This window comes from Sphaeramia orbicularis, chromosome 18 (genome assembly GCF_902148855.1).
Source record: "Sphaeramia orbicularis chromosome 18, fSphaOr1.1, whole genome shotgun sequence".
Taxonomy (NCBI): Eukaryota; Metazoa; Chordata; class Actinopteri; order Kurtiformes; family Apogonidae; genus Sphaeramia; species Sphaeramia orbicularis.
The window spans coordinates 9279177-9567534 of NC_043974.1; the positions used below are offsets into that span (position 1 = coordinate 9279177).

Below are 288358 nucleotides of genomic sequence, written 5' to 3' on the forward strand. Positions count from 1 at the left end.
TTGGGGTTTTTTTTGCATATTATCTCCATGAAGTGAGTAATGACTAGTATTAGAGTATGTTAAAATGTGAGAAAACAGCAGAATAGCAGCATTAAAAATGTTTTTATTTCATAGTTTTCACACCGTATATCAGTAAATCCATGCTTCTTTGCTTCAAAATTGAAATCATGGTGCCAAGCTGACATTTTTGGAACTCCATAAAAAATAGGTTCATAAGAACATTTTCAGTCGCATTGTGTTTTTTTCATGCCTAAAGAGGAATAAAAACACTCAGGAAATAAATCTTGATTAAGGTTCTCATAATTCTTGCATGAAAGGGTTAATTGTAGATTACTTATATACTTAAGTACAGCAAATACAAGATACTTAAAGACTTTAACTTGAGTAGCATTTCAGTTGGTGGCTTTTCTCCTACATGTCAGAGGCAGCTGGTTGCCTTTCCTTAAAAATCAACACATAAATGATGTAATATTATAGGTTAAACCACTGCATAAAATCCAAGATGCCTATGAGCTGTCATTATTCAACCCACCTCACTGGCGCTGGACCACTTCATCTACTGTAACCATGGTAATCACAGTGAAAATGATCCTCTCTTACATACTAGAGTCCATTTACACATTGCAATAAATGATGTGCACCTCTGGGTTTTTTTGCATTCATCATTGTCTCTGCAAGTATTTCCCGTCGACCCCATCCTTGTCAATTGCTTGTTAATAGATCTATTTCTGTCTTTGTGCACTGTGGCCGTAGGAGAGGCAGCGACTAGTCCATGATTGACAGACGCTGATAGGATAGGCAATCCTGTCCCGGAGCCTGTTGCCAGGGGCTACGGGGGCCTCCCCGCATCCACACAGTTGCTATGGAAATAAGGGAGTTCAGCTTTTCTGCCTGCAGATGGCAACACACTCCAAGTCAGGAGGGAGGGATGAGTCCTCAGTGGCTCTGAAGTGAAATAAGTATAAAGGTGGTGCGAATGATGGCACTGACACCTCATAAAAATCAGGATGGAGGTTTCACTCCACAGTTTGCATGTTCACTGGGGGGTTCGCTTTGAGTCTTTTCTGGGTGTTGCGGCTCCATGAATATTCAGTGGAGGTATGACATTGTCTGTAGGCATGAGTGGAAGTGTCTCCCCTTCAGTCTCTGCAGCTACATCAGTTCTTACTGTATCTATAGATATGTACATACATTTCTTTCTTCTTCTTTTTTTTTTTTTTTTTTTTTTTTAAATTTATTTTTATTGTTTATTTTCTGTACATTACAAACCAAAAAAAAACATAGGGGACATTTGGGATACATTGACCATAATAAACCTTTGTGACTAACAATTGGTTTTAATAATGTGAGACTGAAATGAGAATTGTCCATTTCTTCCATTTATCATGACACTGTTCTTCTTGAGTCCTCAGTCTATGGGTCAGAACGTCCATCTCAAATATTCCATTCACAGTTTGTATCCAGTCGTTAGTTGTACAGGGTGGGGAAGCAAAATTTACAATGAACATTTAGTTGTGTTTTCTCAGCAGGCACTACGTCAATTGTTTTGAAACCAAACACATATTGATGTCATAATCATACCTAACACTATTATCCATACCTTTTCAGAAACTTTTGCCCATATGAGTAATCAGGAAAGCAAACGTCAAAGAGTGTGTGATTTGCTGAATCGTCCCACCGAAGGAGATTTCAAAAATAGTTGGAGTGTCCATAAAGACTGTTTATAATGGAAAGAAGAGAATGACTATGAGCAAAACTATTAGGAGAAAGTCTGGAAGATACTATTATAGAAGAATGGGAGAAGTTGTCACCCGAATATTTTGAGGAACACTTGCGCAAGTTTCAGGAAGCGTGTGAAGGCAGTTATTGAGAAAGAAGGAGGACACATTGAATAAAAACATTTTCTATTATGTACATTTTCTTGTGGCAAATAAATTTTCATGACTTTCAATAAACTAATTGGTCATACACTGTCTTTCAATCCCTGCCTCAAAATATTGTAAATTTTGCTTCCCCACCCTGTAGGTGGTTCTAATCTACACCATTTTTTGGTATTAGCCTTTTTACAGGCTGCTAATAGTATTTTAAACAAATATCTATCATTTTTCTTACATTATTACATCCCAAATACATCACCAAACATGTCTTAGGGATTGTATAACCCAATATCTTAACAATTTTTGAATGTACATTATCCCAAAATGATGCAAGTTTAGGACATAACCAACAGACATGTGCATGATTTACACTGACATCCCCACAGTCTCTCCAACAAGGTTGAACTCTGGACACATATTTATTATTTGGGGCAGCCATGGCTCAGATTGTAGAGCGGGTCATCCAATAACCAAAGGATTGGTGGTTCAAATCCCACTCTGTCCATGTGCTGTTGTGTCCTTGGGCAAGACACTTCACCCCTCTTGCCTCCAGTGCTGCTACTCACACTGGTGTATGAATGTGTGTGAATGTTCGGTGGGGGTCGGAGGGGCTGTAGGTGCAGATTGGCAGCCACGCTTCCATCAGTCTGTCCCAGGTAGATGTAGTTCAGATGTAGTTTATCACCACCAGAGGGGGAATGTGAGAGCGAATGAATAATAGATCCTCTGTACGCGCTTTGAGTATGCGTTAATAGAAAAGCGCTATATAAATCTAATGTATTATTATTATTATTATTATTATTATTATTATTATTATTATTATTATTATTATTATTATTTAGCTGTAATTTAAATCTAATCCATTATCATTATTTTTATTTATTTATTTATTTATTTATTTATTTTTATCTGTAATTTTAGGTGTTATGAAAAATCTAATTATATTTTTCCAGCAATGCTCCCTCCATATTCTTGAAGAAGTGGTTGACTATTGAGTTCTCCAGATATTGATCCATTCCTCCTCTGAGACACATATTCCTAGTTCTTTTTCCCATTTCTGTTTCACATCCAAAGTGTTCCAACCTCTCTTCCCCATTAAATGTTTGTAAAGAGAAGATATAATTTTGTATTTTTTTTTAGAATGATATACATGCATTTCTAATAATACACATGAAACACATTGAAAGTAATCCTACTGGAATTACTGGAACAACAAACTATAATTGCATCTGATATTTTATAATGAAAAGCATTTCTGTTGGAGCTGTTATGATGTATATATTTTAACCCTTTCACACATGAGTTATGAGAACCTTTGTCAAGATTTTTTCCTGAGTGTTTTTATTCCTCTTTAGGCATGAAAAAAACAATGCAATTGATTTTTTTTAATGAATCTATTTTTCATGGACTTACAAAAACGTCCACTTATCTGGACCCCATGTGTTTAATTTTTGAAGCAAAGAAACATAAATTTAAAATGCAATATCAGGAAGTGACATACTGTGTGAAAACTATGAAATAAAAACATTTTTGATGCTGCTAATCTGTTATCTCATATTTTATCATACTCTAATACTAGTTATTACTCACTTCATGGAGATATTGTGCAAAAAATTAAATTACATTAACTACAGTCTAATAACAATCAGCAATTGATTTACACTCAAACATGTTACTGCAGATCAGGTTTATCAAGAACAGCAAAGTTACAGTAATGGTATGAATTGCAGCGTGAGGGATGGTGCATAAGTGTCCACTGTGTTGGGTAATATGCAACTAAAACACATCGTAAAAAATCACTGTAGAATTAACACCAAAAAGTTGTAAAATTGCAACATAAAAAAACTGTAAGTGACAATACAAAGCAAAGTCGTTTATTTGAGAAGATTTTTGTGTTAATGATTAAATCAAATGTAGCTGTAGTTTTTACAGGAAGAGTATGTGAACAAAACCAGATTTGTATGTAGAAATGATGTATTTCTATTGTTTATAGAAAATAAAACTGTAAATTGAAAAAGAATGCGATGCTGTTTAAACTGCAAGACCATAATGTTGAAATAATGGCCTATTTGCTTTTTTTTTTTTTTTTTTATAAAAAAGTTATTAAAAAGTAAACATTTAACAATTTAACATTTTAAATTTGTAAATGAATGGGTTGGTAGAGTTGGTAGAGCGGCTCGTCTAGTAACCAAAGGGTTGATGGTTCAAATCCTGGCTCAGACTGTCCATATGTCAAAGTGTCCATGGAAGACACTGAACCCTAAACTGACCTGATGGCTTTGGAAAGTGCTTTGGACACCATGAAGGTGGAGAAAATGCACTGAATAAGTGCAGTCCATTTACCAGTTAAATCTACATGTTTAAAATGTTAAATCTACATGTTACTCCATAAATATGTTTACAGTTGGATGTGTTTTTTACAGTATTGTTCTGGAAACCACAGCTGCCAGTTTTTTTCTGTAAAAACAACAGGATTTTTTTTTTTTCTTTTTTTACAGTGCAACAAAACCCATGAATATACAAGAGAACAGCTGTCGAAAAGCTGTCCTCTGCTCTGAACACTATGCATGAAAGGGTAAAAAAAAGGAGATTTCCTCACGTACTTTCAGTTGTCACCCCAAACTGAACCCGCTTTGGTGGTCTGGGCAAAACTAACCTCTTCCACACTGTAAAAAAAAAATCCTGTTGTTTTTATGGGAAAAAAAACTGGCAGCTGTGGTTTCCAGAACAGTACTGTAAAAAACACATCCAACTGTAAACATATTTGCAGAGTAACATGTAGATTTAACATTTTAAACATGTAGATTTAACACTGGATTTAAATGGTAAATGGACTGCACTTATTTAACAAATTTTATACACCCTCATGGTGTCCAAAGCACTTCCCAAAACCACCAGGTCCAACTGGGAGCACTTTAAGGTTCAGTGTCTTCCATGGACACTTGGACATATGGACAGTCTGAGCCAGGATTCAAACCATCAACCCTTTGATTATAGGACGAGCCGCTCTACCAACTCTACCAACCCATTCATTTACAAATTTAAAATGTTACATTGTTAAATGTTTACTTTCTTTTATAACTTTATATATATATATACACAGGGTGGGGAAGCAAAATTTACAATATTTTGAGGCAGGGATTGAAAGACAGTGTATGACCATTATTATTTGTTTATTGAAAGTCATGAGAATTTATTTGCCACAAGGTAATTTACATAATAGAAAATGTTTTTATTCTATGTGTCCTCCTTCTTTCTCAATAACTGCCTTCACACGCTTCCTGAAACTTGTGCAACTGTTCCTCAAATATTCGGGTGACAACTTCTCCCATTCTTCTTTAATAGTATCTTCCAGACTTTCTCGTAATAGTTTTGCTCATAGTCATTCTCTTCTTTCCATTATAAACAGTCTTTATGGACACTCCAACTATTTTTGAAATCTCCTTTGGTGTGACGAGTGCATTCAGCAAATCACATACTCTTTGACGTTTGCTTTCCTGATTACTCATATGGGCAAAAGTTTCTGAAAAGGTATGGATAATAGTGTTAGGTATGATTATGACATCAATATATGTTTGGTTTCAAAACAATTGACGTAGTGCCAGTTGAGAAAAAACAACTAAATGTTCATTGTAAATTTTGCTTCCCCACCCTATATAAATAAATAAATAAATAAATGAATAAATATATATATATATATATATATATATATATATATATATATATATATATATATATATATATATATATATACACACACACACACATATATATGTATATGTGTGTGTGTGTGTATATATATATATATATATATATATATATATATATGCATGTATGTATGTATGTATGTATATATAAGCAAATATGCCATTATGTCAACATTATGGTCTTGCAGTTTAAACGGCATCACATTCTTTTTCAATTTACAGTTTTATTTTTTAACAGCAATAGAAATACATCATTTCTACATACAAATCTGGTTTTGTTCACATACTCTTCCTGTAAAAACTACAGCTATATTTGATTCAATTGTTAACACAGAAATCTTTTCAAATAAACAACTTTGCTTTGTATTGTCACTTACAGTTTTTTTTTATGTTGCAATTTTACAACTTTTAGGTGTTAATTCTACAGTCCTTTTTTACAGTGCATTTACGGTGGCTGCAGTTCTTATTTTGTTTCTGCTGCACTCACATTTTTTTTTTTTTTTTTTTTTTTTTTGTCATACAGCTAACACAAACCTCCCTGGATTTGGCAGAAAGGGGCAAAAATGAAAGAAAGGGAACCAAGTGAATTCAGACTTCTTATAGGGGGATTACATGCGCGCACACAGCTTCCAAGTGCTGAAAAACTTCTGGCTGGTTGTGCGGGTTCACATGTGTTTTTCATTATTCCCTCTCTCTCTCTCTCTCTCTCTCTCTCTCTCTCTCTCTCTCTCTCTCTCTCTCTCTCTCTCTCTTTTGACAGTTCGTTGTATCAGTCATCCCCATCTCCTTGTCTACTGGCGGGAAGAAGAGGAGAGGTCACTGGAGGTCGACGGCGGCTGCGTGGATTCCAGGAATTCACCTGCCGCTGAGGTCGCTTTGCAGTATTTCACAGCTGGGCGGGAAATACTGCAAGCTGCAGCCGGGTTTTTCTGTCACTGAACCTACCCGCAGGGTGTGTGCATGTCTCTTACACAGTTTCGTCTCAGTTTCACACATCAGCACAAACTACGAGTCATAAATCCAGCCTTAACCCATCACATCCCCTCATGTCTTAATGCGCTCCTCATTTACGCGCACACGCACTTAGGGCAGATTGCACACGCGTGGAGCTGGAATCAATATGAACCACTTATGATGACTGGGAACAGCATCCTGGTTATCTATAATGACATCCTATATGTGTGAAATACACTCGACAGGTGCTATTTATTTGATTTGTTCCTCTCTCAGATCCGGTGTGATACCTATTGGGTTGTGCGTCGAGCGGTGCGAGCGCTTCCCACTGATTTTTCAGCACACCGTGTTCCATATAGTCTGGAGTCAAACAAGGACACGGCGTCTGAGGAATAATTTAATACGACCTTAAATTTGGATTAGTGCACCATGGAAAAACGCACTGAAAACCGACGCGCGCAAAAAATCAAAGTCCAGGTTCTACATTGAATTTAGTCAAAATGAATGTTTTATTTGGTTATTAAATATAACATTTTTTTAATATAAATTCCGCTACAATTTAAACAGCACACCTTAAAGACTCTACTCACTCCTCATGTCTTATCCAATAGACTAAAGATGCGTTCAGGAGTTGTCGAAAATACAACAATTTGTACATTTTATTGTTCAGATAACTACAGCCAGGAAAATAAAAGTAAAAAGGTAAAATTTTCATTTATTCATTTATTTATTTGTATCAGACATGTAAATAGTTACAGTCCATAGAGTATAATGAACATTTAAAAAATAAATAAATAAATAATAATAATAATAATAATAATAATAATAATAATAAGGGTTATAAATATAAAAAACAACACACATCCACACACCCTATCTTCAGAAACAAGTATAAAGATGCTGGTGCCAGGTAATTTGCTGGTAATTTGTACATTTTATTGTTCAGATAACTACAGCCAGGAAAATATAAGTAAAAAGGTAAAAATTTCATTTATTCATTTATTTATTTGTATCAGACATGTAAATAGTTACAGTCCATAGAGTATAATGAACATTTAAAAAATAATAATAATAATAAAAAGGGTTATAAATATAAAAAACAACAGGCATCCACATACCCTTTCTTCAATAACAAATATAAACATACTGGTGCCAAGTGATTTGCTGGTAATTTGTATATTTTATTGTTCAGATAACTACAGCCAGGAAAATAGTAAAAAGGTAAAATTTTCATTTATTCATTTATTTATTTATTTGTATCAGACATGTAAATAGTTACAGTCCATAGAGTATAATGAACATTTAAAAAAATCAATAATAAAAAGGGTTATAAATATAAAAAAAAAACAACAGGCATGCACACACCCTATCTTCAATAACAAGTATAAAGATGCTGGTGCCAGTATTTAACAAGTGTAGAATCAGCATAAAAGTCAGAGTTAACAATTGTAAAAATCACAACATTTCTAGAGTGACTTAAACGCAGTATAAAATTCAAAATCGCTTTCCATAACATTTCATGATAAGAGCGAACATTATTAAAACAGAATATACCACTTGCACTATAGCTATGATAAAAACCATGTATAAGAAGGAATGCATTGTTAAAAGCAAGTCTGACTGAGTGAGCAGTACAACGTTTCGAATTAACCCATAAGTAACAGAGATAAATATTCAAGCAAAAAGATATGCACAATTTATTCTTAACAGTAGTGGAACAAAAATAAAACCTGTGACAGATAAAATTACTCCTGCCATAAAGACTCCTAACCTTACTTTGAATGTCATTATCATCACTAAGATTATCAGATACAATATGTCCAAGGTACATGTAGGTAAAAAGTAGTCTGTGTCTTTTATTACCACATCAGGCCAATATCTCCAGGCTACTTTGACTTGTGTAGGTTTGAGTGGTGACAATTGAGGTATGATGATGCTCATTATAAATCACTTAAAACACCAAATAACCCTGTTTTCTCCTCACTTCTTTGTGTTGCTATTACTTAAAGTAATTTAGTAAAGCATTTACTGACCATCATCTTATTTTCCATTAGGCTACTGATTTGTCATTTTCGTACACAATTATGAAAAATGGCCTCCATGGATTTTCAAGCATAAAAGGAGGTGCCTTTTCATGTTACTCTCATTAAGTCGTTGAGTTTCACTGACGTTTGTTCAGTTTATAAGGTATCAGATGTTCAACCACAAAACATGGGTAGTTTCTTAGTGGTGGCTTGATTGTGAGTCTAAGTGGATGACTAACCGACCGGATTTTTGACGTCACAAATGCTTGGAGATGGGAGGCAATATGAAAACTTGACACCATCACTGCACAAAAACTCAGTCTTTTAAGGCACCAGAAAACATCTACCATCTAAACCCTTCAAATAACCTGGTTATTTGAAGGAAATGCCACTTTAACAACTTCTGTTATTTAACATTTTGGTAGAAATTTCTTAACTGAGACACAAATGCGGAATGAGGCAAAGTACTAGGCCTATATTTAATCTGATGAACTGAGTGGAGTGTATTTTAACATTTGTTTTTTCCAGCCATAATGCAAAACTTTAAGTTTATACAAACAAAACCTAGACAGCAACACATCAGTTCATATTAAGAGCCTGGCTCAAGCAAATATCATGCCTTTTTGCTTGATACAAAAATACTTGTAAATGATTTCCTTGCAATTAACTAAGGACATGGATAATTCAGCAGAGCAGAAAATGAATGAAAGTCAAAACTGAACTAATCAGACTATATTTTTTTTCAAGTAATTGCTTCACACTTCTTGTAAACCACATTTATTACAAATTAGGTTACAGATTATGTCTAATTTGCAGGTTCACATTGCAATAATAATGTAAAAAACTATCAAATAAATTATGTCTATTGCAGATTAAACTTCTGAATACTAATTAAAAAGGTTTCTATTGTCATCAGCTGCTAAATAAAAGAGGAACACTTGAATGCATCATCAATGATCATGCAGGCCACAGGTGTCAAATATGCGGCCTGGGGGCTAAATCTGGCCCACGAAAGTGTCCAATCCGGCCCACAGGATGAATTTGTGAAATGCAAAAATTACACTGAAGATAGTAACAATCAATGGTGTCAAGATCATTTTAATTCAGGTTCCACATACAGACACATACATTCCAATTAGATTTCAAGTGGGTCAGACCAGTAAAATATTATCATATTAAACCTATAAATAATGACAACCCCAAATTTTCTCTTTTTTTTTTGGTGTAAAAAAGTAAAATTACATGAAAATTTTTTACATTACCAAGCTATACTTTTACAAAAAATGTGAATAACCTGAACAAATATGAACAAACGGAAATGTCTTAAGAAAAGTAAATGCAATTTTACCAATATACTGACAGTTATTAAATATATAGTGCAATTGTAATGCTTATGTGTAAATGATAAACTGATAAAACAAGGCAGAATATTGTTAAAATTACACTTGTTTTTCTTCATACAGTTCAAGTTGTTCATGTTATTTAGACTTTTAAGGAAACTTTGTGGATATAAACCTGATCATAATATAATTTAACTTTTTTCACTGTTTTACTGGTTCGGCCCACTTGAGATCAAATTGGGCTGAATGTGGCCCCTGAACTAAAATGAGTTTGACACCCCTGATCTAAGACCTGAACTTCAATCAACATCTACTTTATCACTGTTTAAAAAGCATCTGAAAAGGACTTTAACCCTCTAGTATCCCATCCAGCAAGGCCCTTACTAAGCACCAAGTGTGCCTTTTTGGCACACTTGTGGAATAATGTCAAAAAAATGTTCATACAGTTTGTTTTTAATTCTTTTACACGTTTTTCTATTTCATCAACTTGAGCTGTAAATAAAAATACCAAATACTCAATAACTGTCACATTTTTTAACCCTTTAAATGTTGTGTTTGTAATGTAAACAAACCATTTTTTGGATGCAAAAAACACCAAAAATGAATTTTTTCAATACACTACATAAAAAGTGGATCACATATTATTTGATTTTTGCAGCCTGGCATATGTCAATGATTAACTCCAACATTGGTTAATTTGCATGATTATTTTTGGCGCTAGGTCAAATGTTCAAAAAATACTAGCATCTGTCACCAAGTGTGTGTAAAATGCACACCTATAAATCAAACTACTAAATATTATATATTGATTTATATTTCTGCTCTAATTTGATTTTATTTTTGTAAATCAAGGTCAGCCCTAATCATACATATCAAATGGAAGAAATAGTGCATTTTAGGCACACTTGAGAGACAGATGCTAGTCTTGTAATTTTCTTTTGTTTACAGTGTGCACATTTTAGTTGGTGGTCAGAATTTTAAAGATCATGCAAAAATGAACAACTTTTGAATTCAAACCTTATTTAAATTGTGAAAAATAATATGAAGTTTTTTAACATGAAGTGCAAAGTGTGCCAAAAAGGCGCCCCTGGATACCGGAGGGTTAATTCATGAAAAAATGTAAGGCTGTATATCGCTTGATTTGTATTTGATGATTTGTAATGTGGATTACATTTTTATTGTTTTTACTTTAGTTTATTATTTCAGTTATATTGTATTTTTTTTAATTTTTTTTTTTTTTTTTTTGTGTGTGTATTGTTCATTTCAGGGGAGGTATTCATATAAGCCGCAGGTGTCGAACATGCGGCCCGGGGGCCAAATCCGGCCCGCCAAAGGGTCCAGTCCGGCCCTTGGGATGTATTTGTGAAATATTAAAATTCCACCAAAATATTAACAATCATTTTAGTTCAAGTTCCACATTCAAACCAATTCAATCTCAAATGGGTCAGATCAGTAAAATACTACCCAATAACCTATAAATACTCATAACTCCAATTTTTTCTCTTTGTAAATGTAAATATTTTCATGTATTTACAGTAAAACAAAATATAATTTCACAAAAAAATGTGAACAACCTGAAATGTTTTAAGAGAAGTAAGTGCAATTTTAACAATATTCCACCTGTTAATAAATGTTTTGTGTATTTGTAGACCTACTGTGATCTGTGTGTTATATATAATGTACACGTGTAAATGATAAACTGAAGCATAATATTGTTAAAATTACACTTATTTTTTTCAGTTTGCTCATGTTGTTCACAATGTTTGAAAGAATAGTTTGCAAGTATAAACATTTTCATAATGTAATTTTACTTTTTTTACTCTAAGACATAGAGAAAAGTTTGGAGTTGACATTATTTATATATTATTATGTTATTATTTTACTGGTTCGGCCCTATTCAGATCAAAGTTAGCTAAATGTGGCCCCTGAACTGAAATGAGTTTGACACCCCTGATATAAGCCTTCCTTTTTGGCTTCTAACCTCTCCTGCACAATTTTGTTACTTGTTTGAATGTTGTTGTTTTTTCCATTGCTGTTTTTATTTTTGTGCAAATAAATAAATAAATAAATGAAGTAATCACGAGTCTTACTAGAAGTCACATGAGAGAGTCTATATTCCGAGCTCACGCGGGAGCAGTGAAGGCAGCACAGTTGTGAGATCAGCTGATTTTTACGCTGCCATTTTGTCCGGCAGAGAAGCACCAGCCAGTCAGTCCGAACACAGGAACCGCTGGCGAGACTTTCCACTCAGACAGCAAGACAGGACGGGGCTGTGGGTGAGGAAAAAAAAAAGCCTGTAGCGCGGAGAGGACACCGACTGAGCCCCGGGGACATTTAACGGGGAAGAGCCAGACGAAGGGAGCGGTCTTTTTGAACTTCAGCGTCCGCCGGCTCTGCTCGGCTCCTCGGTCACAGACTTGAAGCACTCGCTGTGGCTGGCTGGCAGGTTAGCTAACCCCGCTAGCTCCTCGGCTAACACCCACCGCTCCTCGCATCTCTTCTCACGGGGAGAAACCGCACCTGTCCCGACTGTCAGTGTCACGGTGTCCTGTCGTAAGCTCCACACAATGTGCTGCTCAATTCCGCATTACTTTTTACACCCGAGGGGGGTTTTATCACACACTTTGTGATAGCTCAAGCAGTTCAAGCTAACAAGTTGACGTGGAGGAGGAACTCTAGATTTTTTTTTTTTTTTTTTTTTTTTTGTTTGGAGGATTGTCGAGATTGTTGGTTTTATTCAAGCTGTGATTCCATTGGGATTACTTTTGGTTTGCTTTCCCCGAAGTGGACTAGTGTCTGTGGTGATCCTCAACAAAACGTCCAGGTTACAAACCAGCCAATTAGCTATGTTTATTTGTGGCCAGAAAGTCATTTCCAGTGTTTACAAATTCCACAGTGGGACTCTTTCCTGGTTCGAGTACTGCAACGGAAACATTAGCTAACACAGACTAGCTCAGATTAGTGTCGTCGTGTTTTGTTTACTAGATAGATAGATAGATAAACAGTTGCCAAACAGTTTAACCACAAGGAAAGCTGCAAATCTAGCGTTTTTATTACAAACCAGTCAGATTTTCTTGTACCTGCATATCTGATAGAACTGCAGACGAGACTGCACAGGTTTTATACGCACCTGGAAAAAAAAAAAAAAACTCAACACAACACAACAGAGGGTGTCTGATCGCCCCCTTTTACCTCCACTTGACAGTGAAGTCACGTTGAGTTGTGTCCCGCAGGGAGTTGATCCATTGATCGGATCGTCATTGTGCTATTTTAGCTGATTGAGGAAAAGCAGAGGGAGCGAGGCAGAGACACAGAGATGTCGGGCCAATCTATCACCGATCGGATCGCGGCAGCTCAGCACAGCATGACCGGGTCTGCGATCAGCAAGGCTGTGTGCAAAGCCACCACACATGAAGTCAGCGGACCCAAGAAGAAACACCTTGACTGTGAGTACATCTTGATTTTCAGCCGTGTTGGCAGACAGCTACACCGGCTTCACAAAAGCAGATATACCGGTCCTCTGGAAGCTCTGGTGCACACATTCCTACACTCCACCTGGCTGGTTGAACAGCATCAATGAGCCTCACACATCAGATAGGTGGGTCAATATCACTCTAAGGTGCTTTTCAGACTTCAAAATGTCCTAAAAACATGAGATTTGCCACTTAACTTTATGCTCATGTTTGAAATGCATGTTGATCAAGCTAAATAAAATTTATTCCAAGGAGACTACAAAACAAACAACTAGAAGCACTCGGAGAGCGCAGACCTCCGCCAAGGCTGATCAGTGGCCCCCCCGTGGGCCCCCCCACCCCCGATCACCACCAAAATTTAATCATTTCTTCCTTATCCCATTTCCAACAAACCCTGAAAATTTCATCCAAATCTGTCCATAACTTTTTGAGTTATGTTGCACACTAGCGGACAGACAAACAGACAGACAGACAGACAGACAGACAAACAAACCCTGGCAAAAACATAACCTCCTTGGCGGAGGTAAATATGTCCACCCTGTCACCAACAAATACATGCAAATAAAAAAATATATAACAGGGTGGACAGTTTTGGCTAAAGTTAGCATTTAATAACCACATGTAGGACCTTGAGTAGGGTATCTTTGAAGAGGACTGTGTAATGTCCAACAAATGTAGAATTTCTGAAAAGTCTTATATTAAATGATATTTTGTGGCGACAGGGTGGACATGCTAAGCCTGACCACATCTAAATACAAACACAAAATGATGAAAAATTTGAATACTAAATACTCTCATAGATTAAAGCCCAATCCCAATTCACCCTATGGCCCTCCCCGTTACCCCTACCCCTGCATTTTGCGCGTTCACATGAAGGGTTAAGGGTGTCCCGATTCTCGATGAGTCGGAGGGGGAGGGCTGTTTGGCCCTCGAAACGGAGATTTTTCAGGACCACACTACAAACAGAGGGGTATGAGAAAGCTCCAATAATTCTGTTCAAATCATTGGCAAGATGGAGGTAAAGACACAGCCAAAAAGTGCAACAATGTGATGAAAGAAACACACAAATGTACATATTTTCTTTGTAAACAACTTTATCATTTGATCGTCTGTTTCATGCCATTTCAACATACTGTAGACCTATATAGTTGATAGTCGCAGAAAGATGCCCAAAGCCCACACAACAGAGATGGTTTCAGTTGCCAATGGCATGGTGAATTCATTTGGAAACAAAGTTGTCGCATCTGTTTATAGCGGCATCAATGACTGCTGATGACGTAACGGGTCTCAAAGGGTTGTCTTATTTTCATGGGAGAATGTTTGCCAAGTGGTAGGGGTAAGGGAAAGGGCCAAGCGGTGAATTGGGGTTGGGCCTATGTTTCCACCTCCATTGAAGACACTCAAAATGATTATGATGTCATCAACCAGATTATTAGAGAGGCGATTCCCCCAAAGTGACAGGATGGACAGCCGTTTCAAGGACACATGTAGAATGTTAAATATTGTTATGAAAATAAAATATAAATAATCCAAATGACTTGTTTCATCGAAAAACTTGAGTATCATGACAACATCTAAAAAGTGTTTTAATTTCACTTATCAAACTCACTAAAGTTAGAAGGGCAGTGTGAAGGACATGAACAAATAATGAAGGCCTGCGTTCCTTCAAAGAAAACTGTATAAAATAATAAAATCACATTTCAAGAGGTTTAAATTGTACTGATGTGTGTAAGTGTTTGCCCATTCATAATAAAGCCTCAGAATTTCATTATTTGGCAGTGTGTTCATGGTGACTGTTAGATTCTGCTGAGGGGGACACCAAAGGCACCTTTTAGTCATAATGACCCCGGTAGAGGAATACACGTAGAAAATGAAATGATGGTGGATGGAACACTCAAATCCTTAAGTACACAAGGGCAGAAGTACTCACGTACAAGTAAAAGTAATGTATTCAGTATGATGCATAAAAGTATTGTCAACAAAATGTACTTTAATTCATCAAACATAAAAGTAGGCTTGCAGAATTGGTCACGTCAAAGTGTTAATTGTGCACTAACAAATACATGGAAGAGCATTTTACTACATATTCTAACATGTATTTTCTACACAGCAAGATTTAGTATATAAGTAGTTTAGTAGTGCTTCAAGCAATATGAACTATAAATGGATATACATTATGTATCCCCCTGTTCTGTAGCTCTTGATACACTTAAGTCACATAGTAAAGTAAGTAAATAAATCATAATGTGCAGTTACATAGTAGCAGAAGTAACAAAGTAAGTAAATACAGTAGGAATTAAATTTTTTTTATGTACTAAGTAATCCATAACTGTGAAATTATAACATGGTATCAAATGGAAATACAAATATGTCACTTGTACTTATAAATTACCTTTTATTATTACTTACAATCACTTTTTTGCAAGTAACCTCAGTACACCCTTCAGGTGATGCATGACAAATGTGTATCAAAAGCCTCATATCATAAGGTAACAAAGTAAAGATGCAGTAAACCATTATTTGAATTGTTTATTCAAAGAAATCATCAGTCCATGAAATGTGTATCAAGTCCCAACTGAAGCCCAAAGAGCATCCATCATTCAGTCATTAGCTGTTTTTTCCAGGTGGTTTGAAATGGTGAAAAGCATCAAATGAGAAGTCGCAGCCCGCAAGTTTCAATAAAGACTATAATTTGTTGTCCTTTAACATCCCGTTGGTAGACAGTCATTTAATCAGCCAGTCATTTTAGCATCTCTGAAACGCGGGCATGACTTGCATCCAAAATATCATCATTTATAGTGACGCAACTTAATTACAACACTCTCGCAGCAGGTTCCTATTGTACGGACTTCAACGCAAGCAACAAAGTGAGATGACAAAACAAATGACAGAAGCAACAAGAGAGCGGTCTTTCATCAGACCTGCAGCCCAGGAGGGACACTCTGTACTCACCTGATTCCCAATCAGTGACAAAACCAGGGCATTACCCTATCGGTTATCTTACAGATCATGTTTAAAAAAAAAAAAAAAAAAAACAATCAGTCCAAGAGAAATGCTGTACTGCTCTACAAAACAGCCCTGTATGTTTGTTTTTTGTTTTCTTTTTTAAAGCTGTTGCAAAAGACTTACATGTATCCTGATTGATTTCAGGCAGTTGATTCTTGGTTTTGTTGACATTTACAGAGTTACTCACAGGTCATTGCAATAAAATAAAAGCAGTAGGTGCCCATGATGGACACTGTATTTATAGCAATGGGAAATTTGTATGATAGTTTCACTTGTATGAAGAAAAAACTGGCATGAAAGCAAATATTATCTGCTCATCTGAAAAATATGTTGTTAGGTTATTGTAGCACGCAAAACAGCCAGTTTGTCATGTGACACTAGAGCAGAATGGTGTTGGGTGAGGGAGGTGAACAAACAAAACACCAGTATGGCATTTTTTCACTTTTACTCTTTGACAGATATCACAACGTTTTGTAACTTATGCAAGAGTACTGTCAGCGGCAGTAGGAGAATGTGATTTGACCACCTTTGCACAAGTGTAAAGTGGTTTAACTTCAACCTTTCCTTGTCCTGGTCATTGAAATTGGTCAATATTCATCACTGTCGACTGAAATCAAACATTTTCTTGAGATTAATTTTTCAGCTATGTTATCCGGTCCCTGTTAAGTCATGTTGCCAGCAGCACTGAAGCAACTGGGACAAGATTAAAGAAGAGTGAATGAAGTAAACACATGTGCATAGTGCTTGTGGGATGAAATGTGCTGTTCTGTTTCGTTTCTGGGAACAGCCTTTGTCGGCATGGGCCGCACATGTTTGATCGATGCTTCAAGTGGGCCGCCTCACATCCGTCAACTCCTACTCACTCACAAGACTCAGCTGCTGATGCTCAACAAAAGTCATGTATTGTGTCCGCTGCTTTGTGAACTTGGCCAGACCTTTACAGCCAATACGCCACGTCAAGCTAAATCATTGCGGATTATTGATTTTCTTTTTCTTTTTTGTGAGTGCAACAACCTCTGTGCTCGGGTTGGAACGGCCAGTGAAGGGTGCACTGAACGAAGGTCTGCTTGTGATGTTATTCGTCCATTTCGATGATTTTACCATGAAGGTAGCATCAGGTGTTGTCTGGCTGTCGAGTCTATTGTGTTGCTGGCGTTAGTAGGACAAGTGGGTGGCCAGCAGGCAGGAATAAAGGCAGGTTATAGGTTAGCTTGTCATTCAGCCGGGCAGGTAGTCAATTTGGGAGTCGGTTAGATAGCGAGAGATGCTGGCAGGCAGTCTGTTCGATCATTACTCAGTCAACCAGCCAGCCATCTTATCCAACCAGGCGGTTAAGTAATGAACACATGCGGCCAGGAGAGATAGTGCCCCTATCAGCCCTTTCCTTATTCATCATGGAAAATAAATCACACAATGTTAACCAGTGTACTCCAAATTTATTGCTTCGGCATCAATGGATTTGAAACTCAGGGCTATTGTGTCCTTGTTTGTGTCCTCTGTGAAAATGCAGTTACTCTAACACAAATGTAAATGATGAATCAGCCGTGCAGGTATTAGCCCGGTGCAGATATATTAGCAATTAGTGAAAATGACCATCAGAGGGAAGTTTTCTACTTGAAAATGGGCTTGTTTGGTCACAGTGGTTAAACACAGTTAATTCAAAGGATTCTGTTACAGTGGTTGTGAGGTTAATTTATGTTTCATTTCATTATTTTTTCTTATTAATTCAAATGAATATTTCATCAGGCTACATTTTATTGTTGGATATCTTTTAAAACTCATTGATATTGGAATTGGGTCCAAAAGTTCAGCATCTTTTGGACTGTACTCTGTTGTATTTCTGAGCTCAGATGTTTTTGGCTGTAAAAGTTATTTTCCCATGGTCACTCTAGATGAATTTTTGATTGGGGCTCTTTGGTCCAAAGATGTACATCATGCTCTTGTCTATTTCATTGTGATGCAAATCACACTATTTACAATTACATTTGTCATTTGGACAGTGTTTGGCATTCTTCCATGCAACACGAATGGAGGAAGTGTTTCCTGTAGTTGTATTTTATGTTTTTTGGATGCACCATTATACTGGTCAATATTTGCATTGGTGTTGGTTTAAGTTGTCATTTCACAGATGGTAGCGGCCAATGTTTGTTTTGGATGTGTCATATATTTGTATGATCATAAAATATAATGTAATTAAGGCTTAACATAGTTAAGTTATTCAGTTTTTGTCGAGAATATTTGTTTCCCCTAGCACAAAAGATGTAACGGCAAAAACAGAATAGCATTAGATATCAGCCATATTGTCACTTTAAACACTGGTACTGGCCCAGAAATAGTGCATGCAGTGCATCCTTTATATATCAAATTGTTCCTTGTTCACATTTGGTCATTTGGTATTTTCTATAACAGTATGTAGCCTAAGTCAGGCCTGTTTGTATTTTTCATAAATGGTCGTTACTAGAATTGAAGCAGTTGTACTTGAAAAAGTTTTTTGTTTGGTTTGGGTATTTACTGCCTCATGCACATTTTAGGCCTATATTTATTTTGTTTGGAAATATAGGCAAGTGAAATTTATTTGTATAGCACCATTCATACACAAAGCAATTCAAAGTGCTTTGTAAAGGTGTAGAAACACAAAAAACTACATAAAATCCTAGACTAATACTAGGACAATAGCAGAATAAAACATTAAACAACAGGGAAAGTGCAGAAAAGATAAAGATAAATAAAGAAATTAAAAAGATAGAGTTAAAACAAAACCTAAAAACAGTCATGATTAAAATTAAGAATTTAATGTAAAATTAATCAAAACAGTTAAAATTGTGAGTTGCAGTGCAGGTATTAGAAAAATAATACTCTAATCAAAGGCAGCTGTAAACAGATGAGTCTTTAACCTTGATTTAAAAGAACTGAGAGTTTCAGTAGACCTGCAGTTTTCTGGTAGTTTGTTCCAGATGTGTGGAGCATAAAAACTAAAAGCTGCTTCTCCCTGTTTGGTTCTGACTCTGGAGACAGAGAGCAAACCAGTGCCAGAGGACCTGAGTAGTCTCGATGGTTCATATGGTTAAAGGAGGTCACTGGTGTATTTGGGCCCTGAACCATTCAGAGCTTTATAAACTAACAAAAGTATTTTAAAACCTATCCACTGGGAGACAGGAAGCCAGTGTAAAGACCTCAGAACTGATGTGATGTGGTCAGCTTTTTTGGTTCTAGTGAGGACTCGAGCAGCAGCATTTTGGATCAGCTGTAAGCAGTTACTTTTCTATATTTTATACATGGATATTTCACAATTTGTGACTGGCTTTATTGAAAATGTGCACTAGAGCTGCACAGTATATCATTTGAGCATCGTCGTTGCAATGTACGTGTGCACAGTAGTCACATCGCAGGTCCTGCAATGTAGGAGGCAAATGAACTCAACATGTTCTCATCTAATTTCCACCTGGGTACCTGACACACACTGCACACAGCGATCCACCAATCACCATCATTCTTAATCAGTTTGCTGAAGCAGACTACGCCCCAACACATGGAGTGAGTCGCTGGTAAGAACATTGAAAAATGAGCAACGAACAAGAGAAAATCACCAAAAACGGAGACTTGGTGCCAAAAAGAAAAGCAATGTCAGTTATCTGGAATTATTTCAGCTACAAGAAGGATGATACTGAAACACGTGTTCTGTGTTGACCAAGGTTCTAATAGTTTTGGATTTTTCATTGTAGTTCAGTTTTATTTAGTTTTGACTTTTTTTTCCCTCTAATTCAGTTAGTTTTAATTCGTTTTTAGAGCAGGTTTGCTAGTTTTTATTAGTTTTCATTTTTTGCTAGATGCTTAGTTTTAGTTTAGTTTTAGTATCAATTTTAGTTTTGTTGTATCTTTTATCTTCTTCGCCATTGTATTCAAATAAATCCCATACAGGACTCTGCTGCTTTGCTTTCTCCCAACTTTAGTCTCCATGTTTCCAGGTAGAGTGGGGATGAGAAGACGACTGTAAACCACAAGTGACGGACCGTCATGTGTCGTATGGTGCTGGTAGCTTAAATTGCTAGAGCGAAATAAATCACTTTTGTATCAATTCGACATTGACAAAGATGAAAACGAAGGGAATTTTATCCATCATTTTTATGTTTTAGTTTCGTAAGCACAAAATACAGTTTCAGTTAGTTAATGTTTTTTTTCTTTTAATTATAGTTTTTATTCATTTCAGTTAACAAAAATGTTTTTTCAATCATAGTTTTCGTCATTTTGTTAGTTTTAACGAAATAACGATAATAACCTTGGTGTCGACAGTGCCTTAATGCACCTGTTACCACAATGAGAGGAAACTCAACTAATTTTTTTTTTTGCCATTTATGTTGGCGCCATACAGCAGTTATATGCTCCTGACTATTTTTTCATATCACAATATATATCGCAGGATTAATGAAAATCGCAATATCAGTTTTTTCCAATATTGTGCAGCCCTAATGTGCACTAATGTTTTGTGTACCATTTCATTTGAAGAGTTTATTCAAAATATAATAACATGTAGGCCTTTCCATGTGATAATTTTAGGATTTATTCTCTGCATCTATAACCTCACTACTGTATCATTATCCGCATGTGAGTATTTGTCCACACCACACAAGCATATTTGTGATGCCATCCTAAGCCAGGGCTGAGCTGCAGTCCAAACAACTGGAAAGTTCAACGAGATACATCTTTAAACAAGATGCTACAGGTCTTAAGAGAGCCAAGGAAGCCAGAAAGCAGTTGGCAGCCTAGCCTGCCAACCAACCTGCCAGGCAGCCAGCAAGATTGTGAGTCAGCTAACAAGTCCACACAGTTAGTGAAGTGTTCGCCTGCAGAGCCATTTATTAATGGACAGAGAAAAGGCCTGGAAAGAAGACAAAGAGTTTACAGCCACACTTACGGCAGTTTGTGGCTCTGTGAAGGCACAGTGTCACCGAATGCCAGTGTCAGCATCCCAACATGCTGACGCTAAACAGACATCATTTCTATCATGTTTGCAATTATACATCAGTGTTTCTTAATGCTAATATTTGCCAGTAAGCACGAAGCACAAGGGGCTGAAAGCAATATCATTAGTGTGAAAGTGTTTGGTCGTAAAAAAAGGTGTTGGAAAGCATAAAATGTTCACCCAATAATGGCACTAGATGAAATGTCTAGGGATGACCAAAGTTACTTTCGTCCATAAATGTCAGTATGGACTTTCCTTCCAATTCATGAAAAAATTTGGCAATATTTAAGTCTGAATCATTGTGTTGACATGTCTATCACTAGCATGGGTTAATAATGGGAACCCCACAGTTTGCTATGTGTCATAACACCAAGGAACCTAATTTAGATTTTGTTTGCTGCAAACTGTTTTCTATGCTTCTTGAAATGTCTTATTTTTCACACAGTCAACCCCCCCCCCCCCCGAACACCTACTCACTTACCCATCCGATAGACTTTAACACACATTTTTCTTACATCGCTCTCTCTTTGCAACAGTTTCCCCATGAGCAGCTGTGACAGTCTGACAGCAAGTTGCGAATGATCTCACCGCCGTATTTGCATCTAGACCCAATAACCGAATAACCCTGGCAGAAGCCTTTCAGACCATAGCCAGCAGTGAGCGTGTAAAGGTTGGGGGGTGGGTGGGCTGCTGTTAGCCGGAGCAGCCGTGACATTCATGCACCACTGGCGAAAATAAGTGGCGTTTTAAAGCCATTTAGTGTCATGATTGGGACTGTCCACCTCAATTAACCCTCGCCTGTGAGTCAGCGGTAGAAATAATGGCTGCTTCCCATCATTTCTGAAAAGCTCCTCTTTTTATGGAGATTATATCATAAAAATCAGCAAGGGAGGAGCAGGAAATATGTCTGTAAGCTTGCACAACTGCTTCTATTGAGTATATCATCAAGGTGAAATGTATTATTTTTCATCAAGCGCTTTTTTACCTGTTACATGACTTCCATGCTGTCCATTTTGACGTTGTTGAAACATTGATTGTTTTGCCATCTTACAGCTGTTATATAGAAGTTGTGACATTTACACCCAAGTCTAGTTTCCCCTTCACAGGCACTCTGTTGTCATGGCAGCAAACCGTCGACTGGCTTGTGTTAAATGGACTTTACTTGACAGGGAAAGTTGGATGGTGAAATCGGCTGCAGCCACATTAATGGTGCTCTTTTACAACCGTGTTTATGCGGTGAGGCTGGGTATTTGTTTAGTGGTTCTTAGAAGTAAATGAGACTCTAATGAAAGTTCCCATTAATGCAGGTAGTTGAATATCTAATAATAGTAAATAAAGGGAAACAGGATGAATTGCCTTGTTATTTTCCCCTTTATCTGTTCTACTGTGTGACTGGTGGAAACTGGCCCAGCACTTAACTCTGAGAACAATTCACACCTTGACATCACATGAGAGTCACTTGAAAGTCATGTGAGAGTAATTCGGCCCTCATAAATCGAGGTGTGAATGAACTGATGTAAGTACCTGGTAAGTGATGCTGCCGTCCTAACCCAGCTTTGCTCAGGGATGGCTGTTGCAGCTCGATGTACTTGATGTAGATGGCCCTCTTCACGCTTCTCCCGAGCCATCTGTCTTCACTGTTCAGAATGTGTCCTTCATTGTCTTTAAAAGGAGCAAATGAGAGGAAGAGGGAAGATGAGAGCAGAGGGAAAAATTAGCCTGAGAAAGGCGATTCGGAAATTTCAGCAAGAAGATCTTTTCCTTCTTACTTTCAGTGTCTGGAATTAACTTTGTGACTTACCAGGCGACTTGCAGATGGAAAAAATTTACAAGTCGAGCATACTTTTTGCCGGCCAAAAATCCCAAATTGCCTTTTTTGATGTGTTAAATTTCAATGAAAAAAGGTATTAAGATGAATAAAAATGAATAAAAAAGAGCCCCAAGCAAAATTGGAAGTAGCATTTTATCAATTAAAGCTCAAATACAAATCATTAAATCTTAAAATTTGGCTCACATATTTAGTTTTCTTTAGGGTCAAATGAGTCTTGCATATCCAGATCTGTCTCCACACTGTGCAAGATTTGCAGATAGATTTAACACCCTTCACTATCGTTTTGGAATAGGTGTTCTGTTATCTGGCTTGTTTGGCTAGTTCTTGGCGGCACTCAGTGCAAGAAGCTGCAACAGTCCATTTGTAAAATAGTGTCAGGAGAGAAGTTGTTTTGGTTGGACATAAGTGCATGAGGCATGGCCTTGTGGTATTGGAATCTCAACAAAAGTAAACTGTAGATGAAAGAGATTTGTGTCTGATGCAAAACTTTCCATTTTTGGTCTGTAGTTGCACCCTGGAAGTGGTTGTAATTGACTTTATAGATTTTGCATTGGTAGTCACGAAGTTCAGATATCAAGTACTACCTTAAAGTTAACAGATTTTGCAAACATATCTGATGACAGTTGATTAATCTCCAAATCCCAACTGCTTACAGAACTTGTCCTTCATTCTCCTTTTTGTAATTACTTAAAGTGTGGCTTTGTAAAAGTAATACTTAATGGCTATTTAATTTAAGCAGCAGACACTTTGTGACTAACAATTGGTTTTGGTAATGTGACGTTGAAATGAAAATTGTCCATTTCTTTCATTTATCATGACACTGCTCTTCTTTAGTCCACAGTCTCTGGGTCAGAATGTCCATCTCAAATATTCCATTCACAGTTTGGATCCAGTCATTAGTTGTAGGTGGTTCTAATCTGCACCACTTTTCGGTAATAGTCTTTTTACAGGCTGCTAATATAATTCTAAACAAATATCTATCATTTTTTCTTACATTATTACCAATAATACATCTGAAATAAATCATCAAACATGTTTTGGGGGTTGCATAATCCAATATTTTAACAATTGTTGAATATACATTATCCCAAAATGATATAAGTTTAGGACATAACCAGAAGCCATTAGCATGATTTACATGGGCATCTCCACATTCTCTCCAACAAGGTTGAACTCTGGACACATATTTAGCTGTAATTTTAGGTGTTATGAAAAATCAAATTATATTTTTCCAGCAATACTCCCTCCATATTCTTGAAGAAGTGGTTGACTGTTGAGTTCTCCAGATATCGATCCATTCCTCCTCTGAGACACATATTCCTAGTTCTTTTTCCCATTTCTGTTTCACATTCAAAGTTTTACAACCTCTCTTCCCCATGAAATGTTTGTAAAGAGAAGATATAATTTTGTATTTTCTTGAATGATATACTCCAATAATCATTTTTACAAGCTCATTGTTATTAGAATCAATATTGTGCTTTATTTTTTTGTCATAAAAGTCCGTTAATTATAGGTACCGGAAGTGATCTTGATTTGTCAAGTCAATCACCTGTTTAATTCTTGAAAACTTTTTAAACAGCCATCCTTGATTAATACACACCAAGTTGTTATACCTTTATTTATCCACTGCTTACTTCTCAGGTCCTGGGTACCTGGGGTAAAGTTTATGTTTTTTGTGTTTATTAAATAACTTTCTAGGTACAAATGTTCATCTGCTATTGCATTTTGAGATTTACTTAGCAAATTGGAAAATCTGTCCTTATTTGCCGTTTGTCGGGTGTTGATTCCATAACCTGTTTAAACATTCAGATGTGTTATTATCGCAGCCATTCTAAGAGAGACATGGCGTTAGATTACTATTATGTTATTTGTTTAGCTAGGACTATTATTATTCAAAGGTGTTTTGGCGTCAGTTGCAGAGTCAGACATTGAGTCAGACATTGATGCATGTATCCCAAGTCTCCGAGGTGAGGTGAAGACATTGTCTACACAAACAAAAGGTCATAGATGTCAAAGACATATGGTGCTGAATAAAAGTTTAATAAATATGGCTTGCATGTAGAAGTTCTGTTTAGATAATATTGACAGTATGTGTGTGTTCTACCCATCACTCCAAGTACCTTTCCTCCATACAGTGTTTTTCTATTATCTAAAGGAAGCCTGTCCTCCAGCTGAGTTTGACTTTTGCCCTTGGAGTAAAAGAACAGGTGAAAAGAGACACTCCTGTGAACCTACTACACAGTCCCAATAATACATGTCTGTTGAGGACACAAGTGCTTGTCGAGTTGCCTCGGTATTGTACTTTATTTTGCTGAAATACTTTGTTGCCAGGAAACCTTTGACTTTTTTTTTTTTTTGGCTTTGGTGCCTGTTGCTAGATGCATTGTCCATGTGCGTCGCTTGCAGGATTGAGGGTGCTGAGTAATTACAGGGTCTAAAAAAATGCAGCCTGAAAGAACCTTGTTTCTTCTAAATGTCACAGTGGAGTTTTACTGTCGTATTCCAAAAAAGACACGATGACTTGCCAGGTGGACAGAAAAAAAGTCAACCAAAAAGCCAAAATGAACATTTGGCCTGTGCCCTGGTTTCATACTGCTCCTGCACTTGTGGACCAAAAGTATGCAGTTTCTAACAGAAATCTGAACCACAGCCTTTGGCTCAGCTGCTTAGTCAGGCTATCCTGTTATTGAGCGCATTTTTCGGGGGATTTCTACTCAGCTGCAGCTAAAGGTGCAGTAGCTTAATACAACATGCCACATCGTTTTTACCAGCCGGCTGAGCTGCCGGTGAGAAATGTATTTAGGGCCCAAAATGTCCTTTGACATTATGTTGTGTTGTATTTGTGTTGTGGGTGTATTTACATGACAAGCGGCCCCCTCATACCAACACGTTGACCTGGTACGTCTGGGTCTGTTTAAAACATGACCGTTCATGTACTTGGTTTTATGTGTGTTTGGTTTCAAGCTCAAGTGAGTCCTGTCATTTAAAACAAACATTTTGGTCACCTTGACAGACGTCTTCATTACTTTTGTGTTACCAAGGTGGATGTGGGTCTTTTGGAGTGTGTTAATGTAAATACATCTGCGTTATGATAATACTGGTCATTAAATGTGGGATAATTTAGAGACATGCATTAGCACCAAATACAGTAATAAATAGGACTGAAAAAAGTTTTGATAAAAAATGAACAGATATTTGGAACCAGTATACAGTACATTTGCAGTAAAAATGAAATCATAGTGTACTAAATCTGTATGTAAACAAAACCTTTTGAGATTATGTGTAAACAAAGTAATTTAACTGCGAGAATGTTTCCTCTTTACTTAAAACAAAAATAGCTGGGAGCTGCCTGCAGCATTTCTCATGAAGCAAAATGAAAATGTTGATAAATAAACACAACAGATTCCCAAAGTTCTATTAAGTAACCACAGTTAAAATAAACAAAACTAAACATATATTTGTACTAAAATTTGAGTCAAAATTAGTCTCAGTCCAGCAGCAAAAGACTATGCAGCAGAAAGCCATAGAGTGGTGACTACACACAGATACCAGCAAGTCATCAGAGCCAAAGCAGCACATTATTAAACTGAAATTAATATGTCTTATCAGATTTTTAAAAAATGACCACACCAGTAGCTGATAACATGTTGAATATTAAATTTGATAATTGGCCAGGCCTGGTCTGTGAGTGTGGGACAGTAAATATATTGTTAGCGTCAAAACAATATATGTATAATACCTATATATACGTATGATATAATATAGTTTTATGTTGTGATAAATATCATATCGATTATTAATATTGATGTTTATATGTCAAATCTGCATGAACAGGACATCTTACAGCATCTTACAACTCAAAATCTAATTGGTTGAAGCAACAGTTTCATCGACACTTATGTTTTGCTAGAGGGCCTGCTGAACTGATTGTGAAGGCCTCCAGGCAGATTTCTTTGACTTTGACCCTGCCAGGCAACAAATGATGGCTGCAATGTGATTGGTTAAATGCTTTAATATGAAAATACATGTCTGGAAGCAGCAGAACCAGGGGAAAAGCTATGAAAGGAAGCAGACAGACCATTTGGAATTATTTAATAATTATTCATGGACAAAATATAATTAACATCAGTCTGTGATTCAGATATTTTTTTAGCCCAGCACAGAAGGCTTTGCAGGCCCTGATGGACCACCACTGTTGTTTTGTATCCCAGACCCCTGTTAGAAAAGAAACACCTGAATTCAACGTGTCCCGATACTTTTGTCCATGTAGAGTATGACTTAAGCAATTATGCTATGAGGTTAACGAAATGGAAGACTACCTTTTAAAAAATGTTGTTCATTATGAGTGTAACATATGATGTGTGAGTAAATACTCCTGAAGAACATATTCAGGGGAATCAATTTGGCTAAAGGACATTTGAGGTTGCACACGGCGTGGGTTGTTTCCTGCGACTTGGGTTGCATCGATTCCAGCCCTGATAGAGCACGGTGCTGGGTGTAGCTGGTTAGTAACACTGTGGGGACGCCTGTGTCTTAAGTGATTGTAGGTGAGTCTAATGCAATCTAAACAAACGGAGACAGCCCCTCCCTGGCTGCAGAGGAGAGATAGGACCAGTTTAGACTACCAGGCAGGAAAAAGGCTTACTGCTGACTGTCTGGGTACATCTGTTTCAAGTGAAGCCCAGGGGAGTGGATGTAAAGTGTGAGTGTTTGAGACTGTGTGTGTGTGTGTGTGTGTGTGTGTGGGAAGAGGGAGAAACTGCAGTGGTTTCTCTGAGAGTCCTTCAGGCCCTTTGAGTGTCTATACAATCAGATGTAAACCCGTCACGCACCAGGTCTGCACCCTCCATTTGTGACTGATCGAACAAATGTCACTACATAGTTCACACAAGAGGAGATTCAACAGAACCTTCCAGCCCTGCCTGTTAACCTCCTCTTGGTCAGAGGTTGATTTCATAATTTATTTTCTTTGGACAAATTGTTGGTTAACATAAACCTTCTAGCCGTAAGCTGCTCAAATACTGTTTATCACATTGGTCATGTTATTTTACCGGGAAGACTCGTTGTAATTATAAGTTTTGTCTTTTATTAGCATGAAAGTAATCAGTTTATACACATTTTGTCGTGCTGCTAATATTTGCGGTTGCTATTTTCAGTCCTGACGTACAGACCAAGAAGTACTCACACAAAAAAACACAACTAGACAAATTAAAGGGAAAAACCTGAAGGAGGTGGCACCTTCAATGACAGTATGAGTATGAATGAGCGGCTCATGTGCTGAGGCAGTCACTGTCTCCACCCAAGAGGGTGATGGGAGGTTCTGGGTGGACATGTTAGCACTCTTTAACATCGGTGTCAAAAAACCAAATGACACAGAGGTCAAAGACTTAAGGGTTTGATACAGAGATTTGTCTGCACAGACACGACTGCATTTGACAAAATATCACTTGAACTTTGCCTCAAGTCTCAACTGGAATTACTGACTTTGGAGACAAATAGTAAAAATGGCACCTATTACTGACTAGCCTTTATTTTTTATGGTTAGTTTGATGTTCAGTCTCAGATGTATTGATTAGTTACTTTGGTTCTGATGGTTAGTGATCCAAAATTTTCTATGTATTAGTTTGCCTGAATTTAGTAGTTATCCAGTTGCTAGTAATTCAAAATTGGTAAATGTTTTTTACAGTGTTGAATATTAGAGTTGATTGGCAGATTGACTCAGATCAGCCTTTTCTTCCTCCAAACCATAGTGAATATACTGACCTTTAAATGACCAAATTAGATTTTCCAGTTTGTTATATGAAAGACAAATATGCAGCAATTATATGAAAAGATTTACAAATGCAATGGTTCAGAGGGAAAAGACTTTTTTTCCCCAATGAGATGTTTTTCTGATGGTTTTTCCTTTAAGATGTCTACTGTGTGCATATCATTCAGATGTTATCATCTGCTTCTAAGTGTCAAAGTCAGAAAACGTAACATGTTGAAACTGCAAAATCTTCATCCCTCAGTGGCGAAAATGTTGAAAATTAAAGTTAAATTATGAAATCATAGACACAACTCATGACATTTTGTGATGTGGGTACTAGACAGTGTATTGGATGTGTACTATTCATCTACAGTTTTCATCTTGAGTTACTTTGAGCATCAGTAATGATGAAACCAGCTGAAAGCTCGCTGTTCCTTAGTTTTCATATATGCTTGTAAATTATTGCAAGTAGGCTAACAAGCTACTGGGTCTGTGTGATTGTTATCCATTATTTAGCATGTGCTGTTGCAAAAAGAGAATGAGGCCAGTTTATTTACCTAACCTTTACTCAATCCATGGAAACTTCACTTCACTAGCTGTGTTTGAGTGTCCTCTTCCAGGGTCCCTCGCCGTCCTTTCACCCACACATATCCTTTGTAACTGTACAGTGCAGGTGGATCACTACATGCTCATTTTGCGTCACATTTAGTGTATTAAGTTATGATCGTGCATGGTTTGAAACCAGCTTTGTCTCTGTCTGTCTGTGTGTATGTGTTTGGGAACATTCAGTGCTTCTGTTCCCGTCCCGTTCTGATGTGGATGTTATTTTTAGCCGTGTTCTCTCAGGAGCCTTTCTGCTGGGTTCAACTGCTTGTTTTTCCTCCCGTACTCTACCTGTATGCATGTATGTCTGTCTGCCTGCCACGCCTCTCCATTGGTGTCACTCTTTTTCTGACAGCAACCGGGTGACGTTCCCTCAAGACATTTTGCGAACTGTGAGATGTACACGCAGAGACTTCAATCCTATTCACTTGACAAGATTTCCCGAATCCCCCATGAAAACGGTGAAGTCGGAGGAGAGACTGAATTTATGTCTGTGTCTCAATCTTTCAGTGTGGGTGACTGAAAGCGACAGGGGCACAAAAGAGTGGAGAAACCACTTTTATTTAAGACCTCAAGGGGAGAATTAAAGCTATAGAGGCAAAGCTAGTGTATTAATAGACCAACTTTGGTGACACAGCCTCCTTCTTATACCCTTTTTTAAATTTACTTCCCTCCATTTCTTTTTCTTACTTAGTTGCTTATTTACTGTTCCTCTGTCTTTTCTCCCTTTGTGCTCCAAAACTCCCAGTTTTTTCTGGTTTCACAAGTTCCAAGCGTCGAGTACCCATGAGAACGCTAATTAATGCGACTGAACTTGTTAAATGTAGCAAAATGAACAGTACTAACTCCTGTCCTGCGTCACTTAGACAGTCACCCAAATCACCATTTTATCCTCTAGGGTCCTCTAACAGTAGCATAAACAGAAATGCAGTTCAATGATAGCACCTTTCTTTTCTTAAATGATCTTCCCATTCCGGCAGAACAATAAGCGATCTCAGGAAGAATTGGGAGTGACAGAAAGTCTGCAAAGGTGTACTTTATCATTTAGGAGAAGCTTTGTTTCTACTACAAAACAAGACTGGCATTTTATATTCATCCACTCTTGAAAGTGTGAGCACAAAGCAGTGTTTGGCACTGGCTTTGTGCAGATAGGAGTCCAAAAACAGAAAGAAAAACTATGTTTTCAAATTTAGCTGGCTTACAGTTCTTTTACAATTCTTCACACCTCTCTCTCCTCCTCCTCCTCCTTCTCTTCCTATCAGGGGGATTTAAGGGGGGAGGAAAAAGGGAGGGGGTGAATGGGGAATCCTCTTTTGAGGCAAACCCTTTCTGCACTTCCTAATGCAGAGACAGACAGAGAAGAGAAGGAGATTACAAGTACATGCCAGACAAGGTGCTGATACTGCGGAGCGTTAATCTTTAACAGATTGGGGCCCCGTTTCTCTACGCTTTCTGTGTCTGGCTTTTCATCTGTGCTGCGTCTGTTGGCATGTACATTGCCCTGTTACGTAGAACCTGTGCAGATTCTGAATGAAGGTCAGTCAACTCTGCAGCGGTACCCTTGTTCAGTTAGCAATGTTATTAAATTATTATAATCCCAGTTCCCTTTGGCCTGATTGGAACAGCATGGCAGCTGAGTAGCGACATTGCCCTTCAACGGGAATCAAACATTTAAACCTTCCTGATGTCCTGCAGAAGTGTCCTTGAGCAAGATGTCAATTTAATACCAGCAGTAGAGAGGTTGCTCTGTGTCATTGTTGGCAGACTACTATGAATTCCCCACAATCTGAATTATATTCAGGCATTAATTTAGGAGCAGCTCTTTAATTATTTGGTGTTTTCAGTGTTTTCTAGGTCTGAAAATGTGTCAGTTGAGTTATGAACTAACTCTTTGTGGAGCCATGTATGGTCATATGTGAGACTCTCACAATCATAGCGACTTCAGTTGGTGATTAATTTCCATACAAAGAAGTGCAAGTGTCATTTTCTGTACACATACACCTTATATGGAGGAAGAGGTTTACTGGCATTGAATATTGGAACATACCACATGAATAAGAATTCTCTTTTAGGTTTTGTAAACAAAAATTTCACTTGGCGCACATGACAAATAAATGCAATATACAAAACCTGCAACTGAAATATACATCACTGACATCACTGCAGTGTTTGACTTTGCACCTAAATCCACAATGTTAATGTCAGTAGATGCTCATTGAAGCAGTCTGTCTAAAATTAGAAGTTAAGTGCCTTGAGATAAACAGTCAGTGGTCCTGATTGTCCAATCAGGTGCCATTAAACCATGGCAGATGAAGGAGATGCACCAAGATGATGTCAAATGGTGGTAAAAAAAATGCAATTATGAAATGGTTTTATATAGAGGAATGGAATTGATTGTACACATTATGTAAAATGAGTGAGTGCAGGTACTTTAAATAATCACAGTCAGGTGGTATGTAATGACTGTAGAAGGACTAGTGGTGTCATGTGGTTCCCTATGCACTGAATATGACCACTAATCAAAGACCATTGTTTGGTGCCTAAAATCTGCTGCTAAGAAGTTTCCACTCTAAAAACAGACCGTTGTTACCAGGAAGTATCTCTTTGTTTGTAATCTTCACAGTGAAACAGATTTATAGTTGTAGAGGAAAGCATGGACTGGTAAAATAAAGTACATGGAGGGCTGAAATAAATGCATGTTCTCTACCAAGGCCAGTTCACAACATGAAATATGGAAGACAACACTAGCACACCAAGAACACCTTGCAGTCAGATAATCCTGCTGTGCATCCCTGTATATTGTGATGACTATCCAATTTTGTTTTTTTTTTGTTATTTGTTTTTTTGATTGTGTAAATTGTGAATGCCGGTGGTTTTCTATCTGAGAAGCTGACAGGACAGCATTTAAAGGTTCAGTGATCGCATTCATGTTATGTGTGTCGTGTCTTGGGTGGACAATGGTCCCACAGTGAAACATGTTCAGGAATTCCAGCTATGTGAACCTGGTCTGCTCATGGTGGTCTTTGGAGGACCATAGCTGGATCGGGCTAAATCAAGGCCACAACAAGAAGTAGTGATGTCCCATAATGCCTGACCAAGGTTTTCAAAGATCTGGAGATTGGATTTGGCGGTGTATTATAGGTATTCTCCAGTAGTTTGTACACCTCTCTGGACTCCATTATGTCAGAAGGATTGTTAAATTACCTCGATCCCTTTTTTCACAATCCTGAAAACTGGAACCTTTTGTTCAAATAAATGCAGTTGTTTGATGATAAATTGACAAAGCAACTCTGTATAAGCGAACTGGTATCTGCATGCAAAACTGATCTAGCATCAGTCGCACCTATTGTTGGGTAATGTGGGGTTAGTTCTTGATAAATCAAATCAATTCGTCATTTTATAATTGTAACATCCCTCACAGCAGAATAACACAGACACAGTTTGACCCACCATGTTCTTCATCTCTCAAATATTGATTATAATCCTGCAGACAGGGAAGAGGGGGGTATTGTTTTCGCTCATGTCTGACCCTGTGTGTGACCCATGTAACTCATCCTGAAATTATTCCATTTTGTTGCAGCTAGCTTTAAGAATTAACAGAATGCTGCATTAAAAAAAAAAAAAAATGTAAAAATCCTCTCATCCAAGTGGGGTTCACATCACCTCTTGGATGTATTTTGTCAATAACTGAGATTTTTTTTTTCTGTTTTTGGCACCATTGTATCATCTTACAGTGCAGCCATTGATCCTGTGTGGCTAAAATGGATTAAATAAAGAAGAAAGAGCCCATAGAGGCAGAAAAAAAGCAGTTAAAGCAATGACCAGAGACAGAAAATCGGGGCAAAAACAACTAATTAGTGAACATGTTACAGTAGCTCTCAAGAACAGAAACAAAAAAGTTGTTGAAGATTAATTGGTGATTAAATTGTGGATTAAAAATAACATGAAAGATACACCCGACAGACAACGATTTGGAAAGAAAGTCAGGGACAGGGAACATATTTGTCTGTAAATGAGAAGAGACAAATAAGGAGATGAAAGTTGATTCAAAGCAGGATTTTGGTGTGTGAATTTGTGTAAGTGCATTGCCTGGGAGGTGGAAGGGGGGGTGGGGTGGATGGATATGGGGGGGGGGGGGGGGGCACAGATATAGGAGGTAGCCAGCTGGGCCAGATGTGATCTCTGTCTCCTCCTCCTGCCCTTCTTCTTCTGCTTGATCTGACCACCTGCTCTCTTTCTGTCTCGTCTGTCTCTCTCAAGTTCAGGTTTAGGGATGCTTAAAACAAGCTTAGAGTAATAACAGTCATTACAAAGGAAACTGATGAATATCTAGCTAGGTGTATTGAACCGAATCCCCCCCCCAGTGAACACACGAGTAAACACTTCCTCATCAGATCTTTAGTGTGGTTTGTGCGGTTTCTGCTGCATTCACACTGGTCCCTTGGTACCAGGAAGTCTCCGGTCCATTGTGGTTCAATTAAAGGCCGTAAAGGTCAACAGATGACCAGTAACAATGGATCTCAGACCAGACGGGAACAGAGCATGGCACTGTTGGGAATGAGGTCATATTAACTTAGCAGTCATTCCTCTTCTGAGTGTGTGTGTGTGTTGGTAAGGGAGATGCAAGGCAATTTTCTACGTTTAAAGCACTAATATGTTTTGATGACAGCAGATAGTAAAGAGAGTAAATGGAAGAGAGAAGACGAGACTGCGAGAAGAAAGGAGGAAACAACAGAGCGTCTACTCTGACTAAATTAGCACATGCTTTGCAGGTCTGCTGAATTGAAAACTGTTAAAGTAAAAAAAAAAAAAAAAAAATCTCAACAGTAAAAACTGATGCACCCTGTAAATTAATTTTTCACTGCTCACTTGGGCTTGAAATGTGATGGCAGCAGTCTATGCAAACTAGTCCAGATGTCCTCCTGAATTTAGGGCTTCACATTTGACTTGAGCCTCATTTAAGAAGCTGGCATTAGATTTTATGGGAAGTCTGTTGAGAAATGTGTAACTTTGCAGTGTCAGATACTGAGAAGCTATATTGTATAACATTTGTGCTTTAAATACTACTACTTTATATTATATTGACTTGTGTACATTATTTTGGTGCTGATGGGGCATTTTAAAAGCTCTTGGCATTGACAGAAAATTGCCTCCACATTTATGGTTAGTGTGATGGTTAGTTCCAGATTTATTGATTAATTACTTTAAGTTTAATGTTTGAGGTACCAGATTTGTTTATTTACTTAATCGACAATCCTTTTTACTTAGATTTTGAGTTCAACAATCATCCACTTTCTATTAAAGTCAAAACATCAGTCATTTTTGAAAATGTCTACATCGTTGTCTGGGTTCAGAATTGCAATACAAAGAGATTAATTTGCTTGATCCTTTTTTATGTGCTGACCTTTCAGTGTTTTCGGCTAACCGCTAACTTCAAATGTTTCCAACACTATTCAAATTCAGAAAAACCTGTCATTTTAATCAAGTAAAGTAAAAAAAATAGTGAATGTCAAATTTTATGTTTGTTTACATACCAATCCAATATGTCACTTTGGCTTTTTCGGAAACATTTTGTTGCGAAGGGCATTGTATGAATGGGAATTCCACGCAGCCACCAACACGGAAAAGCTTCACTGCTTCTTGCTGCTGCTGTGGTTGCATGGATTTCACGAAAAGGCCCAAGTGACAGTTTGGTTATGGTTTGGTATGTAAACAGACGGCTTGTGATGGAGTCAACTTCGAAGTTGTTTACCATGAGGGAAGTGATTCAGGTGCGTAATCATGGAAAGACTAATGGTTTCATGATACTTCGGGTATCACTCAGGTTTTACAGATTTGATGAAAAATTGGTGACGAACATCATACACTGCTTTAAACCATCCAAGGAAACAGAACTCTTGGGGTCAACTCTTGATCTAAACCTGCATTGTGGTCCAGACGCTCACAGGAGAATTAACCTAGCATAGATGTTTTTGATGGTAGGAGAAACCAGAGTCTTATATTTGATTGTCCTAAATTAAGAGCTTATTTTGTTAGTTAATCTTTAAATCCAGAATTTAAAGATCTTAGAAATTCCACAAGGATTTCCAAGGAAACATAACATTATTATTTAAAGTAAAAAATTTGTCAGAATTATTGTTAGCATTTAGCATTTTAATGTAATGGAGATGGGAATGAGTGGAGCCTGTAACCATCATTCATGGCTGGAAGGGTTCAGTTATGAGCTTTAGCAGCGAGAACGTCAGAAGTAGAAACATAAGTCACTGAGAAATGTAAATGTACCATTAGCTGGATTGACCATAGTTGAGACTGGTTCAAGGCAATAACTATGAGGCCCATTGTACTGTTATTTATGTTAATATAAGGTCTTAAATTTGACCAAAGATGTCTCAGTAATAAATTTGGCTTACATGCGACATACATACAACACCTGCATTAATCTGAAACCCACTATATGCGACTTTTTCATTAGGATAAAGTGACAAAGTGTATATGCATCAGTAAGTGCAATGGGAACTTTAATACATAACTTGTCTTTAACATAGTTTCTGTCATGTTAGACAACTCCTGTGATCCCGTGCCAGACTTCCAGGAGTATGTCTTTTGTTCTCTAGCAGCAAAAGTGACAAACAATGTTACAGTCAAACCCCTCATACTCTTTACAGTGATATAGAAGATGGAAAAGTGGGAATTCCCTACATTTTAGCAGCTTAATACCTGTGAATGTTTGGGATTTTTGTACCTTCCTGAAACCTAATGTGAATTAACTAAGTATATGTGCAGACTGAATTTGGTCTCCTTCCACAAGTTTAGGATTTTTGTTATATTCTTGTTTTCTGGTGTGTAGTCTGCCGTTGTTTAACTACCTTGCGGCGTGTCGGAGCCAATTAGCTGGTTCAGACTGTTTGACAGGCAATTGCACATAGGACATTAAGGTGTTGGTCAGGGTGTTGCTGCTGAGGTTTGTTAGACTGAATCTTATGTATTTTTCCATTTGTGGTCGGAATAATTGCTCTGGGTTTGCAAGAAGAGGGAGAAAAAAAAATCCAGACCTGTTTGTGCTGCAGACCATGTCAGAAGAGAGAGCAGAGATAAAGGCGGGAGAGGCGGCTTGTAGAGCTGTGTGTGGATTCCTCCAAATTGTCTGGATGAAGAGACACTCATGTCTCTCATGTCTCATTATCTCTCTCCGTGCGTCTATCGCTTCCTCCTTCCCTCTATTCTTGGTCACTCGTCTCTACGTCCTTTATCATAACCTGTTCCTACCTTTTTGTTTGATTCTCATCCTCTTGTCTGTCCCCTCAGTCTTTCCCGCCTCCTTTTTTCTTTTCCCTTTTTCCCCCCTCTCCTCCTCTTTTTGTGTGCCTTATGTTTGCCACAGTCGCCTCATCTCCCTCTCCTCTCTCTGGTCTAGGATCAGTGGCATCTAATGCTTTCCACTCCGCCTGATTAAGTCAGCACATGTACCCTCTTTACATTATCACTCACGCACATACACACCCATGTGTGAGCGTCCCCACAGACCTAATCAGTCCTCCTCTTACTTCTCTCTCTCACACCACTCTAGAACTAATGAAAAAACATGAGCTCCGTTAAAAAGAAAGCGAGATGGACAGACTGAACGGAGACAGAAAGAAAAGGTAGCAGCAGAAATAAAAAGAGATGAAGTGGATAGATAGAAAAACAGAGGAGCTGTGCGCCTTTGCAGAGGCATCTAATTTATTAACAAAGTCGTGAGTCGCTTCTCATTCCCGTTTCCAGTTCAGAGATATTAATCGTTTTTAATCAGCATTAGTAATGTAAGAAGGGGGAGGAAAGCAGCGAGACAGTTGCAGAAAGACAAGGTGAAGCAACAGAAATAAGTCGAGTATTGAAAAGGCTCATTCAACATGCTGATGCATTCAAAGGCCTCAAACGTTTTCTAATAGGCATGAAATCCTGTGATTTATCTTGCTGCCACTCTGTGTATGGAGACCTGCTATTCAGATACAGTCTGTTAGCCACTAAATGGTGTTCCTGTTGGCTGTCATTCACACCACTAACTGCAGCTAAATGGACGTATTGTGTTGTAATGTACCTCTGTATTACATGACTGTGTGCTCATTTGTATTGACTAAATAGTCCACCCCTTGGTGTGTTTGTTATTTAGAGAGGACGCATGGCGAGTGAACAATGCTGGACTCTAAGTCTATTGTGTTTTGTTACTTTTTGTGTGTGTGTGTGTGTATATGAGTGCTTCATGAAGATAATGTGTTAAGTGAGTGAAGGAAAGTGGGAACATGCACTTAATTGAATGAGCGCATGCACATTGGAGTGCTCATATGTGCGTGCACACCTGATTATGATGATGAAGTCTCCCGACGGGGCTCTCCTTGCTACAGTAGTCTAATGAGAGGCTGTTTCCGTAGTTACCAGGTGTGAGAGCCGGCAGCATATAATGTCCTGTGGTGAAGAACAAAGGACGAGAAGAGGAGGTGGATGGATAGAGCGCAAGGTTGAAAGTAAAGGCGAAGGAATGAAAAGTGTGGAGGATGCCAGAGAAACGAAACAAAACTGATGCCTGGTGCGAATGATCAATTTAGCCGTGTGTGTCTGTATTGATGTTTGTGTTTGAGCAGACCGCTGTGTGTGTTGCATGTTGTGAGAGAAGATAGGGAGACTTTATAATAAGCTGGGGGACCTAAGCAAGAACCAGTTCAAATCAATCTCGTCTAAAGTGGGAAAAGAACAGTGAGGCGGAGCCAAGCCATTAGTATCTGGTCAGCTCATATAAGGCACCTCTGAAATAAAGTGGACTCCTGCCTAAATTACACTGAGTTTTATGCATTAGACTAAAGTATCAATATATGGATTCTAACCTTGGGCTGTGCAATATTTGTGGGAAAAAAGTAGAACTTCTCCCTCCAATGAGATGGATTTAGAATGTTTAATATAAGACACTGACTGCATTTGCATACACAAATGTACCACTGTTATTCCAAATGTGACTGAATATTCAGAATTTGAGGGGGATCAAGTAAACAGATTTAAGCCTCTTTCCAATTTCTGTTAAGCACTTGTAAACATGTAGTTTACAGATTTAGGAGGATTTATGGAGAATATACTGCAGTTTATAACACATGACCTCTTGTCTGCATGTTGTACATTAAACCAGCCAACAGCTCATAAAGCTGTGGCTCAGATGCATTGCATTTCTGTTCCACGGGAGAAACGTACCAGCATCATGAAAGACTCGGATATCAACAGGGTTTTTGATGTGCATAAATATTGCAACGCTGACCTTTTCAGGAAGGTGGTTGAAGGAATTAAAGAGGGGAGGCTGTTCTTGCATGGTCCAACAAGTCCACCTCCTGTTAAAAACATGTTTTGATGCAAAGAAGCAAAATGGCACAAGTTTGAATTTAAAGGAAGTCATGCATCCAAGTCTTACTGCTGTGAGTGTGTGTGAATATCACCACTGTCATCATCTCTACATGAGCCTGTGTATTTACTTTAATTATGATAAATCTGAGGATTGTCACTGTTTTTTGACTCATTTTCTGTTCATAAAATTTTTAATGAAGCATCTAAACACTGTGAAAATGTCCAAAAATGGAGATGCTTTTGACATGATTAAAACTGTTGTTTGTTCAAGCTACACCTTAAAGAAATAAGCACAGTTCCTGTGGGGTCTTAAAAACCAAAAGTTTTACTCCTCATTTTACATGTTCATTTCTATATATCATAATTATTCTTTTATCTATTTGTTTACTTCTTTGTATTTTATGCATTGTCTGTTTTATCTTGTTGTACAGTGTCCTTGGGTGTCCTGAAATGCGCTTATAATTGAAATGTATTATTATTATTATAATTATTATTATTATTAAGCTTGAATTTCCAAAATCTGCATTTAATACCTTTTAAATAAGTATTTAAAACCTTAAATACTTTTTATACTTATTTAACCTTTTAAATAAGTATTTAAAAGGTAATAAATTTGATATGATAGGTCTTAAATTATGCTGCCCTAAACTTTTTTGCTCCAAGCTGCAAAGAAAATAACGTTAATTGTCTCAGTTACACCTATTTCAACCCAACAATTGAAAACTAGGAACCAATTATCACTAACTTTGGAGCCCCCAGAGACAAAATGACTCGGAACGATGGGAATCAAGGCATTGGAGTAAATAAAAAAAAAGATTCCTAAATTCAAGGAGTCACAAATTTTTGTCAGTATGGGTGTGAAATGGGCATTAAAATCTGTTTTAAGTAGTCTTAAAAAGTCTTAAATTTAACTTATAGAAACTTGTAGGAGCCCTGATAAAGAAAAGTAGCAAAATGCGATCAGAACTTGGAGCTGTCAAACTTATTTTTGTAGAAATAGTCACACTCATTAATTCACAAAAAAACCCCACTTGTTTATATTCTGCAATAAAATTTTAGAATACAAAGCAAACCAGTGTACATAAAGGGATGAATTATTGGATAAAGTTATTAAGTTACATTAATGATCAGGCCAACTGTTAATATAGTACACAGTCTGGGAGTGTACTGTTGTGACAAACAACTTTACACTAACTCCCAGAAGAGTCGTTTCTCCTCCACTCTCTGAGTTCAGGAGCTGAATAAGTTTACATGCTTGAGCCTGAAGGTTCAATTTTCCTCTGGTTCAGTGAATGAATGACACATGAACTTCTACTAACACGTCTCAAGAGAATAAAAAAAGAGGGAGATGTAGCTGAGCAGAAGAGGAGGAGGTTGCGAGAAGTTCTCCAACTGCCTTGTAACTCGACCTCCACAATTTATTCACGTAACAATTCAGCTCAAGTGTGTTTTCGGCCTTGATTCGCCAGTGTTTTTGTCAGTACGTGAAAAGTGGTTTCTTTTTTGATCAGGTTTGTTAAAGCTTTAACACTTTTTCTCATTGATGCTCTTTGTTTGCTGTTATCTAATTCTTGTGTGTGTTTTTTTTAAATTATTCTGCCAGATCTGATCCACTGCACCAATGAGATGAACGTGAACATTCCCCAGCTGGCGGACACGCTGTTTGAGCGCACAGCCAACTCCAGCTGGGTAGTGGTCTTCAAAGCCCTTATCACCACCCACCACCTCATGATGTACGGCAACGAGGTAGGAGGCTTTTATACACACATGAACAAAAAGTCTCGAGGGCAGCCCACAGAGGCTGCATCAATAAGTTATGTTATTACTCAGCTCTGTCTCACCCACGCTTTCATAAATACAAGTATACATACACATTTACATTATTTATTCATGACTCTATTAACATTAGGATCAACAGAAGGGGGTTGAGAGGCTAACTGATGCATTGGCGGCATGTGGCAGCTGAGGGCAACACACAGACGCACGGACACATGGAGTTACTAATCGAAATAGAGTGCAGAGGAATTAATTAGCTCAGTGCAAGTAAGAAGCAAGATCGAGGACAAGGATAGAAACAAATGAATAATCAAATGAATTAACTAAAAACATTGTTGAAAGCTGTTTGAATTTAAAAAAGCCCCTCTGCATAATTGGAAATTTAAATTCATGCAGTTTCCGCTGTGTGTTGGACAACTTTGAGACGTATGTTTGGTATGAAAAAGTCGGGTGGAACTCCATATCACTTAAACGTGTCCTTCAAGTATATCTGACAATTTAATACTTGACATTTAGATCATCTTTTCATCTTCATCATAACCAATTTTCATTCTCGATAGACTGCCACATTCATGTTTCGCCCGGTGCTTTCTTTTTAATCCTTGTCATTTAGTCTTAACAGGCTGTTGGTGTTCTCCAAATTGAGATTTTGGTAAACATCTTTGTTTAACAGAACGCCTCTGATCCCAGTAAGCAAAAAAAAGAGCTTTAAAGTAGTGCTGTACTGTACTGAAACGTGTACTGTATCTTTTTGTAGACAGACGCATCTAGAAACAGACACACCCAACGCCACACTCCAGTTTCAGACAAATAGAGAAGCACCGTTTCCTACTTTAACCAGGATCACTTGTGACAACATTGCATAACACTTCCTTTTCGGCTTCCTTGTTTATTGCGATAATCTAAACTTCCTCCAAAAAGAGGAAGAGTAGGGTGTTTCTTGTGTTTTGGCTGAAGGAAAGGCTTCATTGGCTATTTTGCTCTCCTGCTACACTGGGATATTAAGTATCAACAATCAGTCCAAAATAAGATGTTATGTTGGTCAAATAGCTACCCTGGATGTAAACTGACACTTTTAATCTTAAGGCTCCATTATAAATCATAACCTCACAGCAGCTCATAGAGGCTTCATGTCAGAAGATGACTCTGTGCTAAATGTTTGCTCGAACTGTGGAAATTCCCGCAACATTTTTGACAAACCAAGTCATGCTAAGTAGGTCACTGCAGAGGAGAAGTAAGTGGTTTGGAGGTATTCCCAGGCTGTTGACCGATTTATCTCTGAGTTGTAACTGTCAGATTGAACCTCTTTGATGTCTCAATTCCAGTGACTTGACAGTTATTGTAACACTATGTTAATCCCATATTTCAAGCATAACCACCATAATGAGCTTCTCCTAGAAGGATGTACAGAGATCTCAACCACTATATATTAAAAATATTCAGATGACAGAAATTAGATTATTTATTTAATAAAATGTGAGAAATGATGATGATAATAATAATAATAATAATAATAATAATAATAATAATAATAAATTGCATTTATAAAGTGTGTTTCATTCAGCAGAATCTTAGTGCTACAGAGAAAAGACAGTCCAATAAAAAATAAAAGAATAAAAATAAAAAATAAAAATACTGTATCAGGAATACAAGACTAGGTGAATAAAACAGAGCATCAAGGTGGTCCATAAAAACCTGTCTAAACAGGAATGTTTTTAGCCCCTTTTTGAAAGAGTCCAGTGACTGGGGAGTTCTTAGGTGGTCCGGGAGGGAGTTCCAGATATGGGGGGCGGCAGAGGAGAAGGCCTGGTCACCCATGGTCCGAAGTTTAGTTCTGGGGGAGAGGAGGAGGTTGGTGCTGTGGGGCCGGAGACTACAGGTGGAGGAGTGAGGGGTGAGGAGGTCCTTGAGGTAGTTGGGGGTGTTGTTATGCAGGCACTTGAAGGTGATGAGGGCGGTCTTATAAATAATTCTGAGGGGGATTGGTAGCCAGTGGAGGTTATGAAGAATGGGAGTGATATGTTTTTGTTTATGGGTCTGTTTGAGAATTCTGGCAGCGCTGTTTTGAATAGACTGAAGTTTTTGCAGCTGTTTTTTGGGGATCCCATAGAGAAGGGCATTACAGTACTCGAGCCTTGAATTAAATTAATCAAAGGGAACTTTATTTATACAGCTTTTTCTTACTGGATTTTCAGAAATTCAGTCAATCAATCAATCAATCAATCAATCAATCAATCAAAGTTTATTTATATAGCACTTTACAACAACATAAAGAAGACCAAAGTGCTTTTCATCTAAAAGCATGATTAAATTGTAAGATAGAAACAGTTCAGTCAAATACCATGAATATGCATAAAACAATAAGACACACAGTGATAAAAAAAGGCCAATTCCAATGCTCTAGTACGATGACCTTCATTTTCTTTCCTTTTGTCGGATAATGCTGATTGGTTTAAGGGATTGTTGCCATGGTAACAATGATCTTAAGAACCATTCACACAAAGTATTGTAGCTATTATAATTATAACTACAAAAAAGGAAAGTTCTTCTCATCCGCACTGATATACAGTGTTGTTCTATATACAGCAGCTCCAGTTGAGTCTGAGATACAAAACATACCCTGATAACTCAGTAGATGTAAATTGTGTGCTGATAGGAACTTTAAATCCACTCGTATGTTTTACCTTTGATCCATACAGATCATACTGTAGCAGGCTCAGACGATATATTGAATTTATGTGATTTAATTAAAGTTTTGATGTCTGAAAATTGTGCTACAAGTCATGAACTCCAGCATGAGTTGTTGTATAGAACATCTTTATTTCTTTGTATATATCAGAATATAAGACCACTAGCCAACGTGTTAGTATATATTGAGAATTAGATACATTTCTATACAGCAAATGCTGCTGGAGTTCTTAACCTATAGCTAGTTTTTCTTCTTCTGCACCAGAATTCTCTATTTAGATTTTTTTTCCTGAAAATCTCAAATTGTGAAAAGACTATTCCGAGGACCTTTCATTCTCAACAAAAATTAAAAATGCAACCTGTTTGCTTCTTGTAATTTATTATTTACGTGTTTTCTCCAGTCCCATATGGCATGTAGAGATTGCATTTTTGACTAAGGTTATGCCGTCAGGTTTTGCAAATTCTCTAAAACACTGAAAAAAAAGGGAATGGCCATATCATGTAGCTTTGCATGACATGTATTTAAAAAAAAAAAAAAAAAGCAAGAAGGGGGGTTTTTAATACTTATGGGGTCTGAGCATATTTTGGCTATTTTTGAGTACGTTTGATTTTGCCTTTAGATACTATATAAAGAAATGTTTACTATACCCATGTTTGGTATCTTTTTTTTTTCTGCACAACTTCATGTATCTCATCTGCCTATTATTTTTTCACTTTAACCTACTATATCAATATAAAAGGACAAAAAACCCCACAAAAAATAACAAATCCGATTTGAAAAATTTATATAATTTCTTGCATAAATAACACAGAGATGCTTAATAAACCTTTTCAAAGACTTTAAAAGGGAATATTGGTTCCAAATATTAGGTATATAAAATCAAAATTGTAATAAATTAAAACTATACTCAAATATTTGACATTAAAGCATATCTTTACATAGGCGTTTTCTCTGGTTTTCTCACCCCCTCCCACATCCTCCCACATTCCACATCCGGTTCAGGTGGGGGTTGTCTTCACCCTTACCTGTAATGCTAATGCAGTCTGTGAATTGGAATCCGCAGATTCGGCCAGTTTTTTCTGTTTTGAAAAAGGACAAAAAATGACAAAGGCATGGTCAGAAATATAACGCTTGCTTTATATCGTTATAATGTTATATTGCTTGTTTGCTCCGGTTTCAAAACGTCATATCACCAGTTGTATTTGCTCTATCAACATCAAATAAAAAGTGGTAGAGTGTTTCAAGTCCGCACTTTCGAATGGAGTTGTCCCCAATGAGCTATGTGACCGACTTCTGACACTACGACGTGTTGAAAATGTCATGTGATTCAGTCACGGGGGCCATTACCGTGGACACCAAAGGGTTAATTCACATTCCCTTGTATAAGTATTTCAACAAAAATTTGTAGGTTGTCTTGAAAGTCCCACAAAAATATCAGGTTACAAAAATTAAGGTTAAAAAGTTAAAACTGATGCTCACGCCCACCTTCAATGCAGCAAGTTAATATGTGATACTCAGGATATGAAATATAAATGGTGCAACAAAGAGATGTTCTTAAATCAATAGCGCATACACTATGAGTTCTTAAAACTGCTGATAATTCACTCAGTGTACATAAAAATGCAGAGTTTCACTATGCAGCTATTTAGATATTATTAATGAGGAAACCACCAGTGTGATGTACAGTAAATGCAAAGCCCTGATACAAGCACAACTACAATGCATTACAACATTGCGTTTCTGTTCTCGCCCCCACAGAGTGAGGCTGCGAGCTGTAGTAGAGCGAGTGTGTGCGCTCATCAGCCTGCATTCATCAGGCCTGTCAGGACAGTGGTGCTGACTGAGGCTCAGTAGCCAGGTGTCCCTGCTCCCCCATGGCCGTCCCATCCATTACAGTCAGAGCTGAGAGAACTCTGGCCGTAAAATTAGAAACCACAGACCCACAGAATTGGGGTCAATAGACTGTACGTTCCTTTTCAGATCAACACGCTGACCGGTTAAAGCTCGGCTGGTACTCTGAACGGCCTCGCGCGACGTCTGATAAACGCTCCAATTGTCCCGTTAGATTACGAGAAGTGAAATCGCCGCATGTCACTCACATTTTTATTGTCAGGAGAGAATCATAAGCAAGAGAGAGAATTTTCTTTATGGACACTACAAATGAATTGAAATTTTAAGCGATATAAACATAGACATAACTGGCATGTGTCATTATTCACAGCACTGTCAGTGTCACACATTTCTGATATGATGAAGCCTCCACCCTGAAAATGTATTTAACTTGGGTCACCCTGCCTGTTGAGAGTTAAATAATTTCATTTGTCTGGGCGTGACAGTTTTTTATTGTCTCAAGGACTCTGTGCTGCACCTTTTTTGCCTGAATCAAAACTCCCATCAAGATGAGGAAATACTATATTTTGCATGTTATGTTCAGTGTGTTATAAAGAAAATAGGATGACATAATATTTTTAATGCTAATTTCCCATGAAAATGTCACAAGGCATCCTGTTGTGGTCTTCCGAGGTTGACCAAGGACATCATAAAAGCACACTGTAAAACTATGGGATATGGCTGTAAGATATTGGTATCACTACTGCTGTCACTGCTGATTTGTTATTTTGCACCATTTGCTTATTCAAGGACAGCGGAGACAGCCAAGTACAGTATGTAAAAGAACTCAAATAACGTCACTGAAACACTGACGCTTTGAAGTATGTACACTAGTGCGCTCCCTAGATCCACACCTCCTTCAACAAACAGACCATTTCATTCTGAAAGGGATCCTTTTACCCACAAGCCTATGTCAACATCAGAATATAAATCAGCAGGCCCTAATATCTGAGCACATTTAAATTTAGCCCACTGTTGCATTCATTGTAAATTGTTCTGGATGTCAGCAGAATGCAGACGTTTTCAATTCAGCCTATTTTATTCTGCTGTCCCGCTGATATATTCAGAACATCAAATGTGCGAATATACCATTTTAGAGCCAATTGCAGGTGAATTAAGTTTTAATATCTCTTCTTTGCCTCAGCTGCCATATTTGTTGAAGAGCTGAGGATTGTGATTAGAGTAATAGCCCATTTTGTGTGTGTGTGTGTGTGTGGGATAGACGACAGGCCATTATTGATACTCTTTCACTTCTTCACCTCCAGTTTTTTCCTCCCTGCCAAGAAGCAATCCTGGCTCACTCCCCGGTGACACTCTGAATCTTATGAGCGATCAACAGTCAGTCAATATCTTTGATCACTGTTTCACTTTTGTGCCGGTACAAAGCCACTTCTTCTCAAAGAAACGCCACATCAGTACCTCATTGTTCGCGGCAGTATTCTTAAGATACAAGCGACATGTTATAGGTATGGTGCGTACCTATGAGCAGGAATCTGATGAATACTCCTCAGTCCTGGCTCCTCGTCTAGCCATTGTCTCATTTGTTATCATTTGTCAGCGTGTGCCTCATTTTCCAAGCTTTTATATCATAGGCCAGTATGTACCAAAAACAATCCAACAGGAAACCCAAAACAATGGCTGGAACCACTCTCCACCACCCACACATCCAACCACTGTACTTGTATTCCTCCGCTCTTTCTCTAGGGAGTAGAAGAGTAGAACGGCTGCTTCTGCCAGGAGGAATCAACGTTCAAGCTAGACCAAAGAAACCATGTCATACAGAAGTTATTTTAAAAATCGATATTTGTAAGCCTAAAAGCACTCCAACAATTGGGTATTGACATATGATCCACCTGAATTTCATTCTTTCTCTTTCCTTGCAACATTTTCTGGACTGGTTTGCAACAGCCCTAAAATAAGATGCTGGATTATATCTTTCTGGTAGACATGGCACGATTATTGAATATCAAATCTTGCGACTTTATTGCACTCCAAATACATCAGTGCAGCAGTAATCTGAAATTCAAAACTGAAATTCCCTGAAGCTCCCGCTGTGTTTTACAATGTTAACACTCCACATGTGATCTTTGGACCTTATTGTACCTGCTGTGTTAGAAGTGTTCTTTTAAACATATTAACATACTAATGTGTGTCTTTACCATAAATCTACTAAGGTTACTAGTGTGGCTGCACATTATTAATCTTTTATTTCTCTAGGTTTACTTTGTCACATTGCTATGCACCTAAATTGTTTAATCTGTCGGAAATGACCCAAAATAGCTACTTACATGTGAAAAATTTGCTTAGCAAATAGTAGCAGTGGGAAACACTTGAAATAAATTGACTTCACGAGCATAAAACGACTCTTTGATGGGACATTTTATCTACCAGTAACTATAATCCAATACTCTGATTAGACATGATCATTTTACTCAGTTGTTGAACATATATCCATCCATCCATTGTCTTCTGCTTTATCCGGGGCCGGGTAGTGGGGTTAACAGTCTAAGCAGGGATGCCCAGACTTCACTCACCCCAGACACCTCCTCCAGCTCTTCTGGGGGACCCCTGAGGTGTTCCCAGGCCAGCCAAGAGACATAGTCTCTCCAGCGTGTCCTAGGTCTTCCCTGAGGCCTCCTCCCGGCGGGACATGCCTAGAACACCTCCCCAGGGAGGCGTCCAGGAGGCATCCGAAACAGATGCCCGAGCCACCTCAGCTGGCCCCTCTCGATGTGGAGGAGTAGCAGCTCTACTTCGAGCTCCTCCCTGGTGACTGAGCTCCTCACCCTATCCCCAAGGGTGTGCCCAGCCACCCTACGGAGGAAGCTCATTTTGACTGCTTGTTTCCGGGGTCTTGTCCTTTCGGTCATGACCCAAAGCTCATGACCATAGGTGAGGGTAGGAACGTAGATTGACCGGTAAATTGAAGCTTCGCCTTTTGGCTCAGCTACTTCTTCACCACGACAGACAAATACAACGACCGCATCACTGCAGATGCTGCACCGATCCGTCTGTCAGTCTCACGCTCCATCCTTCCCTCACTCATGACCAAGACCCTAAGTTACTTGAATGTATATATGTTGAACATATATTTACAGCTAATTGCAGTTGTCCTCGATCCTGTGATTAAAAAGAAATGATTTTCTTTGATGTAATGCACACATCTTTATTCACTTCATAAGGTCAATTTGTTTGGTGCTTCTTTGTGCACAAGAAACACAAAATACAAACAAACGACAAAGCTAGATGATAAATCTGTAGCCCCTTTTACACAGCACAGCACACGGGAATATTTCTCCTTTATTTCGTAATGACGTCTTTGTAAATGAAATGGTGGGATCATTTAGTCCCACTTTTATCGCAGTTTTGTAACACATCTGGAGGTAGTAACAGAACCATGATAAAGGTGGAATCATGATTGCGGAATGCAAAGTAAAAGGAATACCTTCCACAACCAAGGTGTCGTTTTGAAGATGTATTGCATGTGCGACCCCCGCGCTGGGGGGATTTAAAAATGAGTGTGGGGCGAGTACAGTAAGATATACGTTGCACTATACGCTGTGCTGCGTCACCGCCCCTTTGATTCTGGAATGCAGGTCCGCTTTGTAAAAGTCCAGCCAGTGTGACCTCTGTTACTCCTTTGGCTTGGCTGTGGAAATCAGGTATTGGTGGAAAAATGGTTGGATTACCATCTCACCTTTATTCTGGGATCTCTGTCTAAAAGTGGTTTATGTAGTCTGTAAAACCTGTGTCAAAAATCAAGTCGCTCGGTTCACAACCACCAATTACCACATGCTATTTCTAAAATCACCTCTGCTTAATTTCACTTTTGCTCACTTGGTGGAATCTCTGTAAAGTCGTGCAAATCACAAATTGGTCAATCCACAATAGTTGCTGTGATTCAATATGCATGTGTTTGATCATGTTGTATTATGGGACTCCCAATACAAAGCATATGTTAGACCAGATTTTTAAGTTGTCTCTATCTGTAATAATTCTAAACCATGGGTGTCAAACATACGGCCCGCGGGCCAAAATCGGCCCGCCATTGGGTCCAATCCAGCCCATGGGATGAATTTGTGAAATGTAAAAATTACACTGAAGACATTAACAGTCATTTTAGTCCAGGTTCCACATTCAGCCCAATCCAGTGTGAAGTGGGTTGGATCAGTAAAATACAATCACCATCATCTATAAAAACTGACAACTCCAAATTCTTCTCTTTGTTTTAGTGTTAAAAAAAAAAAAGAAAAGTAAAATTACATGAAAATGTTTACATTTATAAACTATCCTTTCACAAAAATGTGAATAACTTGAACAAATATGAACAACCTGAAATGTCTGATGGTATTTTGACAATATTCTGCCTGTTACTAAATGTGTTGTGTATCTGTAGATCCACTGTGATCTGAAAGTTGTCATGCACATGTGTAAATGAGAAGCTGAGGCATAATGTGGTTAAAATTGCATTCATTTTTGTCCATAAATTTCATTTTTTTGACAGTTCATGTTATTCACATTTTTTAAAATGATATTTTGTAGATGGAAATGTTTTTATAGTGTAATATAACTTTTTTTTTTACTTTAAAGCATAGAGAAAAGTTTTTGAGTTAACATTATTTATATATTATTATGTTATTATTTTACTGGTCTAGCCCACTTCAGGTCATACTGGGAGAATGTAGCCCCTAAAATAAAATGAGTTTGACACCCCTGGTTTAAATGGTTATTTTCTCTCCAAAACAAATATTAATATGATGTTTTATTTGAAAAATAGCTTTCAGTTTTAAGTTTCATCCATCTCCATTCCATTATTTTTATTTCTTTCATTTGGCATTTGGACTGTACCTGCAGTGGAAATGTACTGGTGCCAAAATTGAGCCAATGACTCGAGCTGATAACATAAGGGAAAAAGCGGCAATAGAAAAACTTGGCAGCATTGCCTGCAAAACAGGTGGTGTCTCAAGTTCCTTGAAGTAGGTAAATAAGATGATGATCAGATAAAAAGAACTACAGAGCCTTTAGAAGATGAATCCTACAGTCTATACCAGCCTATTGTAGTGCTGTTTTAAATTAGAATAGAATAGAATAGAATAGAATAGTTGTTAGTGTTATCATGTCTACAGTAAAATTAGGAGTGCTTCTCCAGTCAGAGCAACAATATTAAGAAAACACCAGTACTGCAGAAATAAGAATAGAGTGAATATAAAATTACAAAAATTAAAAATAAGATCATAAAATAGAATATAAATTTTACAGTTTTACAAAGTAACATAAGACTAGAGCTAAGTAGAATAAAAAAATAAAACTGGACAAAATATAAATAGATGCAAATTTACAATATTAACAGTATGTATATATCTATAAACAATATTAACAGTATGAATTGCCCATGACAACCGTATGTATATCTAATGACAGAATTAACAGTATGTATTACCCATGAAAACAATATGTATATCTAATAACAATATTAACAGTATGTATTATCCATGAAAACAGTATATATATCTGTTAATAGTATGTATATCTAATAACAGTATTGACAGTACATATTACCCATGAAAACAGTATGTATAGCTAATAAGAGTAGTATGGATCACCCATGAAAACAGTATGTATATCTATGTAAACAGTATGTATTACCCATGAAAACAGTATGTATATCTAATAACAGTATGTATTACCCATGAAAACAGTATGTATATCTAATAACAGTATGTATTACCCATGAAAACAGTATGTATATCTAATAACAGTATGTATTACCCATGAAAACAGTATGTATATCTAATAACAGTATGTATTTCCCATGAAAACAGTATGTATATCTAATAAAAGTATGTATTACCCATGAAAACAGTATGTATATCTAATCACAGTATGTATTACCCATGAAAACAGTATGTATATCTAATAACAGTATGTATTACCCATGAAAACAGTATGTATATCTAATAAAAGTATGTATTACCCATGAAAACAGTATGTATATCTAATCACAGTATGTATTACCCATGAAAACAGTATGTATATCTAATAACAGTATGTATTACCCATGAAAACAGTATGTATATCTAATAAAAGTATGTATTACCGATGAAAACAGTATGTATATCTAATAAAAGTATGTATTACCGATGAAAACAGTATGTATATCTAATAAAAGTATGTATTACCCATGAAAACAGTATGTATATCAAATAAAAGTATGTATTTCCCATGAAAACAGTATGTATATCTATGTAAACAGTATGAGTACCTATGAACCAAGTCCATATAAAAATAGAACATTTATATTTTGTAAATGTTGAATAAATATTGCATTGTTATTGTAGAACAGAGGATTATTGCATGACTTATTGTACATAATTCACATTTTTAGGCTTATTGCACATTATAGGAAGTGATTTGAGGATACATTGAGGGAAATGGTTGAACAATTAAGACTCAGTGTTTGTGTAAAACAAACTCCGAAAATGAAACACCCGCCTACCTGACCAGTCATGTGGAAGTATTTTTAAAGAGCAACATTTTTAATAACCCCTTATAGGTTTCTTTTTGTTCCTGCTTGTACTAAGTGTGACCTCAAGGAATGTCACAGGCCACAAGGTACAGTATCACACGGCCATGTGAAAACCTTTGTAAGATTTTGTTTTCAAGGACGCCAAGACCTCAAACATACTACCCTTCATCCTTTTTTCTTCTTCAGGACAGGGTGGTTGTAACTGTCACTGGGGGAAAATTACAGTCTGATTGATTGTACCTCAGTGCATCAAGAATCAGGATACACTGACTCTGTACATCATAACAGAATACAGGAATAGGATGGAGTACATTGAAAGAGTGAGGGAATGGGAAGATGCACCGAAAGAGAGAGAGAGAGGGGAGACAGAGAGTGTGCAAGTCATTAAGGACATGAGAGGAGACGGGGACGGTCTGGCGAGGACACTGCTGAAAGTGCTGATGTTAGCAGCACACACCGCTTCCCTTGTGTGTGTGTGGGTGGGGTAGTAAGGTGTGTGTGTGTGTGTGAGGCAACACCGTTTGTGCACTTTTCCTCTTGTGTAAAGTTGCTGTGCGAGTCGCCACCACCGCCGCCAGTGTCCCAGATAGCGAGCAGCCCATTTGTTTTAATGACGTCACAGAGCCAATCTCATCACTATACTCCCCAGCCTCCTTTGGGAAAGCGAGGACGCGGACTTCAGAGATTTAAAGAACCTACGAAAGATCAGATCAGACTAATAATGTAGCCCGGAAGAGAAGCAAAAACAAAGATCGAAAGGAAAGACAATGAAAGACAGAAAAAAAAAAGAGGCGAAGAATCTGCTGACTCAAGCACTGTGTCAGAGGGAGCAGGGACAGGGAGGATGTTATTTGTGTTTATGTGAGCGCGAGGTCACCCCGACTCTAATGGGGGTCACCAGTGATAATCTGAAGAGCTTCAACGCACACACACGCGTACACATGTGCCTCCTATCAGCTGCTATTGTGGCGAACATAAAGATGATTAGCGTCAGTTCAGCGTATGCTCCTGATGGACCCCTGCTTATCTGTTACTCGCACTTCCTCTGTTAAAAGTAAAAACTCCTGTGATGAGCAGACACTCTCACCACACACACTTCCTTATGCTCCTCCAGGCAGATAAACAAGTTTTTCCAACTCAAGTAAATTGGCTGCATCTGTGTGATCAATAGAAGAAAGCATTGTGTGTGTGTGGCCGCCCTGCTGGGCTCAGCCATCCAGAAATTTGGCGGATACAACAAACCCGATAGAGATTTCCCCAGTCAGGGATGTCTGAATCTATTTCTGTTACCATTTTTGTTCTCAATAGAGATTTGAGTTATTAGGCACTTTCAGACTAGAGGAACTTTTTCAGCTTTAATAAATGTTAGAAAGGGAAGTATACACTTTTTTGTCTGTACTGTAGGGGATGATTGTAGTTTTTATTATTAGAATACTGTTTTAAAAATGTAGGGTGTAAGATTAAGATTTAAGGTTATGACAGACGGATAATATTCAGAATTATTCATTAGTCATGTGAGATTAACAACTGGCTCTAGAACATTGGAGGTCAAGGTTACAACAGTGTGAACTGGACTGACGGTGTCTATTGCCGCGTTTCTACTATGTGGTACCGGCTGGACTCAACTCGACTTGGCCTTTTTGCGTTTCCATTACAAAAAAGGACCTGAAATCTGGTACCCGGTACTAGTTTTTTGGTATCACCTCCACCGAGGTTCCAAGACTGGGAAACAGACACTAAAACGTGACATGTAAACACTGCAGACCACTGATTGGTCAGAGAGTTGTCTCTGTGGCCTGTTGTTTTACAAAAAACGGATGCAGAAGTTGACAGTAAATATAGCAGTAAGTTATGCTGCATTCCAGGCAACCCGTAACTCGTGTTTTCCAACCTTCTACCAGTGAAAAGGCACAGGAATGGCAGTCAAACCTGTGACTTCCCACCTGTGAACTCATACTAGATCGATGTACTCCCAATTCCGAGTTCTGACGTCATGTAGCAATGGCGGCCCCCATGGATGTGGTGTTTATGCAAATTGTTTATTAAAACAAGGTATTGCTTTGACATTATTTATCTGCAAATGTTGTGCATAATCAGCAGCTCCTCTAGCATTAGCTAGTTTTCAGTCCATTGAGTGCAAGAATAAATTAATACCAAATATGTATTCAAATAGACAGATATCATAACATAAAAGGTAGAACAGCTTCTCTTGCCTTATGCGCCATTTTTACTCCTTTGTTTCCCTCAAATAGGCAAAGAGCGAGCACCTTTGGCGATAAAAATAATTGTAAATGAGCATAAAGTACGGTCCACCATGCTGGTTTTTTTTTTACATCTAGCAACTACAATTCCTTGCGCTCAGGCAGTTTGGCGTGACTTGCCTGGAACGTTACAAAGTCGTGAGTCGTGATTTGAAGTCGTGACTTACGGGCTCAAAAAATGGCCTGGAACGCAGCATCAATCTACATGATGACATCCCACAAAACTGTACCATGGTTTGTCGAGGAGGTTCAGATGTAAAAATTCAGCATGAGCTTGACGAGACAACACGCAATGAGCAAGTTTATTAGGAACTCTCTGAGCAGATGACACGGAAGTAACACGCTGCATTGCTATGACGTCCAGGTACTCTAAAGTTGGTAGTGTCCTGTAATGGAAACGGTCTCCAGGAATAGTACCTGGTATCTGAGTTGATATGTGGAACCGGGGCATTGGTGTACATTGAATGCAGCAGCAAGAACTCATTCATTCATTCATTCATTTTCCAAGTCTCTTAGTCCTCATGAGGGTTGCAGGGGATGCTGGAGCCTATCCCAGCCACTGTTGAGGTGCGTGTCTTTGGGCGGTGGGAGGAAACTACAGTATTTGGAGAGCACCCACACAGATATGGGGAGAACATGCAAACTAGGCGTACTGATAATATCTTAGTGTCTTGTTTTTTTTTAACCTTAAGCGCAGTTCAGACCAAAGACTCATTAGACAAAACCACTTTAGAATATTGCTGGTCAAGGTTACAGCAGTGTGAACTGGACTGCATCAAGCCAACTGATGGTATCTAACTGAACATTGAATGCATCACCAAAAACCGCAATTTTAAAATGCCATTTTAGACACTTTTATTAAATAGTAGTTTAATAAATAAAATAAAATTATGAAATATAAATGAACAGATAAATAATGACAACAGTCACGGCCTCAGTGGCCTCATCTGACTGAAAGGAGGAAAATGGGCCATTATGTTTGGTTTAATTATATTGTAGAATGAGTGGAAGACTGGACTGGCCTTGGTGCGTATCATGGCTCTCTGAATGCCATGTTATTATTGTAGCTCTAAATAAATAAATAAATTGGAAAAACTGGAAGGACATTTGGAGTAAATATCCCAATAATATTGCCCTATCTTGCAAACTTAGAAAAAGTTATATAGATATGGCACTGTAATAACGTTAAACTGTAACCCCTTAAAATATATACATACCTTGTCACATTTATAGGAGGATGGTGTTTGATAGCTTTGAGTAGACACTATAGAAGAGCTCTTAATGGTGCATGAAATGTTTGGTTCTTCAGTGTCCGTTCATGCAGGGCGCCAGTCCGTGCACTCCCTCTCTTACTTTGTTTTTAGTTTCTTTTTTGCGATCAGGAGGTCTTTTTTGTTTTCTCAGCACCGCCTTCAGCATTTTATTCCTTCCACTCCTGTCCTCAACTTTCTGCTTTAATTAATACTACCACAATTAGTTTTGCTGCTGCCATCCCTCGATACAGTTGCACTTTTAGTACAAAGTGATGTACTTAAAAACAAAAAAAAAAATCTTATCTTGAGATGTATCTCTTTTATTTTGTGTCTGGAATAAACAAAAATTACTGGCAAAACCTCCCTTCTACAGTGTTACTGTCAGACATTTACAGTCGAATGAATACTTATCAGGTAACACCTATGCTTACATAGACTCTGACTCACTTGTTAGATTATGAAACATTATATTTTGACATATACACACAAGTTATGCTAGAATATCTGGTACAATATAATGGATTTTTATGAGAAAGTTGTCTTGACCTGATAATGCTACCTTTATATTATTTATACCAAGACTTTACTATTTATATATTTATACTTGGATACCCACAAGCCGTTGCTATGGAGAAGAAACCAAGGAGTTAATCAGAGCTGCAACAATTACTTCAAAATTCTCCTTTAAGAAATAAACCTACGGTGTGTGCTCAAAGATATAAATTAAACAGAGATCTTGAATTTTCAAGTAAGTCCATCTCAACAGCTGAATGTGTTTTAACATTCCTTTAGATTATATTTGAGCTTCAAAACGATTTAAGCTGTGTCGTTCAAAGCAAAGGCTGCAATCAGATTGTGTGCAAAAATGGATCAAAAGTGATTTTCTTCGTACAATTTGAGAAGATATACAGTTGGGGTGATAAAGCCTTTTCACAAAACATTCTATGGTTTATCAGTTATGTGTTGAAGTGGTGCCATTTGCTGTTTTGTCTGACATTTGCCTGTGGTGTCCTTGATGCAGTTTGTCATCGTTGCATTTGCCAGGGTGGAATTAGAGAGAAAAAAAAAACGTGATATTTTTCAAGTAGCTGCTTGTGAAACTATTTCACTCCTCTGCGGCCAATAAACTATCTGAGAAGGTTAACATCAGTAACTAGTACCACTTTCTGTGGGTGGGGGGGTATGCCATCCTCTGAGGGCTCTTGTTATAAACAGAGCAGTTAAACAGCAAGTAAAGCATGACTTCTTCACACCATGTTTGTGTTAACAAGAGGGTAGTCTTCAGCCCAGACGCCCACTGCACTTATGTTTTACCTACATTTACTGTATGTTGAATAGGAAAGACGGGACAAACAGCATAATAGAACTGAATACAGAACAACTTAGCATGTCAGTATTTATGTAACAAACTAGCAGATTTCTCATATTAGCGTAGGTTCGGTTCTCTGAATGGTATTTTAGGCAAAGCATGTGCTTAATCAGACTTTGTGTATAACTGGTCACTCTGTAGTCAGTCCGCTGTCATGATTTATCAGCAAAACAAACATGTTACACAAATCCAGGCAGGTTGAGGTGACTTATCAAACACTTGATGCTGAATGACTAAAGCAGTGGTCCTCACCTGGTCTGGCTCCAGGACCCACTATCACCCCTCAATGACAAGCTGTGACTCAAGTTGATAAAAGCTAAACCTCTCAAATATATTTAATGAAAAGATGGTGTCTTCTGAACCTGAGATAATAAAGAATATCACAGTGTGCCAATAGAGAAGACAAGTTTATTGATAAACCAAAATGACCAGCAGGTGGTGATGCTAAATATGGAAACATTCCCTCTAACACTAAATTAGGACCATTTTAACCAAAAATTGCACTCTTACGTAAAAATTAAAAGTGCATTCAGTCACTTATTCAAGAATTAATAATAAAGCTGACATAACAACATCCCTAACCCAGCCATTTTTTTAGCTTACCAGCCGAGAGGCCATAAGCTATTGTCGTCGTCTGTCGTCGTCGTCTGTCTGTTACAAAACTTTCAATTGTCTTCTTCTCTGAAACTACAATTCCGATTTACTTCAAACTTGGTATACAGCTTCTTTATTGATAATGTCAACAAAAGTTAGTGAAATTATTTCGATCTGGATCTGATTCTAGATTTGGTGCGACTTTGAAAAATGTCCCCATTATAAGAGATAGGAAGTGGATCGATGCAATAGCTCAGGAAATATAAATGATATCCAGTGTAAATTTCTACAGTCCAGCCCTGATGGGGAGATGACCAAAACATAATGTCCACATGCTGATCAGGATCTTCTTCTGGATCCGGGAACTTGCGGAAAATTTAGCATGGGCTCTTATAGGGAAAAAATTTCAATTGTCTTCTTCTCCAACTTGGTATACAGCTTCTTTATGATGATGTCAACACAGGGTATTGAAAGTATTTTGATCCAGATCTGATTCTGAATTTGGTGCAACTTTGAAAAATTTTCCCATTATAAGAGATAGGAAGTGGATTGACACAATAAATCAGTAAGTATCAATGATATCAAGGTGGAATTAGAATTTTTTAGATCTGATTGGAATATGACCCAAACATGGTAGCCATATGCTGATTCGCTTGGCACCATTAAACTGGATTCGAATTTGTTGTTTTGAGGTATCCAAATTCTTACATGTCTGCATGTTACAGACGCACGTGTTTGATTGTTTACAAATAACATCATTCAGGTAAAAAAAATCCGGTCACATTATTGTCAACAACTAATTACCGACTGTACTTCCTTCGGACATGCGCGATGTGATCCTTCGTACATGTTATTTGTTTAGAAATAACCTCGTTCACGTGATCAGAAGAGGATTCCCGGTGACATCATCACTCAATCGTCATCGCTATTTCTGTAATATAATAAATATACATAACTGGGTGTTAGTAAATGGCATCTGGATACATTTCCCAAAGCTTTTAATTTGGCTGGTTAAGCTACAGGGCCCTTGGTCCTATTTTTAACATACTCAGTGTTTTCTTGCAAAAAGAATTCAATTAATAAAGTGCAACTAGTGTTTCTTAACATTATTTTTGCCGAGGCAAAGGCCCACGACCCACTGAAAACGGGTTTGCAAGCGACTTCTGGGTCATTGAGAATCACTGAACTAAAGAAACTGTATATGGTCTTAAATACATTTGCTTGCCTTGTAACATGGCGCAACACTATAAAATAGCAAAATTATGTATTAATGGTGTGTATAAATATACAGTAGAGCTTAAACCTCCGCTCTCTGCTTCCAGTCTGTATCAGTGATAACCAAAACTGGATCTAAATTTGCTTCTGGATGATGTGTTATGCTACCTGACACTGCCCTTATCAGAAGTCTGTACTAATAATACCCATATCTGTGTGTGCGCTTGTGTGTATATTAGTGTTTCAAATGGTGACTCATGTTGCTTGGCTGCATCATTGACCTCATAGACGCACTCATCCACCAGCAAGACACAACTGCTCCCCTGAGAACCAGAGCCCACACACTATTAGCCTTGTCACCTTGGAGGTGCTTATATACACACACACACACACACACACACACACACACACACACACACACACACACACACACACACACACACACATAGACACAGTCTTAAGTTATTGCCAAAGCAGGATGTATACACACATGTAGACACGTTTCTTTAATCCTGTCATTTTCTGCACCCACCCCGTGTCTCTTTGTGACTGTTGCTTTCACACTTTGATTGGATTCAAAAGCTAAATGGTAGATTGCGTAAAAGGAGTGAGGAAGAGGAGGATGAAGAGGCTGAAAAAGGAAAGAGAGAGAAGGGGGGTTAGAATCCCTGGGCGGATTTAAGCCAGTCCAAAGGAGCTGATTGTGTTTTTGGCGTCTAGCGTGGTTTTGCCCGTGCACACATGCATGTTTGTATGGTTTCCACACGTCTGTTTCCACGTATGTGAGTTTCTCTGCTTGCATAAGAACGTCTTTCATTCAACACAGACTGATCACGACTCATTCTTCTCATGTGAGTCACCACCTTTCAGTGCGAGTCAGTATGCAGTCAGTTCGAACAATTTTGTGCATGTGTGTGTTTGAGAGGGAGAGAGAGTGAGGAAATTGGGTACACCGGCCAAAATTTAATTCCCCCGTGGACTCGCTGACCCCCTTTTGGTGTCGACGAGATCCAACAGATCCTTCATATTCCTGGTATTATATTTTGTAACTTTTAGATATCAACCAGTAGTTCCACATGACAGATGGAGCTGGTCACGGGTGATAAATGCTTCTTTCAGGGTGCCTCCACAAGATGGTAAATGTGTACTAAGTTATACTCTGGAAAAGTTTAACACCGAAACGAACTTTTACTACCAGAATCAATAATTCCTCTGCTAAAAGAAAGCTTTCTTGTTTATTGGCTTAGAGTACACATTGGCAGGTCCAAAGAGGGCTGTGTGGTAACTGTTTCAACTTCCCAGATATCATGTAATGTGACGTCAGTAAGCTGCACACAGCACGCTCATGTTTACCAACCAGGCTGGTCTCTGGGCTTTTTTTCTTTTTTAATACCAGAGGGAAAAGAGATGAAAAAGATCTGAAGTAGCAGTCTGAGTTTTTTTCTGGGCAGATCACTTCATGTTGGGAAGCAGTTTACAATCCTCCCCTAAGTTACTATTCATTAGAAAGTTTTATTACTTTCTAAAGAGGTTAATATCGATTTAAAGTGACTTCTTGTCTGTAGTGTTGTATTTATCCAACACAGAGAATTACAAGACTGACATAAGCACATTTAACCCATAAACACCCAAACAGCCACTGGTGACCAAAGCCATCTACTGAAATAAATGTTTAATACCTGTTGATCCACTAATCCTATCATCAGTACATGTAAATAATTGGTGTAAAATGCAGTTTGTCATCTTTTCTTGGTCATTAGATTTGACCCATTTGGATGTTTGGAGGCTTCGTAGTTACCATGGAAACACCATCATCTTCTACAACATTGATTAACCAGTAAAACCCATGGAGTTGGATCAATGACAGTGGATGCAGACTAGGGCTTTAGTGACTTCAGATGTCAGATCAACTTATTTGTCAATAAAGTCGAGTCAAGTAGTCGTATGATGACATCATCACACAAACGCACATCCGTTCAACAATGAGCAACTTGTATGAACGTTCACTGTAACATTAACAATGTACTGTAAAGAGCAGAAAAAAAAACAAAGACACAAGCATCAACAGTCCTTCTCAGACATTTTAACCAAACAAAACATAGGCTAACACCTTTTCAATTCAAGTGAACAACATGAAGTGGGAAAAAGTTAAGATGGCAGCAGCATGTTAGAAAAAAGAGCACATTGTCTTCATGAAATAAATGAACAGAATAATCCAAACACACTGGCTGTCCAAATTATTGCCCGTGTTTGCATGATTCACAAAACATTACTTTGACCAGAGTTTTTCTAGATCACAGTCAGTTTAGTTATCCTACTCTGAGTCATCTTCTTCCGTCAGTCTTGGCCTTGTGCTAGTGCTGTGCAGGTGTTGTTTTTTTTTTTTTTTTCAACCTGCTTTTGTGGAATTATTTGACGCGCCCTACAACTAAAGTGACATTTTTTGAACCCGCACCAACCGACCCAGGTCCGCTGATCCACACATCACTACCTTGCGCTCCATGTTTTAATGTAGAAAGATGAGAGTATCGACATGCGCTGAATAAAGACCTGCACTGTCAGGTGATGGAAGGGAGAGAGAGAATAACACACAACTAGTCGACTCCTCCAAAGTAACGCCAGCTTGTGCCACAGACGTTGATGCTTTGACAAACCAGCTTCTCTGTTAATACCCTAATGCAGATACTTGTTTTTACATTCACTTATTGATATCTTTGCTGAAAAATTTACTTTTTCTTCAGTTTTCTCTGTTTTTGATATAACCATCACTTTAATCTGGACATTTGTAGCTATATGATCAGTAAATTAAATACAAGAAAATACCTGATTTTCACTGAAAAACCACAAAACACAAAGGATAATTTTAGAATAAATAGGGATAAATCACTTAAGAAAAGTTAAATATACAGAAAAAACTATTTTGGAACTGCTTCAAAAGTAGCACTGGGTTTTTAGAGATTAATGCTGGTAAACATTGACAGATGATGCAGTATAACTCATGTAAATATAAGGAACTTTTTTCTAAAACATGTTCAAGAAAGAAAAATGCATAAACTGTTTCTCACAGAATGGATTTTCTCAGGTAGAAACATGTAAAAATTGGTACAATGTGTTTGGTGATGATAATGTTTTGGTGTCAGTGAAAACAGGGTGTGCCATGCCGTTTTAACTGAAGCCAGAATCATGTACAACAGGATAAATAAATGTGCTGTTCATTGATAACTCAACCTCTATTTTTCCTCTAAAATACAGGCTGTTGAACGTACTTGCGTTAAAGGCACTATGATATTCTTAATTAAAAACTGCAATGTTCGTAAGGTCCATAAATTGTAAAATATTTAATTTCATCATCTATTTTGACAGGCGATTAATCGATTATGTAGTTTTTCAACTAAAACTCAAAATTCTATGATTTCAGCTCTGAATTTATAAATAAGCAGCTCTAATCAGTGATATATCTCCTATTGCCATCTGTTTTTCAGTGCTGATGTTTTTGGCTAATTATCATTCTGACAAATGTTAACCTATATTATTTGTTGATTTTAAAAAAGACAAAGCCAAATATTTTTTTTTGTTTTTATTTGTTTTTTCAAAATGTTACAGATTTACTCGTTTCCAATGTTTTTTTGTAATTATGAAATCTTTTGCTTATGGACGACAAATATTTCTTCTGACAAGGTTTCATTGCTTTTTGTCTCCATGTTTGATGCTGCTGTGGCTACGTGGAATTCCCAGTCCCACAATGCACTCCACGACAAAATTTCCGAAAAAGTCAGAGTGACTTATCAGTTTGGTATGTAAACAAACGGACTGCTTGTGACGGAGTTATCTTTGGAGTTGTTCACTGTGAGGGAAGTGATTTAGGTGTGTAAGCACGGAAAGACTAACGGATTAGTAATAATTAGGATATCACTGGGGTTTTACAAATTTGAAGAAAAATTTGTGATGAAAGTCATACGCTGCTTTAAGCTTTCTGGAGAGACTAAACCGTTAAAATGGTTGCTATTTTGCAGCTCTATAAGCAGTCAGTGAAAAACCCAGAATATAAATGCTGTCATGCTATATTAAAAGCACAGCAAATGTATCCAAAAGAGATACTACATGCACTTATTTATGCATGTACTTATTTTATCAGTGTCAGGGTTTATGTGATCATTTATCTTGTAATATATTATAGGCTGTGTGATGCAACCAGTGCCTCAGTTTATTATCAAATCATAAAAAAATACTCAAGGGAAAAATGTATGGCAAAGGCATTTGTAAGCCGGTCATGTTAAACAATAGTTTTTGTATGTAGGTCACATTTACATGTTTATCCAGCCACAGTTTGTCTGTTAAAAGTGGATCTGAAGTCTACAGAGCTGCAATCTCAGCTTCTTTGCTGCTCAAAACAAAGAGCGAATCGGGAGGGGGAAAAAAACACTTCAGGTCAGTGTTAAAGCCGTGGTGTTTGGTTACTACGGAAACCACCAACTTGTGCACTTCTGAGACGGAGTCATAGGAGTGAGATGGAGAAACGGGAGGAAAAAGCCAGAAGATGGTTGAAAGCTGGTCGTTCGTAGCTCTATGTATAGCTAGGTTTCTCTGTTGAGGCGGGGAGTAGCCAGAACCTAAATGCATGAATAATACATATGGTTGTTCTCCGATATGCTAACATGAATTATTTGACAAGCTGAACCAACTGCCTCTCCATCGCGCCCCCCACTCTCTTCTGCCTCTGTACATCTCCTCATTCTCTCCTCTCTGTTCTTACACCTTTTCTTAAAACCCGAATCGCTTCTCAGAATCGCATCTTTTTCCTGGAACCATCATTGCTGAATAATCTGGGGCTCAGTGGGTTTCTAAGACCCCCCCTCCCCCCATGTATCACTCTATGCGTTTCTGTGTCTTTTTATAGATTTCCTCTTTTTTGACGCTATCCATGTGTTATGTGTGGGTTTTTCTGTCTCCGCCTTTGTGTTTGAGGCAGAGAGAGATACGCAGGCTCTCATCACATGGACGTTTGATGAGGGAAAGAGCAGCCAGTACACAAGAGGATATAGAAGAAGAGAGTCGACAGAGTTTATGGAGTTTATGAACTCTCGCTGTCGCTGCATCTTCTCTGCTCTTCATCTATGGCCATCTTATCTCTGCTTTAACTCTAAGTTATATATATGTGGAGACGATGCTTAATTAACCACGCAATCTCATGCAGCTCATACTATTAATTCTGGGGCTGGGTGTTAACCCTATTTATAATACTGATTAAATTGGATGGATAATGTCAAATAAAAAAAAATGCAGGTTTTTCCGTAGGTTTTCTCAGAACCTAGGTGCTATCTTGATTCTAGCATTATGTACATATATGTCAGCAACTTTATGACTTTGTGATGTTTAACTGCTCCCATGTAAATGACACGAAACATTTACAGTCGCGAAAAAAATTATTAAACCATCAAAAGTCATCAAAAACAATGGTTATGCAATCAAGCACTAACTCCTGTGTGTATCATGTGACTAAAACAGACAGAAAAGAAAACATGGACTGCCTAAAAGCACTGTTTTTGTCAGTACAATGCCATAGATAGTGATGTAAGAACTGAAGTGATTTTGGTTATTATCAAGAAAACATGGAAAATGGATAGATATCAGCTCTTAAATTAAATTCTTATGAGCTATTTTTGTTATCTTTATATTTGTCCAAACAAATGTACTTTTAGTTGTACAAGGCATTAAGATGAACAAGAAATTGAAGAAAACAAGGGGTGGTCTAATAATTTTTTCCACAACTGTATGTAAGATACTGCAACCGGGAAGACCTAATGACACCTACAGTTTTGGAAATGCTCTGACCCAGTCATTTGGTAATTTTTCTATGCTTTCCCAGATCCAACAGTACAAGTATTATTTCTGTGCCGCTAAAATTCATTGAACAAACCAAAGAACAAAAATAACAGTCACATTATGAAGCGATGACTATGAATTTTGTTTTTTTACTCTAACTTGCTTTTATATGATTGAGGCTTCTGGTATCATTATCATTTCTCATTTTAAACTGCAGACCTCTAGGTTTTGTTTTACCTGTTGAATAAAGTAGTAATTTAAATACCTAACCCTGTGCTGCAGAAAGTGATCTTTTGTACATAAAATGAAAAAATCTCCAAAATGGTCTTCAGGTAAATCGATAGTGAAAATAAAAGTTGCCTTGCTCAATAGTTAACCTTTTAGAGACTCTGTTTTTGTCCTTAGACGGCAGCGTAAATCCACATGGGATTGTGTGAACTGTGTTTTGTCCCTTCAGTGTATAGACACAAGAAAGGACCAGAACAAAATCAAATTCTTTAGGCTTTTTTAAACAGTCCCAGAGCCCTTGGAAACTTGTCAGTGCAGCTGAAGCCAACACACATGCCCGCAAGCAAATTTGTGCACACAGTCGCTCACACACACACACACACACACACACACACACACACACACACACACACACACACACGCATGCACACACATTCTTAGATACTTCAACCAGTCAGTGAGGGCTGGTTCTCTGCCAAGTCTGGGAATTGGCAAACTGGCAAATCTCAGATCATTTTAAGTCAGTTGGACAGAGGCGGCCTTAACGTTAAGATGCTTTTGGGAAGCCTGAGGCCTGACTTCCCCTAACCGGGGAGGGTGACCAAGCCTTATTCTGCTCCGATGTGAGGAGGACTACGAGGCAGAGACGGTCATGAGAGAAGAACTTGAAGTTTAGTTCAAGTCTTCAGAGTCAGAGTTCATGTTGAGGCTAAAGACTTTTGACCTCCTGTTGAAGTCTGGTATCAAATCTCCATAGTGATTTGACTTTGCAGCAATATTTTTAGAAGTTCTTTTCTATCCTATTTATTAATTCGTGAGCATAAGAAAAAAAAAAAAAGAACACATCTACTTCAAAGCACAATAGCGTTTTAAAATAAAACAACCAAATATTGTCTTTTTTTATGTTGATAGTTGCAGAAGCTTCTTTTTTGTTTCAAGAGTAATGCAAAAGGTTAGAGCCACATTTTTCATATTCATGACTTATAGGTGGGGTGCGAGATGTTTTCCTGGAGCATTTTTTACTATATTGCTTAAAATCCCCTTCACACCCCAATTACAACCAATTAATTAAATGCTCTGTCACAAAAATAAATAAATAAATAAATAAATAAATAAATAAATAAATAAATAAATATATATATATATATATATATATATATATATATATATATATATATATATATATATATATATATAATATAGTCACCTGTGGAACTGACAGGACTGAAAAAACACCATCCAATCATTTTAAGCGCCCATTTGAAATGATTGGATGGTGATATGTCTATCACACTCAACTGCCATTTGCTCCTCCCCCGTTTGTGCGTACCCCTCTTCGTGCATGAATCTTGCGTTCTCAGAGGTTTGGAGCACTTATACAGGAAACGAGCAAGAGCTTGGGTATATTAGCTATATTAGGATGGAAAGTGAATCTGCAAACTGTTTTGTCACTAACATAAATCACAAGGAAATGTAACATTAGCCAGATAGGTATTAACTGGGGCTGTTCTGTAAGAGCGGGGGTGTTGGAGGAGACTGATTGAGGTATGCATGGATCGGGGTCAGAGCCGGGCGAATTGTTGCTGTGCTCGAGGTGAACCCTCGAGAACAAGCATTGCACGTGCCAGTACTCTGGAGGCGTGGCTTCGGGAATTAATGAAGAAGGGGGTTTGGACTTTTGAATTGAGTATTTTCAAAATGTAGCTTGCTCGAACTGTTTTTCTAAGATCTCATACCCCACCTTTTAAGTTTACAGTAAAGTAGCGGTTTAGCAGCAGACATGTAAGTGAAACGACTAAGTAATAAGTTTATGTTTATGTTTACGCATTTGGCAGACGCTTTTTTCCAAAGCAACTTACAGGGGAAAACCAATTAAATCACTCAATCAATCAAATTTTATTTATATAGTGCCAGATCACAAAAAGAAGTTATCTCTTGACATTTTATATATAGAGTTGGTCAAAACCAGACTCTAAGTCAATTTACAGAAATAATAAGTGTTATTGAATTGCCTGTTTCAATGAACAGACAATTGCATTCCAGCTATGATTGCGTGGATGAACTACAGCGAGTGAACAGCAGTGTAGTACCTTTCCATGTTATCTAGAGCTGCAACCAATTAATCGATTAGGTGCTTGAAGTGAATGCAAAGATTCCTGATTCAATTAATCGACTCGAATTGATTGAAGGGAAATATTCTATTGCAGTTTTCCTTAATTGAAGCTTCTTTGTGCATCACAATAAGCGTCCGTGTGAAACACAACAGTGGAACCAGTGTTTAACAGCAGAGAAATGAAGGAAACAAAGCTTTGATTCAGGATAATTGTGGTTGAATGATTTTTTTGGATCAGTTTGAGTCGATTAATCGGTTGCAGCTCTAATATTATCTTTGGGTTAATTCAAGATAACAAGGTTTACAACATTCAAACATTTCAAAACAGTTGAATAAAATGAAAATATAATGAAACATACTATACTAAAGGGATCTGGTATTGATCTCAGTGCTGTTATTCATTGTGCGTATTGGCCAGATGTCCAATCATTACCATACTTAGGTTTTCAGCGTCAGTATTTTCATGATACTTGAATATAAACACTGTGCAGATGCCTGAAATTAAGAGATTCCTTAATGCAAGTTTTCAGCCATTTAAATACTCAGATTTAATGTCACTGTTCCAACGCTGGAGGTTACGCAGATGAATTAATCATCTGCAAACTGTTGGCTCCAGTAATGTAGAATTTAATACTTTACTTACATGGCAAAGCTACAGTGCAAAAGCTCTACTTCTTCCTCAGGTAAATATCACAGAACAATGAGCACTTCTTAAAGAGTATTCAGCTCGAAATGTGATCACCAGCTGGTCAGCACGTAGCAGGAGAAAAGGCCAAAAAGGAAACCTCATGATGTTGAGTAGAACTTCCAAAAACACCAAAAACAACCCTTAAGAAGACTAATTTTATGAGTTTCACACTTGAGTCAAAATGGTAGTATTATGTAATTTTGTTTAGAAAAAAAACAAAGAAAAAAAAACATCTATGTTATCAACTGTTACTTTTCAGACAGTTGCAGTTTTTGTTATTTTTGCAAGCTGTCAGTGCAGTTCATACAATTCCAATGGATTGAGCAATTTGGAACCCATTCACCACTGGAAGTGGTTCTCAGTTCCCATCCCTGCTGTACACTGAAAACCCTCTTCTTTTTCTTTTTGTTCTTTTTCTTCTCCTTTTTTGTCTTCTCCTGCTCTCTTTCATTTTCTAAGATGAGGGAAAGTATGAAAAGCATTGCTTCAAATGAAATCCCCACAACACTCTTTAAATTCATCTTTGATAATTCTGGAGTTGGGAGTCTTTTTAATAGTTGCCAGGCATGTCCAAAGGCGATGTATTCTCAATTTGGGTCCACAACGCACGTTTACATTCACACTCGACTGTCCATCTCTGCCAGACAGTTCAGACAGTTTGTTGAAAATATGGATGAGCTACCCACTCCTGCATTGGGGGTTAGATCCCCCAAAGGTCTGATTATGTTCTGAATCTCTGAGTCCACCTAGAACAATCTGGGTTGGAGAAAGTTAATAAATAAATTCAACTCATAGTTAATTTAACACTGTAGTGCCCTTCAATAAAGTAACAACTCTCTAACGAAGACGAAAAAAGCCAGTGGAGCTGCTTAATTTACACTTTCAGGTGGGAAAGTTTGAAATCCGTAAAGAAAGGTGGTGCTGGGGAAAAAAAGAGAAGGCAAACTGAGTGGATTTTCCCTTGGAAAATGAAAAGGGACTAAACATGTTCCAGCACCTGCTCAGTGACATGTGATCTGTCAAAACATATAAGGAACCTGTGTAGTAAAAATTGAAATACAGAGGTCCTGCAGAGTTGTGTTTCTATTCTATCATGCCGTATTGCAAAAAGATGTTCTAATGCAAACACAAAAATGACATGGAGATACTGATGAGGTGATTCATCATTTTCTAGAGACCAAGTTTTAACTTGAGATTTGATCTCATTAACATTTTCAAGGGGTTATTATGTAATAATTCATTATAGCATACTGCCAATCTTCTGCTTCTTCCCAAAGGTTAATTAATTTTTTCTGCTGCTTCCTCTCGCCATTTTTTCCCCTCGTCAGCCAGTTGACTGAGCCGCTCACAAGGCGTTCTGATAAATGACTGCATCTGAAAAGTTAATTTTTTCTACCAAGGATGAACCATAGATGAGTAAACACTTAATGTTAAATCATCCAAAGTAGATCTGATAGGAGGCCACACCCAGCTGTATGCAAAAATGACCCCTGACCTCCCTCCAGAGCGGCACATTGAGACAAAGGCAGTAAGGTTTTACCTGCTTTAACGGTTCTAAGACTGTAAAAAATATGGATTAATCATCAGAGTCCCATAAAACATCTTGAAGGATTAAGTGGCTGAGTCATAGCACAGTTAGCTCTGTAGTGCATTTTAATAGAGTTAACTTCATGTCAGTAAGCAATCACATTATTCTTCATTATCAGCTGTTTCTATTACCATCTGTTAGACAGTGCATGTGTGTATCATTAGATCACTTTTGTGATTTTACTGAACTTCAAAATAAAATAACACTGTGTAGAGCTGGATAATTAATTGAATCACATCCACAGCCAGCAGTATTATGTAATCGCAAGACATATTCTATTCTATTCTATTCTATTCTATTTCGGGCTGGGACTTTATCATTTTAGTTGGTGTGACACTTTAACGGTTGGTCTGTTTCTTTTTGGCCAAGGATATTTATTACTTTACTACTCTTCTGAAATGTACTTGAAAGTACTGTTTATTTACAAAACAAACATGTTTAGATAGTTTATATAAAGTAATAAACAGGATTTGGTTCTTTAAACCTGTGTATGTGTCTATTCATTAATTTAGTCATCTACTGTTTGAATTGGAAAATGTTGCTTCTTTTATTACGATTAAATAATTACAAGGTCACTAAATAATTAAATACATCTTATCTTATCTTATCTTATCTTATCTTATCTTATCTTATCTTATCTTATCTTATCTTATCTTATCTTATCTTATCTTATCTTATCTTATCTTATCTTATCTTATCTTATCTTATCTTATCTTATCTTATCTTAAACCCATTTTGTGTTTGTGTGCTATTTGCCTTTTGTCTAAACACACACAAAAGAAATGATTAATTATCACTCTTGTTGGGTTAGTAGACCAGGTGAATTGGATGCCAAAAAATAAACAAAAACCTCTAGTATGTGGTAGTATTTTGGTAACCAAGCGGGTATATTTGTTTATTGCAATTTTCCACAAAAAGTACAGTACTGAAAATGAAGCTGTCATACTTAGACGGAGCTAATAATGCTGACACAGATATTTACATCCAGCATCCTCTCATAACTGTTGTGTATTGATTCTCACTAGTAATCACCTCATATTGACTAGCTGTTACAGTCATTTTGGTATTAAAATCTGTGGCACAAGCAATTACTGTATGTTTTTAGGGTTGTTGCTCCTCTATCCCAAGCTTGTAAATGAAATGTCTCAATGTGATAATTTTATCAGATATGGCTCAGATATCCACTTTGGTTCCAGGGTGAAATGTTTGGAACATGGTGATCAGTGAGAGGTGAAAGGTCAAGAAAACTACAATCTTGCAAACACATTTTATTGCAAAACTAAAGGTAAATAAATAAATTATGTTATTTTGTATCCTGAAGGTTTTGTGTCAATCGAATGTGAGAAAACCATCTGAAAAATCCCCAAAAAAAGAAACACAAATTCTGTGCATTTCCATAAACTGGTTTGGAGTGAATAAATTAAGCTTTGTTGTCTTGTCAGAAGGTGGCACAACAGGCTGTTTAGGCATAATATAAATATCCATGAATAAGGAAAAGCTTTTTCAATGTGTTTCCATAAAACCTTCTAGTAGAAACTCAAAATATGCATACACTATATTTTTATGGAAATGCAATTTCTTCGACAATTTTCTGCAAAACCACTTTTATGGGCATTATTCTGTTCTGTATAATGTAAAAATGGTCTCCTAGGGGTTTTCTAAAGCAAATTATCTTTAGTTATTGAAGTGGTTCCAGGATCCTTGAAGCAGAAATGTTGGCCTTAATGAACCAGCCTGTGTTTTCAGCCATTGAACCATTAAAATCAAGAATATATTGTCCATGTTGGATGCTGCTCACTGCGCAATAGATCATAAATTGCATGAGTATGACAAACATGTATTACCCTGTCCTTCTATTCACTGACTCATTTCTAAAGTCCCTATAATTCTCAAGTTTTTTTGTATGTGGTTTGGATGATGTATGGGTTTGACAAGTCATTCTTTAGTTTTTCATCATACTCTTTCTTATCTTAATTTAGAGCTTTTCATCACCAGGCTTGGCACATTCTTTCTTTTTTTTCCTGAGGGTTTCTTAGACTTCCCCATTGTTGTCGTCTACTCGTGCTCTTTCCAACATGTAGAATATGACCCAACTCTCATGCGACTTGGTTAATTCTAGTTTTGACTATTTCTAAGCAGATGTTTATTAGTTATGAGCAACCAGGCATTTTCATCCAGTGTGGGCTTTAACCCTTTAGCCCCTGACGTGTCTATGGTGAGTGTTCTGAATGTATGATTTATTTTAACGAAGTGGGTATTGACACAGTTCTGTGGTGCGAAATATCAGTTTGTCTATTACCACAGAGCCAATCAGCGCCCTCGTTATATCATGTCTGGTAACATATGTCCCGAAAAAGTACCAAGGCAATCAGATAGCGAATAGGTCAGTCTTAGTCACAGCGGATATCTAGCTCACTTGGTAATGTATCGGACTGCAACACAGAAGACTATGGTTCAGGAGTAGTGTTTTTTTTTTTTTGTTTTTTTTTCTCGTAACGATTTTCAAATGGGGCAGTGCCAGTAGGCAAATCCCACACTGATATAAATCAGCCACTGGGACAATGTTCAGAGTGCAGAATTCCACAGGACCACAGCACTCAACTGACACAGAACTGTCACATGGCACACTGCTGCATCTAACATGTAGCTCCGCCCACCTTCTCCAGCCTCCGGAGCAAAGAACACCATAAAACAACATATACAGTTTTTAGAACAATAATTCCTATTCTATACTATATAGTATCACTAATTTGTCATTTCTTCCATCAATTGCCACAGTACTGTTGTAACAAAATGCACAAAAGAATGCACTGAAGTATATGCCAAATATCACCACAGTACTGTGGCAACAAGGATAATGAGTAAATTAAAAAAAACAAAAAAAACAGAGGTGAATGAGTTCATGTAGCAGTATCCCTGATTGGCTCTAGTGCAAGTGCTAACATTTGATTGGTCTGTGGCAATAGACAAACCGATATTTTGTGCCATAGTACTGTGGAAGTAGCTATTGCCTTATTTTAAATATTCATGAAAATTCAACCGTTTGCTCAATAAACAATTTCAAAACGTGCTGATAGAAGAGACCTTGTGCTTTCCATACACATCTGAGCATGCTCAGTGCACCCCCCACCACCGGTGGAGTGGGGAGTAAAACAGAGCAGTGAATGAGACAGAGTGACTATAGAAATAGAAAGTTTGGGCTTTTTTTTTTTTTTTTTTTTTTTTTTTTTACACTGTTTTCCTTTTTTTTTTTTGTTTTTTTTTTTGTTTTTACTGTTTGCAGCATTGTGGGGATTTTCCTTTTTTCTATTTTGACTGAGTTTTGACTGTGTAACTGCTTTTTGGAGTTCAACCAGGTGCCAAAAGCAGCTGGACTGATTTAGGTAAAAAAGAGCCCCAAAACAAAAACTACGAGGCCCAAATTCAAACACTTGTTGTTCAGTGTGTTCCAGTTCACAGTTTATGTTCAACATCCTAAATCTCTTATTCACATACATTTTGAGTGTCTTATTTAGTCAAACCTGTCAAACTTCAATACTTTTTGTCTTTTTTCTGTTATTCCACCCTGTATTGACCTTAAAACAGACACTCAACACATACACACAGCAGCTTTTATGACTCTTCTACAGACACAAATTCACAGCAGCATGTTTCACTGAAATAATGTCTCTGAGGTTTAACTTGTAACCTCACAGTCTGAAACCAGCTATTACTGTACTGCAGATAAACATACATAAGACTTATCCTAAATTACAGTCAGAGTGGTGTTCTGTTGAGTTTATAGACCAAACTGAAATCATGAACTCTACCCAAACATTTGTCAGGAAGGATGCCCGGGTAGTAAAGAAGTCAAATCAATAAATTCTTTTTTTTTTTTTTTTTTTTTTTCTCGATTTAATTTATGTACTTGGAGCTGCCTCATCTTTCATTTTGAATCGATGTTTCTCACATGTATTTGACCCCGGGTTAACTTTTGTTCCTCTTTTATCTCAGCGTTTCATCCAGTACCTGGCCTCCAGAAACACTCTGTTTAACCTGAACAACTTCCTGGATAAGGGAGCTCTGCAAGGTAACGCAAACAAACTCTCATTCTCTCTCTCTCTCTCGCTCTCTCTCTATTTAAAAGACCAGTGAAAATAAATTTGACTGCATTTTGGTTTAGCTTTAATTTGTTTTTAAGGCACCAGATGGTCAGGATTTGCCTCAAACGAAAATACACTGTCAGAATGTTTTTCAAGATGAGTATGTAAAAGAGAAAATCCACACTTGAAATTTGTTAATTACTTGACTCAGACAGCTTTGATGCACTGCAAATGTACTATTTTTTATGACACAAATGGAGATGTTCCAAGTAATTCATATGCAGCTGCCTCACACAAACTACATTTCCACCTTCCTTCCTTCGTTTCTCCCTTTCTTTCTCTCTCTCCCAGGTTATGACATGTCGACCTTCATCAGACGATACAGCCGTTACCTGAACGAGAAAGCCATGTCCTACAGACTTGTGGCTGTGGATTTCACCAAGATGAAGAGGGGGTAAGGGGAGGTCGCACACACACAACGATAACCTAACTCTGGTATCTGGCAAAACAGAGGTTTTTCTCTGCATTTGTTTCTGTTGTTTACATGACAACAACGGCCACAACCACTGAAAACACTAAAAACTCTGGCCAAAGTGGAGATTTTTGCATTTGCCTGTAAACAGAAAGAAACAGAGATTTCAAATAGACACGACAGTTTCTGACAGATATATTTGCGTCACATGTGCGACTACTGGTTCATAATGATGATGGTGCAGATACACGGGGCCATGTAAACAAAGATTTTTCAGATTTTTCCGGTCACGTTTGCACGAGATTTTTTTTTTTTAAACAGACAGGGGGAAATATCCATTTTCCAAAATCCCAGACTGCGTGTGAATGTCGCCTCACTCATCACAACAGGAGACAGCATTTAGTTGTTGGCACTAGAATGAGCAAAAAACAAGGATAGAAACAGAAAGCTGGCATTTTTTTGTCGTCTTTCCAAAATGTCTCATTTTCAGCAGCCATTGCTATTTACAGCCTCCATTACAGCAGAATGTCATATAGTGTCTCAGCCAACATGGATGATGTTATATTTCACTTTGGAGACTTCACCGTTTAGCTGACGTCTGACTCGAATATGTGAAATACTGCTGAAAAGAAAGCAAAACTAAGGAATATTTAACCCATGAAGACCCAGTCCCAAATACATTTTTCTGTCTATTTAATTATTCTTAATTGATTTTTCACTGTTTATTTTAATATTATTCCCTGTATTTTGTGTTTTTTCAGTGTAAGTGATATATTTTCCTATATTTGATTTTCTGATGTAGATGTTCATAAAAGCTCAGATTAAAGTTGTGTTTTATTATGTCAGAAACAGAGAAAACTGAAGAAAATGGGACTTTTTCAACAAAAAAATCATTAATTCAACATAAAGCAAGTGTCTCCATTTACTGTCACTGATCCAACTCTTTGGGTTTTACTGGTGAATCAATGTTGTAGAAGATGACAGTGTTTCCACGTTCACTATGGAGCCTCTGAACGTCCAAATGGGTCATATCTGATGACCATGAAAAGATGACAAACTGTATTTTACACCAATTATTTACATGTATTGGAAGGATTAGTGGATCAAAAGGTATTAAACATTTTAGATCAGAAGATACTGAATTTATTAGGGATGCACCGATACGAGTATCGGCATCGGCTCCGATACTCAGTGTGTGTACTCGTACTCGTAAAAGATATCCGATACAAATGCACCGATACCACTTACGGCCGGGTGACATTCACAGTTCAGTGCAGCAGGTACGCGGCGGTGGAATAATGTGTGGGGAGTGTGGAGATTTTTCAAAATAAATGATGGTGATAAAAGTAACGCTGACTGCAAGTAACGTTAAAGACACAGACAGATATGGACGCAGCGTTTTGTCTGTCCTCTGCGTACATTCCATCCGTTTTTTCAGGTGCTGGCGGATGCGTACCCAGAATGAGAATACCAGTGGGAGTATGGAGTGGTGCAGACCCCTGCCAGCAGAAGTGAAAACGAAACTTATCACTCACTTTGCTCTACCTGTTGAAGCCAAGCTTTTAAACCTTACTATCGAAAACGCTGCAATATTAGTATCCACATTAGTGTTGCCTCTGTCGTCTCCATGTTTGTCATTACTGACTTTCTTCTTCTTCTCTAAAAACTTTACTCATCTTCATGGTATTTGTCCAGGATGGTTAATTCAGAGTGGTGCCCCCTGGTGGATTAATTGAGAAACGCTCATTCCAACACATTAAATGTCAGTAGGAGCACTTTTTTCCAGTCAGACTAATGACAATGACAATAAAGCACATTTACAAAAGGAACTAAGAACTGGAATGGGATTATTAAGTACTCGTATTGGTACTTGTATCGGCAAGTACTCAAATGTAAGTACTCGTACTCGGTCTGGAAAAAAGTGGTATTGGTGCGTCCCTAGAATTTATGTTCAGTTCATGACAGGTTTTGCTACAAAGTCACTTTCTTCTCATTCTTTTAGGATGTGATATAATTACCTTTGAATTTACTCTGAGTTTAATGAACATCAACATGATCAGTAAATTAAATAAAGGAAAATACATAATTTACACTGAATAAAATTAAAATAAACAGGACAATGTCACAATTAATGATGATTAATCACTGAAGAAAGGTTAAATATACAGAAAAATCCATTTGGGAAGTGCCCAAAAAGTGCCACTGGGTCTTTATGGGTTAAAATGGGTTGTAGAAATCCACTCGATTTTTGACAAAATGAACATAAAGATAGCTTTGCAGCGTCTGGAGGGTTCAAATTCAAACTTTTTGAACTATTAGGGTCCAAATACACAAATAAATGTACCAAAGACTAGTAAAAGTGGGTTTAGCTAAATATGACCCTTTTAACTTTTTGTGTCATCCAAGTTGTTATTGTTCCACAATGTCAGCGTCTGCGGAGAAATAAACGCTCTCTGCAAAATTTAAATGCATTAACTGGTGACGCATCCCTGCTGGATATTTCAGTGGGCGATTCATTCCTGGTGGTTTGAATTGGGAAAGTGATTTAAATTTCACAAAGTCCAGCTGCTGCAAAATGACATTGAATCCTTTGTCATGCTGATCCTGGCGAGCGCGCTCTCATTATGTATGTGACGAATGCGTTTCACTCAGGCTTTTCACCTCAAGACGCTCTCAAGACTTTGCATTACTGAAGAAAACTTTGGTACGCAAAAAAAAAAACTGACACCGATGCTGATTTCTGTTTGTATTTTCACATAGTTTCTCATCATTTCTTTATCCTTTTGTGCATCTTTTTATAATTTGCATCGTAATTTGGCAAAAAAAAAAAAAAAAAAAATCTCCAAGGTGTGCCGGCTACAATTGTTTGTTTTTATGTTTTTTATGTTTTTGTCTGCGTGTAGAATTGACGGTGTGATGCGCACCATGAACACAGAGAAGCTGATCAAGACGCTGCCCATCATTCAAAACCAGCTGGATGCTCTGCTGGATTTCCAGGTACTCTGTGTGTGTGTGTGTGTGTGTTGCTCGTGTCCTTATGCATCCTTGTCAAAGTCGATTCACTTTCCAATCAAAATGTAAATGGAAACAACAGTATGCAAAGTTGAGATTTTTATTGATGCAGTATAAGAAGCATATTATGGCACAGATTTCAAGATTCGTGTGTGTGTGCGTGTGTTTGTACAGCAGAGAGAAGGGGATTGGGTGGGGATTTGCTGAAATTGGTGGGTGCATTGTGGTTTGTGCCAGCGAGCTTCAAAGCACGATAAAAATGGATGGTGAAGTTTCTCATTGGAATGCGTGTGTGTGTGTATGTGTATGTGTGTGTGTCCTGCTTGCATGTCTGAATATGTTTGTGTTTGTCCATGTTTTTTTTTTTTGTTTTGTTTTCTGACCAAGACTAAATTGACAGTTGCCTGATGTGAGATGATGTGTTTGCTTCATACCAAAGGGAGGAGGTGCTGGTATTTGGGAGAAAAAAAAAAAAAGATGTTTGTAGATATTGAAAAAGATGTTTTGCTTTTAGCGAAAAGGGAGTGAAAGCTTTAGAAAAAAAAATGTGTCAGAGATATCTACATTACCTTCTTGCTTTCTGTCCATGTCTACAATCTTTTTCACAGGCCAACCCTAATGAGCTGACCAACGGTGTGATCAACTCAGCCTTCATGCTACTCTTCAAAGACTCTATAAGGCTGTTCGCTGCTTACAATGAAGGGGTCATCAACCTATTGGGTAACACACACACACACACACACACACACACACTCTGGATTAACACTGTCTGCTGCAAGCCAGTTAATGCCCAATCTCCTTGATGTGTCAGAAATGATGAGGTGAAAATGTAACCACAGGTTGTTTTTTTGTGCAGACACACATAGAAGCACATGTCTGACAGATATGTAAACACATATCCAGCAACACACACACACACACACACACACACTCACACACACACACACACACACACATGCGCACAGTCTGGTTATTACAGCAGCAGTGAAGGTTTTGACAATCTGTCATGTAGCTGCTGAGTGCTTCTGTTCATCTCCACTCAATCACGTTCTCTTTATTTTTTCTTTCCTTACTTTTTCCTTGCTTTGCTTCCTTCTCCTTCCCTCCTTATCTTTTTTTGTTTCATTTTTATCTTCCAACATCTTTATCTTTCTTTTCTTCTCCTTTCTTTCTCCCCCACACTTTTCTCTGTTTCTGCAGAGAAATACTTTGACATGAAGAAGAACCAGTGTAAAGATGCCCTGGATATCTACAAGAAATTTCTTTACAGGATGACAAAGCTGTCAGAGTTCCTGAAAGTGGCTGAGGTATTCACACACACACACACAAGCACGCACACACACACACAGAAAATAGCTCAAATCCACTCACTCTTGAAATCAGCACAATTCCAATTTCACAAATAATAATGACACCCACTTTTACAAAACTCTATGATCAGGCAAAGGTAAGGAACAGCCAGATTATTTATACATTAATTGTCATTTACAAAGGGAACTCGGTTAGATAAATAAATAAAATAACACCTAGATGCAAATTAAAAACAAAGTATTTAACCCTTAAAGACCTACAACTATTTTGGTCTTTTTTTTTCTCCACATGTAACCTTTCCCAAGTGATTTATCAGTATTTATTATAATATTATCCTCTGCATTTTGCATTTTCCCAGTGAAAATCTGTTATGTTCCTGTATTTAATTAATTGATCATGAAGATGTTTATAAAAGCTCAGCGTAAATTCAAAGGTTATTGTATCAAGACAGAGAAAACTGACTTTTTCAACAAATTGTATCATTAACCAAACATACAAACAAGTCTACAACTACATGGATTGTACTAATAAATCAATGTTGCAGAAGACAACAGTGTTCCACATTCATTATGGTGCCTCCGAACGTCCAAATGACCATGAAAACCTGAGAACCTGCATTTTACATGAATTATTTACATTTATTGATAGGATTCGTGGATCAACAGTTATTTAATATTTATATATATCAACATCAGTAGATGCTTTTGGTCGCTAGTGACTGTTTAGGTCTTTGAGGGTTAAACAATATAATTTAAAATATATGAAGAAAAATCTATGTGACTAGAAGAGAGTACAGAGTACATAAACTAAAAAAGAAAATAAAGTACAAAAACAAAACAAAAAACATAGTTGGTACTGAAGGTTGAGAAATTGGGGTTTTCTTTTTCCTCCTCAGCTTAGTCTTAAAATGTCAGAGAAAACTCTTTGCACATTCCAAATTGATTCTCTAATAAGTGTATTTTCCACATGCAGGCCTATATCGGTGTAATTTTGCTCACGCAGCTACTGTACAGAACCGTACGCAGACCCGACCTCCCCTCACTGGCCCACATTCACTATGCAGACAGTAACACACACACATACATATATATATGCACCCAAAATAACCCTAAGATGGAGGATGTGGTTTGGCGCTTCGTTAGCCCGCGCTCCCTCTGCTCCCCACGCTCCTCCATCTAATTCTTTCCTCTTCCTCGCTCTTCCCTCTCTTCCTGACAAAGATGGATACTCGTGTGGCTCTCCTTTGCCCAGTGCCCACAGATCATCCCTCTTTCTTTCTCTCCCTCTTACGCCCTCGCCGTTCACCCTCCCCAACCCCCTCCCTTTTGTTCCAACAGACTTGAAACACTGAAAATTACCTATTGTAAAGATGAAGAACTTCACTGGTGGTTCATGTTCTGGAGCAACACACAGTAAAATAAACAGTCCTAATCAAATTATTTTGTCTTTTTATAATTATGTTTTTAGGCGCTCCCTCCGTAATTATTTTTTCACACATTCAGATTTAAACAATAATGCTCCATTGTGACAAAACAAAATATTAACCTGGTAATAAGATTCTTTTGTTTTTATCCCCGAAACACTCATTGTCTTAAATATGTTCAGGCTTTTTTCGTAGCTCTACTTCGAGAATTTGTGATCTCCAATGCAGGGATGTCAAACTAATTTTCTTTCAGGTTCCACATTCAACCCAATCTGACCTCCAGTGGGCTGAACCAGGAAATAACATAATAACCTATAAATAACGACATTTCCTAATTTTTCTCTTTGTTTTAGTGCAAAACAGAATGTTAAATGATGAAAATATTTGCATTTACAAACTATTGAAACAAAAAATATAACCTGAAAAAAACAACAATTTCTTAAGTAAAATAAGTGAAATTTGAACAATATTATACCTCAATTTATCATTTATACATGTGTAATTGTTTATTTTATTTATTTAACCAGGTAAGTTAGTTGGGAACTGATTCTCATTTACAATAACAGCTTGGCCAAGAGGCATCACACAAACAGAATGCGTAGCAACTAGGGATGTAAACAATTAATCGACTATCAATTACTTAATAAGAATTTGCTCGATTAAATTATTAATTGTCTGTTAATTGCCTTTTTCCATGGCGGGATTTGTGGTGTCGACAGTTGGGGGCACCACTGCCCAAACTACAGGGTGAGTCAGAAAAAACGCTCTTTTCATTTAAAGAAATTGTACCACTGAAATGGAAATGCTTATTTTTCTTTTGATCATACAGTCATATTGATGTGGTTATTGAGCATGTCTGGCAATTGAATCATTGATTTATGGCATAGCATAACAGAGGGAATGTCCATTGTTTATGGTGCACCGAAATATCTGCCAACACAGTTTATGCCACCGTGAATGAAATTGAAATTGTCAACCATTACAGCTGGTTTACTCACCATCAAAATGTTTTGTCTCAACGAAGTCGTCCGGCACGACCTTCAACCTGGCTACCATTCAGATTGATGCAAATCTGTGCTCGTTGTCGCATCTCTAACACAGCTCTTCTCGCCATTCGTGTTCGTCGTAGGGCTTGGATTTCAGCCGTGATGCGATTTCGGAGTTCCTGAAGAGTTTGTGGAACAGTCTGATACACACGGTTTTTAAGATACCCCCACAAGAAAAAATCAAGGGGGGTCAAGTCCAGGGATCGGGGAGAATTTTGTCACCATGAAAGCTCTCTGCATATCAGTAAACTGTGGTCTTGCCATGATGAAAACTCCCTGGGCACTGTCATGTAGGCCTATGTCCTGAGTGTGAAAGCAAAGCCCCGACTCCTGTAATTGTTGTCAATTTCAAGTTTGTTCACTGTGGCATACATTGTGTTGTCAGGTATTTCAGTGCCCAATAAACAATGGACCTTCTCTCTCTTATGCAATGCAATAAATCTATGACTGCATCACCAGACATGCTCAATAACCACATCAATATGACTGTATGGTCAAAAGGAAAATCAGTGTTTCCGTTTTAGCAGTACAATTTCTTTAAATGGAAAGAGCGTTTTTTCTGACTCACCCTGTAGACTTCATCGCTGAAGTTGAATAACAGGGGAGTCACCCTGTCCACCTGTCCTCACCTGTCCAAAGGCTGCCGTTTTGTCTGTGCTGTAACGCCACAGCTGGGATAGGTTATTGAACCGGATCATGGTGTTGCTGAGTTAGAATCGCTTTAGGGACATGGTGGTCATCTCCGCTGAAATCTTGCGCCATCATGTCAGTGATGCAAAGTCAGAAATGCCCATTTCTTCTAAACTGCCCCTTTTCAGATCCATTTATTTGATTGAATTTCTCTGTAGAATTTCTTTAGTTCTACTCCATAAATGTCATTGCCTGTACTGTATCCAAAGGTACAATAAATCAGTCATTAGCAAATATGACATGCTATTTTCATGAAGTATATAAACAATATTTAGCTTTTTTTCTTATAGACCATATCGAAAGAGAAATTTAGGTTCCCAGAAAAATAGTCGCTTATCAATTAATCGTTAATTGATTGATAAGGTCAACCAACTAATGATTAATGGATTAACTGGTAATCGCATCCCTAGTAGTAAGACAGGTTGCATGTACAAACGACAGAACAGATTAAATATACAACAAACAAACAAACTGGATGGACAGCAGAACCAATCACAATGACATATAACAAATAGAAATGTGAAAAACAGGTGCAGTGGTCCAGAAGTGTATCTCTCACCGATATTTTAAATTATCTTTTAAATGATGAGAGGTCAGTTTTAAGGATCGCTACAAAGAATCCCAGTCATAGGCACCAGTGTATTATAGATCAGATCTACAAATGCACAAAACATTTAGTAGCAGGCAGAATATTGTTAAAATTACACTTTTCTTTCATTTCAGGTTCATATTTTATTGTTAAAGGATAGTTTGTTCATGTAAATATTTTCATAATTTAATGTTTTGGGGTTTTTTGCACTAAAATGAGAGTTGTCATTATATATAGGCATAATGTAATATTATTTTTTCTACATTAAACTAGGAAGAAAAATTGGAGTTATTATTTATAAGCTATTATGCTATTATTATTTTACTTGATTACATTTGGTGTGTATGGGGAGCCTGAACTAAAACGAGTTCAACACCATTGGCTGTTAATATCTTCAGTATAATTTTTGCACTTTGCAAATTCATCCCACGGGCCGGATTGGAACCTTTGGCAGGCCAGTTTGGACCCGCGGGCCATATGTTTGACACCCCTGCACTAATGGAAACCTTTTCAGTGTTTTATAGAGCATCTTGAACCCACTTAAAGCACATGTATTGATGCACTTACAGTCATGAGTACATGTAATAATCCATAATATGACAGGATCTTCCATTACTTGGCACAAATACGCATCTTAACAGACCTTTACTGGTTAATGGATGCGCTGCCAAATATATATGGCTTAATCATTAAAAATATGATGTCGGGGCAATTTAACAATGTAGTCATATTAATACACCAATGGGTTAACATCCATGTGTGTACTTTTGTGGATTTTTTAATGGTTAACTATAGTGGGAGCATCACAAATGAAACAAAACTGTTACTTTTAGGTATATTTTATTACTTCTGTCTAGTAAAAAGCTACATTTTGGAGTTTAGGCTTTAACTTTTCTGAGTGTTTCTGTTTTTATTTCTTTCAGTTATAGGCAAAATTATTCTCATGTTGTGATATATGCAACAAGAAAACTAGATAAATATTTTAAAATTGAAACGCAGAAAAACTTTGAGCTCAATGTTTAAATCTTTGATGATGAAGGTGTGTTGAAAAGTAATATGAATGTTTGTGTTGGATACTTAGGTCAAAATGTTCTTTATGTGTGTCCAGAGGCACAAATGTGATGTGTCCAAACTGCGAATCAGGCGTAGCTGTCCTTTTATAAATGTGTTGAGCGTCACATCATTATCCATCCGTCACCACGCCCACTCCTCCTCATTGGTCAGACATATTTGTCATCATTGTCATTCATTGTGAGGATTGCTCAGCAAATCCAGATGCCAGATGGTCCCGTCAAAAAGGTTTTCATGTTTATTTCTGTTGTTGTTTATGTTAACACTGCCACTGCATGAAGTAATGATTCCCCTGTTTTTTTCCATCTTTTTTTAAATGGACCCTGCCCTTCTCTTTATTTTCACTTCTCCATTTTTATCCCACCTACCTTTCTCCCCCCCCTTTTTTTTTTTTTTTTAATTTTTTTATTTTGTTGGTTTGTTTGTTTTTTTGACGACAGCAAGTTGGAATAGATCAGGGTGACATCCCAGATCTCTCACAGGTCAGTGTACATCTCACCTTTCACTTCCTACTTTCCCTCTTTACTTTCTCGTCTCTCTTTTCTTACTGCATTCGTTGAAACATACATGTGGTTTCATCGCTCCCCTTCTGCGCTTCCACTCATCAACTCACACCTTATTTCATCCCTTGCATATACCTGTGTCGCCCCCTTATCAACTGTTCACTAGATCTCTCTTCTTCACTCTCCACCCACTGTTTTTTTTTATTTCTGACAACCATCTTGTCTAACCTGATTTAACTGTTTGAGCCAAGGCAACTCCCCTCTGGTTTGATTGATTTTGCTTTCTTACTTTCTCTTTCACTTATAAATGCTTATTATGGATCTAAAGCCCTAGTGCTGGGTTCATCAGGTGGATTTAAAACCCTGGGCAACAGACAACTTTAAGCTAGGACCTTGGATCTACAAAAAAAAAAAAAAATAATTACAACAACAAAGTGCCTGAAAAAGAGAATAGTATTGTTACTGGGGAATAGACTAAAAGAAATTATTTATAGCCAAGGATAGAAAAAAAAAAAAAAAAACATTTTGCGTAACTGTTATTTACTCGGGTTCGCTTGAAAGATCGTATTCATCTGGAAGAATAATTCAGATGTTTACTGGACCGAATACTGACCTCACTCATATGATTCCCTCATCATCAGTGTCATTTTAAAATACACTACCTCTGCCATGCTTAGTGTTTAAGAGCTAAGCAACTGTCTGTACCAAATATTAACACATGCACTGGGACTAATGCTGCCTTCATGGGTCATGGGAATTATAGGGAATACTACACCAGGGTTTCTGCGGGTCTTTAAAAAGCATTAAAAGTCATTAAATAGATTTTGAGAATGGCATTAAACATTAAATTTGATCTCCAGAGGTGTTAAAAAATGTAATGCACTCGATGGAAAAAAACATTCACAATTTATTTTGATTATATAAACATAGTTTCATAGTTTTGATCAGAAGTATAGTGAAAGGCGGAACCCTTTAATTGGCTATTGTTTATGGCCGATACATGAAGTCACAACACCAGATGCTTGGAATACAATGTGCTGTGAACGTGCTCATGCCGTGGCAAAAGAGTGGAGGGAATATTAGCAAATGTCGGAAAAATGTGAAGATTTAAGTTTCAGCAGAAGTGATTGGAGGAGGAACTATTCAGAATCTGGTTAAAGCCTGTCGATGGTAAACTGTCATAAAATTAATACAGTATAAAACTATATATAACACTGTATCTGCAGTTGGACATAGGCGTTAAATTTGTTTAAAGTGGCATTAAAAGCATTAAATTAGATTTGCTGATATCTGCAGAAACCCTGTATACTTAGTAACTTTAAAAACACACAATGAAATTCACGAATGCTTTACTTTTAATTCATTTACTATATTTCCAATTATAGACCGAACTCGAAAATTGCACATGAACACCCCCTTTGTGTTGTATTTTCCACTGGGGAACTGGGAAAAAAATTTCACACATGAGTTACCGAGGTGAAAATAACCTTTGACCTTTTCAACGTGGCGGAGAGCAACAAGGGATTAGCTGCGAAGGATAAACTTTTCCTTTATTAGCGTTCTGCTGGTGTTAGCTGATTATTTTGCAAATTTCTTTGCGCACACAATTTGCAAAAATTTGTAAAAAAAAATTACAAAAAGAAAAAAAAAGTGGAGTTTGCATGTTCTCCCCGTGTGTGTGGGTGCTTCCAAAGACATGCATTAATGGGTTAGTTGTGTGATTGGTTGTTCATCTCTATATATGTCAGTGTATACATGTACCTACGACCCTCTCGAGGATAAAGTTCAGAAGATAAATGAATGAATGCATGAAAAAAAATGCTGTAGCAGATTAATTAACACATCCAGAACTGTTTTACCCAAGTAGCAGGTCACGGTTAATTGTATGTTTGCTATTTTTCATTTCCCTATGACAACAAAAGCACCTGAACACAACACACTGGTAATTTCAAATTCACTTGTAGAAAGGATCATCTTCCTAATAGCACATGAAGGCAGCATGAGTGTCAAAATCAATAAAATAATATCTGGATTGGTTCATTCCTCCATACAAGAACGTATCTCTACCAAGTTGCCCATTATTCAACCATAAATCACAAAAAACACAAATCTATATTTTCCTTCCTCAATAGATGCCGCTGGTTAGTTTAACCAAAAATGATTGAAGTAAAGAGGGAAGATTCCAAAGTCACTGTTGGTGAAGATGTAATGGCTAACACATGGATAACCGTTTTAATCTTCAGTCTTGTGTATCATTGTGAGCTGATGATATCACTTCTCCAACATTACCCAGCGTTCTGCTAATGTTCTGGTGGTAAAGCATTTCTCAGCCGTAGCCCTAAAGATGTCGACTTTTTAACTTCTATGGTATAAAGTAGAAAATAGACATAAAAGTAGATGTGTGTTTGGCCAAATGACAGACTGCACAGTTATCAAAACATGGACACCACCTGTTGGAATACCCTGAGCTTGAGAAAATCATCTTAAAGGTCGTCTGAATAGAATAGAATAGAATAGAATAGAATAGAATAGATCTTTACTAGTCACTTTTCCATTGACCCTCAAATTGCACATAAAAATTTACCCAATGGAAAAATGACAGTTTCGCCAAAAGTCTCATTTTTCGATTAAAAGTTTTCGCACTGGCAAGAGGTGGTTTTTTGGACGTAGCACAAATGGTATTTCATGCAAAACTGCAACGGAAAGACCTTTTTTCGCAACTAGAGTCAGGTGAATTTAAAAAACCCAGTGCTGACGGACGTTACATCTAGCAAAGAAGAAGAAGAAGAAACATGTCACAGTATGTGTGGACACACTAGGAAACCCAATCATTTTTTAATTTAGTACAAGATAGAGGGGTAATATATAATAATAACGAATATATCTGTAAATCAACACCATATTTACATTCGTCGCCATGTTTATGGAATGACTTCTCGTGTCATCTCGCGATAAAAAATAAACAAATCATTGCATTTGTGATTTAACGGAAAAACCGGCATTATGCACTTCTGTCGGTGAAGTTTTGCCACTACTGTTACTGCAGGAACAATGAAAATTCATTTAGCAGCTCTGTTCTGTTTAGCAGCAAAATCAGTTAGTGCAAAAAAGTACTGAGTAAAATATCACTCAAAATATCACACAAAATACTGAGAAATGTAAGCAATGTATGAAAGCTGCAAGATAAAATAATAAATAGACACACTAGCATGTTAACCTCGGGGGAACCATGGGTTCTAGATCCTCTGACCCTGTTAATTTCTTTACTTTCTTGGTAAATTCCACTTGCATTTTCAGTTGAATAACCTCTCAACTGGCATGTCTGTTTCTCCACATGAAATCTGACACCATGGCAATGGGTCCCTATTGTTTATCTGTTGCTAGGTAACCCACTTCAATGATGATTCTATGATTATGGGCATAGCAATGTGATTGTAAGGCTATTGTATTCCAAAAATTACTAATATCTCCTAAAATATCGGTCCTATCAACTTGCCGTTTTCGCTAGTCTCTTCCTTGACTAAAAATTTATAAGTATGCCAAGTTGCAGCAGTCAGCTCTTTCTGGATTTTGTGTGATGCTTGAGACACACAAACAGAGTCCACTTCCCTCTTATAATGTAGGTACTACTAAAGTACTACAAAAACTACTGAAATGTACGAAAAGCTAACTATACAACAGATGAGAAATATGTACAACAAATAAGGATATATACAGACAATATAGGATATATGTACAAGGTAAGATTAAGAATAACAAGATTGTATTATACTAATTAAATACACTATTGGAATAAAATATTTTGAAAGGATTGCAACAAAGCGTAACTGGGACGCTGTATGTGATCATTACACCTGGTCAAAGGTGATTACTGATGTTTATAAATAGGATTAAAAAGAGGAATGGGTCTGAAAAAATTATTCCAACTTTATGGGCATCAGTTTTATTTTTGTCAACAGAGCTCCTATTTCCATTTAAACATAACAACCTCTGGGCTTTTCAAAGACACCAAGACTGTTATGTGTTTACACTTGGAGTTAGATCATCTTTGGTTAAACTGGCTGTTACCAAGGTCAAAGGTCAAGCCAGCATTCCCCCGACCTACCCTTCTACCAAGTTTCATGAAAATCGGCCCAGCAATTTTAGCATAAGCCTACTGAGCGATCACATAACCTCCCTGAAAATCATTACATGTACATGCACGCTAATGCTCCGGTAGTATTTTGAGTATGTCATCATTCCTAATTTGATATGTTGTTTGTCAGATTTTAGAGCTTTCTTAGAGAGACATGGCTCGTGCAGGTGTTCTTCAGGTTTCAGAGCAGTCTTTGGATGTGTACATATCCAGCGCACTCAGAATATTTGTCTTAGTCGGGGGGAAAAGTCTGCACATCTGAGCAGAAGGAGAAATACATGTTGTTTTAAACATGATGACAAACTTGGATATCAACAGGAACGAAAGGAGTCTGTGCTAAACAAGTCTGCAGCTGATGGGAAAGCTTAGAAAAAGCATCCGGTCTCATCACAAAGAACCAAATTTGGAGCTTCGAGCACTGATTCATATTTTGATGTGTTGTCAGGGTATAAGCAGGTAAGCAGGAGTATCAACCGAATATTCATTTTCCACATCTATGAGAACAGTTGAAAGTGTCAACATAAATATTTGTCCATTAACATAGTCACTGAAAATAGTCAGTAACAAGCAGGAAGGATTGAGTTTCTAGTTTTCTCTTTTCTACAGATACTTGTGTTGTTGCAAAAGTTTGTTCGTGGTGCTTGTCTGCCTTGAGAAATCTTTGAGGAAAAAAAAAAAAAGAAATCCCACACACACCAACCTGTAACATTTTACAGCCTCGGTGGAATGTAACCTTGGTCGTGCATTACTTAAAATCATTACAGTGTAAAGTTAACAGCATGTGGATTGACTGTGTGGGTGTTGAAGTCATAGTCAAACTGCAGAGTTGTTAAATAGACATTTCTCTCTCCCTCCACTGTCGCAGAAAACAAAAGGATCATACATTGTAGGTGGTGGGTTGCATACTGTATTGCTTACTCCCTCCAACCTGCTTAACCCCCTCTGCATGCACATTGTTACTCGCTCACAGTGCGTGTGTGCGTGCGTGTGTGTGCGTGTGGCGCTACACACTCGAGCATGTTTCTTTTCCCGGTTCGCAGCAGTGTTATGTTGTCTCGGTACAATATGTGTGTGTTGGCCTCAGGTGGCTCGCTCGTAGCTCTCAGACAGACACACACGAACTCGTACCAAACTATGCACAGTGAGCTCTCGCACGACAAGCAAAAGGCCATGAAACCTCATGAATAGAGAATGAGGCTTCACCCCTCCACCTCTCTGTCTTCATCTGCATGAAAGAATCCCTGCACCAGGTTTCGACTCACTCATTTAAATTCCATCCCCTCCTTAGACATTGTTTATTTCATATTTGTCATGCACGACATCATCGCTTCAACATGCGTGCCAGAGGTACTTCAATAGTGAATGACCCGAACGTTACCGTGTAATTATGGCAAAAATGGAAACATGAGAGAGCAGAAAGGGGGATTTTTTTTTTAGTACGAGGGCACATCTCCTGCCTTCCAAACACAAATATCTTTACATGAGAGTAAGGTGTACTCACAAAACTTAACCAAAGCAACACAGTGAAGAGACGGGGACAAACAGGCCCAGTCGGAGTGTGTATGTGTGTGTTTGTGAGCTAATATTGACTCAGAATACACAAAGTCTTCTTTTCACCTATACAAACCCACCGACAGTTAAAAGATCTTGTGCGAGCCTCTGTTTCTTTAACAACTAGGCAACAGTTTGGCAAGAACCCACGGTCTAGCCAGCCGCAAAGACCTCAGAAGCCAAAACACTCCCAAATGTGTGTGTATATGTGTGTGTTAGTGTGCATGTCTGCAGCCCTACTGACAGCACACTTCACATTCTTGTGGATGGAGACGCAGACATGACGTTGTCATATTTTCTTAGTGGAAGAATTTCCTTTCCTCTCTCTCCTCGAAGCGGCTGAAAGAAACTCAAAAGGAGAGCTGAACTATTTCTTTGTCTCAGATCACGATCAGCACAAGCCCAACACCGACTGTACAGACTTTCTCCCTCATGTTTCTTGTGGTTTTTAGGGCTTTTAATGAGGCACCTTACAAGCATCAAACACATTATGTTGTGCAACGTGTAATTTCAAGTTACACCTAAATTGTGTCTTCTGTTGTAGCTTAGCAACAATCCTCAAGTAACTCGTGCTTCAGAATATCTGAGCTGAGATTTAATGCTGCTGCTGTTTGACATCACCGTAACAACTCTTGAAGCGCCGTGTTTTTCCCAACAAGTAATTCAGAAAATTTAAGCTACGAGTGTGATTTTAAGCCCCAAGTGCAATAAATGTGCAGATTCAGTCAAAACCAATGCAGACATAGTGGCACAGGTACACCCCAGAAGAAGACAGGCCGACACAGTATGAGGGACAACGCGAGATAAACAAAACAAAGACAAAAACAGCAAAAGGAAGTTGAATAGAAGACTGAACAAAAAAATGGCACAGAAATTATCAACCCTGTGCTCATGTGAAGTCAAGGAGAAGAAGTGGCATGACCTCTCCTCTGCTCTCTACCTTTTTCCCTTGTTCTTTTGTTTTTCAACCTCCTCCTTTGTTCTCTCTCTCCTGAGTCTTCTGCTCACAGTTTGAGTGTTAGCTGCATGTTGCCATGGCTATTCTTTGAGCCTGATGCACTCTATTACCTTCCTGCGAGACCGACTATTTCTGGGTGCTGTGTTTGTGAGTGTTTTCCTACAGTATGTGTGGGTGGGGTATTTCTGTGTCTATGAGAGAGACTGAGTTATCCTCTAAAAGTTTCAGTGTAATACAAAAAAATGTGGTTTAAATAAGAAAAATCTGTCTGTCTCAGGCCCCCAGCAGCCTCCTGGAGGCTTTAGAGCAGCACCTGGCCTCTCTGGAGGGCAAGAAGACCAAGGAACTGAATGCAGACACCAGGTAGACACTTTCTTCAGTTTACATGTTACACAAATAACAAAGCCTGAAAAAAAAGATAAAATATGACGCAGAATCTGTTCACTTGTGACATGCATTATCAACAAACAGCCACAATAAAAAAATATGTATCAGAAAACATGTTGCAATTTGATTTTTTTTCTTTTCTTTTAAACATATACTCACCTGCATAATAACTTTCAGAAAAGATAGGTAATCCAAAGGATGAAAGGGCTTTTGGAAAAAATATTTTACTTTATCACCAACAAAGATTTCAAAAACAAATCAAATTTATTAGAAACTCATAAAAGGTCATGTGTTAGGCCAAACTCTGCCAAGTGTCACCTCCTTAACTCTCCAGGTGTGAATGCTGTGCTGCAGCTGTTGCCGTGTTTAGTGATCATGTCCCTCTATCAGGTCCCTGGGCTGGAGGTGTGAGCTCCAGGTCTTGTTGCTCATCATGGCTCCACCTATATTTAGTGTATTCAGTGTATTAGAATATTTATTGTTCATTCAAATGTCTGTACACACAGTACTGACTCCACTGTTTATTGATTCTGCAAGAGCGGAACCCCCCCCCCGTGACTCTGCCAGAGGTTTTTACCCTTTTATCCCCCATTAAGGGATTTTTTTTTCTCACTCAAACCAAAGGGCAAAATGACAGATGGGGGTGATTTTTGATCTTATATATTATACATTGAATTGAATTAAACTGCAAGACATGTTAAAACTGTTAAAAAGGAAAATCAGCTGTGTTTTTTGAGATCTGTGAGTGAAGATTCTATATGGTTATGCACCTAATGCAGTAAAAAAATAAACTGTGTATTTTAAATCATGCTACTTCTGGTTGCCACAATCTACAGTAAAAATTGAATTCCCTCTCTATCTCTCAGAGCATCCACTCTGTCAAGTGCTGTCTCGTCTCTCTCCTCCACCGGCATGTCCTTCAGCCGTATGGACGAGAAGGAGAAGCAGCAGGCATTGGAGGAGGAACAGGCCAGACTGCAGGCACTTAAGGTAACACATCTTATACTTTCAAACCACAGGAGGTCAGAGTAAGTGCAGTAGTATCAGAAAGGTTAGCTGCAGGTCTCACAGTGTCAGCCATCACTCTCATTCCTCGTTTCAAGTGTGGTTTTTACTGTCATTTTTTTTTTTTTTGAGTTCTCAGTATACAAACGATTGGAGTATATCTGTATTTCTACACGTTTTATAGAGACATAGAAATCCAATGCAGTGTAATAAAGATGAAGGCTAGAATTTCCCTCTGCTACCACTTTTCTAACTGGTTATCTTTGTTTAGCTCTATGTCTGTGTTTTCCTCCAGTAAGTCTGTTTGCTCTGTGTAAATCAAAGCACATAGGAATTTTGTTTGTGTCAGCCTGGCTGATAAAAAGGATTCTGATGTGAATACTGAAATGTTTCATGATGGCTTCTCTTTGAGGCTTCCTGCAGTTATTGCTCTACTTGGCAACAATTTAATTTGCCATGTTTGTGAGACTGTCTATGGTGGCAGTCATGCCATAAGGCGAATTAAGTAAGCAGACTGACTGCAAAAAAAGTCATTTTATTCATACTGCTGTTGCAACAAATAAAAAGTACTGTTCCTCAAGTACTATACTTAAGTATTTCCATCTCAGAGGCATATATTATGTTCCTTTCCATTTGATCTGATGGCTTTACTTACAAGTTATTTTCGCATATACCAGTTTTTCACCCTTTATGTCCTGTGTTGGTTTTGGCTTTTTGTGATAAACTCAAGGATTAAGTGTCTATTTATAGTGAAGCTACAGAAGCAAGGAGGATGTTTCAAGAATATAAAGTTACACACTTTTCCCTAGCAACTGTGTCTTCTCTGTCCAAATCAGAAGATTAAATATGAAGATAGAGGATCTGAAGTTTCAGTGTAGTTTTGGAAAAATGAAGCCAAAATATCCCAGTTAGGGAGCCATGTGATGAGGCACCGACTGAATCTGAACAGTGTTGTGTTAAAGTTAAACCTTGTAAACGTCTGTGATTGGCCATTGGATTTTCTACAGCCTGTAAGCAGAGCCAAAAGAAGATGAAGTCTTGTTACCCCTTAGACCACTTGAATTAGATATGATGTCTGACAACTATCACCCACTCAATAGTTTTTTTGTTTTGTTTTGTTTTTTTTAGCTCCACTGGGCAAAAATTCCACAAGAGTGTATTGTAATATTGAACAACAATTGGCTCCACTACCTCAGTCAAGCGGTCTGAGAGGAAACAAGACTTGTGTACCCATGGCTGTGAAAATATACCCCACAACAGGACACTGTATGCTCACTGGTGTTTTCCAACAGGGGGGCATTGTATAGATGCAGCCAAATACTACTACTACTACTGTACGCCATGACTCAACATAAAAGAAAAGTAATTGAAGAAGTGGTTTTACTTTTCCACAGCTGCATGAAACAGGTCAGGGTCAGGCCATCTATGTTTATTTTAGTCTTTTGATTTAAAGCTGCAGAGGGAAGGTGTTTGGGTTTTTTTTTTTCCTAAATAAAGCTTTGAACGTACATTTCATAGTGTGAGGGTAATACTTTTACTAATACTTTGGAGATGGAGATAAAGAGTTTCTTACCCCATAAAGACCCAGTGCTATTTTTGTGGTAGTTTCCAAATTATTCTTTTCTCTATATTTAGCCTTTCTGAAGTGATTTATCACCATTTATTATAATAGTATCAACCGGGTTTTGCTTTTTTGTTTTGTGAAAATCTGGAATTTTCCTACATGTTCACATTAATGTTGAGGGTTATTATATCAGAAACAGATAAAACTGAAGAAAAAGTGAGTCTTTCAGCAAAATGTCAATAACTGAACATAAACCCAGCATCTCCATCCACTGACATTTGTCAAACTCCATGGGTTTTACTGGTGAATCAGTGCTGTAGAAGGTGACAATGATTCAACACTCACTACGTGGCCTCTGAACGTCCAAATGGGTCATATCTGATGACCAGGAAATGACAAACTGCATTTTACACCAATTATTTACATGGATTGATTGGATTAGTGGATCAACAGGTATTAAACAGTTTAGATCAGTCGATGCTTTTGGTCATCGGTGGATGTTTGGGTCTTTATGGGTTAAAAGTGACTTCAAAATGTTGTGTAGCTGCAGTCATTGGTCAGATTTAACATCAGGTAGTGACTGCACTCACAAAGAAAATAAACCAAACAACTTTTGTAAACCACATAACACTTGAGCTGTGACAAATGGTGCAAACAATTTTGAAAAAATATACTGTATATATTGCTTTACTTTGCTGTGGTGTAGAAATCAGGCCTGACTGTGTTGCTGCTGAGGAGTGCTGATGGATTGCCCAGCAACTTTGCTGTTTGTTGAGTAGTGAACTCCAGTTGAGGATAAAGGCCAGAAGTCTCAGTGGCGAACAGAGCAATAGAAAAGTCAAGAGTAAAATGTGTTGACATTTCTTGCTCCAGCCCTGGGAGTTCTGCCTTACAGCAAACTGTAATTGAGTAAGAGCAGCGAAGCTACAAAACAGGCACGCAGCAGCTTCAGTGTGAGCGTGTGTGTGCACGTGCATGTTAAGCATGCTTACATCGCGCAAGTGAAGGTACAGTATGTCTGGTGGTGTTGCCGGTTTCTCCTCCGCTTCCTTGATCTGTGTGTGTATGAAGCATGTGTATGTCCTGGCAGATTAGACGCAGTGTGTGCTGCCAGGTTGTCCTGGTGTGTTTGTTTGTGTGTGTGGTTGATTGGATTTTAGTCCACGCTGTTTACTCTGTGCCCTTGGTTGCCCTGTTTCTGCCAAGGTCCACTGATTACCTTTGGGTTTAGTTAGAAAGGAGAGGGAAGATAAAGTGTGAGTGAGAACATAACAGAGTAAGAAAGAGAGTGAGAGAGCTGGGGTTGCAGGGGTCGTCCAAATACTCTAGTCCAGCTGTCTGCTCGCTCTGGTGTCCATATGGACTTAACACACACATACACACACATACAAAAATACTTACACCCACAGCTACTGTCCAGCTGGGGCCTTAGCCCAAACAATAACAGCAGTTCCCATTTGTTCCTCGCTACACTGTCAGAATATAAATGAAGAGGATTCAGCCCGGCTGAGGTTTACAGCAGGAGAGTCAGTTTATTAATCTACTCAAAGTCCCAGATTCCTTTAAATGTCGTAAAGTAAATTGCATTCTTTCCATTGCTTAAAACTTGAGTTTTGAACTGAATAAAAAACTGGAGTGGCCTTGTGTAAATAAAATAGACAAATGCACTCTCAGAAGCTCTATTTCCATTTCCCTCTGTGACCATCTAAAGGAAAGCTCTACACTTTTGTTGTACTGTAAATTACTTCACTTGTCTACATGTAATGTCTTTTCTAAAATTTACAAAAGAAACCACACTTTTATTTCCCAGTAGATGGTCCCGCAGGATAAGACACCACTGTATCGATCCCTGTAGAAAAATTAGGTCATTTCAACAGGAAATATAATAAGATCCAGCGGGAAATATAGACACATACAAATATAAACACAAAGGTCTGATTTTAAAACCAAAAAACATATTCATGTAATAAATCAATAAACCCATCAAATTCAATGTATTTATTGGATTTAAAAAAAAAAAGAGCTCAGAAGTGTTCAGTGTGTTTCATAAAGTTAATACAAACAGAGCATAATGGATTACTTGGAAGTAAACAGTAGAAATTGTCGTCTTACATGATCATCTGCAGCCACAGTGATAAGGCCGAGTTTTGTCACATATTCTAGTTCTTATGAGCATGTTTTAAACTCACCCTGAAGCAGTGTTTCCAAATTCATGCAAGAAATGAGAGTCTAGACATCGAACCACCTTCAAAGTACTAGTGTTGAGTGTTGATCTTGGATAGGGAGTTTTCTTACCTCACGGCGATCTGAGACTTTAAATCTCAACTGTGTATTACATTGTACCAGGATGGGCTGAGTAGCACCAATCGATGGGGCAGGATACAACGGTTCACCAGCTGATCACTCTGATATAATCAGAATCTACACCTGATTCTCATAATGGTTTATGTCAGGTGCAGAGTAACAAAGTGACATCTTAGCCACACATACACTAACATGCTGTTGCTGTGGAAGTTCCTCATGAGTGAAAAGAGCACAAACAAAATGATTAGAGGTGACATGTCAAGTGCAATGAATGTTACAAGTATCTACTGTTGCCAGGTTGCTAATCTGAGCAATGAACAATCACTCAACTGTTAATGCTACGCTGTTGGCATAGCAGCAACATGCTAGATAAAGTGGATATGCTGCATCTTTATTTCTGCAGAAAAGCTCCGTTCAGAAACTGACAGCACTTTACTTTGATATTAGTTTGTTTGAGAATGGGAGAAAGTGCTGTAACCTGGAGCAGTTTCAGAGAAAATCTTGTGTTTATCATGAACATTCAATTGGATTTTCCGTTAAAGAAATCAGCTCTGCTTCTTCAAAAGAAAGTCAGAATCAGTAGATCAGATGTTTGAATAATTGGTATTCCTAGAAAAGCAGTTTCTGGGACACCTGAATGAATATTGGTGAAAGGTCAAACCTGACAACAGTGAGAAAACTGTTGAAAATGTATACGAAGAGGCATTAAAAACACAACAATGTAAGGTTTTCTTACATTTTATTGGAAACAACATGAAATCAATTGCAAAATGTCTCCTATACATTATGGACAAGGTTAATGACACATTGCAGACATTAAAACAGTGTATGACTTTCATCACAAATTTATTTTCAGACTTGTAAAACCCTAGTGCTAGCCTAATTATCACTAATCCATTAGTCTTTCTGTGCTTATACACCTGAATTACTTCCCTCACGTTTAACAACTTCAAAGATGACTCCATCATAAACACAGTCGGCTTATTTACATAACGGATGGATGGATGGATGGATAGATAGATGGATGGATAGATAGATAGTCGGGCCTGTCGCAAAGTGCATTGTGGGAATGGGAATTCCACGCAGCAGCAATATCGCTATCTCTTTAAGTGCTGAACCCAAATTTGGCCTTTACCTCCATCCACCGACTGGACTGTATAATTTTATGTCGTAGCAATCTGGCTCGTTTTCTTGCCAAATCTGTGAGAAATCGCTTTTGCCTCCCTCAATGCACTTTGTGACAACATTTCCGAAAAGGCCCGACTGACGTTTCGGTTTGTTATGTAAACAAGCAGACTGTGTTTATGATGAATGAGGATATCACTTGGGTTTTACAAATTTGAAAAAAAAAAATTGTGATGAAAGTCATATGCTGCTTTAAGAACTGTAAGTCAGACAAAATGAATTTCTTCTGGATCGTACAGTTTGCACGATCTCAATAACGTGTGTGTGGCCACCGTTCGCCAATAATACCTGTATCCTTCGTGGCATTGAGGTCACTGGAGTGTCAGTCTGTCTCTGTGGAATTCAACCCCACTAAGCCAACAGTGCTTGTTGCAGTTCATGGTGACTGGTTAGTGGATGATCTTGCTGGTGTACTTGCTGCCCCAGAAAGTCCCAGAGGTGCTCAGTGGGATTCATATGAGGCGAGTAAGGAGGCCAGACTGACACCCTGATGTTGTTGATACAGACCAAAATGTGCAGCGACTTGTGCAGCATTCATTCTGTTAATCAGTATGCCCACCGCTTGTTCCTTGCTTGCTTGTGGCAGTCATGGCATTATGACTTTGGACAAATCTATGAGGCTAAGAATGTGAAACTACAGTGTTTAGTCCAGTGTTTTTCAACCCACGTAGGATCACCTGAAATTTATAGTAATCGCTAAAATTAAAAAAAACAACTTAATAATAAAAATATATGGTGAGTTGAGAGAGACAATCCTAATACATAAAAGACGTGACAAACTGTGAAGCTGAAACTGAAGCACTGTGGTGCTGTTATCTTTCAAATGTTCATTGTGGTCGGTTTCAGATGCTGCAGCTCTTTCATAATTCATAGTTTGAGTTATTGTTTGTTCAGTATTAATTGTCAGCCTTGTAAATCCAAGCTGGACTGACTGTACATATCTTGACCAAGGAAAATCAAATTCTCACTTTGTGCAGTAATCTACACCTGGCTTTACTGCCTCCATCCATAATAATAAACATTATATAGCCAAAATGGTGTCTAAAATTAATGTTTATTTGCAACTAGGGATGTAATGATATGAAAACTTCATATCACGGTTATTGTGACCAAAATTATCACGGTTACCATTATTATCGCAGTATTGTTGAAATTGTGCTCAAAATGTTCAAAAAGTTCTTATACACACGCCGAAATAATTTAACCAAGTTGTATTTTGAAAAATAAAATAAAATAGGCACAATGTACTTTCTGTTGGCAGAAACATTCATATATTAACATGTAAACATCAAACATACAAATGTGCATTAAAGATGGCACCTTATGGCCATTGTTTGACCATTTCCCATATCAAGTTTGAGTTTTCAGTTTCTTTTTCAGATAGATAGATAGCAAACTATTACATCATCAAAAGCAAATTAATTTAAGCAAAAACATGTCTCTGTTTTAAATGTTTGGAGTCACCAGAAATTTGTAATGTTAAAACGGGGTCACGAGCCAAAAAAAGGTTCAGAACCACTGGTCTAGTCAGTAAATTTTCAGCTTTAAGACACTGTTTTCATATCAGGATCGACCAAGGAAATTAAAGCCAGTGCATCCCCATCAGATCTCCCCTACCCAGGTGATGCAACCAGCATCGGTCCACTACCAGGACCCACAGGTCTGCCCACATTGTTAACCCATCACCAACAGTAACATTATTCCCACTGTCAGTGCTTACCAGTCCCATCAGGATTCATCTGTCTCAGCACTGAAAAATACATAGATCAAAACAGATCATTTTCTGTTCATTTCAGTTCAGATTCAACAGTAACTGCTGACCTTTGTGTCGGCGTCTCTCAAATGCACACGGTCAAATGGTGTTTAACCCTTTATAGGGCACTCATGCGACAGGAACATAACTTTTATAACATTAGACCAACATAAGTGCTGATCCAGACCCCTGTCCACATCCCATTATCCCTTTGAACATCATTCCTTACATTAGTACCATTACTTCATGGTACTGAACAAGCAAGTACGCTCAGTGTTCATGCAGAGGTGGACCTTGTAGACCCTGTAGACCACATTGGACCTGAGATCGTTGACTCACTGTCCTCACTGGAACTGTGAATGTCACTGTCTTGTAATGTATGCGGAAATGACCAAAAATAGTCACTTGCCCGACAAAGGGTTAAGATGAGCTGCAGCTCTTTAGCATCACCACAAGAGCTCACTGGAAAACGTTGAAGCACGTAAACCTAATTGTGTGTTGTTTTATTGTTGCTAAATAACACACCACCAGGCAGCCTTGGCAGAGCGACATCACAATAAACTGACGCAGAAAATTGGACTCTAGCTCAACGCATAATGACTCCTCATGAGTACATTTGAGATGACATCCTTGGATGTTCATGCAACACCATGGAATTGACACAAATATCTTATTTTGTCTGAACACTGCAGAAGGGAGTCATTTAGAGGAGGGAGCTAACGAAGTGCAAATAGTTCGGTGCAGTACAGAGAGTTTTTAGGTATCTGTACTTTGCTATTCTTTCAAGTACGTCTTCTTCTTAGTAGTTTTTACCCTTCGGCCAACTTCGTCCATGTATACATTCAGTGACATAATTGCATTATCTTAAGAATACATTGGGATATCTGCACCAAATTTATACTGTGGATACATCTTGGCATGGAGCAGAAGAATATTGAAAATAGGTGACCATGACCTACTTTTTTAAGGTCCAAAAGTCTTGTGCCTTGTGCAGTTATAATATGAGTACTTTCAACTATATATATGTATGTAATAAATTTTACACAAAGACAATGTAATCTAGATTATAGGGCAGTTACTTTCAACAGAATTTTACACTATATTTGGCCGAGGGGGATTAAAAGTGAGCAGCACGTTTTGCTAATGCAGGGATTTTTGTCATTGTTGCCCACTTTCTCAACATCAAACCTGTGATTTCAGTCTAAATGAAGAGGATAGTCGCTCTCAGAAAATTTGATTTCTTTGTACAGTGATCCCTTATTTTTCGCGGTTAATGGGGACCGGCGCCCCCCGCGAAAATCGAAAATCCGCGACCTGGAGCCAGAGCCCCCCGAGCCTATCCTAGAACACTCTCTCTCTCTCTCTCTCTCTCTCTCTCTCTTTTAACATTTTTATATAAAATAACACTTACATTAGACTCCAGCGGCTCCTTCCTTGACTGACTATGAGGCCCATGATGATGATGATGATGATGATGATGATGAAACACCTGTGCACTTCGATGAAGACGAAGATGACACAATGCACAAGTGTCAAGGGAGCCTTATAGCTCTTCTAGGGGCGCCTCGTCGTCAGATGTTACTTGAGGCGCTGGATCGTCTAGTAATGCAGCTTCTTCGGAGGGAGTTGGCGAAGCAGCTGCAGACGGAGAGGCTGGCGGGGGAGCTGAGGGTTCGGCTGATGGCTTCCGAGGGACAAGGAACATGGTGATGGGGAGCTGTTGCCGTCGCTTCTTCTTTTCGGCGAAGATGCTTTTATACAGGGCCATGACACCCTCTATCCTGTTGCAGAATTCAACAGCCCTCACCATGTTGTCGTCTATTTCCTTGGCCGTATTCTAAGGGGTAAGCAGTTGCTGGGCTGTCTGCGTTTCTCATGTTGCTTACAGGAGGCTGTGAGTCATCGTTTGACGTTTCGCTGGCAGCTGCGGCCTCTCGTCTGCTGTGGGGTGGATTTTCACGGAATTTCCGCAATTTTTTCTTGATTTTTTTATTTTTTGATGAATATTTCTGAAAAATCCGCAAATAACTAAAACCGCGGAACTTAAAGCGCGAATTGGCAAGGGATCACTGTATATCCAAATGTGACAAAACAAACAGCTAAAGAAACTGAGAGTGAGTTGAGTTTTACTGCTGACATTGAGCAGTGATTTGCAGATTAGAACAAAGTTGATGTTTTATTGAATTATTTTTCATTTTATTAAAAGTAACAATGGTGTAGCACTCAATGGTTATATTAAAGGTGCTCTGCCACACAATACTGTTTACTTGTATTTTTTTTTTTTTTTTTTTTTTTTTTTTTTTTTTAATATGTTCGGTTCATAGGTGTTTGTGTTATGTAGTGAATTTGAAAATGAACCACGACCTCCTCTGTCTGCTATTGCCACTGAAAAGAAATGAATGGAGAAATCAAGTCAGTTAGAAAAGCTGGTCAGTGTGACATGGTAATGCCTGAGCTCATTACTAGTCATGAGCTCGTCCGGATGAGACCACGCCCACAGAATTTGTCTAGCTCAGTGACAGCTTTTGTATACAGCAAGCTGGGGTGTCGTAAAGGGGGGATAAACATGACAAATTCATGGGGCCCAGCATTCCCGGGGGGCCAATAGATACAGGTTAGAAGTTGTGAAAATTCTGTGTAAGGTCTGCCGTACAACAGAGGTATAGAAGCCGGGAGTGGGACGTTCAAAGCATGTTGAGTTTCGCTTTCATTTCCACCAGTTCCTCTACTTGTTGCACAGGGTAAAGGATGCTGAAAAGCCAGGTTCTCATTGGCTAGCTGTTAGCCAATCAGAGTCAAGCAGACTAGCATGTTGATTATTCGTGAGAACTGTCACAAATCGAGCTTAGTCTTCCAGCACGCTTTCAATACCATGTTAGAATGGCTTGAAACTTCGTAACCAAGGCATATTTCCCCAAAAAATGTTACAGAGTCCATGGTAGAACTTCAGAGATTACCACTAAAGTAATGAAATACATGCGGCAGGGCACCTTTAAACTAACATGAGGGTTAGTTAACTTTCCCCAGTTGTACTTTTTATACTTTAATGCAGCGTTTGTACAAAACCTGCACTTTTTCACTTATACGTCAGCAAAAAGTTGAATCAGTGCCCCTTCTTTTACTGTAATGTATGTGTGTTTCTACTTGAGTAAAGAATAAGTGTTTTTTTTAACCTCTACAGCTGATTATTTTGTTATTTGTCTTTGTGTATGAGAATGTGTTTGCAATTTTCCAGGATTTGAGTTTACTGGAAACAAAACACCCATTCATTTCCAAAGGGAAATGAGTGTTTAACTATAGTCTTCCTGATCACTCTGCGGTGTTTTTCTCTTTCTGTTTGTTTGTGGTTGTCTTCCAGGACCAGCGCCTGAAGGAGATCAGCATGCAGACTCCGCCCTCCGCCTCCCCCAGCAGCCTGTCGATAGGCAGTGCCAACAACAACCACATCACACAAACCCCAGAGTTGTTCAGCTCCACGCTGTCTGCCAACAGGTGCACACACACACAAACACTCCAGCAAATAACTGACTCTACATGCTGCAAAATAGCCACAATTTAACAAGGAGACGCTTAAAATAAATCGTTTTAGAGATACCGTAGCCAACCCGAGGCCTTGGTTTTAGAGATAGCTGAATATTAAAACACCAAAAACCTCTAGGCTTTTTTTTTATGTTTCTATCTACAGATCACATCCTCGACTCTCTCCAGCTGTACCAGAGTTACAGCACAGGCCACGTATTTGTAGAAATCAGAATAGAATTTATCCTCAACATGCCCACAATGCAACATTCTCTGAATTTACTGCTCCTCACTGTTTCATTGCTCTGTGGGATTTTTTTTACAACCCTTTAGAGGCAGAGGATTAATCTTTATCTGTGACAAATGAACATTTTTAGTGGTGGCCTTAGCTATTTATGCTGGATTGATTAAATATTAATGCGCTATCTCCATCTGTCTTTCGGCATCTCTCTGACTGACTTTTTCACTTTGTTTCTTTAACAATCTTTTTGTCCTCTATCCAATTGCTCGCCACTTGTTTTTACGCTCATCCTCTGTCTCTGTCTGTCTTTTCATTGTCACTGTCTGGCATTTTATCTGTCTTCTTTCTTCTATACATCCAATTTCTTATTTCTTTTTTCTCATTTTATCCTTCTTTTTTCCCCTTCTCTCTCCTCAGTGTGCCCAATCTGAACAGTGACCTGTTTGATCTTCAGCCGGCCTTCATCCCTGCTGTTCAGAGCACTCCTTCCATCTCCACTGCCAACAGTGCCTGGGGAGGTATGGTACTTAAACAGCAACCTACACACACACACACACACACACACACACACACACACACACACACACACACTTATTCACACATGATGGTGTCAGCAGGGATGCAGATATAAAGAAAAAAAAAAGCTAGAGTATATTTACACCCATAAATGAGAATATACCCAAGAAACATTTATTCTCTTCAAAGAATTAGAGTGTAAATATTGAATTTGGCATTTTCAGGAGATATTCCTTCTGGTTGGTCATTTGTCTGTTTCCCCCTCCATCTGTCAGTTTGTCTTCTCACGAAAACCATCAACCCGCCGTTATTGCCACTTTTTCTTCATAAGAGAAGAGACTGTATACACAGATCGGTGTTGTAAATAGTACACTATTTTGTAATAATTAATCCTCAACACATGGTTCACGCTTTGAAAAGCTCAATAAAACACTCCGGGGGAAATGTCAACCAAGATTTGATCACCCTCTCCTCGTTTTCTGGTTTGTCGGTGAGGAAAATGTAGCTGCAGCAGAAACGCTGTGCAACAACACTGACTTTCACATATAGGCGCCGCTATACAGTGTCTCCTGCATATTTCTGGAAAGCAACTTGGCATTTCCGCTTGTAATCAGCGAGTTCGAATCAAAAAAAGAGCAACATGATGCATCTAGAGACAGTGTTAGCACTGTGTATCACAGGCTTTATGACAGGGGATTAAACTGAAGCCTTTTATGAGAAACGAGTTTGGCCACACTTCTGAGTTAGAGCTACGTCTTTGCTCAGATATAAGCTCTTCATGATATCAGTAGCTCTGTCACTGTGATTAAGAAAAGAAAACACAAAGATTCTTACTTCAATAAAAGTCCAGCACTGTAAACAACATATGACATTTTCAGGCAGCTTGGTTGATCAATATTGCACTTTAAACTTGTGCTATGGCAGTGATCCCACAAATAAGTTTGAGTAAGACGATGAGTGATCTTTAATTTACAAGAAAGAAAGTGATTCCTACCTACACTAATATTCCACCTGTACGCGTTTTTGTCTCCTTTGAATGAGATTAGTTGTAACACAGGTATTATTTTTTAATAGTCATTGTGGTGTACTGATTCATTTGTAAATTTTGCCGTGTATTCCTGTTCGTGGTTTCCACAGAGAAGACACCCGCACTCTTAGGCTCCCAGTCTTAATCCTCAACAGGGATGCGGATGAAGACAAAAAAACAAAAAGGTGTATCAGTGGATTTTCTCGTGCACAGGCTTAACTCCCCACTGAAAGCTTGACATTCCCAACAGCCCGCGCTGAATCCCAAGTTACTAAGCAACAACAATACAGCCGACATGGCAGCACACTGAAGACTGTAATGTCCATGTTCCTCTAGTAATGGGATTAGAGTAGCGGGGGGGTGGTCAAATCCTCACTACCACGATTCCAGCCGATCTGATATTTGTATCTACACTGACTTTACAACGACAGTTTGCCTGATGAAGCTGCGATGTCATCTCCAGTTTAGACTTTGAAGCAGGACTTTAATCAGCCATATTTAACTGCATCCCTCAGGATTGGAGAGCCAGCCCCTGCAGCAGACCACCGCAGCCATGACTGTAGATTTCGATGCTGTGTTTGGGAATAATGGCGCTCCCAGTAACAACGGCCCGCAACCTGCAGCCGGTAAAGCCATCCCTCTCTCCTTCTGACTGTCCAGAAGGAGCCAGACTGAAAAACTAAACCCCTTTTGGCTTTGCTGGCAGCACAAACTTCGTGTTTAACTAACTCTCTGACTAGTTCCAGCAGCTTGTGGTCGTCTCTACCGCTGGGTGGGCTTTGCCTCTAGCTCTGCTGCTTGTTGTTTCTGACAGCGACCTAAACCTAAAAGTTTAAAACCTGCAGACGAGAGAGGTTGAGTAAACTTTTAATTCAGTTACATGAAAGAAGTGCTGTGAAATATGGATTTGTCTTTGGGTTAAAATTGTACGATTTCTGATCTTCCAAGTTTTATTTAATTTGATCAAATAAAAAAAAGTTTACACACTCTCTCTCCTCTGCACATAAACAATGATTAATCTTTCTTGAAGTTTTGTTGTCGTCCTGCTCCCTTCAAGACAAATAAACGTCCTGAACGGAGTAGACAGTGTGTAGGAGCCCCCTCTTGAACCACCTCTGTTGTGGTTTCCTGCCTGTTATGATAACGGCTTTAGACTGATGGCTCTTAAGTGTCGCGGGTCTGAGATCTGGCTCTCAGCCCTCTTATGAGCTTACTTTCTTTAACCTCTCAGCATCTAACACAATCAATCTTGGTGCTTCTCAACCTTTTCCTGGTCCCAAGACTCTCCTGCAAAGTATATAATTTTAAGGCATGCTGAGTTATAAACAGCTCCTAAGAAGGCACAGCAGATAAGAGGGACACTCAGCCAAGGTCATCTAAAGGCTATTTATATATAAAGGGAGAAATAAGAATGAAGAGCTGCTGATTTGAACCACAAATGTGAAAAGTGAAGCCAAAATATTGTGTTGTATCAAAAAAGGCTGAAATTAAAACCCCTATTGCTATTGTGATATCTGTCTAAATAGTTCGGGGTTTTTTAGGTTTGCTTTTGCGTATCATTAGCTTCGTAGCACAATTGCCTCATACTCATACACAAATGGACAAAAGTATTGGGACACATTGAAATCAGGTGTTTCTTTTCTAACAGGGGTCTGGGATACAAAACAATAATGATCAATGTCATAATATACTTTTATATTGGGATAAATATCATATTGATTATAAATATTGATGTTCATATCTCAAATCAGCATGAACAGGACATCTTACAGCTGTAGCCATGATGTGTCCCAATATTTATGTCCATATAGTTTATAAAAATCAATATTTCCATAAAGTTTAAAGGGAAATTTTTTCTTCCTAAGTGAGATGTGAAGAAAGTAGATAGTTAGTTGTAGTAGAAAATTATTTACAGTCAGAGCACGAAAAATATTTTAAAGATTCTGTTCTTCTGTGTTTTATTTATTTTTTAAATTAATTTATTTTTTATTTTACTTTTTACAGTTGTTCTATGTCTTTTAATCTATTCTTGTATTTTACTCGGTTATTTTGGTTTTTATTTTTTTTTCTGTACAACACTTTGGTCCACTGTGGATTTTTTAAAGTGCTTTACACATAAATTTGGATGGGATTGGGTTTAGAGGTAGAACATTTAACCTCCTAAAACCCAGGAAATGTCAGCAAAGTACAAGCTTTTTTGTTTTTTTTTATTAAATAAGTGCCTATATTGGAAACATCACGATGCAACAGTTTTTTTCAGATGCAGTTTTTAAAATTTTTATGGAATGTCCTTTGTGTTGGACAGTTTTCTTTTCTTTTTTTTTTCTTTTTTTTTTGTATAAAGTTGTGAAACTCTTGTCCACAAATGTGGACAGAAAACCCATAGCTGGGTCTTAGGAGGTGAAAATCACAGTCATGGAGAAAAAAAAAAATCAGTGTTGAGACAAGTTAAGTAAAAACTATCTGAGGCATTTTGGAAGCAAAGAAAATAATTTTAACCAAACTAACCAATGCAACGATATTTATCCCAATATGAAGCAATATTATGACATTTATGATAATTGTTTTGTGTCCCAGACCCCTGTTGGAAAAGAAACACCTGAATTCCTACATGTCCTAATACTTTTGTCCATTTGTGTATGATTTCGGCAATTATGCTATGAGGCTAACAACATATTTTAGCCCTGCTGCCCCGTTGTTTCTATTATGTATTTTGGAGCTAGTAGAGATACAGGGATATACCTGCCAACCTAATATATATATATATATATATATATATATATATATATATATATATATATATATATATATATATATATATATAAAATTGTTTTTTGTTTTTTTTACATGCCAGTTATTCTGCTGTTGGTCACCTGTTTTTAATTATCAACCTGATCAAAAAGTATGACAGCTTGAACACTAAACTAACGAGACAGACATAAATCATCTTTGGAAAACATTTATTAGGTGTGAACTATGTATTTCAGCCCCTGTGCAGGTTCTGCATTAACATCCATCCTGATATGTCTGAACACAAGTGTCCAGCTGTGTGTGCATCTGTTCACACCTGGCATTAGAAAGCCTTTCCAGGTGTGTCCCCTCTCATTGGATCTAAATTTCCCACCAGATAAAATCTAAATATAAAAAAAGCTCCTCTATAGCCTAAAACGACAAATGTATTCATTTTATGTTGATCTGAGCGGATTTATAATGTATTCGTTTCTGTGCAGAACTGCCGGGTTTTAAGGTGGAATATTTTCTGCTTATTGATTCATTGCACAAGCTTACGCTTTGAATCAGTCAGTACATCTTAAGTATCGGTATGACGTCTTCAACTATTCCGTTTGGTTTTATCAGCTCATACATGACATCTTCACTTGCTTAAAACGCATTTATTAATCATGAAAACTGTCGATATTGTGGATGTCGTTCACATGAGCTCAGGCAGTATCATGTGTGTAGGCACTTAATTAAGCACATTATGAATTTTGAACATGTCAGGCATCCGTAAAATGCTTTAATATCAGGACATACGCCTGTTCAAACTACTGGAGCGTGGGTGTCAAACTCTTTTTTTAGTTCAGGGACCACATATGATCTGAAGTGGGCTGGACTAGTAAAATAAGCAAAAAAGTCAAATTACATTATTAAAATGGGTGCTTCTATGAAACTGGGTTCATTTTGGTACCTGGCACTTTTCCAGATTTTTCGACTCAATAATAAAAGAGAAATTCTGACATATTTCCCCCCAGGATGTACCTAATGATGACCTCAGATAAAAGCAAAAAAAATTATACTCTTGCTCTGAGCCATCCCAAAATTAATGATTTTTTAATAAAATATCAGGGCCAAAAATTAGACCAAAACTGGGACAGGAAAAGCCACCTAGGTGTCAGTGCATTTTATTTTGAAAACATCATTTGAGATGGTCTTATATACCACTATAAATAAAGACACTGTGTTAAATTTGATGATCCTAATGGTTTTTCTAATCCAGATATGTGTGTTTTTCATGAATCTCAGTCTCCTTCCAGGTTTCGTGTATAACCCATTGTGTCCACTCATGTTACATGCAGAACCTGCCCATTTAACCCTTTCATGCATAATGGTCACTACAGTGGACAGTTACTCTACAGCTTTAATCTTGTATATTCATGGGTTTTGTTGTTTTAGTTCCATATCAACCAACACAGTGGACACTTATGCATCATCTCATAAACTGCAATTCATACCATTACTGTAACTTTGCTGTTCTTGGTTGGTTGTTGAGTGGAAATCAATTGTTCATATTTATTTTTTGCATATTATCTCCATGAAGTGAGTAATAACTAGTATTAGAATATGTTAAAATGTGAGAAAACATCAGATTAGCTGCATTAAACATGGTTTCATTTCACTGTTTTCATATCACTTCACGATATTGGGTTTTAAATACATGTTTCTTTGCTTCAAGAATAAAATTCATGGTGTAGCTGAGTGGACATTTTTGTAACTCCATGAAAAAAAGTTTGATTTAAAAAAAATACTCAATCGCATTGTTTTTTTTTCATGCCTAAAGAGGAATAAAAACACTGAGGAAAAAAAAAATATTGATTAAGGTTCTCATAATTCATGCATGAAAGGGTTAAGCACATGTAAATTGCAAGTCATTTTGCAACAGCGGTCATTTTTGTGAAACACTCTGCCTTACATAATTAGTTCGATTCCCAAAATGTACCTGTGAGAGAATAAAAAGATATTCGAAAAAATACTAGCACATAATTTTCATATCCTTTTTACCGTGTTACATGCAGATTTTTGTTTTATCTGAAAAAAATGTTTCTCTTTTATCTCAGTAAATATTTATTTTTAAAATAGACCCAAAGTGCTTCCAAACTTGCTTCATAACATTAGTCTACACCTGGTTTGAATTTTTAGTCCCCTCTTTCCTGTTTTTAGGGACCAGTTTCATAGAAGCACCCAAATGTTTATCTACCAAGGTTCCTTTAAAATGTGAATAACATAAACAACCTGAAATGCTTCAAAATAAATAAGTGCAATTTTAACAATATGATGCCTCAGTTCCCACCCTTACGTGGATCTCTAAAGGCACAAAAATTTCAATAACAGGCAGAATATTATTAAAATTGCACTTAATTCTCTTACAATATTTCATGTTGGTCATTTGTTTAAGTTGTTCACATTTTTTGTGGAAGGAAAGATTATAAATGTAAATGTTTTCATGTAATTTTACTTTCATTACACCAGTGTTTGTCAACCTTGGGGTCAGGACCTCATGTGGGGTCACCCGGGATTCAAGTGGGGTCACCTGAAATTTCTAGTAATTGATAAAAATTATATATATTAAAAAAAAAAACCCTTACTAATAAAAAATATATGGTGAGTTGAGCGAGACAATCCCAATCCATAAAAGACATGACAAACTGTGAGTCTGAAACTGCAGTACTGTGGTTCTGTTTATCTGTCAAATGTTCACTGTGGTCAGTTTCAGATGCTGCAGCTCTTTCATAATTCATAGTTTGAGTTCTTATTTGTTCAGTATTAATTGTCAGCCTCGTAAATCCTGACTGTACATATCCTGACCAAGGAAAATAAAACTTTCCCTTCGTGCAGTAATCTACACCTGGCTTTACTGCCTCCGTCCACAATAATATACATTATATAGACTAAATGTCGTCTAAAATTAATGTTTATTTGCAACATAGTATAGCAAACTATAACATGATCAAAAACAAATTAATTTTAGCCAATAAAAGAAAAGGTCTATGTTTTGAATGTCTGGGGTCTCCAGAAATTTGTGATGTTAAAATTGGATAATGAGGCAAAAAAGGTTGGGAACCACTGCATTACACTAAAACAAAGAGAAAAATGTGCACTTGTCATTATTTATATGTTGTTATGATAGTATTTTAATGATCTGATCCACTTGAGTTTGCATTGGGCAGAATGTGGAACCTGAACTAAAATGAGTTTGACACTGTTGATTTATAATGTCTTTAGTGTAATTTTTAGCATTTCACAAATTCATCCTACTGAGCCAAATTGTTTGCTGGGCCGGTTTTCGACACCTATGAACTAGAAGATGTGGACAAATGCGGTCAAGATCACAAAATATGTCCTGAGTGTGTTCATATCTTGCATGAGAGCTGGTCCACATATGATCAGCTTTGTCAGGATGGATGTTAATGCAAGGTCTTAACAGGATTTAATGCACATAGACATTAAGCCATAAAGACCCAAACATCCACCATCGAATAAAAGCATCTACTGTTTAATACCTGTTGATCCACTAATCCTATCAATCCATGTAAATAATTGGTGTAAAATACAGTTTGTCATCTTTTCATGGTCAGCAGATATGACCCATTTGGACGTTCAGAGGCTCTGTAGGGAACGTGGAAACATAACATAACATCTGTAGCATAGATTCACCAGTAAAACCCATAGAGTTGGATCAATGACAGTAGATGGTTTATGTTCAGTTATTGATATATTTGCTGAAATTTTATTTCTCCGTTTCTGATATAATACCTCTCAACTTTAATCAGAGCTTTTATGAACATCTACATGCTCAGTGATTTAAATAGAGGAAAATACATGATTTTCACTGGAAATTACAGAGGATAATATTATAATAACTGGTGATAAATCACTTAAGAAAGGTTAAATAGAGAGAAAAATTCATCTGGGAACTGACAAAAAAGTAGCACGGGGTCTTTGTGGGTTAAGGGGTTCGGCACTTATAACCCATAGAACATTTTTACGCTTCACTTTATGCAGCTGTCATCATTTTTAACTTTTACCCTTAACAACAACAGTTGAAAGGAAGTTGCACTGATTTTGACCTTGTTAACTCAGCTTTTGTAACAAATTGTCATTTTATTGGAGGAATTAAGTGTTTTTAATTTTCATGCTAATTCCTGTACCAATTTAAATCACAACTCGGATCTAAGCATATTTCCCATCACGACGACGGCGCCCATCAATCAGCACGCCTGGAAATTTGCCAAGATTAATCAGCCAGCTGTTTCACACCAGCAGTCGCTGCACATGCACAAACTCATCGGGATGACTTATTCAGAAACAAGATTATCATACAGAGCCAGAACACTAATCGTACAGAAAGGCAGGAGTTTTGTACTGTTATTATTAGGATTATTGGTGACATTTGCACAGCTGTAGTGTTGTTCCCTCAAACATTTGCTGTGATGACGTTTTTTTAGTGTTTATGGACTCCGCAGTGTAGATTCTGTTCAGGAGCTGCTGCTTTCTGGCTTTCTCTAATCTTGTTTAACCCTGTTGGTCTTTTCTGCTCCGTTCAGTGTAACAGTTGGAGGCTTGTGGCTCTTAAGGCACAGCCTGGACCATCTAACTTCTCTCTATTAATAGAGCTCTCGTTGAAGCCGCCACTACAGCTACCAATACACCATCTGGGCGACTGGCAGCCTCTCACAAACCATTTACCGTGTGTGTGTGCGCGCGCTGCTACGTCTGCCTCTGTTTTAGCCATCGTCTTGTTCTCCGTCCTCATGTTTGTGTCAGTTTCTAACGGTGTGCATCGTCTGTCATTTCGCTCCATCCCATCTGCCTGTTTCTATGGAGCATTTTGTTTGTTGTTGGTCACACCGGCCCCTCTCTCTCACCCTCCTCCGCTCACCACTCCTCCCTCCGTCCCTCCCTCCCTTCCTCCTTCCATCCATTTATTTCATGTCTCACTCTTGTGTCTGCCTCATCGTCTCCCCATCACACTTCACAAGGCAAGAATCACCCAGGCAACTCCTTTCCATCTGCTCTCCTCCTCCTATTTTCCTATTTTCTCTCCTTCCTCCCATCTTTTCCCTCGTTCTCCATCTCCTCCCCAAAGTCCATCTTCGTAACTGTGCATCTAAATTTTTCATCCCTCTTTACTCTGACCTCATATCCTACTGTACTGGAGATGTAGTAGCACATTTGAGCTTAGTCTCGTCTTACTGTCTAATTTTGACAGATTTTTTTTTTTTTTTTAATCTTTCCTCTTTCACCCACACCATCAGATCTTTAGCTTCTATTTCTCCATGGGAACTACTTTTCTTATTATTTTGGATCTGGAGTCTTTGTCTTAGCCTGTTTCTCCATTTCTTGGTACTTTAATATTTGACCTTAAACGGGTCATATTTTGCTAACCCCATTTTTATTAGTCTTTGGTTTCATTTATTTGTGTATTTGGACCCTAATAGTTCATAATGTTTGAATTTGAACCCTCCAGGTGCTACAAAGCTATCTTTATATTCATTTTGGCAAAAATCCAGTGGGTTTCCCCAACCCGTTTTAATTCCTTCTTAATTTGTTGTGTCTGTAAGTAGTTATGTCACAACATTTGCACATATAAGGTCAAGACTTCCGATGATCATTTCTCCGAGTAGGCAAGGCAAGGCAGATTTATTTGTATAGCACAATTCATACACAGGGCAGTTCATAGTGCTTTACAAAAATGGAAAAGAGACAGGTTAAAAACACACAATTACAATTAAAACATAATCAATAAAACATAAATAATAGTAAATTAAAACAAAGTAAAAGATAAGAGTGCAGACAGAACCCTTTCAGTTGTTCTATGCACAGTTGAACAGACCTGTTTTCAGCCTGGACTTAAACATTGTCACAGTAGAGGTCTGTCTCACGTCATCAGGAAGACTGTTCCAGAGTTTAGCTGCATAGAACTGAAATGCAGCTTCACCCTGTTTAGTCCTGACTCTGGGCACCAGCAAAAGACCAGTCCCTGAGGTTCTCCCGGTCCGAGATGGTTCATATGGGACAACATGTCACGGATGTACTTTGGTGCTAGACCATGGACAGACTTATAAACGAGCAGAGCTGTTTTAAAGTCTGTTCTCTGAGCCACAGGAAGCCAGTGCACAGATCTGAGCACAGGACTAATATGGTCGTATTTCCTGGTTCTAGTCAGGACTCGAGCAGCAGCGTTCTGGATGTACTGCAGCTGTCTTACAGTTCGTTTAGAGAGTCCAGTGAGAAGGCCGTTACAGTAGTCTAACCTGCTAGAGATAAATGCATGGATAAGTCTCTCTAAGTCTGGTTTAGATGGTAAACCTTTGATTCTGGCGATGTTTTTTACGTACGCCATAATTGTTTGTCAGCAGCAGCAGTTGTAGTAAAAACTGAAAATATGTCCAAGCTTTGAGTTGATTACCTAAAATGTTCAGTTGTTGATTGTATTAATGAACACAAGTGGCTGAATGGGACAGAGATACACAGTCAACAACCTGGAGGGGGTGGGGTGTGAAGTGGCTCATTTGCATTCAAAGGGCCAGCGCTCAGAATGACCTTTCTGGTGTCATTACTCAGAAATAGGGTTGAAGATGGACTTGTGGAGTTGAATTAATGAACAAATCAGACCCAAGCATAGCATTTACAGTTTATGTAGACCACAGGGAAATGTTTTAAAATTCCATTTAAAAAAACAAAATATCACTCCTTTAACCCTGTAAAGCCTGAACCATTAAATCATTGACAGAAAATTCCAGTTCTTTTAAAGTGGAGCCTTTATTGGTCCTTCCAAACAACCAAAAAATGTTGGTTTTTTTTAATATCTATTTCCATGTATAACTTTCAATTTTGTATCATATTTGGTACATCAGGTCTCAATGCTCAGATATTATTTCTGAACAAACAAAAACATAATATAACAGAAACATGTCTAACAAATTGGTAATTCCTTTTCAAAACTGCCAAAGTTCTGCCTCCTTCCTCATTAATGACAGTCTTGTAGTGTCACTGGAAAGGCCTCTGGTGAAGGAATTCCTCCCCCCTGATGGATTATCCATGTATTACATGTAACTAATTGTATACATCAGGTTTTTCAAGAAAAAAACATGTCACACTGATCATGTAGAGGGCTTCAAAACTCATGTATCAATTATGTTACATTTGGCGTTAGAGGGTAAAAGGTTTCATGAGCTTTTTTTTTTTTTTTTTGTAGATTGTAGTACTACATTCCTACTAAGGTGCATTTTTCTTGTTCTACATCTGCATTATTTTTCCGTCTAAAAGTTTACTAATAGCAGATTATTTTTGAATTGCACTTTTACACATTCTTAGATAGAGTAGCTATTTATATTTCTGTTGCGTTTGGTTGCAAGTAACAGTTTTCCCCTTTCACTCTTTTGGATTTAAACCCTTGATGTGGATTTATTTGCTTTACTCCAGTTGATCTTAAAGTCTGTTGACTGTCAAGTCCATAGATGAAACAGCTAAGCTTACTACTGATAGCATTATCCTCTCCGTTCAATACAACACTCTTCGTACTCGCTTCGTCACCTCCTTCTCTTCCACCCTACATTTTCTTTTTTCTTTTTTTCCCTATTTCTTCCCTGCCCTCTGGTGTGAGCGATCTACCAAGAAGGCTGTTTCTTTTCCTCCGTTTCCTTTTTTATCTCTGTCTCTGCTTTTTGAGTCTAATTTAATTCACTGCATTTAACTGACGTGAAAAGCAAATCACCCGTGTTCCTAAGTGTTTTATCAAAATGACAACAATAATGGAAATGCCGACAAAAGGAGAGAAACAAGGAGTCAGGAGAATTAAAAAGATAGGGGACCATGTTTGCTTCTCCGCTTTCCTTCTTTTCATTTCCTCCCTGTCCTCTAAACTTCCTGTCTGTTTCTATATTTTTGTCGCTTTTCTCCCTCTCCTCCCTTTCTCTATATACGTACATGCCTCCCCTCCCCTCCCCTCCCCTCCTCTCCCTCTCCCTTTCTCTCATCTGCTAAGCTAGCACCAAAAGTGTTTTTTGAATCTCTTGTGTCAGCACCACTGTCAGACCTACACACCGCTTCCTAACTAAATATTATTCCTCTGGATTTTTTTTTTTTTCCCACAATCAGTGCTTCTTTTTTCTCATTTTGACTTTCTCCTCCTCCACACTGAAACGCTGCACAATCAATCTTGTTACTTCCATTCATTTTCTTCTCATTCTTGTTTTTTTTCATTAGGTTTTTACTGTCGCATTGTGCCTTTCTCGTGCCCCCCTTTTCCTGGTATAGGTTTTTTTTAATCCCTTAATTGTTCCTGGTAAAGTAAAGAAATGATAATGTTTTTTTTTTTTGTTTTTTTTTAAACTTTAGTCATATTGGATACTTAGGCACTCATCTAAACATACTAATGCAGTCACAGTACCATGAAACCACAAGCCAAATCACTCAGAGCCATTAGTTGAATGAGTGCTGACATGGGAAGTTGTTAACACACGCACTAACACAGGAAATTACTCTGCTATTTGCACCTACCAGCAATGGACAAAAACAATCACTCTTCATGCACTTTCCTACACGAGCGCACACACAGCATACATGCATGTCCAAAGTAATCACTGTTAGGAGTCAATGTGTGTACATGACAGCCGGGAATAGATAAATCAATCATCCAGAACAAGCGTTACAAGCTACTGACTCAGGACTTATAGGATCCCCGCTGATAGAAGTAGGCTGCTGTATAAAAGCAGACACAGTATAGTCAGGGTAGAATAGTTTCAGTTTCAACAAGGACTCGTTTTATCCATAGGTAAAAGCTTAAAAACAGGGCAAGAAGAGTTCAATTAACAGCACGGCTCAGGGTAAAATTGAGGAGCATGGTTCACATTAAAAGAGGTACAGCTCAGCATTATTTCTCAGATCAAAAACCACCCGGTTCTGGTTCATTAAAACGGTCAAATTGTGAGCGGGCGTTTTCAAAAGTTTGGAAAATGAGGCTGGAAGTTGAGCAGATTCTCATTAGATTCAGGATTAAACGGTTTTTGCAGATACTTCAAATAAAAGATATCACAGTTCTCGGAATTTCTCCTTTCTGCTTATGCATTTACTTCTAATTTTTAACAATTTAACTTTTTTCTTTCCCCGTGTGAATAACCTGCTTCATTCTGCCTCGACTTTCTCTTTCTGTCGGTGTTCTATGTGTTTGTGTGAAATCTTTACTGTGATTTATTTTCAGTGTATTTACTCGTATGAATGCGCTTCTTCACCAGGTTTTGATGCTCTAGGAGACCTGTTGAAGCCTACGATTCCCACTCACACTGCGCCGCCTCCTCCTCCTCAAATGGCAATCCATCCTGGAGGAAAGCTGCTCGCCAACGACCTGGACTCTTCTCTGGCTAACCTCGTGGGCAGTGAGTTTTGAGATATACATGCACTCAAGTTCAATGTGTCACTGCAGAATATAAAATGGACAGAGGGCAAATTCAGTTTCTGATGCATTTTCTGGAAACACACTTGACTTTCTTAACTCTAACATTAGACTTGGGACTTTTAACTTTGAGTCCCCTTTTAAGCGAGATCTTGAATAAAATTAAACTTAATGGAGTAATGGAGGGTTTAAGGGTATCTGTAATTTCATGCTAACATGCTAATTGGTAGGCTAAATCAACATATTGAGTCTTTTAGTATGCCCAAACTCTAAGTAAGAAAAAATATAGTATATGAATTACATAGTATTTTTGTGTAAATGCTACGGCATGCAGTCTTTGGACACTTAGCCATCACAATATTTCCCACAATGCAATGCGTTCATGGTGACAATAAACAATGGGTCTTTCTCAATATCAAGTATCGATCAGATTAGGTTAAATGGGGTACACACATAAAGATAATCGGGCTGTTTTTGTCCTGATTTTTCCCCTTCCCGACCAAGGACAGCAAACGCTAGATTATTTTATGTTTTAGAAGATTATCCTATAAAAGAATCCTGTGGTCTGAGGTGTGTCAAGAGTGAATTATTATTCATTTCTCTTTATGTTATTGAAAGAAATTATGTTTATTTTTATATAACCATCATTTCTTTCACTTTTATGTCATTTTTATTTATCCCTTTACTTCCCGGAAGGTATTCAAATTATATTCTTTTATTTTGTTAAAATACAACTGGCCTTTCGGGTTTCCGACTTTACCTGCACATGTTCATAGCCTCCTCTCTACCAAGAGAGATATGTACATGTATTTGTTTTAGTTTATATCTGTATGTTCAAATAAATAAATTTAAAAAAAAAATTGTATATAAAAAAAATTGTTCGATAATTGGCTCCGAAACAAGTCAGGGCCGACAATCGAGAATATTAAACTTGTTCAATATTTACGACCAAAAATCTTCATGCGTGTGGGGAAAGACGACAACTCCCGAGTCATGACTCCGTGAACTGTGACATGGAATGGAATGTAGCCAGTCAAGAAGCGAGTTAACTGAGGAACAAGGAAGTACGCATAAATAAAAACAAGCATGGCTGACCTGAAACATAAAGTTCGGTGGACCTCAGAAATTGTGGATTTTTTTCGTCAGAAATAGTCCCAAGAACACCATCATTCTATCCTCCCGTATGTCCTCTTTCGTGTTGCGTGTTGTGTTTTCTGGTTGTTGCTGTTTCTTCTACTTCATTTTTGTTACTTCACATTTGATCACACGAGATTTATGACTTGGAGGACTAGATTCTAGATCGGTGGTGGGACAGAATCATTATGTATGTGGTGTGCTGTGTTGAGATTATCAGAGCACACCACACACAGTATGATGATGATCAAAAATGTTCAATGCCTGTTTTTTTATCTTCATGTGTGGGGTCTGTAATGGATAAAAAAATCTCGTCAGATTTAGAAAATTCTTACATGTGTGCCCCGCTTTAGATGACATTAGAATAGATTAGATAGAACTTAACTGATCCTTTGGGCAGAGCCCTCAGGAAATTGAGGTTCCAAAAGCAGCACAACACCGAATATACTCACAAGAAATACTACCACAAGAAAATAGCCAAAACAGTAACTATAAAAAAAACAGTTGTGAAAAATTGCAATCGCACTTTGGAAAGTACTAGTAGAAACAAGTGGCAAAGTAATAATAATAACTAGAAAAGCACTGGGGGAGCGCAGACCTCCGCCAAGGCAGATCAGTTGCCCCCCTCCCTTGTTTACCACCAAAATCTAATCATTTGTTCCTTGTGCCAGTATCAGTATTTCCTGAAAATTTCATCAAAATCCATCCATAACATTTTGAATTATCTTCCTAACAAACAAACAAGCAAACAGAAAAACCCCCGATGAAAACATAACCTCCTTGGTGGAGGTAATAATAAGTAGCTTATTATGTTATAATATGCACAATATGTGTATATGTAAATATAGTTTAATAATCACAGAATAAAAGTTATAATAAAGTGATAACAGTAATAGTAGACATAACAATGACATACAAGTGATATAAATATGTAGGTAATAATAACAAGTGCGGTCTTGGTAAGAATGGCCCCAGAGAATGGACGTCCTATGAACTCTCTGAAGTCTGTCTATAATTGGAACGGTTGCGTACTTGTGAACTTTCCTCCCTTGCTCCGGTGTGTTTCTGCCATCGGCTCTCTAACGAATTCCCACAATCCACCACAATATGTCAATGATTAGATTTCAATACATTTGTACTACTATTTTCATGTGTTGCGCTCGGTCTAGGGGTTACCAAGACGCAAACATGATATTAGACTCCCCTCTTTCCATGTCCCTTAACAAAAAGGAGCAAGTTACAAAAGAAGTGACCAGCAATCAACAAAACTGCAATTTGAGATATTTATTTATAAAAGAACATAAACAAGTGAAATCAGGAAGGAAAGCAAAGTAGCAAATATAACAAACAGAATAATACTTTAAGGCCACTATGCTTACCTGCGATCATAACCAAGAAAAAACAAATTACATTAATCTTACCTAGACTCCTAAACAAGATTATATCATTTATATTTTTTAGACATTTTGTATTTTCTTCAAAACTGGATAGACATTTTTTTGTATACCATATCATGATAATAAAGATGTTTTTTCTTGCTATTTTGCGTTTTGGTTTAAGCTAGCAGACAAGAACACCGTCCGGAATTCCATCCAATCTTAGTTTATGCAAACTTTTAAATGGAGCAGTACTTGGGCCACGACTGATGATGTTTCACAAGATTGTGAGAACAGAAGAACAGACAAGAACCCAGGTCGACAAACGCCCAATGATAGACAGCAAACACAGCCCATTAGATCAGGGGTGTCGAACTCATTTTAGTTCAGGGGCCACATACAGCCTAATATGATATAAAGTGGGCCGGACCAGTAAAATAATATAAATAAGAGGATAAGAACTTATAAATAATGTCAACTCCAAAGTTTTTTTCTATGTTTTTGAGGGAAAAAAAGTCAAATTCCGTAATGAAAATGTTTACATCTATGAACCGTACTTCAACGTAACATGAACAAATATGAACCTGAAAATTCTTCAGAAAAATAAGTGCAAATTTAACAATATTATGCCTTAGTTTATCATTTATACATATTCATCACAACTTACAGATCACAGTGGATCCACAAATACACAAAATATTTAGTAACAGGCAGAATATTGGTACAATTCCACATACTTCTCTTACGAAATTTCAGGTTATTCACATTTTTTGTAAAAGGCTAGTCTGTAAATGTAAACATTTTTGTGTAAATTTACTTTTTTTTTACACTGCAGCAAAGAGAAAATTTTGGAGTTTTCATTATTTATAGGTTATTATGATAGTATTTTACTGGTCTTACCCACTTGAGATTGAATTGACCTAAAATGATTCTAACATCCTTGATAGTTAATATCGTCAGTGTAATTTCTGCATTTCACAAATTCATCCCAGGGGCCGGATTGGACCCTTCGGCGGGCCAGTTTTGGCCCCCGGGCCATATGATTGGCACCTGTGCATTAGATGATAGCCAATAGTATTACACATACGGCGGTGTACACACGTTACACACATTTCAGCAGAAGTGAGATGTGTTTACCAAGGTTACATAGACCCAAATATTAAGGAGGATTTCAGGAAGTAACATGTATTCACACTCTGAGCAGGGCGTCTGGTGAGACACGTTGCACTGTTTATTTACACAAAAGTATGCCAAATATGCAATATGGGATTTTGGACAGATCTACTGTATCTGAGACCCAATGATAGAAGAAGTATTCAGATCTTTTATACCTGTTATACTGAGAAAATACTCCACTACAGGTTCTAGATTTTAAAGCGTACTTAAAAAAAAAAACAACATATCAGCAAAAATGTACTAAAGGATGAAAACTTCAATTCAGTTTTATTTATAGAGCCCAATACCACAACAAAGTCAAGGGGCTTTATATAAAATGTTGAATTGATTAAAAAAAAAAACAAAAAAAACAATGAAAATAAACAGTCAATTAATTAGTACAAGCAGTTATGTAGTTTAAGGAACACTTTATTTTTCAGTTTATCACATTAAAAAGTAGCACATTTGAAAATAAACTGATTTCACTGGACAGGAACAGGATCAAAACTCAAGTCTGGAAAAGAACAAAGTGTCGGACTAATACAGTGGAGTAAAAACTACGATATTTGCCTCAAGATTTAGTGTCGCAGCAGTTTGAAGTTGCATAAAATAGAAATACTCGACTAAAATACGGGTGCCTCTCATTTGCATTTAAGCACCGTACTCCAGTAAAGTCGTTTCTGACATTTCACCACTGCTTAGGCAAAAAATGCCAGCCTACCATTCTCCTTGAACTGTGATCACTCAGTCTGTCTTTGCTTCTCTTCTCTTCTGTCTCAGATCTGCAGTTTGGTGGGACCCCAGCCAAGAAGTAAGTGCAATGACAACTTTTTAAGGTGTAGTCCAAGCTGCAGGATTTATCCATTTCTGTCCTCGTCTCTACTACTGCCAGGACTCCTACCTACGCTCTGCAACATATGATTTTTAGTTTAATTCAGCCTCATATTGCACCTTAGAGTTTTCGTGGCAAGACACAGTTATCTACAGATGCACATTCATGATTCTGTAGCCCTTATAAAATCTCAGAGGACACACACACCAATAAATAATGATGAATGTGGAAATTAGTATCTGTTTTTTGTCGTGTCTTACTTGTTGTCATGTCTTTCACGTTTGGTTATGTTTTCAACAGCAGCCACTGTCTTGTCTCGTCCTGTCCCTGTACACTTTTGTCTATATGAGCCCTCCCTTTATGTATATGTATATGAGCAAGAAATGGATGAACATGTGAATATAAAGTTTGAGAGTGTCACTTAAACACAAGCTGTAATTAAAAGTAAAGTTGTCCTCCGAAGAGGAAAGGTGATGGTGGCTTTAAAAAAAAAAAAAAAAAAAAAAAACTCAGAGGAAAAATAAAAGATGTATCCAAATGGAGCAAATCATTAGCCTGATAGCATAATTGACTAACTCATACACAAATGGACAAAAGTATTGGGACACACTGAATTCAGGTGTTTCTTTTCTAACAGGGGTCTGGGATACAAAATAATAAGGACAAATGTCATATTATAGTTTTATATTGGGATAAATATCATTGCATTGGTTAGTTTGGTTGAAATTGTTATCTTTGCTTCCAAAATGCCTCATAAATGGTTTTTACTTAATTTCTCTCAACATTGATTTTTTTTTTTTTTTTTAATTCAAGGTTCAAGGTGACTTTATTGAATACCCATAGGTAGATTTGTTCCGCAGTCTGGACAGGACATCTCAAACGTTATATAAAACATTAAAACCACAGGACACATACAGGGGACAGATTAAAAACAGCACAGACCAAAGACGTTGACAGGTACTCCCAGCAGCTCACTGATCATGATTAAAACAGACTAAAATGAATTAAAGTCATTAGATATTACTAAAAGATATTACTAAAAATGCCAATATAAAATCTGTTAAAAGCATGACAAAAACATGAAAACATGACATAATATAATACAAGGGACAATAATAATCTATGACTATGATTTTAAATGTTGTACCTCTAAATTTCTAAAAAAGAAAATTTTGTGCTCTGACTGTAAATTGTGATAAATATCATATTGATTATTAATATTGATGTTTATATGTCAAATCAGCATAAACAGGACATCTTGCAGCTGTAGACATGATGTGTCCCAATGTTTTTGTCCATATAGTTCATAAATATAATTATTTCCTTAAAGTTTAATGGGATGTTTTTCTTCCTAAGTGAGATGGTTAATTGTGGTAGAATATTATTATTTACACCAAATATGTTTTAGAAATTTGAAGGTAGAGCACTGAAAATCATACTCATAGTTTAAAAAATAAATAAAACAATGTTTCATTTTTATTTAATTTATTCATTCCAACATAAATGACTGGAAAGGAGCAGAATGAAGAAAACTTATACCTGCCCCTTTCTTCAAACATCTGCTTACATCAGATATGTTGCCATTACAGTTATTAAAATAAACAGTTTACATGATAGTCAATGCAAATGAAACAATGCAAAATCCATAAGTAAAATTATTTCACTTCATGCTTTTATAAAGCTTCTCTATTCTTTCCTCATACAACCTCTTAAACTGAATAATATTTGTGCAGCTCTTCTCTTCAATTGCCAAAGAATTCCACATTCTGACACCCACAACAGAAATACACATTTGCTTTACATTAGTCTGAACCCTTTGCTGTTTAAAATTAAACCTCCTTCTATGTTCTTCATCCCATGATACTAAAACAGTCTCTGCAGATTTGCAGCAAAAGTCCGTTTCTCGCTCTAAACACAAATCAACAATGTCCTTAATTCAGCTAACTCTTTAAACTTAAACATTGAGAGACTTAAATGTTGAGAGAAATTAATTAAAAACCATCTCTGAGGCATTTTTGGAAGCAAAGATAGCAATTTAAACCAAACTAACCAATGCAATGACATTTATTACAATATAAAACTTTATTATGACAGTCATTATTGTATCCCAGACCCCTGTTAGAAAAGAAACACTTGAATTCAATGTGTCCCAATACTTTTGTCCATATAGTGTATGATTTAGGGAATTGTGCTATGAGGCTAACCAAATGGGTTCTGTTTCTTTTTAAAGGCGAGATTTGGTTGTTTGAGATGTTGGACTGAGGTTACGTGGCTAAAATAGTAGAATTAAATAGTAGTATTTTCTAATAATAGAAAAAAACTCTTCCTTCTGCAGGCCAGAGATGCAGTGGAGTCAGCCTGGAGAGAAGAAGCTGACCGGGGGCCAGAACTGGCAGAATAAGACCATGTCGACCACACAGTGGAGCCCAGCACCCATGGCCCCACAGCCGATGCCCGTGCAACATGTGGTAAGAAAACAAACCAGGACGAACTCTGACAATGTGACGCAAACCCACCGCACCATCCATCCATTAAGATCTGGAAAACCGTAATTCTAGTTTTACTCCAACTTGTGTCTTTTCTTCTTAGTTTTATCCATCAAGAGCATCTTCCACCCTCACTGCATTAAAGTAATTGATGAGATTTGGCAAAGCAGCAGCTCATGCTCATACAGCCCCCGTGTTTAAAACCTCACCTTGACCTCAACTATTTCATTTAACTTGGCAATGAAGGATGCTTACTGCCGTTTTGTAGGAACTCCGTTCATCAGCATGTCTTTGTGTGTTCCGTCACAAAGAAATGATGGTTCGATCTATGAAAGGAAGACCCAAGTTGTATTAAACTGGACATTTCTTTTTAAAGTTTCATTAAGCTGCCTTTAGAAGGTTACTCTAGATCCATGGTGCCAAAACCAGCCCGCCAAAGGATCCAATCCGGCCCGTGGGATGCAAAAAAAAAAAAAGAAAATTAAGGGTGCTGAATCATTTTAGTTCAGACCAGTTCAATCTTATGTGCATCAGATCAGTAAAATACTATAATAATAACCTATAAACTCCACATTTTGCTCTTTATTGTACTGTAAAAAAGTAAAATTGCATGAAAGTATTTGCAATACAGATCATCTTTTCACAATAATTGCTGATTATTTTTCTTAAGAAGTTTCAGGTTGTACATGGTGGTTCAGGTTATTCACATTTTTGTATGATTTTACTTTTTTCACTGTAAAACACAGAAAAAAGTTTGGAGTTGTCATTATTTCAAGGTTATGATGTTTTTATTTTACTGATTTGGCACATTTGAAGTCATATTGGGCTGAATGTGGACCCTGAACAAAATTGAATTTGACACCCCTGGTCTACACCCCATGGTCGTCAGCAGAAGACGGAAGCAAAACAATGCACTGCTGTAGACAGGAGCAGCAGCAAAACATGTTAGGCACAATTGCATTTAATTTTGTGCTATAGTTAGAATGTTTTCACAGAATTACCTTGCAGTCAGACAGCCTTGAAGAAGTGCTCATATCAAACCGTAAAGCCACCAGACCCCCTTTACAAAAACAGTAATTTTACCTCACAGGACAGTTGACTTTCTCATCTACTGCTACAAGTAGTTAGTTTGAGTTATTGTGCAACTTGTTATTTCAAATCCGACCTAGAAATAAACCAACAAATCAAGGGTGTGCATGACTAACGACTGTTGTCTGCGAGGTGTAATTATTGTTTTTGTCAAAGAAGTCTGGTTGCATTGAAGAGCATTTCTAGACTTTTTGTTTTGTTTTTTTTTTCCCCCCAACACTCTATTAAGTAAGAAGAACATAGAAGAAAATGTGTGCACAAATATTTGCACATCACACACAAAAACAGAATTAAATGGCTTTTACAGGCAAAAGTCAGTATTTGGTGTGACTTCTGTTTGTATGAGTAAAAGATGCTCAAATAATTACACTGGGTTACAAAAAAATTTCCAAAATCCAAAAATGACATCTGTTTTTCTCAATCAGGTCAGGTTTTTTTGCTAATTTGATTTTGAAAAATTTGATCTTCTCACAATCTGCGCCCAAACTTTATCTTGGTCACCAAGTTTAATACCAAAATAAGATTGGTAAGCACACTTTATGAAACTTGTGACTTGATTCCTGTTCGGTACAATGGTGTATTCACCGCAGATGTAGCAGAATACGTCAGGCTTATTTTTGCAAGATCTTCTAGTCGAAGCCATTTCATTCACCAGTAATATTAAAAAAAACATTAATCATAAATTGGCAAAAGTTAAATCTTCAGAACTCGTTTATTGCAAGAAATATGAAAGAATTTTGTATCATATGATGTGAAAATGCCCATAAATGTAAGCAAAAATGTTAAAAAGCCAATATGTAGCATAGTTCAGAAAGTTGACCTGATTGAGCAAAATTAATGTGATTTTTGGATTCAGCACACCAAAATGATCCTAAATCAGCTCCAAAAACTTAAACAATAAATTTGTTATTGACCAGTGTAATTTGACATGTTGAATGAAACATGTAAAACAGCTGAAGATTACAGCAAATCTCTAGAAACAGACAAAAGAAGGTTTTTTTTTTACCCATTTCTTAAACCAGTTTTTCTTTATATTCAGGTTGTAGACAGAATTACATATAGTTAGCCTCGTAACATAAGTTTCTAACCCATACACAAATGGACAAAAGTATTTGGACACGTTAAATTCAGGTGTTTGTTTTCTAACAGGGGTCTGGAATTACTTAATTTCTCTCAATATTGATTTTTAATTTTTTTTATCCATGATTGTGGTTTTGAATGCTCTACCACTAAATTTCTCAAATATTTTTCGTGCTGTGACTGTAAATAATCATTTTCTACCACAACTAACCATCTACTTTCTTCACATCTCACTGAGGAAGGAAAATCTCCCATTAAACTTTAAGGAAATATTGATGTTTATTTTTTTATTCATTTATTGGTTTATTTAACAGGGACCATGCACATTTATGAACATTGCTGTATAAAAAATACACCCATGTAAATATGCCAGAATTAGTAAAAATAACTACTACATCTGCAGTCCCTAGGCAGCTATACGGACGTATATGGACAAAAATATTGGGACACATCATGTGTCAGTATAAAACTATATTATGCCATTTGTCATTATTGTTTTATATCCCAGACCCCTGGTAGAAAAGAAACGCCTGAATTTAGCATGTCCCAATACATTTGTCCATTTGTGTATGAGTTGATGCTATGAGGCTAATGATATATGTGGTTAGTATAACTCAGTAAAACAACAAACCTTATGGTGACGTATGACTTTTACTACCTCACAGCACTGCATTGCTTTGGTTCTCTTGTCTGCTTCTTCAAACTGGCATCTGGCCGACCAGGATCTATGCATCAGTACCTTTTATACACAGCCTGGTCAAAAAAAAAAGTTCCGCACTGGTATATTTCATTGAATTTTTGCTTTGATCAGTCATTCGCTGCGGCATTGTTTCGATAAGCTTATGCATTTTCACTACTTTTATTTCCGTTGCTGCCACTGAAGCAACCCCAGATCCTAACACTGCCCCCTACAGGATTGTACTGTAGGCACTAGGCATGATGGGTAATCACATCATCTGCCTCTCTTCTCACCCTGATTCACCCATCACTATGGAACAGGGTCAATCTGGACTCATCAGACCACATGACCTTCATTCATTGAAACACAAGTTGCTTTTCCATTTACCCTCAAATTGTGCAAATATAACTTGCGCATAAAAATTTGCCAAATGGAAGAATGACAATTTCGCCAAAAGTCTCATTTTTTGATTAAAAGTTTTTGCGCTGGCAAGAGGTGGTTTTTCGGGCATAGCGCAAATGGTATATCACGCAAAACTGCAGCGGAAAGACCTTTTTTCGCAACTAGAGTCAGGTGAATTAAAAAAACGGATGTTGATGATGTACGTTACAACAAGCGAAGAAGAAGGAGAAACATGTCGCGCTATATGTGGACACACCAGGAAACCCAATCATTTTTTAATTTAGTAGGAGAGGGATAATATGTAATAATAATGTATATATCTGTAAATCAACACCATATTTACATTCGTTGCCATGTTTGTGGAATGACCTCTCGTGTCATCTGGCAATAATAAATAAACAAATCATTGTATTTGCGATTTAATGGGAAAACCGACATTACGCCCTTCTGTTTTTTCGACATTTTGTAAATATCGGTAAAGTTTTGCGCAGATGTCCAATGGAAAAGCAACTACTGTCTAATCTTTATGCTCTCTATCAAACTGATGGTTGTGTAAGAAATAAGATGCATCAGTTTAAGATAAAGAACTAGTTGCAGCTGAAATATATTAGTGCAGTGGAAGGCTCTTAACCCCCTGGCTTAGTTAACCCTTTAAACCCTAAGTCTGGTTTCTTATTTTGACTATAAAAAATGTTAGAAAATATGCTATGCTTATTTTTCCAGAGTACTTAGAACTTTAAAGATCTTGCAGTCATTTACAGTTTAATGCATGTTATAATTCTGCTAAAGCGGCTTCTTCTCCAGCTTCCAGTATAGGTATGAGTGAAATTATTGTAATTACCCAATATTTGTTTTTATTTGTTTTATTTATTTGTTTATTTAGCAGGGACAGTACACATTAATGAACATTTTTGTAAATGTGCCAGTATTAGCAAAAAAAACTATTTTTCAACTGTTGTCCCTGGACAAGATGTAAAATACCAGCCTTCATAAAATTAGAAACATTCTAAAAATTAAGCCTACACCCACACATTACAAAGCATTAGTTCACATACCTTAACCTTTAGTTAACCTTTAAGTATTAGTAAAGAGACATTGGCGCATGGGCAGGTTGTCATACAAACAAAGAAAACTTAAGTCCAGTGAAGATGAATATGAGCATGAACAATTTACCTGGTTACAAGCAGCTCTCATTAGTTCATAAATAACAATAATAAAATAAATAATAATTACCTTATAAAACGTCTCAGGTTTCTGAAATCGTTGGAATTTTTCCAATTGCACAAACAGTGAAAGCGTTCCATCCAAAATGCATATGCGCAGGGTGTGTCAGCGATGACACGTCAGGTTTTAAAGCGTTAAATCCAGGTTTTTGGCCAGGCTGTGTATTACTCATTACCTTAACGTTTCATCACTGTTTCACTTTTGTTGCAAGTACGAGTTCATCCTTTGCAGGGGTGTGACATCTTTATCGGTTTCTTGTTCAGAACCTCATGAGAACTGTTTCTTTTAGCAAAATAACACAAGTATAACACAAGTATATATGTAACGATTTTGTCTCAGCGTATATGTGAATTGTCTACTTCTGTGTGCATGTGTGTGTTTATTGGTAGTTTTGTGACGTATTGGTGTATGTGAAGGTGTTGACTTGCTGCAGTATACAGTTGCCTGTGCATGCTGTGTGTGTGTGTGTGCGTGTGTGTGTGTGTGTGTGTGTGTGTGCGTGTGTGTGTGTGCGCGCGTGCGCGTGTGCGCTGATCTTGGCAGCTCCTGATTGTCCTCCTGATCTCTGGACTGCATTTTCTGGCTGACGAGGACAAACTGTCACTAACCCTCCACTTCCTCTCCTTCTCTCCCTCCAATATCTATCATTTTTCTTTCTTTGCTCTCGCTCCATGTCCTCGTGCTCCTTCTCTTTCCTCTTTCTTCCCTCGCCGTCCCCTTCACCCCTGCTGTCGTTCTCTCTAATCTCTCCTTCCTGTCCCCCCTCACCCCGTTCGTGCATTTCTTCCTCCTGTTTTGCACCGTCATCCACTCTTCTTCCTTCCCTTCTTCGCTTTGTTTTCTGTTTTTTTATCGCATCCCTGTTTTGCGCTGTCATCCGCCTGTTCTCTTTTTCGCTACATCGGTTTTGACATCTATCCATACCGTGACCCCTTGTTGTGTTTTTCTTTATTTCTTATTTTTTGACATTGTCTACATTCTTTTTTTCCCCCCTGTTCTTCATGCTTGTCCTGTTTTCTCTCACATCACTTCCTTCCCATCCTTCCCTCTCTTATGGCGTCTTTCTCTTATTATTAATTTTCTCTTTTCCCACCTGTCTCTTCTTTTCTCATCTACTGTCTTTTTCCATCCATTTCTTCATTTATTTTCTTGCTCATTTGATCGATTTCTCCCTCCCCCCATCTTTTTTTCTTCTCACCTTTTCTTATCCTCTCTTTCATCTTAATTATTTCTCTACCTCTCTCTGTCTTTTGTCTTTTTTCCTTGTTGCATCCTGATGCAGAATGGAATGTTCTATACTAGTTATGTAAGTACTTATCCCTGTTTAGTGAGACTTACACGCTGCTTCACACCTGTTTTTTTCTTTTCATGTCTCTTTCTCTTTTGTCACTTCTTGCATTCCACAGTTGAAAAAGACTCACCTCTGTGCTACAAGGCTAATGTTTTACACAAATGAAGTTATTAATACAGGGCGCCGGTGCCCCATCTGCCCTCGCGTTCTGCTTTTAAGACTTCCTTTAAAGGAATGAAAATATTCTTACATTCTGGAGCTGTATTTCCTCTGCTATCTGACCATTGTTGCTGTCAAAACAGTGACCCAAAAGTCAATTTTCCTATAGGGATTAATTCAGTTGCACAGTAAAAAATATGTGGCAATTGTTCCCTCAGTAAAGCAAAACAAAATGCCTTTTCCCTCCCTGTGTCGTAAAAGACAAAAGTCCTGACACTTACTGTATGGTCAGCAGTGAACTGAATCCTGCCTTCAGCGTACATTTAGCAAGACAAGCAAACAGAAACGAATCAGCTTCAGCCATGAACAAAGGAAGCAATTTTTATTGCTTAGAGAAGGAAAATATGACAAGAAATGCGTATTAATGTTCCTGAGGAAAATCTATGATATCTTGACTGTTGTAAATGTACATATGTCTCCAAAACAGCAAATAATGTATGACCTCCATAAGGCGTAACATAAAAATATGACACAACAGCGGCGGTGGCGGGAATATATGTGACACCACAGGTAGTGCAGAAGTGAATAAGTAGGCGGTCATGCATCACGCATGATAAGTTTAAACACCCACATCTGAGATTCTCACCAGAAGGGTAAATGTAACGGCTTCAGCTCACTTGATACTTTGAATGCCAGCCAGAAATCCACAAAAACCTTTACTTATTTAACCTCCGCTTAACTGCGCGGGTCATTTAGGGTCAGATGTATGATTCATGGAGAAAGCCTAGAATGAAGAAAGTCGCCTTTTGAAGGAGATGGCAAAGGGAATAGCAAAAGTTCAGCACTGAATTGATAAAACTCAGGATGAAAGACAAGAATTATACAGAATAGACATGAATCCACAGTAGGTGGGGGTGGGGGCGGGGGTGTACTAAAGAGAGAAAAACCCAGAGAAATGCTCAAATAACAGGAGACAGATTGTGCATAAGAACTGCAGAACAGGTGAGTGAAAAGCATGATGTCGGGCTGGCAGACAGCTGGGCTCAAAGACAGATGGGTGAAAAGAGATGGTAGAGAAGACGTAGCGGTGCATAAATGGTCTCTCACCTGCTTGGTTTTTCTCTCACACACCCTCTTGTCATATTTAAAACGCAGCATGATGCTCGCTGTCATTTGGAACAAACAGGCGAAAAGAAAGACGGACCCGTTGTAGTCGGAGACAGACGACTGGAAATGCAGTTGGTCTTTAATCACAGCTGCTAATTCTAAAACCACCATACTGCCGCTGAATTACTAAGTGAGTTTAAACCTTTTCAACAGATCATTTCAAGTCTTTTGGCCGACTTGGATTGCGTTACCTCTCTGGCTGCAGGCCAGCTCTGCTGCTGTAGGGAGCTCGAACAGGGATCATCATGATCAATGGTTATGATCAACTTTCACAGCCTGCTCCTCGGAGGAAAGGATTAAGAGCAGACACCTGATCAATCACATTGATTAGCTCCTCAGATCAGCTCACCTGACTCAACCTAAAATGCTTTTCTGGTAGATTTCTTAGTGGTTTTGATCCGCCATTTGTAGCTCTACTTACAAGACTGTTTTCATAGATCTACAAACACAACATGCTGTTTCCTCAAAACATTGATTATTGCTTGTTGCACAAGTGGCAATTAGGGGATAATAATAGTGTAGTTTTTTGTTTTTCCCATGAAAAGCTGAAACACAGCAATGTATAAGCTTGATTAATGTAATCCATCACCTCACAAAACACTGCTGTGGCAGTTTATGACTCCACCACTCAGAAAATTACTCTTATTTTCTACAACTCCAGTGTACATTTTTTCCTTTCGCTGGCTTGTGTGAAACAAAGCTACAACATCAGTCTGTTCCACTTTGGCAGAGTGGGAGTAACTTTAAGAACCACAGCGGTGATTAAGTGATTCTAAAGCCATGTTAGGAGAATGTTTACAATGATGGATTAGGCTTGGGAGGCAACAGCTTGATTTTTGTCACGGTTCGCTGCAGCTCATTCAAAAAATCTTCAAATGTCTGAATTAAAATCAGGGAAAATTAGCTCTTATAACTTAGCGTTAAATTTGCAGATTGTGTGCGCAACATAGACTCAAATCAGTTTTAGAAAGCTGTGGTTTGATGTAGATTCTTAACCTCAGTGAGTCTCTGTTAGTTGTTTTCAGGAACATATACTTGTTTAAGGTGTGGGTAGTTAGGTTAACACATTAGTGATCACTGGCTTCATTTGATCATAAAAATGCTGGCTTGAGTCTGCAGATTCTATTTCAATGCAGGAACTAATAGTGCACATTAACCGCATTAATTGTGATGCAAAAAAAATTGTAGTTAATTGTTTAATTGTCTTTTTCAGTTGATTTTATGCCGCCAGTATAGTATCAGTCTAACATAAATTCCTTTACATGTAATGAAGAGGAATTAATTTGCTTTGAACTTCTTAATGTTTGATTAAAAAAAAATCTCTGAAATAAACATACAATGCTTGTCAGATAAATGACTGCTAATGACAGGTACTCGTAGAAGTGACCGCATTAAAAAAGCACCAGTTAAATCTCAAAAAACGGACAGTTTTATGGAAATATGGTCATGGAAATATGGCAATCCGCTTGGTTTTATCCATGTGATTGAAGATAATTATCACAATTATACCCAATAATTACAGTTAAGTGAAGTAATTGTTATAAGGCCATTATAATAATTACTGTAACAGCCAATTGTATGGAGTATTTGACTATACTCTAGTTAAGGCATGTTCGTGGACCCCGAATAAAAAACAAATCACGCCAACATTGAGTCTTAATTTTTATTTACCAATTTTAAAAGTATTAAAGAGCATTGATTCGGATTGTTAAACCACTGTGCACTGTTTTTATTTGGTTTCTCGGTCAGAAACAGCATAAAATATAAAAACTAGAAAAGCAGTCGGAGACCACAGACCTCCATCAAGGCAGATCAGTCCCCCCACCCTGATCACCACCAAAATTTTATCAGTTGTTCCTTGTGCTAGTATCAACATTTCCTGAAAATTTCATCAAAATCCTTCAATAACTTTTTGAGTTATCTTGCTAACAGACAGACAAACAAACAAAAAACCCATCTGGCTCTGTGATATGTACACTCAAACTCTACAAACCGTGAAATTACTGCAGGTGACATATAACCCTTCTGACGTATGTTAATATTATATGTATATTGCCCACTGTCGTACTACATCTCATCTCATAAAGTGATTTCCCTCTGGAACATTTACCGATACATACCAGGAACACTCACTTCTATAAATTACCAATTTATTGAGCAGAAACTGTGGGCTTTGATGCAGATGTGTGTGGATTTGTAAACGCCGGCTACAAATTGTCCGTCACGTTGAATTTGACGCCCATTCAGCCATAGTGAATTTGATTTGTGAAGTAAGGAGGCCATGGCTAAACGCTGTCCTATTGAGCCACCCCTTTTAAAGCTGTGGTAATGATTGCTCCCAGTGGGATTCCACTAAGTACCTCTGCTCCACGCTGCGTTGTTGTGCTCCTAATGTGCACACACTTCATCAGTGCTAGATGTATTCTTGTTGCTCGTAGTGTAGATTGTGTGCATTTGATATTTATCCTTATTTATTTATCCAGAGACAGATTTTTCAGGTCATCTTTTATTTTTTTCCAGGTCCGTAACCCTTTAACCCCTGACGTGTCTGTGGTGAGCGTTCCGAATGTATGATTTATTTTAAATATTCACAAAAATGCAACCATTTGCACAATAGAGAAGATTTCAACACGTGCTGATAAAATAGACCTTGTCCTTTCCATAGACATCCACAGACATCATTCACCCCCCCACTGTCTGTGGAATGAGGGAGCAGCGAATGAGACTGACTCACTATAAAAACAGACGTTTTTTTTTTTTTTTACACCGTTTTCCTTGTCAAAAAACTTTATCGTTCAGTGTGTTCCAGTTCCCAGTTAATGCTAAACATCCTAAATGTCTAAGTGATCTACATTCTGAGTGCCTTATTTAGTAAAAACATGTAGAAATTTCTGTTATTCCACTCTGTTTGACACCCAAAAACATGCAGTAAAGCAAAACCACTGAAGAAAAGCAACACAATCACATACTTACAGCGGCTTTTATGACACTGAAACAGATGACAATTCATAACAGCACACTTCATTGAAGGGCTAACAGGAAATCACAGCAGTGTAATCTGACAAAAGTGTTCAAATATACTATACATTACAACAGTTTTGTCTTTTTTTTTTTTTTTTTGCGCTCTTGTTGTATCTGATTTGTGCTTCTCTTGTTCCATTGCAGGCTCCAGCTCCCATGGCTTTCCCCATGACCACACCGCAAGTGCCTGTGTATGGAATGGTAAGCCCACAAACACCATAGACTATATATTAAGGAAGAATAATAAAGCTGCAGTTGCTTTAATGCACAGTCTGTGCAGTGCAGATAAGAGGGCAGGATGTCAACAGGCAGCTCAATGCCAGATTTGCTTCCTCCACCATACCTGATGGATCTTTGACAGCAGTTGGCCATCACAGCTGTCAGTCATTTTCCCTTTATTCCTCTGTGCTGGTAGCAGCCATGACTGGTGTCATTATGTCTTCAGGCTGTCCGTCCGTCTGTCCCATTCTAGTGAGCATAGTGTCTTTCTCATATGCAGTAAATGAACTCATCGTTATTTGAGAGCAAAGGTCAAGGTCACTGTGACCTTAAGAATCACATTTACACTAATTGTGACCAATTTTTCACACAAATGTGTAATAAGATGAAATGATGGCATTTTACATCCAAAAGGTCAAAGGTCAACGTTAGTGTGACATCATAACTGCATGTAAGTTTTTCCGGCTGTTATTCAACATTGTAACTCAGAACAAAAGGAAGATTAGATAAAAAACATAAAAGAAAGTCACATTTACATCTAGCACTTCCCATTCCTGCTGGTTTGAAATATTATCACGATAAAAAGGTTCGTGTTATTAATAATTATGATAAATATTGAATTTCTTCCTAAGTGATGAGATACAGAAACTAGATTGAAATGATAATTTCTGGTCAAAACAAGACAAAATATTTCAGATTTCTAGAGATGGAGCATTTTAAACAATAAAAAAATAGCACAAAAAAAAGTAGAAAGAAAATCTGAAGCATTTTGTAAGCGATGTACAATATCAGTATAAACATGAAATAAAAATGTTTATTTTAATCATATTTATCTGAATATAAGATCATATCATCACATTAGTCATTACTGTTTTGTATGTGAGCCTCCTGTTAGTAATGAAACGCCTGAATTATATATAGTGCATCTTATATATTATATTTTGGATATAAATTTATGCAAAATACACTTTGAAGCATGGCACTGTGAGGTAATGGTCCCAGTTAAAAGATAAACTTAGTTGAATGGTGTTTTTTACCATCCTTTGCCACAATGTCTACAAAGTTTGTTCAGTTTTGCGAAATTTAGTTTTACATTTTTGACAAATTTTTGAAATGTTAAAAATGTGCTCTAAACCAACAAAGTTGAAGTGCTGCTGGGTCTTCTTGGTGATTATCCACAGGGGCTCTTGGGAAAGTTGTTGTGTGTCTTACTATTTGGAGTTAAAAAAAAACCCCACATTAACATGCAAGATTTCAAAAAACATTCCAAGGCACACCATAGGATTTGTGTAAAAATAAAACGGTTTTATTACTCCATGGCAATCATTTAAAATACTATTGAATGATTTTAAATGATTGCCATGGATTAATAAAGGCATTTTATTTTTACACAAATCCAAATCCTAGCCTTGGAATGTTTTTGAAATCTTGCATGTTAATGTGGGTTTTTTTTTTTCTCCAAACATTAAAAACATGCCTTCCCTTATAATGGTCCATATTTTGATGGCTTATTACGTGGAAATGGTTAGAGATATCGATATAGTTACTTTTGAGCACTGATAGGAAGTCATATATGGACTTTGACTGAATTAAGCACTATTTGGGCTGGATTAGTTTGACATGGGCACGTGGGTAATGCCACTTTACCACAGGACGTCAGAAATATTTATAGCCAATTCACACGGGATAAGAAATATCAGCAAAAGTACCACAGGTGGGAGGGGCAAATGCATTCACACACTGCCGTCCCCTCCTGTTGTCATGTGTGTATGACATTGCTTTCCAATTAGGCTTGAGTGTCTAAAATATTTCTGTCCAAGCCCGACACAGTTGCGTCCAAACTCGACAGGCACTTCAATGTTTGTGTCCGAACCCAATCAGTTAAATCCAGTTGTTCCCATATTCATGCTATAGATTAGAGCTGCACAGTATATCGTTTGAGCATCGTCATCGCAATGTACGTGTGCGCAATAGTCACATCACAGGTCCTGCAATGTAGGAGGCAAATGAACTCAACGTGTTTTCATCCAAATTCAAGGGTATGAGACACACACTGCGCGTAACGATCCACCAATCACAATCGTTCTTAATCTGTTTGGAGTGAGTCGCTGGTAACAACATGGAAAATGAGCAACGAACAAGAGAAAATCACTGTAAACGAAGACTCGGTGCAAAAAAGAAAAGCAGTGTCAGTTATCTGGAATTATTTCGGCTACAAGAAGGATGAAACTCAAACATGTGCTCTCTGTCAATAGTTCCTTGCACCTGTTGCCACAACGAGAGGAAACACAACTAATTAGTTTGACTATTTATGTCGGCACCACACAACTATTGTATCCTCCTGAGTATTTTTTTCCATCCATCCATCCATCCATCCATCCATCCATCCATCCATCGTCTGCCGCTGATCCGGGGCTGGGTCACGGGGGTAACAGTCTAAGCAGGTATGCCCAGACTTCCCTCTCCCCAGACACCTCCTCCAGCTCTTCTGGGGGGGACCCTGAGGCGTTCCCAGGCCAGCCGAGAGACATAGTCTGTCTAGCATGTCCTAGGTCTTCCCCGAGGTCTCCTCCCGGCGGGACATGCCTAGAACACCTCCCCAGGGAGGCGTCCAGGAGGCATCCGAAACAGATGCCCGAGCCACCTCAGCTGGCCCCTCTCAATGTGGAGGAGCAGCGGCTCTACTCTGAGCTCCTCCCTGGTGACTGAGCTCCTCACCCTATCCCTAAGGGTGCGCCCAGCCACCCTACGGAGGAAACTCATTTCGACCGCTTGTATCCGGGATCTTGTCCTTTCGGTCATGACCCAAAGCTCATGACCATAGGTGAGGGTAGGAATGTAGATTGACCGGTAAATCGAGAGCTTTGCCTCTTGGCTCAGCTCCTTCTTTACCACAACCAACCGATGCAGCGCAATATACATCGCAGAGTTAAAGAAAGTCGCAATGTTAGTTTTCTTCCAATATCGTGCAGCCCTATTATAGATTGTCATGAAATGTACTCGTTTACACATTTGTGGTATGTGAACAGTACCTTTATTAAACGACTACATGTGCAACTAATCCTTTCCGTTGCCACTACAGAAATAAAACCTAAGATTTAGGGTGACACGAGGTTTCACACTCACTTGTCCAACTGTCTACTCGAAAACTGAGTGCTTCTTCAAAGGCCTCCACGCTTGAAAAGCCACGCAAAACCACTTGTAAACAGGATATGACAGAATATCTACATACATATTAACTACTGGTCTATTCGCACAGGATTAGTATTACCTGGGGTCATTTTTTTGGACCCTTTTGCAGAAGGTCAAAGTCGCGGTAATCTTTACTGACATTGTGCGGTAATGATCACTGATGTAGCACATTCGGATGGGACTAAAATCTCTGGCAATTATTTCTTTACCCCACGTACCTATGTGAAGCTAAACCCGTTCAAACAGGGCTATAGTCGAGTTCTCCTCCTGTGAAAGTACCACCCACTTCTAATAGGAGATTGATCTCCTGCATCCAGACCACAGGACTCTAACATAGAGACGGACCCTGACAACCTCGTAAATTCAACTTGGTATTGATTCTTGATTTTTTTATTTTATTTATTTATTTAGTTACAGGATAGTGTGTCTCGGCATTAGTTACAAAGAACAAGATGCATGCACCAGATTTAGCAGAGAAGCTAATTTCCATTTGTTGTCCTGGACAAACGACCAACATAACAAACATCACTTAGATTACAAAAGTCATAATATACTGGAAGAAAACCATTAAACATGACAGATATAGGAAAGTCCGCTCAGATTGAACAGCTTCAGCCAAATACATAAAACGGGGCTTACATTCTAAAAATACACTAACTTTCCTAGATCAAGAATAAGATATAAATGATAGAATGAGACGGAGAGAAGAAGAGAAAGAGAAAAAAAAAGAGCAAGAAGAATAAATAAATAAGCTAATTGTGCAATTGCAAACCAGACATAGAACAAGTACAATTAAAAACTAAAAACTTCAATAAAACTAACCAAAACAGTTTATACAATACATGTGTGCAGACATTAGTACAGTACTGGATTTGTTTGACCAGACTGGAATCTCTGCCATAGACACTAGAATGTGTATTAGTGTTTTCAGCGCTGGTTATCTAGGAGCCTTTTTTTTGTAGCATTATAAAAACGCTTGTAAACAGTGCAGGTTTTCAACAATATAGAACATGCCGGTGAGATACAGGGCTATTGGTCTGATTTTTTTTATTTCTGTTCAGGATGTTATGTAATCACCCACATCTGTTGAAGCATCAATTTTTATGAAACTTGGTGGAAAGGGTCAGACATGGGTCAACGATAAGCACATAAGATTTTGGATCGGGTCCAAAAGAAAGGACAGATTTGGATTTTTTTTTACTTTTTCTGACATTGAAACATAATGTTTGATTGAATTGCAGGTTTGTGGGGTCTTGGCAAAGGCTCTCATTGCCCTTCTAGTTTTATTTGTTGTGAGTTTTATGTGGGGTTTTTTTTCCTCCTCATCTCATCTCTTTATCTTATCTCTGCAGGTCCCTCCCCAGATGGGTCAGATGGGCGGGGTACCAGTGATGGCTCCTCAGCCAATGATGTACAACCAGCCTGTTCTCAGACCCACAAACCCCTTTGCACCCATGCCCGGAGCCCAGGTGACATACACTGAAAACATCTCATAGACGATTTTATACGATTGGATTCTCTTGGCGGGTTAAAATCATGTAAATGTAATCGATCTTATTTTGATTCACCCATGTTGTATTTCTTTAACTCTTTCAATGCCATGGGCCGATTAAATCGGCTTTACGAATACAACCTTTAAAGTGCCACGGGCCGATCAGATCGGCTTTGGAGAACACGCCATATTTGTGTACCAACAAACCATCCACCCCCATTTCTTTCTCACATTTCGATGACATTCTTTCAAATCTTCTTGCAAATTACGATCAATAATGAATCGGCTGCGTCCGGTGCGTTTTGAATCTAAGTAGCAATCGGTCGGATGTTACCGAGCGGTTTTTGACCAAGGAAGAGCTCGCGTTTCGTTTTCTGCTTGGGAAATTTTATGAATGAATTTATGAATGAAATCATATGCAAATTAGATGGCCATTTTGTAGTAATATCGTAAACACAGCGATCTGTCAAAACAGTTCCATCTGCTAGAAAATGAGTTCTGATGATGATTCAGACTTCGATTATAAAAACGACGCGAAATACTGAAAAACGGCCAAATTCTGTGGCACTTCTAAGGCTTATTAGCCCCTTAACTGTCTGGCACCGAAAGAGTTAAGTTACAGCTACTTTTTCGTCAGTTTAACCCAGTGGTTCTCAATCTTTTTCTGTCGGGCCCCCCTTTGGAGGATGAAAAATCTCTAGGCCCCCCTCAACCCCAGCAACATTGCAACAGTGGTGCAATTACAACTTTTATTGAAAGAAACATCAATATCATAAAACTACTTTTTGCTTTTCCTTGAATAATTTGTTGTGCAAATGAAAAATAACTTAAATTTTTGCACGAACAATACACATAAACTCAACCAGACTGCTCCCTGAGGCAATATTTTTCCAAATAAAAATAGGAAATATGCAATTATCTTACATCTATGACAATAAAGCAACTTTTTTTTTTTAGAACAACAAACTAATTTTGGTAACAATATCAGTGGCTGCAATGAGTCCATTTACATTGCGCATCTCAGAACATTAAAGTGCAAACTGTATAAACTATGCAAAAACAGAAACATTGCAGTCAAATCTTTGTCCATTCTCCAAACCTAAACTCTTTGTCTAGTCTAGTGACAGATCACCATGGCAGTAGATTGGTTTGTTGTGCATCCCTAAAATGAGCCCAGAGTGCTCCAACGCTAAAACATTAGTTCTACCTGCTATATGTGCTAACCTGAAGAAAAAAAAAACACCCAGGACTGATCCCATGCCCCCCCCGGCAAGTCTTCGTGCCTCCCCTGGGGGGCCCACCCCACAGTTTGAGAAGCTCTGGTTTAACCCAATAAAACCATTTGTATCATATTTGTTACACCAGGTTCTTAGACCTCTGTCTTATCAACAAGACCAATGATTTCCTTAAAAACTTGTTGTATGTGACCCAATATGTGCCCCCTGGTGCGTTATCATCCCAGTGAAGCCAATGGAAGGATGCTTTTTTTTTTTTTTTCGCATTTTCCAATATGGCCACTATCACTGATTGATTGATTGATTGATTGATTGATAACTTTATTTCAATCATGTAAATGACAATTTAAAAACAGAAATGCAAATAAATGATAATCAGGAGAACGAGAACAAAATGGAAACTTAAAACTGCAACGTCTTAAGCCTCAAAATTTACATGAGCGAAAAGGAGTAGGAAGAAGTATAAACTGATCTAATCTTATCCTTTCAAACCTTTCCATACTTACTGAAAACAACAGTCCCAAATTTATCAGCAATTTAAAAACATGAACATTTAGTCACTCATCCATATTACAACACACTGCAAAATTGATATCCAAATAACAAACAAGTACCTTATGGAGTTTATTTAGCAATGTACCTCTGGAAAATCATTTCTTTATGCCTCTTTTTAAACACAGTTATACTGACAATTTGTTTTAGTTCTGCACTCAGTCTGTTCCACAGTTTAACTCCCTTAACTGTGATACAGAAGCTTTTCAATAAATCATTATCATTAAATCATCCTTAAACTTTTTGCAGGGAAGTCTTTGTGAATTTTCAAAAAGTTACATTAAGAAGAACATTTGTATTGTTCATTTTTTTAATAAGTACTTCACGTACTGAAACAATGCATAGTTACTTGATAGTTGATTCTTTATAGTACACTTAATTGTGTTAAAATGTGTGTATGAGATTTGATACTGCAGGTATATATAAGGTGCTTTATAAAAACGGCCAATGCATCAAACGTGATACAAAAACATATTGTAAACAAAATGATTTGGCAAAATTTTTTGTTTGGATATTGTTAAAAGGTCTGATAAATATCCCAGTTCCAAAAAAAATAGAATTTTATGGCTAGATTTTGATCGGTCAAGTTTTATAGGGTTAAACAGTGAGACAAATCTGAGCTGTGCTTTATTTAGAACATGCTTTTAAAACGTGATTCAGCAGCATCTTTTCAGTACCAATATTTGTAAGTCTCCTTAGACTGTGTAATTATAAAAAATAAAGCATCACAAGTAGACATATTAATATTAACCCTTAAGGGTCTGAGCCTATTTTGGCTGTTTATTAGTACTTTTGATCTGATTTTGCCTTCATATACTATATAAAGAAATATTTACTGTACCCATGTTTGGTATCTTTTTTTTTTTTTTTTCAGCACAAATTCATCTGTATCATCTGCATATTATTTTTTCACTTTAACCTACTATATCAACACAAAAGGACAAAAAAAACACAAAAAATCTGAAATCCAATTTGAAAAATGTATATAACTTATTGCATAAATAACACAAATGCCGTGTTTCCACTACATGGAACCAGCTCGACTTGGCTTGACTCAACTCGACTTGGGTACCAGGTCCTATTCCTGGAGATCGTTTCCGTTACTTGATACTACTGACTTTACAGTACCTGGACATCATAGCGATGCGGCGCGTTACTTCCGTGTTGTCTGCTCAGAGTTGCTGATAAACTCGCTTGTTGCGGGTTGTCTCATCAAGCTCATGCTGAATTTTTACGTCGGCCACCAAAGACTAAATCTCCTGACTTAATGGTGTAGTTTTGTGGGCTGTCATCATGTGAATTAACCTACCGCTATATTTACTGTAAACTTCCACATCTGTTTTTTGTAAAATGGTGGGTCACAGAGACAACTCTCTGACCAATCAGTGTCCTGCAGTGTTTACACGTCACTTTTTAGTATCTGGTCCCCACTCCTGGAACCTCGGCGGAGGTGATACCAAAAAACTAGTAACAGGTACCAGATTCCAGGTCTTTTTTCGTAATGGACACACAAAAAGGCAGCCGAGCCGAGCCGAGCTGAGCCGGTACCACGTAGTGGAAACATGGCAAAAGATGCTTAACGAACCTTTTCAAAGACTTTAAAAGTGAATATTTGTTCCAAATATTAGGTATATAAATCTAAATTGTAATAAATTAAAACTATACTTTAATATTTGACATAAAAGCATATCTTTACATAGGCGTTTTCACACACCCCACCCCTAGTCCTCCTGGTTTCCGCATCCGGTTCAGGTTCATTCTCACCCTTACCTGTAATGCTAATGCAGTCTGTGGATTAGAATCCGCAGATTCAGACATTTTTTTTTCTGTTTTGAAAAATGATGAAAAATGACGAAGATATGGTCAGAAATGTGACCCCACCACCACCACCACCACCTCATTTTCATAAATTTTACTCACATTTGTTCGCTCCAGGTTCAAATCGTCATATCTCCAGTTGTATTTGATCTATCAACATCAAATAAAAAGTGGGAGAGTGTTTCAAGTCTGCACTTTTGAATTCAGTTATCCCCAGTGGTCTACAGGACCGACTTCCGATGCTACAATGTGTTGAAAATGTCATGTGATTCAGTCACGGGGCCGTGACCGTGGACCCCTAAGGGCTAACTGGCCTAAAGTTTCAGTTTTGTATCTTTCAGTCAAGACCTGTGCCACATGTATAGTGTTGAAAGCTTTTTTTTAAAATCCTTTTTCCACTGTACAAATGCGTTTTTATCAAATTGCTTTCCTTCTCTTTCTGTCCAGATGCAGTTTATGTAATCCAGCGAGGAAGGAAGCAGAGTGCCAAAAGCGACAAACAAACAAACAGCGGAAGAAAACACACGAGAGGGCGGTCGGAATGGATGGAGGAATGACTCGAGCTGAAAGATGACGCGAAAGACAGACGAACAGAACCGACACCAAAAAACAAGTTGGGATAAGGAGTGGATGACACCGCAGAGGATGGAGGGATGATGGGATGTGACGGGGAGGACGCCTTCATGGCTGGTCGTTGTCTGAAACAATTGCACGCTCGTGTGCTTCTTTGTGTCGTATTGTCCGATTTGTGTTTTAAATCCTAAAGACGGAGGGATGTTTCAGGAGAGGGAATAAGGATGGGAAAAGAAACGAGGAGAGAAAAGAGGGGATTGAGGAAATCCTACCTCTGCTTTTCAGTCAGTGAGCATCTCCGCTGCAGAATTAGCTTTATTTCATACTGGTGCTATTTTGTCCTCTCTGGGTTACTGTCCGCCTGCAAAGGCATCTGGGAGCATTTAAGAGAGGACACGTGTTTGTTTAATATGCGTGTTGGGATGTGTAGATGTGAGATCTCGTGGTGTGTTTGTGTGTGGTGCAGTTGTTTCAGACAATACGTTTGCAGCCGACCAGTCACAGTCCCTCCCCCTCCAAATCCCCACCCTCATTCGCTGTTTGTGTTCGCAACTGTCCAATCAAAGTGCGTGTCCCTAATTTACTGCTCTGTCGGGATATCTTTGTATTTTTCAATCTGTTTTCTTCTGCAACCTCTCCTGTGACATCGGGGCTTGTATGGCAATTTCTTGAACCATTTGTTAATAGTAGTGTTTGTTATCATGGTTTTTAAGCTAAAGTCTTTGTTAATCATGCTGCATTGTTTTTACCCCTCAAAGATACAGATGCACAAACGGAGAGACAGGGCTCAGTGGTGACAACATGCTAGCACGGTACAGAGTCATCGTAATTACATATGAACCAAATACAAAGTATAATTTTGCATATTTTTCTGGGACAGAAATGACTTCACCTGTGGTGCTGTCGAATGGAAAAAATGTGTATTTTTGTCACACTTAAGAGGCTACAGAGTGTTTATTTTCTCCTGTTAGCTCCCTGTTTCCACCTGGATGGGCAATGGTTTCTAAAATCAGAGCTTTTTCATTAAGAACAACCTGGCAGATGCACAGTATCTGCCGGTGTTTCACGACGGCAGCACTGACTGAGTCAAATGCAACTGAGTTAATTCACTTTACATTGCACTGAAACAAAGTAACTGGCTGTAAGTCCGACAGCCAGACAACACTGAACCTTTGGCATCACCCTCGCTCTGTGTTTCCAGGAAATTAGATGATCAAATTAGACTCATGTAAGAGGTCGTGGCCATTCCTCCGCCAAAGCATCTGTCGCCATGATGTCGGTGTTTTTGTGCTTAATGCATTTTAGCGTGTTCATGTGTACACTGTTGCGTGTGTATGTTTTTTCCATTGAGGGCTATTTCTGAGGGTCAAATTGTGTCAAATTTCGAGCCAAATTTGAGCCAGGGAACTTGACACGAAAACGTGCTTGTTTTGTTTAGTTTTTTTTTTTTTTTCTTTTTTTTTGTATGGAAAAAAAAAATCAATTTTATTTTGTTGCGAAATGCACATACAAAAATTTGCACTGAATCCTGCCGCCGTAGAGCTGTCGTCAGTTTTTCTGGCGCGTAAAAGAGATTTGAAATTTGTAGAAACAGTTTGGGGTTTTCCAGTAAATATAATAATGATTTTGTCTAATCTACCAGCCACTTTGGCAGGTAACTAAAAGTTACTTTTCTGCCATTCTAACAATGAACTTGAACTTTTTTGTAATCCTCTCCCTGGTCCTGGTCCTGGTCCACCGTCTACTGCCCTGCCATCAGTAATAGTCCAGTCATATTGCGTTCATCATTCTGCTGTGAAATCTCTACACTCTTCACCTCTGTCTAGTAGATCTCTCTCTGATATGCTCTTAGCCTGCTTCGTCACTGTTACGTATGTGTAGATATGTAAAAAAAAAAAGAACATATAGTAGTAATAAGCAGTTTCTGTCTAGAATGTCCACTCATCTCTGTCGCTGTTGATAGGTATTGCTCTTAGACACTTCTTGTCGCGGTCTTGTGTTAGCTCTAGACACGGTTCATATTATCCTCCCTGACACCTGTAGAAGACCTCTCTCTGTAGGTTTCCCACCTCGTCCTCCCCCCCCCCCCGTCAGTGTCTAGTATCTATAGCTCTATTATCTCTCTCGTCGTCTCTGTCCTGTAGCTGTAAACAAACCCTCTCTGATGCCTCCTGCTCAGGCTTTGTGGTTTTTCCTGCTTCCAGTGCACTCTTACTTCTTGCCGTTAGCATCGCTACTCCAACCAGTTAATAAGATCCTTTTTTTTTTTTTTTTTCCCCCCCTCCTCTCAAAATCAACCATCTCCACCTGTCGCTATGATGTCAGCAGCCTGCAAACCCGTCTCTGATTGGACTGTTGAACCTAGACAGCGAATCAGACGCTTGGATATCCAGGTTTTTGTTTCTTTTGTTACGGGAAAAAAGTTTATGTACTTTTCTAGAAGGACATCTTTGGAAATGAGCTTTGGTAACTGCTAGTAGATTTCCACAGCAGCTGGAAAGGTCAACCAGCTGTTGTTAGGGTTACATATACGTAGAATTCATTAGGAAAAACTAAGTGGCAAGACACAAGGGCATCCTCACTGTCCAGCCAAACCTAGCTTGTCCACATCACTACAATCAACAATCCTTTTTTCTAAATTTGCACTTTGGTTCCAAGTTACAAAACTCATAAAAACCCCCTTAATGGATTTTGGTGTTTTTGGTGCCAGACTGATCTCCAATAATAGCTCTTTATTTTTTAGGACAGCTGTCTTAACTGTCTCTAATCTGTCATCATGAATCTGCACTTGAAAGAGAAGCCATTTTTGTTGCGCTGATCCAGAAAGAGGTCGCCGTCGCCTCGGATCGAAAAACAAAACGACTTCACGACAGGTGCAACTGCAGATGCAGTGTTTATTTGCACCTCTTCAGAAGACAAAAGGACTTGTTTCAGTTAATCCAACTGAATTTCATGTTTGATCTGAACTTTTTCGGTTTTTGAAAGGAACATACTTTAAGTTTTAATCTTATGTCCCTCTCTTTTTTTTTTTGAGTCCAACACTGTTTCCCCATGTTGTATAAATCTTTAAATTCCTCTGCATGGAGTCTAGTCCTGCCTTTGTGGATTTTCTTTGTATGTCTGGAGTGGTTTTACATTGGTCAAGTCCGGCAGATTGAGAGGAGACAGCCGTGGTCAACTTGTGACTTTTTTTAAGTCCCATAAACGTTCCTGGCTCGTCTTGTCGTCTCTTTAGCGTCGATGTAAGTGCCAGCGATTATTCCAGCCTCATTGTGTAGGTCATTCTGAGGACTTGTTACAGTATTTATCCAGGGAGGGGTTTTTGACCGAGCATGCAGGCTCTTTTTCGGCAACTCCCTTTCCTCGAAATCAGACACTTTCTTTTCGTACAATGTTGGGAAATCCCCAAATCTTAAACCACTGTTTTCGGTGTTGGCTACTGAGCCCAGACCCTTTCGTTTCAGTTTCAACAAAGCAGATGGAGCCGCTCTTGGACTTTTTCCTCTCAGCCGCTGCCGCCTCTCCGCGTTGTTGTAGCATGATTAAAGATGGTGAAGGATACACATATACGGACAAACCTTGATGTCAAACTAAAAGCGTCCGCTCTCCGCTAAGGCCCAGTGTATCCGACGTTCAGAGACTGAACTCTTCTCTGGTGAGCCGTCACCTTCCTCTTGTCTTCAGGGTGGGCGCGTGCATGGTTGTATCGTTGTCGATGTTTGTTGTCTGTTTTTTCCAAAAAAGCATGATACGACAGTGGTGATGATGGTGATGATAATGATAAATTCTTCTTGTTCGTCCCTGTGTGAAACGTATTGTCCGTCAGGGCGTGATGGACAAATAGCAGCAGGCTTTTTTTTTTTTTTTTTTTTTTTTTTTTTTACTTTCTTGACCGATCGTTTGCCGTCCACGACAGCGGGTTCATTTGACAGATGTCTGCACTGTCGATAAACGAGCCACTGTAGCAGAAACGCACCGGCGGACTTCTTCTGTTTCCCCAAAGATGTCACATTTGTTACATGGAGCACATGTCCTCTATAGCAACCTGGTCCTTGGATTCTCCACTGCTGTGGCGCCATCTGTGGGTCATCCACGAAATGAAACAACCAGGAGAGGCTGGTGAACAGATATAAACCCTCATTTTTGTCGGTGAGTCGGTGTGTTGAATCAAAGATCTCTTGTGCACGTTGGGTTTTTTTTGTTTTTCTTTTTCTACATCTGTGTTTTTTGGTAAGAACCCTCGGATTGCTGCCTCACTATTCTGTATATAAAGAACACACACACAACACAGAGCTTAAATACATACTCTCATAACCTGCAATCGCATTATTTTCATTTATTTTTCTGAACATGAAAGATATTCGCGTTATTCCAGCGGTATATACTGTAGGTATGATGATTACTACTCAGCGGGGGGGTGGGCTACACAGACAGACGATGCAGATTTCTTCAGGGGCTGCAGACCTCCCCGTACATCAGGATCAGCCATGAATTCTCACTGATGCCAAATGTTTTTTGAGCAGAGTACACCTTTGAATCTCTCTCCTCTGTCTCTTTATCTTCTCTGTCTCCTCCCCCATCTCTCTTTGTACATTTGTTTTTCTATTTATTTAAAGCAGAAATATATGGATTGTATCAAGCATGGAAAGGCAAACAAATGTTACAGTTGACAAAATCACAGGCTTTTATTTTACAGCAGTATATTTGTTTATTCTCTGGGTTGGTTTTCTCTCTTTTTTTTGGAAGAAATAAAAAGTCATTTTCCATTCCTAAACAAGTGTGTGTGTTTTGAGTCTCCTGCAGATGATCTGTATTATACCTGATCGGCTAAAATCAGTGGATTTCCTGGACCGTGTGTGTGTTCACAATATTAACCCTTTCATGCATGAATTATGAGAACCTTCATCAAGATTTTTTGTCTGGAGCAGGGGTAGGGGTGTCAAACATGTGGCCCAGGGGCCAAATGCGGCCTGCCACAGGGTCCAGTCCAGCCCTTGGGATGTTTTTGCAAAGTCAAAAATTCCACAGTCTTGAACTGAACTAAGCAAAAAAAAAAAAAGCTTGAATTAAGGAAAAAATGTTGATTTAAGCAGAAAAAAAATCTTCAATTAAGTAAAAAAAAAAACATCTTAAATTTAGCAAAAAATCTTGAATTAAGCAAAAAATCTTGAATTAACAACTTTTTTTTTTCTTTGTTTTAGTGCAAAAAATAACATTAAATTATGAAAATATTTACATTTACAAACTATCCTCTAATAATAAAATGTGAATAACCTGAACAAATATGAACAACCTGAAACGTTTAAAGAAAATTAAGCACAGTTTTAACTCTTTTCTTCCTGTTCCTCAGTGTTTAGTGTCTTTGTAGATCTGATCCATAATGCACATGTAGAAATGATAAGTTTAGGAATAATATTGTTAAAATTACTTATTTTTCTCAAGAAATTTCATTTTTTTTCAGGTTATTCAAATCTTTTTTGTTTGGATAGTTTATAAAAGTATTTTTTCTTTTTTTTTTTTTTTCCCCCCAAAACAAAGCCAAAAATTTGGAGTTGTCATTATTTATATATTATTGTTATATTATTTTACTGGTCCGGCCCACTGGAGATCAAATTTAGCTGAATGTGGCCCCTGAATTAAGATGAGTTTGACACCCCTGGTCTAGAGTGTTTTTATTCCTCCTTAGGCATAAAAAAAACAATGTGATCGAGTTTTTTTTTTGTTTTGTTTTTTTGTTTTTTTCATGTAGCTACAAAAATGTCCACTCAACTACACCATGGATTTAACCCTTTCATGCATGAATTTTGAGCATTTTTTTCCCCCCCAAGTGTTTTTATTCCTCTTAAAGGCATGAAAAAAACAACGCGATTGAATTTTTTTTAAATATTATTATTTTATTTTTCTTGTTCTTATTTCTTTACCTTATTCTTAATTAAATTTTTTTATATTTTACTTTTCATGGAGTTGCAAAAATGTCCACTCAGCTGGACACCATGCATTTCATTTTTGAAGCAAAGAAACATGCATTTACAGATATACTGTGTGAAATCTATGAAATAAAAACATTTTTAATGCTGCTAATTTGATGTTATCTCACTTTTGAACATACTCTAATTCTAGTCGTTACTCACTTCATGGAAATAATATGTGGGAAAAAAAATTGTTTCAAAAGACGCCTGTTAATTACAGTCTAATAACAATAACAAAGTCAAGGTTTATTTATATAGCACACTTAAAAACAGACACTACTATCCCAAAGTGCTGTACACAGTCATGAAACAGGAGTAAAAGACAATAAAAAGAATAAAACATAACTGGCACATAGTTCATGCATTAAAAACAAGCAGTTGATTTACACTCAAACATGTTCTTCGTGCAGATCAGGATTATCAAAAACAGCAAAGTTACAGTAATTATATGAATGTCAATGTATGGGATGGTGCATAAGTGTCCACTGTGTTGGCTGATATGGAACTAAAACAACAAAACCCATGAATATACAAGAGAACAGCCGTCCACTGTAGTGACCACTATGCATGAAAGGGTTAAAGACAGTGGACTTTCCAACCCTGTTCAGTCACAGATGCATGTTTTCACCCTTTTTTACCCTCTTCACTACCATTTATTTCACCTGCAACAGGAACAAATGTTGGTTAATACAACAATAACACTGGACAACAAAAAGTTTATTGTTTAAGTTTTTTGAGCTGATTTAGGATAATTTTGGTGTGCTGAATCCAAAAATCACATTAATTTTGCTCAATCAGGTCAACTTTCTGAACTATGCTACATATTGGCTTTTTAACATTTTTGCTTACATTTATGGGCATTTTCACATCATATGATACAAAATTCTTTCATATTTCTTGCAATAAACGAGTTCTGAAGATTTTACTTTTGCCAAGTTATGATTGTTTTTTTTAATATTACAGGTGAATGAAATGGCTTCGACTAGAAGATCTTGCAAAAATAAGCCTGACGTATTCTGCTACATCTGCAGTGAATACACCATTGTACCTAACAGGAATCAAGTCACAAGTTTCATAAAGTGTGCTTACCAATCTTATTTTGGTTTTAATGCAATTAAATGTAGTCAATTTTGTGAGAAGATCAAATTTTTCAAAATCAAATTAGCAAAAAAACCTGACCTGATGGAGAAAAACATGTCATTTTTGGATTTAGCGGTGCAAAATGGTCCTAATTCAGTTGAAAAAACCTAGACAAGTTGCAAAAACATTTTTTTGTAACCCAGTGTAATCATTAGCAGTTAACTAATTTGCCTGGTTTTCACTTCGATTTATCTATCACAAATTATATATTGTGTCTCATCAGGACCAAAATTGAATTCCATCTTTTGCATCATTTAATCTTTTACATAACTTTTACCGTATTATATCTTTCACATAACTTTTGCCTTCTCGTTACATCTTTTATGATGTTTTCATCCCATTACATCTCATGTGTTTTCTATTCTTTAGGAAAATAAATCCACTGATGATTATTCTAACAGTTGGTGACTAAATACAAGTGTTCTGTGACCCGTTTTGGGGCCCTGACCCTAAGTTTGGGAAAGGTAAAACTAAATTGTTCTTCCTAACCTTTATTTTACCAGGAAAAAAGCTCAGTGAGATTAAAAATCTCTTTTTCAAGAGTGTCCTGGCCAAGACAGCGGAAAATGGCAATCACAGCCATACATAAACACAATGGAAGTCAGTACTAAAAACAAACTTAAAACTGATAAAAACATACATATAAAGCATCACCATTATTTTAAAAGGTACTTAAAGTATAACAACAATGTTCCCTAAAAGCATCTCAAAGCCAAACCCAATTCAAACAATTAGAAAAACATCTACACCCACATTTGTCTTTGTGTTAATCTATAGGTTGTTTAATAGTTTATAAAGATCCTGTGAGCATTGATTAAGAGTTTACCACTGCACTATTAAGCATTAAATATCTGTTGATAAATATCTTGTAACATTTTAAGGCTTCACATATTTAGAGTTAAGTGGTTGTTGGTGTCTGTCAGAACAGGTTGTACCCCACCTTCACCTTCACCTAAACACCTCCAGCCCCCGAGGACCCTACAGCAGTGGTTCCCATCGTTTTTCCACCCCATTTTAACATCACAAATTTCTGGAGACCCCAGACATTCAAAACAGACATTTTTTTTTTTTTTTTTGCTAAAATCAATCTGTTTTTGATCATATAATAGTTTCCTATAGTATTATATGATCAGCGGTTAACCCTAACCCTAACTTGGCCTGTCCTCAGTGACATTTTCAGGCCTAAAGAAGTTGAATTAACATTGAAAGGCAGGAACAGCTGCCATGGGTAAAGAAATGAAATGGACATGGAGGCCAAAGTGTAACTGCTGTAACCTGGCAATTTTGTGGAAAACAAGATGGATGCCCATTGTCCCCTCCCACGACCTTTGATTGGATTTATGGGGCGGCCATGGCTCAGATGGTAGAGCAGGTTGTCCAATAACCAAAGGGTTGACGGTTTGAGTCCCACTCTGTTCATGTGCTGTTGTGTCCTTGGGCAAGACACTTTACCCTCCTTGCCTCAAGTGCTTCTACTCACACTGCTGTATGAATGCGTATGAATGTTCGGTGGTAGTCAGCGTGGATTGGCAGCCACGCTTCCGTCAGTCTGCCCCAGGGCAGATGTAGTTTACCCCCACCAGAGGGAGAATGTGAGAGCAAATGAATAATGGATCCTCTGTACGTGCTTTGAGTATGCGTTCATAGAAAAGCGCTATATAGTGGTTTTTATTTTTTATTTTATTGTATTTCTGTTTTTATTTTTTATTTTATTGTATTTCAAATTTCATCTTATTTCTTGCACTTCAAAAATTCTATGCATAATCAAATATTTTAATGTGCGCTGTTTTTATATTTATTTTTATTTTATTGTATTTCTCTCAAATTTCATTTTATTTCTTGATGTATAATCAAATCTTAATGTATTTTAATATATAGTTTTTCAATCAATGTGAAGCACTTTGGGCTACAATTTCTGTATGAAAGGTGCTATACAAATAAAGTTTATTATTATTATTATTATTATTATTATTATTATTACTATTATTATTATTATTATTATTATTATTATTATTATTATTATATACACAGCAAAAATTGGAGAGTTGAATCAACTCCCACAGAGTTGATTTTAACTATTTCAGAGTTTATATAGATCCACACTTTACAGAGTTAAATTAACATTTTCATTGGAGTTAATTATTTAACACTATGCCAGAGTTGCCTTTTTAACTCAGAAACCTGAGTTCACTTAACACTGACTGATTTAACTACCAACTCTCACAAGAGTTCAAAAATGGTAAATGGACTGAATTTGTATAGCACATTTTCTACACCTTCATGGTGCCCAGAGTGCTTTACAGTTCCTCACATTCACACTCACACACCAGTGGGCAACTTCGACACATGGATAGTCGGAGCCAGGATTTGAAGCACTGACCCTCTGATCATCGGATGACCCGTTCTACCAACTGAGCCACAGCCACTCTTCATAATCACACCGACCTGGGTTAAATGAACCCATATGGATTTATTATTTACACTGTCACAGTTTCTCCTTTAACTCAGAGTTAAATTAACACCATGAAAGTAACAAAAATAACACTTATTTTACTTAATTTTCACTCTGAAAGTAGTGTTAATTTTAATCATCAAAAAGTGAATCCATTAAAAATGACTTAAAATTCAATGTGAACAGGATGATTCAAAGAAAGCTGATGCTTTATGTTTTTTTAGAAAATGTATTTTTCCTCTTTTTTCTCTCTGACAGTGACAGTCTGATAGAAGTTGCGCAGGTTCACCTGGTTTGAAATGCAGGGGCCAGGCAAATTAACTATGGAGAGACGCAAAACAACACTTCTGCTGAGTTAATTTCCACAGGCTTGACTAACTCTTTTCATTAACCCCAACTCTGGATGACATTTAACTCACAGCGAGTTAAAACTACACTTTGAGAGTGAAAAGTGACTCTCAAATGTTAAACCCGGAAATTTCAACTCTCCAGTTTTTGCTGTGTAACTCTAATCCATTATTATCATTATCATTATTATTATTATTATTTAAATATCACCGCTACTTCGCTCAAACCAGTTTTAACTTGGATTGCGCAGTTTGCCCCTGCTCACTCATGCATGAAAACCTGGGTCTGTAAATTTGGACAAATATCCACCAATCCCCTACCTACCGACATCCATAAAAAGAAATTTCCAAAAATTATCAAATGCGGAACTGGGGGTAATTTTTCAAAATGTATAGTTTTTTGGGGTTTTTTTTTGTACACCCTGTATATAATGCACCTTTTTAGTGTCTACTTCTCAGTTTGGAGGGGTCTCAACGGGGCTAGGCGGGCAAAGAAATCTTTCCATTCTCTTTTCGCTCCAGTTTTCTGACTGTGACTGTGTCCGGACAGGTCGAAGTGTAATAACACATGCAGTCACATGATCGGGTCAATCAACATATGCCTTCTCAGATATTATATCCTACATTTTATTTGAACTTGATTTTTAGTAGGAAAAGTGTGTGGTGTTTTAATTCTAATGAAATATATATTGAATCATTAACAAATATTTTTATTAGTAATTCATTTTTTCATCAGTTTCTACAAATTTCAGGCGACCCCATTTGAACTCCAGGTGACCCCATGTGGGGATTAAGCCCTAACAGAATAAACAGTGTGAGTAAATGTGAGTAAGTGGCAGATACACATATTAACAAGGTTATTATTGTTAACGAAAACTAACAAAATGACGAAAACTAGAATTGTAAAAACATTTTCGTTAACTGAAATAAATAAAAACTATAATTAAAAGAAAAAACAATAACTAACTGAAACTGTATTGTGTGCTTACAAAACTAAAACGGATAAAAATTATGGATAAAATTCCCTTAATTTTTGTCTTTGTCAGTGTTGGATTGATACGAAAGCGATTTATTTCCCTCAAACAATTTTAGCTAGCGGCACCATATGCTATTTAACGGTCCGTCACTTGTGGTTTCCAGTCGTCTTCTCGTCTCCACTCTACCTGGAAACATGGAAACTAAAGTTGGGAGAAAGCAGCAGAGTCCTGTCTGGGATTTGTTTGAATACGACAGCAAAGAAGCAAATGAAGAACTATCGTCTGTTTCTAGATGGTTTCAGATGAATAAACTCTCTCTCGATACCCAAAAATCTAATTTTATCATATTTTGTAACAAAAATAAGAAGTTTAACAAGGAAAACAACAAAATATTCTTAGATAACTTTGAAATAACCCAGGTTTCTTACATAAAATTTTTGGGTGTTATTGTAAATGAAAAATTGAGTTGTAAATCTCATATTGATCTTGTCTGTAAAAAAAATCATGAAGTCCATTGACATTGTGCCAATCAGTCCATTCATTGATAAATCATTCCTTTTTCTTGAATTTTTATTATTACTTAATTTATCCTTACATTATTTATTGCATTACTGTTTGGGCGGCAACCTGTCCCATGTATCTCAGTAAGATTCTCTTAATTCAAAAGAAATTTTTAAGAATGATCAGTTTTTCATCTGCTCCTCTTTTCCAAAAATTCAAACTTCTCTCAGTTTTTGATGTGAACATTTACCAGACCTGTCTTCATGTACAAATATGTTCACTTAACTCATATTCTTCCCAAAGTTTTTCAGAATTTTTTTATGTTGTCTTCTGTTATTCACAACTATTCGACACGATATTCAAGCAAATTTTCTCTTCCGTACTGCCGAACTTCTGCCAGTCAGTATTCTTTTAAATATCGTGGACCAAATCTGTGGAATAATCTAAGACACAGGTGTCAAACATGCGGCCCGGGGGCCAAATCTGGCCCGCCAAAGGGTCCAATCCAGCCTGCGGGATGAATTTGTGAAATGCAAAAATTACACTGAAGATATAACATATATATATATATATATATATATATATATATATATATATATATATATATATATTTATAATACCAATCAATGGTGCTAAGATCATTTTAATTCAGGTTCCACATACAGACACATACAGTCCAATTAGATTTCAAGTGGGTCAGACCAGTAAAATATTATCATAATAACCTATAAATAATGACAACCCCAGATTTTCTCTTTGTTTTTTTGGTGTAAAAAAGTAAAATTACATGAATTTTTTTTACATTGCCAAACTATGCTTTTACAAAAAGTGTGAATAACCTGAAGAAATATGAACAAATTGAAATGTCCGAAGAAAAGTAAATGCAATTTTACCAATATTCTGCCTGTTAATAAATGTTTTGTGTGATTGTAACGCACATGTGTAAATAATAAACTGATAAAACAAGGCAGAATATTGTTAAAATTACACTTGTTTTTCTTCATACAGTTCAAGTTGCTCATGTTATTCAGATTTTTAAGGAAACTTTGTGGATATAAACCTGATCATAATATGATTTAACTTTTTTCACTGTTATCATTTTACTGGTTCGGCCCACTTGAGATCAAATTGGGCTGAATGTGGAACTGAACTAAAATGAGTTTGACACCCCTGATCTAAGACCTGAACTTCAATCAACATCTACTTTATCACTGTTTAAAAAGCATCTGAAAAGGACTTTAATTCATGAAAACATGTAAGGCTGTGTATCACTTGATTTGTATTTGATGATTTGTAATGTGGATTACATTTTTATTGTTTTTACTTTAGTTTATTATTTCAGTTATATAGTATTTTTTTAAATTCTTTTTTTTTTTCTGTATATTGTTCATTTTGGGGGAGGTATTCATATAAGCCTTTTTTTTTTTTTTTTGGCTTCTAACCTCTCCTGCACAATTTTGTTAGTTGTTTGAATATTGTTGTTTTTCCATTGCTGTTTTTATTATGTGCAAATAAATAAATAAATAAAATATACGACAAAACTAAAATTAACGCTAAAACTAAACTAAAACTAAGGATTTAGAAAAAAATTTAAAAATAATAAAATCTAGCAAACCTGCTCTAAAAACAAATGAAAACTAACTGAATTAGAGAAAAAAAAGTCAAAACTAAATAAAACTCAACTATAATGAAAAATCCAAAACTATTATAACCTTGGTAATGTGGATTACATTTTTATTGTTTTTACTTTAGTTTATTATTTCAGTTATATTGTATTTTTTTTTAATTCTTTTTTTGTTTTTTTTTGTGTGTATTGTTCATTTCAGGGGAGGTGTTTATATAAGCCTTTTTTTTTTATGGCTTCTAACCTCTCCTGCACAATCTTGTTACTTGTTTGAATGTTGTTTTTCTATTGCTGTTTTTATTATGTGCAAAGAAAGAAAGAAAGAAAGAAAGAAAATAAATAAATAAATAAATAAATAAATAAATAAGATAAAAGATACGACAAAACTAAAATTAATGCTAAAACTAAACTAAAACTAAGCATTTAGAAAAAAATTAAAACTAATAAACACAGCAAACCTGCTCTAAAAACAAATGAAAACTAACTGAATTAGAGAAAAAAAAAAAGTCCAAACTAAATAAAATTAAACTATAATGAAAAATCCAAAACTATTTTAACCTTGGTAATGTGGATTACATTTTTATTGTTTTTACTTTAGTTTATTATTTCAGTTATATTGTACTTTTTTTAAATTCTTTTTTGTGTATTGTTCATTTCAGGGGAGGTGTTTATATAAGCCTTTTTTTTTTTTTTTTGGCTTCTAACCTCTCCTGCACAATCTTGTTACTTGTTTGAATGTTGTTTTTCTATTGCTGTTTTTATTATGTGCAAATAAATAAAATAAAATAAAATAAATAAATAAATAAGGTAAAAGATACGACAAAACTAAAATTAATGCTAAAACTAAACTAAAACTAAGCATTTAGAAAAAAAAAATTAAACTACTAAAAACTAGCAAACCTGCTCTAAAAACGAATGAAAACTAACTGAATTAGAGAGAAAAAAAAAAGTCCAAACTAAATAAAACTAAACTATAATGAAAAATCCAAAACTATTATAACCTTGGTAATGTGGATTACATTTTTATTGTTTTTACTTTAGTTTATTATTTCAGTCATATTGTATTTTTTTAATTCTTTTTTGTGTATTGTTCATTTCAGGGGAGGTATTTATATAAGCCTTTTTTTTTTTTTTTTTTGGCTTCTAACCTCTCCTGCACAATCTTGTTACTTGTTTGAATGTTGTTTTTCTATTGCTGTTTTTATTATGTGCAAATAAATAAATAAATAAATAAATAAATAAATAAATAAATAAATAAATAAATAAGATAAAAGATACGACAAAACTAAAATTAACGCTAAAACTAAACTAAAACTAAGCATTTAGAAAAAAATTAAAACTAATAAAAACTAGGAAACCTGCTCTAAAAACAAATTAAAACTGATTTAGAGAAAAAAAAAAGTCCAAACTAAATAAAACTAAACTATAATGAAAAATCCAAAACTATTATAACCTTGGTGCCATGAAGGTCTGTGCTAATTATGTATCTGGTCTATTATTTATCATTTATCCCGCTCCATTCCCTCGTCCGTTTTCCAACCCACGGCTGACTTTCAGATAAGAGGACTCACTGCGTTGACTTCATGCTTTATCTTGTGGACGTTTGAGACTTGGAGGACCCAGTGTTAAAAGAGCAAACGTGTCCTTTAATAAATGTCCCTGACTGTATTTACTGCTGTTTTTGAATACTTTAACCATCCATTCCAAGATGTACTTTTGATAAATAACTTTTTTTTTCTTACATATGCACATTAGTAACTCTTTCATGCATAGTAGTCGCTCCAGTGGACAGTTCTTCTCCAGGTGTTCTCTTGTATGTTCATGGGTTTTGTTGTTTTAGTTCCATATCAGCCAACACAGTGGACGCTTATGCACCATCCCATACACTGACATTCATATCGTTACTGTAACTTTGCTGTTCTTGATAAACCTGATCTGCAGTGACATGTTTGAGTGTCAATCAATTGCTAATAAAAATTGGGAATATGATAAAATGCAAAAAAAACAAAAACAAAAAACATCAGACTCGCTGCATCAAAAATGTTTTGATTTTGTTTACCACTGTCTGATATCCAAAAATTAAACACATGGTGTCCAGCAGAGTGGACATTTTTGGAACTCCACAAAAAATTATGAAGGTAGATTTGTTTCTTTATTGCTTTAAACCCCCCCCCCCCCCCCCCCCCCCAAAAAAAATAATAATTTGGAAAAAAAAAAAAACAAAATTCAATTACAAAAAAAAAAAAAAAAAATTCACTTCAGTCAAGGAAAAAAAAATGTTCAAAGGACATTTTTTGGATTGTAATTTTTTTTTTCATTCAAACACTTTTTTTTATTGAAATTTTTTTTAGTTAAAGCAATAAAGAAATAAATCTACCTTCATAAAAAACGGGTTTATTTAAAAAAAAATCGATTGCATTGTTTTTTCATGCCTAAAGAGGAATAAAAACACTCAGGAAAAATAATCTCGACTAAGGTTCTTATAATTCATGCATGAAAGGGTTAAATATTCCTTATAAAATTGGCAATATAACTGCATTTAGACAAAATCATCAGGCTCTGGTTTTTGCTCCTTTAGCAAAAAAAACAGAACGTTCACTAAAGTTCCAAACCAGAAACAGTATTAGAACTACAATTATCAGAACAAGATGAACATTTGTGGATTTCAAAACCATATTTCTGCTTGAAATGGAGATAAAGAAAATGTCCACAAGTCCTTATCAGTGGTTGGTCTATCTTATAAATTATAAATTATCATGCATGTTACATTGAAAATGCATTACTCAACCGTATCTGGTCATTAATGAATCATCTTTAAAACATGAGCTGTTAAATAATGTGCATTATTCCATTAATACTGTTTGTTAAAGCAAATAATGTACTAATAAATGACTCAGTAAGTGATTACTAGACACATTACCTGTTAATACTTATTAGTGCATTAACCCTTAGTAAAAGGGAAGTGGACTCAGTGTGTGTGTGTGTGTGTGTGTGTGTGTGTGTGTGTGTGCGTGCATTTGTGTGTATGTCTCGGACATCACACAAAATCTGGAAAGAGCTGACTGCTGCAGTTTATCATACTTATGTATTTTTGGTCAAGGAAGAGACTAGTGAAAACTGTAAGCTGATAGGATCAATATTTTGGGAGATATTAGTAATTTTGGAATATGATAGTCTTACAATCACGTTGCTATGCCCAGAATCACATGAATGCTTTGGCGGTGACTGCTGGACAAATGTGGTGCAGCATGTGTGAATACACAACAAATATCCATGCTGGAGGACTGGGATGCTGCCCTTCAGGGTCGGGGTGTGGATTTTAAAAACACCCCCCTTTCACATCCCACCTTCAGAATTGACAATGATGAAGTCCATGCAGGACGATGTGTCAACGCGCTAGCTAACCCTTAAAGACCCAAACGCATCTACTGATCTAAAATATTTAAAAACTTTTGAACCACTAATGTCAGTAATTGAGGTAAAATACATTTTCAGCAGCATCATCAGCTGTTTTTTTTTTTTTTTTAACCTTTTCATGCATGAATTATGAGAGCCTTAAAGGGTCAAAACACAGTAATGTCCAGTCAGAGAGCGAACTTTGATTAACTGCCATTCCAACATGTATTTCAATATAAAGTAGCTCCTTGTTTTGGATGATCCCTTATGGTCTCTAACTAAAGCAATTCAACTCTTCTTTTTCTTTGATTGAAAAGGTTTTTTTTTTATTGCAATTTTTTTTTTTTTTTTTGGATTAAAATATTTTTTTTATGGTTAGAGCAATAAAGAAACAAATCTACCTTCATGAAAACAATCACTTTAAGAGAAAAAACCTTACTCAATCAAAGAAAAAAAGTGTTCAAATGCAATTTTTTGGATCTTAAATATTTTTTGCATTCATCTTATTTTGTTACTTTTAATCATATTTCTGATTATTTTATTGAATATTTTAGCAGTTAAATCACTCAAGCTTGCTTTATTTGACTTTGTTTTTTAGTAATGGAATGAATCACAGTACATTTACTATGCTACAAGTACAAACCAAAAACAAATCTTTTCAATAAAAAAAACAAACAAAAAATTTCACTTCTCTCAAAAAAATAAATAAATAAATAAATTCAATCAAAGAAAAAAGTGTTCAGATGCAATTTTTGGATCTTATATATATGTGTGTGTGTGTGTGTGTGTGTGTGTGTAAATATATATATATATATATATATATATATATATATATATATATATATATATATATATTATTCAACACTTTTTTTTTCTTTGAAAAGGTTTTTTTTATTGCAATTTTTTTTTTATTGAATTTTTTTTTTTTTATGGTTAGAGCAATAAAGAAACAAATCTACCTTCATAAAAAAATTCACTTCAAGAAAAAAAAAAAAAAAAAAAAAAAAACTTAATCAAAGAAAAAAATTGTTCAAATGCAATTTTTTGGATCTTGTTTTTTTTTTTTTTTTTTTGCACGCAACACTTTTTTTCTTTGTTTGAAAAGGTTTTTTAATTGCAATTTTTTTTTTGATTGAAAATATTTTTTTATGGTTCAAGCAATAAAGAAACAAATAATAATAATAATAATAATAATAATAATAATAATAATAATAATAATAATAATGGATTGGATCTACCTTCATAAAAAATAGGTTCAATAAAAAAATTCAATCGCACTGTTTTTTCATGCCTAAAGACGAATAAAAACACTCAGGAAAAAAATCTCCACTAAGGTTCTCATAATTTATGCATGAAAGGGTTCATCTGCCCAGATGCTTATTTTAATGCTGTATAATGCATGTGTCTTCCTGTATGACGTATTAAAATGTTAGTTATTAACAGCTGAACACCACAGTTCAATTCTCAAGTGTTTGTAAAACCCCCTATTGTTTACTTGTACACTTCAGTAATCCCCTTATGTGTTGTAATTACATGTTTTAACGCCTTTTCCCACCCATGCAGGAAATCTGTAACAACAGTACTTACCATGTGAGCGTACAGGGCGCTCGGTCTGATGTCGTCTGTGTTTACGGTTCGTATAACGTCAACGTCAGCTCCCACAGAGAGGGAGTTTAAAGCAGTCCCCCCCCACCCCCCACCCCCCACCCCCTGACTCCCACTGAGTCAGAATAATCAAACAGTTTGTGCCCATTTGTTCCAAAATCACATGAAAGGCCTTTTCACAGATGCCAGGAGTGATGGATCCGCTTGTAGTTCAGGGTTATTTTGTGTTTGACTAAGTGGCCCTCAGTAAGAAGCATATCACTCATAACATACTGGGTCTGACAAACAGCAGTGTTTTGTCTTAAATGAATAATTTATTGTCAAACCACCTGCAGTCGGTAGCAATTTGTCTCTCGACACACAGGATGAAAGATGTTTTGGCACCAAAAATATAAAAAAAAAAAACACAATAAACCCGACACATAATATTCCTTTTCAGTCTTTATGCTAATGTAGCTCATAGTGTCTGTACATAGGCTCAAACCGTCAGTGGTGTTGGCCTTTTTATCTGTCAGGAAAATGAATAATTCTATTTCATTCCTCTTTTTCAGTTAATGTAATGTATCCTCCTCATTCTGTGTAATTATGTGTTGAAAATCTTACGTAGAGAGGTTTTATAAAATGAATAAATGATAGTATTTACTGCCAAGTCGTGCTTTAGCCTCTGATTGATAGTGTAAAAATGATAGCATTCTGGGTTTTTCTTGCACTTTATTGGAATATTTTACCATTTTATGCAACATCACACTTCTATATGTGTTCTGTATGTGGTGTGAAACTTTGGAACAGTCTGGACATCCAACACAAGCAATGCCAAAATATCCACCGATTTAAACTGGTATACAAAAATATGGTCTGGTCCCAGTATAAAGATGGAGGGTCTTAAAACTGATGTTCCATAAATACTCTGTCTTAAATGTTAATGTATTCTTGTTGTTCCTCATCTAGTTGGTATGTGTTGTCCATTACCATCTGGTATTGTTCTTACCATCGCTGGGATGTGCTGCCCTTTATCATTCGTGCTATTGTAGTTTTTTGTTTTTTGTTTTTACCATTGTTGGTATGTAATTATTATCATGTAAGTTGATGGTTAACTGTTACCTGTGGTAACACCACCAGGAATGTACTTTGTTTCTATTTCTTTACACACATTTTGGTTATGCAATGTAAATACAGTCAAATGAGTTTATTCTAATTTGGTTTAGGCCTATTTCGTTCTATTTTGCTCATTGTTCTGACTCAAAGTCGAAGGACAGGAGTGAGTATTTAAAACGTTATCATGTTCAGTTATTTGATGATGAGAATGGGGGTGGGATTAAGTAACTTTTTCTTCTTCCCACTCCTTTCCAAGTATAAATGAATGATTTTTGGGGGGAATTCTGAATTTGCTTGTATACTATAAATACTCGAAATAAACAAACAAACGAATGAAAGTATACATCTGACAGAACTCACAGAGTAACTGCGTTTCTGATCATGAGTTTTAAAGATTAGTAATAAATTGGATCCAGAGTTTAATTCTTAGTCCTTGTTCTTAACATAAATAAACTCTTGGATTTGCTATAACATGCTGCAGTCGATAAAATACATCAAATGAGCTCAAATTAGACGTGTACATCAGTAAAACAAGTCCAAAAACATCATATATAACAGTAAAACCATGTTAGTGCACTACTTTAACTTTCCATACTTTAAATACCACTGGCTTTGAATGCTCAATATTCTTCTGTAGTGTTTTCAGTGTTTTATTAACATTAATATCATCACTCCTATGGTTTTCCTTCAGAGCATCGTGATCCCACAAATATGACAATTATATAGAAAAATGAGCTCAAACTTGAAAATTTGAACAGTATAATGCAACATAATAATGCAATATTTATTCAATATTTATCCAAATATAACTGCACTGTTTTTATATAGACTTCCTTTATAGATATACGGTACATATTATTTTCACAGACAATACATACTGTTAATATTGTTAATACTGTAAATTCTGTCTATTCATATTTTGGCCATTTTAATTCTTTATTCTACTTGGCTCTATTCTTATGTTACTTTGAAAAATTGTAAAAAAAAAAAAAAAAAAAAATAGTAGTGTAGCATCCATCCGTTCACCTTTTCTGCGTCGCACAAAGACACGGCGGTTGGATCCAAAGATCTCAAATTTGGACTCATCAGACCAAAGCACAGATTTCCACTGGTCTAATGTCCATTCCTTGGGTTTCTTGGCCCAAATAAATCTCTTCTGTTTGTTGCCTCTCCTGAGCAGTGGTTTCCTAGCAGCTATTTGACCATGAAGGCCTGATTCACGCAGTCTCCTCTTAACAGTTGTTGTAGAGATGTGTCTGCTGCTAGAGCTCTGTGTGGTATTCATCTGGTCTCTAATCTGAGCTGCTGTTAATTTGCGATTTCTGAGGCTGGTGACTCAGATGAACTTATCTTCAGCATCAGAGGTGACTCTTGGTCTTCCTTTCCTGGGGCGGTCCTCATGTGAGCCAGTTTCGTTGGAGTGCTTGATGGTTTTTGCGACTGCACTTGGGGACACATTCAAAGTTTTTGGAATTTTCTCGACTGACTGACCTTCATTTCTTAAAGTAATGATGGCCACTCGTTTGTCTTTACTTAGCTGATTGGTTCTCGCCATAATATGTATTCTAACAGTTGTCCAATAGGGCTGTCAGCTGTGCATCAACCTGACTTCTGCACAACACAACTGATGGTCCCAACCCCATCAATAAGGCAAGAAATTCCACTAAGTAACCCTGACAAGGCACAGCTATGAAGTGAAAACCATTTCAGGTGACTACCTCTGGAAGCTCATCAAGAGAATGCCAAGAGTGTGCAAGGCAGTCATCAGAGCTAAGGGTGGATACTTTGAAGAAACTAGAATATAAGAGATGTTGTCAGTTATTTCACTCTTTTTTGTTAAGTACATAATTCCACATGTGTTCATTCATAGTTTTGATGCCTTCAGTGAGAATCTACAATGAAAATAGTCATGAAAATAAAGAAAATGCAAAGAATGAGAAGGTGTGTCCAAACTTTTGGCCTGTACTGTATGTATATATATATATATATATATATATATATATATATATATATATATATACATATACATACAGGGTGGGGAAGCAAAATTTACAATATTTTGAGGCAGGGATTGAAAGACAGTGTATGACCAATTAGTTTATTGAAAGTCATGAGAATTTATTTGCCACAAGAAAACTGACATAATAGAAAATGTTTTTATTCTATGTGTCCTCCTTCTTTCTCAATAACTGCCTTCACACGCTTCCTGAAACTTGCGCAAGTGTTCCTCAAATATTCAGGTGACAACTTCTCCCATTCTTCTTTAATAGTATCTTCCAGACTTTCTCATAATAGTTTTGCTCATAGTCATTCTCTTCTTTCCATTATAAACAGTCTTTATGGACACTCCAACTATTTTTGAAATCTCCTTTGGTGTGACGAGTGCATTCAGCAAATCACACACTCTTTGACGTTTGCTTTCCTGATTACTCATATGGGCAAAAGTTTCTGAAAAGGTATGGATAATAGTGTTAGGTATGATTATGACATCAATATATGTTTGGTTTCAAAACAATTGACGTAGTGCCTGCTGAGAAAAAAACAACTAAATGTTCATTGTAAATTTTGCTTCCCCACCCTATATATATATATATATATATATATATATATATATATATATATATATATATATATATATATATATATATATGTACACACACACACACACACTAAAACATGTTAAGTTACAGTAATGGTATGAATTACAGTGTATGGGATAGTGCATAAACGTCCGCTGTGTTGGCTAATATGCAACTAAAACAACAAAACCCATGAATATCCACAAGAACAGTTTTAAATATGAACACTAATGACCACTGTGCATGAAAGGGTTAACATAATTACAACACTTCAGTCAACTTCTGTCTTCTGATTGAAAAAATTATGAATTGATGCAGCTCTTAAATCATTTCCTCAACACTTAAGCCACATTAAGCCTTTCATTTTCCACTCAGCTGTTTATTAAAGCCTATTCTGAGTCACTGTATCTTATTGACAAATGTATTCAAATACATTCACTTCAGCTGAGTCCACTCAGAGTGGGTACATTATGGTAAAATGTATCCACTAGATGTGGCTGTTTGTTTATACAGTAGGACTTTTCAGTTCACTGTGTCTGCTTTCAGGACAGTTTATGTTGTTGTTTTGAAATGTCCAGATATGCTCAACACTGTTACTTAATAACATTATATAATGTATATTGAACATAATATGTATCTGATATATGAAGCATGTTAGAAACATTAGAGTTGAAGCTTAAATCTGCATGAGAAGGAGGCTTCAACAGCTTCATTTTCATTTTCATTGTTATTTACGTACCAGAAGACAACTACGACGACCAAACCACCAACGAATCAACGTTACGTATCCACAGACTGTATCCCTCACAGAATAAAATATAAAAACATGTAATTTTTATGGTATCATCACGTTTTCATCTTCAAACTACAGTTCATATTGACATTCAGTCAAAATAAAACTTTGTCATGTGCTGATAGTTTACATTATAGCTCTGTTAGCTTAGCTCTGTTAGCTTAGTTTTTAGTTTAGTTTTTAGTCAGAAAACAGCTACATTAACCCTTTCATACATGAATTATGAGACCCTTAATCACGATTTTTTTTCCTGAATGTTTTTATTCCTCTTTAGGCATGAAAAAAACAATGCGATTGAAATGTTTTTATGAACCTAGTTTTTTATGGAGTTACAAACATGTCCACTCAGCTGGACACCATTTGCTTAATTTTTGAAGCAAAGAAACACGTATTTACTGTCATATTGTGTGAAAACTATGAAATAATTTTTTTAATGCTCCTAATCTGATGTTTTCTCCCATTTTAGCAAACTATAATACTACCTATTACTCACTCAGATAATATGAAAAAAAAAACAACTTTTTGTTTTAAAAGAAACTGTTCATTACAGTCTAATTGATTTACACTCAGATATGTTACTGCAGATCAGGTTTATCAGGTGTATGATTTGCAGTGTATGGGATGATGCATAAGCGTCCACTGTGTTGGTTGATATACAAGTAAAACAACAAAATCCATGAATATACAAGAGAACAACTGTAGAATAGACGTCCAATGGAGAGACCAGTACGCATGAAAGGGTTAAAACCACAAATCACCTGTTTTCTGTACGGTTTGTGTTGTCAAAAGCTGAAGTAAAGATCTGTTTGGAATAAAACAAACAAGGTCAGAACTGTCACAGTTTAGTCTGAACCGAGGATCAACAAACGGTGAACTTAGCAAAGATGTTAACATCACATAATAACTTTATATTTTCATAAATCTTATATTCAAACTCACCTGTGTAGGAGAAACGCTGTGATTTCATCATCAACCTCCATTCTGTTCCTTTAGAACAACATTGCTTCCGGCTTTTATCAGTGTCACTTTTTTTTTTTTTTTTTTTTGCAGTGTTCATCCCATTTTGTTACTTTCTAATGGTTTGGTGAAAGGGCCTGTGGTGTTAGTTTTCTTCACCATGGGAGGCCGACAGAATCACTCACTACTCCCTCTAGTGGTCACATGCATTCACAGTGACACAAGTTCACGTCACTAATGCTCTATACACTGACATGTTTGACATCAGAGTTTTATATTGTTATCACTCTAATGATATTTTTAGGTAATATCCAAATATCTTAACCTCCTGAGACCCTGGAAATGTCAGCAAAATACCAGCTTTTTTGTTTTTTATTGAATAAGTGCCTATATTGGAGACATCATGATGCAACAGTTTTTTCAGATGCAGTTTTTAACATTTTTATGGAATGTCCTTTGTGGTGGACAGTTTTCTTTTCATTCTTTTGCATAAAGTTGTGAAACTCTTGTCCACAAATGTGGACAGAAAACCCATAGCTGGGTCTTAGGAGGTTAAAGTAGTAATACTACATTCAGCACCTTTAATTTACCAGAAAAGAATAGAATAGAATAGAATAGAATAGAATAGAATAGAATAGAATAGAAGAGCTCTCTGCTTTTTGCAGATGATGTGGTGCTCTTAGCTTCATCGAGCAGTGACCTCCAGCTCTTGCTGTGGCAGTTCGCAGCTGAATGTGAAGCAGCTGAGACGAAGATCAGAACCTTGAAGTCTGAGGCCATGGTCCTCGGCCGGATAACGGTGGAGTGCCCACTCTGGGTGAGGGGGGTAGTCCTCCCTCAGGTGGAGGAGTTGAAGTATTTCGGGATCTTGTTCACAAGTGAGGGTAGGATGGAGCAGGAGATCGACAGGTGGATCAGGGCGGCGTCTGCAGTGATGTGGACGCTAAACTGATCTGTTGTGGTGAAGAGGAAGCTAAGCTGAAAGATGAAGCTTCCAATTTACCTGTCAATCTACGTTCCGACCCTCACCTATGGTCATGAGCTCTGGGTAATGACCCAAAGAATTAGGTTGCAAGTACATGAGTTTCTTTTGCAGGGTGGCCGAGCTCAGCCTTAGAGAAAGGATACAGGACTCAGAGTAGAGCCGCTACTCCTCCACGTTGAGAAGAGCCAGTTGAGGTGGTTTGGGCATCTAGTGAGGATGCCTCCCTGGAGAGGTGTTTCAGGCATGTCCATCCAGGAGAAGACCTCGGGGCAGACCCAGGACATGCTGGAGGGATTATATCCCTGGGCTGGCCTGGGAACGCCTCAGGATTCCCCCGGAAGAGCTGGTGGAAGTGGCTGAGGGGAGAGGGGGCTGTCTGGGCTCCTCAGCCGAGGAGGATTTAACAGTCATATTAGTTTTAATATAATAGAAGAAAATCAATTATTCCACATTTTCTATTATATATTAAAAGCATAATGAACTCTAGCTGTGTTATATTGCCAGTTGTTTGGATTTTGCTGCACCTTAAGACACTTTTAGTGAGGGCGAGACTTGAATCACAAGGACCTATGTCCAGATCTGCAGTCCTTTACATTGGGTATTAAAATGTTTTCACATGCTGGATGTGCTCCCAAAAATATTTTCATAGGTTTGTTGGGGTGATCTGTTTGTTTGAAACAGCCTTGTGTAGTTATAATGTCTGAGTATTTTCAGACGCTGTGAAAAAATCTGTATTTTAACAGAATTTTCACTGTTTATTTTACAGATTTTTCCTGTATTTTCAAGATAGAGGAAAATATCAATGAAATGGCAAACAAAGACTGTGACTTTACATGTCAAATGTAAAATAACATGAAAAAACTGTAACTGTGAATAACCAAAAAATGTCAATTTTTTAAAAGAAGTTTTTTTTTTTACAGAAAAATACAGTTAAAATACATTTGCAAATGTATCATAATTTCACAAATATTTCTTTTCTATTTATGTAATTAAACTGTTCATTTAAAGTTTAATACTGTAAAAAAAAATAAAATAAATTGAGATAAAATTACTGACAATTAACCGAAAAAGAAGTATTTGTTCTGTGAGTTTAACAAGACTTATTTGTTAATTGACAAATATCTTGTGTAATTACAACAAAAATGTTGAATAAATTTATTTTTGTGAATGTATAACATGTATAAGCACTGATAAACTGTCCAAATACAGTTTTTATCAGTGGATTGTACAACTTAGTCTCATTGAAAATTATTGATACATATATTTATAGGTAATGTAAATATTCTTTATTAAACATTAAAAAGTCAAAAAAATATGCAAAATCTCATGTAAAGTTAGGGCAAAAAACTGTATTTTAATTGTGAAAAATTACCGTATTTTTATGAGATGGTTATTTTCTGTTATTTAACAGTATTTTTTCAGCACCCCTGCTGCCGGAATAGTACCGCACTGTAAAAAATGACCATAGAATTAACACAGAAAAACTGTAAAATTGCAACATAAAAAACTGTAAGTGACAATACAATGCAAAGTTATTTATTTGAAAAGATTTTTGTGTTAACGATTGAATCAAATCTAGCTGTAGTTTTTACAGGAAGAGTATGTGAACAAAACCAGATTTGTATGTAGAAATGATGTATTTCTATTGTTTTTAGAAAATAAAACTGTAAATTGAAAAACAATGTGATGCCGTTTAAACTGCAAGACCATAATGTTGAAATAACAGCCTATTTGCTTTTTTTTTATATATATATAAAAAAGTTATAAAAAAGTAAACATTTAACAGTTTAACATTTTAAATTTGTATATTAATGGGTTGGTAGAGCAGCTCGTCCAGTAACCAGAGGGTTGGTGATTCGAATCCTGGCTCAGACTGTCCATATGTCAAAGTGTCCATGGAAGACACTGAACCCTAAATGGACCTGGTGGCTTTGGACACCATGAAGGTGGAGAAAATGCACTGAATAAGTGCAGTCCATTTACCAGTTAAATCTACATGTTTAAAATGTTAAATCTACATGTCACTCCATAAATACGTTTACAGTTGGATGTGTTTTTTTTACAGTATTGTTCTGGAAACCACAGCTGGCAGTTTTTTCCCGTAAAAACAACATAATTTTTTTACAGTGTGTTTTTTTATGAGTTTTTTTTTTTTTTTTTACAGTGAATATAAACATGTATGTCATAAGATTTACACAAAGACAATCTAATCTAAATTAAAGGGCGGTAATCCTTCATTATATTTTGCTTAGGGGTGTTAAAAGTTATGTTTACAGTAGAACTCAGAGGGTGGAGACAAATGTGACACTAACATTTAAGGCCGTCATGGGTCACCAACTGCTTTTTTCACCTCAAATCCACCTAAAGTATTTTCTCCAGCTGTTTGTTGGGGGAAATAAATCCACGATGCGTCCCTCCTTCAGTGGACCCGGACGGTGGCCCAAAGTGACAGATATCCAGGAGATGTCAGGCCCACTGTGGCGTCTGCCGAGCCACAGTGGGCCTGTTTGTGACAGCCGACGCTCACCAGGAGGAATGTCAACCCCCACCTTCAGATAAGTTTTGACAGCTGTAAATTGAGAGGAGGGAAGAGAGGAGGGAGGAGAGGAGGGAGGAGAGCTGCTATTTTTATCATTCATTCACCCAGGCCTAGACCACAGGACCCCCCCCCCCCCCACCCCCCCCACCCCAACTGTCTAGAATCATTCCACCCTTTCTGGATCTCTCTGACAGGAGAAACTTCTGGATACCCACACCTCAGCATTAAAATCAGGGTGCACGTCCGGTTTGGAAGAACATATCTGAAAAAATTACAAGAAGAAGTAGAAGGAGGAGGAGCGATCCGACAGATTCCAGCCGACATGGCTCTGCTGTGCTACAACAAAGGCTGTGGTGAGAAGTTTGACTCTGACAAGAACAAAGACGGTGAGATTCTCCAACTTCTGTAAATGTAATGTAAATGAGGAATCAGCTTCTATTAGATTTCCTTAATTATTTTGCTGTAAAATGGTTAAAAAAAAAAAGAAAAGAAAAGAAGAAGAAGAAGAGAGAAAAAACTTTTGGCTGCATACTTTGTACAGAATTAATTACTTTGCTTATTAAGTCAGTCTGTGGATGTGCAGACCTTTTTGCAAGCACTGATGATTTTAGAAATATAACTAATAAATAAATAAATGAAATAATAATAACATAAAAACACACATCCCTGAAGCCTGAAATTAATATTAATACTAACAGTCTGAGGACTAGAATCAGGGGATAGGACTGGATAAGCAGTGGCTTTTTCCTACTCCCTTTCAGGCACAACAGATGTATTTTTTTCTATTATTCCATTTTTTATTTTTGTTTTTTTTTTTAAATAATTTTAGTTATTTCTATGTTTTGTATTATATTTGTGTCTGAAATAAACTAAAACTGATACTTACATAATAACAGTGACTTCACTCATATGGTGACTTTAACCCTTTTATGCATGAATTATGAAGACCTTAGTCAAGATTTTTTTTTCCTAATTGTTTTTATTCCTCTTTAGGCATGAAAAAAACAATGCGGTTGAAATTTTTTTAATGAACCTATTTTTCGTGGAGTTACAAAAATGTCCACTCAGCTGGACACCATGTGTTTAACCCTTTCATGCATACTGGTCACTACAGTGGACAGTTATTCTACATCTGTTCTCTTGTACAGGGTGGGGAAGTAAAAACAATAAAAATGTAAATATACAGGGTGGGGAAGCAAAATTTACAATGAACATTTAGTTGTTTTTTCTCAGCAGGCACTACGTCGATTGTTTTGAAACCAAACATTTATTGATGTGATAATCATACCTAACACTATTATCCATACCTTTTCAGAAACTTTTGCCCATATGAGTAATCAGGAAAGCAAACGTCAAAGAGTGTGTGATTTGTTGAATGCACTCGTCACACCAAAGGAGATTTCAAAAATACTTGGAGTGTCCATAAAGACTGTTTAGAATGGAAAGAAGAGAATGACTATGAGCAAAACTATTACGAGAAAGTCTGGAAGATACTATTAAAGAAGAATGGGAGAAGTTGTCACCTGAATATTTGAGGAACACTTGCGCAAGTTTCAGGAAGTGTGTGAAGGCAGTTATTGAGAAAGAAGGAGGACACATAGAATAAAAACATTTTCTATTATGTCAATTTTCTTGTGGCAAATAAATTCTCATGACTTTCAATAAACTAATTGGTCATACATTGTCTTTCAATCCCTGCCTCAAAATATTGTAAATTTTGCTTCCCCACCCTGTAATGCGGCTTTATTACAAGATGATGTGACATTCTTATTTACATTTTGAACTTTTATTACATAATGGGAATTTATTACATAATGTGGCTCAACAAGGCACTTATTTAATAAAAAACCAAAAAAGCTGGTGCTTTGCTGACATTTCCTGGGTCTTAGGAGGTTAAGTAAAACATCTTAAAACATCCTCCATCACTAGCTTATTATTCAGTGGTTTTACAAATAAATTCTCATGACTTTCAATAAACTAATTGGTCATACACTGTCTTTCAATCCCTGCCTCAAAATATTGTAAATTTTGCTTCCCCACCCTGTATATTCATGGGTTTTGCTGTTTTAGTTCCATATCAACCAACACAGTGAACGCTTATGCACCATCCCATAATACACTAAAATTCATACCAGTACTGTAACTTTTTCTGTTCTAGATAAAACCTGATCTGCAGTAACATGTTTGAGTGTAAATCAATTGCTAGTTGTTATTAGACTGTAATTAACAGTTTTCATAAACAAAAAGGTTTTTACAGTATTAGAGTATTCATTTATCTATTTATTTCTTTAGAACATGCAAAGAAACAAAATTAAACAAAACAAATTCAAATTCTTCAAGTACGTGCAAGTCTGAATTTTGCATGGTCAAAAAGAGTAGGAAGAAGTATAAATGTATTTAATCCTAAATCCATTTTATGCTAAAATGTGAGAAAACATCCAATTAGCTGTATTAAAAATGTTTTTATTTCATAGTTTTCACACAGTTTATCACTTTCTGATGTTGCCTTTTTAAATACATGTTTCTTTGCTTCAAAAATTAAACACATGGTGTCCATCTGAGTGGACATTTTTGTAACTCCATAAAAAATATGTTCATTAAAAAAAAATTCAAACACATTGTTTTTTTCATGGCTTAAGAGGAATAAAAACACTCAGAAAAAAAAACAACAAAACAAAAACATGATTAAGGTTCTCATAATTCATGCATGAAAGGGTTCATTTTTGAAGCAAAAATAAAAACATGTAGTTTAAACCCTGTCATCAGAAAGTGATATACTGAGTGAAAACTATAAAAAAAAAAAAAATTAAAAATTCATGCAGCTAATCTGATGTTTTCTCACATTTTAACATAGTCTAATACTAGTTATTACTTCATGGAGATAATATGAGAAAAAAAAAACAAAACATGAATATACAAGAGATCGGCTGTAGAGTAGCTGCCCACTTTCGCAACCAGTATGCATGAAAGAGTTAAAACTAAGTTACTCAGTGCTTTATAATAAAAACACATGTCAAGTAAAATCCAGAATGCTACAACAAATACCAACAGTTTTGAAAATAAAAAGGAAAAGACAACTGTGAGAAACTCTGGCGTAAAGTTCTTCCCATCATCCCTGTTGAGCCACATTATGTAAGAAATTCCCATTATGTTATAAATGTTCAAAATGTAATAAAAATGTCACGTCGTCTTGTAATAAAGCCACATTATGTAATAAAGTGATGCATTTTGTAATAAACTACGTCAATGCATTATATAGTAAATTTTTTCACATTATGTAGTAAGTTATTACAATTTGAGAAATTTATTAAAAAATGCACTTGACACATTTTTATTTTAAAAAATGTAATAACATGGTTCATTATGTAATAACAATCCAAATTAATATAATTTCATAGCAATTTAGAAGAAATTAGTCACAGGAGCTACAGGTAATGTAATCAGAACTTTAACCACACAGTTTAAAGATTAATTTAGCACATTACATTTTCCTGAAAATAAAAATGTGTCAAGTGCATTTTGTAATAAATTTCTCAAATTGTAATAACTTACTACATAATGTGAAAAAATGTACTACTTAATGCATTGAGGTAGTTTATTACAAATCATCAGTTTATTACATAATGCGGCTTTATTACAAGATGACGTGACATTCTTATTACATTTTGAACTTTTATTACATAATGGGAATTTATTATATAATGCAGCTCAACAATCCCTTCTGTTTATTTACCATGAACAATAAAAACTCATCTTGAAAGCGACGTGTTATGTTGGATTCATGTGCTACACTGGGTTTTCTGTCGTTAGTGTTCGTTATGCTCTGACATTATCTGTGCATGGGTCCTTATGTGATAAAAACATACACTGTGTACAAAATAGGCAAATGCTTGTGTTGTAGGTGTTTAAAGAGCAGAAAATTGGATTTCCTGACTGCGTTTCATGCGATGACACGAGTTATGTCGTCATGTTTTTCATGATCAAATTTGAGCGGGTGAAGCTCGCTCGCTCGGCCACGTGTTTCTGGAAGGATGGCCGTCCTCTTAGCAACTGTTACCAGCTTTCTAATATAGGACACACACACACACACATATATATGACCAGTGACCCTGGTGAACAGCTGGTAGGCCTGCTGACTGTGTGTGTCTATATGCAGACTGACTGTGTGTTTGTCTTTTTTCCTTAAAGATTCCTGCATCTTCCACCCTGGAGTCCCCATCTTCCATGATGCTCTGAAGGTAAAACTACTGAATAATAAGCTAGTGATGGAGGATGTTTTAAGATGTTTTACTTAACCTGCTTATTTAACAGCTTTTTTGGTTTTTTATTAAATAAGTGCCTTGTTGAGCCACATTATGTAATAAATTCCCATTATGTAATAAAAGTTCAAAATGTAAATAAGAATGTCACATCATCTTGTAATAAAGCCGCATTACAGGGTGGGGAAGCAAAATTTACAATATTTTGAGGCAGGGATTGAAAGACAGTGTATGACCAATTAGTTTATTGAAAGTCATGAGAATTTATTTGCCACAAGAAAATTGACATAATAGAAAATGTTGTTATTCTATGTGTCCTCCTTCTTTCTCAATAACTGCCTTCACACACTTCCTGAAACTTGCGCAAGTGTTCCTCAAATATTCAGGTGACAACTTCTCCCATTCTTCTTTAATAGTATCTTCCAGACTTTCTCGTAATAGTTTTGCTCATAGTCATTCTCTTCTTTCCATTATAAACAGTCTTTATGGACACTCCAACTATTTTTGAAATCTCCTTCGGTGTGACGAGTGCATTCAGCAAATCACACACTCTTTGACGTTTGCTTTCCTGATTACTCATATGGGCAAAAGTTTCTGAAAAGGTATGGATAATAGTGTTAGGTATGATTATGACATCAATATATGTTTGGTTTCAAAACAATCGACGTAGTACCTGCTGAGAAAAACCCTACTGCACCCTACTGCATCCTTGCAGACTAGAACTACATCTGCAAATGGACGTCCATCAGTCCTGATGCATCTATAGCCTGTCCGTCCATGGGAGTGGATCTCTCCTTCACTGTGGTTCTCCCTGAGGTTTCTCCCTTTTCCCACTGGGTTTTGAGTTTTTCCTTGCTGAGAAGGAGGGTCTAAGGACGGGGGTTGCCCTGGACACTACTCATTTTCTTGCTGTTTATTTGACTGTTGTTTACTCCAACTGCCTCTGTAAAGCCCTTTGAGATAACCTTGTTGTGATATTGGGCTATACAAATAAAGTTGAATTGAAATTGAAAAAAAACAACTGAATGTTCATTGTAAATTTTGCTTCCCCACCCTGTAGTTGTGAAAATCTTGTCCATAAATGTGGACAGAAAACCCATAGCTGGGTCTTAGGAGATTAACCCTTTCATCATCATCATCATCATCATCATCATCATCATCATCATCATCATCATTGTTCTTCTTGGTGGTTCTTCTAGGTCCAAGTGGACTGGTTTAACTCTTTTGAAAACACCATGTCTCTCATCCAAGAGACTTCCTCAGTTATTCTTCACTTCACCAGTTATTAGAACTGAAGAAGTCTCTTGGATTAAACATTTTCAAAAGAGCTAAACCAGTCCAGTTCAACCAAGAAGAACTACCAAGAAAACAAATTTAAGGATTACTATTATAACAGGCTGCCTGGATTTCTTTCAGGAATTTCAAGGAGAACCTGTCCCAGTACTTTTGTCCATATAATGTATGTAATGTTAACGATATGCAATATTTGTCCCTGAAATGTAGTAGAGGTGAAGTACAAAGCTGCAGAAAATGGAAATGCTCCATTAAACCTCCTCCACCTTCAACTGGAGTTCTACCGCTGTCGTACACATCCTGAAAATGGAACTGTGTTTGTGTGTGTCTCCTCAGGGTTGGTCCTGCTGTAAGAAGAGGACCACAGACTTCTCAGAGTTCCTCTCCATTAAGGTGACACATTTTCACACACATTTTCAGCACTCACATCTATAACACTTTATACATTTGGTCTTATATATTCTAACAAGTGGTGTCAGACACAACAACCCCCCCCCCCCCACACACACACACACACACACGTATTGTAGCTTATTTTGGCATCAATCCAGCTGATGTCATCATGTATATGCATGTGCTGATATATATGTGACAAGTTTGAAGTAAATTGAAACAAAATTGATGTTTTTATAGATATTTCAAATTTCGCACTTTATGAGTAAACTAGCTCATTCTACAGGGTGTATCAAAAAAAAAAAAAAAAAAAAAAAAACCTATACATTTTGAAAAATTACCCCCAGTTCTGCATTTGATAATTTTTGGAATTTTCTTGTATGGGCGTCAGTAGGTAGGGGATTGGAGGATATTTGTCCAAATTTAGGGTTAACTCTAACTTGGCCTGTCCTCAGTGACATTTTCAGGCCTAAACAAGTTGAACGAGTGTTCAGAGAACGCAAACCTCCGCCAAGCACCCCGAACGGTGTGCATGTGTAGATCAACTATTTCTTTTTAAATTAAACAGTTTCAAGGTTGTTCCATACAGCAGAAAAACTTGAAGCTTGGTACCAGTCATGTGTATGTCCAATTATATTCAATTCCAATCAATATTTGTTGAGTTCTAATGAAAAATGTGTCGTAAATGGGATTTTCAATGTTAAATTGAATTGTCCACAGAGTCCACATTCCACAGTGGACGTGGACAATTTTGTGTCAGATACAAGATATTGTTATAAGCTAGGAGTGTACCAAATTGGAGGCTAATTGGAGTCATTTTGAATTTTTTTATGAATTTTTGAAAATTGCTCAATAATGAGAGATAGGAAAATTTGAGATTTTGTGACCTTGCGGTGACTTTGAACTTTGACCTACTTGGCCCAAAATGGAATGGGTTGGTCCCAGGGCCTAGGCCAGGCATGTCCAAAGTCCGGCCCGGGGGCCAATCACGGCCCGCGGTCAGATTTAATACGGCCCACAGCTTGGGTTTTATATTATATTATTTATGGCCCGCTTGGACTGTTGAACCGAGTACATGAATCATAAAAGGTTCAAAATGCAGTTTCTCCTTTCACCTCATGGTGGCAGCACCACTCTAACTCTATCTGGCTCTGTGACCTCGCCGTTAACCCTTTTCACTAATTTCTAACCACGGCGCCTGTAAATAAAAAATCAAAGTTGACAGTGAGGGCCGCCGCTTCCAGGAGAGATGGGAATTATAATTTTTTTTCACTGAAAATTGAGGCGATTGTGTTTGCCTAATTTGTCAAGAGACTGTTGCCTTGTTTAAGGAATTCAATGTAAAGAGACACTAGCAGACAAAACATGCTAACGCATACAACAAGCTAGAAGGGAGTGAGCGCTCCGAAAAAGTGAAGCAAATTCAAGCTGCTTTAACCCTTTCATGCACGAATTATGAGAACCTTAGTCAAAAATTTTTTCTTCAGTGTTTAGCCATGAAAAAAACAATGCGATCGAGTTTTTTTTTTCTCTGGAGTTACAAAAATATCCATGCATTTAATTTTTGAAGTAAAGAAACGTGTTTAAAACCCAATATCAGAAAGTGATATGAAAACAATGAAATAAGAACATTTTTAATGCTGCTAATCTGATGTCTTCTCACATTTTAACATTTTCCAATGCTAGTAATTACTCACTTCATGGAGATAATATGCAAAAAAAAAAAAAACTTCTTTTCTAACAAATAACAATTGATTTACACTCAGACATGTTAGTGCAGATCAGGTTTATCAAGAACAGTAAAGTTACAGTAATGATCTGAATTACAGTGTATGGGATGGTGCATAAGTGTCCACTGTGTTGGCTGATAGTTCCAACTAAAACAACAAAACCCATGAATATACAAGAGAACAGCTGGAGAAGAACTGTCCACTGGAGTGGACAGTTCATGAAAGGGTTAAACTCACAACAGTGACTCTTCATGTGAACCTGTGAGTTCAATGAATTCACTGCTGGTGTTGTGTACTTGTAGATGTGACACAAATATTACTTTCTGAATGATTTTGTGAAAGACAAGAGTAAGAGTCATATGTTTTCATCTGAAATGTTAACAGACTTTGCATTACTGAGTAATATATGAGTAATGATTACTCATATAAGTCATGTTTAAAATGAATGTGGGGTTAAGATTTTTATCAGCTTGGATGTTTAAGATACTCCACACAGTTTGTTCTATGTTATCTGACTCCAGATGTGAAAGGAAGGCAGAATTGTTTTTTTTTTTTTTTTTTTTTTTTTAATTTGTTCAGACCTGAGTGGCCTAGATTTGGTTACATTGCCATTTTAAAAAAAATGATAATGTGACAATGACAATTAAATTGTTGTAGAACAGCGCTTTTATATGTAATTTTTACTGTTTAAAAAACATCCGAAGGGACCACTGGCCCCTGGCAATCTCCACATTGTCAGATCTGGCCCTCTTTAAAAAAAGTTTGGACACCCCTGGCCTAGGCCTATCTGTGGGTACAATTTGGTAAAGATGGTGTGGTGTCGAAAAATCAGTATTTTGATCAAAAGTATTCAATTTGTATTCAAAAGTATTAAACCTGTGTTCAAAAAGTTTTCAACCTATATTCATTTGCGTGCCTGAAGTTATTCTTAGTGTAATGTGTGGATTGTACCAGAGTAGCTGACTTTTTGCCTGGGAGACCTTCGAAAAAATGAACACGTGAAGCCATCGAAAGAACACGTGAAGTTGTGGAAAGTTACAAAATGGGGCGGGAAGAAAGAGCATGTGAGCTCATGGAACGTTTCGGCAAACGTGGTATACAAGAGAAGTACACGTGAGTGGAAATTTTGGACATTCTGGGAAATAATTTACATTTTCTGGGAAAAAGTTTAATATTAATATATAATAAATTAATTCTAGGAATCAATTGCATATGTATATTCTCTGACCAATCCTGATAGACACCAAGAAAACCGTACCCTATCGGCGACAAGCCAAAAAAGGGGGTTTCCGACATGACTAGATTAATGTTCAAAATATGATAAAAAGTGGGTATGGTTTGTAGCGAAACCCAACCTACTTCTGATAACATAAAAATGGTCTCCCGGGGCGAAAAAGTCAGTTGCTTCTGCGGATGTCAACTCAGTGTTTATTTTATACATGAATAAACACTTTATGCGGCTCCAATTCTGCTCGATCTCCAACTTTGACTCTGTGTGCATTTACTTGACGAAGCTCCACTACGTAGATGGGAGTACAGAGACGTAAATTCTACATGCCAGAGCACAGTGAGAAAGAGCGTCAACGGGTCCAAAGATGTCTCCCACCTGCGGCAGTAAATTTTTCACGACAATGGTTGGAATAGTTTTCCTGTAAAGTGACTAACAAACAAACAAAAACGCAAACAAACAAACAATTAACATTGAAAGGTGGGAACAGCTGCCATGGGTAAAGAAATGAAACAGACATGGTGTCCAAAGTGTTAATGCTGTAACCTGGCAATTTTGTGGAAAACAAGATGGATGCCCATTGTCCCCTCCCATGACCTTTGATTGGATTTAAATCCCACCGCTACTTCACTCAAACCAGTTTTATCTTGGATTGCGCAATCTGCCCCTGCTCACTCATGCATGTAAACCTGGGTCTGTGAATTTGGACAAATATCCACCAGTCCCCTACCTACCGACGTCCAGAAAAGAAAATTCCAAAAATTATCAAATGCAGAACTGGGGGTAATTTTTCAAAATGTATAGTTTTTTTTTATACACCCTGTAGATGTGGTAGTTTTTATGCTGTTGTGTATTCGTGCATGCTGTACCGCATTTGTCCAGCAGTCACCGCCAAAGCGTTAAGGGTACAGTAACGTGATTATAAGGCTATTGTATTCCAAAATTAGTAATATCTCCCAAAATATTAGTCCTCTCAACTTGCTGTTTTCACTAGTCTGTTCCTTTACCAAAAATACATAAGTATGACAAACTGCAGCAGTCAGCTCTGTACAGATTTTGTGTGATTTTGTGTGTACACATACCTGCACGCAATCGCACAAAGGTCACTGGGCTTTTATATTGTAGATGGGAGAATTTTTTTTTTTTTTTTTTAAATTCATAAAAAATTTTAACTTTGACCTACTTATCCTAAAATGAAACCACAACTATTCTGGGTCACTGGCAATCTATAAACCCAATTTGATATGAATTCAACCAATAGTTTCGCTGCAACAGACATATGAAATTTTGCCCATTACAAGTTAATGGGAGAAAAAAATATTTTAAAAATTCATAAAAAAATTGAAACTTTGACCAACTTTTCCCAAAATTTAATGACACCTATTCTGGGTCACTGGCAAACTATAAACCCAATTTTATATGAATTCAACCGATAATTTTGCTGCTACAGACATTTGAAATTTCGTCCATCATAAGTAAATGGGAGGAAAAAAAGATTTTAAAAATTCATAAAAAATTGAAACTTTGACCAACTTTTCCCAAAATTTATTGACACCTATTCTGGGTCACTGGGAATCTATAAACCCAATTTGGTATGAATTCAACTAATAGTTTTGCTGCTACAGACATATGAAATTTCGTCCATTATAAGTAAATGGGAGGAAAAAAAGATTTTAAAAATTCATAAAAAATTTAAATTGTCACTTACTTTTCCCAAAATATAATGACACCTATTCTGGGTAACCAGAAATCTATAAACCCAATTTGGTATGAATTCAACTAAAAGTTTTGCTGCTACAGACATATGAAATTTCGTCCATTATAAGTAAATGGGAGGAAAAAAAGATTTTAAAAATTCATAAAAAATTTAAATTGTCACTTACTTTTCCCAAAATTTAATGACACCTATTCTGGGTAACCAGAAATCTATAAACCCAATTTGGTATGAATTTAATCAATAGTTTTGCTGCTACAGACTTATGAAATTTTGTCCATTATAAGTGAATAGGAGAAAAAAATAGTTTAAAATTTCATAAAAAATTGAACCTTTGATCTACTTTTCCCAAAATTTAATGACACCTATTCGGGGTCACCAGCAATCTATAAACCCAAATTGGTATGAATTCAACCAATAGTTTTGCTGCTACAAATATATGAAATTTTACTCATTACAAGTAAATGGGAGGAAAAAAAAAGATTTTAAAAATTCATAAAAAAATTGAAACTTTGACCTACTTTTCCCAAAATGTAACCACATCTATTCTGGGGCACTGACAATCTATAAACCCAATTTGGTATGAATTCAACCAATAGGTTTGCTGCTACTCCCATTATAAGTCAATGGGAGGAAAAAAAGATTTTAGAAATTCATAAAAAACTGAAACTTTGACCAACTTTTCCCTAAATTTAATGACACCTATTCTGGGTCACCGGCAGTCTATAACCCAGTTTGGTAAGAATTGAACCAGTAGTTTTGCTGTTAGAGTGTTAACAAACAAACAAACAAACAAACCGAACCAAAAACAATACCCCTTGCCTCCCCTTCAGGGGGCGGGGTAATAATCGAACCGACGCATGCAGCTGTCAGTCACGATTCGTCCTCCCACCACACTGGAATGACCCCTCTGCTTTGAACAGGGCTGCACCCGCGGGCGCCACAGCAATGACAAGCCCCAGGAGCCTCTGCTGCCGGAGGTGACATCCGATAAGGGACAGATAAAACACACCAACGGCCAAGAGATAATCTACCAGGGCCCCAAATCTGCTGAGAAACTGCAGAAAGAGAGACCCAGGTGAGACTGTGTGGAAGACAGGAACCTTCTCTTGTACGTTTTCTGCACATACATGCAGCTGCTTCTCTATATGCATCACATCAAATGGGTCAAGAAGAGGGCGGAGGCCATCATTCTGGAATAAATAATTTAGTGTGCAGCAGTCTGCAGGTCTGTGCAGATCCTCCTGGTGCAAATCAGAGCCTTTTTATGTTCATGTAAGCGTAGGGTTTTTTAATTGGATTTGTATATTGTAACAATCATAACTGTGCAATTTAATATAATTAGGGCTGTCAAAGTTAACGCATTAACGCAGATTAATCCATTATTATGTTTAACCCATAAAGACTCATTTAACATTTAACACCGACCAAAAGCATCTACTGATCTAAACTGTTTAATATTTGTTGATCCATTTATCCTATCAATACATGTAGCAATTTGTGTAAAATACAGTTTGTCATCGTTTCATGGTCATCAGATATGACCCATTTGGACGTTCAGAGGTTCAGTAGTTACCATGGAAACACCATCATCTTCTACAACATTGATTCACCAGTAAAACCCATGGAGTTGGATCAATGATAGATAGACACATTGGGTTTATGTTCAGTTAATGATAGATTTTACTGAAAAAGTCACTTTTTCTGCAATTTTCTCTGCTTTTGATTTAATAACCTTCAACTTTGATTTGGCATTTTTTGAACATTTACATGATCAGTAAATTAAATACAAGAAAATACCTGATTTATACTGATAAAATACAAAATACATTGGATAATATTGTAAATAAATGGTGATAAATCACTTAAGAAAGGTTAGATATAGAGCAAATTTTATGTGGGAACTGAAATAAAAGTAGCGCTGGGTCTTTATGGGTTAATCTGATTAAAAATGTTAACACAATAACCCATCTGCAGCGCAGAATGACTCTGAACGTCTCTGCCAACACATTTGGGTCAGTTTGTCCAAGTAGAGTTAGAACCAACCCACACAGATGGAAGACACTGAACAGTAGGTTGGTCCTCTGGATGGAAATATGAGGCCAAAAAAAACCCCAAGATGGAACAGTTGTTTACAGTTGTTTTCTTGAAACTGTTGAAGGTGTTTAATAAACACATTAAGTGCATATATATTCCCTTCTTTCTTGAGTCGTTTGCTCATACAAAAGGAAATGCATTAAAAAAAATTTAAAATGAAGGATTAATAGTGATTAATTGAAATTAATCCACACCAACCCTGTGATTAATCTGATTAAACATTTTTATTGTTTGACAGCCCTAAATATAATACACTAAGTAACTTTAAAAACACACCATGACATTCATGAATATTTTACTTTAATTCATGGACTATATTTCCAATTGTTATTGTTCTTATTGCACACCTTCTAGGAGACATACACACATGTTTTTGAATCAAGGAAACCTTTTATTCAATCAGGTTGTACAAATTTGACAGTACCATTCATTCTTACAAGGCTGCACTCAAACGTGACATTGTTGCTTCAGACATTGGACATTTTCTCCATTTTTACTTCAGGGTTTTTCATGTTTACAATGCCTACACATTTTTGGTTAACAATTTAGCCCATCCTGTTATTTCACCCCCCTACCCAATTTGTACACTCAAGTACAACTTTCATAAATCAGTCTGTGGTTGAGAAAAAGCAGAATCAGTCAGACACAACAACAGTTTATTGTGTGTCTGAGAAGCTGTTTGGAGCGTCTGAGTACGTCTCATGACAATTCTAGCAAATTTTTAAACGTGTGTTTTTAAAGTTGTTTAATGTATATTACAACACAGTTATCTAACCCCACTCTAACAGAGACCCAACCCTAATGCACCTCATACTCCAACCACATATATAATATATTGATTGATAGATACATAGATAGATAGATAGATAGATAGATAGATAGATAGATAGATAGATAGATAGATAGATAGATAGATAGATAAAATTAAATTAACCCATAAAGACCCAGATCTACTTTTTTGTCAGTTCCCAGATGATTTATTCCTCTATATTTAACCTTTCTTAAGGGATTTTTTTTTTTTTTTTACCATATATTCTAATATTATCCTCTGTATTTTGCATTTTTCAGTGGAAATCAGATATTTTCCTATATTTAATTTACTGATCATGTAGATGTTCATAAAAGCTCGGATTAATGTTCTATCAGAAACTGAGAAAACTGAAAAAAAGTGTCTTTTTTCAGTAAAATATATCATTAACTGAACATAAACCAAATGTGTCCATGTACTGTCATTGATCCAGCTCCATGGGTTTTACTGGTGAATGAATGCTGTACAACAGGGGTTCCCAAAGTGGGGGTGGGGGGACATCAGCAGGGGGTTATGAGATGATTTTCAGATTTGTCTTCATGTGACCCCTGAGTTGATTTTGATAGTTTAAGGGCAGTACTGCAGCACTTAAAATTAATAGAAGTAAATTAGGTTTATTAGTGTCAATGTACACTGGAAATGCTTTTATTTTGTAGATGTTCAGTTTTTATCAATCACATATGAACTATAACTTGAATAAAACAAACAGGTACAGCACTGTTGGATCTACAGGTTTGACTAATGGTGTCACATTAACAAAAAGAAACATAAAAAGATCAATAAACATTGGAAAACAGACACATTGACCCAAATAAACATTAACACAAACCCCCTTTGAATCCCCGCACATAAAACAGAATACAATGACTAAAATGTCAAGTACCCACAATGCAATGCGGCAAATATGCCACAGTATCATTGCGTGGGTCCTGTGCACATGTTTTTTTAAAAAAATGTTTCAGTCACTTCTGGGATAGTGGGGGTCATCAGTCTCTGGCATCGTTATTTTGGGGGTTGTGAGTTTAAAAGTTTGGGAACCCCTTGCTGTAGAAGATGACGGTGTTTCCATGGTAACTACGGAGCCTCTGAATGTCCAAATGGGTCATATCTGATGACCATGAAAAGATGACAAACTATATTTTACACCAATTATTTACATGTATTGATAGGATTAATGGATTAACAGGAATTAAACTCTTCTTTCTTTATGGGTTAAATTAAGCAAATAAAAAAGAAGAAAAAGAAAACACAGTAATATATTATTATATATTATTATACTATATTATCTCTTAATTCTGGATTATTGAAATGGCAGTAACTAGTGAAGCTACAGACATTACTTGTTATATTTAAGGCCAAAAGTAAAGTACTACCAGCTAAATTACAAAAAATGTTTGCCTTCACTTCAGAGAATGAAGAGCATAAAAAGAAAAGGTCATTTCAACTCTGGAATTGTCTTTATAATGAGCTGAAGGACTGTAAAAACATATTCCAACTGAAAAAAGTATATAAAGACAGAACAATAAGATTATATGAACTGTTCTAAGTTTTTACATTTTTCTGTATTTGTTTTGCATCTTGTGACATATTTATTTGCTTATTTTGGTCTGGTATCGTAATTGTTTTACATCATTTTGTCATGTATATACAGTATTTACCTATGTTTTGTACTTCCTAGAGCTGTAGTTTTGCACTTGGTTTTATATTCATTTTGTATTATCTTTGGATTTATTTAGTCTGGTTTGTCTGACTTTATACAGTTTGACTTTATAGTTAGTTGTGTATCACTAACCATTAAGGCAGGCATGTCCAAAGTCCGGCCCGGGGGCCAATCACGGCCCGCGGTCAGATTTAATACGGCCCACAGCTTGGGTTTTATATTATATTATTTATGGCCCGCTTGGACTGTTGAACCGAGTACATGAATCATAAAAGGTTCAAAATGCAGTTTCTCATTTCACCTCATGGTGGCAGCACCACTCTAACTTTATCTGGCTCTGTGACCTCGCCGTTAACCCTTTTCACTAATTTCTAACCACGGCGCCTGTAAATAAAAAAACAAAGTTGACAGTGAGGGCCGCCGCTTCCAGGAGAGATGGGAATTATAATTTTTTTTTCACTGAAAATTGAGGCGATTGTGTTTGCCTAATTTGTCAAGAGACTGTTGCCTTGTTTAAGGAATTCAATGTAAAGAGACACTAGCAGACAAAACATGCTAACGCATACAACAAGCTAGAAGGGAGTGAGCGCTCCGAAAAAGTGAAGCAAATTCAAGCTGCTTTAACCCTTTCATGCACGAATTATGAGAACTTTAGTCAAAATTTTTTTCTTCAGTGTTTAGCCATGAAAAAAACAATGCGATCGAGTTTTTTTTTTCTCTGGAGTTACAAAAATATTCATGCATTTAATTTTTGAAGTAAAGAAACGTGTTTAAAACCCAATATCAGAAAGTGATATGAAAACAATGAAATAAGAACATTTTTAATGCTGCTAATCTGATGTCTTCTCACATTTTAACATTTTCCAATGCTAGTAATTACTCACTTCATGGAGATAATATGCAAAAAAAAAAAAACTTCTTTTCTAACAAATAACAATTGATTTACACTCAGACATGTTAGTGCAGATCAGGTTTATCAAGAACAGTAAAGTTACAGTAATGATCTGAATTACAGTGTATGGGATGGTGCATAAGTGTCCACTGTGTTGGCTGATAGTTCCAACTAAAACAACAAAACCCATGAATATACAAGAGAACAGCTGGAGAAGAACTGTCCACTGGAGTGGACAGTTCATGAAAGGGTTAAACTCACAACAGTGACTCTTCATGTGAACCTGTGAGTTCAATGAATTCACTGCTGGTGTTGTGTACTTGTAGATGTGACACAAATATTACTTTCTGAATGATTTTGTGAAAGACAAGAGTAAGTGTCATAGGTTTTCATCTGAAATGTTAACAGACTTTGCATTACTGAGTAATATATGAGTAATGATTACTCATATAAGTCATGTTTAAAATGAATGTGGGGTTAAGATTTTTATCAGCTTGGATGTTTAAGATACTCCACACAGTTTGTTCTATGTTATCTGACTCCAGATGTGAAAGGAAGGCAGAATTGTTTTTTGTTTTTTTTTTTAGTTTGTTCAGACCTGAGTGGCCTAGATTTGGTTACATTGCCATTTTAAAAAAATGATAATGTGACAATGACAATTAAATTGTTGTAGAACAGCGCTTTTATATGTAATTTTTACTGTTTAAAAAACATCCGAAGGGACCACTGGCCCCTGGCAATCTCCACATTATCAGATCTGGCCCTCTTTAAAAAAAGTTTGGACACCCCTGCATTAAGGCTATTATTATTTAGAAGGGGGCAGGAAATATAAGATTTTCTTCATCCTGCTCCTTTTCGAGCATGGGTGTGTAAAAGTTTGTTCACTGGATGATTATTGAATGTCTGCTAATGAACTTTTGACCTAATGGCATTTTTCCCCCTTACATTTACTTTTATACTTTAAGTAGTTTTTAATCCAGTACTTTTACACTTTTACTTGAGTCAAAACCTTGAGTTGATACTTCACCTTCTACAGACGTCTGTTTAAACCCTAGTATCTATACTTCTACCTGAGAAATGAATGGGAATACTTTTAACACCTCTGCGTTTAAGTAGAATGAGCAGACGAGCTATTAAAATCATTAAGGCAAATATTTTAAAGTTCTTGTTGAGGTGTATTTTTGGAATCACTCCAAATATCACTGCGAGTACATAACATTCTACTGGAGTTTCAAAGATCTCTGAAAAGAAATGAAATTGTACGTTTTTGTGTGTTTTGTGTAGTTCAGATGAGCCAAAGACCAAGCTGCTGCACAAAGTGTCTGCGTCGCTGACTCAGGCTCTGGAGAAACTGGACCTAAACATAAAAGCAGAGGCCGAGCAGAAGGGTACGACACACTGTGATTTCATTTTTTACAGCGTTATATGTGCAATTTTCACTATGTTGATATAAACTCAAAACAAAACATGACTTATAATAGTGATGTGTGTCACTTATAAGTGCAATATCAACAAAGAAGAAACACTAACAAGGGTGTCAGTGCATGTTATTGATTGAAAATTCTAATTAATTTTAATTAACCATAGCACCACTGATAAATTGTAGCTAGAGACGCATATTCACAATGAATATAAGACATTAAAACAAACAGGCTGCGTTTTTCAGTCTGCAAAGGGAGCACTTATCATGGTGTTTGCAATGTAGGTATATTTTCACTTTGTTTAACAACCATAAGATAAGATAAGATAAGATAAGATAAGATAAGATAAGGTAAGGTAAGGTAAGGTAAGGTAAGGTAAGGTAAGGTTAGGTAAGGTAAGGTAAGATGAGATAAGATAAGGTAAGGTAAGGTTAGGTAAGGTAAGGTAAGATGAGATAAGATAAGGAAAAGTAAGGTAATTTAAGGTAATGTAATTTAAGGTAAGGTAAGATAAGATAAGGTAAGGTAAGGTAAGGTAAAATAAGATAAGATAAGATAAGATAAGATAAGATAAGATAAGATAAGGTAAGGTAAGATAAGGTAAGGTAAGGTAAGGTAAGGTAAGGTTAGGTAAGGTAAGGTAAGATGAGATAAGATAAGGTAAGGTTAGGTAAGGTAAGGTAAGGTAAGATGAGATAAGATAAGGAAAGGTAAGGTGAGGTGAGAGAAGATAAGGAAAAGTAAGGTAATTTAAGGTAATGTAATTTAAGGTAAGGTAAGATAAGATAAGGTAAGGTAAGGTAAGGTAAGGTAAGGTAAATAAGATAAGATAAGATAAGATAAGATAAGATAAGATAAGATAAGGTAAGGTTAGGTAAGGTAAGGTAAGATGAGATAGATAAGATAAGGTAAGATAAGATAAGATAAGATAAGGAAAGGTAAGGTAAGGTGAGAGAAGATAAGGAAAAGTAAGGTAATGTAATTTAAGGTAAGGTAAGAGAAGATAAGATAAGGAAAGGTAAGGTAATTTAAGGTAAGATAAGGTAAGGTTAGGTAAGGTAAGGTAAGGTAATGTAAGGTAAGGTAAAGTAAGGTAAGATAGATAAGATAAGATAAGATAAGATAAGATAAGGTAAGGTAAGGTAAGGTAAGGTAAGGTAAGATAAGGTAAGGTAAGGTAAGGTAAGGTAAGGTAAGGTAAGGTAAGGTTAGGTAAGGTAAGGTAAGATGAGATAAGATAAGGTAAGGTAAGGTGAGAGAAGATAAGGAAAAGTAAGGTAATTTAAGGTAATGTAATTTAAGGTAAGGTAAGATAAGGTAAGGTAATGTAAGGTAAGGTAAGGTAAAATAAGATAAGATAAGATAAGATAAGATAAGGTAAGGTTAGGTAAGGTAAGGTAAGATGAGATAGATAAGATAAGGTAAGATAAGATAAGATAAGATAAGATAAGATAAGGAAAGGTAAGGTAAGGTAAGGTAAGGTAAGGTAAAATAAGATAAGATAAGATAAGGTTAGGTAAGGTAAGGTAAGATGAGATAGATAAGATAAGATAAGATAAGATAAGGTAAGGTAAGGTAAGGTGAGAGAAGATAAGGAAAAGTAAGGTAATGTAATTTAAGGTAAGGTAAGAGAAGATAAGATAAGGAAAGGTAAGGTAATTTAAGGTAAGATAAGGTAAGGTTAGGTAAGGTAAGGTAAGGTAAGGTAAGGTAATGTAAGATAAGGTAAGGTAAGATAGATAAGATAAGATAAGATAAGATAAGATAAGATAAGATAAGATATGATATGACAGTAAAGTGACATTTAAGTAATAAGATATGAAGAATATAAATCTAAATACATACAATGGTAATAAAAATCTACACACATAGGAAAATATATGGCAATCACATTGATTTAATACATTGCCCAACCTTTTTTTAGGTCAAATAATCAGAATTTTACATTTTTTCCTCAGATTTTTGTCATTCTTAAACTATTTTGTGTTGGTACAATGTGAAAACTCTCACATCTGTCCAGTCATTTAACTGTAACTGAGTCGTGACAGTATAAGACACAGGTCTGAACATTTGATGCTGCAGTGAGATGAATATAACATGCATATATATATATATAATTGCATTTATAAGAAACAACATTAAAATAGAGCAGGTTTCTACAGTCGCTCTCTTTGTTTTGCAAAATGTACCTGAAGTACAAACAAAAAAGATTAATCCACAAACGTTCCTGGTTTTGTTGTGACTCCTGTCTGTCTCTTTCTATCCCAGAGGGTCAGCCTGTGTCAGTGGGGACGCACTGCAAGAACGCAGGATGCAAAACGGTAGGCGTCTCTTCATCATGTGTTGGTTTGTGTATGTGCACCTTCTGTGCTACTTGTGCTGTGGTTGAAAATAGTCCATGTTCTGAAATCAGCAAAAGCGAATAAATTCATCATCCACACCGGTGGGAGCTGCCTGAACACACACAAGATGCTCAGTAGCTTCTCTGAGTTCAGTTTCTAAATGTAACTCTTTATCCTGCAGTGTAGCACAGGCTTAGAAAGCTTATTAGGAGCTCCATCTAGTGGACAAGACTGGTAACAACAGCATACAGCACCTGGAAAAAGAAGAACCACTGATTTTATGGTTTATACCAGGGGTGTCAAACTCATTTTAGGTCAGGGGCCATATTCAGCTCAATTTGATCTGAAGTGGGCCGGACCAGAAAAATAATAACATAATAACTTAGAAATAATGACAACTCCAAATTTTTGTCTTTGTTTTAGTGTAAAAAAAAACCCATTAAATTATGAAAATACTTACTTTTATAAACTATCCAAAAAAACAAAACAAAACTGAAAAAACGGAAATTTAAATTAAAAAACGTAAGAAAATTTAGTGCAATTTTAACAATATTATTCCTCACCTTATCATTTGTCCATGTGCATTATGGATCAGATCTACAAAGACACTAAACACTGAGGAACAGGAAGAAAAGAGTTCAAATTGTGCTTAATTTTCTACAGACATTTCAGGTTGTTCATATTTTATTGTTTCAGGATAGTTTGGAAATGTCAATATTTTCATAATTTAATGTTATGTTTTGCACTAAAACAAAGAAAAAAAATTAAGTTGTTAATTCTCGATTTTTTTTGGCTTAATTCAAGATTTTTTTTAACTTAATTGAAGTTTTTTTTCTTTTTTTTTTTTTTTTTTTTACTTAATTCAAGATTTTTTTTACTTTAATGAAGATTTTTTTTGGCTGAATTCAAGATTTTTTTTTTTTTTTTTTAGTTAATTGAAGATTTTTTTTTGGCTTAATTCATGATTTTTTAGTAAATTTGGTAAATTTTGGCCCGCTCCACACTTTGAGAAACACTGGTTTAATGTGAGAAAAACAATATATTATGCCTCTAAATAATGGCAACACCAAATTTTTCTCTTTGATTTATTGCAAAGGACATTAAATTCTGATATCCTTTAATAATAAAATGTCAATAACCTGAACAAATATGAACAACCTGGAATGTCTAAAGAAAAATAAGTGCAATTTTAACAATATTCTGCCTGTTTTGTGTCTTGGTAGATCTGATCTGTAATGCACATGTAGAAATCATAAGGTGAGGCAGAATATTGATAAAACTGTAATTGTATTTCTTTAGAAATTTCATTTTTTTCCCCAGTTATTCACATCTTTTTTTGTTTTGGATAGAAATAGTTTCATCATCTAATGTTATTTTTTGCAGTAAAAAAATTGGAGTTGTCATTATTTAGAGGTTATTAAAATAATAAGAGTGAAAAAAGTAAAATTATATTATGATTAGGTTTACATCTACAAAGTTTCCTTAAAAATCTGAATAACACAAACAACTTGAATTGTCTTAAGTAAAACAAGTGCAATTTTAACAATATTCTGCCTCATTTTATCAGTTTACACATGTGCATTACAATTGCACAAAACATCTAGTAACAGGCAGAATATTTTGTAAAATTGCATTTACTTTTCTTAAGACATTTCCGTTTGTTCATATTTGTTCAGGTTAGTCATATTTTTTGTAAAAGTATAGTTTGGTAATGGAAACACTTTGATGTAATTGAACTTTTTTACACCAAAAAACCACAAAGAGAATCTGGGGTTGTCATTATTTATAGGTTATTATGATAATATTTTACTGGTTCTGACCCACTTGAAATCTAATTTGACTGTATGTGTCTGTACATGGAACCTGAATTAAAATGATTTTCACACCATTGACTGTTAATATCTTCAGTGTAATTTTTGCATCTCACAAATTCATCCCGCGGGCTGGATTGGACCCTTTGGCGGGCCGGATTTGGCCCCCAGGCCGCATGTTTGACACCTGTGCATTACAGTAAAATGAACGTATTTTTATATATTCTAGAAACTACTAACTACATTTCTGTATTTTGAGCATTTCTTTGCATATTAGCCAAAATAGCCAAAAACTGCAGTGTGTACCTGGAATAATGCAAATAAATAAGTTCACCTTCATATAGAAAACACAGTACAAGTGTTTTAATTGAGGAGAAGTTCAGAATATGTGTTGTCGTCCACTGAATCATGTATTTGTTTTTAAGATATTGTGGTGGAAAAATTTACTTTTTATATTTTATACTCTTTTAATATGTTATACTGTTAAGTGCATGCTGAGTCATTGTTATGTGTGATGTTTACCACTCTGTAGCAACCCCGACTTGGGGACGAAGTTCTTACCTTGAGTTAAAACCCAAACACCTAAATGTCTGAATGTGTAGATAGAGGATGGCGCCTGTACTTCAGATAGGATCCAATCAAGGTTAGAGTGAAGAGGTCATCATGACCTCTTCACGGAGCAGAGAAGGAGTAGTAGGGAGTGGTACGATGTACGTAAGGAATGACATCATAGGTTGAGGGGGGTGGATTTGGTTCTATATAATCTTTAGTTTTCTCTTGTTTAATCAGACTTCACTTACAGAGCTTTGTCTGTGATTGATTTCTCAATAAATGCATTTATTATTTTAACTCTAACTTTCTCCCTCTTTCTTTGTCTGGGTCATCAGTTGAACGGTAAATTTCCACGACAATATTTATCAAACATAATGCATTCTCCAACCATCTGCTAATTTCTACCTTAAAATATGTGTGAGTCTTTGGAATGTGCCAAACAAACGAACCATCTGGGCTCCGTCTTCAGAACCCAGCATGCATCATCAACACATTGGACTGGTGACCTTATCATGTGACAGATGAACACACACGCACTGTAATCCGTTATACATTATTGATGAGCTGATCTGTCCACAGGGATCATTAACACTATTTGTGCTCTTTCGGTTCAGATGTATCAAGGCCCTGAGACAGACTCGGAGGTGTGCACCCACCACCCAGGAGTCCCCGTCTTCCATGAGGGGTGAGACGCAAACACACGCACAGTTGAAAACAAGAGCTGCTGGACTGGAGTTTCTTAATCTGAAAAGGACAAACAACTCCCACTGCAACAAAATCATAATTACAATCTGTAATTGCATGAGTCTTTTTGAGCCATAATTAGATCGCTACCAAGGAGAGACATAAACAAAACAAAGCTGAAGGCCATCGAATCAAAGACGGGAACATAACAGTTTAAAGCAGATGATTAGAATAAAAACAAACTTACACAAAAGAGCAAAGAGGCCGTTTCATACTAAAGAGTCTGAATCAAAGTCAAGTCAAATGATGTGTCACAATTTGAGATGAAAACGTAAGAATGAGAACATTTACATATAAAAAAAAGTATGGAAAAATATCTATTAAACTGTAAACACGCAGCAAGCAGTAAATCTCAAAAACCACAATTTATTACAGTTTATTTATTACCAAAAATCTCCGGTTATCTGGACAAAAGGCGGCGTGTTCTAGAGATTTTTAGACCAACGGTGGCTCTGGACTACTCCATTTAGGCTGCTTACCAGAGGGGGGTCTGCGTAATTAAATTAACTCACCAGTTACATTTCGGATGGACGGACCAAACCAGGAGAAATGGAGGAACTCATCAAAAAAGAAGGTTTGAGGTTTTAAAAAGTTAAAACAATAGCTTGATTTATTGCTTAAAAAGTTACAAAAGAATCTGGCATCAAACACACATTTCGTCACAGAGAAAAAGAAAAAGCCCGGCAAAAAAAAGTTTCCTTTATTACTTTTTATAGTCTTTAGTGATTCTTGGAGACTCCCATTGTTCAATGACATCATTCGTCGTATGCTTATTATTGGTTAATGGTTGTTACTGGGCAGAACATGTCAGTCACTCCATAAGCCAATTCTAAGAAAAGCACATGCTTTTACATGTGCACAGCTTTTGCTTAACACCTGCACTGTTAGGCTAGCATTTCTTGACCACAAAAATTTCAAAATCTGTTTTTTCTGCTCGTCTCTCTTCACCACAACTACTTTCTAAAGCTATAAAATTAGATAGTTTAGGTAGAATATGACCTTTCCTCCAAGTTCAGCACAGACAGGTGTGAGTTCAATCAAAACCATGCACACACACACACGCACACACACACACACACACACACACACACACACACACACGAATCAAACCTGACTCTTCAGTACCTCTAAAATAAAAAGAATATTACTAATATATGGGAATATTACTCAGAATATTACTTAGACTTGCAAAAATAAAAAGACTCTTCAAGCAAAACAACTTTGTAATCTAAAGATTAAGCAGAAAATTTATAACATGACATTTCCTCTTCTTCTCCATTTTGGTTCATGATGTATGATGTCCATCTGACATTTTGGAGCTAGTCAAAGTCACATTCAACTTCCATTTAACGTAAGATACGTACAACAAAACCACTATACAACATATAGTATGTGTAACATGGAGTGGACCAGGGGTCAGCAACCCTGGTCCTAGAGAGCCACTATCCTGCATGTTTTAGGTGTATCCCTCTTCCAACACACCTGATTCAAATGATAAGCCTATCATCAAGCTCTGCAGAAGCCTGATAATGACTATCAGGTGTGCTGGAAGAGGGAAACATCTAAAACATGCAGGATAGTGGCTCTCTAGGACCAGGGTTGCTGACCCCTGGAGTAGACCTTGACCAAATGAATGTGTTTGAAAGCAGAATTAAATGAATGTATTTTCAGTTCACAGTGTATAAATGAGTCAAGTTTAAATGTAGAAGTACTCAGGTGTTGTATTAACACCACACTGTGTAAATAACATTATATTACAAGTAAAAGGTCTGCTTCAAAAACCTCACTTAACCCATAAAGACTCAGTTTTTCTTTTGTGGCAATTCTCAAAGGAATTCTTTTCTCTATTTAACCTTTCTTAATTGATTTACCACCATTGCTATTTATTAATTTATTTGCTCTGCTGTTAGCTCCTTGTACACACAAACGTTTAGTTTTTTTCTTCTGCTCGAAACAAATAAGTGGAAAAATAAAATAGAAGAACCTGTAAAGTGAATGTATTGTCATGTGCATACACTGTTTTGAGGTAGATCTGGTAGCTCTAAGGTAAATATTCTGTTTGAATAAAACCAATTCTCTCATTAATTCTCAGAATTTCACATTTTGGCCCAAGACTGTATCTTAGAAATTACAACCAACTAGCAGTTTTGACTTAATTTCTCTTAATTAGTGACTCAAACTTGGTAAAGTTTAACTACTTTTTATTCTGGAAGTATTTTACTTGTTGACCAGTGTATTTAATTTCCTACATTTAATGTAAATGTTCAAAGGTTAATTCAAAGGTTATATCAAAACAGAGAAAACTGAAGAAAAAGTCATATTTTCAGCAAAGATATCATCAACTGAACATAAAAACAAGTGTCTCCATCCACTGTCATTGATCCAACTTCATGGGTTTTACTGGTGAATCAATGTTGTAGAAGATGACCGTGTTTCCATAGTAACTACGGAGCCTCTCAACATCCAAATGGGTCATATCTGATGACCATGAAAAGATGACAAACTGTATTTTACACCAGTTGTTTACATGGATTGATAGGATTAGTGGATCAACAGGTATTAAACAGTTCACATTGGTAGATGCTTTTGGTGTCAGTAGTTGCTTTTCCATTGGACGTCTGCACAAAACTTTACTGATATTTACTAAATCTCGAAAAACAGAAGTCAGTTTTTCCATTAAATCACAAATGTGATGATTGCGAGATGACACGAGAGGTTATTCCATAAACAGGGCGATGAACGTAAATAAGGTGTTGATTTACAGATATATTCATTATTATTATATATTACCCCTCTATCTCGTACTAAATTAAAAAATGATTGTGTTTCCTGGTGTGTCCACACATACCGCGACATGCTTCTTCTTCTTCTTTTCTTGTTGTAACGTCCGTCAACATCCGTTTTTTTAATTCACCTGACTCTAGTTGTAAAAAAAGGTCTTTCCATTGCAGTTTTGCGTGATATACCATTTGCGCTATGCCCGAAAAACCATCTCTTGCCAGCGCAAAAACCTTTAATCGAAAAATGTGACTTTTGTTGAAATTGTCGTTTTTCCATTAGGTAAATTTTTATGCACAAGTTATATTTGTGCAATTTGAGGGTCAGTGGAAAAGCGACTACTGTTTTTTAGCATTGTTCATCCCATTTGGACACTTTCTGATGCTTAGTCAAAGGTCCTGTGGTGTTAGTTTTCTTCACCATAGACCACAGGTATCAAACATGCGGCCCGAGGGCCAAAACCAGCCCGCCAAAGGGTCCAATCTGGCCTGTGGGATGAATTTGTGAAATGCAAAAATTACACACAAGATATTAACAGTCAATCATTTTACTTTAGGGGCCATAAAAAGCCTCACTTTAGTCACAAGTGGGTCAGATCAGTAAAATACTACCATAAAAACCTACAAATAATGACAATTCCAAATTTTTCCTCTGTTTTAGTGTAAAAAAAAAAAAAAAGTGAAATTACATGAAAATGCGTAAATTTATAAACTAGCCTTTCACAAAAAATATGAAAAACTAGAAATGTGTTAAGAGAAGTAAGTGCAATTTTACTAATATTCTGCCTGTTACTGAAATATTTTGTAAATTTGCAGATCCATTGTGATCTGTAAGTTGTAATGCACATTTATGGGGATGGGCGCGTGCACTGTGAACGCGCGGCCTCCGCGAATTTTCCGTGGACATTTGACGTTTCATAGTCCATACAATTATCATCCTACATCATCTTACATGTGTGACACCATGTAATTGCACCTGTATGAGTCCCACCGTCATAAAAGCTGAGCTTTATGCAGACCTGTTCAGTCCAGTACAGCTGACTTCCGGACTTTTATCTCCATCCTTCATTCATCAGACTCCCGTTTGTGCCCCTCAGTTGTCGTTTCTGTTCATAAATCCGTTTTTTCCCTTCCACATGTGCATGTCAGTTCTATCCAAACACATCCTAGACAGAAGACTGTGGTCAGTGACAGGAGGGGCAGAGCCAGTGAAGTGTCAGATTCAGAGGGACACATATCGGATGTGAGGCGGAGATAATGAATCGGATGCTGGACGGCCGTAATGGATGATTGACAGGAGGCTCAGTCAGGTTCGGCCAATTATTTCATTCGGACCGACTAAAATGATTGGTCAGACTTTTATTAGAAATATATGAGAATTAAACATTTTTGAGTTTCAATACCTGGTGGATTTCTTTTACATTTTAGTTTGACACACACTTATTAGGAGCATTTTAAGATGACAAAAGAAAAGTGTAAAAATGCCACATCATACGGTATAGCTTTAATTTAAGATTTACAACGTCTTTTTATCCAGCAACAAAGGTTCACATCAGAGATTTTTTATACTATTCTTTCTTACAACAACTGAACATAAAATAATAATAATAATAATAATAATAATAATAATAATAATAATAATAATAATAATAATAATAATAAACTTTATTTGTATAGCACCTTTCATACAGAAATTGCAGCCCAAAGTGCTTCACATTGATTGAAAAAAATACAATATTAAAATACATTAAGATTTGATTAGAAATACAATAAAATAAAAATAAATATAAAAACAGCGCACAGTAAAATATTTGATTATGCATAGAATTTTTGAAGTGCAAGAAATAAGATGAAATTTGAAATACAATAAAATAAAAAATAAAAACAGAAATACAATAAAATAAAATAAAAATAAAAAACCGCACATTCCTGGTTCCTGAATTGTGACCCCATTTTTATCTCCTTTCAAAGGCTAATGAGAATAAAAATGTTTTTAATTTGGTTTTAAATATATTCAGTGAACTGGCTTCTCTAATGTCTTTTGGAATTGTATTCCATAACTTTGGTGCATAGTTAGTAAAGGCTGCGTCCCCCATTTTCTTTGTAATATTTCTGGGAGTCGCTAGTAACCCTGCGTTTGATGACCTCAGTGTTCTAGTTTGTACATAATTGATCAGTGAGTTTGCAATGTAACTTGGTCCGGTTCCATTTAGAGCTTTATACATGAGGAGTAGTATCTTAAAATCAATTCTGTAGGTTACCTAAATACCTACCTACATACCTACCTAAATGTCATAAAATACTCACAGGCAAACGTTTTTTGGGCCGTACAAACAGAGTGAAAGAAACGTGTCTGTTAGTTCGTTCTTATGTCCGAAATGGCTACGGGAACACCGAAAGGACAAAACATACGTTAGTGCAATTTATTCTGACCACTAGAGGGCCCCCTTTGCTCGCTTTGAACAACTGAACATCACATATTATTGGGCTTATTAGTATCAGTACTTATTAGTGGGCTTAAGACTCCTGTCAATCACTCACAACCGGAAATAAACTGGTGGAGACATAAACATGGAGGGAAGTATCAGTTTTTTCCATGGACATTTTCATTTTAAATGTCTTCAGATGGTGGGGGTGAGAAGGACAAAGTTGTTTGTAAGCACTGCAATGTGGAATTATTTTTTATCGGAGTACTTCGAGTCTGAAATATCACTTAAAGGCAATACACACTGTTGATGCCAGCAACCCCCCCGCATATAACTATGCGATTAATCGTGATTAATCACAGAAATCCACCCGATTAATTGCGATTAAACATTTTAATCGCTGCCCAGCACTACTTTAAAATACTAGTTTCTAATACTTTGATTAAAATACTGATTTTCTGACACCACAAACTCTACACATGTGATTATTCAGGTACAAATACTGGAACTGCTGCTGCATAAAGACCATAGACTTCAATGCTTTCCTCGACCAGAAGGGCTGCACCACAGGGAAACACCGCTGGGTCCCCAAACAGGTACAAACACAAAACAAGCACAGCAGACGGAAATGTTAAGGTCAACAAAAAAATCTGTTTGAATTTTCATCACAGTCATTTTCATTTTTATTTGTTTTTTTGTTTCTTATCTGAGCCAAACTGGTATTGTAAATGAAATGTCCTTTAATGGATCGATACTGTATCATAAATCAAAGCAGCTTGGGTCCTTTTGAGTCGATCCAGGAAATCTTTAGTTTGTTTTTCCAGCGCTACAAAGGTTTTTAAGCCTCTTGTAGCTTATTGACTGTTAGGACTTGGTCTTTAATTGCATCTGTCAAGTCTTTAATGGAGAGAAAGAGTGATTACAGGAAAAAAAACCTCTCCTACATATGATCATCTGACTCCTTTTGTTAAGACAGACTAGAGAAACTGTGAACGTAAGTGGGAAAACATTGCCCACAGGAAAAGAAACCTTCTAATCTTTAATCAGAGTTATTATGCAGATAAATTGTCCCTCCTACACATTCAATTTGACTTCTTAGTGTTACTTGCCAACAGCACTGGCACTGATCGTCGCTCTGATCCTCTCGACAACAAAGAAAACGTACCAGTTGTTACAATTCTTTTTTTATCAACTGCTTCCTTTTGTAATATCTTATAAACTTTGCAGCATTTTACTCATCTTTGTGTATTTGCAGAGCAAGAAGAAGGTGGCGTGTCGATATGACTGGCACCAGACGGGGGGTACCATTGTCGTAACGATCTACGCCAAGAATACAATCCCACAAGTTTCTGTAATAGAGGCCAACCGGACAGTGGTGAGCTGAACACGCATTAATACATTTATACAGCCTTTACATTAAGGCCACTGACTGGAAAAGTGGCATTAAGTTTAATTATTCCAATGGGATCTGAGATTGGGTGGGATATATTAGTCCATAAATGAACATTTAACCCTTGAAGTCAGTCAGTCGTCTTCTGAACCACTTTATCCTCGACCTGATCACAATCAAGGGTACCAGAAAGGGTGCACAAATACAGGGTGGGGAAGCAAAATTTACAATATTTTGAGGCAGGGATTGAAAGACAGTGTATGACCAATTAGTTTATTGAAAGTCATGAGAATTTATTTGCCACAAGAAAATGTACATAATAGAAAATGTTTTATTCTATGTGTCCTCCTTCTTTCTCAATAACTGCCTTCACACGCTTCCTGAAACTTGCGCAAGTGTTCCTCAAATATTGGGGTGACAACTTCTCCCATTCTTCTTTAATAGTATCTTCCAGACTTTCTCGTAATAGTTTTGCTCATAGTCATTCTCTTCTTTCCATTATAAACAGTCTTTATGGACACTCCAACTATTTTTGAAATCTCCTTTGGTGTGACGAGTGCATTCAGCAAATCACACACTCTTTGACGTTTGCTTTCCTGATTACTCATATGGGCAAAAGTTTCTGAAAAGGTATGGATAATAGTGTTAGGTATGATTATGACATCAATATATGTTTGGTTTCAAAACAATTGACGTAGTGCCTGCTGAGAAAAAACAACTAAATGTTCATTGTAAATTTTGCTTCCCCACCCTGTATATTTACATTTTTATTGTTTTTACTTTAGTTTATTATTTCAGTTATATTGTATTTTTTAATTCTTTTTCTTTTTGTGTATTGTTCATTTCGGGGGAAGTATTCATATAAAGCCTTCTTTTTGGCTTCTAACCTCTCCTGCACAGTTTTGTTACTTGTTTGAATGTTGTTGTTTTTTTTAATTGCTATTTTATTTTGCGCAAATAAATTAAATTAAATTAGGCCTGTAACGGTACACATACCGAACCGTTTCGGTACACACCTATTCGGTTCGGTACACAGCTGTACCGAAACGGCACAGTATGATGAGAAAAAGAAAAAGGAATGAAAGACGTTGTTTGATGCGGAACTTTAAATCCGTGCAAGTTCCACACGGACATATGGAAGGACATGCACATTGACCTGAAATACGAAATAACAGCCGATATAAGGTAAAAAAAACAAAAAAAACAACAAATATGATGTGAACCTGGAAGGAAGAGACTGAAGACCCTCCGCCATCATTAGAGTCCAGTTTGGATCAGTTCAGGTTCAGGTGAAAGACAACAACAAGGAAAGGGATGTTAATAAGACGGATGTTGTTTACCGCCTATGAACTACAGTAGTTCTACAACACTTACACTAGCTCTGTCTGTCTCTCTCTCTCTCTCTCTTACAAGAAATATTCAATTGATTTTTTTTCTCTTTGTTCTTTTCTGTAGCTCTCATGTCACATCCAGTTTGAGAGTAATAAGGTTTTCAAGAGGGACTTTCATCTCTGGGGGGTGAGTACCTACAAGAGTCCATAAAATATCTCAGATCCTCTCTTCTATTGGCTCCCACAATGCAACAGTTCATACAATGCTAATATTCTGTATAATGTAGTACACAAACTAAATGTTAGACTTTGCCATCTCATTCCAGTTCTCATGAACATAGCGCTAAAAGAAAATCATTGTTAAGAGGGAAAATGCGTAAGCTGAAGTGGAGCATGTAGGGGTGCGGAGGTCTGGAATGAGATTGAAAACTATAAAACAATCTCTTTCTTTTAATATATCGTCAGCTTCCTGATAAAACCTGCTATGTGACTTTTGGCAAATTTTACAGGAGAAACAAAAAAACTGTTTATATAACAGGAAACTGTGAAATATGACCAAAAAAAAAAAAATCTGTTCCTTAAATGTTGGTGCTTATGATGGGATGTAAACAACTTTCACAGGAGACTGAAATTTGAAGCTATAATAGGGGAGATAGCAGGTTTTTATTCCCAATCAAAAATGTCAGGTTTTATGTTTATGTTTACGCATTTGGCAGACGCTTTTTTCCAAAGCGACTTACAGGGGAAAACCAATTAAATCACTCAATCAATCAAATTTTATTTATATAGCGCCAGATCACAAAAAAGTTATTAGGTTTTATCAGGAAGCCGACGATATCACTGGTCTACAAGTAAAATGCTTCCAGAACAAAAATAGTTCAACTTTACCAAATTTGAGTCACTAATAAAGACAAATTTAGTCAAAAGCGGTAGTTGGTTGTAGTTTCACAGATACAGTCTTGGGCCAAAAATGTGAAATTCTGAGGATTAATGCGAGAATGGGTTTTATTCAAAAGGAATACTTGTCTCAGAGCAAACAGATCTACTTCAAAACACTGTCTGTACATTATAATACATTCACTTTTCAGGTTCTTTCTAGTGGAACATTTATAAATCCATTGTATAAATGTACATAAACCAACAGCATATGTATAATAACACACCATCATATATAATGAAAACATGAGCTAACCAGCACTTCTGTCATTTGTTTTCTGATTCATCCTATTAACCCTTTCATGCATAGTGGTCACTACAGTGGACAGTTACTCCACAGCAGGGGTGTCAAACTCATTTTTTTTCAGGGGCCACATTCAGTCCAATTTGACCTCAGTGAAGGTGATTTTTTCCAATAAATTGTGTTTCTCATCACATGTCTAAGAGTAGATAGGTAAATATTTTTTAACTCTTTCATGCATTAATAATGAGAACCTTAATCAAGATATTTTTCCTCAGTGATTTTATTCCTCTTTAGGCATGGGAAAAAAATAGGAAAATTTTTATGAGCGTATTTTTCATGGAGTTGCAAAAATGTCCACTCAGCTGAAGAAGCAAAGAAACATGTATTTACTGATATACTGCATGAAAACGATGAAATAAAAACATTTTTAATGCTGATAATCTGATGTTTTCTCACATTTTAACAAACCTGCATGGAGATAATTTGCAAAAAAAACAACCTTTTTGTTCAAAAAAACAAAATAGTTAATTACAGTCTAATAACAATCAGCAATTTTTTTTTACACTCAGACATGTTTCTGCAGACCAAGTTTATCTAGATCAGCAAATTTACAGTAATGGTGTGAATTACAGTGTATGGGATGATGCATAAGCATATCCACTGTATTGGCTGATATGGAACTAAACCAACAAAATCCATAAATATATAAGAGAACAGCTGTGAACAGCTGTCCACTGTAGTGACCACTACGCATGAAAGGGTTAAAATATGTTTGTAGTTATTTAGAACATTTTGATTTATTAAAGATTATAATGTAAATTGTGTTTCTGATCACATGTCTATGGGTAGATAGGTAAATATTTTAAAGTATGTTTGTAGTTATTTAGAACATTTTTAATTTATTAAAGATTATTATGTAAACTGTGTTTCTCATCACATGTCTAAGGGTAGATAGGTAAATATTTTAAAATTTGTTTGTAGTTACTTAGAACATTTTTAATTTATTAACCCTTTCATGCATAGTGGTCAGTAGAGTGGACAGCTATTCCAAAGCTGTTCTCCTGTATATTTATGGGTTTTGATGTTTAAGTTGCCAACACAGTGGACACTTGTACATGATCCCATACACTGTCACCTATTGGACAGTCATGTTATTGTTTTTATTTGTTTTTTTTTTACTCATAACCAAGATGGCTGACAGGAAGTCAGAAATGCTGAACATCCCATGAATATCTGGTAAATCTTTTTATACCAGGACATCCCTGAAGGTAGAAAAAAATATGCTAGCATCAAGTAACATCTAAGGATTAATAGCAGTGTTAAAAATTCCAGATATTTATGTTATATTGAAAGAAATGTACAATTAATCACGTCCACTAAATTTGATGCTATGCATCACTGGCTGTATTTCAATTGCAAATGATACCATTACTGTAACTTTACTGTTTTTGCTAAACTTGTTGTGCTTCAACAAGTTTTAGTGCAAATCAATTGCTAATTGTTCTTAGAGCAGTTTTGATTTTTTTTTTTTTTTTTGGTTTTTTGCATAATATCTTCATAAAGCGAGTAACAACTAGTATTGGAATATGTAAAAATGTGAGAAAACATCAGATTAGGAGCATTAAAAGTGTTATATTGCATAGTTTTCCCACAGTAAATCATTTTCTTATATTAAATACACATTTCTTTACTTCAACTGTTAAACGTATATTGGACATTCTGAGAACGCCATGAAAAATAGGTTCATAAAAAAAAAAAAAAAAAAAAAAAAAAAATGCCTAAAGAGGAATGAAAACACTCAGGAAAAAAATCTTGACTAAGGTTCTCATAATTCATGCATGAAAGGGTTAAAGATTATAATGTAATTTGCGTCTCTTATCACATGTTTAAGGGCCCCCATTTATAAACTGAGGACTGCTTCTGGGGTGTCCTATTACAAAATGTCAAATTGTCGATTTTGACTGTTTATAAAAATTTTACAATAAATTGACTGATTGATAAATAAGAAAATGATCATTGGAAACATCTCATCTGACTGCTTCTGTCTCCTCAGGTGGTTGATGTCAAACACAGTTCGGTAAACATGGTCCCATCCAAAGTAGAAATCTTGCTCCGCAAGGCCGACCCAGTGTCCTGGGGCAAACTGGAGGATCCCAACTACAAACCAGAGCCCGAGCCCATAGACGACGCAGTGGAGGAGGAAGAGCAGGCGGTCCCGGAGACCTGGGACATCGACGACGACGACATCAGCGACTCGGACGAGGAGTGGGCCTACGATAAGCCCCCCAGCGATACACGGAAGGAGGAGAAAGAGGAAACCAAGAGGAAGATGGAGGAGATCCAAAAAGCACAGAGGAAGGAGGTGGAGGATGAAATGAAGAGGGCGGCAGAGCTGAGGAGGAAGGCAGAGGAGGAGAAGAGGAAGGCGGAAGAGCAGAAGAAACAGGAAGACGGAGAGGGATTCGAGGACATGCCGGAACTAGAATAACAAACACCGTCGGAAACAACTTATTTTTAATTAGTTTTAGCAAAGTTGAACTAATTGAGTTTGCAGCAAAAAAAGTATCAAATGTCATACTGGAGTACACATTACGCTGTTAGAATAATCTTTACATTGAACATCGGATTATTCTATATTTTGTTCATTTGTGTCTCTTTCTGGGTCAAAATTTTACCCTTTTTTTCTGATGTAATAAAAAATTTCATCACATTGAATCAATAGTTCAATAAAGAGCCCTCATATTTCTATTATTGAGATTAATGCTTCATTTTGTAAAAGTTATGGATTCTTTATGTGATTTGGTGAAAACAGCCAAAACTGGATTAGCTCTGAATTTCTGAAACTTCATCTCCTCACATTGTTCTCATTAAATAAAAGTCTGAACAAGTGCATTAATGAAAACACTAGTGCAGTTGTTTTGGCCCTTGGAGGTTTATGATCAGCTATCCTGTGAAACAAACTGCGATTAATCCATAACTGTACATCCTATCTCAAAAATTCTTGGACTAGAGGAAAGCTGAGAGTCTTCTGAACATATTAATATATAAAATGTGTCATAAATGTTTGAACTGAATAAGCAGTGATTGTGGAAAGAGTCTTGTCTTGTTTATTCTTTGATTTTAGAATACATTCAGAGGCAGATCGCCAACTTCCTGTTGGAGTTAGCTCATGGGTGTGAATGTATGATTTGTTGGGAGCTGTCGAGGTGTTTCCATATCCAGAATGATTCGCAATGGTCATATGCATAACTGTGCCAAATATCACATTTGTTTCCAAAAGTGCACAAACATGGCCAATTTTGGAGCTAAGCCACTGGGCTACTGACATGATTAAACCACGACATTTTCAACACGTCATAGCGTCAGAATCAAATCACGTCTTGCATCAAGTGCTGCTGCTCACACTGGTGTATGCATGCGTATGAATGTTTGGTGGTGGTCGGAGGGGCCCTAGGCGCAGATTGGCAGCCATGCTTCTGTCAGTCTGCCCCAGGGCAACTGTAGCTACAAATGTAGTTTACCACCACCAGAGGGAGAATGTGAGAGCGAATGAATAATGGATCCACTGTATGTGCTTTGAGTATGTATTCATAGAAGAGTGCTATATAAATCTAATCCATTATTATTATTATTATTATTCACGTAGATCAGTGGTCCCCAACCTTTTTTGTACTACGGACCAGTTTCATGCATGAAAATTTTACGCAGACCGGGTAGCGGTGCAAGGGTTCCAATAACAAAAACCTTTGTCAGTTCAGAGCATGTGATCCGAAACATTTACACTGTATATCAGGCAGTTCCAATGATTCTACAGCAGTGGCGGCTGCTCGTCCTTCAGACAGGGGAAGCTCATTGTCGGCTTACATCAAAAAAAAAAAAAAAAAGTCAAGTTATTTAAACATACATTCGGCCCTCCGGTCCTTTTTAAGAAAATGGTCAGTGACCTTATCGTACCAAGTAGTCGTCTTTTCCAGGGACTGGACCAGTGTCCTCTGAGTGTCCAGCAGAGCTGGTCTGCTTAGACGGCCTTGGCCCAGTGTGTTGTGGGTGTAAGACTTCAGCCTTTTGAAACAAGAGAAGCTCCTTTCACTCCGACCTAGCCGACAGTTTGATTGATTTAATTATCTACAAAACAATATAAAACTTGAACAAGAAATGATTAAATTATGTAACTGAAACAAGAAAACACTGAAATTATGTTAAATTGAAATAAGGAAGTCCGATGAGTGTGTTTTATTTACAGTGCAAGAAATGAACAAGTAATTCCGTAGTGGTTTCTCTCTCGATTTCACAGCAGAATGTGTGATGGTATTAAACTGAACTGTGTCAGTGAAGGAGGAGATCTGAAAATGGCTGTCAATCAAACAGGATTCTGCCTTTCGACTGATCCTCCAATCATCACGTGGGATTCTGGCGTCCAGCCCAGCCGAGCTCCGCCCACAGCTCCATTCACCTCCAGAGACGCCCAGTGTCCGGGGGCGGGACAACATCGTGGCATTTATCCAATTAGCATCCAGTTTTGAGACAATGAAAAAAACTGTTCCACTCAGTCCCAATGAAGCCCAGAGACGCCTGGCGTCTACGTACAAATGCACTGAACAGAGACCGAATGAGGAAACAGCGCAACAGGAATGTATGAGAAATGAACAACATCGCGTCTGTTGATTTGTGATAAAGCTGATTCTGAACGAACTCATCTTTGAGATGAACGTGTTCTAACGCATTTGTAGTCAATAAAATGTCAACACAACCGTACATATTTAAACATTTAATTTTCGTAATTTTAGGGGAAGCCGGGCTTCCCTTGCAGTCTAGGAGAAATTGCCACTGTTCTACAGTATAATATCAACTCACCCTACTGCAGAATCAGTCGGAATCCTGGACTCGTTTCCCTGCAACTAAATGGTCCCATCTGGGGCTGATGGGAGACCCACTAGGGTGGTCCAACAATCATGGTAAAAAATAAAGTTTCAGATAACCTCAATTAGAACCCTGCATTAGGTTTTGGCATTCAAAGGATGATTTAGGAAAAAATTTGGAAGAAAACAGAGATGTTTTAGAGGTTGCACAAGTTATTGGAAGTTTCCTGGAAATTAACTAATTGCTCATTTTCAGCATAGCTGAGCTGACCTGTAAGAGAAGCAGCAGTACTATCAAAACCAAGGTTTGAGTGCCTCATCTAGCAATATATGTATGAAGTAAGGCCGCCGACATCTGTGGTACTTGAGTGAAGAATTGGTTGTCCTGGCATTCTTGGACTCCAGTGTGACGCCAGAGCAGAAGCAGCTGATGGTTCACAACATGATGAAAAATGAAGGTTCAGAGGTTCCACTAAAGCGTTGGGATGCCCTTTATCAAGCAGATTAGGAAGGGAAGCAGATCAGGGATTTTGTCACCACCAGCACCATGCATTTGTTTGAAACTTTGGATCTGCCACAAACATTCTTCAGAATTCCTCCAGAAGACTGGGCTGATGATGCAGACTTTCAGAAGGATGAGAAAACTGTGCATTCCAGAAAAGTTGTCAATGATGTTGCTGACAGAGGGGTGGAGCTTATTCAAGACTTCAACTGTAGCCGAACAAAAAATGAAGATCAGAAACAGTACTGGCTCCAAGCTGTCAAAGAACACAGGAACATTTTTTGTAAATTCAATAAAGCAACAGTGGTTGCTGGACTTTCTAAGTAACATTTTTATGCGAGTTGCAGTTTGATTTTGAGAATAAAATGAGAAATTATTCTAATATGCCTTATTCATTTGGCTAGTTCTGTTATAGTATATAGAGCAATCTGCACGTGTCTTGTGCAACCTCTAAATATTAATTAATTTGCATAAAATTTGGACCGAAGTAATTTGGCCAGATATGGAACTAAATTGGCGACACAGTGGTGCAGTGGTTAGCACTCGTGCCTCACAGCAAGAAGGTCCTGGGTTCGATTCCAATACCAGTCGACGGGGGGTGGGACCTTTCTGTGTGGAGTTTGCATGTTCTCCCCGTGTCTGCGTGGGTTCTCTCCGGGTACTCCCACCATCCAGACACATGTACTGGATGGGTACTCCGGCTTCCTCCCACAATCCAAAAACATGCACTAATAGGTTAATTGGTTAATCTAAATTGCCCATAGGTGTGAATGTGAGAGTGATTGTTTGTCTCTATATGTTCAGTCTGTGATGAACTGGTGACTTGTCCAGGGTGTACCCCTCCTTCGCCCCTATGTAGCTGGGATAGGCTCCAAGCGACCCCCGTGACCCTAGTGAGGATAAAGCAGGTTCAGAAACTGAATGAATGAATGAATGAATAAATGAATGGAACTAAATGCAGGGTTCTAATCCAGAAAATCTTAAAAAAAAAAAAATTTCTGGACCACCCTAGAGATCCACACTCCAATTGTGTTCCATATATCCCGCCTACTGTGTATTCTTGTCATGATAACTGTCATCGCAGAAAACCCAGCCACACAAAAATATGAGGTGGAAACAGAAGAAGGACTTTCAGGGCTTTTGTGGCGATATCTGCATATTCTGCTTTGACGTTAAAACTATTACTACCGATGTGGCATTACTCACAGCACTTAGTAAAAGTTTGAACATGAACCACCCGCCTCCCTCCAAAGCTCCGCCCTCTTCCCCCTGCCTGAGCTCTGACGCTCTCCTCCTCTCACCTGATGCAAGCGGCCTGAGCAGAGGTGGAGGTGGAGGTCCGGTCTGCTTCGTTGTGTCCGCGGACCCCTCCCTCAGTAATCAGACACAATATCCACCTGCCACGGCCCCTGTTTCATCAGTAGACCCTTTATTTAAGGGTCTGGTCTGTGCAGCGCTGGGTCACTGTCTTCACTGCACCTCATCAGCTGGGGGATGAGGTGCCCAGGCGATGGGCATCCACACTGTGAACCAAGGTTATAATCGTCAACGAAAACTAACGAAATGACAAAAACTAGAATTGTATAAACATTTTCGTTAACTGAAATAAATAAAAACTATAATTAAAAGAAAAAAACGATAACTAACTGAAAATGTATTGTGTGTTTACAAAACTAACTAAAACGTATAAAAATTATGGATACAATTCCCTTCGTTTTCGTCTTTGTCCATGTCGGATTGATACAAAAGCGATTTATTTCACTCTAGCAATTGTAGCTGGTGACACCATACACCACTTGATGGTCTGTCACGTGTGGTTTCCAGTTGTCTTCTGGTCCCCACTCTACCTGTAGACATGGAGACTAAAGTTGGGAGAAAGCAGCAGAGTCCTGTCTGGGATTTATTTGAATACGACGGAGAAGAAGAGAAAAGATACGACAAAACTAAAACTAATACTAAAACTAAACCAAAACTACAGGGTGGGGAAGCAAAATTTACAATATTTTGAGGCAGGGATTGAAAGACAGTGTATGACCAATTAGTTTATTGAAAGTCATGAGAATTTAAATCTTCAAATCATATTTTACTGCATTCCTAACGGTCTTGTTGTCTACCTCAAGTTCAATTGCCATTTTTCTCATGGATTTGGTTGGATCCTTTAGGATTTTGGATTTGAGAGCTTTAATGAAAGCTTTGGTACGTTTTTTGTTGCTTCCTCCACTTCCAGACTTTCTCGTAATAGTTTTGCTCATAGTCATTCTCTTCTTTCCATTATAAACAGTCTTTATGGACACTCCAACTATTTTTGAAATCTCCTTTGGTGTGACGAGTGCATTCAGCAAATCACACACTCTTTGACGTTTGCTTTCCTGATTACTCATATGGGCAAAAAGTTCTGAAAAGGTATGGATAATAGTGTTAGGTATGATTATGACGTCAATAAATGTTTGGTTTCAAAACAATTGACGTAGTGCCTGCTGAGAAAAAGCAACTAAATGTTCATTGTAAATTTTGCTTCCCCACCCTGTAAGCATTTAGAAAATAACAAATACTAATAAAAACTAGCAAACCTGCCCTAAAAACTAATTAAAACGAACTGAATTAGAGAAAAAAAAGTCAAAACTAAATAAAACTAAATTATTGTGCGACACCGAGTACATGTATGTGTATGATTCCCATGGTCATAAAAGCTGAGCTTCCTGCAGACCTGTTTATTCCAGTACACCAGACTTCCAGACTTTATCTCCATCCTTCATTCATCAGACTCCTGTTTGTTCCCCTTAGTTGTTGTTTCTGTTCATAAATCTGTTTTTTCCTTTCATGTGCATTTGAGTTCTATCCATTCACATCCTTAGACAGTAGACTGTGGTCAGTGACAGGAGAAGCAGCGCCAGTGAAGCGTCAGATTCAGAGGTACACATCTCAGATGCGGGGACGGTGATAATGGATTGGATGCTGGACGGCAGTAATGGATGATTGACAGGAGGCTCAGTCAGGTTTGACCAATTATTTCAGTCAGACCGAATAAAATGACTGGTCAGAATTTTATCAGAAATATGAGTAATATATGAGAATTAAACATTTTTGAGTTTCAATATCTGGTGAATTTCTTCTACATTTTAGTTTGACACATGCTTATTAGGAGCATTTTAAGATGACGAAAGAAAAGTGTAAAAATGCCACATCATACGGTATAGCTTTAATCTAGAATGTACAGAGGTTTGAAGTTGTCTCAAACATGGATGGATGTGCCGGAGCAGTTTGGAGGCGCTTGCGTGTCACCTGTTGTGATGAACCTGTAACTGAGGCAGGAATCCTGATATTTCCTTCTAAATGCAGTTTTCTGTTTACAGGCAGTCTGTGACCCTTCTACAGTCTGTGACCCTTCTACAGTCTGTGACCCTTCTACAGCCTCATCATTTCCTTGTTTCTTCCTGAAAAAGTTCTCCAGTGAATTTTGTTTTTGGCTCATTTCTTTAGCTTGTGTTACTACTGATTCATGAAATGGTGCGCCAGAGTCAAGAGCGGTTGTGAGGCGAGGGCTGAAATGGTCGCTTTTCAAAATAAAATCTCTGCAAGACTAATGGAGAAAATTGCTTTAATATTAACCAAGACTTGTTTTCCTTTGCGGCCCGGTACCAAATGATCTGGGGACCCCTGATGTAGATCACTGGGGACGATTCCACTCAAAAGCGTGGACTTGAAACATTTGCTCAGGTTTTGTTGGATGTTGACAGGAAATACAACTGGAGATGTGGTGTTTTGGAAATGACATAAACAAGTGTGCATAAGAGTGTGAAAAATGGGGTGGGGCTGGTGTAAAATTTCTAGTATCTGCATCATTTTTTTGGTCATATATGTGCAGTATAACAGAGACATGTACATGTTGTGATTACTTTAGCCTGCGAGCTAGTTAGACACTATCATTGTAATTCTAAGGTTTTCATCCATCTCCGTTTATCAGACCACCTATTGTTGACTGAAACTAATACAAACAGCGCTAGTTTGATAGCCTATAACTGGAGCTGGGTGAAGACTGTAGCTTGCTAGTCTCTAGCCATAACAAGTCTAGGTAGTGGGATAGTGCTCGCTAACTAAACCTGAAGCCATTACAGGGATGTAATCATCAGTAGTTTCTTTTCCATTGACCCTCAAATTGCGCAAATATAACTTGCGCATAAAAATTTACCTAATGGAAAATGACAAATTTGCCAAAACTCCAGTTTTTCAGTAAAAAATATTTGCGTTGGCAAGAGGTGGCTTTTCGGTCCCAGTGAAATTGGTATATCATACAAAACTGTAATGGAAAGACTTTTTTCTGCAACTAGAGTCGCGTGAATAATAAAATAGGACCAATGGCCCTGTAGCTTACCGGCCAAATTAAAGGGTTTGGGAAATGTATCCAGATACCATTTATTATCACCCAGTTCTGTGTATTTATTCTATTACAGAAATAGCCCATGTTTTGGTCATATTCCAATCAGATCTGTAAAAAATTCTAATTCCAACTTGATATCATTGATACTGATTTATTGGATCAATCCACTTCCTATCTCTTATAATCGGAAAATTTTTCAAAGTCGCACCAAATCCAGAATCAGATCCGGATCGAAATACTTTCAATACCTTGTGTTGACATCATCATACAGAAGCTGTATACCAAGTTTGAAGTCAATCAGAAATGGAGTTTCGGAAAAAAAGACGATTGAAATTTTTTCCCCATAAGAGCCCATGTTAAATTTTCCGTAAGTTCCCGGATCCAGAAGAAGATCCTGGTCAGCATGTGGACATTATGTTTTGGTTATCTCCCCATCAGGGCTGTACTGTAGAAATTTAAACTGGATATCATTTATATTTACTGAGTTACAGCATTGATCCACTTCCTATCTCTTATAATGGGGAAATTTTTCAAAGTCGCACCAAATCCAGAATCAGATCCAGATCGGAATACTTTCAATGCCCTGTGTTGACATCATCATAAAGAAGCTGTACACCAAGTTTGAAGTCAATTGTGATTCAATGGAAAAGCCGACATTGCGCCTTTCTGTTTTTTTGACATTTAGTAAATATCGGTAAAGTTTTTCCCATATGTGCAATGGAAAAGCCACTAGTGACTTGTCTGCAGCCTGTATTACTTCGGGTTAAATACCGATCTTTGAGAATTGAGTCTTTTGTGTTTATCCAATGAATTGATTAGTTATTATAATAATCTACAGATTAATTGATTATTAAAATCATCATTAGTTGCAGCCCTAGTTATTAATATCAGAAAGGTTTTCACAGATAAAAATTTTTTTGGCAGTTTCGGTAGCACAAAAAGGTCTTAATAACTGACCACGAATTTATGAACCACAACACAAGAATATAAAACAGAAAAAATGATTACGCAACAACATTTTCACACTTCAACAAATCATTTAATCTCCAAAGGGTTGCGCTGACTTTGTCTTTGTTACACACTGCACACGATAACACAATAAAACACCTTGCAACGTACAGGGTCGTGCAACATCTATTCTGGTTTCCAGCACTGAGCGCACAGTCTTAATATATAGGCTGTTCTGATTCGGGGTTGGGGGGTGGGGGTGGGGGGGTGCTTTCACAAATGTTTTCTATGAGATACTGTTGCACAAACATGGTGGAGAGTTTGTAATGCAAGGGTCCATTTCAGTTTGTCCTGGAAATTTCACATAACTCTTTGGAAGAGTCCAAAATGCTCCCTAAAAAAATGTGCGCTAATAAAATACAACACAACAAGAACAAAATCCTTGTTTAAAAGACCATTAGACATCTTTTAGGCAACCTGTATGTTTTTTTTTTTCCAAAAATATTGTAGTTTTAATAAACATGTTTCTCATACTTAACACATTTTTAAGCAAATTTTAAAAAGCATAAATTATGTTTCTGTCATGGTAGACATGTCAAGGCTTAGATATCATTAGCAAAAATCTAAAAAAAAAACAAAAAACAAAAAAATAGCGAAACAGAGGCTGAACATGACAACCTTTTTTTCCTGTAAACAATTCTTTGCTCGTCCATAATAACACTAGAAATGAAATAACTTTGGTTTAGATCGAGTAAATTTAACATTTTCGGTCCCAATTGGTGTTAACATGGGAAAGATCAACAATGAAATGGCCGTGGCAGTGGACACATATTCACATGTAAGACCTTTAAATGCAATAAACGGGAGTCTGAAGCTGCTGCGAGATCGTACAACCATGTCAGAAAGTCATCAACATTTGAGAATAATTTATATATTTATCATTCTTTTAAGTTCGGTTAGATATATTACATTTTATCAACACACTTTTGTCCGTATACATGTTATAAATAAAAGTTTTTTTTTTCCGTCAAATCAATTCAAAAATAAAACACTCATAATCTTTAACACACACATACGCACATAATGTCTTTTTTCCCCATTAAGTTTGCTTTGTCGTAAAGTGCAAGGCGTGACACAGTAAACTTTGAAATGTACGACATTTAACAACTTTCGCATCCGAAGCGCATGTAAGCTCACGCGTTCCTCGCACTCGTCCACGCATCGTCTTAAAGTCTCACAAACCCACGAACTTGGCACGAAACCACTAAAGCCTCTAAGGTGTAAAAAAGCGTATAGCTGGCACACTATGGATACAGTAGCACAATCCTACCAGAGCTGAACGACTACGACGCCTCACAGTGACATCAGGGGTTAATAATCACAAAAAAATTAGCAGAGAATATCAGGACGGGGGCGGGAAATACATGAGTTATTCAAGTTCTGAGTTAATCTGTTAGTCATAGATGTAACATTCAGGCTAAAAAGCAACTTTTATCATGTCCTATAAGCCTTTAAAGTTGTTGAATACGATTTACTACTGCTCTGTTTTTAACCAATACAGCATGCAGCATCATTTTCACCGTCATCATGTGCTCTCTCTAGGGGGATTTGATGGGTTTGTCCCTGGATAATATTGTAAAAGTTGCAAAATTACTATAATAAGCGCCTCAAGATGTTTTTTTTTTTGTGTGAGTTGGCACCATATTAACAAAGTAATCTAAATCTGTTGCACAAAAAGACAAGAAATTCTAACCTGTGTTGGAAATTGAACAAAAACGAGTTCCAAAAGAGTTAATATTTTTATATTTTCTCTTCATTCGGCACGTAATGAAAGATTTATTGAGCTAAATGCGTAGAATATCCTGCAGAAAATACCTTCAAATCAACGGAGAGACCTTTTTTCCTGTTGCTTTTTACTAAATCGATTGAAAACTCATCATTTTTGTATAATCTGAAATAGTCAAGGTCCACATCACATCAAAACTGTTTTTTTCTCTCTCTGGGCAGCAGTGGTAATGATAATATTTAATATCTTTTCATGGGATTTTTTTCTTAAGCTTAAACTAATAATAAAAGCTGTATTCACGAGGCAAAGAGTAAATTTTCTGAAATTTGGCCGAAACGTCACAACTACTTTTTTTTTTTTTTTTTTTTAAATTTTCTATTTTCTTCCCCCTCTAAATTACACCTCTGAAATGTCGTCTTATGGGAAAACCCCAACCTTCTGGTAACGGCAGGCAGGTTAAAACAAAATCATTACTCGAAGACACCACTGGCTAAAATCCACTGAGGAAACTTCAGCCCACACTGTGAGGCGAGGAAAGGCTAATTACGCATGCAGGGACACACAGGACGGCGGTAACTGGCTTCGATTATATGCACAGTGGCCGAGGAGACGGTTGAAAAGGGGAAGCAGCTTCACATAGTACCAGTGGGAAAATAAGATATCCAAAAAAATATAGATATATCTGGAATCATAATAGCTTTTAACCACAGACAAGGCAAAAAAATCAAATATCCACTTATTCTTATGTTACATATACAATCAGGACTATGGCGAAGTCGGAGTAATATACTGAGTAGTTGTTGTAATGTTTCGTTAATGTGTCCTCGATGCTTCCTCCTGTAAACACCTTCACCTTACGCTGTCCAAAAAAAAAGTCATTTCATCTGTTTTTTTCTACAAATGCATCTTGAAAGACGTGAAAAGATTTACAGTAGAACGACCGTTTCTTCCCGTTTTTCAACTTTTTCACTGTTCGACCGCTTTACAGGCTGCATCCAGATGAAATGACTCATCAAAAAAGGTATTTTTTTTCAGCACTGGCTGCCTCAGACCACACAAGTCACACAACAGCCTATTAAGAACCACTTTAGAACCACAACAGTAGAACCCTTGGTAAAATCATACATTATCGTTATTCACAGGTTAATGCAAGTCCACAAGTACATTCCTCAGTATATTTTTTGCAACATTTAAGATAATCTTCAGTTCATTAGACAATAAAGTTGAGATGTTTTTAGTTTGTTCATGTTGATTTGTTGCTGTCGGAGTTCTCATGGCAGTAGCAACAAGAAATAAATACTCTGATGCAGTCTTGAGAAAACTCTAAAGGCTATTCAGACCAATTAAAAAACACATTAACAACTTAGGATAGATAAAATGGCTGCACTCCACATGCAAAGAGAACATGACGTAAACACATTTCTTTGTCGAAAAAAAAAAAGAAAAGTTTGTTCCTCATTTTCACGCCTCCCTCGTCTTCTGCATCATCAGCCGCTAGCCACGCCCACGTTATAGCTGGAGCAGGTAAACGGAACCAAAAGCAGAACGCTAATGGTGAAGCGATGCGATGCAAAGCCAGGCTCCTTCAAAAAGAAAAAAAAAAAAAAAAAAGGATAAAAACTGCCAAACAAACAAAAAAAAATCCTCCCTATTTGTAGAGGTGGAGGCCAGAGGAGCAAAATAGGAAGGAAACTAGCGTAAAAGTTGGAAAGGTGGTTTCCGTCTCTTCCTCAAAACCTCCGTCAGGCCACTGGGCATCGCGATTAGAAGGGAGGATGACAGGATGGGTGCTCGTCACCCCTGGGTGTTGGTTTTAATGCACCTCACTGTAAGTCTTCAATTGCCTGAGAAATCGGCCTCACTGGCTCCAGCTTTGATGTCCCAAGTTCCTGCAGAAACAGAGAAAAGCATCAAGAAAACGGCCTGCACACGTTTCAGCAACTAAAAACAAACAAAACAAGTGGTGTCAGGCACAACAAACCCCGCCCCTCGCACATATTGTAGCTTATTTTGGCATCGATCCAGCTGATGTCATCATCTACGCTGATGTCAGCATATCAGTTGCCTCTATATATGTAGCAAGTTTGAAGTAAATTGAAACAAAATTGATGTTTTTATAGACATTTGAAATTTTGGCCATTATAAGTAAATGAGAGAGAAAAAAATTGATTGAAAAAATTTATCAAAAATTTGAACTTTGACCTACTTTTCTCAAAATGTAATGACATCTATTGTGGGTGACTGGTAATCTATAACAGAATAGAATAGAATGTCTTTATTATCATTGTTCAGGTACAAAGAGAAAAAAAATCCTAAAACCTAATTTAGTATGAATTCAACCAATAGTTTCGCTGCTAGTGTTAATAAACAAAGAAACAAATTAGAAAAGCACTCGGAGAGCGCAGACCTCCACCAAGGCAAAGAGGTAATGAGCGTTCCCTCAAGAGAAAATGTAATTGAGAACTCGGGCGAATGTAGGGTGCAAACTGTTTTGGTTCGGGGCCTTCAATACCATATGCAGGTGTAGTGAAATGCCCCCATTATGTACCCCTTGGTATTGTTTCGTGAACATGGTCTGTTTAGTTTATGTTCTCTTTTAAAACTTGAAAGCTTTTACCTGCTGGTCAGACTTTTAGTTTATTCATTCATTCATTTTCTGAACCCGCTTTATCCTCACTAGGGTCACAGGGGTCGCTTGGAGCCTTTCCCAGCTACATAGGGGCGAAGGCGGGGTACACCCTGGACAAGTCGCCAGTTCATCACAGGGCTGACATGTAGAGACAAATAACCACTCTCACATTCACACCTATGGGCAACTTAGATTAACCAATTAACCTATTAGTGCATGTTTTTGGATTGTGGGAGGAAGCCGGAGTACCCGGAGAGAACCCACGCAGACACGGGGAGAACATCCCACCCCCCGTCGACTGGTGTTGGAATCGAACCCAGGACCTTCTTGCTGTGAGGCACGAGTGCTAACCACTGCACCACCGTGTCGCGTTTTAGTTTAGTTTTAAATATATGTACCTGTTTTATTTATCTTGTATAATGTTCTTTAGCACATCTGGCATGTTCAACATCTGACAGAAAATAAATCATATTTAAAGGTGCTGTGTTCCAAGTAATCATAAAATGGCCCTGAATGTCACCAGACATTAAAGCTATACCTACCGATGTGGCATTTCTCACAGCACTTAGTAAAAGTTTGAACATGAACAACCCGCCTCCCTCCAAAGCCCCGCCCCCTTCCCTCTGCCTGAGCTCTGAGGCTCCTCCTCCTCTCATCGATGGAAACAGAGGAGGAAGCAGAGGTGGAGGTCCGGTCTGTTTTGGCGTGTCCGCGGACCCCTCCCTCAGTAATCAGATGCATCATCCACCTGCCGCGGGCCTGCGGCTCCTGTTCTATCAGTAGACCTGGTCTGTGCAGTACTGGGTCAGTGTTTTCACTGCAGTGCCCAGGGGATGGGCGCACGCACTGTGAACGCGAGGCCTCCGCGAATTTTCCGTGGACATTTGAGGTTTCATAGTCCATACAATTATCATCCTACATCATCTTACATGTGTGACACCATGTACATGTACCTGTATGAGTCCCACCGTCATAAAAGCTGAGCTTTATGCAGACCTGTTCAGTCCAGTACAGCTGACTTCCGGACTTTTATCTCCATCCTTCATTCATCAGACTCCCGTTTTTTCCCCTCAGTTGTCGTTTCTGTTCATAAATCCGTTTATTCCCTTCCACCTGTGCATGTCAGTTCTATCCAAACACATCCTAGACAGTAGACTGTGGTCAGTGACAGGAGGAGCAGCGCGAATGAAGCGTCAGATTCAGAGGGACACATATCGGATGTGAGACGGAGATAATGGATCGGATGCTGGACAGCCGTAATGGATGATTGACAGGAGGCTCAGTCAGGTTCGGCCAATTATTTCATTCGGACCGACTAAAATGATTGGTCAGACTGTTATTAGAAATATATGAAAATTAAACATTTTTGAGTTTCAATACCTGGTGGATTTCTTTTACATTTTAGTTTGACACACACTTATTAGGAGCATTTTAAGATGACAAAAGAAAAGTGTAAAAATGCCACATCATATGGTATAGCTTTAAGGAATTATGTTCATTCGAAATACTGATATCAGTGACAGTAGTAGTCCAGCCAGAATATTCGCATTTGAAAAGCTAAGTGTCAGCCCTCAACTAATGTTTATGTTGTCATTGTGTGTTTTGGTCTGAGGCTCCGCCCATCACCTATCTGCCAATCACAGAGTCAGTAGCCTTTCAGCATCCAGGTTGCCAGTTCCCACTGAGCTGCAGCTGGAACATTTCTGATCACAAATGTCTGACATTACTAAACCTAAAAGGCCTCATATTATTCCTATAATATGTTGTGACAAAGTGAGAAACAAAACAAGGATATGTAGGAGATGGTTTTGAAACATGGAGACGACTGAAATTAGAGAAGAATTTGAAGACTGATGCTGGGTCTCCCGTGGCCCGGGCCCGATGTCTCACTGCCTAGAGAGCCGGTCGTGGGCTGCGGAGGTTTTGCCGGTGTCCTGTCGAGCCACCCTACCTGTCGAGTTGAGCTACCTAGCGCTACTGAGCATGTGCATGACCCTAAACGTTTTCACAGTTTAAATGCCCATCGATTTGTGCTCCTCCAGGCAGAAGTGAGTCATATTTTGTAAGTATATTTCTTAATAGTGCCTTTTGAGCAGTAAGCATGGAAGCAATTATGTGCACAAAAGATAGACGTAGAATATTGACGTGAGATGATAATAGCATAAGGAAGTTCTCGTTGTGTGATAAAGCATTAAGTGCGTGGGTCAGGTGGGTGTTAATGGTGTTTAGACTATTGTTTAAGTTAGTTCAACAGATGCCAATAATGGTAGCCTACCATTTAACTGACTAAATCTATGTGAACAATTCCTGTAAGCAATTACATGCGCACGAAGGACAGAAGTAGAATATTGAAGTGAGATGATAATAACGCAAATAATGGTGTTTCTATAGTAGGAGCTTTATTTGATAGAAGTTATAAGCCTGTCGAAATGAGTTTCCTCCACCCATATTCAGATGAATAAGTAAATAATGGTGTTTTTCTACAGTCGAAGCATCATTTCACTTTCAAATAGGCGTGTCGAAACATAAGGTAGCATGTTTTGACGGGGTAGCGTCAATCGATAGACGTCACTGTCGATATAAGCTACTGGTAGCTTACTTTGACGGAGCAGCTCAACTCGACAGAACACCGGTACCTGGGCCGTGACAGTGTTGCCGTTCCCAGGCTGCCGGGGTCTTGCCGGGGCCGGGCTGCTGTCTCATTGCGCAGTGAGCCACCAGGTGAAGAGACCGTGGCCCGGGCCGGGGTGAAGAGATGGTCTGACCGGTACCAGACCACAGTGGTCTCACCAGTCCCGGATTGCGGTGGTCTCACTGGTTGGTGAGAGCCAGCAGGCCTAGCGGGTATAAATACCGGGCCTATTTATACTGGTGTAGGATTCGTCGCTAGCCATGGTAGCACCTTGTAGTAGACGCTCATGCTGGATCTGGCAACCCGTTGTCTGGGGGGAAGGCGGAGGGGATACCATGCTCTACAGTATTTTGAATGTGACTGCAGTACCAGTTTTGGCCACAATCCTACACTTTAAATCAAAAATAACCTTCTGATGTCTTCACAACTAACTTATGAATAACGGAACATTTAAGCTTGACAAAAATAGTGATTTGATTTATATTGTGATACATACCGATATTGTCTGATATGAAAAAAATTATTGCTATGTGATTTTTTTTCCATACCGCCCAGCCCTAATCTGAACTAATGCACTAAAACACCAAAGTCCTACAGTGATATGAGCACACTGGATGATCAAGGCACCTGCAGAACGGCTGTTAGTCAGGAGAAGTGACTGTCTACATACTCCTGTGGGAAAAGACTAACAGGAAAAAAAACAAAAAACAAAAAAAAAACAGTGAAAATGTTCCAAATATAGTATGGCCTTGAAGTGATAGTGTTTTTTTTCTCAAACCAGTAAAAAACCCAAATTGACCCTTTCACAATAACTCCTGTCTCACACCTCCTCTGTCCATTCTCACCCCGATTTTAGTCTCTTGCCAACTTCACAGTGCTTTTAAAAACATGCACAGGGTGGAGTTGGAATCAAGGTTGGATAGTTGGAACAATGCACATGTCCCATTCTGTGTTTAGAACTTTTATACACAGCGACGGTACGGACAAAAGGTAGAACATTCCAGTCTTTAGTTTGTGTTCTGTAGCTCTGCAGCCTTGTGAAAGTGACAAAAAATAAAAATAAAAACTGTCACAAATAAACCTGGACCCGTATTGAGTTACATTAAAGGCCTTTTTATGTTTACTTTACCTACATATATAGAAATGTCCCTTTTAAATGTTGTCACTTCCTTTATATTTCCGTGTGTCCATTGTGTTGGAATGAGCATTTGTCAATCAATCCACCAGAGGGCGCCACTCTGAATTAACATACTGGAGGAATACCAGTAAGAAGAGCAAATATTTCAAGAAGAAGAAGTCAGTAGTAAACACAGCGATGACAGACGAGGTATTACTAATGGTGATACTGAGAAGGGTAGCTGTGGTAAATATGTCCGTTTTTCACCAACTCGCAGTCGCTCTTTGAAAAGTTCTTCATTTCATTTTCGCAACCGCAAGATCTGAGAGGACCAGTGGTGTAGTCCAGGGTATACGGTGGTATACGGAGTACACCTACTTATTTTTCAGTCATTATTGGGTATACCCACTTCTAAATCCCCCTGATGTGCATCGTTCAGTAGTATCTGAGCCAAACTGCCCATGTTTTCCCCTAGGTGTCAAACATGCGGCCCGGGGGCCAAATCCGGCTCACCAAAGGGTCCAGTCCGGCCCTTGGGATGAATTTGTGAAAAGCAAAAATTACACAAAGATATTAACAATCCTTTTAGTTCAGGTTCCACATTCAGACCAGTAAAATACTATCATAATAATAACATATAAATAATGACAACTCTAAACTTTTCTCTTCGTAAATGAAAATATTTTCATGTATTTACATTAAAACAAAGTATAATTTCACAAAATAAATGTAAATAGCCTGAACAAATATGAACAACCTGAAATGTCTTTAGAGAAGTAAATACAATTTTAACAATATTCTGCCTGTCACTAAATGTTTTGTGTGTTTGTAGATCCACTGTGATCTGTAAGGTATAATGTACTGTGTAAACGATAAACTGAGGCAGAATATTGTTAAAATTACACTTATTTTTTCAGTTTGTTCATGTTATTCACATCATTTGAAAGGATAGTTTGTAGATCTAAACCTTTTCATAATGTAAATTTACTTTTTTCACTCTAAAACATGGAGAAAAGTTTGGATTTGACATTATTTCTATATTATTATGTTATTATTTTACTGGTTCGGCCCACTGCAGATCAAATTTAGCTGAATCTGGCCAGTGAACTAAAGTGAGTTTGACACCCCTGCCCTAGGATATAGTGAAGCCATGACCCGCCCTACTCTGCCTCTAATTGGCTAGTACTTGGTAACTTCACTGATTAGATTGATTAACTTTAGGCATGAGGACTGATGAGCCAATCAGAGGCAGAGTCAGTGCCACCCCAGTTGATTGACAGGTCACTGCACGTCTCGCTGAAAGATGCACGATTATTGGAAATGGAACAAGAAAGGCAGAATAAATGTATTTCAAATGAATGCCATACAGAAAACCTACTTTCATGGAATATTTAATTCTGAGGTAAGTTTAAGGTGGTTTTGTAATGAGTCACTGTTTAACACTACTGGCAATATGACTGCACATTTAGAGGAGAGATTTTGTCGCCAATAGTTCAACTATGCGATGAAAGGCTAACATTATCCTATGTTTGGCTCATGTTGAATACATTTACATCCATGCAGCTGCTTGTGTGACCAGTAAAACCTACAAACTGCTCCTGATCAAGTCATGATCATTTCAAAATAGCGAGCAAATACTACTGATGGATTTTTAGGTAAACTACATGTCACTGTTTCTAAAACGGCACTTTTCTAGACTACTTAAAAAAAAAAAAGGGGCAAAAATTTAGAGTATACCCACTTCTCCAGGGACCACTACACCACTGCGGAGGACGGACAGAACTGTCTATCCTCTGTCCGTCTGCGTTCATTACATGAGTATTTCTGTCCGTCCTCTGGGATCTGGCAGTTGTGAACCCAAACACAACACGGAGCAGTACCACTGGGATCTGTGGGGCAGTGTTGATATTTGGAGAGAATAATTTCCAGAAAGGAAGAACTTTTCAAAGAGTGACTGCGAGTTGGTGAAAAATTACAGACGCATTTACGACAACTGCCCTTCTCAATATCAACATTAGTAATACCTCCTCGATCATCGCCATATTTGCTATTATCGACTTTATTTTTCTTCTCTCAAAAATCTTTCGTCCTGGTATTTGGTCAGTATGTTAATTCAGATTGGCGTCCTCTGGTGGATTGATTAATAACAATAATAATGGATTGGATTTATATAGCGCTTTTCTAGACACCCAAAGCGCGCTACATTATTGACTCATTATTCATTCGCTCTTACATTCACACTCTGGTGGTGTTAAACTACATCTGTAGCCACAGTTGCCCTGGGGCAGACTGACAGAAGCGTGTCTTGCCCAAGGACACAACGGACTGACTAGGACAGAGCTGGATTTGAACCGCCAACCCTTCGGTTACTGGACGACCCGCTCTACCACCTGAGCCCCAGCCGCCCCAGACAGACAGCCATTCCAACACCACGGACACATGGAAGTATAATTACAGTGACACTTGAAAACGTTTGTTTTGAGCAGAGACACAAAATAGGTACAGTATCATAAATTCGCCACAGCAATTTAAAATACTTAGTGATATATAGTCTGTTCTATTTTATATTATTTGATTGTTATGTCATGTGGTTGCAGACCCCTCCCTCAATAATCAGACTTCCGTCACGTCCACCTGCTGTACGCTGCACAGCCACAGCTCCTTTTTCATTAAGAGCGTCTATAAGGTTCTTTTCTGGGCTGTGCAGCGCTGGATCATTGCACCTCATCACTTTTTGATCATGTAATAGTTTGCTATACTATGTTGCAAATAAACGTTAATTTTAGATGACATTTAGTCTATATAATGTACACTACCAGGCAAAAGTTTGGACTCACCTTCTTATTTAAATGACATGAGATGGACCACAGATGGCCAACAAGTGCTCAGCATCATTTGGAACTCCTTCCAGAGTTTTGGAAAACATTTCAGGTGATTACCTCATGAAGCTCATCGAGAGAATGCCAAGAATGCACAAAGCAGTAATAAAAGCAAAATGTGGCTATTTTGAAGAATCTAGAATATAAAACATGCTTTGAGTTTTGTCACACCTTTTTAAACTACATAATTCCATATGTGTTTATTCATAGTTTTGATGCCTTCAGTGAGAATCTACAATGGAAATAGCCATAAAAATAAAGAAAAACCAGGTGAGTCCAAACTTTTGCCTGGTAGTGTATATAATTATGGACGAAGGCAGAAAAGCCAGGTGTAGATTACTGCACAAAGTGAGAATTTTCTTTTCCTTGGTCAGGATATGTGCAGTCAGTCCAGCTTGGATTTACAAGGCTGACAATTAATACTGAACAAACAAGAACTCAAACTATGAATTATGAAAGAGCTGCAGCATCTGAAACCGACCACAATGAACATTTGATAGAAACAGAACCACAGTGCTTCAGTTTCAGCTTCACAGTTTGTCATGTCTTTTATGGATTGTAACTGTCTCTCTCAACTCACCATAGATTTTTTATTAAGTGTACATTAGTAAGTTTTATTTTTAACAATTGCTAGAAATTTCCGGCGACCCCATTTGAATTCCAGGTGACCCCATGTGGGGTCCCGACCCCAAGGTTGAAAAACACTGACCTATAATAACCCAGACTACTTCTACCACCCTTTCCCACCAGACTCTGACTACTGCATCAGGTTTTTCTTTTTGTTCCTCTTTCTTTCTTTCTGTTAATAAATCTGTTTCCCCCTTCAGCACCGTGCATTTGAGTCCGATCATTCACACCGCATGATAGGTTAGTGATGATGCGTGGATTAGTGGGTTACCTGTGGGTCAGGTTGGGGCAGGTCAAATAATTCCACAAAAGCAGGACCCACTAGGGGCATCACTAGGATGAACTTATTTATGTATGTAAAGCAGCATAAATTTATGTGAAAATATATTTGGGTCCTCATCAAACCAAACTATTCAAATCCAGATCTATGTCCCCCTCTTGGCTCTAGACCACTCTGTCCTCTTTTAAGTCAAACCACAAACCACACATTAGCATTTAAAACACCGTCCATCGAACTGGAGGGAATTTGCATGGAAATGTGTGGTTTGCTTTTTTAGAACACCAGCACGGAGAGGTTCAAATGCGGACACATCTTGTTGGAGGTTATGTGGAATGAATAAAGCTCATCACCATCATGTATTTTGGAGCTGTCCTAAATTGTCCCTTTATTGGGAGAAAATAAAACAAAGCATTGATAAAGTGATTGGGACAAGGTTTCCTTTAAATTTTGAAACTATGTTCTTAGGCAAACAACCAGTAAAAAAAAAATCTGTTGAATATTTTGTTGGTTGCTAGCAAGAAAGTAATCACTAGAAAATGGATGACTGACAAACTACCCACATTAGAAGACTGGATAGAACTTGTTAAAGAAATTTCCCTGATGGAGAAACTCACATTCACTTTGAGAACATGACAAATTTGAGGAATGCTGGAAATCATGGATGGACTTTATGAACACTAAAAAGGAACAAATTGTGACACTCACTGTTGTTTAGCTACTATGTTACTGTTGTTTGTATTATTATTATTATTATTTTTATGTATGTTTTGTTGTTTTAAAAAAAAGGGCAGAAAGAAATCAAGAAGTGATAACACTGGAGATATACACAGAAAAACAACTGTACAGATAGTTTAGTTCTAGGGACGTAACGATTACCGGAACAACGATAAACCGTGGTAAAATTGCAGACGGTTAGTATTACCGTTTAAATTCTAATTATCATTACGCCTATGTAAAGATCTGCTTTGATGTCAAATATTTGAGTATAGTTTTAATTTATTACAATTTTAATTTTATATACCTAATATTTGGAACCAATATTCACTTTTAAAGTCTTTGAAAATGTTCGTTAATCGTCTTTTATTTATGCAATAAATTATATGCATTTTTCAAATCGGATTTTATGGATTTTTTTTGTATTTTCTGGCCTTTTGTTTTTATAGTAGGTTAAAGTAAAAAAAAATAATAGACAGATGATATAGATGAAGTTGTGCTGAAAAAAAAAAGATACCAAACATGGGTATAGTTAACATTTGTTTATATACTATATAAAGGCAAAATTAAAAGTACTGAAAAATGGCCAAAATAGACTCAGACCACTAAGGGTTAATCCTTGAACGTTTCTGCCAACAGAAAGTACATTGTACCAATTATTTTATTTGTTTTTTGTTGTTTTTTTTTTTCAAAATTCAACTTGGTTAAATTATTTCAGTGTGTGTGTAAGTACTTTTTGAACATTTTGAGCACAATTTCAACAATACCGTGATAATAATGATAACCGTGATAATTTTGGCCACAATAACCGTGATATGACATTTTCATATCATTACATCATTTAGTTCTTTCCTGAAAAGAAAAGAAACATGGAAAATCAACAATGTAAAATGTTATATATACATGTGAATGTAAAACATGTAAATTTTCCATTACAACAGGGGTGTCAAACTCATTTTAGTTCAGTTCCACATTCAGCTCAATTTGATCTCGAGTGGGCCAGACCAGTAAAATAATAACATTGAAAAAAGTAAAATTATATCATGTTTACATCTACAAACTTTCCTTAAAAATATGAATAACATGAACAACTTGAATTGCCTGAAGAAAAACAAGTGCAACTTTAACAATATTCTGCCTCGTTTTATCAGTTTATCATTTACACACGTGCATTACAATCGCACCAAATATTTAGTAACAGGCAGAATATTGGTAAAATTGCATTTACTTTTCTTAAGACATTTCCATTTGTTCATATTTGTTCAGGTTATTCACATTTTTTTGTAAAAGTATAGTTTGGTAATGTAAACATTTTGATGTAATTTTACATTTTTACACCAAAAAAACACAGAGAGAATTTGGGGTTGTCATTATTTATAGGTTATTATGATAATATTTTACTGGTTCTGACCCACTTGAAATCTAATTGGACTGTATGTGTCTGTATGTGGAACCTGAAATAAAATGATTTTTACACCATTGATTGTTCATATCTTCAGTGTGATTTTTGCATTTCACAAATTCATCCCACGGGCCGGATTGGACCCTTTGGCAGGCCGGATTTGACCCCTGGGCCGCATTTTTGACACCTGTGCATTACAATATCAAATAAAAACTTGGAAAAAACAAAAAAAACCAAAACAAAAAAAAAAAACAGCATCCATCAGCGGTTCACGGTGTTGGTATCTCACCTGAGAGAGAGCTGTTGGACTTCTGCTTGTGCAGCTTCTCCCTCTCCTTCTTCACCTTAGGTATGATCTTTAGCTTTATACTGCTGCTGCTGCTGCTCTTACTGCTGCTCCGCACCGAGTCCTGAAACCAAACGGGACACGACTGAGCACACGGAGACGCGGTCCATCTGTGACCCGTGTCTGTCACATCAGCAGGAGGACAAACAGAGTCATCATGAGGACGGATCAGCTGCCAATGGCTGTGACTGAACACCAGTGACATTGTGACAGTTGGCCAGCTGGTGGACAGACTGTGATAATAAAATGGAGTCTTTTTTTTTTTTTTTCCCTCCACAGACACACACTGCGTCGTTCCTCACCTCCTCTGAGCACTGCATGAGCGGACAGATCCAGTGGATGTCGTCCAGCTTGTGGAGCTCAGCGCTGAGGCTGTTCAGCGTCGACCGGAGCTCCTCTTCCTCTGGACACTCCGACTGAAAGAAACAGGATCACAAAGATACAGAACATTAATCGAAACCACATACTGTTAATATACACTAGTTTAACCCTTTAACCCAGTAGTTCCCAACCTTTTTTGGCTTGTGACCCCATTTTAACAACACAAATTTCTGGCGACCCCAGACATTCAAAACAGAGACATTTTTTTTTTTGTTGCTAAAATTAATTTATTTGGATCATGTAATAGTTTGCTATACCGTGTTGCAAGTAAACGTTAATTTTAGACGACATTTAGTCTATATAATGTATATTATTGTTGTGACTTTATTTGGGAAAGATAAAAGTACAAGTAATTTGTGTTTAGATTTATTATAATTTCGTGATGCATATTCAATTGCAGTTAATTTATTTCTGATTTAAAAGATACGATATATTTAATTTGTGATTTATGTTAAAAGATGTGTTAAAATAAGCAATAGTAAATGCTAAGATTAAGATGACAACGTTTCCCATGAGGCTTAGCATTACCTAAGAAGTATAGGAAATTTTCACAGAAGTAAGATGTATGTATGCCATCAGTTGTGAAAAGTTGTATGTGTTTTTCAAGTTGACGCACGCAGTAAAAATGAATGCCTATTTTTAAACCAAGAGTCTCGCTTCATTATTTTTAGACGTAATTTGGATAATTACAACAATTATTATGGACGGAGGCAGTAAAGTCAGGTGTAGATTACTGCACAAAGTGAGAATTTGATTTTCCTTGGTCAGGATATGCACAGTCAGTCCAGCTTGGATTTACAAGGCTGACAATTAATACTGAACAAACAAAAACTCAAACTATGAATTATGAAAGAGCTGCAGCATCTGAAACTGACCACAATGAACATTTGACGAATAAACAGAACCACAGTGCTGCAGTTTCAGACCTACAGTTTGTCATGTCTTTTATGGATTGAGATTGCCTCTCTCAACTCACCATATATTTTTTTATTAGTACATTTTTTTTAATCAATTACTAGACATTTCTGGTGACCCCATTTGAATTCCAGGTGACCCCATGTGGGGTCCCGACCCCAAGGTTAAACAACACTGCTTTAACTCTCTGTGGTTCTCATTCTGTATGTGATTTATTTAAAATATTCCTGAAAATTCAACTGTTGGCTCAATATGGAAAATTCCAAAACTTGCTGATAGAATAGACCTTGTGTTTTCCATAGACATCTGAGCATGCTCAGTACACCCCCTCCCACTACCTGTGGACTGGGGGTCAAAACACAGAGCAGTGAGCGACACTGAGTCACTATAGAAATAGATGGTTTCGGCTTTTTTTTTTTTTTTTTACACCATTTTTCTTTTCGTTTTTTGTTTTCACTGGTGTTTCCAGTGTTGTCGTGATTTTCCTTAACTTCTTTTACTTTTTTTTTTTTTTTACCAAGTTTTGACCATGTAACTGCTTTTTGGAGTTCAACCAGGCGTCAAAAAGCAGCTGGACTGATTTAGAAAAAAAGAGCCTTGTAGAAGCTAATAATGTAATAACAGCCAATATCGTAATAACAACCAATAACATAATAAATTTGCCATTTTTAAAATGTAGTAAGCCAATAACGTAATATCTGACCAATAATGTAATAAAAGTCCTGAACCGATAACGTAATAACTTTAGGCCAATAACGTTATAACTTATTGACTGGTTATTACGTTACTGGCCTGGTAAAAAAAAAATCTTTGCAAATGTAATAACTGAGCCAGTAACGTAATAAGTTATAACGTTACTGGCCAAAAGTGATGACGTCATCGGTTCAGGACTTTTATTATGTTATTGGCCAGATATTACATTATTGGCCTATTACATTTTAAAAATAGCAAATTTATTACATTATCGGCTGTTATTGCGTTATCGGTTGTTATTACATTATTGGCTTCTATAAGCCTTAAAACAAAAACTACTGGGACCAAATTCAAATCCTTGTTGTTCAGTGTGTTCCAGTTCACAGTTCATGTTCAACATCCTAAATTTCTTATTAATGTACATTCTGAGTGCATTATTTAGTCAAAACCTGTAAAACTTCAATTCTTCTTTTTGTCTTTTTCTGTTATTCCACCTGTTTTGACCCTAAAACAAAACCACAGAAGAAAAGGAACACAAACACATACTCACAGCAGCTTTTATGACACTGAAACAGACACAAACTCACAGCAGCACATTTACTTGGAATAATGTATCAGGGGTTAAAGGGTTAACACAGCCTCCACTGTGTACATTTGCAAATTTGTAAAAGAAATGACGGTACTATGGGAATAAAATCTGATTGTTCTGCAATTCAAACCCAACATGGTTTAATTCAGCGTTATCTTTTCATGCTGTGGAAAATCTCACAATTATAGAAGATTACATCAGTTAAAGTTCATCCCCATTAGGTAAGTATGAATTGTAAACAGAGCAAAAGCAAAGCAGGCAACAGCAGAAAATTAGAAATATATTTGCAGAACAGCATGTCCACAGTATTGTTGCATCTATTGTTGTCATGTCATTATGTTTGCTTTTCTGCACAAAGGACTATTGTGAAAAGGCCAGATTTCCTTTCAGGGTAAATAAAACTAGTACAAATACAAGAGACAACACATGGAACAAACTGAAACGCGAGACGTCAGGGTGTGACGGACAAAAGGCAGCAGAGAAGAAGAATAGACGAAACGAAGGAAACAAAAGGAACGGCAGATAATGTGTTCGGATGATGAATTACGTGGATGAAAGTGTAAAGTCGTACCAGTAGTTTTCCGTCGAGCAGCATCCTGGTTTCAGCCTGGAGGACTTTACTGCTGTTGACGATCTCCACCGCTGTGCTGCGACTCAGGCACTGGAAAAACACACGGTTACTCAAAACAAAAAAAAACCCTCATCCTGAAGCTCACATTAAGGTGAGAGATGTGCAACAATAAACGGGCGGATGCAAACTGTGTAGATAAATGTCTCCCTAAAGCAAATTTACAGCTTTGAAATACGATGAGTCGCAAACAAACCGGATTCTTAAAGATGCATGTGGGAAAAACAAAATAAAAAACGGTTTCTTTTAGTACCTTCTGAAGACTACTACAACTTATTATAACATCTATTTTTTGTCCATATCGCAAAAAATATGAGGTTAGGAACAGTTGCATTTTTGTTGGATTATATCAAGTCTTTATTTCTACAAAAGCAGTTCCTCTGTGATGCAACAGAACAGAAGATACTTTATTCAAGCATGGACGAACCACTGCTTCACTCTCATGTTTCTGCAGTAGCTCCAAACAGAATACTACTACTTTTATTTTACTATTACAATGAGTGCGATCTATTGTTGATCTTTTCACAAGTATTAGCATATTTTTTTTAAAGCCACTATTATCAGGGTGGGAAACGTGTTGGTGTTTATTTACTTTAATTCTGCATTTCAGCTAAATGTCACACACTGAAGCTTTCAATCAGTGTTATATTGTTATTTAATCTTCCTGTTGTGCAAAATTTTGCATTAGTTGCAAATAGGGATGGGAATCGATAAGAATTTAATGATTCCGATATCGATTTTACTTATCAATCCGATTCCTTATCGATTCTCTTATCGATTCTCATTGGGTGAAGGAATAAAACAGTACAAACGAGTGTGTTTACATTAACTGTCTTTTATATTTCCATCTGCACAGAAAATATAACATATACAGTATGTACAAATAATAAGAACAGATGACACGGTTCGGGGGGTGGTGGTGGTGTTCGTGCTTCGACAAGCGTCGCTGAGTAGTGCATCAAATACGTGACGGTCCTGTAAATGAATCCCATGCTGTGGACAAATGTTTGAGCAGATTGAAGGGATTTTACCCTTTTGAAGAAATGGAAGCTTTGACATTGTTCCAAGTGGACCTGGTGGTGTTCTTTTTGGAGTGTTTCTGCTTTTATGCCATGTTGGCTACGCTCTGACCAAAACAAGGCAGCGTGCGTGTGACGTCGTTACGTATGCGCTACGTAGGTGGAATCGATAAGCAGAATCATTAAGCAGGCAGGCAAACGATTCCAAGGAATCAAGTTACTAGGAACCGGTTCTCAAAAAGAACTGCTTCTTGATTCCCATCCCTAGTTGCAATAGTCTATGTTGGTTTGGTGTTTTTTTTGGTTTTTTTTTTGTTATATGATTAATAACATTTTTTTTTACATTTAGAGATAAAAGTGATGTTAGTACACCTTTATAAATGTAAAGTTAATGAGGCTTACACTGTTAGGGGCCAACAGCAAGGGCATATCCCCAAAATCCCCAAAATCCCCCCAATCCTCTGCTATATAATAAAGCAAATAAACAACACAATGTATTAACTAAACTTTGAGTAATAAGGAAAACACTGGTATTTTTGGGTGAATGATATGAACCAAATTTAGGCTTGATTGGCCTATTATATCTATTAATAATGTAAAAAAAAAAAAAGATTTTTCAACAGAAGCGCCCCCATTTGGACAAGTGATAATATTCATGGAACACCCCAATCTTCTCCTCAGGGTCACCTATGTTTGTGCTATAGTTATCATGAAGAATATCCAGCCTGAATAATGTCAGAAAAGATATCAGATATTTGTTGGATGATCAATATGAACCAAGTTTGAGCTTGATTGGCTGACTATTTCCTTAATAATGTCCAAAAAAACAGATTTTTCAACAGAAGCTCCATCAACCATTAGGAAAAACCACACCACCTGGTGTCAAAATATGACATCATGTAAACCCGAGGCTGTGGCATGAAGAAAGAGAATTGTTAGTCAATCGATATGAACTCAATTTGAGCTACATCGACCTGATAGTGGCAGAATAATGGTTAGAGAACCAATTTTTCCCACAAAACTCCACCAAGTGAATGAAAATGACACCATATAAAACTGGACATTTGTAAGATGATCAATATGAACCAAATTTGATCTCAATCAGCCTATTACTGCTTGATTTCTGTCCAAAGAACTGATTTTCAACTAAAGCGCCCCCATTTGGATGATTTATAATACTCACAGTCGGTCGACTTTAGAGATTAAAGCGAGCTACAAACGGTACAGATATTAAAACGCTAGCTACTGGTATGCTCACAACATTTCCGTGTTGTCTCCAAAATGCTGTTTCCTCGGTGGGTTCCTAGAAGGCAGAACTGAATGGAGTAGTTAACAGAACCGTGTTCCAGTAGACAGGGTTATTGTCCACATTATGTCCAATTAAAGCACAGTTTCTTTGTTTTGTTCTTTACAGTTGTTCTCCAGGGACGAGGAGGCAAATTCACACAGCGACACCACCTGGATTTTTCTTCCCTTTTGTAAAGTTTTTAAAGCTTTTTTTTTTTCATTTGAGCCTATTTTTTTTTTTTACTTCAGTGTGAATAAACCCATATGAAATGTATAAAGATCACTTTGTCCGTGTTTTGCTGTGCCTCACATCAACTTGGGTAACAATACTGTTCTGCTGACCTCACTAAATTATCTGTTAACACACTATCCTTACATTATTTTTCTACGTATGTAATATAGAAACCCACATATTTATGTTTATCACAAATGTCACAGAGTGAACATTTGTGTTTTTTGCCTGTGGATTGCAATATAGGCTGTAAACACAAGAACAGCGCTTGCTTCTGGGTGAGCGTCTCCAGCACCAGACCCAGTCACATGATTTACAATGACGCAATGACGCAGCTCTGGCTGTGCTCTTGGCCTATGGAAAAGCAAACCGGTTCTTTGGAGGCACCAGGTTAGAACCAGTTAAGCACCGGCACCAAACTAGCACCAGGTTCTTTTTGGTGGAAAATGGGGTAATAGCAGTGACGTGCAGTCAGAGGAGGCAGGGGAGGCAGAGCCTCCCTTGTCAATCTTGAAAAGAAAAAAAAACTTAACCATAAAATATAATAAATGTTGATAGTTTTCAGTTGGTATGTCCTATAAACTCATTTTCCGTTCGAATCCAATATTATTATTATTATTATTATTTATTTATTTTTGTCAATTAGAATAGCAGAATTTCCGCATGCTCCATTCAAATACAGGGAGGAGATGCGCCGTGAGGCAGCGCTGTGCTGTGCCTCCCGCAGAACTGTCTCCTCCCCTCATGAACTCTGCTGAAAATATTGTGTCGCTGTCCCTCTGTATATCGCAGTTAAAATGCTTTCAAACACTCTGATTATATGCTCTGTCCTTCCATAATCTGCATAACATATGGAATGTATTTCTGTAATGTGTTTAGGCTCGCAGATTAATCATAAAACCGCAGTGAAAAAGTCACTAGGGGAGGCAAACAGTACCCCTGCCTCATGATAGATGGCGCCAGTGAGTCCACAGATTCATGCGCTGATAATCTTCTTCGTTCTTTTTTATACACTTTAATTCACCTCATCAAAAATGGAGGATTACATTTCATGTACAAATAAAGGTAAGACCATAAACTTTTTTTATTTTTAGTTTGAAATGGCTCTTTTTGAAGGTTTCCTGTTGAGTTCCTGCCAGTCTACCTATGCTGACTTGATGCACAGCCCATATACCCAGGCCATTCCTTTGGCTCACTCTCTCTATTCCAGTTTCTCAGGCAGTGGCGATTTCTCACAGACTGCAGTGGAAGCCCGGCTTCCCCTAAAATTACGAAAATTAAATGTTTAAATATGTACGGTTGTGTTGACATTTCATTGACCACAAATGTGTTAGAACACGTTCATCTCAAAGACAAGTTCGTTCAGAATCAGCTTTATCACAAATCAACGGACGCGATGTTGTTCACTTCTCCTCCATTCCCGTTGTGCTTTTTTTCTCCTCCATCTCTGCTCAGTGCATTTGTCTGTAGACTGTGTCCGTCTCTGGGCTTCAATGGGACTGAGTGGAACAGTTTTTTTCATTGCTTCAGAACTGGACGGTAATTGGATAAATGCCACGATGTTGTCCCACCCCCGGACCCCGGCCGTCTCTGGGGGTGAATGGAGTTGTGGGCGGAGCTCGGCCGGGCTGGACGCCAGAATCCCATGTGCTGATTGGAGGATCAGTCGAAAGGCTGAACCCCGTTTGATTGACAGCTAGTTTCAGATCTGCTCCTTCACTGACACAGTTCAGTTTAATACCGTCACACATTCTGCTGTGAAATCAGAGAAACCACTACGAAATTACTCGTTCATTTCTTGCACTGTAAATAAAACACACTCTTTGTACTTCCTTGTTTCAATTTGACATAATTTCAGCATTTTTTTTGTTTCAGTTACATAATTTAATCATTTCTTATTCGAGTTTAATATCGTTTTGTAGATAGTTAAATCAATCATACTGTCGACTAGGTCGGAGTGAAAGGAGCATCTGTTTAAAAAGGCTGAAGTCTTACACCCACAACACAATGGGCCAAGGCAATCTGAGCAGAGGGGACACTGGTCCAGTCCCTGGAAAAGACGCCTACTTGGTACGATAAGGTCACTGAGCATTTTCTTAAAAAGGAACGGAGGGCCAAATGTATGTTTAAATAACTTGACAATTTTTTTTTATTTTTTTTTTATGTAAGCTGACAATGAGCTTCCCCTGTCTGAAAGACGAGCAGCCGCCACTGTTCTCAGGCCACCATATATTTGTAGATCTGGCTCTGAAAGAGTCAGTGCCTCCCCAGCCATGAACCCCACTGCACATCACTGGGTAATAGAGAAGCTGAAATCAATAGGGTTCTTCCACTAGGGGTTCCCTATGTTGGTTATCAAGGAGAAGAAATTCAACCAAATTTGTCCTAGTTATCACGTTCACATGAAGGAAATCCGGCGGTGGCGGCATTTAGGGTAAAACCAAACCCCGACATGGAGTTTCGGGGATATAATATTTGTTAACTTGCTTTCTAATCCTTTATAATACCTTTTGACCAGTGATGGCTGTTGATCATGACACAAGTAGTGCTAAAGAACCTGAACATCAAAGTTATGAATTTGTGTGGACAGCACTGAGACTAGAACCTCTAACATTCAACCGACTGGATTTTGGACTTCATCAGAAACCGCAGAAACGCTGCTAAAGCTGCGTCCGCTGTGTCCTTGAGGTGGTGTCGCTGGCAAATTTCTGTTTAAAAGGCCTTAAAATTAACTGCCTGTTAACTGACACACGACCCAGAGTGCATTGCAGTGTCATTTCACCAATGGAATGGGCCATCTGTCCGGCCGTCTGTCTTACCTCGGGGCTGGACAGTTTGGCCTCGGTGAGCACCAGGGCGGTGGCGTTGACGGCGTGGGCCAACTCCTGCTCCACCAGCTTGTGGGTCTTGGCTGCCTCCCGGATCCTGGAGAGAGAAGCAGAGAGGAGATCGCAGACTTGTAAGAGTGTAATTATTATTTCAACACGCTTCGAAAAGACTCAATTATAGTCATTATTTCAACAAGTGAGCTCGGCCTGTTCCCAAGACTGAAGCCTATTTCTAAATAACTGTTTTCTCTATTCTCCATGTCTAATGTCTCATCCACCCCTATGTTCCCTGTTCACAGGATATCCCATAATATGTCCAGATTTCTGCCTTTGAGATAAGGTTATGATTAAAATATGTATCACCCTGCAAGACGCAGGTGTCAAACATGCGGCCCGGGGGCCAAAACCGGCCCGACGAAGGGTCCAATCTGGCCCGTGGAATGGATTTGTGAAATACAAAAATTACAATGACAGTGTTTGCTCCTGGAGGATTCTGTTGGGTTTCTGTAATTGGCTTAGAGTCTGGTTTTGACCAACTCTACAGGGTGGGGAAGCAAAATTTACAATATTTTGAGGCAGGGATTGAAAGACAGTGTATGACCAATTAGTTTATTGAAAGTCATGAGAATTTATTTGCCACAAGAAAATGTACATAATAGAAAATGTTTTTATTCTATGTGTCCTCCTTCTTTCTCAATAACTGCCTTCACACGCTTCCTGAAACTTGCGCAAGTGTTCCTCAAATATTCGGGTGACAACTTCTCCCATTCTTCTTTAAAAGTATCTTCCAGACTTTCTCGTAATAGTTTTGCTCATAGTCATTCTCTTCTTTCCATTATAAACAGTCTTTATGGACACTCCAACTATTTTTGAAATCTCCTTTGGTGTAACGAGTACATTCAGCAAATCACACACTTTTTGACGTTTGCTTTCCTGATTACTCATATGGGCAAAAGTTTCTGAAAAGGTATGGATAATAGTGTTAGGTATGATTATGACATCAATAAATGTTTGGTTTCAAAACAACTGACGTAGTGCCTGCTGAGAAAAAACAACTAAATGTTCATTGTAAATTTTGCTTCCCCACCCTGTATATATAAAGTGTCATGAGATCTGGCGCAATAAATAAAATTTGATTGATTGAGTGATTTAATTGGTTTTCCCCTGTAAGTTGCTTTGGAAAAAAGCGTCTGCCAAATGCATAAACAAACATAAACATACAACGAAGATATTAACAATCAAGGGTGTCAAAGTCATTTTAGGTCAATTCAATCTAAAGTGGGTCAGACCAGTAAAATACTATCATAATAACCTATAAATAATGAAAACTGCAAATTTTTCTCTTTGTTTTACTGTAAAAAAACAAAACAAAGAGTTAAATCATACAAAAATGTTTACATTTACAGACTAGCCTTTTTACAAAAAAGTAAACCTGAACAAATTCTGAACAACCTTAAATCTCTTAATAGAAGTATGTGGAATTTTAATAATAATAAATGTTTTGTGAATTTGTCGATTCATTGTGATCTGTGAGTTGTAATGCCATGTATAAATGCTAAACTAAGGCATAATATTGTAAAAATTGCACTTATTTTTCTTAACAGTTTTCAGGGTGTTTATATTTGCTCGTGTTATGTTCAAGTACAGTTGTAGATGTAAACATTTACATTACAGAATCTTACTTTTTTCACTCAAAAACACAGAGAAAACTTTGGAGTTGACATTATTCATGAGTTCTTATCCTATTATTTATACTATTATACTGGTCCGGCCCACTTTAGATCATATTAGGCTGAATGTGGCCCCTGAACTAACATGAGTTTGACACCCCTGCTGTAAGACGAATTTAGTTTGGCAGATATGATCGAAGAGAGCTTCGAGGAAAATACGCACCAAGTGGACCGCAGAGAGACGCTAACGTTTATATGGTGTGAAAAAGGAGAAATAACACGACTCATTAGTGCCGTAGAGGAAAAAGTCAGCAAATAAACTGGGTAATTGCAGTGGGATAGAGAAATCCCAAAATGTAGCGCAACATCTCCCCAATTCCCATTATCTTCTTTACACACAAACAAACAGATTGAGGAAACGTATGACATGTTGAATGTGAGTTTGTGCACTCTTCAGGTGTAAAACTGATAATTGTACATTATATATATGATATTCAGACTAATCAACAATCAAAGTAAAGTGGGAGATGTGTTAAACCATAGATTTTCAAGGACTCAAGTCTTTATGTGCTGCTTTTTTCTGGTTTATTTCATCATAGTCTTGTACAATGAAGTATTGCAGGTGAAATGCTGTAAATTCATGGTTACCGGAGGGAAATAAAAAAGGTTATAGATGAAGTAACAGGTATTGAAACCCCCTTAATATTTAAAATTTTGTACTTGGGGAAACATTGATTCTGTAAATCTGTTAAGAAGGGATGACTACAAATTGACTAGAATAATGGTGCTGGCCAGTAAAAAGGCAATCACCAGGAGATGGGGAACCAGTCTGGTGCCCAACATACAGGAATGGGAGGATGTTATGCTCAATATTTACATACTGTAATGGAGAAATTTACTGCATATGTTAGGTTGGAAGTCGATGAGTTCAGAGATATATGGGAAGGATGGCTACAATATGTAAGACAACATAGATCAACCTCAATGCATTATGTAGTAAATTTTTTCGCATTATGTAGTAAGTTATTAGAATTTAAGAAATTTATTACAAAATGCACTTGACTTATTTTTATTTTCAGGAAAATGTAATGTGTTAAATTAATCTTTAAACTGTGTGGTTAAAGTTCTGATTACATTACCTGTAGCTCCTGTGACTAATTTCTTCTAAATTACTCTGAAATAATAATTAATTTGGATAGTTATTACATAATGAACCATGTTATTACATTTAAAAAAAAAAAAAAATGTGTCAAGCGCATTTTGTAATAAATTTCTGGAATTGTAATAACTTACTACATAATGTGAAAAATTTTACTACATAATGCGTTGACGTAGTTAATACAAAATGCGTCAGTTTATTACATAATGCAGCTTTATTACAAGATCCCATGACATTCTTATTACATTTTGAACTTTTATTACATAATGGGAATTTATTACATAATGGGTGTCAAACTCATGTTAGTTCAGGGGCCACATACAACCCAATATGACCTGCAGCAGGCCAGATGATTAAAATAATAACACAATAATACAAAAATAATATCAGTTCCAAAAATTTGTGTCTAATTTCTATGTTTTAGAGTGAAAAAAGTAAAATTATGTTATCAAAAGTTTTACATCCTTTAAAAAAATGTGGAAAAACATGAACAACCATTACCAAAATGAAATTCATTAAGAAAAAAAGTGCAATTTTAACAATTTATGCCATTATTTGGCCTCAGCTTCTCATTTTCACATGTTCATTACAACGTACAGATCCCAGTGGACCTACAAATACACAAAACATTTAATAACAGACAGAATATTGGTACAATTACTCTTAATTCTCTTAAGACATTTCAGGTTGTTCATATTTGTTTAGGTTTTTCACATTTTTTGTAAAAGGCTTGTCTGTAAATGTTACCGATTTTGTGTAATTTTACTTTTTTTTGACACTAAAATAAAGAGAAAAATTATGATTATATGTTATTATGATTGTAATTTAGTGGTCTGACCCACTTTAGATGGAATTGACCTAAAATTATTTTGACATCCTTGATTGTTAATATCTTCAGTGTAATTTTTTTGTTTCACTAATTCATCCTGCGGGCCGGACTGGACCCATTGGCGGGCTGGATTTGGCCCCCAGGCCGCATGTTTGACACCCCTGCATTAGTATTTCCTAACATTTTACATGTACCTTGGTGAGAGACCCATTCAAGGAAACTGATTTTCTTTTTACACCCTAGTTTGATGCTACAAAGTTTGTGTTTTTTGTTGTTGTTTCATTTTTATTTTTATTTATTTTATTTTATTTTTTTTATTTCTTTATTTTATTTTACATGCTTGTTGGAATGATTAGGTCAGGTTACATGTGTATGTGGAGGTATATCCTTGATATGGAAACATCTGTATTGCAAAAGGTAATTTTCCAAATGTAAAGGAATTTCTTTTTTTTAAAGTGAAATAAAATACAAATAAAAAAAAAAAAAATCATGGTTACCTTCCTACTAGTGTAAATATATATAAAACTCTATTTTTATTTGCTAATTACCTTTAAATGTGTCTCTGCTGTATGTCAATGTTAAGTAGTACTTCTCATTTCCAAGTTCTTCCATTAAAATGCCAAAGACGCTGCTGTATGGGATTGTACAGATATGAACTGAAGGTATTTGTATCCACAGTTCAGGGGGACTTAAGTGACCACTAGAGGGAGTAGTGAGTCACTCTGTCGGCCTCTCCACTGGACATTGGACCCAAATGTCAGAAAGTGACCAGACGGGATGAGAACCACGAAGAGACAAGTTTTAGAATCAAAGAAAGTGACAAAAGTGATAAAAGTTAGAATTACTGTTGTTGTTTTCACTCTTGGATGTTTAATGATAACATCACTGTGTTTCTTCTACACAAGTTTGATTATGCGGCTTATGAAGGTATAAAGTCACTATGAGTTTTAGTTTGAAGACAAAAATTTCCTGATTCCATATATAGATGTGTGTAAATAATGAGCTTTATACTTTATTCAGGGACTGATACAGTCTGTGGATACATAGCATTGATCGGTCGGTGGTTTTGGTCCTAAATGTGTTGGTGTGAGACTTCCCCCTGCTGGTCAGAGTTGGAATATCAATGCTACACAAGAAAGACCTTTAATGCTATTATAAATTTCATTAATCTCATAAATTATTTCATATTTTCTATGACGAAATGCCGTAAAACTGAAAAATACCAATGATGAAGCATGAAATCTTCACGTTGTCATTTTTACTGAAAATTCAAGTGTGAGGAGAAATTAAGAGACCACTGCAATTTCCTGTGAAATCAGCATGTATGACAACCATTCCATTCCTGTTCCTGTTGAATTCCAACACAAACACACCTTTTCTACTTAATAAACACCTTATCCATGTCTTATTTAAGAAGGAGAAGTATAAGCAGCACTACTGTGGCCATCACTGTCTTCTTACAATAGGCAAAAACTGCATTAGTACTATTTTTATAATTATTTTTGCAGTATTAGTACTGCAAAAATAATTGGAATCCAAAAATAAGTAAGTAAGTAAATTTTATTTATAGAGCACTTTTCACAGACAGAGTCACAAAGTGCTTTATCAATTCAAATCAGAATCAAATTAAGTTTACAGAGACCCAACAGAATCCTTCAGGAGCAAACACTTGTGATTGGTGACAGTGGCGAGGAAAAACTTCCCTTTAACGGGCAGAAACCTCGAGCAGACCCAGACTCCTGAAGGATGGCTGTCTGCCTTGACCAGCTGGGGTTAAAGAGAGAGAGAGAGTAAAGGAGGAGAAAAGAGAGAGCGATAGAGATATAGAGAGACGGGGGGGGGGGGCGACAACACATGGAGTACTTTATGATGAATACATAGAGTGTAATCAGTCTGTGGTGGCCCTGGGTCAGGTGGGAGACTAAAAAGCCTTTTTGAACAGGAGGGTTTTGAGGTGTTTCTTAAAGCTCTCTACAGAGTCCATGGACCGTAGGTGTAGAGGCAGGTCATTCCATAGACGTGGTGCCACAGCTTTAAAAGACCTGTCACCGCGTGTGCTAAAACAGGTGCGTGGAACCATCAGCAGGTGCTGTCCTGAAGACCTCAAGCTGCGAGTCGAGCTGTAGGGCTGGATCAGGGAAGCAACGTATGCAGGGGCCTGGCCATGTAGAGCCCGGAAAGTTAGCACAAGAATTTTGAAATGAAGACAATATAGAACAGGGAGCCAGTGGAGAGATTTAAGGATGGGAGTGATGTGGGTTCTCCTGTTTGTGTGGGTCAGAAGCCTGGCAGCAGAGTTCTGGACAAACTGTAGACGGGCCAGCTCCTTCTTGTTTAAGCATGTAAACAGGTTGTTGCAGTAGTCTAAGCGAGAAGACACAAAAGCGTGAACGATCATCTCGAGCTCAGTTATGGACACCATAGATCTGAGTTTGGAGATGTTGCATAGTTGGAAGAAACAGTTTTTGACTAGGTGTTTGGAGCAGAATTCTAAAGACATGTCCTGGTCAAAGATGACACCCAGATTCCTCAGTTTGGTCTTTACCGAGGAACTCAGGTCTCCAAGGTGATGTTTGATCCCTGGGATTGCACTATCCGGGGCAATGATGAGGGTCTCTGTTTTGCTGGAGTTCAGCTGGAGGCTGTTATCATCTAGCCACTGCTTCAGCTCTAACCATTGAAAACTACTGGACTTCTGCTCTGACAATGTTCCCAAACTCTGACGACTGGTTTTTCTATCAGGATAATGCTCCTGGCCTCAGCTAGGTCAATAAAGGTGTGGTTGACGGACCACCAGATGAAGACCCTGTCATGGCCAGTCCAATCTCCAGACCTGGACCCACTTTGAAAACTTCTGGAGGAACATGGATGGTCCAAGCCATTGAACTTCTTGAATTTCTCTGCCAGGAGCTGCATAAAGTCATCCAAAAGTAGTGGTGGAGAGCCAAGACATGTGAAAGCTGTCACTGAAAATCAGGGTAATTCCACCAAATATTGATGTCTGAACTTTTCCCAAGTTACAACATTCGTGTTGTGTTGTTTACAAATGAATATGAACTGGTTTTCTTTGCATTATTTGAGGTCTGAAAACACCTGCATTTTTACCTCCGCCAAGGAGGTTATGTTTTTGCAAGGGTTTGTTTGTCTGTTTGTCTGTCCGTTAGTGTGCAACATAACTCAAAAAGTTATGGACAGATTTTGATGAAATTTTCAGGGTTTGTTGGAAATGGGATAAGGAAGAAATGATTAACTTTTGGGGGTGATCCGGAAGAAATCCTGGATTCTGGATCACTTTGAAATTTTCGTTAACATTGTGGTAAATGGGGCCAAAATTTTCGTTTCCCAATATCTCGCTTAATTATTGACCAAAACTCATGAAATTTAACTCAGGAATTGACAATGGGGTCCTCTATCACATTTCAAAGGCTGATCCGGATCTGATCCAGAAGGCGGATTTTATTTTAAAAAATAAATGTGGGATTTGTATCACCAATTATGTGGGGAATTTTTGCGCTTGGCGGAGGTCTGCGCTCTCCGAGTGCTTTTCTAGTTTGTTATTTTGACCATCAAGGTCAAGGTCAATGTTACTTTATTTATACCCGTAGGTAGATTTGTTTTGCAGTCTAGGTGATTGCCTTGGCATTACAACAACGCATTCATTAAACATGCAAGACAGGCACTTGATCACGCTTACAGACAGGACAAAAAGTGCTCAGTGTTCCACCATTCATCGGTATAGCAGCATGGATAAGTAAAAGAATAAAATAGATAAGATCAAATAAATAAAAACAAGATGCAACAAAACACAATAAAAACCAGAAAAGATAAAAATAATCCTGGATAAAAACCAGGATAAGAACATAAAATTAAAAAATTGAAAAATTTGAAGTCTCAATAATAATAAATAGAGCAAAGAAATGGAATAAATAACTAAATAAGTTAGTAAAGTGCAATGTCACTATTTCTTATTGAGCTCAGTGACGGCGACAGGAACAAAGCTATTTTTATAACGCTGTTTCCTGCACCTTGGGACTAAAAACCTCCGTCCAGAGGAAAGGAGTTGGAATTCACCTCGTAAAATGTGTCGTGTTCTGCAAATACATGCTCAAAATAACACAATTTTTATTTGGAATTTGGGAGGAATGTTGTTGGTAGTTTAGAGAATAAAACAAAAATGTTCATTTTACTCAAACACATACCTATAAATGGTCAAATCAGAGAACGTGATAATTTAGCAGTGGTCTCTTATTTTTTTCCAGAGCTGTGTATGTGTGTGTGAACAGTGTTTGTTTTCCACTATAGCTCAAGTGACATTTTAAAGCCATGAAATTCATTGTTTTCCATTAATGAACTGATGTCATTGTGTCAAATGTCTCTTAGTCGTTGTTGCTGTGAACGTCACAGATGATGTCGAGTGTTACTCACTTGTTGATGAGTGTGTCGGCCACGATGCCCAGCTGCTGAACCTGAGCGCACTCCTCCTCCGTCAGATACTCCATGGACTGCTGGGAGTTAAGGCGGGGCCGGGTGGCGCGGTAGCTGTCGATTTTCCTCTTGTCCTCCCATGACTTTAGCGTGCTCTCAAACGCCTGAGTCCAAGAAGGGAAATGATTCAGGCATGTGTTGTTTAGTAACAGCGAACATGAGCAAGAAAAAGACATATCTGCTGCATATAATCCTTACAGCAGTTAGGAAAGCAATAACTCTGAAGTGGCTAAAAAAAAGATCCCCCGACATTTGATACATGGCAGTCAGTAGATAAGACAATTTTCATTATGGAAACGATAACTTTTATGTTGAGACTCCAAAGTACACAATTTGCGGATCGATGGGCACCGTGGCTGGAAGTGGTGGGTGAGGAATGGGGTTAGGTGAGGATGGAAAACTCGTAAAGTCTATCAACCTGTGCATCTGTGAACACTTGTCATTAGTCATTAGTCGCTTTTCCATTGGACATCTGCGCAAAACTTTACTGATATTTACTAAATGTCAAAAAAACAGAAGTGCGTAATGTCGGCTTTTCCATTAAATCACAAATGCGATGATTTGCTTATTTATTATCGCGAGATGACATGAGAAGTCATTCCATAAAGATGGCGACGAACGTAAATATGGTGTTGATTTACAAATATATTCATTATTATTATATATTACCCCTCTATCTCGTACTAAATTTAAAAAAAAATGATCGGGTTTCCTGGTGTGTCCACACATTCTGCGACATGTTTCTTCTTCTTCTTCTTCACTTGTTGTAACGTTTGTCAACATCTGTTTTTTTTATTTCACTTGACTCTAGTTGCGAAAAAAGGTCTTTCCATTGCAGTTTTGCATGATATACCATTTGTGCTACTCCTGAAAAACCACCTCTTGCCAGCGCAAAAATTTTTAATCGAAAAATGAGACTTGGCAAAATTGTCGTTTTTCCATTAGGTTAATTTTTATTTATAAGTTATATTTGCGCAATTTGAGGGTCAATGGAAAAGCGACTACTGCTGTCTTTGTTTTATGATCTAGCAGAATGTAAAAAAACAAATGGAAAAACTGGAATATATATTTTTCAGTGGCGGTGTTGTTCAATAAAAAACAAAAATCAGAACGGTGATACCTTGACTTATGAGTGCTTCAACTTACGAGTTTTCTGAGTTATGAGCTGCAGCTACGTCGATTTTTTGCTTTGAGTTTCGAGTCAAAATCTGAGTTACGAGTGAGCTTCAGATACAGCACAACATCCGCCCAGCATCCCTCGTCTCACTCGTTCACTTCACGTGGTTACCATGGTTACCTCACCGCGGAAGCATCTCTGTTGTGTTGTGCTCATGTTTTGTGCTTTTTGTACAGTTATTTTACCAAATTTCTTTTTTCCTAACCACAGGTCCGACCTCTTTTCACCTCTTCCAGACATGCGGTAGATAGGTTTCAGCACCTCCCCTCTGGACAGCGATCGGACTTTGTTGAGCCAGCCATAGGGTGAGTCCATCTCAGTTTACCCAATGAGTTAAACCCCACCTCCTCCAATTTTGATGAAATTTGGTGTATGGGTAATTCCTAGCCAGAAAAGCCAAAATTTCAAATTTTAACTTTATCAGACATTGAGATATGGCAATTTAATTTTTTCACTTTTTTGCGATAAAGGCTGTGGTAACCTAATTTCAAATTGCCGTAACTCAGCAACCACTGGTCGGATTTTAAAAAGCAAAATATTTCTGTAAAGGCAAGACCATAAGGAATCTAAAATTAGCACTCTTTTGTACCTTTGGGTAGTTTTGAGTTGGACAACATTTTGATTTATATTTTGACCTTGAAATTGACGCTGTGGGACACGCCCAACCTCTCTGACACAATTATGTGTCAACTACAACATATAAAAAAATTGGAGGGTTTTCGATGAAGTTGAAATTTTAAATTTTGGCTTTTCTGGCTATGAATTACCTATCTACCAAATTTCATAAAAATTGGAGGGAGTGAGGTTTAAAAATGCCATTTTCTAGGGTGATCTGAGATGGACAGACCCCATACCTAATATCAACATAATCTTCAAATTTAAGAATTACATTTCTTTTTATTGGCAACGACACAAACAACACACTGAGCCTTCCTTGGTATAAGTTATTTATAAGTTAGATGTGAAACTGGGTGTTTTTTTGGGGGGGTTGGAACGGATTAATGGCATTTCAATGGCGAAAATATATTTGAAATACAAACAAATTGAGTTACAAGCTCGGCCACAGAACAAATTAAACTCATAAGTCAAGGTACCACTGTTCCAGCAAAAGGTGCCAGGATGTTCTTTGGATATAGTGTAAATCAACTTGAGGAGGAAAAAAACAAGAATAAGCAGAATATGTGCAGGAAAACACAGGTGCAGTAAAAAAATAAATCAAAGAAAAAGAAAGAAAAGGAGAAAAAAGGTTTTCTTTCTTACATTCACATGTTTTTGCCGATGACTCAACCATTCATCGTGCAGGTACTACATTCACCTGACACATTACTAGCTCTGTTTCTCTCAATAAATTCACTCGATCCTACATTCAGGAGGACAAAATGAGAGAGCCAGCACTTCTTCCGGCTCTGAGGTACTTAAGGAGGAAACCATGGAAACAAACTACCCCAAAGTGCTCGGCTCAGGAGAGCTCTTGAAGGTTTGAGCGGCGTAAAAAGCAGAACAAACACAGTGGGCAGGAATTCAATTTAAGGAATCCTAAAATAGAAAAGAGTCAAGAGCACAGGCTGAGAACTGGAACCAAGGAGCTCAGAGTGGATTTCTGACAGCAGTACTTATGAGAAGGAGTATTTGAAGCAAAAACCACTTGTCTTTCATATAGTGAAGTATATACAGAACACATAATAACACACAGTAGAATGCACGACTCCAGTACACATACACACAAGGGTTATTGTTTCATTTATGTGAAGTTAATTATAAAACCGGTAAATCTACCCTCATACTGTCCTTCAGTGTTTTAGGTGTTCCCAGTATCAGCACAATAATAAGATTAGTTCATTCAATAAGCACCGACTTTCATTAGTAGTCAACTATTGTGTCTAGTGTTAAATAACATTAACGGCACCTTTAACGTTTTGAATAATCTATGAATTAACACCTTACATAACTAGACACAGGGTTAATTAATTATTATTATTCAGGGTTTCTGCAGGTATCAGCAAATTTAATTTAATGCCCTTTTTAATGCCACTTTAAACAAATTTAATGCCCACATCCAACTGCAGATGCGGTTTTATACATAGTTTTTTGACAGTTTACCGTCGACAGGCTTTAACCAGGTTCTGAATACTTCCTCCTCCAATCACTTCTGCTCAAACTTGCATTTCCCATTTTTCCGATATTTGCTTATATTTCCTCCGCTCTTTCACCACAACATAAGCACGATCACAGCATGTTACATTCTAAGTATCCGGTGTTGTGACTTTGTGTATTGGCCAAAAAACAATAGTCAATTACAGGGTTCTGCCTGTCAATCATCACACTATACTTCGGATCAAAATTATTAACCCTTTCATGCATACTGGCCACTCCAGTGGACAGCTATTCTACAGCTGTTCTCTTGTATATTCATGGATTTTGTTGTTTTTTCTTGGTGTTGTTTTTTTTTTTTTTTTTTAAATAAATATCTTTCTTAAAGTTTTAAGACACTACATATCATTTGACATGAATTGGTAACCTTGTGTAGATCTCTCCTGAGCATAAACCCCCAGAATCATAAGCCCCCCCCCCCATAATTTTCACACAGTTTATCAGTAAATACATGTTTCTTTGCTTCAAAACTTAAACGCATGGTGTCCAGCTGATTATTATTATTATTGTTATTATTATTATTTATTTATTTATTTATTTTTATTATTTTTAAAAATTTTTCTTTTTTACTTTTTATTTATTTTATGTATTTATGTATTTATTTATTTTTATAAGAAATTTTTCAATCACATTTTTTTCATGTTTAAAGAGAAATGAAAACACTTAGGGAAAAAAATCTTGATTAAGGTTCTCATAATTCGTGCATGAAAGGGTTAAATATATATATATATATATATATATATATATATAATGAAAATAAATCGTGAATAACAATGCTTTTTTTCCATTATGTGTATTTAATTTTTTAATGCCTCTGGACATCAAATTTAAAGCTGTTTAATACCATTTAAGGCCTTAATTTTCACAAAATCTATTTAATGGCTTTTAATGCTTTTTAATGACCTGCAGAAACCCTGTTATTGCATTAAATGATATTAACCCTTTAGTTAAATTGTTTAGTTAGCTTAACCCTTTATTATTCTTTTTTTAAATATTCAATTTTGATATCAACATTTCAAAAAGCTGTTTCATTCAGTTATGTTGCTAGTTGCAATATTGTGACTTTGCTGCTTAAAGGGTTAATAAATGTAAGTAATAAGATCCTTAGATACATAAGATAAGGTTTATGAGACATAACTGTTATTACTGCATTAATTAATGTTAATTAATATAAACAATGTATAAATCCATTTAGGCACCATGAATAAATGATTACTGGATAAACTATGATGAAGTATGTCTTTTTCTCCTTCCTTTGCTGCTGTGTTGATCTGAATGGTTGTCCTGTGTTTTCTGGGACTCTTACTCTGTCTCTGGTCAGCATCTGTGCTCGGTTTTTGTGGACGATCTTGACGATACCGGGCGGCTGAATCCAGGCCTCTCCGTCCACCTGGACAGGAACCCCCTCCTCTCCAAGGATGGTGATCTTCACCTGACGGCACTAGGATGGACAAAGACGGAAAGTGTAATGTGTATAATGTGTAAAAAAAAAAAAAGATACATGCTCTGGTGAATACTGAGGTAACAGCGATTGTGTTATCATTGGAATTTAAATGTGAAAAAAATGTAACTATACCACAGGTGTCAAACATGTGGCCCGGGGGCCAAATCTGGCCCGCCAAAGGGTCCAGTCCGGCCCTTTGGATGAATTTGTGAAATGCAAAAATAAGACTAAGTTATTAACAATCCTTTTAGTTCAAGTTCCACATTCAGACCAATTCAATCTAAAGTGGGCAGGATTCAGTCAAATACTATCATAATACGATAGAAATAACGACAACTCCAAATTTTTCTCTTTGTAAATGTAAATATTTTCATGTATTTACACTAAAACAAAGTAGAATTTTGCAAAAAATGTGAATAACCCGAACAAATATGAACAATCTGAAATGTCTTAAGAGAAGTACGTACAATTTTATTCTGTTATTAAATGTTTTGTGTGTTTGTAGATCCACTGTGACCTGTAAGTTATAATGTACATGTGGAAATGATAAACTGAGGCAGAATACTGTTAAAATTGCACATATTTTTTCAGTTTGTTCATGTAATTCACATCCTTTGAAAGGATAGTTTGTAGATGTAAACCTTTTCATAATGCACATTTACTGTTTTTGCTCTGAAACACAGAAAAGTTTGGAGTTGACATTACTTATATATTATTATGTTATTATTTTACTGGTTCGGCCCACTGCAAATCTAATTGAGCTGAATGTGGCCCCTGAACTAAAATGAGTTTGACACCCCTGAAATATACAGTGATGTGTGTGACATATATAATTTATATATACTACACCTGTGCAATGCGGTGGTGCTGTAGGTTGATGACTCTGGACATGGCCATCTGCATACTTCCAAACACTGCCACCACCTCCAACTTCTTATCATCAAACGATGGAGCACCAAAGTTCTGAAAATAGGAAAAAAAGAGAGAACATCACTTTCAAACAACATTGAAACCCCACCCTCAACACACATATACAAATTACCTACAATAACATAAAATTCACTTCTCTTTGGTTGACCAGACATTTCCTACAAAGTAAGAAAACGAAAACACACTTCCATTCAGTGGTTCTCCTCCACTTCACCTTCGTATTGTCTGAAGCTACCAAAACGGAAATAATCACTAGGGAGGTCCAAAAACATTTTTTTCAAGATTCCCTGGATTAGAACCCTGCATTTGGTTCCATATCTGGCCAAATTACTTCGGTCCAAATTTTATGCAAATTAATCAGTATTTAGAGGTTGCACAAGACACGTGCAGATTGCTCTATATACTATAATTTAACTAGCCAAATGAATAAGGCATATTAGAATAATTTCTCATTTTATTCTCAAAATCAAACTGCAACTCGCATAAAAAGTTATTTAGAAAGTCCAGAAACCACTGCTGCTTTATTGAAATTTCAAAAAATGTTCCTGTGTTCTTTGACAACTTGGAGCCAGTACTGTTTCTGATCTTCATTTTTTGTTCGGCTACAGTTGAAGTCTTGAAGAAGCTCCACCCCTCTGTCAGCAACATCACTGACAACTTTTCTGGAATGCACAATTTTATCATCCTTCTGAAAGTCTTCATCATCAGCCCAGTCTTCTGGAGGAATTCTGAAGAATGTTTGTGGTAGATCCAAAGTTTCAAACAAACGCATGGTGCTGGTGGGGACAAAATCCCTGATCTGCTTCCCTTCATAATCTGCTTGATTAAGGGTATCCCAACGCTTTAGTGGAACCTCTGAACCTTCATTTTCCATCATGTTGTGAACCATCAGCTGCTTCTGCTCTGGTGTCACACTGGAGTCCAAGAATGCCAGGACAACCAATTCTTCACTCAAGTACCAAAGATGTCGACCGAAAGCTGTTAAGGCTGCTTTCTTGACAGCTGAATTTTCATACTGTGGCAGCTTTTTAAGGAATGCCAAATCATTTGCAGGGGCTATCGCTGGTGATGGGGCTTCAAACCATGCTCTGATGTAGAGGCTTTGTGCAACCTCTAAAACATCTCCTTTCTCTTCCAAATTTTTTCCTAAATCGTCTTTTGAATGCCAAAACCTAATGCAAGGTTCTAATTGAGGTTATCTGAAACTTTATTTTTTACCATGATTGTTGGACCACCCTAATAATCACTATTTTAAAATGAAAACAACCTGTTGAATATTTCAGAAATAACCACCAGTCGCTCTAAAAGGTCTGAAATACATGTTATACGACCAGGTCGATGTCAAAACAGGACACAGGCTTGAACCACAGCTTCTCTCCTGTAAACGGAGTCAGTAGCGGCAGCATAAAATGTAAGATATAAAACTGTACAACAGCTACAGCAAAAACACCTGTGAGTCAGTATGTGGTCAAGGCTGATGTGCTTTTATTTCTGCAGAAGGATCACAAGAGAGATGTGTGATGAATAAGAGATGGGTTTATTGGCAAAAGTCTGTCTTTCAGGGATCCTAAAAAGCCAGGTTATTGTGGACACTAGGTGTAAAAACACACACTGGATCTAGGAGACGTTTCTGCTAATCAGTTCAGTTCAGTCAGCTTTATTTATCCCAAATGGGAAATGCATTTGCAGCTTTCTCACATACATATAACAACAATCACTAAAGGAAAACTTAAGAGACATATGGACCTATGAAATCATCAAATCAATAAATGAAATCCACTAAATGAAATCCCATAGTTTTAAATCCAACTCCATTAAATAAATCCTTTAAATAGTCTGTTTCATCTAAAAGGGGTCGGGTCTGTGTTTATGAGCTTAATAGTAGAAGGAATAGGGATTTGTTTTGCTTTTGGGCAAATTAAATTTGGATTTTTTAACAGGTATCAAAGGGTGGGGGTTGGTATTCGACTGGAACTTCATCATGATATTCCATTAAATCTTGATGCCCAGAAACATCCCAATAAATAAAGGAACGGTCCAATAGACTCCAGAGTCTGTGCATTAGTTTGGTTTTGTTGTTTGTCAAGGTCTTTTTATTTTCAATTTTCAAATGTATAACAAGAACAAGTGTTCAGAGAACGCAAACCTCTGCCAAGTACCCCGAACGGTGTGCATGTGTGGATTGACTATTTTTTAAAAAAAATTAAACAGTTTCAAGGTTGTTCCATACAGCAGAAAAAGCTGAAGCTTGGTACTAGTCATGTGTATGTCAAATTATATTCAATTCCAATCAATACTTGTTGAGTTATAATGAAAAATGTGTCGTACATGGGATTTTCAATGTTAAATTGAAATGTCCACAGAGTCGACATTCCACAGTGGATGTGGACAATTTTGTGCCAGATACAGGATATTGTTTTAAGCTATGGGTGGATCAAATTGGAGGCTAATGGGAGTCGTTTAGATTTTTTTATGAATTTTCGAAAATTGCTCAATGATGAGAGATAGGAAAATTGTAGATTTTGTGACCTTGCTGTGACCTTGAACTTTGGCCTACTTGGCCAAAAATTTAATGGGTTGGTCCCAGGGCCTAGGCCTATCTGTGGGTACAATTTGGTAAAGATGGTTGGAATAGTTTTCCCGTAAAGTTGCTAACAAACAAACAAACAAACAAGAAAAGCAAATTGATCACAATACGTCCTGGAGGAGGTAAACATACAACTTGAACATGAAACTGTTGTATCAAGTTCCTATCCAACTGCCCCCCCCCCCCCCCCACACACACACACACACACACACACACTCCAAGTACTGGACCTTCATTCAGTTTATATACATAATTATAATCAAGGTGCGATTTGTTGGGTGGGTTCAAGGTTCAAGGTTACTTTATTTATACCTGTGGGTAGATTTGTTTTGCAGACAGAGTGATTGCATTTGGCATTACAACAAAACACACATTAAACCTGTTCGGCAGGTACTTGATTGAGTGTCAAGACAAAAAGTGCTCAGTGTTCCACCATTCATCAGTATAGCAGCATAAATAAGATCAGTTAAATAATGGAATGGGGAGGGATCAACCTGTCAATGATTAAAAACCAACTGAAATAACAGGCAGGTTGTGACTGAGTTTTCTTACATATGTAGTCGGGCGTACTTGACTCTGCGGACGTCTGCGCATACTTGAGGCGGACCCAAAGCATAGGCAGAGTCCGAGCTGCTCACGGTACACGCACAGTATGCCCGACTCTGTGGGAGCCTTAACTTTCACCTGAACTGTCGGCAGTCTAAGAATTCGCGAACATCCCCATGCACATAAGTCGGCTAAAATTTACTTAGGGTGTCAAATGAGTGGCCATATTTGTCAAAAAAAAAAAAGTTGTAAGAAATGCATAGAACTGTGTTGAAATGATGCTAATCCATTTGTGCACAGACTACTGATATTATTTGACAGTGGAAGCTCTGTTTTCAGAAATATTGGATTTTGAATAGCACGTGTATGTGAAAACTTTTGCTGGTGGACGGACGTGGCATTACCCATGATGCTCTGGTCAGTACCAATACTTTATTAGTAATAAACTTATAGACTTACTATTGCTAATTCTCCTCGTATTCATAAATGTTAGTATTGTGGATCTAAAACAATAACAGCTGACACAAAAACACAAAATGTGGCAGTGGACGGATGTGACACGGTTGTTCCAGATCCCATCATACTGATGCTCTGCAGCCATGTCACCGTCTCCACAAATGATCCCTGTGCAAAAACTAGGATCAGAATTATTTATTGTATAGTTTATCATCATACTAAAGAGGAAATAACAATATAGAATTGTTATTTCTTTATAAAAATGCTTATTATTAGAAAACTGTTGATTTAAAAAGTGACGTGTGACATTCTTTATGTATGTATTGGCGTAACATAAGCAGGATGGATCAGCACCATACTCCATATTGAACCTGTAAAAATAAAACATGTGATATGTAGGATAGAATCTGGTAAGAAAAACTGGGGAATCTAAAAGAATAGAATATTTATTTTTCAGGTGAATTCAGTTAAAATATAACTTGGCCATCTGTGACATGAAAATATAGCATTAATTGTGATGAGATTAGACATTTTTGAGCTGAAAACATGGTTCATATGACCATCAACATGTTGCAACAGAACTGAAATCCTGTCAATTTGCATAACTTGCATTTACCAACACAAAGTTCCTTTGGGGATTCACTTAGATTGATTTCTTACGCACAAAGACAGAAATAAGACCTCTAAGCAAATTTTAGCCGAAATACACACTGTACCTTACCTATCTCTTTCTGTGTTTGAAAGTAACATTTTTTGACCCGCCCCAACCCGCAGGTAACCCGCTGATCCGCCCATCATTAGTACGTACGTACATCTGCAGGCACCAATGTACATGTTCAACTGCATCTTATTCGATTTAGGTTTTATGTTCTGTTTTACAGTCTGATTGAGTTGCCCCCGTTGGCCATAAATCCTCTCCCATGTTGGTGTGATCGGCCCTTATCCATGGTCCTGAAACTTAATTAGGCCACCCCCACATCGCAGGTGAGGCCATCGCAGAAAATTAAATGTTTCATGTATTCTTAGTTTGCATTAAAGATAAATGTTCAACTGTTTCACATGTAATAGGACCGACCGTTAACTTAAAAAAGAATTAGGTCCGTTGATTGCTTGTTTTTTCACAATTAAAAAACAAACAAAAAAAAACACCCCTACTCCGTTTTGTTGACAAATCGGACCCTGAATATAATTACATACAAAAATATATAAACCCCCTTCCAATATATCTACAGACACATTCATATATACAGTATATGCATGTGTGTTGTTTTTTTTTTTTTTTTTTAAATATGCCTTTGACTGAAGGCACCTAAAGCTTTCCTCATATGAAAACATGTCTAGACTTAATTTAGTTCAATTCAATTTATTTGTCCCGAGGGGCAATTTAAAAAGAGCACGAAAGCAGCTTTAAAAGACAACACTTGTCACAAATGTAAAAAACACACACAGTCCGGGGTTGATACACTCAAAAACAAAGAAAACACTTTTTTGTATTGTACTTTTGGAGATGCACAAAGAAAACAAACAAAAAAATTAGTAAAAAAAAAAAAAAAAAGAAGGAAGAAAACACACATAGTCCAGGGTTGACACACACAAAAACAAAGCAAACACACATAGGTAAAGTGCTTAGTGTGGTGCAGTTGTAAAGTGCTAAGTGCTCTGGGTTCAGAACTGAGGAGCTGGACAGCCCTGGGGACAAAAGTGGCTTTGTCCTCGCTGTGTCCTACAGCCAGGACAGTGACGTCTGCATCCAGAGGGGAGCCACTGAAATTCTGAGGATAGAATATGAGTGGGGGTTTGTACAATCCTGTGAGCTGATTTCAGAGTCAGTTGATCACATAAGGGGGTGAGACTTTGAATAGGCTGCTGGATGATCTTTGAGCAGACTTTGACTGAGTTCAACAGATGCTTTCAGTTTTGCAGAGTGATGAAGTGAAACCAGCCAGTGCACTTTTTTTTTGTCGTATATAAATCCAGTTCAGTAACTATTTCACATTTAACACACACAAAAGACTGAAGAGCTTCACTGACACAATGATCATTATTTTTGTGCTAATAATAGAGTAACCAGTGCAATATAGAGCTGCACAGTATATTGTTTGAGCATCGTCATCACAATGTATGTGTGCGCAATAGTCACATCGCAGGTCCTGCAATGCAGGAGGCAAATGAACTCAATGTGTTTTCATATAATTTCAAGGGTACCTGACACACTCTGTGTGCAGCGATCCACCAATCACAATCATTCTTAATCAGTTTGGAGTGAGTCAGTGGTAACAACATTGAAAAATGAGCAACAAACAAGAGAAAATCACTGTAAACGAAGACTTGGTGCAAAAAAGAAAAGCAACATCAGTTATCTGAAATTATTTCGGCTACAACAAGGATGATATTGAAATATGTGTTCTGTTTCAACAGTGTCTTGCATCTGTTGCCACAACGAGAGGAAACACAGCTAATTAGTTTGACCATTTACGTCGGCACCACACAGCTATTATATCCTCCTGAGTAGTTTTTCATATCGCAAAATATATTGCAGGGTTAAAAAAATCGCAATGTCAAATTTTTCCAAAATCATACCGCCCTAGTACAATACATAGAGTGCAACTGGTCAAGGTAACCATCAGTAGAAGCGGTTTATTTAATATGTCTATACCGTAAACCAGGGGTGTAGAATTGGGTAGGGACACGTCCCTACTGGGGATGGGAAGATTATCCAGTACGTATCGATATGCCAACATGCGTGTGCATGATCCGAGTGCACTGGCAGACAAGCTGCGAGTGAATGAAAAGTTTGGAATGATATCACGGTGCATTGGTTATTGAATGTTTGTATCGATAAAGTTCGATCCTTTCAACAGAATATATTTTTACTCTCATTTAAAAGTGTTACTCTTCAATTGGGTAAAGTTTTTTTTTCCTTCAGACCCACGTTAACGTGTGCTGTGGATTCGTGGATGTGTACACTGTACATGACAGTCTGAGCTCTGCTCATGCACTGTGGCACAAGCACCACAGATGAATACTGTACTGTCTGTATCTGAATCTGACAGACTCAGGAGGAGAACACACGAGGTTAATGAACGTCTACTTTTTTTACTAGATCAGCTGTATTGAATACTGCCGTACAAACCGGAGATACTTCCTTAAACTGTCACATACATATCCAACAGCACATCCCATAATACCTTACACAGGTGTCTCTGAAAGTGACAGAACCTTTCTCTGTTTCACCGACATTACAAATACATTTCATTACAAATTGATTTGGTGAGAGAGCAAGAAGTTGAGTGTGAGAAACATACAGAGAAATGACTTTGGAAACAAAGTACTAACTTTTTCACCTGACTGAATGTGAGGCACGTGTTCTGAAATTGAACTAAAGCCACTTTGTAAAAAGTCATGGTCTTATTTGATAAATAAATAATCAAGCTCATTGAATTGCACTGCATATTTGTATTTTTTTTTACCAAAATTAATTTGTTCAATCAGAATGTGCTTAATTGATCTGTAGTATCATGATTTGGGTGTGAATCATATCACATCGCATCGTGAGATGCCACACATGTATCTTTAATATATCGGATCGGAGATGCTGTATCGAGATGCGTATCGTATCGGCCTTACAACTAAGATTCCCAACCCTAGTCCCTACCAATATCCAGCCACTACTGTGTACTCACCATCAGTCCAACCACTGTCCGTAGTGTTTAGTCAATGATTATGGCACACGAATGGTGAATCGCCAGTCTCTGCTAGAAGTCCCGCCTCTAACCTAAATATGGCTTTGACTGACTGTGCGGTTTTGCTAAAGTAAATGTGATTGGCTATCCCAGCTGTCACTCCATCTACTTATAAAAGGAACCTGTTAGTTGGACAACTCCACCTTGCGTATGTTGTCAGTATGTTTGGCATTTGTTCTGCTTGGGTCACGTCACCTAGACGGATTTTAACATCAGTGGTGTCATTTGTACATGTGTCTGTTTCATTCAGATATGCATTCTAAACATGTCAGTTACTGAATTTTTTTTCTGACTAGGATTGTTTGCTTGTTTGATCAGCTCTACATGACATGAAATTATGATCACAAATGCAAAAAAAAACCAAAAAAAAAACATCAACTTTCAGGAGTGCTGCCTTGCAGCACTTTTGTGTCCAGAACCAATGTCAAAATCAAACCTACTCCCTTGTCGTAAACAGGTGGTTAAAAATTACCAGAAGTATTGCCAAATAACTACTTTTCAAGCATTAAATAACATTGTGTTACTGCTTTAATCAACATGTACTCACAGCTGTTTGCGTGATAGTAATGTAAAAACAGGTAGAAAGACACAATTTTGGAGTAAATTTGGGTATCACTGGGGGTTATATGGATGTTCAAGTATGTGGTATGTGTATGTATATGTATGTACAGGTGTGTGTGTGTGTGTATGTATGTGTATATATCTGTGTATGAATATGTATTTACATATATGTGTTATTGTATTATGTGTTCATATAAATCAGATTATATTTGTTCATAATAATATAAAGCCAGAAACCAAATTATTTAATGAGTATCAGTCATATTATAGTATATAGTATAGGTATGCTTAGACTAGGAAGGTTATTATTGTTATTAATTATATAAGGAGAAGGGGTGGGAGTTTATAAATGATACTTCTTCTCACTCCTTTTCAATATGTATTATATGTCTTATGTTTAAGTGTTTTGTTTATTTATTTTCTTCTGTTTTGACATTCATATTCGAAATAAATACATCAATCAATCAATCAATGCTGTCAAATTCACCGCATGTGACTCAAAAATGAGGAAAAAAAACAATGAATACAAAAAACCCCACACACATTCTGATTGGTACATGAAGTGGAACTTAAACAGTTTGATAAAAGGAATTAGATATAAATAGAGACAGATGATAAATGAAAGGAAAAACAGCGCTGTCCACCCTTCATTCTTCCACTCCTCCAAACATCCTCATTTGAAATCTGAATTGTTTTTAAAACTCACGTTGTCTTCCTTGGTGCCTCCCCAGAAGTTGATCCCACCTGCATAACTGGGGATGTTGAGGACAGCCAGACCCTGAAGACTGGGCAGAGACATGGGAACCCCGTCACACTGATCAGAGAAAAGTAAGAGAGACGTTAAAACCTGTGAAAAACACTGGACGTGGGTGAAACGGCTCACAGCTAACAGCAGCCACATTGTGTTTGTGTGTTCCTCTGACCTCCAGCTGAACTCTCTGCTCCAGGTTCTTGTACGTTTTCTGGACCAGTTCTTTGGTTCCCAGAACTCCGTACCACATCATGTTCTTGGTGCGACTGCTGCAGGACGACAAGAGAAATATCAGCGTCAGAAAAATATCGTCATAATCCGCCAGATCTGTCATTTCAATTTACGGTTATTGATCGTAATGAGGCATATTTAAGAGGAATTAAAATAATGAATATATCGGAAAAAATGACAGATTTTACTAAAGTTTATGTCGTAAGTTTTGTGCCTTTGACTGAAACAGCTGAGGTCTAAGTTTAGATACTTAGTCTACGTTCAGACAGCAGTTCTTAATGCACAATTCGGATTTTTTGGGTGAAATCTAAGTTTTTTGTGTGCTTGTTCATATTTACATACTAAATGCGAATTCTATCAGTTTTGAGTATGAATGAAAGTGACCCGCATACACAAAAGAGGTCCTGATGTAATACTTGACAGGCAGGTATGTACTGTGTTTACAACAGTAACACTCCTGGGATGCAGAATTGTGATATTTGTCGCATTTCAATGACGTAAATGTCAGATAAATGTGACCCGGCCATTCAGACTGAAGTCGCATTGCAAAACATCAGATATGTATCAGAGTTAGGACCACATATGAAAATGGTCTGGGTCGGATTTGAAAAAATTGGATTTATGCTGTTCAAACTGTCTTTAACAGATCAGATACAGGCCACATATGGACAAAAAAATCAGATTTGGACCACATTTGCCTGCGGTCTGAACATAGCATTAGTTACTGGAACATTGCTGGTTCCATCCTCAATTCAGTCCCATATATCTAACACCATGTTCACACTGCAGGTCTTAATGCTCAAGTCAGACTTTTTGCTAAAATCTGATTTTTTTTTTTTTTTTTTTTTGGCAATGGCTTCTGCCACAGTACTTTGGCACAAAATATGGGTTTGTCTATTGCCACAGACCAATCAAATGTTAGCATTTGTACTAGAGCCAATCATGGATACTGTTACACAAACTCATTCGCCTCTTGTTTTTTTTTTTTTTTTACTCATTATCCTCTTGTTGCCACAGAACTGTGGTGATATATGGTGTATACTTCAGTGTATTTTTTTGGGCATTTTGCTACCACAGTACTGTGGCAATTGATGGAAGAAATGACAAATTAGTGATAATATATAGTATAGAATAGGGATTATTGTACTATCTAAATACTCTATATGTTGTTTTATGGTGTTATTTGCTCTGGAGGCTGGAGAAGGTGGGCGGAGCTACGTGTTAGATAGATGTGGTAGTGTGCAGTGTGACTTCTCAGTTCTGTGTCAGTTCAGTGCTGTGGTCCTGTGGAATTCTGCACGGTGAACGTTGCCCAGTGGCTGATTTATAGCAATATTGGATATACATACCAGTGCCCCCCCCCCCCCCCCCCCATTTGGAAATCTTTAGAAAAAAAAAACAAAAAAAAAAACACACACACACTACTTCAACTGGGAATTGAACCCAGGTCTTCCACATTGCAGTCCAATGCATTACAGAGTGAGCTAAACATCTGCTATATCCCAAATTGACCTATTCACCACATGATTGCTTTGGTACTTTTTGGGACGTACATGACAGTCTAGACATGACGTAACAAGGGTGCTGATTGGCTCTGTGGTAATAGACAAGCTGATATTTCATGCCACAGTACTGTGTTAATAGCCACTTGGTAAAAATTACACAGTTTATGACAGATATGGGTCACAGATGGGCAAATAAGTCAGATTTGGGCCTTTTTTACCTGCAGTGTGAACGCAGCCTAAGTGTCCTTGAGTAAAACACTAATTTGCTCCTGTTGATGGTTTCACTGCTGTGTTTGTGAGTGGGTGGTAAAGCACTTTGAGTACCATCAGTGCAGGAAGGTGTTATAAAAATGCATGTCCAGTTACCGGCATCACTTCAGCGGGAGTGTTGAAGTGTCCTACATTTCTACAGACAAGTGATGACATGTGGGCAGAACTCCCTGAATGGGGCATTTTCAGAACATTAGCTGGAGGGAGGAAACCCTGGACTGTCGCGCATGCTGTTAAACAAAGCTACAAGAGAACCCAGCGCTTTGACAAGTGACAACTAGGAGTCCTGAACAGGCGTCAGTATGTGAGCAGTTGGGATGAGGGAACATGTTGCTCTGTGACCTGCAGTGATCTCCTGCAGGGTTCACAGTCACACTTCAAAGCCTCCAGTCTGTTACTCTTCAAAGCTCCGTCTGCTAGATCGGCCTCGGTGTTTGAATCTGTCCAAATGACAGACGGCGCTCAATATTTCAGATTTGCCTCTCCTGCCTTCATTGTCATCACGTTTATCCACATACTTGTGATTGTGTTTATTACATGGGGGAAGTCAAGGGATGGTTGACATCAGGTCAAAAAAATTGAATTACAATAATCTACACCAAACTTACATTTTTGGGTAAGTAATTACCTCCACCAGGAGGTATTGTGATCGCTTTGCTCTGTGTGCGTGCGTGTTTGTTTGTTTGTTAGCAAGATAACGCAAAAAGTTATGGACGGATTTTCACGAAATTTTCAGGAAATGTTGATACATGTGTGTCAGGTACCCTTGAAATTAGATGAGAACACATTGAGGTCATTTGCCTCCAACATCGCAGGACCTGCGATGTGACTATTGTGCACACGTACATCGCCATAACTTTTTGAGTTATCTTTCTAACAAACAAACAAACTTGGTGGAGGTCTGTGCTCTCCGAGTGCTTTTCTTGTTACCTCTGCCAGGAGGTATTGTGATCACTTTGCTTTGTGTGTTTGCGTGCATGCATGTTTGTTTGTTTGTTTGTTTGTTAGCAAGATAACTCAAAAAGTTATGGACAGACTTTGATTAAATTTTCAGGAAATGTTGATACTGGCACAAGGAAGAAATGATTAAGAAATGATTAAGCCCCCCCCCCGATCACCACCAAAATTTAATCATTTCTTTTTTCTTTTTTCTTTTTTTTATTTTGGGCAAAGTAGGCCAAGGTTCAAGGTCACAGCAAGGTCACAAAATCTACAATTTTCCTATCTCTCAACATTGAGCAATTTTCAAAAATTCATAAAAAATTCAAAACGACTCCGATTAGCCTCCAATTAGATCCACCCGTAGCTTATAACAATATCCTGTATCTGGCACAAAACTGTCCACATTCGCTGTGGAATGTGGACTCTGTGGACATTTCAATTTAACATTGAAAATCCCATTTACGACACATTTTTCATTCATTCATTCGTTCATTTCAACGTTCGGGGTGCTTGGCGGAGGTTTGCATTCTCTGAACACTTGTTACTTATATTTTTAGGAAAATGTATTTTAAAATGAGAAAAAATTGTGGGAAAGAAAAGTGAGGAGTTTTATGAGTGTGAATGTTTGGAAAGTGACAAAGTTTTCTGTCGTCATTCTGGGTTCATTTTATATAGTCTCATAAATAAACTAAATTTATTCCAAATACATTGGTATTTGACAATTATATGATTTATGTCATATTCTAAACACAATTCAGTTAACACAATTAAGTTTAAAATCAATAAATCCATACACCTATGACAAATACATTTGAATATAATGTTAATATTATTTGCATGTTGTAAATATTGTAAAAAAAAAAAAAAAAAGAAAAAGAAGTATATGATATTGATAATTGAAATTAAAAATGTTCAATTTGATATTTACTTTTGTTGTCCGTCTGTGACGCTGTCATTTGTGAAAACTCTTGCTATTTAGGTATAATCAAACATTTTTTTCCTCTAACCAATTATTAACCCTAACCAGCGACTCACTCCATGTACAGGGGCGTGGTCTGCGTCGGCAAATTGATAAAGAATGAATGTGATTGGTGGATCGCTGGATGCAGTGTGTGTCAGGTACCCTTGAAATTAGATGAGAACACACTGAGGTTATTTGCCTCCAACATCGCAGGACCTGCGATGTGACTATTTCGCACACGTACATCGCGATGACGATGCTCAATATATCGTGCAGCTCTAGGCTATTGTATTCCAAAATTACTAATATGTCCCAAAATCTTGATCCTATCAACTTGCTGTACCAAAAATGCTTAAATATGACAAACTGCAGCAGTCAGCTCTGTATGGATTTTGTGTGAATCCCGAGACACACATACACACACACACAGGGAGACCACTTGGCTTTTATAGTATAGATAACAATAATAATGGGCGTCTAAACAAGGGTTTTTGATTATCGTGTCAGATCTGATTATTACAATTATCTGATTACTCCCAGTGATTGGATTTTTGTGGTTATGGAAACAGGCTCATTGAGGCTCTTGAACACCCATATCAACACTCAGCAGTTCAACACTGTCTGATTTCCTGTGCATGTCTTCACTCATTACAGTCACTTCTGTTTACATGTTCATACCTGCATTTTTTAGGGTGCTCATCTCTCTTGTTGTTGAACTCCAGAGAGATCTTTGCATCGAGGCCGATGCCAAAGTAGTTGTTCATCACACATTTCTCAGAACATTGTCTATAGATGAAAAAGAAAAAAAAAAAAAAAACATGTTTGGATTAAAAAAAAAATATATATAAGCAGTCATACATTAGTGGAATTTATGAATCTGACCATTCACCTTCTGACACAAAAATATTCAACCTTCATTTATGTGAAGGCACTAGTTCACACACTGACTTACACAGATTCCTCATTGTAGGTGACGGTGTTGAGACTCTCTGGTTTCTCCAGGACGATGGGTGAGGTGGGACTTAGGCCTCCCTGACCTGGACAAAAACATAAATGTAAATAGTAAAATAATGTAATGTATTAAGCAAAATGTGGTTATTTTACAACATCAAACGATAAGAACAGATACAGATCATTTTATTATTAAAATGAGACCAAACCAGAACATAACATTACAGACCATTAGAGTGTATTTAGATAGATAGATAGATAGATAGATAGATAGATAGATAGATAGATAGATAGATAGATAGATAGATAGATAGATAGATAGATAGATAGATAGATAGATAGATAGATAGATAGATAGATAGATAGAACGATAGATAGATAGATAGATAGATAGAACGATAGATAGAACGATAGAACGATAGAACGATAGATAGATAGAACGATAGAACGATAGATAGCTAGATAGATAGATAGATAGATAGATAGATAGATAGAATGAAAGAACGATAGAACGATAGAACGATAGATAGATACATAGATAGATAGATAGATAGAACGATAGATAGAACGATAGATAGAACGATAGAACAATAGAACAATCGAACGATAGATAGATAGATAGATAGATAGATAGATAGATAGATAGATAGATAGATAGATAGATAGATAGATAGATAGATAGATAGATAGAAAGAACAATAGAATGATAGAACGATAGATAGAATGAAAGAACAATAGAATGATAGAACGATAGATAGAACGATAGAACAATAGATAGAACGATAGAACAATAGAACAATCGAACGATAGATAGATAGATAGATAGATAGATAGATAGATAGATAGATAGATAGATAGATAGATAGATAGATAGATAGATAGATAGATAGATAGATAGATAGATAGATAGATAGATAGATAGATAGATAATTAGGTTAAAGAAAAGTGAAGCTACTGAAGAGTTTAGTGTAAACCTAACAATAGATCATCTCTCTGTCGGGAAGAAAAATACAATTTTAATTTGAAATGATTTTAATTTCAATTTAATGCTCCTGTACAAAGGTAAATACGTTTTCATTTTTATCATATTTTTTACATAATAAATCTTTATCTCATTTAAATTTGAACTAAACATATTGTTAAAGTGAAGTGTTTTCTGTTAACTTATCAACATACACTTGAACTTATACCTAATACAAAGGCACTGGAAGAGCTAGCTGCTGTTTCATTTACTCAAATTCCTCCTCCAGTGTAAAAGTGGGGCCAGTTTGGGCATAAAACTCCAGCCCTGTGCAAAACAGTTTCATAATGCAATCATATGATATGTATTTACAAAAACTTATAATAAAACAGTACTCTTATAACTGTTTGCAGCAGCTTTATAAACACATTTATTAAGATAAATGAATTTACCTAATGCATTAATAGCAGTAAATGATTACTGTAGTTATGTGAGCTGTTTTCTGCAGCTATAAGTGAATAAACCAAGAGTAAATGCCATATTTTAGTGAACGACTGCTTGGACAAATGAAACCCAGGTCAAAGGTTAAACAAATGAGTCATTGTCAAACCTTTATCAGTGGTTTTGAGTTTTCCCGAACACTGATGTAGTTGTCTACGGGGCCGTTCAGACTCAGCATGTCACTGCCGAAGTCAAACTAAAGGGACACTTACGCGGCTCAGCATCCTTCAGCTCTTCACTGTTTTCCCTTTTGATGGAGGATGAAGACGACATCCTCTGAACCTGCGTGTGTCGGTTCTGCTCGTCCACCACTGAAATGATGACATCAGTGAACTGCACTTAGAACGCTCATGTTTACGCAACCAGTTATCCTTAAGTTACACTTCATTAGTTTACCACAAGATAAACACTGAGAGAGATATAAATACAGAGTCAGCCAAAATAATGTATACACACATCAGGAAAAGAAAAAACTTGCATAAATGTTTAATTTGTTTAAGTACTTCTGTCCTGAGGTTATAATAGTTTGGGATTTTTCATTACAGTTTAGTTTTATTTAGTTGTGACTTTTTTGTCTCTAATTCAGTTAATTTTAATTAGTTTTAAGAGCAGATTTGCTAGTTTTTATTAGTTTTTGTTTTTTTCTAAATGCTTGGTTTTAGTTTTGTTCTAGTATTAGTTTTAGTTTTTTTTAAATATCTTTTGTCTTCTTCGCCGTCGTATTCAAATAAATCCTGTACAGGACTCTGCTGCTTTCTCCCAACTTTAGTCTCCATGTTTCCAGGTAGAGTGGGGACCAGAGGACGACTGGAAACCACAAGTGACTAAATGTGAAGTGCTGTTTGGTGCCGCTAGATAAAATTGCTAGAGTGAAATAAATCGCTTTCGTATCAATCCGACGTTGACAAAGACAAAAATGAAGGGAATTTTATCCATAATTTTTGTAGTTTTAGTTAGTTTTGTAAGCACACAATACAGTTTCAGTTAATTATCGTTTTTTCTTTTAAGTACAGTTTTTATTTATTTCAGTTAACGAAAATGTTTTTACAATTCTAGTTTTTGCCATTTCATTAGTTTTCGTTAACGATAATAACCTTGTTCTATCCATATAGATACCTTTTGAAGTTTGATCAAATTACGATAACACTGTGTAATGTTGTGCGATCTTTTCCCAACAGATGGCATTACCCTCATGAATGTAGCATCAACAAGTGACGTCTACAACATGGCGGCGGTACGGTTGTTGATTGACGAATGTAAGATCGTTGTCAAGAGGTACTTCAAATTAGAGAATGTTGTTGAAGTCCAAAGATAATGGAGGCGTGAGTTTGGTTCAGAACCTCCAACTGGAAGCCAATGGCCACCACTTTGAGCACCTCTTGTAATCGTAGAGGCCAAAGGTAACTTGTATTAATCTCGTGATGTCTGAATAAATTTGGTATTGAAATATTTATGTAAGTTTTTCTTTTCCTGATGTGTGTATACATTATTTTGGCTGACTCTGTATATCGGAAACAGGAGAATGAAACACTTTGGTACAAAACATTTGTGTGATAAGTTGAGCAGCTTCATCATCAATGGTGGATTTACCTACTGGCGCCCATGGAGTCACGCCCCCCTCCCATTTGAAAATGTAGTATGTTGAAAACAATATTATCGTCGCTCTTACCGGGATTCAACCCCATGGTCTCCACCATTGTAGACCGTATCGTTACTTACTGGGCTATCCATCCACATCTACTATGGACGCAATTTTTTACAACAGAGCAATAACCCTAATCAGTGAACGGACTGGAGTTTGGACATGACTAGTTCCTTTTTCTTTCTGACTAGGGATGGGAATCGAGAACCGGTTCTTTTTGAGAACTGGTTCCCAGTAGCTCGATTCCTTAGAATCGTTTGCCTGCCTGCTTAACAATTCTGCTTATCGATTCCGCCTTCGCTGCGCATGTGCGATGACGTCACGTTTACGCTGCATTGTTTTGGTCGGGACGTATCCAACATGGCGTTGAGGCAGAAACGGTCTAAAAAGATGACACCAGGGCCACTTGGAACACTTGCAAAGCTTCCATGTCTTCAGAAGGGTGGAATCCCTCTAGTATGTTCAAACATTTGTCCACAACATGTGATTCATTTACAGGAATGTCACGTATTTGATACGCTACTTAGCGGCGCTTGCGAATGTAGCGGCAGAGTGAACACCGGGTCCAGTTCCGGTTCCGGTGTGGGCAACAAACGTCATACCCAAATACAAGTTTCCAAAGGTAGGGGAAAGGAAATGAGGTGCACAACAACGGGAGACAAGCCAAGTTGAACCGGTTCCACGTAGTTGAAATGCGGCAATAGAGGAATTAGTAAAGCATCTTTAGTTTCACTTTTCACTGCATCCCGCATTTTATTCTATTCTATTCTATTTTTTTCTATTCAGTTCTATTTTTTTTATTCTATTCTATTCTATTCTATTCTATTCTATTCTATTCCATTTTTATTTTATTTTATTTTATTCTATATGCAGGTAAATCTGATTTATTTTGTTCTTTTATGATAAATGGTCTTAATATTTACTACAAATACATCCTGGTGCCAAATACCACTCATCACTCTCCTGGATCACTAATAATCAGCATCAGTCCTGGAAAAAAATACATCAGTGGATCCTTTATGTCACCCCCGCGCAAGATGATCAAGTATAATGTAACACAAGACCCTCATTCTCATGGTGCGTTTTGTTTCTCACCTTTCTCAGCCTGTTCGATGATCTGCCTCAGAGCTTTCTTCAGGCTGTTTGCTCTCAGCATCAGCTGCTCCTTGGACCGGTATGTTTTACCCTCTGACCCCGACTCACCGCCACTTTCACCTGGGCTCGAGCCGCCCTCCTGACTCGGCACCGAACCTGCTGGGACCACCTGGGTGTTCATGAAGAAATAAAGGGATTGATATTTTATACAAAGTGACACACAGTCTTCTATTATGTTCTAGTTCAGGGGTGTCAAACTCATTTTAGTTCAGGGGCCACGTTCACCCCAATTTGATCTGAAGTGGGGCGGACCAGTCAAATAATAACAGTGAAAAAAGTAAAATTACGTTATGATAATGTTTACATCTACATCGTTTCCTTAAAAATCTGATTAACATGAACAACTTGAAATGTCTTAAGAAAAACAATCTTAATCTTCAATTAAGTAAAAAAAATCTTCAATTAAGCCAAAAAAAAAATCTAAAATTTAGTTAAAAATCTTGAATTAAGCCAGAAAAAATCTTCAATTAAGCAAAAAAAAAAAATCTTGAATTAAGCCAAAAAAAAAAATCTGGAATTAAGTAAAAAAAAAAAAAAAATCTTGAATTAAACCCCAAAAAAAATCTTCAATTAAGTAAAAAAAAGTCTTGAATTAAGCTAAAAAAACCCCTAGAATTAACAACTTACATATTTTTCCTTTGTTTTAGTGCAAAAAATAACATTAAATTATGAAAATATTTACAAACTATCCTGTAACAATAAAATGTGAATAACCTGAACAAATATGAACAACCTGAAATGTCTAAAGAAAATTAAGCCCAATTTTAACAATTTTTCTTCCTGTTCCTCAGTGTTTAGTGTCTGTGTAGATCTGATCCATAATGCACATGTAGAAATGATAAGTTGAGGAATAATATTTTTAAAATTGTACTAAATTTTCTTACATTTTTTAATTAAAATTTCAGTTTTTTTTTTTTTTTTTTTTTTTTGGATAGTTTATAAAAGTAAGTATTTTCATTATTTAATGTTTTTTTTTTTCTACACTAAAACCAAGACAAAATTTGGAGTTGTCATTATTTATAGGTTATGTTACTTTACTGGTTTGGCCCACTGCAGATCAAATTTAGCTGAATATGGCCCCTGAACTAAAATGAGTCTGACACCCCTGGGTTATTCACATTTTTTGTAAAAGGATAGTTTGTTAATGTAAACATTTTCATGGAATTTTTTTTTTTTTTAACACTAAAACAAAGATAAAATCTACAGTTGTTATTATTTATAGGTTATTATGACAGTATTTTTCTGGTCTGACCCAGTTGAGATCTAATTGGTTTATATGTGTATGTATGGAACCTGAAATAAAATTATTTTTAGACTTTTGATTGTTAATATCTTCAGTGTAATTTTTGCATTTGACAAATTCATCCTACAGGCCAGATTGGACCCTTTGGCGGGCCGAATTTGGCCCCCGGGCCGCATGTTTGACACCTGTGTTGTAGTAAAATGACCTCAGTGTTAAATTCCTGTTGGATTTAATGAATTTTACAGACAGTGAAAACCCTGCAGCTGTAACAAAGCAGTAGTATTAACTTCATTCATAAATCTAACTATTACCACAACTATTTCTGCTCCTTTTAAAGGCGTGACATTCGTGTGAGAGGCAGCCTTTAATATTCATACAAGCTGAACAGAGACAATGAGGATATCCATATTTTATTTATCGAATACAAAACGATGTTGGACCCAAAGCCGAGGTTCGCTTCAGCAGGATGTTGAAATCATTCAGACATTCTGAGGGCTGTATTATGTTTAGTGCACCGATATCAATCTGCGATTAAAAGACTCTACGGGGAGAGAAACAAAAGCCAATGCACTGTGTTCCTTTTTAGCTCCCGAGAGCAAACTTAAGTTGTGAGCAAAACAACTGTTTTCACAACTACCTCTGTAAAGAATGAGGATCAACGGGGGCATTTCTAGAAAGTTTAAAACCCCTCTGGGCAAATATTAGCACAAATAGTCGGATTTTTCACTCCATCTTTATCGCTATCCCAAAGGGAAATTTGAGCTGCAGTTTTCTGTAAAATAAATTAAAAACATCAATATAAAGATGAAGCCAGAGATAAACATAATCACTTTTACATCTTCATTAAAACTAGAATGTCCACATCAAATGAAAAACATACAGAAGCTAAGAAAAAACATGACATGATTTTATTTCATTTTACCATGAGGTGAAGTTGCAGCCTGGAGGCTGAATCTGATTCGTTCTCTCTAAGACAAACATCCTAAGTTTAAAACTATTTAGGACTATTGAATTGAGATGGTAGATATGTTTTTGTTGTTGTTGATTTTTTTTTTATGGTGTGAATGCTCGATGCTCTACACCACAGGTGTCAAACATGCGGCCCGGGGGCCAAATCCAGCCCGCCAAAGGGTCCAGTCCGGCCCCTGGGATGACTCTGTGAAATGCAAAAATGACACTAAGATATTAACAATCCTTTTAGTTCAGGTTCCACTTTCAGACCAATTCAATCTCAAGTGGTGCAGGATTCAGTAAAATACTATCATAATAACATAAAAATAATGACAACTCCAAATGTTTCTCTTTGTAAATGTAAATATTTTCATGCATTTACACTAAAACAAAGTATAATTTTGCAAAAAATGCGAATAACCTGAAATGTCTGAAGAGAAGCAAGCATAATTTTAACAATATTCTGCCTGTTATGAAATGTTTTAAGTGTTTGTAGATCCACTGTGATGTGTAAGTTATAATGTACATGTGTAAATGATAAACTGAGACAAAATATTGTCAAAGTTACACTTATTTTTTCAGTTTGTTCATGTTATTCACATCTTTTGAAAGGACAGTTTGTAGATGTAAACTTGTTCATAATGTAAATAAATTTTTTTTGCTCTAAAACAGGGGTGTCAAACATGCGGCCTGGGGGCCAAAACCGGTCCGCCAAAGGTTCCAGTAAGGCCCGCGAGATGAATTTGCAAAGCGCAAAAATTACACTTAAGATATTTACAATCAAGGATGTCGAACTCATTTTAGTTCAGGTTCCACATACAGAGCAATGCGATCTGAAGTAAAATAATAGCATAATAACCTATAAATAATGACTCCAAATTTTCTTAGTTTAACACTTTCAGTGCCATGGGCCGATTAAATCGGCTTTACGAACACAACCGTTAAAGTGCCACGGGCCGATCAGATCGGCTTTGGAGAACACGCCATATTTGTGTACAAACAAACCATCCACCCCCATTTCTTTCTCACATTTCGATGACGTTCTTTCTGTGTCCCCCTTTTGAGACCAAGCAGACGGGAATTTGAGGTCACGCGACCGAATAATATTTTTATATCTTTTTAATGTTTCTTATTCTCCGGTGTTTCATCAGAGGGAGCCCTCCATGCCGGGGGGCGGCTGTGGACTCCGGGGGCTGTGGCGCCTTCTCTCACTGGGGTCCGCTCCTTTCTGGTGGGTGGGGGTCCCAGTTGGCCCTCTCCCACTAGTTGGGATGCGGGGCTGTGTTGCTGGTGCCTGGTCGCCGGGGTCGGCGGCTGCCTCCTGGTGCGGATGGCTCCCTGAGACAGCGCCTCCTAAATTGATGTTTTACTTTTACTTGTACATTTTTGTTCTGGTCTACCCGTGCTCAGTCAGTCTTCTTAAGTATGTGTGAGCTTGTGGGTTTGCATGTATATGTGTGTGTGTGTGTGTGTGTGTGTGCGGGTGAGTGGGTGGGTGTGGGTGGGGGGCGGTACTGATTTTTAAACTGATATGTAAAGCACTTTGTGCTACAGTTTGTAATGTATGAAAAGTGCTATATAAATAAAGATTATTATTATTATTATTATTATTATTATTATTATTATTATTATAAATTATGCAAATTACGATCAATAATGAATCGGCTGTGTCCGGTGCGTTTTGAATCTAATCAGCAATCGGTTGGATGTTACCGAGCGGTTTCCTGCAGGATTCTTCAAATATTATAAAAACGAATACTGAAAAACGGCCAAATTCTGTGGCACTTTTAAGGCTTATTAGCCCCTTAACTGTCTGGCACTTAAAGAGTTAATATGAAAAAATATAATATGACATTACACCTCTAAATAAAGACAACTCCAAATTTTTCTTTGTTTTAGTGTAAAAACTTACATTAAATTATGGAAATAGTAACATTTACAAACTATCCTGAATGTGAAAAACCTGAAACCTGAAAAGTGAAATTTTAACATTATTCTTCCTGTTATTAAATATTTTGTGCCTTTGTTGATCCAATCCGTAATATGCATGTATAAGTGGTAAGTTGAGGTGTAATACTGTTAAAATTGTACCTATTTTTTTCAAGAAATGTCAGTGTTTTTTTCAGGTTATTTGCATTATTTTCGTTTTGATAGTTTATAAATGGACATATTTTCATAATTGTATTTTGATTGCACTAAAACAAAGAGAAAAATATGGAGTTGTCATTATTTACAGGTTATTATGCTATTGTTTTACTGGTTTGGCCCACTTGAGATCAATTTGGGCTTAATGTGGCCCCTGAACTAAAATGAGTTTGACACCCCTGCTTTAAAACATAGAGAAAAGTTTGGAGTTGACATTATTTATATATTATTATGTTATTATTTCACTGGTCTGGCCCACTTCAGATCAAATTTAGCTGAATGTGGCCCCTGAAGTAAAATAAGTTTGACACCCCTGCTCTACACATTTAAGTTGATGTAAGCAGTGCATTAGGTGAAAAGGATAGGCAAAAAAAAAAAAAAAAAAAAAAAAAGCTTGTGATTCTAGCCTATTCCTTTTTTGGTGTTTATGTTTTTTACGATTAAAGTACTAAGTGCAATGATTGATGTACAAACCAAAATAAATTCATTCATTCACACTGCAATTTGTGCCAGTGTTAGCCGCCGGCTGAAGTCTGATGAGTCCATCAATAAATGGTCCTGATCTGACATTCTCAGCTTAAATTGGTTTTTTATAGGCTTAGAGTTTCCATTAACATAAAAGTAATAAGCAAGGGACAACACTTTGTTTTCTTGTGATAACAGGCTGATTAACTGTTTTAACGACATAATGACAAAAATTAACCCTAAACCGTAAACGGCAACCAAAACCATCTCCTGATCCAAAACGTTTCAGAAGTTTTGATCCACTAATCCTATCGGTACATTGGAATAATTCAGGTCATGCAAGGAATGGATGTGAATATAGTTTGAGATTGTTATTTAAACACAAGTTGTAATTAAAAATAAAGTTAAAGAAGGGGAGTGGTGGTGGGTTAAAAAAAAAAGAAGAAGAATGAATTCAGGTCAAATACAGATGTTGTTTTTGGGATGTTCAGATGCTCTGTACATGCTCTGAACATGAAAACACCTTGATTCACCAGTAAAACCCATGTAGTTTGACTAATGGTAGTGTTTGCAGACACTCGTTTTATGTTCAGTGAATGAAAAAGTCATGTTCTTCAGTTCTCTTTTTTTTAAAAGTGCTGAACTTTTATGAACTGTGATCGACAGTCAGTAAACTAAAAAGAGCAAAATACCAACTTTTTAGTGAAAAATGCCAAATGTGGGAATAATATTATAATCTGTGCAAATGCATTGTAACCATGTATGTAATAAGTTTAAATTTAAATTTACATAAATACTAATATAAATAGCAGGTTTCTTTTTTCTCTTTCTATTTTCTGTCTTTCCTGCACTTTATTTTTGTTATTTGCTACTGTCATCTTACCTCACCTCATCTCATCTTCTTATCTTATCTTATCTCATCCCACCTCACCTCATCTCACCTTATCTTCTTATCGTATCTTATCTTACCTCACCTTATCTTCTTATCTTATTTTATCTCATCTCACCTCACCTTATCTCACCTTATCTTCTTATCTTTTCTTATCTTATCTTACCTCACCTCATCTCATCTCACCTCATCTTCTTATCTTATCTCATCTCACCTCACCTCATCTCACCTTATCTTCTTATCTTATCTTATCTCACCTCATCTTCTTATCTTATCTTACCTCACCTCATCTCACCTTATCTTCTTATCTTATCTCATCTCACTTCACCTCACCTTATCTCACCTTATCTTCTTATCTTTTCTTATCTTATCTTACCTCACCTCACCTCATCTCACCTTATCTTCTTATCTTATCTCACCTCACCTCATCTTATCTTACCTCACCTCATCTCACCTTATCTCACCTTATCTTCTTATATTATCTTATCTCACCTCACCTCATCTTATCTTCTCTTATCTTACCTCACTTTATCTCACCTTATCTTCTTATCTTTTCTTATCTTATCTTACCTCACCTCACCTTATCTTATCTCATCCCACCTCACCTCATCTCACCTTATCTTCTTATCTTATCTAATCTTATCTTATCTCACCTCATCTTCTTATCTTATCTTACCTCACCTCAATTCACCTTATCTTCTTATCTTATCTCATCTCACTTCACCTCACCTTATCTCACCTTATCTTCTTATCTTTTCTTATCTTACCTCACCTCATCTCACCTTATCTTCTTATCTTATCTCATCTCACTTCACCTCACCTTATCTCACCTTATCTTCTTATCTTTTCTTATCTTATCTTACCTCACCTCACCTTATCTTATCTCATCCCACCTCACCTCATCTCACCTTATCTTCTTATCTTATCTCACCTCATCTTCTTATCTTATCTTACCTCACCTCAGTTCACCTCATCTTCTTATCTTATCTCATCTCACTTCACCTCACCTTATCTCACCTTATCTTCTTATCTTTTCTTATCTTATCTTACCTCACCTCACCTTATCTTATCTCATCCCACCTCACCTCACCTCATCTTATCTTATCTTATCTTATCTCACCTTACCTCATCTCACCTTATCTTCTTATCATATCTTATCATACCTCACCTTATTTTCTCATCTTATCTTACCTCACCTCATCTCACCTTATCTTCTTATCTTATCTCACCTCACCTCATTTTATCTTATCTTACCTTCTCTTATCTTACCTTATCTTCTTATCTTACCTCACCTCATCTTAATAAATGGTGATAAACCATTTACGAAAAGTTCAATTACATAAAACACTATTTTTTGGAAGTCACCACAAAAATAGTTGGTACCTATAACCTGGTGATCTTACACAAGTGGCACAAAAATTCTCTGCTTCCATAACGACACATTTTACAACACTGAACTCAACACCATATAAAATGTGATGGTTTGTGATTTTCAGACTTTACTGACAGCTCTATTTCATATTTGCAGTAATAGCAGATATTACCTGGGCCTCAGCTTCCTCGCTTAAGGCTTTGACGAGGGAATCGAGCTTTTCGTTGAGCAGAGCACACTGGGGAGACAGAAGGACAGAAAAAAAAAGAGACAGACAGACAGAGTGTAAATTTAGAGACGCCTGCACAGTGCACATCAATTCTTGGCTGTTCCTTTTTATCTACAACCCTCCTGAATTTAATACCTGTTCTTATTCAGCACAGAAAGGGCTTTTATTTGAAGCTATTGGTGAATTCCCCACCGGGTGTCAATAAATCATCACATTATTTGGAAAGAGAAGGATAAGCGGGACTGTCAGAGGAGGTTTGGTGAAGCTGCCACAGCAGTGAAAAGATTCTCTTATTTTGGAAAATGTGCACAAAAGCTTTTTTTTTTTTTTTTTTTTTTAAATCCCAACATAAGCCACTTTATCCCTCTGTGTCATTTTTCTTTCTTTCTTTTTTTCCTGGTTCATATTTGTAGGTCTTCTACCGGTTGGTGACAAGACAGAAGCCCAATTTAACCCCATGAAATCCACAATCCAGGTAACCTTTTTTACTGCACCTTCACGGTTGAAATAAATCTACACCGTATGACATGTAGGATAAAGTGATTTAGTATAAATATAGGTGTTTGTTGTGGCTGTATCTTATCCAGAGTTCTTTTATTTTATGTCATATTTGGTATTTTTTAGCATTTCCAAAGTAATCCAGTTAGGGATGTAACGATACGAACATTTCATATCACGGTTATTGTGACCAAAATTATCACGGTTATCATTATTCTTGCGGTATTGTTGAAATTGTGCTCAAAATGTTCAAAAAGTACTTATACACACTGAAATAATTTAACCAAGTTATATTTTGAAAAAAACAAAACAAAAAAAAAAAAACAAATAAAATAATTGGTACAATGTACTTTCTGTTGCAGAAACATTCAAGTATTAACCCTTAGTGGTCTGAGCCTATTTTGGCTGTTTTTCAGTACTTTTGATTTTGCCTTTACACACTATAGAAACAAATGTTTACTATACCCATGTTTGATATCTTTTTTTTTCCAGCACAACTTCATTTATATCATCTGTCTATTATTTTTTTCCCTTTCCTACTATATCAACATAAAAAGCCAGAAAATACAAAAAAAATTCATAAAGTCCGATTTGAAAAATGTATATAATTTATTGCATAATGAACCTTTTTAAAGACTTTAACCCTTTCATGCATAGTGGTCACTACAGTGGACAGTTATTCTACAGCTGTTCTCTTGTATATTCATGGGTTTTGTTGTTTTAGTTCCATATCAGCCAACACAGTGGACACTTATGCATATGTAACTTTGCTGTTCTTGATAAACCTGATCTGCAGTAACATGTTTGAGTGTAAATCAATTGTTATTAGACTGTTATTATCATTTTTTCTTTAACAAAATGGGTTTTTTGTATATTATCTCCATGAAGTGAGTAATAACTAGCATTAGAGTAGGTTTAAATATGAGAAAACATTAGATTAGCAGCATTAAAAGTGTTTATATTTCATAGTTTTCACTGTATATTAGTAAATAAAAATTTTTTTTGCTTCAAAAATTAAACGCATTGTATCCATTTGAGTGAACATTTTTGCAGCTCCATGAAAAATAGGTTCATAAAAAGATGTCAATTTTTCAGGCCTAAAGAGGAATAAAAACGGGGGGGGGGGGGGGGGGGGGGGGATCATGATTAAGGTTCTCATAATTCATGCATGAAAGGGTTAAAAGTGAATATTGGTACCAAATATTAGGTATAGAAAATTCAAATTGTAATAAATAAAAACTATACCCAAATATACGACATCAAAGCAGATCTTTACACAGGCGTTTTCTAACGAAAAGTGCGGTAATCAAACACGGTTATCATGATAATTAGAATTTAAATGGTAATACTAACCGTCTGCAATTTTACCGCGGTTTATCGTTATACCGGTAATCGTTAAATCCAATCCAAAGTAAAAGAAACTGTATTTGTTATACACTCCTTGTAAAGTTGGACAATGTGATTTATTCTTGACAGATAAAGTGGGAAACTGATACTCGGTATGGAGTCATTGGACTTTGGGGTCAAAGGTGATTACTGATGTGTAGAAATAGGAGCAAAAAAGAGGAATGTGTCTGAAACAAAATATTCCAACTTTATGGGCAACAGTGTAAATAGATTGTAAATATTACTACCTGTTGCTAGAATGCAAAGTACAGTATGTTCTAAAGTTAACTGAATGAATGTTATGTTTGGTTTTACTAGTGAAGAAACAGAAAATTCAAATGACTTTTATTTATATTTATAGTTATTTTAAAAACATGTAGCTTTTAAGAAAATATCTATAGCTGGAGCCCTAGTTTATTAAAGTAACAAAGAAAATGTAGCTTATCTTCTGTTTCATTAGCGCCATATATTAGACACTGTTTATAAAAGAAAATGTATTTAATTAATAATATGGGGATGTTTGTTACTTTGCTAAGTATATTTCGCTGAAGTTGGCAGATGTTAGGTTGCTAATTGAGGTTATCTTAATTAACTGAAAAAAGGAACAAAATGGTAATTTATTGCAGTAACTGATTGTTATATTTCATCACTACCAGAAACAAAGATAATATTTAAATTTAACCCTGTAAAGCCTGAACCATTAAATCACTGACAGAAAATTCCAGTTCTTTGAAACTGGAGCCTTTATTGGTCCTTCTGAACAACCAAAAAAAAATGTTTTTTCAACTATCAATTTCCATGTACGACTTTAAATTTCGTATCATATTTGATACATCAGGTCTCAATGCTCAAATATGATTATTTTTGAACAAACAAAAACATACTATAACACCATCATGTCCAACAAATCGGTAATTCCTTTTCAAAATTGCCAAAGTTCTTCCTCCTTCCTCATTAATGACAGTCTTGTAGTGTCACTAGAAAGGTCTCTGGTCTCCCTCCGGTGGAGTATTTGTGTATTGCATGTATCTAATTGTATATGTCAGGTTTTTCAAGAAAAAAAAAAAAAAATCACACTGATCATGTAGAGCAGGGGTGTCAAACTAATTTTAGTTCAGGGGCCACATTCAGCCCAATTTGATCTCCACTAGGCCGGACGAGTAAAATAATAATTGATAAAAGTAAAATTATATTATGATTAGGTTTACATCTACAAGGTTTCCTTAAAAATCTGAAGAACACAAAGGACTTGAATGGTCTTAAGAAAACCAGAGCAATTTTAACAATATCCTGCCTCTGTTCATTAGTTTATCATTTATGCATGTGCATTATAATCGCACAAAACATTTAGTAACAGGCAGAATATTGGTAAAATTGCATTTACTTTTCTTAAGACATTTCCTTTTGTTCATATTTGTTCAGGTTATTCACATTTTTTGTAAAAGTATAGTTTGGTAATGTAAGCATTTTCACGTAATTTTACTTTTTTACACAAAAAAAACAAAGAGAAAATTTGCGGTTGTCATTATTTATAGGTTATTATGATAATATTTTACTGGTTCTGACCCACTTGAAATCTAATTGGACTGTACGTGTATGTATGTGGAACCTGAATTAAAATGGTTTTGACACCATTAATTGTTAATATCTAAAGTGTAATATTTGCATTTCACAAATTCATTCCGCGGGCCAGATTGGACCGTTTGGTGGGCTGGATTTGGCCCCCGGGCTGCATGTTTGACACCTGTATGTAGAGGGCTTCAAAACTCATGTATTAAATATGATACGTTTGGCGTTATAGGGTTAATGTCTATAAATACTACAAACTGGCATATATTCCTTGGGCACTAATTGAATGAATCAGAATAAGAATACTGAGTATCAGGTCTGTTTTCTGTATACTGCATAATCACTACTCATTTAAGCTCAATAAATAAATAAATAAATAAATAAATAAATAAATATAAAGGCCTATATTTGCCCACTGTCTCCTTGGTAACAGCTTAATCTGTCTTTTTTCCATGATCAGAATCCAAGAAGATATTTCTGCATCTATTTATTACAGATGACAGAAAAAAATACACAAACAACAACATATTGTTACCTTAATGCTTTCTACATTAGTACATAAAAAACATACATATATTCATATCATATACAGGTATTTGTTGTGAGTTGACGATGTGCAGACCTTCAGGCAATAAACTAAAAAAAACAACATTTAAAGTGAGTGAAAGCTGAGGGGAAAAAAAACAGTGAGTCAGAGGGCTATGAAGATTTGGGAATAAAAAAAATAATAATAATAAAAAAAAAACAAAACACTATCTTTGCTAGAGGGGTGACTTTAACCCACTTTTTCAGCTCCGTTGGAAAATGTATGACTCTTTAACCATCATATCCAGCCTTCAGCTTCAGTGGTGCTTTCAATGTGGGTTCTTATGGTGGGACATAATTGAAAGCGTAGGACATATGGGCCGCCAGAGGGAAGATGCAAAGCTAACAGTGAACCTTTACTGCAATCACTTCTCTATTGTACACACACACCTACACTTGCCCACTAGTTACTGTTATACAAGCTCTTACATAACACACAGAAGCATTTACCTTCTTTGCCATGGCATCTGCCTCCTCTTTGTTCTCTGTGGCTCTCTCGTATGCCTTCCCCACCTCCGCCACAAAATCGTTCACCGTCCCACACAGAAACCTGACATCAGAGAGCACATAAAGAGGGGAGGAAAAAAAAAAAAAAAAAGAACAGCAGGACGTCAGGGGAGCGGCTGTAAAGGTGAGGGTTAAGATGTTTAAAAATGAAGCAAATTAACAGGCTTTTAACATTTGGTGAGTCAACGTGCATGGAGATTACACACGCCGCCTACCTGCCTGTCATCCACGTCGCCTCCGCACTCACTGTTTACTCACATCTGTTACATTACCGCTGTGTGACTCAGCAGGGAGTTTTCTCTAAAGTCAGACTTCTGGTGCTTTGTTAAATATTTGCCTCCGGTTGCAGCTTGGTAGGTTGCATTTCCAAATAAGACTTCAGAAACTTAGACATATTTGGGAGCATACGATTCTAATTAACCCATAAGACAAGGTTGAAACTTTGAGTATAATTATTGTGAAAAAAATATTGTGGAATAAATGTATACCTTTCATGCAGTGTCTTGTGTTGAATTTATTGGAAAAATTGTGTAGTTTCAGAATATAACATCGAAAAATGTGTATCACTTGTCTTTGTGTGACTTTTTGCATGATGTTTGCTGAAAAGTGGGCCAAAATTATCTTTTTTCAGTGATAAATCATTTGAAAACCCATATTAACCCTTTCATGTATGAATTATGAGAACCTCAGTCAAGATTTTTTCCCCGTGTTTGTATTCCTTTTTAGGCATGAAAAAAACAATGCAAATAAAATGTTTTCAATGAACCTATTTTTCATGGAGTTACAAAAAAGTCCACTCAGCTGGACACCATGTGTTTAACCCTTTCATGCATGAATTATGAGAACCTCAGTTGAGTTTTTTTTTTTTTTTTTTTTTTGAGTGTTTTTATTCCTCCTTAGGCATGAAAAAAACAATGAGATTGAGTTTTTTTTTTTTCATAGATTTACAAAAATGTCCACTCAGCTACACCATGAATTTTATTCTTGAAGCAAAGAAACATGTATTTAAAACCCAATATCATAAAGTGATATGAAAACAGTGAAATTAAACCATTTTTAATGCAGCTAATCTGATGTTTTCTCACATTTTAACATATTCTAATACTAGTTATTACTCACTTCATGGAGATAATATGCAAAAAATAAATAATAACAATTGATTTCCACTCAAGAACAGCAAAGTTACAGTAATGGTATGAATTACAGTTTATGAGATGATGCATAAAAATGTCCACTGTGTTGGGTGATATGGAACTAAAACAACTAAACCCATGAATATACAAGAGGACAGCTGTAGAATAGCTGTCCACTGTAGTGACCACTATGCATGAAAGGGTTAAGTTTTGAAGCAACGAAACGTGTATTTATGTTTATGTTTATGTTTATGTTTACGCATTTGGCAGACGCTTTTTTCCAAAGCGACTTACAGGGGAAAACCAATTAAATCACTCAATCAATCAAATTTTATTTATATAGCGCCAGATCACAAAAAAGTTATCTCTTGACATTTTATATATAGAGTTGGTCAAAACCAGACTCTAAGTCAATTCTACAGAAACCCAACAGAATCCTCCTGGAGCAAACACTTGTGACTGGTGACAGTGGCGAGGAAAAACTTCCCTTTAACAGGCAGAAACCTCGAGCAGACCCAGACTCCTGGAGGATGGCCGTCTGCCTTGACCAGTTGGGGTTAAAGAGAGAGAGTAGAGAAGGGGAAAAAGAGAGAGCGATAGAGATAGGGACTGGGGGAGAGGGGGAGAAGGGGGGAGTAGGGGGAGACACATGGAGGCGGTTGAGGATAAGTGAGTGGTGATGATGAGGGCAGGGAAGAGGCCGGACCACCGCAGCAGGTCCAGAGATAATCGTGAAAGAATCTGTGGTTGTCCTGGGAAAAACCTTATTAGAATATTTAAAATGGAATGTTTGAAAGTGCTAGGACAGGAGGTGCTCTCGGAAGAGCTGGGTCTTCAGGAGCTTCTTGAAGATAGGCAGGGATGACTCTGTTCTTGTAGCACTTGGTAGAGCGTTCCACCAACGTGGAACGACCCATGAAAAGAGCCTGGATTGTCTTGTACAAGGTCTGGGGACCACCAGACTACGTTCCCCAGACGAGCGGAGTGGTCGTGGGGCGACATAAGCTTTTATTAGTGCACCTAAGTAGACAGGAGCAGACCCACGGAGAATTTTGTAGGCTAGGATTAAAGATTTGAATTTTATGCGGGCAGCTATGGGTAGCCAGTGTAACTCAATGAGTAAGGGGGTGACATGTGCCCTTTTAGGCTGATTGAAGACCAGACGTGCTGCTGCATTCTGGACCATCTGTAGTGGTTTGACAACACAAGCTGGGAGGCCCGTTAGAAGAGCATTGCAGTAGTCAAGACGGGAGATAACCATAGTCTGCACCAGGAGCTGGGTGGCCTGTTCGGTTAGGTATGGCCTGATCTTTCTTAGGTTGAACAGAGTGAAACGGCATGATCGGGTGACAGAGGCAACGTGATCCGTGAAGGTCAACTGATTATCAATCATGACTCCCAAGTTACGTACTACACTGGTAGGAGCCAGAGGTATGGAGTCAATAGTGATGGAGATGTCCTGCTGTATGGTTGGCTTAGCTGGGAAGACCAGCAGTTCAGTTTTGGACAGGTTCAGCTGAAGGTGATGGGCTTTCATCCATGCAGATATGTCAGAGAGACAATCTGAGATCCGCACTGAGACTGTGGAGTCATCAGGTGGGAATGACAGATAGAGCTGGGTATCATCAGCATAGCAATGATATGAGAAGCCGTGTGAGTGGATGATCTGACCGAGTGAGGTGGTGTATATGGCAAAAAGGAGGGGGCCCAACACAGAGCCTTGGGGGACCCCCGTGGTGAGGCGGTGAACTGCTGATGTGTGCCCTAGCCAGGACACACTGAAGGACCGACCAGTAAGGTAAGATTGAAACCAGGAGTGTGCGTGGCCTGTGATGCCCATGTTCCAGAGTATGGATAACAGGATATCATGATTGACAGTGTCAAATGCTGCTGATAAGTCCAGTAGAATGAGTACTGAAGACTTGGCTGCTGCTCTAGCCTCTTTCAAGGCTTCTGTCACAGACAACAGAGCCGTTTCAGTGGAGTGGCTGATTTTGAAGCCAGATTGGTTGATGTCAAGGAGGTTATTTTGGGAGAGGAATTCTGTGACCTGTTTGAAAACAGCCCTTTCGATGATCTTAGAAAGGTATGGGAGGAGTGAGACTGGTCGATAATTCTCCACTTGAGTGGGGGTGAGGGAAGGTTTTTTGAGTAGTGGTGTTACCTGCGTTTGTTTAAATTGTGTAGGAAATGTTCCTGAAGTCAGTGAAGCATTAATCACATGTGTGATTGGTGCTGTGATAGTAGGGGCTACAGACTGTAAGAGGTTGGATGGAATAGGGTCCAACAGGCATGTTGTAGGACGGCTAGAGGAAAGGAGTTTAGACACCTCGTTCTCTGTGAGGGGAGTAAATGAGGGGAATGACGCAGTTGGGCTTTTATCAGTTGAGTTAGTAGTAGCCATAGTCAGGGGAGAAGAAGCAGTGTGTGATGATGATGATGTTGAAGAAGGAGGCGTGCAGTCTATGGGTGGATCAGTGAACTGACTGCTGATAGTAGACACTTTATTTGTGAAAAATGAAGCAAAATTGTCTGCTGTCAGATTAGTAGTGGGCGGTGGAGGTGGAGGGTTGAGTAGTGTTTTAAAGGTTGAGAATAGTTTCTTGGTGTCGGTGGCAGAATGAATTTTGTTATTATAGTAAGCCTTCTTCGCAGCAGTGACACTGGATGAGAAGGATACCAATAGTGACTGGAATGTGATCAGGTCAGAAGAGCTTTTTGTTTTGTGCCATTTTCTCTCTGCGGCTCTGAGGTTGGTACGCAGCGACCGGAGGTTATCATTGAGCCATGGGTGGGACTGGGAGGATCGAGCGGGTCTAGTAGATAGAGGGCACAGATTATCCAGACAGGAGCTAAGTGTAAAGCACAGAGACTCAGTGGCATCGTTAACCTCTAAGGAGGAAAAAGTGCTGGGGGGAGGGAGAGCGGAGGCTACGACAGTGGAGAAGTGGGTGGGGGACAAATTGCGGAGGTTGCGGCGGAAAGAGACCATGGGGGAGGGAGCAGAGTGTTTTTCAGGGAGAGACACACTGAACTGAATGAAATAGTGGTCAGACAGGTGTAAAGGTGTGACTGTGAGGGCATCTGTGATGCAGTTTCGGGTGAAAATGAGATCGAGCTCTTTACCAGCTTTGTGGGTTGGAGGACTGCAAACCCGCTGTAGCTCAAAAGAGAGTATTAGTGACATGAAATCTGAGAAGCTGGGATTGTCTAAGTGGATGTTCATGTCACCGAGGACTAGCATGGGGCAGTCATGCTCTGGGATGGAGGAAAGCAGAGTGTCAAGCTCATCAGGAAAATCACCCAGTTGCCCTGGTGGACGATAAATGACAATTATGTAAAGTTTGACTGGTGCTGTCACTAGGATGGCATGGTATTCAAAGGAGTTGTATTTGACTGAAGGTAGGAGTTGATTGTGTTTCCATTTGTTGGAAATTAACAGACCCACACCACCTCCTCGTCCAGATGGACGAGAGGTATGAGAGAATGTGTGGCTGATAGAAAGTGCGGCTGGGGTTGCATTGTTTTCAGGCGTAATCCAGGTTTCAGTGAGAGCCAGGATGTCCAGTGTGTGATGGTTGGCATAGGCAGCAATAAAATCTGCTTTGTTCACTGCAGATTTGCAATTCCATAACCCTATAGAGAAGGACGCACCAATGACTGCGGTGTATATTAATGGGCGGAGATTGGTGATATTACGATGCCTTTTAGCAGTGTGAAACCCCATACGTAACCGAAAATAACAGGAATAGGATGGTGACCAGTAGAGAGATTGTTCCTCAAAGGTGAGCTGGTGTGAGTGAGGGGTGTAGCTCTCATTAGTGAGGGGCTGGGAGAGGAGGAGAGATCAGCTGGGGTGGTATTCAGTCTGACTACAGACTGTACAGGAGACTCTGAACGTGGTGATGTTTGATGTGACCAGCAGGGGGAGCAGGTGACTGCAGCAGAAGACGGGGAGCGTAGTCACATAGGTGTGGGAGTGGTTTTAGTCAGGACAGCGTGTTGAATGTTTTGAGCTAGGACGCTGCTGCCTAGTGTAGAGGGGTGGACGCCATCGGACTTGTAAAAGGAGGAGCGGTTCCAGAACAGATTAAAGTTATCAATAAAACTGAAGCCGTTCAGAGCAGAGGCGGACTGGAGCCAGGTGTTCAGGCTGAGGAGTCGGCTGAAACGGCCCACACCACGGGCAAAGGAGGGGAGGGGCCCGGAAATGAAAACAGCCTTCCCGGATCTTTTCAGTTTATCAAAGAGGTTTTTAAAATGAACCTTTGTCACTTCGGACTGTTGAAGAGAAGTGTCATTGAAGCCCACGTGAACTATGATCCGGGTAACGGTGGATGGCAGTGAGAGCAGCAGCTGAGGGAGTTCATGGAGGATGGAGGTGACGGTGGAACCAGGAAAACACTTGGTTATGGCGTTAAAGAAACGGACGTGACGGATGATGGAGTCCCCGAGGATAGCGGTGGTCGGAGGGAAAAGTGGTCGAGGAGACGGTGTTGAAGGTGAAGGGTTCCTGGTCTCTCTAGGTGGACATTCCACGGGTGGACTGTCGGAGTGACGGCGGACGGCCTCTCGGAGGAGGCGGCGCCGGGCAGAGGAGCGGACCAAGGAGCGGGGACCCTTGTTTGACGGCTTTACAAGAGGACCGGCTTTAGGACCGTCGCCGGTAATCAGTTCGGTGGCAGCCACGGAGTCAGCAGGAGCCGGTTCCGGGACAGAGCCAGGTGGGATGGGGGCACATCAGCCCTGGCGGGGGGAGGAGCCGGAGCGTCCTCCACGGACAGGACGGCGAAGCGGTTTGATGTGCTGATGGTCGGCGGTGGTGAGTCTTTGCTCGTGTTGTTTTTGCGGCCACGAATCACCACTTCAGACCAGGGTGTAGAACACGGGGGGCGAGAACAGGCAGAGGAAGGATCCCATAACACCGTATCATCACAGGAGGCTTTGGGCTTCTCTGCGCTTTTCAGAAACAGACTGGACAGTGTGGGAAGGCGGCTGGAGAAACCACAGAGCTGGGCATTTTTCTCCTCGAGTTCTGCGGAGAGGCGCAGTATTTCCTCTTTGAGGTCCGCGATAGTTTGGTAAGCCTTTACCAGGGTTTTGTTGGCTTCGACAAGAGGACTATCTCCGGCTGATGAGGATGACGCCATGGTGGAAACAGCGAGATACCGGGCAGAGCGCGGGAAGCGATGGGTGACAACCAGAGGTAAGGATCCACTGACAATACTGACCTGTCCTGATGAAGGTTTGGATTGATGGCGTCAAGTTAAAAAGACACGGTTAAGAGGTTAGGTTCAAGTGAGTAAGCGTTGAAAGGCAAGAAATAAGTAGTTAAAAGGCTGGATTTCTAGGAGTAGATCCGCCGGCGGTTTGACAGACGCCACGCATGCGTGATTAGCACTACCAAGCCTCTGAAAACTCATCATCAGAAAGTGATATACTATGTGAAAACTATGAAATAAAAACATTCTTCTTGCAGCTAATATGATGTTTTCTCACATTTTAAAATACTCTAATACTAGTGATTACTCACTTTATGGAGATAATTTGCAAAAAACAAAACAAAACAAAACAAAAAAAATATTACTGGGTCAAAACAATTAGTAAAGTCTCTTAAGTTTCACTTTCACTGCCCTCCCCCCCGAACCATCTGCTATCTCATCATCTCACCATCAGTTATCTGTTATTATTATTTGTGCATACTGTATATGTTAGATTTTCTGTGCAGATGGAAATATAAAAGACTATAAAAGTTAATGCAAACACACCTGTTTGTTCTCTTTTATTCCCTCACCCAATGAGCACTGATAAGGAATCGGATTGATAAGCAAAATTGATAATGGAATCACAATCGTTAAATTCTTATCGATTCCCATCCTTACATACACTACTGTGCAGAAGTCCTAGTCCAACATTAGGTCTGTGGGTTTAGTGAAGTTCTAATGTAAACGCATATGCATTTGTCAGTCTCTGTACTAGATCTAATCTGGATATACAAGGTGGGGAAGCAAAATTTACAATGAACATTTAGTTGTTTTTTCTCAGCAGGCACTACGTCAATTGTTTCGAAACCAAACATATATTGATGTCATAATCATACCTAACACTATTATCCATACCTTTTCAGAAATTTTTGCCCATATGAGTAATCAGGAAAGCAAACGTCAAAGAGTGTGTAATTTGCTGAATGCACTCGTCACACCAAAGAAGATTTCAAAAATACTTGGAGTGTCCATAAAGACTGTTTAGAATGGAAAGAAGAGAATGACTATGAGCAAAACTATTACGAGAAAGTCTGGAAGATACTATTAAAGAAGAATGGGAGAAGTTGTCACCCGGATATTTGAGGAACACTTGCGCAAGTTTCAGGAAGCGTGTGAAGGCAGTTATTGAGAAAGAAGGAGGACACATAGAATAAAAACATTTTCTATTATGTCAATTTTCTTGTGGCAAATAAATTCTCATGACTTTCAATAAACTAGTTGGTCATACACTGTCTTTCAATCCCTGCCTCAAAATATTGTACATTTTGCTTCCCCACCCTGTATGTGAAGTATGGACAGAAGGGAAATCGAAGGTTTTGGGGGAAAACCAGAGTTTAAAGAGTATAAATCAAAGTTTTGTATTTCGTGTGACCTCACTTTACACTAAACCTGACTTTAACCCTTGTGTTCAGACAATATGAGATTTATTGTTAAGTTAATGATGCATTTTGCTGAAAGACTCACTTTTTCTTCAGCTTTCTCTGTTTCTGATATAATAGCCATCAACTTTAATCTGAGCTTTAACGAACATCCATATGATTAGTAAATTAAATATAAGAAAATACCTGATTTTCACTGAAAAAAAAAAACTAAACAAAACACAAAATAAAGATATTATTATAATAAATTGTAATAAATCATTTAAGACATGTTAAATATAGAGAGAAATCAATTTGGGGACTGGCACAAAAGTAACACTGGGTCTTTATGGGTTAAAAATAAAACATCTCAAATAAAAGTGTAAAATGATAGCATACATTTTTGGATAAACAGTTAAAATTCTCAAGTACACTGCCCCATTAAGCATACTAAGCTTCTTGTTTTTTTTCTTTAATACTGATATATGACTATCAAAATCCCTCTTAATTCACAGACCAGCTTCTATCAAGACAGATGTAGTTGAGGTGCTAATCAGTATCTGCCCCAAGTGTTGGATTCCTTCAGATAAGATTATTTAAAATTATTCCTAATCATTTTCTAAATCACCAAATGAAATGTCTGGTTTCAAACTCATCCAACTTGAAAAAACATCAGTTGATCTACAAGGACAGTTTGTCCTCTGAGCAAATAACTGCCAGTGTTTTTATTGAATAAAATAAAATAAAATGATGGAGCGGTGAACTACTTATCTGACTTACTTAACTTTAATGTCAGACGCGACCCATTTATGTCAATGTCAAGTCACAGTTAATGGTAAATGGACCCATTAGAGCTTGAAGGAAGCCTTCTGTTACTTAATACCACTTTAATGTCTTTGCTGGCAAAATGACAACACATTTATCAAACTAAACTGGATAACTGCTACACAAATCTAACTATTCAAGTAGAATGAATCGTAAAGTGTTTTTTTTTTGGGTTTTTTTAAATTCAAAGACCAGACCATCTCATACCTTTGTATAAGCACTCTTGTTTCTTCCCTTTCATGTACATCTGTTGTAAACTGCTCATGTATAATATATTTTTCCTTCTCAGTGCATGAATAAAACATCTGAATCTGAATCTATCCTGATTAATGTTCTCTTTCAAGCCTATCTCACATGAAGTCATATTCATACACAGAGAAGCATTACATGAAATGTTTTGCATTGATTTTATAAACATTTTAAAGTCAGTTAAACCTGTTAAAACGCCACTGTTAATGCCAATCTTTCTGAGATTTACAAGGATTATCATCTACCATAGAGTCTCATTGGTTAACCATGCCTTTTAGTCATATTAAATGGTCAGTAGGCGGTTATTCCTGACAATGCTAATGCGCATTTAGATGGCTCTGAGCTAGAATTGAATCACACATGAGCCACAAATGCATCAAATTTAATATATGAACCAAACATACTAACCGATTTACTATCCAACCATTTAAATCAAGTTCAGAGTAAAGATAATAACCGAAAAAAAAAAAAAAAAGGCCATAGTTAAATTGTAAATAAGCCAAAACATGCTATCAAACATGTCCACTTTAGCATCTGAACCAAACATGCTAATTATGGTTGAACCGTAATTCAAACAGTTAGCGTGGAGAAAACAATGTTAGTCTATTAATCTAATATTAACTACCCTAGTTAGTAGCAGTAGTAACTCCATATTTGAAGGATAATGCAACCTTTGTTTTCCAGACTTAAGCTAAATGCTAATTAGCCTGGCTATTACTCTTGATTTTCCAGTCCAGTTCGATTTCCAATTTGGTTCAGTATGGATTTGATGAGGGATATTTTAGTGTCAATACTTGTTGTTCTTGGATATTAAAGATATTCCTCAGAGAATTAATGCTATGAAATCTTACAATAAACCTATAACTTGCTGCCGTATTGAATTTGTGCACATTTATGTAGTTTTTCATTTAACATAACTGCTAATATGTGTGTTCTTTAGCACAGATTACCAAACGGGTTAAAAATAAAGCTGCATTCATCCACAAGAAAAGGAATAGAATAAAAGAAAATAAAAATCAATCTCTGGGCTTTATTAATCACATCATTCAAGAGAATATTGATTTACGTCAGAAAATCAATTTCTTAAACCCAGTCCTAATTATAATGCTATCCAAGCTGCATATGTGATGTGAGCAGCAAACTTAAAATACTCCATAATATATAGCAATAGCATAATATATAGCAATAATATAATATATAGCAATAGTAATAATATAATATATAGCAATAGCAAATATTTTGGCAGTATTATGGCATACATTTCGCATTTTTGGCTTTCTTTTGGCATTATGAAAACCTTTAGGCTTAACTGTGGTATGATTAAGGTTATCCATGATATATATGGAGGCACCAGCAGTATATGGCTGAGTTATGGCATATGTCTGGTTAACCAAAAGACTGGGCAAAGAGCGGGATCAAGTACAGGGATGGTATGGCATGTTTATGGCAAGCCAGAAGATTGACTACAGAGCAGCAACATCTTATTTCATATATGGATATTTTTTTGGTTGTGTTTTGGCATACAGTAAAGCCAAAACACTGTGCAAAGAGTGGGAATTTCTACCCAGAAGAAAACCGCACTTCATTTTAAAAGCATGATCAACACACATTTTGGGTGAATTTTGGCCTCTCTTTGGGTCAGTTTTGGCTACTTTTTGGCCGGATTATGGGGATTTGAGCTTTTCTGGGACAGTTATGGCTATATTTTGGAAGTCCGCAATTAGTTTCAGGTGAATTTTGGCTTCCTTCTGGTTTGATTTTGGCTTGCCTATTTTGGGCCATTCAGAGCCCATACATCCACACAGAACTTTG

General features: G+C 37.2%; 3 protein-coding genes across 6 annotated transcripts in view; 2 read left to right on the top strand and 1 right to left on the bottom strand.

Annotated features, from left to right (window-relative positions):
- The first annotated feature begins 12094 nt into the window (after positions 1-12094).
- Positions 12095-146267, top strand: LOC115438415 (phosphatidylinositol-binding clathrin assembly protein). 3 transcript variants are annotated; one of them, XM_030162022.1, is made up of 20 exons: positions 12095-13348; positions 40491-40633; positions 72894-72969; positions 73334-73436; positions 76358-76451; positions 77075-77186; positions 77667-77773; positions 83037-83078; positions 90021-90106; positions 90997-91120; positions 101300-101433; positions 102119-102219; positions 103760-103870; positions 115259-115399; positions 119862-119892; positions 122249-122381; positions 128156-128179; positions 132656-132712; positions 137275-137391; positions 141467-146267. In XM_030162022.1, exons 1-20 carry the CDS (start codon positions 13219-13221, stop codon positions 141479-141481), a joined length of 1881 nt encoding a protein of 626 aa, XP_030017882.1. In that variant the 5' UTR covers positions 12095-13218; the 3' UTR covers positions 141482-146267. The 3 variants fall into 3 exon arrangements, with proteins under 3 accessions (XP_030017882.1, XP_030017883.1, XP_030017884.1); XM_030162023.1 differs by lacking the exon at positions 128156-128179 and having other exon boundaries at positions 13219-13348; XM_030162024.1 differs by lacking the exon at positions 103760-103870 and having other exon boundaries at positions 13219-13348.
- Positions 146268-168695: 22428 nt separating this feature from the next.
- On the top strand, positions 168696-203350 carry LOC115438696 (cysteine and histidine-rich domain-containing protein 1). Its single transcript, XM_030162476.1, has 11 exons — positions 168696-168937; positions 172740-172789; positions 174440-174496; positions 180092-180246; positions 185910-186013; positions 188315-188367; positions 191366-191436; positions 197192-197294; positions 197954-198073; positions 199544-199606; positions 202653-203350. Exons 1-11 carry the CDS (start codon positions 168874-168876, stop codon positions 203085-203087), a joined length of 1275 nt encoding a protein of 424 aa, XP_030018336.1. The 5' UTR covers positions 168696-168873; the 3' UTR covers positions 203088-203350.
- An 8420-nt stretch (positions 203351-211770) lies between these two features.
- LOC115438539 (diacylglycerol kinase delta) overlaps positions 211771-288358 on the bottom strand; it is a 292835-nt gene continuing 216247 nt past the window's right edge. For both annotated transcript variants that reach the window (XM_030162205.1, XM_030162204.1), the window contains exons 14-29: positions 277661-277760; positions 273116-273181; positions 265819-265987; positions 263294-263392; positions 261621-261705; positions 261347-261454; positions 256932-257028; positions 256715-256822; positions 248035-248148; positions 247048-247182; positions 242354-242517; positions 234262-234367; positions 228848-228937; positions 226001-226114; positions 225642-225762; positions 211771-214961 (exon numbers count right to left, since the gene is read on the bottom strand). In XM_030162205.1, the coding sequence (XP_030018065.1) occupies positions 214909-214961; positions 225642-225762; positions 226001-226114; positions 228848-228937; positions 234262-234367; positions 242354-242517; positions 247048-247182; positions 248035-248148; positions 256715-256822; positions 256932-257028; positions 261347-261454; positions 261621-261705; positions 263294-263392; positions 265819-265987; positions 273116-273181; positions 277661-277760 (1729 nt within the window). In that variant the 3' untranslated portion in view covers positions 211771-214908. The remainder of the gene's footprint in view (positions 214962-225641; positions 225763-226000; positions 226115-228847; positions 228938-234261; positions 234368-242353; positions 242518-247047; positions 247183-248034; positions 248149-256714; positions 256823-256931; positions 257029-261346; positions 261455-261620; positions 261706-263293; positions 263393-265818; positions 265988-273115; positions 273182-277660; positions 277761-288358) is intronic.

What these genes read in the sequence shown, in the direction of transcription:
- LOC115438415 (XM_030162022.1), top strand. Translation starts at nt 13,219, where the DNA reads ATGTCGGGCCAATCTATCACCGATCGGATCGCGGCAGCTCAGCACAGC. An exon ending in TCTGGCTAACCTCGTGGGCA is followed by an intron (nt 115,400 to 119,861) that starts GTGAGTTTTGAG and finishes CTTCTGTCTCAG; the next exon opens with ATCTGCAGTTTGGTGGGACC. An exon ending in GAATGTTCTATACTAGTTAT is followed by an intron (nt 128,180 to 132,655) that starts GTAAGTACTTAT and finishes GTTCCATTGCAG; the next exon opens with GCTCCAGCTCCCATGGCTTT.
- LOC115438696 (XM_030162476.1), top strand. Translation starts at nt 168,874, where the DNA reads ATGGCTCTGCTGTGCTACAACAAAGGCTGTGGTGAGAAGTTTGACTCT. An exon ending in CTCTGACAAGAACAAAGACG is followed by an intron (nt 168,938 to 172,739) that starts GTGAGATTCTCC and finishes TTTTCCTTAAAG; the next exon opens with ATTCCTGCATCTTCCACCCT. An exon ending in CTGCAGAAAGAGAGACCCAG is followed by an intron (nt 180,247 to 185,909) that starts GTGAGACTGTGT and finishes TGTTTTGTGTAG; the next exon opens with TTCAGATGAGCCAAAGACCA.